The following is a 276062-nucleotide window of genomic DNA, read 5'->3' as shown; positions in this document are numbered from 1 at the left end:
ATTGGGGATGCAATTAGTCACTGGCCCTGGATGTCACTGTGATTGAATAAAACTGAAAAAGGACAACTTTAAATCCAATCTGCACAAACCAGAATGTATGGATGTCATGTCATGTAAACTGTCATTAGCATTAACCTTTTGGGACTAGTACGGTTCTCTGCAGCTTTACATCTATTAATATTGATAGTCTATGACCTTACGGCTATTCTGTGTGTCCTGAATCACTCAGTGAACTTCCTCTTCCAGTGAGGCACCATTTACAACAGAGCAAATTTAGCCCTGTGCAACTTCATTAAAGCACTGAATAATTTATCCTTACCAGATCCAGCCCTTCCTATTTTTTTGCTGATGCGACATAATGTAAAGCACAGTTAAATGGGTTTGAATGTGTCTCCATGTCTGACAGACAGAAAAGGACTTTTTGTGCATTGACGTTTGCTCTTCTCCTCTGAGCATTAGTTATTCGTATTACATAGAAGCCAGTGGATTAGATCAAATGGACTGTGTGTGACCTCTATGTAAATAGGAAGATATTGGATTCCATATGTCCTGGACCTTTCAGAACCCAGCTGTGCACAGCAAGGATAGGAAATCTTTGCCATACGGTGTATGTAATTAAGAAATTTGTTTCTTAGTCTCATGGCTGTGAATATCTTTTTCTATATAGAAAATACAACTAAGGCAGAATAGCAAAATATAATGAAGGCATTTTACATTTTTGGACACCTGGTCAATACATATAACCCTGCATAAAATGAATTGTCTCATTATAACAGTGTTTTGCGCAGCTTAAGGAAGATATTAGAGTTAGTTCACTGATGAGCTCTGGATGTGCTGTTGGATGGATTTTATTGACTCGAAGCAGGGCGAGCTGTTTCCCACTGGTGCTAAAACTAGACTAATTGGCTGCTTCAAATTTATAATTGATAGATGGCGGTGGTGTCAATCTTCTCATCCAACTCTCATCAACAATGTTAAGTATTGTAATCACACTGTCAAGTCCCTCTTTTGCCAAAATACTGTTGATGCAATATACACTGTATGCTTAGAGTGGACATCATACAGGACAACTATCTATCAAAATCTATTAGAGCTCTATTGTTTTAGTTTGCATACTGTTTTCACTCATTGCATGGTGATTTGATGAGATCACTTTAACCCAATTTCAACTATTCATGGTTCCAGCAATGGAGTAAGGTTGCACTGGATGGATGTAAAGGAAACTTGGAGGTGAAAATCTATGCTTCTTTGGGGCAAAACATAACAAACATTGGTTCTTGCAAAGACTTTCAGCCATTGTTGCATACAAAGGACATGAGGCTAAAATAATACATACTCTGAGCAGGGTGTGGGAGTGGGTGTATTATATAAACAACTTTAGTACCAAACGGGCCGAGCTTGACGGTTAACATACTAATTTTAGCAAAATCAAAGAATTAATAGAAAAAGAAGCTAAATCATTTATCTTCAGATTTACTAACCATCCTTGATTGGTAAGCAAACACCTTTACTGATAATAAAGGGGAAACAGTTAGGATGGCTTTGTCGGCAGGTAAAAGGGTATTAAAAGATTCCTAGAGAGAACATATCCAAAAGAATCATTAGATCAACTAATACTTAACATTCGATTAAAATGGTGAAAGGGTAGGACTAGTTCAAACAGGTACCGTGCTGTACCTCTTTATTCAGCAGATACATCAAAGTCTTTTTTCCTTTAACTTTTCAAAGGTTTAACTTTTCCTCCCCAAAAGACACCATACAACCCTGATTTAAACCCTAATTTTATTTTTTCACATTCGCTCAGCTCCAGGCTGATTCTTTTCATCTGTCTTAAAGGTTAAGAGTTTGTCTAACCATCGCCTGGACTGCAGCAGAAGCAGCAGCTCTTGAACCTGCTCCGTCTTCTTTTACTCCCATGTCTCCCCATCTCGGGGGGGCTCCACTTTCAGCCCCAGGGCCCTTTGCTCTGCGGGCAGGCGTAACAGAAGTAGTGTGTCTGCATCTTCGATCTCAGTGAACATTTCTTTCCCTCGCCACTACCCTCAGTCCTCAGTGACCAAGCAACCTTGTTAGACTGGAAAAAATAGTAACACCAGCTATGATGTGAGAGAAGTAGGAGACTGTGTTTATAAAAAAGAAAAGAAGAGGAAGAGGAGGCAGGTAATGAGGGATACAGAGCCTGGGAGATATGTGCCAGAAGTCCTCAGAGCAGCCCAACTTTCAGCTGCGTAGGTGAGAGAGATTATGTTCCCCTGCTGGTTTGGCTGATTAGCAATGACCTCTGCTACAGAGGTTGCGACAACACAAACTGCAGCCTATTACACACTTGGATACCAGATACACAGCTTTACTCTTAGCACTCTTTCTACCTCTCTGTAGGGATACAATCTCATAAAATTTTGATTCATTCCATGATTAACGCAAAACACAAAATTCTCAACAGATGGCCAGGAAGACACAATAAGCCTCTTTAAAGATACAAGAAGTACAACCCTGGAGACAGATGATGGTTTTAGTTAACACAGGAAGAGAAATATCACGTCAATTTTCCAAGTTCCATCGGAAGTCTGGAGTGAACTTCAGTTTAAGGTCAGACTTTAATAACACATCTGATATTTTGGCAGAGAGAGCTGCTGAATTCAGCATTAAAACACTAATAGTTTTCAGCCAACTTGTGCTCAATCAATAAAATGCCGGAGTAAGTGTTTGCTCTCAAATGAATTGGGAATTCATATTGTTTTGTTCCTCCTCCTCGTGACTCTCAGCGGTTGTTGTGCTCCCGCTGTTGGTGCTGCTGGTTAACTTTGCCGCCTGATAATGGAACAGGGTGGACTGCCTATCGATTTGTTTGTCTGGATACAAGTCAACGCTCTCAGCACAGAGGCGCCCTTACATTTCTTTGCATTGTGCAGTGGCCTGCGGCGTCAATGCCTCGAATTAGGGAGCGACCGGAGAGGGGAGAAAAATAGGCCACATGTCAACGAATGACAAACATTGTACATTTTCAGCCAATTTGTTTCCTGCGTGCACTTGATGAGGTCAGTGATGAATCTAATCTATGAAGTGCCCCTCACAGTGACAACGAGCACTATGTCTTTGGCAGGGTGCACTGTTTGCATGAGGCTGATCTTCCTCCATGAGCATTGTGATGAATGAGAGCTATTATAGTTGATGCATGTGATTTCTGCACAATGTGGACTGCTAATATTGGACTGAGCCCACAGATGAGTTTGCTCTTTTTTTGTTCTATCTCCCTTTCGGACTTTTTCCCCTCTCTGTGTTACACAGCTGAGGTAGAAGGACAAGTTTAGTTCATTTGATATCCAGGTGGCATGGTTCCAGCAAGACGTCTGTTATGTGCAGAGGATGGCATATGGAGGTGTGTGTGTGTGTGCGTGCGTGCTTGTGTGTGTGTGTCCTGTTCGTGTATAAGTGTTTGGGATTGAGGATGCTTTCATCTCAGCAGTGCTTTAAGGCCAAGATAGCAAATAGCGCAGACTGACCAGCTGGTTGACGTGCTGTTCAACCGCCAACAATCCCAGACTCCCTCCAGAGTCACCACTGGCTGCCAGCCCTTATCGCTCTCTTATACTCTGTCTCTCTCCCGACTTTTATCTCCACCTCTACTATCTCTGTATTTCTGTCATACTGCTATCTTGTTCTGCGTCCTGTCACTCAATTAAGCTTGCCTGTACTTCATTTGATATCAGCCTTTTCATGTAAAAACTTTGATGCTGCTGCTAACAATATGTAATTTATATAGTAATGCCTCCACCATATTTGACTATTGTTAAACATTTTTTAAATTCATTAAATGTCTATTTAATGAATGTATATATGAGTGTATGCGTATATGGTGATACATGTACTGCTGCCAAACGAATTTCTTTGTGTATTGATGCACCGTGACAATAATCTATCTACCTCCAGTCGCTGCTGAAATCCCTAGTGTGTTTTGTCTAGACTTCAGTCCTTTGTCTCCTCCCACAAACCTTATTTGTCTAATTCTACGCTACGGGCACCATCAAAATTGTCTTGACAGTCACGCGGTGAGAGAGGCTGACCAGTCAGTGTCTGTGGAGGCATCCTTACACCCACACAGATTCATCGCTGTCAAGGTCCTTCTGTCCTTAGCCTAGAGCCTCTGGACACGGTTGGTACTGTTGTCTGAGCAGATTAGCATTTAAAGCACAGGAAAGCTTCACTCAAACAGTAAAAGCTCGCACACATGCCTATGCATATGCATGTTGCAGAGTAGCACATGTACGCCAACACATTAGGAGCACTTGGAGATGGACTGTATCAAAAGTGAGTAGCAGCCCACCATTGTGCCATGCAATGCCAGCCCCCACAATTTGGCAATAAAGCAAACAAAGAGGAGACAAGTTGAACCAAAGCTGTGTTTTGGGTAGGAATATGGTTATTTGATGAGTCAGTCCAGCTGAGGATCTCTCGCCTTGGCAAACGACTCCCTGATTAATGTGACAAACAGCGGTCTATTTCTGGTCAGCGCTCTGCAGCAGTTTGGACTAGAAACCGAGGGCGTAATTTTATTATCAGCAACCGAGGAACAATTGGCACTTGCAAATCTTTGTAAACATAAACAAACAACAGCTGTGTTTATGCTACTGGAATCCGCTTGACGCGTAAATGAAGTTTAGCTCAGACGTAGTCATTAAAATGTTATGCATCATGTCAGGCGGAAAAGGAAGTCACTTTGGAAGCATGAGACAATCAAATCAGAAGCTGTCTAGTATATTCAACATATAATGTGGCATGTAGGGAGCACAAACACAAGTAACATGTTGACTCAGTACTAATTACTACAGTATTACACAAGTACACAGAAGTTAACACTACAGTAATACGAGTATTTTAGTCATTGCAACAGTATAACATGAGTACTCATACAACAGCTACATACTTGTAAAGTTTTCCAAATTTATCTTGCTCTATTGGGCACTATTGTGATGACAGTCCACACAGTCACACAGAGATACTGTATATATTTCTCTGTTGCAGTTCACGCTGCATTAGGTGTCTCCAGGAACACATTTTGCAATGATGACACACACATATACACAGACATGTGTATATTTATATATTCATAGCGAGAGAGACATTTCTATAGAATTTTTTTTTTTATTGTTTCTCATTCACAATGAAACACCAAACATACAACATTTTCTCATTAACTTGTCACCACTTCTGTTGAACTGAAATTGAAGAAGTAATTTTAAGTTTCTTAAGTTTTCTCTTTCCTCCAGTGATATGAAGGTTTCAGGGTGGAGGTCGACCTTTTCTACAAGCACTGCAAGCAGTTGACCGATCAGGAGGGGGCCTTAAAGAGAGAGGAGCTAAAACCGAGCCTTTCAGACAAGATGTGAGGAGAGTTTCATGTTATATGAAGAATATTATACCATTATTGTGGGAAACACTCACATGGAGCCTTGAATCTTAAACGCTGTTCCCATAAATATATGCCGAAAATGTGTTATCGTTTTATGAGAGATGGACAGATCTGCTCAATATCATTACAGCAAAGACGAGGGGGAATTCAAATTTTAGGTTAAAGTAACTCCTGAAAGCCTCAGTCTGCCAGCTGTGACTTTTAAGCAAGGCTGAGCATGTGTTGCTAAGTTGTTGTTGTTGTCGCTGACTTTGAGGCAAGGTAAAGACACAAACATCACTCAAAATGCAATTGTACCCCGCCCCTTTCTTTTTGAGACCCAATGGAGTGTTAAAGTGAACGAGTGCAAATGTAGTGTGAAACCAGTGAGGCTGCAGGGGCCGGGCTAATGGAAGCCACAAATGGGTGGACAGGATCTGCAGGAACTAGTTTGTCCACGAGGACAACCTCACCCCCCACCCCTCCGTCTATTTTGAAAGTCACATCACGTTGATGGAGTGGGGGAATGATGGAGTGAGGACTCATTCAAAGTCAGTCAGGAAACAGAGAAGAATTGAGGCTGTTTTACAAGGTGACAAGCACAGTTTATACGAGCTGGGAGTTGGAGTGAAGTGGGGGAGCAGCTATCCCTGGATGTGTTGTTACAAGGGGGGCATGACTTGACTGTGGATGCTCTGAATGAAGGTGTGTCTGTGTGTGTGTTGTGGGCATGCCAGTATGAATTTCTGTCACTTTAGGCATCGTTTTAAGTTACAGGCACAAGCAGCTTTCTTTAACATGCTGCCGACCCCTGAGAGAGCAGTGACAGCTTCAGTCGTTTTCTCCAGAGGGTCTGAGGTTGGGGGGGTGACCAGACAGGGATGGAGAAAGGTACATGGTACATGTAAAATAGAAAAAAGCTGGAGTAAAAAACGAATAAGGGTGAAAATATTAGCTGCATATATTGCATCTCTGCTGAATTTTTTTTATCTGAGAACCACCAAGGGAGAGAATGCAGAGAATAGCCTGTATTGGTTTCTCTTCTCTTTGATTTTCTGCCCCTAGCAATAACAGCCTATCCCCATACACACACACACACACACACACACACACACACACACACACACACACACACACACACACACACACACACACACACACACACACACACACACACACACACACAGTGGCAGAGATACAGAGGATTTGTTCTTCCTGTAACCAAAGATATTGCCATCTTGCCCTCACTCTTCTTTGCCCTTGTTTGCTTCTGAAGGCCTGTAACATTGTCTGGGGATTTTAGTCAACACGCTATTTCCCAATCTCATATGGGGTCACTGTGTCCTTTGACCCTTGACCCTTGACCATTGAAATCTAATCAGTTCATCTTTGATTCCAGGTGACAACCGATCAAAATTTGAGGAGATTCCAAAAAGACAGACTTGAAATCTAATGTTCAACCTGTTTTTTGAAAAGTTTATGCCTATTTTGAAAGGATTCGTTTAAGGCGCTCTTAAGACAACGTGTTCACAAGGCAAATCAGGGTTTAGCAGGGTCACGATAAACTTGACCTTTTCAAAATCAAATTAGTTCATACTTGAGCCCGCTTGAAGGTTTTTAATAAATTTAAAGAAATTCCCTCGAGGTGTTCCTAAGATGTTGCGTTCACAGTGACCTTGAATTTGGTTCACAATTTCTAATCACTTCATCCTTGAGTCTAATTGAGTGTTTGTAAAAGCAAAATGATAGGAAATTTCCTCAAGGCGTTCTCGAGATTCTCCTGTTTACAAGAGTGGGAGGGATGGACAACTGGAAAACAACACCCCCAACCACTGGCTGCTACTGACAAGGAGTAATTGAAAATACTTTATAACCTCCCACCTGCAACAAGTAAAAGGTTGAACACGATGCATCACAAAACCAAACACAAACCAGACAAATATAGATTGCTACTCAATGGACATAATTGACAGGGATTCTGTTTTTAGAGAGAATCTATGAGGGATGTATGTCTGAGGAGTCCTGCTCTGTTTCTCAACATCTGCGATGGCCTCATGCGGCTCTAAGGGATGCCGGGTACGAGGAGTGGAAGTTGTGTTTCTGAATGCCAAGCAGAGTCTGTGGAGACACCTGTTCCCCCGGTTCTTCTCTTCCCTCTCTTCTCTTTTTCAGGCGGAAGTGCACGCTCAGGGCTACAAGTGTTAAACAGATGTGTGTCAATTGGAGAGAACATCAAGGTTAAGACAAAAGGTATGCAGAAAACCCCAGGCACCTCCGCTCCCTGTGTAAGTATTCATGTGCCAGGGTCTCGAGGGACAAGGGATTTATTTGCATATACAGGTGAAGGTAAAAGGAGGAAAAAGGACAGTATATTTTATTCACATTCTGTATGTGTGTGTGCAAATTAACATCAATGTACATTTACGTACTGGCAACAATCGGTTTCCTGGTGTAATTTTTCATATTTTTCATATTAGTGTGCAAGCTGAGCACCAAGGGATGCAGTGATAATAATCAACAGTAATTTCTATCCATACATGTGTATCTATATCATAGCGAGAATATTATATTTGTGCGTGTTCATCCGTTCTCTCGTAGCTGCAACATGCTCATTTACACATTCTTACAGGAATATATGAAACACATGTTTTATTCACAAGTATGCATTATCGTTTTACATGTATCTAATACGGTAAAAATTTAAATACTGTATGTGTGCACTGCATGTTCAGTATTACACATTCATATATTTATGTTTATCATACATTATACATATTGTTAATAATTCACCATATTGTAGCATCAGTATCTCTCAGTATCTCTCATGGAGATATGCACAGTTGTGAAGCCAACTCCATTAGGAGACAACAACACAGGACATTTAGTTGGAGCGCTACACTGTTGATACATGATCTGTCAGAAGGATGTATGAAAGCAGTGTGAAGCCAGCTTGCCACTCAGTATTTGTGTGCCTGTGTCTGTTTCATGAGGATGATGATATGATAATAAATCAGCTGCATTGAGCTATATAATTTTAACCAGCTTCAAAATGTTCCCTGCTGTGGGGAGGATTCTTTTGATGTCTCCATGGATACGGGTGGTAGTGGAGACCACACGAGGATGCTGCACATCTTTTTGTTCCGCATTTGTCTGATGGAGTTTTTATTGTTTTGTTTTGTTTTCAATTTTTTGCAATATTTAAATCATTTCAAGGTGAAAAACTCCTTATGCTAAGTCCAGTGAATAAAACAAGTTGACTGAGGTAGTCCATCACTGTTCGACTGAAGCTTCAGAGCCTGAAATCTGGTCCTTGTTGATAGTAAAACATGATCCTGATTCTACTTCTTCCATATTTATGCCTCGGTGCCAGTGACAGCCGGTGTCCCCAGTAAGGCAGGTGAGATCCTTTTTGATCCCTTGGGACAAACTGCCTCTAGAACTCAATTACACTGGAAATGTTGTTATAAGATTAGTTTTGCCCCGAGGGGTTTATCAGTGAGGTTTTGGTTAATTTCCAATGCGCCATGCCAAGATAATAGTGATTAGTGAGTCAGTGACTCATCGTCGGTCATGATGAGGAAATGCTTGGATGCATTTTTTGGACTGTAAAAACAGAATTTATTATCGGAAGAACTCATGTAAGACCCTTCTCATTTCCTGAGTTGGAAAACACATCTCTCTACATGTGTGACTGGTTGCTGACTAATCAGTTTTTTTTTACTTGGCAGTACCAGCACATACACACAGACACATCACAAATTGGAATGTATCACACAGGTAAAGATAAAATGCACAGAAGTGATTGTTTAATAAATTAAACCATTCATATCCTTAAACATGTTTAATACTCATCTCCTGCCCTGGTTTTTTTTGCTGCATAATCAAGCCAGGACAAGATAAATCCCAGCAGCAGGATATTATATTCAAGATTCCTCAAGTGCCCGCAGTGAACATGGTGTACCAAAGGGTTTACAAATCTGAGCCCTGTGATGGCCAACAACCCTCATCTCTCTCCTTCTCTGGAACAAAAGACGGAGTTTCACCAAAGGAGTCTAACTTTTCTTGCCAGACAGACTCAAAAACATGCACTGGTCCCAGCTGCCATTCTGCAGCCATGTGTAACAGAGACAAACAAACAGTGGGGGCTGCTCCGTCTCTGAACGCAACCCATCGATCATAACACGGCACCACACATTTCCAGGAAGAGGGAGACAAGATGATGCGTAGAGGGAGAACCATGGAGCCAGTGCTCAGCCAGTTTGTGTGTGTGCGTGTGTGTGTGTGTGTATACAGATATGATAGAGGACTGGAAGACATTAGAGATTTCCTTTGAGGTGCCACCCAGACATCTGCCACCTCCCAGCCGGGTCTCCTGACGCTTCCTCCAGCCTGTGGTCACAGTTCTCATTCCGACGCCCACCACATCCAGGAGGATAATGCAGCATTGGTGGAAATGGAGTATAATAGAGTGGGAGGTTCAAATGAGATAGTGGACGAAATAAATGAAAAATGAAGCTGATGTGGAATAAATACAGGAGGAGATTGAAAGGGGGTAAACAATACAAAAAGGGGGTGGGTGAAAACAGAGGAAGAGTAGGATTAGAATCCCAATGATAAATCCTTTATTCTTCTTCCCTCCTCCCATCCAGGGTCTATCTTCACTCCCCGACTCCCCCAGCCCCTCCACTACCTCTGTTTTTCCCTCGCCCACACAGCTCCAAGCTGTCTTTACTCTCATCACCCCACCCTCAGTCCTGGAGAAAAGTTCAATCTTTGCATTTTCATTGTGGCTACCCACACCAGCCCTGTGCCTCATGAAAGTTTCATCTCCCTCTTTCTCTCGCTCTCTCTCTTAGCCTCTTGTCACATATGCAACCAGGGCTGGATCAGCTCCCCAGGTGAGGAATGATGATGAGAAAAAGCAAGGCAACCAGCAGAGATTTGCCATGCTGCGCTGCTAGCTATGTGTCTAGGCTCAGGGGCGACTGAAAACAGCCTGTATGGAGGAGGACGGGAGTTTCCTTCATATCTATGTCACATAGCCCAAAGCAAAGAATACAGCTGGTGTGATGTGAGGCCTTTTTGCAAATCTGCATCTAGTGGACAGGGCCTGATGCTGTAAGATAGTATGACTCTGCAGACACTCTTTGTACTGTGTCCTTGCATAGCAAGTAAATGTATGTAAATCTCAGCTGTACACTCACACATGCACGTATCACGTTATTTACATGTATTCATGATGAAATTATCACAAAACAAACACACATGGCAATGCATGACAGGAATTCAGATGTGAATGTGAATATGTTGAGATGCATGAATGTCATGAAGCCCGAAAGAAAAAAAATGCCTGCAATCTTAGCTATAATGATTAAAATGGCAGTCTCCAGTTTGGGTTTTCAGTTCTACATCGTAAAACTTTTCCTCCGTAGCATATCAAGCCAATCCAGCGCTAATGTCACTGTGGTAATTCCTTAACCCAGTGATTACCAAACCATTTCCCCCCTGTGGGGCATAATGCCCCTACAAGCAGGGCTCACAAGATGATAGCAAGCAATCAAGATTCAGATTATCAACTGTTCTGACTGCAAAACAAAACATTAGGAAAAGATTGCAATCATTTTGGCAGAAAAACTGGTGAGTCGTCATTTGAACACAAAGTCACACACAGAGTCAAAGTCCTGGGTCTAAAATCTCAGATCAGATTTTATATTTCATTTACGACTAAAGTAAATGTGAGAAGCAGCATGTGGGTCATGCTTTCGATTATTTTCAGATGACATTCAAGGGGTTCCTTAAAAAAAATGTTAGGCCTTAAAAAGTCCTATGTCTTTACGTTCATGTATTACACACTCGGTCTTAAAAATGTTCAGGTAGGTCTTAATTATGCCATGCTAATTTAATGCTACTTCCGTTGCACTTTAAACAAGTTACATTTTTAAGTGTTTTGGTGTCTTGCATAATTTGTAATATCTCTTTATGTTGTATCTCAACAATACAGACATTAGCATGACCAGCATTGGACTGATAACTGAGTACTAACACCCTGAATGTATCTCAGCTCACTCGGCTTGATGTGGGGAACATTTCCGATACCTACTCTCACTCCCTGTAGTTTGCAAGATAATGTACCGTTTCAATAATTATTTTCTACTAGGTTCTTGCACCTTATCTTTTATCAATTTAAAGTGTGAATAGTTCTGGGACTGGGACTTAAAAAGGTCTTTAAATTGAACTTATTGAATCCTCGCAGCCGGTATTTAAAAGAATGGTTGACCAACCAACCAGTAAATATAAATACATGGCAGCCAAAAAGGTTTGAGAAATACTGCCGTCACCTGATGGTTCTCAAAGCCCACACGTCTGAAATAGCACTTAACTACACCTGTGAGACATTCACTGACTCTGACCTTCCCCTCACCGCTGTAGCTCTAACTTCATAGATTGATCAAATCGTATCTGTCCGACCACGCAGCGAACCAGCAGAATGATTGTCCAGTCTGTCGTAGATGTTCTCTTGGATCCCAGCAAGCCATGGTGTAATTCACCTGAGGTTGGGACCTGACTTTGCTTCAGATCGAAAAAAAACAGAGAGGCTATGGTATGCTGTCTGTCTCTTTTTCTTTCAAACACATCTACAGAGACTTTGTTCTCGCTTATTTACAGTAGCTCTTTAAGGCCAACCAGAATGTCAATGTTCAGCTATTACGGAGAGTGGAGGGGAGAAAGAGGAAAAAGGGTAGATAAACATCACTTACTAAATACCAAATTACCGTGGGCCGTCAGAATTTAGGGGGAAACACTGCTATCATATATCAGAGTGACGGCCGAGTTTCTCCCTGCCGGCACGGCTGCCCATAATGAATCTTAAATGCCAATGCCTAGTGGCGATACGGCCTTCACTCTTCCTTCCTGCCTCTCCATTTCTTTGTTCGCTCTTGTTCACATCCTTGTCTCGGTCAACTCGCACTCAATTTCTATCGCTTCCCCTTTAATTCCTGCTAAATTCAGCGTATCATAGCCCTATCGTCAGACATCCTGTATGACAGCAAGCTGAAGAATTCTGGACACACATATAACAAGGTCCCCCCCCCGTCCAAAATCTCTCTTTTGAACCTGCGTCCTTCACCTTACCTGCTAGATTCAGTTTAATATTTTTCGCTATGGTGTTAAGAATTTAAAGATACCACTAACAAATGGCTTCTTTTCATGGTTGTCTTGTCATATTTGTGCTTCCAACCAAAATGTAATGGATGTGTTTTGAAATTCTTGATATTCAGTTCAAAGTATTTTCAGCTGTAAGAATAGGATGGAACATTGCTCCTCGACACGCCCTTTTAGTGGGATACTTCCTGTTTAAACATACTTTCGCGTAGACAACCAGCTGTGTCGTGACCGTAGCTGTTCACATATTTGCGGATGTACTACGCGTGTTACTGGAGGATACCACTAGAGGGGATACCACTAGAGGGGACACCGGACTGTATAGAACTTCCAGATTTGCATGATCTAAAAAATAAACATTGCGACACTCAGGGACGTTACTATTTTGTTCATTCTGAGATCACGGCAGAAAAAGAGTCAGCGGCACCATCCTAGATGGTCTGTAAGGCCCTTAAAGCAAGCATGGTGTGATAATGGTGAGTATGTTTCTCTCGTTCTGCCAATGAATTTTGAATGCGAGAAATTGAGGATGAAAAACACTACTAGTATGACGTTTGATGATGTGCTCCGCCAAATGAACCCACTGATGATACACCACAACACACACATTGAGTCAATCCGTTCAGCAGAGCATTCCCATTCCCTAATACTACCGCTACACTGCCCCTACTGGTCTAGTGAATATTGCATCTGGCGTACTCGTAGCATTAATTTTGTAGGACGTGCACAACTGTTGCTCCAAATGGACACAGGATATGCGAGGCAGCCGTCACGAGCACACATACTGTACATGTAGTTAACAGCACGTATTTTTGGCCTTAATGTAACCACTGCCTTTACATATTTCCAAAATTTGTAAGAAAATTAAGTAAAAGATTGTAGCAACCTGGATACCCCTTGCCTCACTTCTCCCCTTCCAAGTGAGAACCTACAGTGGCCTTCAGGTGACGTAAACAAATAAAAGACCCTCTCTACAGATCATGGTCTGGTTAAATATAGAGAAGGTTCACAGTGATTTCAGATTCAATGGGGTATATTTAGGTTTAATAAGAAAAAACACAGTCTGTCCCTTAGCTTAACCGAGGGCTTGTGTCCCAAGGACTGTGTATACTATAAACCACAGCCTCTGTTGTGACAGTATTCCCCCCCACCTACCTCCAAGCCGTTCTGTTACTGGTTCATGAATGGAATCTTTCATCCGTTTAAATAAATGTTGCCTTCGAACATAATCCAGCTGGTAATTACATTTTCTACAAAACACACGCTATTTGCAGTACTGGTGTACGCAAACGTAATCTCTCGAGGAGACATGGTGGTATCATAAGGTCAAAAATAATTTTGAAACGATACAAAAATCCCATGCAGCCTCGAGGTCAGCTTTCCAGCCGTGTGAAAATATCTTTCTGATGACGGCAGAGCTCACTTATCAGGGTTTTTCTCACACTGCAGAAGTGTTTATGTACACAATAACTACACAAGTCATTCACCCAGCTCTGTTCCTCCACAGATTCAGCACAAGAAACAGTGTTTAGTTAGGATGTCTTGTGTTTTATAACATCAGCTAATTGGTACCACTATTGCAACATCCTCCGTGCTTCCAACATTCACTGCCTGCTGCTCTGATAACATTGTGCGTCTCAAGCTGCTACCAGCACTTGTTCCTCTGCAATAACCTGAGAGGTGTGCTGTATCAAATGACTTAGCAGAGATATTTTCAGACATTGTAGGGCAGCACGATCCAAGCTCTTTGTAATCAAAGGCTGGAGCCCGAGGCGGAAGGAGGTGTAGACAAATCAAACCAGCTCCGATTCCCAATGATTTCAGCCCTCATTGAGAGCAGATATTGACAGGCAATGATGTGTGTGTCAATTTGACCGGAGCTCCCCCTCCCGTGGCTAGACCGAGAGGCACCCGCAGAGAGCGAGAGTGGGGAGGGGGATCGGGATATACAGAGAGAAATGTTGCAGCAGTGGAATTCAGTAAAAAGTAATGGGAGAATGAAACTGTGCAAGACATGGAGGAGGGAGACTGAAGGAGAGAAATCATGTTTGAGTAAGTGAATGGGTGAAGCTGAGAGAGACAGAGAGGAGGGAGATAGATGGGATGAAATGGGATGAGTCTGTCTGAGCCGGGAGAGATGGATTACTGGGCCTCCTGTTACCTGTGCTGGGGGTCAGTGTTAAACTGCCTGGGCCAGATAAGGGTTTGGCAATAGCTAGAGGTTGGGCATGGATTGACTGGTTACCTCATTGATTCAACTGGGAGTGAACACAGAGCGATGAGCAGACTGCAGAACTACAGCTGTTGTTCAATGTGTCAGATGCTGAGTCCGAAATGCCCCAGTCACTCACTATATAGTAAATATACAGAGCACGACATAGTGAGCTCATCGGGAAAAGAAAGAAATGCTTTCAGACACTACTCGGTGCATTTTCTCTGCGCTGGTAATGACATCACGGTCACAGGATTCCGATGCACAACAACACCGTTGGCCAGTGGAAAACCAGTAGAAACCTACATTTTAAATGTTTATTTTGCACTTAGTATTAATACTTCAAGATAAAAAACATGTTGAAGGATAATCTTTATGTGGAAATAAACTTTGTGCTGTGATGTGCCGCTCTGCTTTTATTTAAATGTAAACCACAGGTCGGGCTGTTCTTGCTGCTCTCACTCTCTTGTCTCTCTACCATGAGCGCAATGCATGATGGTATATATTGCTCGGTTAGTGCACCACTACTTTCATGATGCATTGTGGGAAACAATGAGGGCACTATATGGGGTACAAAAACTTTACAAACAATTCAGACACCCCTGAAAAATGGCAGACTGTTAGTAAAGTGCACTATATGATTTGGGACACAGCCAGAGACTGCAGCCCCCACAGAGGCTCACTTGAGCTAATGCTGCTCCACAGATGCTGAGGAAGCACCATGTTACAGACTGTGTTTAAGCCATTAGTGCTGTTTATTTCTTGCCTGTTTTGAGCGAATCACTTTCTTTTCTTTTCTCTTTTGTCCCCACTGACACATGTAAAGCGTCCTTGGGTCTCTTGAAAGGCGCTATATAAATTCAAGCTATTATTGTTATTATTGCGATCTACAATCTATCCTCCCACGAGACATTCACTTGCGGGTATCTTGGCTGATGTAATTTAGCATATTCTTTGGTAAGTACATATCTGCACTGAACATAATCACAGTAGCTGTATTCCAGGAAACACAACACACACTAAAAAAGTACATTTCTGCAGATATCCCAAAAACATGTTTCCAAAAAAAACCTATCCCAATCCCAAAGGAAAAACCAATGCAAAGCTGCGACCAAACTTAACTGTGCTCGTATAGACTAGAGAGTAAACTAAAATACGAGTCCTCTACTTCTTGGTCTTGTTTTTATGTGGGCCCATTGCTGTTCTGACATTTGTTTTGAGGCGGGAGGGGTGAGGTGGAGGCCGGGAGAGGAACGGCCCTGGGTAGGATGTCTATAATTACATATTGATTTCTCGGGGGCTGTTGTTCAACCCGTGCTGTGAAAGCGTAAAATAAATCACCCGGCTTCTATGATAGCCAAGTATTTATTCTTTTTAATTCTGTTTATGGTGATCTTGATTCATGCCCTCCACCTCGGTCTCGCCTCAGTGCAGCTGCCCTCTTCCTGTCAGAGGGAGATCATGGTACATGGCTCTGTGTATGTAAGCAATTCACCGGGGAGGGCGCTAACATCTCTGAGAAAATGAAGGCCCTGGGAATACAGGGCACTTTACAGTCACTGATCCTTATCCCAGTCAAGGAGATAATTTGCTGAGGCCTCCTGTGTTTAGTCAAACAGAGTCACCTGCAGAGCACCGGCGATGATAATTGTTCATAAGACAGGATCAGAGCCAGCCTTGGCAGATATTTAAGGGTAAAATAGGAAATAACAACAAACACATCCAAAGTGTGGTTGATCTGTCTTACCTGAATAACTGCTCAGCATACAACAAATACATGAAAATGTGTTTCTCCTCTAGAGAACTGTTTCCTTCTGTTTGCTTTGAGTTTTTTGAGACAGCCGTGATTAGATTGTTTCCACTAAATGGTCCCTCTCACCGCTGTGTTGTGGTTGTTTCAAAATTATACTTATCCCAGGTAGGCTGCAAACGGTATGAGCTGATGGTATCTCAGACATAACAAATTACATTTTGAATGCGGGTACTAAAAATTACAGGGGGAAAATAAGGTTCTGTATTTGCGGCTGATTGGCTCAGATGGGGGCTACATTACTGGTTGTAGCCGACATTTTTACTCCTGTCTTGTTAAAGGAGGTAGAGGAAGGAGACGAGATGAACTCTATTGATCTCCAAGGGGGAATTTAGTTATTACTGCAGCGGGAAAATGATAGATAAAATACAGTATATACAACATATCTACTGATCATATTAAAGATTAACGATACATTGCCTTAGAATGATCTCCACCTAAAGGACAATTTACTGATTCAGTGAACTGTGAGTAGTACACAGAATGTGCTGTGGGGAGGATTGTATTTTAGAAGTATTTATTGCTGTCTGTGTAGAGACAGCTGCGGAGCATTGTGAAGGATGAGGTAGAGGTGAACAAATGCTTCTCTGGCTTTTCATCTGGCTTCAAATTGACAATTTCATTTTAACCCACTCCCCCTCTAAACTCAAAGGCCACAGCCACTGAACGGTAAGCAATTGACAGTGATGGGTAAGGATTTGTGCTTTGACTTAGGAGAGAAATACTTATTTAAAGCTGCACCAATCACGGATTTCGTATATTTACATTGAAGAAGAAATGGCTAATTGTATTATGGAAGGGGTTGCTAATGGTGATGAACCCAATCCAACCCATCTCTGCAGTTTGTAATGGCATTCTCTCTAGTCTCACCATCCTTGTTTGCAGTTGTTTAGCTGAGGATACAAATATGGTACCAAATGAATGCTGTTTGCCATATCAACAAAACCGATATTATGCTGTAATTGGATCCAGAGAGTCAACGTCCCGAAAACCAGTCTGTGCAGGACTCAAAAAGCACAGGTTCCTTCCTTTAAATGCCACCAGCTCAACAACGCACCCCACCCCACTGCTACCCCACTCAGTCAAGAATGAATACCAGACAAATACTGACAGGCTTCCCCCAGATCTGCCTCCAAGAAAATGCTTCGATTTCCATTTTGCTGTTGAGGTGCTGCAGCTCCGATATTGTCGATTTATTAAGGTCACTCTTTCGCTCTTCTGGCTCCTCCTTAGTCAACTCATATTTGCTTTTCTGCTTTTCGCTTATGGTTCTGCTGGTTTCATCAAAATGTGATCTTCAGCGTGTATGACCTCGACTGGAGTGTGAAGAGGCTGGGATGAGAGTCAGCGCCTCCAACTCTGTGGCCATGGTTCTCTCCCAGAAAACTGTGGATTACACTCTCCAGATTGGGGGTGAGGTTCAGCCCAAAGCGAGGGATTTCAAGCATTTCTGGGTCTTCTTTATGAGCGGAAGATGGAGCATGAGAGTGATTGGTGTGTCATCAGCAGTAATTCAGACTTAGTACTCAACCGTTTTGGTGAATAGGGAGCTCCTTCACTTTAAAAGCAGCCAGTTGAGGTGGTTCAGGAATGTGATAAGGATGCCTCCGGGGTATCTTCCTGTAAAGCTTTCCTTTGCACTTTAATGTGGAAGGAGTCCTCGGGGTAAACCCAGAACTCGCTGGAGGGATCACATATCCCATCTGGCCTGGGAACGCCTTGGGATCCCTGAGGAATTTTTTTGAGTAACATTGCTAAGGAGGTGGACAATGGGAGTACCCTACTCAGCGTGCCGCAATTGCAACCCAACCCCAAAAAATGGATGGATACATTATTTACAGAAAAGTTGCAACTTGTTATTAATTCACTATCTTTTCTAACAGCTCCCCTCTTAATCTGCACTGATGTCCAGTATGTAAAGACAGATTTTAGAGAATTGTCTGAAAAAACACAAGAAACCAACTTGTCACTGCCTCTTGCCGTAATCATTTATTTTCTCGCTGACAGCTTAGGCTGCAATCCGAGCAGGGCCTCTTCATTTTTTCAACACCTGAATTTGATCAAGATGGAGGCACAATGAGAGGCACCATTAACGTGATTTATAGTCACCATCATGGTTGCTGTGGCAACCCAACTTTCAATACTCTCACCTCTGCGAAAGCACTTTGTATCCCTGCTGCTTGCTTGCTAATGCACATGAGTGTTCGTACACACAGAGTACATTTGTGGAAACACACACAAAGACCATATTAAGTCACACGCACACACATGCACACACACAGACACACACACACACACACACACACACACACACACACAGTTTGCTTAGTGAAAGCGGCACATTTCTGCAAGGAGCTTGTGTAACACACTTCATTTGATATATTCATGGTGCAGCTTGAGCCATAAGCGTCGCACTCAAATGTGAACTGAATTCATTTGCGCTAAAATGAAAGAATAAAAAAAATGAAAATTCAATAACCCACTGAAACGACACTTGTTTTCTCCATCTACTGCAGCTCAGTGGCAGCACGGGCAGAATGAGTTGTGGCTTGGAAAAAAGAGAAAAAAATATAAGGAGACAAATCCAATCCACCAGGGCTGTCATTGCGCCTGATGAGTATAACACCACCTCAACTCATCCCTCAAACTCTCACTTGCTGTTTGTCTGGCTCAGCCGCAGCAGCTCATTGCTGTTTTCTGCTCCTGTAGTGACTCATCAAAGTCAAGGTGAGGTTTCACTCATGTCGGGCTCTTTTCAGCTCTTATGTTTTTGCCAAGGTGATTCGACGGCACAACAATTCACACGTGACGAATAGAGAGGTCCAAAGTGGATCGAAAGCTGGGTGAGTGGGGGATTGCGGGGTCTGAGGAATCTGAGTGAGTGTCTGAGTGAGGAATGGGAGACCATCATGTTTTATGACTGATACCCTATCAGAAAGAGGCAGAGCTGCCAGCTGCTTGGAGGCATTACATGTGTCATCTAAACTGATGTCTGATCAACATCACAGTAAACAAAAGGACTTTCCCCAAGAAATGTTTCCCCCAGTGCCTGTTCCACACATCATTTTTTATGAGTGTTGGATGTGTTAAAAGAAAAACTTAAAAGTTTATCCCAGCATCGGCAAAATTCTCCTTCACGGCTGCAGCGACCCAATTAAAAACTGTGTCTCATAAACACTATTGCAGTTTATGGTTACTTTAAAGCAGCAACCACTGGATGACGAACCCATCCGTGACTTCTTGCTTTCGACTGCTCTGGTCGGCTTCATGCTCAAACAACCACAAAAGTTTTTCCTCATTTGACGCTTTGGAATCGCTTCATAACCTGAGCACTATTGTTGGAAGTAGTGAAACATGAGGTTTGAAAGTAATTCACAGAGTTTCATGTCTTTCATGGTAAACATTCAAATGTCATAATAATCAGAGGAAGCTTATAATTGTCAGATAATGAGCAGTTCATTATCTGACAATTAAATTAAATCTGCCATTTTGCTCAACTTACTCATTTAGACTGACACTGTGTTCATGCTAACATTTGAAATGACAGAATCTCTGTCCAGGCCAGTGTTTTAGCTCCATAACATAAATCATCTCCATCCCTTACAGCATGTCTGAAAAGCATTCACGTACACTGGCCAAGTGCAAATTGTGGCTTTACCTGAGCCAGGGCCTAATTGCACAACAACTGCTCGCAAAAACAACAGGGTCAGCAGCAGTTGCAATCAGTCAGTTGCATTCAGCACTGGCGGTTAAACCTGATGCCGTTCATGTTCTTCAGAAAAAGAGTCACGTGAAAGAAGATGAACACTACATATTAGTGGATGGAATATATGAACCAAACTAAATAAATCTAAATACACGTCAAAAAAAGTTTTCTCAAAGAATGTATCTTGTCATTTAAGGTAGTTCTCACACTGATGTGTCATATTAAGTGGTAATTTTTCCAGTAAGGTTGGTTTAATCACTTATTTGATATTATTTTTAAATGAGGGTGAAAGATGATGATTGAAAGCTGAGACTGACTTCCAGCTGGTGGAATGGATGCATCAGCGGGATCTTGCTACCTGGACTCGATCCCCTGATTGCTGCTGCTGACTCTGCAAAGCTCCAAATGATCCTTGGCTCAAGATGGCAGCATTCGTGTCCAGGATATTTTAGCTTCATTACAGTGTGATTAAAAACTGAAGAATGCATTTGCCCGATCAACAACAGAGAATCCTTTATAATCCTTCAGAACTTGCTAAAGGATTGTTTTAAGAATTTGGAACCGACGAAGCGCGAAGTTGTACTGCGGCGTTGACAACTTACAAATCTTGGATGAATCTCAAATCATCAGGTTGTGTTTTATCAAAAATACTGTTCACCGGAAAAAATCGGAGTGTGCACTAGTGAATCCTTGCAAGGAACAATTACACCTGCCCTCAATAGAGAGTTGAAAACTGGTGTAATACCATCGATGACTTTCTGTTACAGTAGATATTGTCAGATCATGGTGTAATAACCACAGGTTCCATGTGTTAATTAAACCCACATCATGATTACCTCTGAGCCCTTAAAATGTTGTTTGTATAAACTAAATATGCATGTGCATATTTGGCTTCTGTATTTGTGTCTGGTACCAGTTAAACAACCTTGAAAGTGTAAATAACAGATGTAAATCATTTTCTAAACACTTTAAAAATTGATTTTACTTAACCACGGGATCTGATATCTTTTCCCAAATGTCAGCATTGACACATTTTTGTATCCACGGTCGCAAGTCTTGCCATTCATCATTTTTGTTTTTGACAGCAAGTCATGTGAGTGTGAACCAGGAACATCAAAAAAGGAAAGCATCCTCTGAACATCTGTGAAGGAACTGAGAGGGTGACTACAGAAACAGCACATCTATGTTCTTTCCAGAACATGCAACTCAGTGTTGAATTTTCTTTCACACTACACAACTTATTTTTTCAAACCTGCATCTCTCCCTTTGTGTTTGAGTGCAGTGAAGTTTAAATCTTTTGGATGCATATACGTGGTATCTGTTCTTTGTGTGACTGAATGTGCCTTGTCCACTAGATCTTTGTCGATTTGATGTGACAACAGATGAGCAAAGCTTCCATTCATACGCATATAACAGTGAAGCAGCATTACACTTAATATAATATCTTTCCCTAGCACTGTGAGTGTGTGCATTGGCATATTAGCATAATCATCTCATTGCTATTTAAGCTATGTTCCTATCAATAGTTTGTCTTTCTTTTCTAAAAAACAAAAAAAAATCATTTACTTCTGTGATAAGTGTTTGTGTGGTGCATTCACCCTCTCGATGTGGGATGTGTCCCTCACGGCCTTGTTCTCTGTTCAAAGATGCTGGTTCCTCCCTCTCCTCCATCCCCGCCTCGGTTCATTCAGGCTCGTAAAGTTGCTGTTTCCTTGGCAATTTTTGTTTTGCCCAATGTCCCTTCTCTCCACAGAGAAAACAAATGTCCCAATCATCGTTCCATATGCGTCCCCCCTCCTTCCTTGAAATCCTCTTCTTCTGCATCGCGATGTACCTCTGAACATCTTCAGTGAGGCTTTATGCAGATCAGTCTCTCTTTCTTCTTCTTATTCGCATGAACTGCATGTGCTTTTATTAAGCTCTTCCTGAGTCCCACTTGATGCCTGTACGTTTTAACAGGCTGGCAACATCAGGTAACTTCAACAATTTTGTGATTTGGGCTGGATCTTGTCCCAGTCCATATTGCCCACTTGTCTGGTGCGAGGTGAAGAGAGGAGTTGCGGGTCTGGAACATCATTAGCTGGAAAAGGTTGTTGTGGAACCTGGGCTCCTGCCTGTGGAACATCCGCTTCTGGTGGAGTTTGGTGTTGTTCTGGTTGTCGTCTTGTCGGCGGGGAAGAGTCGAGGTCGGAAACCTGCATTTTGAGACACTGAGACATTTGTGAGGTGTTAACTGTCCCTGCCAGTGTGTGCTTTCTGTCCCTATGATGCAATTCTTCTAACCACATTCAACATACATTCCTATCTGCCTGAAATTTAAAATTTTACTTTTCTGGCCTAACTTACTATTTCGTTCTCCTCTAGATTCAGTCTAGAATCTGTTTCAGCTGTCTTAAAAAACTCTCTCTCTCTCTGGAAACCCACAGTCTCTCATTCCTCATTCACACTTGAAACAAACTTAGTGCTTTGTCACCATAGTTCTTTCACATGAGGTTCACATAAGGATTACTCAGTTCAGTTCCATTATCCAAATCTTATATTTTTCATTTACCTATGTAAAGAATTTTTTTTTTTTATTTTATTTTAAGTAGTTACCTTAAGTCTTCAATCAATCTCCAAAACGCTGTCGTAAGGAGCAAATAGGAAACTTGTTAATATAAACATCATCTAAATAATGTAATACCTCCAATATTATATAAACAATAGTAATTTCCTCTTGTAATTACTTGGTTGCTGTGAGTTTCTCAATTCATCTCTTTTTTTTTTTAGCTTTTTTTTTTTTTTTTTTTTAAATACACCTTCAAATATCCTGCCTAACCAACATAAATCATAGTGCCCCAAAGAAGTTCTCTACATAGCGCTTTTTTGAGTTGCCTGACACAATGCAAATACACTCAGTATTATGTCCTCTCTGTGGTTGCAGTCGAAACAACTCCTTAAGGTACCTCGTCAGTCTACCTTCCAGGTTTCTTCTAAACCTTGGTTAAAAATTTACAGGGCTTTCACCTGTCTGGAGGATCCCGTTCCTCTTAGACCAACTTCTCCGTAACACTATGTTCTGCTGGTATAAATTACACTTGAAATCTCAGATTCTCACCAGATAGATCGCAGCGCTGAGACGATCCGGCTCGGGTCTAGGTCCCTGCATCTCACCCGTGGGGAGGTTAAGGTTGGAAACTTTTTTCCAAGATGATCAGTCAACCGTAGACACCGAGTCCAGATCCGTCCAGACGTGCGATCCCACTTCTGACACCAAATTGTGATGGAAATCTGGAGATACAAGAGGCTGGAAACAACAAAGTTATCTACGTGTATTTAATAAGGGGCTTTCTGCAGAAAGGATCAACACAGGGAAACCGCAAGGGTCTCAGAGTGAAGATGAAGAACAGTCAAATACAAGGGTCTTATATAGGAGGGCTGAGGGCTGTCTCTTTGAACCAATCCAGACAGGTTCCCATAGGTGGAGGAAGGAGAGGAATCTAAACACAACAGCTGATTCACATGTGTTTCCTAAGGTGATAAGAGGACATACACTCCTTCCTTTGATGGGTAAATAAGTCGCAAAAGGTCTCACTGTATTGACGTCATAAACAGTTCCCACCAGAAAACAGCTCAAGTCATCAAACATCTGTTGTATGTAAATACAAGTCATAAAAGTCTGTTGAGAAGCTTCAAACACTTACTGTTCCAAATACAAAATACTTTTTCAACCTTGCTTAGTTAATTTTCTACTACAACAGGATAGTGGAAGACAGTGGAGATATGGTTGTGACTGATAAGATCCAATCAGGAGGCCAACATATTTATCTGTGGCTTCATTTCCAACAGTTCCAGTTGCTGCCCAGCCAAAGTAAAAGACAGAAATCCAAAGTGTTTCCTAAAGTCTGGGTTTCAGGAAGTATTAAACTCTGATTTCATAAAGGAGTCTATTGAAAAATGCAACCAAGTTATGCTGCTGCTGTTTGAGTCGTAAAGTAATTTAACAACTTTTTCAAGTAACTTGCTCCCCAGTATGTCCCACAAATTTTACATGGTAGTCAGGGTTGCTACACACAGGGGGGAGCAGTCAACTCGAGGTTTTTCACTTTTTCTAAATTCTTATGGTTCGACAATTCCAGCTGTAGGAACAGCCATACGAGCATGAATTGTGCCTGTAAAATGTGTATTATATTTGGGATAATTAATGTTTTTGTCAGTTAAGTTGGTGCAGTTACACAGCTGGTCCTGGTCTCTCTTCTCTTTCTCCCTTTCTTCCCCTTCCCTGTCTCTCTCTTCTCTCAACCCTTTTCTCTCCACTCCCTATAATATTGTCAGGTCGCGACCTTACTATGTACATTGACTTGAGGTAATATAAGTCGTGATGGGTGCTATACATATAAAATGGAATTGAGCTGAATTAAGGGTTATTGAGATTTAAATGTTTTCAGCTCTTTGTTCCAGTTGCTATGTGGTGATTTGCAGGTGAAACGGTGTCTAGACTTCTGGGTTCTTACCTCTGTCAGTTACACATTTTAATGAGTACATTTCAAAGCAAAAAATATAGACATGAAACCCCCTTCAAGTCACATTGAGCCTAACAGCCCAGTTAGATGTCTGAACATTTCAGTTTTAAACCTGCAAATCACCAAATCATTGTTTTAAAGGATTGTCTGCCTTTCCCTGTAACTCAGCATGAAACATTATTTGCATTTTTGCCAACTTTATGGTTTAAAATGATTTCTTGCTTTCAGAAGTCAAACACAATTTTCAGAGGAGACTTTATGCTTTACGTGGGTAAATAATATCAGCTTTAGCTTTTCAAACCTTAAGCCTTTTTCCTACTGAAGTCCTGGATGTTTTGTTGACATATGTTCATATCATAGGTGAAAGAAATGTCTAAAAGCATTGAGACTGTTTAAATAGAAAATTGGTTCAAAGTGTGTAAACACCAATATTTTTTACAGTACATATTTTTTAATGAAATATGCAGAGTCTGAGTTTGAAGAAATGTTAAGAAAACTTTGTTTAAAAGGCAGATGAGGGTTTAATATTCTTGTTGTGACATTGTACCTGCTGAGTGATCCATTTTATTTAAATGACTCAACAATAATTTTGAAGATTATTCACTGACACAAGCCCCATGGGCGCACCTGACCTGCCATCACTCTCCCTCCGCTCTGTGAAGTGTGCTCCATCCATCTCACCTCGCTCCTCTCCATCTCTCGCTCCACTCTTCCTCCTTTCATATCTTGTGCAAATGTCTCGACTCTGCTCAGGTTTGTATAATTATGTTTATGTAGACTTTTCATTTGAAGACAGTGGATAAGCTGTGCATTAATATGACCTCACACGACAATGGTAAAAGGAAATGGTAAATATCTTATTTTTCACATACAGTGTGTGCTTATGTGTTTGTCTCACAGTTGTGGGTGTTGATTTGTCCCCGTTTATCACCCCTGGCTTCCTTTGTTTTACTTCTTTCTGTATTGGCTTCCTTACCTTTTGTTTTTGCCAGCAGAGTGATTTCACGTCAGCCTACAACTTTATTTACATCTCTCCCAATTCCCTCAGCTATAAAGGCCATAGCTCAAGGCAACTGCAAGGACGTGTGCTTGAGCAGGACCTTGCTTTATATGTGCATGTGCTTATGCACCTATCAGTAGTATGTGTGTGTTGCAGAGGTGTAGTGCTCTTAGTTTCCACAACATGTTGTCTTGAAGTCTTCTGGTTTCCATTTGTAGTTCGACTTATTACATTTGGTAAACAATTAGTGTGGAGACTAAAAGAGGCGGAACACATTGCCCTATAATGCATCCATCCTTCATAGAGATTAGCCAAAATGTTGTCTGGACCTAAAACAACAAAGTATCATTGGTTGTGCTTTTTAAAAATAAACATTTAACTCTTGTGATAGAAGAAAGTAGTCTTACTGTAACAGTGTACGGTCAACAGAAGACTTGTATCAGGCCAGATATCTGTTGTACACTGGAAGCCCTTAAATAAGGGCTAATTAATCATCAGATGATAGCTGATGATCTCAGAGACTGAGGTAGGCCCATGCACTTGAAACTGGTGTCTCTTTTCCAACGTTGTCAATAACGTTTTCAACAATGAGCTATTACAGTTATTAAACATCAAAGCCCCCTGCTTCAACTTTGCCCCTAGATTTATGAATTTCTGGAGAAATAACTTTTATAACAAGACCTAAATAAAAAGACTCTTGAAGCCATGTACATAAAGTCATTACCTAGACCCAACAGGGAATCTGGACTGTTGAATTAATTGGTCAAATTTAGTTTAGTTTGTTTGTTCAATTTTTTATTTTTGGCCATTTCTATGCCGGCTTAAAAGGGTGAATTGACATGTACAGAATATTTGGTAGCATGTTAAATATATAGTGGTCTGCAGAGACCTTTAGGTGCTCAGTCTATCTCCCATCCCTCAATCTCAACCCTAGGTCAACGCTTCCCTGAAGCCCTATCAGAACTCTAGAATTAGCTGATTGAACCTGCCTCCAGTGAGCCATCTGTCTGGGCACACGGTGGAACTGATGTCCTCACCCGCCAGAGGCAATTAACTCTAAATACGACTCTTCCTGCTCATGCACCGCAGATCTCCTCCCAGATGAGTATAATAAGGTTGAACTACGTTGAAGCTGAAGAGGGGGCGGGAAGCCAGCTCATGGCCCCGAGAGGCTGATGGGTAATTACTTCCGTCAGATTTATACTGGCAGTCATGCGGAATGGTGGACGCCTGTCTCCGACCCTCGTAGGCTGGGGAAGCGGTGGAGGCATTTTTGGCCGCCTTGGGTCAACTCGGATAAGAGGGTGGGGTGGAGAGGAGCGGGCAGGAGAGGGCAGCTGGTGGCGTGAAGGGAAGGTTAGGTGATTAATTGGAGGAGCAGTTCAGGGTCAGCTTCCATTGTTGGGGTGATGGGTCAAATGAGTGCGGCATTGAGTGCGTCACCTGATGCATGGCTCACCCCTTGTCCTCGGCTATTACTGAAAGATGAAGTTGTAACTCAGAGCGGTGCGAGGAGAAGAGAAGTGCAGCGACCGAAGAGACAAAAACAGATTCTGCAGAATTGAAGTCCCTGTGTCTGGACTGACATTTCAATTAAATTACTATCACAAGTGCCAAGAGTATTGTTGACTTCATATCTTGCAGAGATATTTTTTGTCACTCTGAAGGATTTGAATTACTTAGGAGAGTGAAATTATCAGAGAGATTACAAGTACCTGAAACTGTCTCCGTTCCACTGACAGTAAAAGATGTCTCCCACTAGAAAAAGAAAATAGGAAAAGGCTCGGGTGACTGTTCATTCACAGAAAAACAACACATTTAATTTTTTCCTTCCCCGTACTGCACATTGAAAACCTTGGTTGATTTTTAGGCTCCTTTGGGTTTCTATGACGTTAATGTCACCGCGGCTCCATTCTCACGCTCAGCCATTCAAGTCGTCCTGGAACATGACAGATCTTTGAAGCCGCACCCCCCACTCTTCCCAGCGATGTTCCTCTCCTGGCAGCCTCAAAATGACAGGCTCTAAGCGCTGTGAGATGTTACAACACTGTATTTCAAACCTGTTGTTGTCTTGTTGACAGTGGTGTGTGTGTGGGTGGCTGGGGTGGGGGTGGGGTAGTGGTGGTTGCGGCTTGGACTATCCTCTCTTTATTTCTCCTGCATCTCTCCATTTATTTTTCCGAAAAGTCATCTTATAAGGTGTTTTGTACCCCTGATGCCCTTGAAGGAAAACAATGAAGATCTTCAGAATGCTAAGAGGCATATGGGCGTATCATTGATAGCAGCAGTGAGCTATCAATCTTTGAAACAGATTGCCCATCAGTTGCATGGCTTCGTCCTTGACATATCTACTACACTGCATAGAGGTGACCTTTCAAAGATAATGCGCACTGAAGATGATGGTATGTGTTTAATTCACTTTAAAGTAAATGTACTTTTTCTTTTAAATGGAAATGCGGTATATCTGTAGCACTTTGATAATTTTGATAATTATTAGTAGTCCAGCTAATTAATTAATTATTTCATATATTTTCATGCCCTATTTTCTTGGAAGCTAATGAAAGCTGGGATGAAATGTAAAATAAACGATTAGACTATCCAGCCTCCCATTGTTCCCGCCTGCGCCACATCCCGCTTATCAACAGCTCCATGTTGGCTTTCACTGCACAAGAAAGAGTGGCCATGTCAATCCTCATTAATTCTCCCAGTGAATTAGAGGCAAAGTAGATGATAGGAAATTAATGTCTGCAAGGAGATACTTAAATTATTCAACAGTAACAGGATTATGATGAAAGATCACCACATTGGGTTCTTTCTTTTCCATCCCGATCCATTCTTCCTGCCCTTTTCCTCTTCCTCTTCCTCCTCCTCCCCCTCTTCCTTCTTGCTTCCTTCCTCTCTCCTTTTATTTCTGTCACATTGCCTGGGATATAAATATATACACAGTATATTTTGTAAGTTTTTAAACCCTGTCTAATAATTGTGTTATCCTTTTTGTTGATATTCAGCCTGCATAATCTTACCATGCATTAAGTTATAATACTTTTGTTTTATTCATTTATCTTTATCTGTTAATCCCTGCAAGAAAGTACAGGAGATTACATTTTCAGTCCTGTTTTTCTTGTTTACAAAGAACTGAACAGTATTAGTGAAATGTGGTAGATTACGCTGTTGGCCAAGGAACAAATGTTTAGTTTTTGGTGCAGATTATGGATTCATATGCTGATCCAGAGGGTGTCTTACATGGTAAGATATGCTATTTTTATTGTTTCAGTTGTAAATGATGTATCCCATTCATCCCGTCTATTCTAAGGTCAAATGAAAACTGGTAATTCTTATACTTTAGTTTTGTACCAAATAAACAAATCATATTGTGTCCATTAATGGGTTTTAGAGTGGATGGTGAAATGATTGTTACATTTGGATAGGCAGACTATGGTTTCTCCCCATTTCCAGTTTTATATGCCTAGCTAAGGGAACCAACATGAGAGTGGTATCCATCTTCTTTTCTAATTTTCATCAATACCTGCTACACACTTGTCAGTCTGTGAGTTCCTTAGTCCCTGGAATCACGGCTCAAATTGTGTTTGAATGCCTAGTGTGTGGTCCTGCATCTCGACGGAATAATCTAGAGAGAGCGGTTTCTCAATTCAAAGATTCAAAATTGCTTCCTTTTACATTTATTATATAAAAACTTTTTGGTGAAGACATGCCTTGCTATGTGCTTTCTATTCTATCAGAATGTTTAATTTGAATCACTATTGCAGGATCATAATAAAAGGAAAATAAACGTTTGGGTCAGGTCAGGGTTTTTCCACTCAGAAAAGAACTCATTTCAAAGCAGAGTTATTTCTGTAGAATGGGACGCCGAGGCTAGACCCTCAAGAGTGACAGTATTTTATCTTTACAACCGAAAATCAATAACACAAGAGTAGATTTTGTGAGACAAGAACAAGCTGCAAGGAGGCAGAGGGAGGGGCTGTGGGAGCATTTGAGGATGCTATGCAACCATGGCAACAGAGAATATTGAATATTGTATATAACACAGCCTTTAAATCCATATAGATGGAAGAATGAATATTGCTGTGTGTGTCTTAGGCCAAATCCCATTTCACCCCTTCTCCAGGCCACTACACCTTGATTTCGAGGGTTAACTTGTGCCATGAAACAGAGTTACAAGAGGTAGTGGTTGAAATCTTCCACTACGAATAGGGACAGCGCTTCAAGAAGCCATTACGTCATCGGTAGTTGTCGATGCAAAAGTCTTGCCTGAGATGTCATTGTATTAATATTTTTCTTAAAACATTTTGTTTTTGTACAAAAAATTCTTACATTTTTTTCGTAATTTTTAAATTCAAACAAGGATCGGGACATACGCCTGTATGTGAACATGCAAAACGAAGGGAAAGGGTTCAGGGGTAGGGACAAAGGGTGAAATGTGATTGGGCCTTAGACTGAAGGCAGACACGGACAATACCATCTTTCTGCCACACAACAATTAATGAAATCTAAAAGAAATAAAGTGTCACATTCAATCAATCTGTAAATATGGAAAATGGGTTACATAAAAAGGCGAGCAATGATGTGGCTTCTGAGCCGTGCCTACAGTATCTACATTGTTTTTGCAACACTTCACTTTTTAAAACCTGCCTCTCTGGAATATGAAACATTCATCCCTGTTTTGAAAGTACTAAAACTTTGTAGCTAGTTCTTTCTTTTAAGGTTGTGCATCACTTTAAACCATCAAAGGTGCTTTGTGTGAGAGGAACTCCTCCTCCAGGACAGAGCTGATTCAATATTCACTGTCTGTTCCTGCACTAAAATTAAATTTAAAAGCACTTTGATGTTGTTGTTCTTGTTATTGTTGTATGCTTATTCTCATAAATTAGCTACTGCTTTAGTTGAAAATACACAGAGCACAAGTTAGAGTACTTAGCTTTCTCTGTACTTTTAGAGCTAATTACAAAAAAGTGCTTTTGATGATACTTTGAACCTGGGCGTAGCCGCAGTACTTGGCGCACAATCTTATGGGAAGAGAACAAACCAACCTTGTTTACTCAATGTGGCAATTTAATTGGGCCTGATGGGCTATTTTGGCAGGAGTACACGGAACCTGGTTGGAGATGAATTAGGGATTTTTTCGGGATATTTAGTAGACATTTAACAAGCACACAGTACTCCCAGACCACTGAGCGTGTCTTACAAAACACCATCAATATTAAGGAGGTGCTTCACCCTATTCCACATCACTGCCAAAAGTAAATTTTGGCCGACAATAACGGTAGAAACCAGAGATAAACCAACTCTAAACAGTCAGAAGGTCTTTTGGAATACACAAGTTTTGAGGGCATGTTAAACTCTAACTGCACTTTGCTAGTACACAATGTGGAAGAAAACAAACCTTAAATACACTCCATCTGCATCTCCAGGCTGAAGCATGAATTCATAAAACATAGCCAGGGAACAGTTTGTCACAATCCGCGGCCACTTCTTTGTCCTCAGCTGGCTCACCAGGATGTCTTCAGAGGAGCAACCTGAGGCCAAGGATTTACAATGAATGTGCACTAATAACCAGTTGCTTCAGTTAATGGTCAATTAATTATTCATATATGATACATTTATTATAGATACATGACACCAGAATGGAATTAATGGTACCCAATTTAACCCCAGTGGCTGCATAAGGAGAGCAGTGCCGTGAGTTTTAGTTTTATTTAAATATCAACAGTGGAATTTGCTCAGGCTGATTTCTGTTGATAGTTCTTTAGGGCTCGTCTAATTTACACCAGCAAGGCACGTAGTCATTTCCCTTAAGCCACCAAAAAAGGTTATAATTAAACTTTATTTTGAGAAACAGCCAGTCTAAAGTGTGGGTTTCCTGTGAAAAACTGGCAAACTGAAAATAAAAGGTTCTTCTAATGTCAGGGAGCCTGAGGACAGGGTAGATGTGAAGCATTTGATGAATTAGCTCTTTATGTTTAAAAAAAGACCAGTGGAACAAAGGGATGGTGAGCAGTTGATTTTTTTTTTTTCATTGTTTTTCCCGAGGACAGAGAAAGAGGCACAGAGCGGATGTATAATGGGAGGAGTAATTAGACACTAAGAGCTTGGAATCTTTTACAGCACTATGAACATGCATCAAACCATTGCCTTGCCTGGAAGATATCCTATATTTATTTATTCAACAGTTTTCCTGTTGGGTGACTGCAGTTTATAACCACACAGGAGGGAATCTCCATCCATATAATGAAATGTTGTGTCAACATGACGTTAAAAAGTGTGTGAAGAGAAAATTCAAATTAAGGAGACAGGCAGGAGGCCCCATGAGGGGGATGCTACTCCCCTTGAATCCAAACTGATCAAAACAATTCTCCCCGTTAATAAACTAATTGGACCATTTCGCCTCAACTATCTCCCCATCGCCTGTGAGAGAGAGAGGGCTGCGTGTGCGGACAGATCATTTCTGTGTGCAGGTGAACATCCTATAATTAGTGCTGCTAACTAAATTGTAAAATCCTCAGCTTATCTTCTTAAGTTGAAACCGAATCACATTGAAAAGAACAGGGAGACAACGCTCTTTGCCTTGTTCTCCCACACTAACACATTGGCCTCCTGCCACAGTCATATTGACCATCAGCGGGTGGTCATCCGTAAAGATTTCCCCATCTACCGGCGAGATTCAGCATAAACTTGATAGATTCTGCAACAAGCACACAGTTCTCTAGTGCAGGAGTGTCATCCCCCACACCCCCACCTTTTTTGGGGAAGAAGACGACAGCCTTCACGCGGCCTTCCCTGTGAGTAAGAGATGGTGCAAGACCAACTTGTGAAACGAATGTCGCCAACCAAACAAAGAGCTGGCAGGCCAAGGAACGGAGAAGCGCCCCACTCAGGACGCACGGTCATCCCGACCTTCGAAAACCGTGGTCTTCCAGTGCTCCAACTCAACGTCGAGGGCCTCACCACCGCCAAACTCGAAATCGTACGTCACCTGGCTGATTCCAATGGGGCAGCGGTTGTACTCCTGCAGGAGACACACTGCACTAACAATAACATCCTCAAGATGCCAGGTTTCCATCTCGCTGGGTCCATTCACAGCAAGCAGCACGGAGTGGCAACCTTCGTGAGGACTGAACTAACCTGGTCAGCCACTAGCCAATCCCCACCAGGCTCCAACATCGAGTGGCTGGTTACTAAAATCCAGGAAACTTCAGTCATCAACGTATATAAGACCCCACCATCAGAGCTGTCTGCTACGTCACTCCTGCCCATAACTGCCCCCGCCATCTACGCAGGTGACTTCAACTGTCAACACACAGATTGGGGTTACAACTACACAACATCAAACGGAGTGGCGCTGAGTGAATGGGCCTCCAACACCAATGCCCTGCTACTGTACGACCCCAAGGAGCCGCCAAGCTTCTTCTCTGCACGCTGGAACACCTCTACCAACCCGGACCTGGCCTTCGCTGTGTGCCGGAGCAATGACCCGAAACCGGAGAGACGCGTCCTAGACAGGTTTCCCCGCTCACACCACCGACCATCCATCATTAAAGTCCCATCACTGGTGCAACCGGTAGCAGGGAAACCTGTCAAAAGATGGAACTTTCGAAAGGCCAACTGGGAGTCATTTGCTCAGGAGACAGAAAGAAGGATTGCTAGTCTGCCAGAACCTGATGCAGCCAATGTGGACACCGCCTATGAAGCCTACTGTAAGGTCCTCCTAGGAGCGGCAAAAAAGACCATCCCACGCGGCTACAACAGGAACTACATCCCTGGCTGGGACGAGGAGTGCAGCCGCCTCCTGAGCGCCCACCAGAGGGCTATCTCCAGGGAAGATGTGGATGCGACTGCAGAAGCACTGCTTCAGAGACTGGACACCACACGCAGAGACAGATGGACTGAAGTTGTTGAGTCAATTGACTTTACCCACTCTAGTCGGAAGGCGTGGCAAACCATCAACCGGCTAACAGGCAGATGCACAAAGCCCCCAAGCTGCCCAGTCACAGCAGATGCCATCGCGTCCGAGCTCCTGAAAAACGGTCGCTTCCCAGACGCAGACAAAGATGTTGCCCGTCTGATAACGCAGGAGGTGACTTCCCTCTCCAGGGTGGCCAGTGCGGATTCCAACCTCTCAGGAGAATTCACAGCAGACGAACTCAGTAAGGCCATGAGCAAGCTCAAGCCAGGCAAAGCTCCAGGACGTGACAACATCCACCCAGAGTTTGTTATGCACCAGAGCACAGTAACATCCAGCTGGCTCTGTGCATTCTTCTCATCCTGCTACCAGAGATGCAAGCTGCCCAAGATCTGGCGCCGTGCTTCTGTAATCGCCCTGCCAAAGCCAAACAAACCTGCGGAAGACCCCAAGGCATACCGACCCATATCGCTGCTCTGTGTTCCATTTAAAATCCTGGAAAGAATGATCCACTGCCGCATTGAGCCAGTGATTGACCCACAGCTTCCACAGGAACAGGCCGGTTTCCGTCGCGGTAGATCCACAGTGGACCAGGTTACACTTCTGTCTCAAGACATCGAGGACAGCTTCCAGGATAATGAGAAAGCTGGGGTAGTGTACCTGGACTTGACCGCCGCGTACAATACCGTCTGGCACCGCGGACTTCACTTGAAGCTGCTGAGGACAATAACCGATCGACATATGGTGAAATTCATCATGGAGACATTGTCTAACCGCAGTTTTGTCCTACAGACCAGCGATGGCCAGCGCAGTAGGCTAAGAAGACTACGGAACGGTGTTCCACAGGGCTCGGTCCTTTCTCCGATGCTGTTTAATATTTACATCTATGATCTACCAGACACAGCATCCAGAAAGTACGGCTACGCAGACGATCTCGCAATCATGCTGAGAAGACCCACATGGAAGGCAATGGAAGACGGTCTCAACCAAGACATGATCGTCCTAGTAGCCGTCCTACGAAAGTGGCGCCTGCAACTATCTCTACAGCATACCATCTCTGCAACAGAGACGCCAAGAGGGAACTGGAGGTATACACAGACCACAAGCGCCTGGAGTCCCAGCAAGCGCCTAAATACCTTGGTGTGCGTCTGGACCGGACACTGACCTTCAAACAACATCTCGAAGATGTCCGGGCAAAGACAATATCAAGGGTTGCACTGATCCGTCGCCTCGCTGGCACAACCTGGGGAGCCACTGCCAAGACACTACGGGTATCCACCCAAGCCCTGGTCTTTTCAGCAGCGGAGTACTGTGCCCCAGTATGGAGCAGAAGTTCACACACAAAAATGGTGGATGTGGCTATCAACAACGCCCTCCGGATCATCACTGGATGCCTGAAGCCTACCCCAATCGTCCTGCTGCCAGTCCTAGCAGGAATCGCACCGGCTGGCCTACGACGAGAGGCTGCCACTCTCGTCCTGGCAAGGAAAGCACGGAAGCATAACTGGCACATCCTCCATGACACCACAGAGACAGCAGCTCCTCTGAGCAGACTCAAGTCCCACCACCCTTACAACAAGGCGGCACAAGAGTTGCTCCGGTCCACCACTGAGGACCTGTCCAAAGATGGATGGCTGGCGGCAGCTTGGAAACAGGAGTGGGAGAGGGCTGGGCCAACCCAAATCCACCACTACATCTTGGATCCAGGAGATGGAGACACAGGAGACCTTCTTCCACGCCGGCAATGGACTCTGCTGAACCGTCTGCGTACTGGGGTCGGTCGGTTCAAATCTTCAATGAAGAAGTGGGGCCTGCGGGGACAGCGCTGCATGCGAGTGTGGTGCCCCTGAACAGACTGTCGAACATATTATGACCACCTGCCCCCTACACAGACCACCCTCGGAAGCCGGCCTCTTTGACGTGGGACCAGAGACAAGGGCATGGCTACAAGACACTGAGTTGGACCTCTGATGTTACACGAAAGAGACCCCCACCTTCAACCAATCAGGCTCTAAAAGTAAAATTTCCCAATACACCCCCCAGTCATATTCTCCCCAGATTTGGTGAAAATTGGTCCATGCTTGATTGATTTGTTTTGCGTATAAACACACAGTTTAAAAGCAATACTCTGCTGCATGCAGGGTAATGAGGGCATGAATGAGAACAGTTTATAATCGAAAAACAGTTCTCCCGGTTCAAAAAAGGATCAACACACAGCAGTAATATATTGGTATCTCATTACAACAACTATTTAAGATTCTGTTCTCTTTCTGTGTTCATTGCGTCAGAATTTGTTTCATCCTGAGGAATTTGCCCATTATGAGCAAACAAGCACTGATGGTTTGGGACAGTGTACTGCTCCGAAAAGCTCTCAACAAAACCGACTATTGCAAGGTTTCAAGTCAACTGGCTGGCCCAAACCTGATAAAACAGCTGTGCAGCAGCACCATCATTGCCATTTGACATCAGACAACACACCAGAGAGAAGCAGTTCGTGCCACTGCATAAGAGAGGTAATATGATGTGTATATTACCTCAATATGATGTGAGGTAATATCATTAAATATGGTCCTATTATAGTGACATACAATATTAAATGGTCATTGATCTGAAAAATGTTCCCCACCCCGAATTTAACTGACCCAAAAATCAGCTTTTCCCAACTGAGGAACAGCTTTTGTGCTGAAATAACTTGTCTTTAGACTGAAATTTGTCATAGCCTGTGATGGAAATACACACACACACACACACACACACACACACACACACACACACACACACACACACACACACACACACACACACTCCTTCTCTCACTCAATCACTCAGTGCCCCTAAAGTCTGAGTGAAGACTTTGCCCTTTGTGTGCATGCATATGTTCCACATGTGCACTAGGAAACACGACCACGGACTAAAAGAAGAGGGCATCTGTGTTTGTTTTGTTTGGCCGAACAAAATGAAAATGTCCCAAAATATAATGTTTATAAAGTATATACCATTTATATACCTCATATACACAGGACATATACTTCACAATGCAATTCCAGTGTCTCGTTTCAGTTGGAGTTGCCCTTGTACCCTCTCGGACTCTATATCTATAAATATATGTTGTCTTTAAGCCAACAATGGGATCACAAGCCAAACCACCAGAGTGGATTAAAGAGAGATTTTTCTCAGACACACAGTGAGGACATTCATTTAGCACTGGGAAATATATTCAGTGTGGCAAATGGTTAAAACACTGTACAGGCATCACAACCAAGAACTGAACCTGAGTCTGGGTGTTAGCTGCCGAGAGATTCTGTCTTGATGCCGCTGTAACATGATTTTCCTTACAACTGTTTTAATCGTGTCCATTCTTCGTTCAACCTTTTATGCCAAAGTAAGAATAAATATTGTCTATATCCATGTACAAATATAGGAGTTCATACATGTTTCCCTATTTTAGTGTAAATATTAAACTGAGAGAAGCCAGCCTTGCTTTCCCCCCTCTGACTGTTCTGGCAGCTGTCACCTGTCCTTAAAGAAAAGAGCGAATTAATCCTTCACTGGGGTGACTGTTTCAAACACGCAGATTGAGTAAGCCAGATGTCCGATGTGTTTTCATATTAGTCACAGCTCGCTGGCAAAGGGGATAAAGTTGGCTACATCAACAGGACATGCTGGCAAACAGCCAGGGGTGTCCAGGCGTACACAGGCGACAGCGAAGCGACATCAACTGAATGACAACGCTAGGTGGTTAAGATAATGGGATGTAATTCACTGACATTGCGCTTTCCTACTGAGCCATTCAAAATGCTATCTACATAAAACGGAGCTCGTAGAGGGGAATATTAAGAGGAGAAGAATTGAGGCTGTTTGACAGTGTCAGATTCATATTGATATTCTGCTGCTTGTATCAGCCCTAACTGACTTTCCTTCCGTTGTTTCCATATTAAACACTGGCGTCAGTTGTATGAAGAATAAAAAGAAGCATCGAGGTCGTTTCAAGCTGAAAACCTCAGGCAGTGGATTCCTGCCAACTCAAGAACACACATTTGTTTCTCAACTTCTTCTTCTCCTTCTTGAGGGAATAACCTGATGCAGACCTGAAGGGTTACATCTTAAACTGTCTTGGTTTTTCTCTGAGCGTTTGCAGCTCTTATGTTATTGTTTGACGTGATCATGTGCCTGGAGCACGTTGGAAGTGTACTTCTGAAAGGAATGATGATACTATTGCAAGAAATTATAGAACATTTTTTAATTGACAGGCCTATTTCTTTTACTGTAAAATGTGTCATTGCTAACACAAATACTATGATTCAAGGGTATGGTTCTACTTATAGGCTTGCATGTATTGAAAAGCTGCGATGTTCTAATTTGGGATTAAGTGAATAGCCTCTGGTTCCCCAGAGAAACCATAGTTGAAACTTTGTATCAAGCCATACACCAGGCTAAATCATTAGAATGCTCCATGTTTCAATGGATTTCCTATATTTTAAGCAGCAGCAGCAGAATAAAGCCCTACAGTAGTTAGTAACTTCCCAAGATGGTTATCAAGTTACAGTTGATGTTAGAGTTGGTGAATTGTTTCTTAATCTTATATTTCGAAATCATCTTCGTATACTGATAGCCATCAATAAATAAAGTAATCTGGAAAAAAAACAGCCCAGGTGCCTGTGGCCCTTGCAGGACTATCCCACTACTTTCTCCAAAAAGAAATTGGGAGACTTGTGTTAACGTGTCGGTGTCAGAGGAAGATTTCAGCTCCAACAAAGTCCCACAATGCAACTCAATGCCCCTGTTTGCATTGAGTTTCATTGAGTTAGTCCATCCTTGAGTGTTAAATGACTTCTTCTTTCAAACTAGAAAACCCCAGCAGGCAATCTGTCAGACATGTATAGTTTATAAAGTCCAGTCAGAGAAAACCTTGATTTCATTGTCAAGTTTCACAGTTTCTTTTAGTGCTACAGAAATAATTTAACAGCTATTTTCACAGTAGGAGAACACATCATGAGTCATCTGATCTTTACATGAAAAATTTGTGGTAACATTTCTCTTTAAAATATTATGTGTATCTGAAAACATTTAATTTAATGATGAGTTTTTACTGTGTGGAGTTTGCATTTTCTCTCTCGCGCAACTGAGTTTTCTCCAAATGCTCGGGCTTCCTCCCACAGCACATGCAGATTTGGGTGAGGTAAATTGAAGGTTGATTGTGTCTATATGTTTGCATCACGATGCAACCGGTATCCAGCTTCTCTCCTAGTGTCGGCCAGCGCTACAGCCCCCCGGATGACCCTCTATGGATCAGTATGTATAGTGGATGCATGGATTATGAACAGGGAGTGACAAGAGACTACTTCTCTTCTGGAAAAGAAAAAAATAATTAAAGCAACAAAAGAGATATCTTTTGATGACTTGAACAATTGTTCATCGTCTGCTTTTGTATAGCATGCTATTGTTTGACTACATGATTTTGTTCATTATGAATAGTGGCTGGTATATTGTGTGACCTGACCAGAGATGACAATGTGTTGGTTACTTGCCCAACCCTGAAGAAGAAGGGCCTTGCTGTGACGGTCCCACATGCATTTAACTCACTCACTCTCTGAGCTCTGTGTGCTTGCTAACTCTGTTGGTGGAGGTTCCTGTATCGGCTGCACTTTCTGTCTTACTTCCATTTTACAAATAAAGAAAACTTAAAATAAGTTTGCAAGGACAACAGTTTAAAAAGTTGGAGTGTGCTTTTACATCAATGTCCCCTTGATCACACTCTAACTGAACCCATTTTAATTCACTCGCTACAATACGAATTGAATGAGTGGAGTTAGGAAGGCCACATATTTAAGAGATTTTAATGAAAACAATGTTAAATAATATCATGCTGAGGGCCCTCGTGTTCAAAGGAACCAGGTTATGTAGGTGGCCAGTCAGGTACATACAAATGGAGTGTATGAAGTCTGCTCTGACAAGGTGAGTTCTTTGTGAGCGTCTTAGTCTCGGAGGAAAAACAAGCTGCATAACATGAAACAAAACCCGTGGCACCACAGTCCGTCTGAAAAAAACCCAACGTAATTTACAAAAGCACACAGGGGCAAAGGTGCACCGTTCTGCTGGAGGAGAATTTTGGCTTCAAGCAGAAGTAAGAGTGAGGTGAGGATGAAGGTCGGCTCTCTGGTTAACAAGGTCACCGGGAGGGAGATTCGCCAGCACAGCCAATCCACATGCACTCCACTTTTAATAACATACATCCAAAGGTCAAATCACTGGTTTAGAATATTGTCAGAGCTTCTTTATGAATTGTTCTCAATTGGACAGGGACACTTGAGGAGATATCGAACAGAGAACTTTTTATTTCAACAGAGAAGGTGTTTTTTCATTATTAAACTACTGTGTACGCCGGGTTATATTTAAAACCGCCAGATACATTTCATAACCCATTGATCAGAGTAAATTGGTCGTAAAACAAAAGGTGAAAAAGAGCCACACAAGGTGCCGCTCGGATGCAAGCAGTATAAATGTTTTAAAGTTTTTTTTAAAGCCACAAATCCCTGTCTCCTTTTGACCCCGAGGTCAAAGGGCACTCTGAGTCGCACTGTAATTCATTCAAAAGCCTCACTGTTTCGGTCACAGTAAAGAAAATGACAAAATCGTGTTCAAAGGAACCAGGTTATGTAGGTGGCCAGTCAGGTACATACAAATGGAGTGTATGAAGTCTGCTCTGACAAGGTGAGTTCTTTGTGAGCGTCTTAGTCTCGGAGGAAAAACAAGCTGCATAACATGAAACAAAACCCGTGGCACCACAGTCCGTCTGAAAAAAACCCAACGTAATTTACAAAAGCACACAGGGGCAAAGGTGCACCGTTCTGCTGGAGGAGAATTTTGGCTTGAAGCAGAAGTAAGAGTGAGGTGAGGATGAAGGTCGGCTCTCTGGTTAACAAGGTCACCGGGAGGGAGATTCGCCAGCACAGCCAATCCACATGCACTCCACTTTTAATAACATACATCCAAAGGTCAAATCACTGGTTTAGAATATTGTCAGAGCTTCTTTATGAATTGTTCTCAATTGGACAGGGACACTTGAGGAGATATCGAACAGAGAACTTTTTATTTCAACAGAGAAGGTGTTTTTTCATTATTAAACTACTGTGTACGCCGGGTTATATTTAAAACCGCCAGATACATTTCATAACCCATTGATCAGAGTAAATTGGTCGTAAAACAAAAGGTGAAAAAGAGCCACACAAGGTGCCGCTCGGATGCAAGCAGTATAAATGTTTTAAAGTTTTTTTTAAAGCCACAAATCCCTGTCTCCTTTTGACCCCGAGGTCAAAGGGCACTCTGAGTCGCACTGTAATTCATTCAAAAGCCTCACTGTTTCGGTCACAGTAAAGAAAATGACAAAGTTAATGATACAAATGGCTGCGAAAGACATGTAGTCTTCTGAAAGGAAGTGACACAATAAGTAGACAGGGGACTTCATAAAGCTTCTGTCCTTGCAGCAGAGGCTGATGCCGAAAAGCGCACCCATCTGTGACAATCTCAGTGTCGGGACCACACACACACACACACACACACACGCACAGAGACAAGCACGAACACACATAATGATTTATTACCCAGGTATTGCCTTATCTCCATATCCATGACACTGGTCCAGCGTGCCGTAAATAACCTTGTGTCCCCTCACTTAGTGGGACAGCCATGTCTGCCTTGGCCTCATTGGCACGTACCCGCGCACAAACACACAGCGTCCCCCGAGACCAGGCCAGCCATCGCCATCATAAATCCACGGGGCAAACAGTCTGGCAGCGAGGAATGGGCATCTAATTATCCAGAGGAGCAGAACCGGGCATGGAGGTGACCCAGACGCACAGATTGGGATACCCAGAGATGCACACGGAGAGATACTTCGCTGATGGCAAAGTGTTGTGGGTCGTCTGCAGGAGGGGTGGGCTCCCCTCCCTGCGGGTTAATGACTCAACTGGCTTTACCCACTTGTTGCTAATGAGAGTCACAGAGGGTCAGAACTTACAAACACTGAGGGGAAGTGAGGTAAGCAACCTGGACAGGTTTTTACTCCATCACAGGATCTCAATGAATTAAAAAAGCATTTTTTAATAATCTCTGCAGTAACTACTCATGGCCTTTACACAGCAGGGGCATGATGAATAAATAACAATGCAAATGTAAAGTAGTCACTAGGAATTGTTGGATTACTTGACCCAAATTGCAGCGGTTTGACAAGAGAGGTGCAGAGAGAATATTTAACAGAAGAAAACAGGCTCCATCGACAAGATGAAACTTAAGAAATCCAAAACTCAAGAAGCAAAAAATGTGAAACTCAGGAGTAAAGACAGGAAACAACAGGGAACAGACAGGAAACAAACAGGAAGCAAAATGACTAGAAGACAAAGGAGACTGAGGTGCACGGAGATCTGATTGGACACAGGTGATCATCAGGGCGGAGCAATCACTGAAACAAGACAGTGATTTACTGTAAAAACAAGTAAAACATAGATAGATAGATAGATAGATAGATAGATAGATAGATAGATAGATAGACAGACAGACAGACAGACAGACAGACAGACAGACAGACAGACAGACAGACAGACAGACAGACAGACAGACAGACAGACAGACAGACAGACAGACAGACAGACAGACAGACAGACAGACAGACAGACAGACAGACAGACAGACAGACAGACAGACAGACAGACAGACAGACAGACAGACAGACAGACAGACAGACAGAGATAGATAGATAGATAGATAGATAGATAGATAGATAGATAGATAGATAGATAGATAGATAGATAGATAGATAGATAGATAGATAGATAGATAGATAGATAGATAGATAGATAGATAGATAGATAGATAGATAGATAGATAGATAGATAGATAGATAGATAGATAGATAGATAGATAGATAGATAGATAGATAGATAGATAGATAGATAGATAGATAGATAGATAGATAGATAGATAGATAGATAGATAGATATTGGTGCAGATTCAAATAAAAATAGGAATCTAGTGAATTTAAATGCCTTTAGTAAGTCTCCTATACATTTTCACTTGTATTTTATTCTTGATTATAATAACTTAATATGTATAATATAATATTCATATTGATTATTATAATGTAACATGTATAATATTCATATAATACTTTTTATATCATACACTTTTAGACCGACAAGATGAGAATTTGGCAACACAAGATCACAAGGCTGCACCGCGAGTCACACTCATATTCACCTCGATGTGCACACAAGACCCGTGTTTACAATAAAGACACGTTCAATAAACTGAAAGAGCAAATGCAGAGAGGTCTGTGTCTTAGTCTCTGACAATCTTCAGATATTTTGAGGCAAGATCCATAAATGTAGATACACGAGTCAAAGCCCTTCCTTTCAGAGGAAAAGGATCAAGCTCCGGTGGGTTAGCTCGGGGGGGGGGGGGGGGGGGGGCTGCTGATAGAGTCATACTGCTGCTGCTCTTGGTGTGTTTTGGGGGTGGCACTGACAGACAGGCGATGGCGACCTGCTGTGCAGCAAGGTGACATGCAATGGTATCGGTTGAGTTTGTGTGTGAACGTTCATGTGTGTGCATGTGCGTGTGTGTGTGTGTGTGTGTGTGTGTGTGTGTGTGTGTGTGTGTGTGTGTGTGTGTGTGTGTATGTGTGCAGCGGATTTGACGAGCAGCCTGTGAGTGGGCTGTGTGAAGTCTCAGCAGGACGCAGCACAGAGAGGGCGAGATGGAGGGGGGAGGGGGGGGGCAAACACGACAGCCAGGAAAAGACGGAGGTAGAATCAGTTGAATGACATGGAAGACATCTTGTATGATACATTTGTCACATGACACGAGTTGATATTCTGGTAATTGGGGGAGCGTGTACTTATGTTAACACCCTTTGCCGAGCATGTGGAGTGTGACACAGAGGCTTCGGATAACCACGATAAGAGCAAACTATGACCAGCAGAGCACGGACTGCTGCCCCCAGTTCTGCATTCACACTACTTCTATCACAGTCTGTGACATGAATCTCTTAAACAGAAAAGCGCTCTAGAAAATTTGATTATGAATATTTTGTGTTATTTCTTGTAAAAGTTGGTTTTAATAGCTGTAGCTGTAAAGACTAGTATCCAGCACCACTGCTCCCTGCCCTCGCGATTAATGACCCTGAGAAACATTAGTGTTATGTCTAAAAATACATTGTCATAAAACAATACATTTCCAATTCTCGGCAGACATTAACAGTTTTAAAATAAACTTTGCCACTAAGGTTATAGATGAAAAGTAGCCTCACCTTAATATATTTGTTTTGTCTATATTCTTGTCTGTTTTACTTCTGATGAATAATTCTTTGTGTCATTGTAAAACCAAGACTCCAATTATTCTATGTCCCGGAATAATAAATTCATGATAACATAACAAAATACTTCCATTAACCTCAGGTATAAAACTTATTCCATGCAATCCAATGTTTTGTTTTTCCCCTTTGTTTCTTCCTGCTAGGCTGTTCCTGTGTACACTGCTTTGTTCCCTAATATATTCCACTATGGACCCAGATGCTTTACAGATCTTCATCAAAGCCTGTGAGATACAAATGAACCCGGAGCGACATCTTTGAACTCATGTAGCCGCTGCGTTTCTTCCCCTCCTCCCCAGCCCCCTTGACATTTATCAGCATTGGAACCCAGTGCAATCAGGTCGGAGTTCTGCATGTCACACAGTGGCCTGCTGCATTCTGATGACCCAATCAGCAGCACCAGCAGGAAACCAGCAGCAACTGCCACACTCAAAATGGGATTACAGCCCAGTTGCACCAGCAGTAAACTTACAATCAGGGTGTGTGTAGCACGAGGCAAATGCAATACCTTTCCTATTTGTGTAGTTCCACTGAAACCAATTTGTCCTGGGCTGTTTTTGTGCTCAAGTGCAGAACAGTGCTGGGAAAAGCCTGAAAAAATAATTGTGTTTCAGATACAGATACTGAACAAACTCAGCAATATTTTATATTGAATTTAGCTCGGAAAAGGCACAGGTGGTTCAGTATTGGCGGTTCTACTCTCGCAGCACCAGCAGCCGCCCGATGAATCTGTACTGTATTCTGCGGATGGGTCGGCCAACTGTCAACCTCCCACCTCCAGCGCCAATCAGAGAGGAGAACCCGACACATTATTCAGGACAATTAGCCAATGGGCTGGGTGGCTCCTGTCGTTACTCACGGCTCATTTGGTCCCAGTCTGATGACAGTGCCATGTCCACTCAGGCTGTGTGTCATTCACAGAAGAGAGAGAGGGGGACGACCAGCTCCAGATCAGCTCAGTCAGGAACGCAGCGCCATTATTCACCAGGAGTGTGTTGACGTGTACATGCATTTATCTGTAAAACATATAGAAACATAGGAGTGATGCAGGAGGTAAACAGAAAAGGAGAGAGACCCAGTGACCATTCAGCTCGAGATAACAAGAACGACAAGATAATGACAAAATAACAGCCAGCGTCATCGTGTGCCTGAGGAGGAAAATCATCTTCATCAAACATGAACGTCCAGCGTTGAGCCGAGTGATGCTTCACGCAGCAGTCATGCATTATGTGTGTGTACGGACACCAGAGCAGACACATGCAGAGAGATCAAACTGTGTATGCATGACTAATCCAGTTAACACTCTCCCCAGTCGGTCTGGCATGGGTGTATCATCCAGTAACCCACGAAGTTGGATGCTCTGCGTGTGTGTGTGCGTGCATGATCTCGGCCATTTACAATGGAGATAGTGTCCAGTCTGGCCTGTTTTCGTCCATTGTGGTTTACGTGCCCAGTTTTTCCACAGCCATTTTTGAGAGTGTGACGTGGGCAAATAACAAAAGTGTGATTTTGGTCCCGAATGTGCTGCTGACTGTGTCTGAAATTAGTACTCGGCCACAGATGCTGCTGAATTGGTTGAAACAAGTTCTGAAACTTTGAAACTGAATCAATTAACTCACTACAATGTATTTATTTATAGCTGGAGTATTTCTTCAACTCTATTTGAGGTTTAACTGCTTATATAACCAATTTAAAATGTATATTCTGTTATTACAAGTACTGTCATAGTTTTGCCCTGAATTTTAAAAGGTAAGCCTGCAGTAGACAGTCATCGAACAATCGTCTGGTTCATTAGTTGGTCGACATGTGATCAAATTCTCGTTTGTAAGATATTTGCCAGTATTAAATTCATAGTAGCAAAGCTTTACATCAATAACCTTCCTGAAATAAGCCAATTTCTCCAGTAACGGAAAGGACAAGCTACTCACAGAACAACAGGGACCTTAACACCAACCGTGGCACATAATCTCTAAACAGTAAACTACCTTTAGAATTGTTATATTATGTTATACACATATCACAATATGTTGCAATTTCTATCTTACTTATATTAAACGCATAAATGTGTTGATTATAATTTGTTTCAATTGAAAGGGCTACCACACAGAGTGCACTTAGTGAGTTGTTTTAGAACCACTGCAACCAATCGATTAGTAGGATTTCAGTTGATCAATAATTATTTGGTTGGATTACAGCCCTTGAACAGGTCTTAAAATGTGAAAAAATATATCTTTAATTTGTAAGAACAATAATAACTTAAATGTCACTGATCAAAACATTATCTATCTATCTATCTATCTATCTATCTATCTATCTATCTATCTATCTATCTATCTATCTATCTATCTATCTATCTATCTATCTATCTATCTATCTATCTATCTACAGTGTTGGGGAGTAACGGAATACATGTAACGGCGTTACGTATTTAGAATACAAATTATGAGTAACTGTATTCCGTTACAGTTACAAATTAAATAGATGGTATTCAGAATACAGTTACATTGTTGAAATCAGTGGATTACATGACGGTACTTCTCTGTTTCACGAGTTTAATCACTGTCTCGTAAATCCACCGGCGGCAAAGCCCCCAGGAAGCAGCTGGAGACCAGGGCTGCCGTAAGAGCGCCCGGACCCCGGCGGCGTGAAGAAGCCTCACCGCTACCCGCTCGGGACCGTTACAGGCCCCGGGACCTTGGCTCTGAGAGAGTTCCGTCGCTACCAGAAATCTACGGAGCTACTGATCCGCAAGCTGCCCTTCCAGCGCCTGGTGAGAGAAGACCGACCTGCGCTCCCAGAGCTCCGCTGTCATGGCTCTGCAGGAGACCAGCGAGGCACGCAGGGTTCACACCGGACGCTGAAGCGACGCTCTAATAATATCACCCGTTGACCCAGTAGTATAAAAGCATATGGTCACTTGTTGCTCCAACATTAACTGCAACAGCGTCCCAATTTAATTTCATCCATCTTCAAGAACTTCTCCGCTGTTTGCTCCGTTCAATGTCGGGTGTCTCGGGTAAATTACGTATTCACACACCCCCCCCCCCCCCTCTCTTTATTTAAAACTCCAGGACAACAGAAGGGGAATACAAACTATGGGATGCATGCTTTATCATTTATATCATATAAAATATGTCATCAATATCGTTTAAAATCCCTTTTCAGTGTGTTTCCTGGAGCGATATGCTCGCGTCAAGCGCAAAAAATAGACCCGACGCCGAAACGATCGCTGCACGGCGCGAGGCAGCCTTGGCGCAGGGGGGGGTTCAGCCTCCGGTGAGACCCGCACAGAGGTGGGAGTGGATGGGAGCCGGACATCCAGCGGGCCCGCAGCATCGGTGGAGAGAGAGTTTAAACTGCTGCTGCTCCACTGACTATAACAACGCCGCAATCATACACTTAAAAAATGCAATACAAACCGGAAGTATTCCAAGTATTCAGAATACGTTACTCAGATTAGTTAATGTAATGGAATACGTTACAGATTACATTTTTGTGCATGTATTCTGTATTCTGTAACGGAATACGTTTTGAAAGTATCCTTCCCAACACTGTCTATCTATCTATCTATCTATCTATCTATCTATCTATCTATCTATCTATCTATCTATCTATCTATCTATCTATCTATCTATCTATCTATCTATCTATCTATCTATCTATCTATCTATCTATCTATCTATCTATCTATCTATCTATCTATCTATCTATCTATCTATCTATCTATCTATCGAAGGCAAATGAAACACTAGTATGTTGTTCTTATAATGACCTTGACACGTCACATTTTAATAGTCGATAACTTCAGGATTTATGTTCAGTAAACATTGTATCACCTGCTGATTAACTGAGTTCATGTTGCTTCATGGCAATATTCACAGAATATTCTCCCCACGTATGGTCTGATCTGACAAAGGGCAAAATGTTGTTGATTGTGAGAATCTGAGCTATTCGAGATTTATAGGGTATTGTCCATATCACTCAGTATTGTTGATGAAATACATTTATAACTCTTCAACAATTCAAATGCTTTCTCTGTATCTATTGGCATTAATGTCGAGTTTGATATACGGGTTGGGTCATTTGTTTATTACAGTGACAGTATGTTTCTGCTACCTCTGCAATCTAAACATTTAAAAAGCGTCTAATCATTTTATTATCCTAATTAATTAGGCCAATATATTGCTGTTGCCATCAAACGCCAGCTCAGATGCCACATTATTAACTGCATGGCACAAGTCTGTTTGATTCTTTATGGCACTTTTATTAACATTTAGATGGAGAAAACTAATTTATAGTGCAAGTGCGTAGTGTGATTGTATTGATAACCCATGAATTCAAATCAAACTTTGGATCGAAGACATCAATCATCTCAGGGAAAAGGCCGAGAAGGCACACACCTTTCAAGACTTCAAGGCACGTAACAGGTGTTGAGGTACAAAGTTCACAACATGATGAAACACTTTGGCGTTCTCAATGTGAGTTTGGGTGCAGGTTCCTCTAAAACATCGAAAGTTGTGGCTGACAGCTTTGATGGGAGGGTCCAGAGAGCTGGATATAATCTGTAGGATTTATAAGCAGGTGAATATATTAAATGACTCCGGTTTCCATTAGGCATGTTGCACCAAATTGTTTATCGACCCATATCTCAGCGCTGACACTTCCTGATTAATGATGTTATTAAGGGGGAGGAGCAGCGCGGGGAAAAGATGACAGGCTGTTGTTCAGCTGCCCAAAAACATTGACCATTAACGTGTGTGTGTGTGTGTGTGTGTGTGCGCATTAGGGCGTGCAGTATTGAAAAAGTACAATCTTTTGTGTGTTCATATTAGAATATGAACATGATGACACATTTGTGTTCATAGGTGCATTCATGCCTGCAGCTTGTCCATTGATGTTCTAATGCAAAGCTTTGGATGAGCTGTGTGTCAGTTGGGGAATGAACATGCACACATGCATGGACGATGTGTATTGACAAACTCATTTAAAACAGTAGTTTGAAGTTCTATGGTGTTATCCACCGCTGCAGGGTAATCTTATAAAAACTAGAATCACATCCAGTTAAGCACATACCTCAACAGTCCCCTTATGAAACCACATTTGAATTCACTTCAACATAATTTTTACACACTTCTAGCCTTCAGTCAAATCAAAACACAGTTTTTGGGTAATTGTACTAGCCCCAAAAAACAAATACAAACAAAAATGTAACCTCCTTGGCAGAGTTAATAATAACAACAATAAATAGAAAAAAAACATTTAAAAATCAGCTTGTAAAACAAACTGAGCAGACAATTCACACACATAGTTCACAAAACAGGGAATAAAATGAATATGAAAATATAAATTGTCAGTGCACAATAACGATAAAACAGCAAAACACTCTCCAGTTTTAAGTAGAGTTTTAAAAGGCACTAAAGGAGTTGCCACTCTGATCTTGACTGTTCCACAGGTCTGGAGGCACTGACACTAAAAGCCTGAACACCCTCGGTTACTCTCGAGATCTCGGAGTTCTCAGCTGAACAACCCCCTCAATTACTGCAGCAAATACATATTTTGTAAAATCATCCCCATTCTGCATTGAATCTTGTGCCAAAGTGAGGTGCTTTAATTCAGGATGACAATGGCCCTTTTAGCAGGGTTAAGTATTCTGTTTGGAACGGCATGCCAATCATGTTAACCATATGCCTGGGTTTTCAAAATGACAATATATGATCCAAATTTCTGCTTTTATGTTCTATGCTGCATTGCTGCAGAAGAGGCATTTTCCCCTGCTGCTGTAATGACAGGGAACGGTGAGATGATGTGCTCAGAATTATATGTTGGGAGGAGTTCAGTAAACCCTAACCCTCACTGGCGATGCACTCTGTGTCTTTGCAGAGCCACCAGCATCATGGACGAAAACTTTCCTCCTGGTGCTCTAAGGTTTAGCGATGCCCGTCACTCCTCCCGCCTCTTAAAGTTTTCTGCCAGCCGTCAGTCCCAGTGGATGAAGCACCAGCCACTGGATGGGGGTACTGGGGGTCTAGTTGACCTTTGAGCTGTGGCAGGCTGCACGTCATCGCACACTTGTGTCATTCACATCTGCTGCAGGACCCACGGGCTGCTGGTTTGAGCGTAAACCTGCCCTGGCTCACATGGCGTGTGTGTAAGTGAGACGGAGTGAGAGGGAGCGAGGGAAGCGGCCGTGCCTCACTACACCTGCGACAGATCAGTCGGAGGGAGGAGAAAAATGAACTAATCAGCCTCTCCAGTGGTGGAATCTCACCCAATTTATTTCCAAGCTAACAGGCGTTGGTTAATGAGCTGAAGCAAAGCATCCTCTCTCTTCCTTCTCTCTCCACTCCTCCTGTTCTCGGATGTTTCCACTGGTGATTCTGCACACCAAACCAATTACTCCTGAGCACGTCTGTCCGTGTGCACACACGTTCACGTCCATGGGTCTGATCACACACGCTCCCCATCTCGCTCCAAGAAACAGAAACCTACATGCATATGAATAGATTGTGAATTCAGAATATCTATTCCATAGTCTTGCACGCACACACACACACACGCACACACACACATACACACACACACCAAGTAGTCAAACCAAATATATGCATGCACACACTGAGCTCTTTGTTTAGTCTGATAGTTACTAAAACTTTGTGAAGGGCAGAAAGACCTGGTATTTAAGAAAACAGAGCGACCCAGACAGTGTCATCACCACACGATTTTACCAGACAGATAATATCTTTGGGAGTGAAATTGAAATAACACCTTGTGAATTCAGCGCAGACAGCTCTGTGTCTCTTGGTGTAAAGCACATAATGCCTTGCAGACTTTGTATATGCAAATCCACTGTGCCACTTGGACTTCTACATCATAGCTGGTCTTCTGAATTTTGATTTGAAATAGCCACTTGGGTGAAACCATTTCTTATAACTATAGCGTAGTTCCGAAACAGTACATTCTCATACATAATCAGTGGGAATACAGTGGAGGAAAGTTCAAATCCCTCTCAGCGCTGTCGGCTTGAAAAGCTTCAGGAGTTCAGAGTTTGCAGAGGACTCCAGTTTTACTAAGTGACTGATGTCATTATCCCCGGGGCCCGCACACTTTTCTGTGAATGTTTGAATGATATATTCAGGATGAACGAGACTAGTGCAAAGACTTGTGTCAGTAAATTCGAGATGGTCTGTATTTATATGGTGATTTCTTATCTTTATGACAAAGTGCTTTACACCCATCCACACATCAGCATTCTTACAGGGCATCTATGTGCAGCACTTTTACACATCACACACACACACTGCCAACACAGCCGTCAGGGACAATTTGGGTTCAAAATCTCGCCCTAGGACACTTTGGCATGTGCAATGTGGGAGACTGGGATCAAACCGCCAACCTTCTGGCTAGTGGACGACCCAGAGAGCCACAGATTGTGTTTTTCTATTATTGCAACTTAGATTCATATTTTTGTATAGATGTATCACTGATTTGAGAGCCCTGTCTTTGTGCCTACATCCATCAGACTCATTACTGGCCCATCTCGTATTGTAATATGATTTATTGTATATTTTTTACTATTTCAGATATAAGCTGTGTTTACTGCTGTTCATTGCTTTTTGGATGTCACAGGGTTTATGTTGTCTCTTGTATAGTTGCATTATACATGAAAGATAAGCACCCATGGTTCCACACAAATTCAGCTCCTATATCTGTTAAATAAAGATATAAGATATTTAATTGTATGTATACATATTTTGTATTATTATTTAACAATTTAAAAGAAAGGAAGGGTTAACTTACTTGTTCTTGCCAGATTATATGGACAGCAGCAAACACCTCTTACATTTTAAACACTTAAACACAAAACATGCACGGCAGATGAAGCATATGTTCCATTTTACATCAGGGGTGCAATTCTCAACATACAGCCAGCTAACTGCAAATTCCTGTCGTCATCATTATTAGTCATGTGTATTTGCCATTTTCTCAATCATTTGTCAAACAGAAACACAAGAGGTTATACTGAGTTTGACATAATAGCTACTCCTATAAAATCAAATAACAAAATACATAATTTATCACAGAGAAAGGAAAAGTGGCCAAAAGTGACTTGGGTTAAAATTTATTCTTCCTTAGGATTAGAGAACCATCATCGTCATTGTTAAGATAATAACCATGCTGTTAAAGTTGAACAAGGGAAATAATGTTGATAATTGAACATTTATTACTACTACAGCCACTAGAGATCGTCTGGATCAAAATGTAACTGTAGGTTGTGATCATAGACTATAAAGATGGACGACATGTTTTATCCCAGAAAGTGAAGCCGTCATAACGTCCTCAATGTTAATCGGTGGGACATGGACCAAACTGAAATGTCAAAGTACACCACATTACATTTTTCTCAAAGATAGTTTCTGTCATTCTAGGGGGGTCTTATCACACCGATGTTTTTTCAAATGTACATTTTTCTTGGTTATTTGATCCTATAAAATGGGATGAAATGCACCGGATCTTACACACTGTATAGAATGTACTGACTATCAGCAGTGGAAGAATTTTTCTTGTAATCACTGTCCCATATTTAAACCATTCTCAGTCAGTATATCCTGTTCAAACTTATTAGCTTTGAAATGCCACGCACATTGAACAGATATCACCTGAAACTTCAGTCAATATCTACAACACTTAAGGGCGCAGTCCACCTATAAGGTGCCGATACCTTTGAACATATCAGTGAAATAGCATTCTGTAAAAGTCATATAACTGAATGGTGAATGGCTCCGGTGACCTTTTGAGAAAATGCCAGTGGAACCTTCCAGCAAAATCCCACATTCCTGGAACAGCAGTTCTGACGTTATGGAGGGGGATTTACAAAATCTAATGCAGTGAGAGTGTGGACCAATCTGCTTTCCTACTGAGGGCAGTTAGCTGACTAAAACCCACACCCTCCCTCGCTCTAATTTTGACCAAGGAGATGGGTGAAAAGGCAGCAAAAGATAAAAGGGGAGAGTGAGAGCATGTGCTATAGTCGCTCATATATGAAATTAGGTTTCTCTCAAATGTATGTAGGCTACTGTAGGCTACTCCCGATATAGCACAGTGAATGTGTATAGTACTGGGTAAAAATGTAATAAAAAAAACATTATTGAGCTGGTCTGGTATACGTCAGTCCTGACTGCAGCCGTCACATAATTGAAATGATTAGTGGATGTGTGAATAATTTTAAACAGGGGCTCTGATTCAAATTATGTACAATACAATGTACGGAAACTCAATAATACAGAGGACTGGATTTTCATTTCGATATCTAACGTGATAAATGTGCTAGTTTGATTAAAAGTGACAACATTTTACTGTAGGGGGGAAAAAAGGAGTTGTCAAATTTACGTCTGTAACAGCGTTCGAAAGAAAATAATCTCATGACCAAAAGCATATGCAGCGAGATCTGCGAGTGCAAAGAAATTGATGTGTCAAGTCTGATAAATCATTTTATGATTTCAAAGCCCCTGGAGGAGTGCTTAAAATCAGGTTACATGGACAGTTTGTGCTATTTTTAAATGTGCAGGATGAGTTTCATGTACCCTTGAAATGCAGTGTGGTCAGGTGAAAATAAGCATGGAGCAGGAGCCTATGAATTCACATCACTCTTTGTCTTCTACGTCCATTTGGTGTTCTTTACCTCTGTGGCACCAAACCCTATTAACCATGTGATTAAGTGCCTTAGCACGCATCGCTCCATGTAATCTCAGCACACTCTCAGCTGACCTGAGACCTCTTGTCAAGCTCTCCTCTGCATGTTTGAGTTCATGTCCAAAGTCGACGGCACCAATCACTTTAGAGCGCCGAGCATCTACATCAGGTTCCCATGATTAGTCTTTTCCTTCAGCAGCGTGGAAACCAGGCACCTTGGGTGCACAGAGGGAGAAAGTCTGTGCCGCTCAATATTCTATCTCAGCTGAGCTTCATGAAGAAATCAATAGAGACACAATATATTTAAACACGTACCCTGTTTGACGTTGTAAAATACCGAGTGATGTCTCTCGTTCAATACCACAAAACCAAGGACTAATCAAAATTAAATTGCGCTCAAGGATCTTAGCTTTATCGTGAGGGTGTATATTTTTTCATTTTGTTTGAATCTGTCTTTTCCACTCTGTCCCTCTCCAAACTCTTTTCTCACAGGAGCAAAAAGATCGGCTTCTTCTCTTATAGGGCAAGAAACGGCAGCGATTAAAAAGCAAGTGGCTTTAACGAACTCTGTATCTCTGAGCGCTGCTTGGGTAGTAATTAAGTTCTCCAGAGTGTTTCAGCCATTTGGGCCTCAAGCAACTAAGGACACACCCAGCCTAGTGTGACCAGATTAAAAGAAGAGAAATCAGCCCCTCGCTGCTCTCAAATGGCCACCATCGCTTCTGGCAGTCCATTAGTCCACAATGTACGACTCGAATCACCTTCCAATCAGTATGAAAGTGAAATAAACTTCCCAGCGGGCTGTTTAACAACACTCATATAACTGTATTTACACCAAGCCATTCACAAAAAATATTGTCTCGAGTATTTTCAGGACATGTGTGAGTATTTGTCCTTTGGGTGTATTTTGTGGGATAATAAATTGCTTGTAAAACTGTGACAACAATAACTTACTTTTAGGTACCATCACTTTTTTGGCAACATGGAGCTGATGAACAGATGCTGTGAGTTCATATAATATTACCTCTAAAATCACTAAAAAATGTACCATTTAGCAACCATTGTCACTCTGCTACGAGAGAAAACCTATAGGCCTTACCAAAACCAACGACACAAGAGTAATGGATGCAATTTAAATGTTAACCTGCTCTTGTAAGCTGCAACCCATACATCCGGCTTCTAGCTTACTAACCACAGTTGTAATCCAAGCAAGGAACCAAGAGTTTGCATTTTATAAACTAATAGTATTAGTTGTGGGGATGCAGGTTAATTAAAATGTGTTCAAGAGTAGCACATCCACGGTTTAGAATCTCCCCCTTACAATGTATGGATGATGAATCTCAACTCATCCAGAAATAAGCCAAAATATCCTGGATACAAATACTGCCATTATGTGCATCCGGAGGTAGAGTCTACAATGCAGTTGCAATCGTGGGATGGAGCAGCGGCATCAATTGCGCTCTACTAATCGTGAGTCTGTGCCAGCTCTCAATCATGATGTTTATGCCATTTTTTATAGCATCAAATAACTTATTAAAACCAAACTTATCAGAAAAATTAACACTTGAACAAACACCAGTGTGATAAGAACCTGAAAGGACTGTGATGGAAATTCATCTTGAGATTTGAAATAATGAAATTCTCAGACTGGAGTTGTTTTTGAGTCTTTATAAAAGTAAGCTCTGCAGAGTTTATACAACAAGCACAGGTGCTCAAAATTGAACAACTGGCCGCACGTTAAAAAAAGCCAGGGGTATACAAAGAGGGGTTTCACAAGACAATATGAAAAAAAGACAAGCCAAAACTAATACAAAGAGGTGCTTCATAAAGAACGTAATGAAATCCTCCTCTGTGTCTATCTGCTGTGTCCGTCCGCTGTAGCAAACTGCCTGTTTGCCAAGGTCACAGCAGTAAGACACCTGGTCAGTTGAATTTTCTCTTAGAGGACAAAAAAACATCTTTGAATAACTTACTTGACTTTTATTTTGGCCTTCTATATCCCATCCACTAGCATGGAGGAGGTGGGGTTTATAACCTATACCATGGCATGCATCTTTATATAGGCCATCATAGGTCACATGCTTGTACTGATCATAGGGAACATATCAGATAAGCACAGACCACAGAATCAGTGGGATCGAGTCCAGTTCTTTCAATTTGTCCCATACCTCCGGACCTCCTGAAGAGACGTGACGCTGAGCTACTTGGGGGGAAGCAAGGAAAACCCTTTCATTATCCCTGGTGTCTGCGGTGTGGGAGAAATCAATAAAAGTGTCCATGCTGGATTCATCTATTTTCTGCTGTGTGAACCTTATACCCTCACATGGGGAAAGGAAGATGAGTGGGTGGTTTGAGGGGAAGAGGTGAGAGAGTTTCAGAGGTAGGGGCGCGCTGGAGGAGAAAAGGAAGAGAGAGACAGAGAGGTCAAAGAGTTATTTATACTTAAAGTTTTCTGGTGCACTCACACAGGTAAGTGTGACTAAGGCTAGAGCAATTTAGGGTGATTTTCTAGATTTAGAATAGATATAGTTACTGTACAATTATCCATTGTGATCCGTGTTGAACCACAGAGAAAAACAAGGCTCTTGTTATTATACAGTACTTTTTACAAAGTCTATGAGATTTAAATGGTGACAAAATCGTCTGTGATATTTCTGGGAAATAAATCAAAGAGGAAAAGAGTGTCGGCCATGAACTACATAGAATAAAACAGACATCTCAACTGAGGAAATCAGACTAATTTGGCACTTATTCAACCTCTGTGACAATTCAGGCACACACACACACACAAATGTACCCATGACTTCAGAGGACATTACATTGATTTCCTGGAGACTTACTTTAGATAATACTCTAAAGACTATTTGTCTAATCCTAACTCTTATCCTCACATTGAACCTAACACTCCTCGACTTTCAAACTTGTCTTTGCCTTTGCATTTAGTTTTGGGGACATAAGGAAGTCCCCATAATGTGACTGTGTAAACAGGTTTAGATCCCCACATGACTAATGCTTGGACCACACACACACACAAAATCCAGCAACCACATCACCTGTCACTGGGAGCCTCATTAGGCTGACAGGCGCTGGCCTCTCTGGGCAGGCCAAGACGTCAGAGCCCTCTCCTTCCTGTCATGACATGATAGATCTCTCTACCACTGGCTGCCAAGCTGCCACTCAGGTCCACCTTCCTGTGGGCATCCATCAGGAAACACTCGCTAAGCATCTTGTTGATCAGCTTATTTGTATATATCCACCGTCGCCTTCCACCTCCAGATCTGACTGCAGGTTGAAGGGACAGTCAAGATGGGCTCTATTAGCGAGTTCTTCCCCGGCTCTCTCTGTCAACATGTGAATGGATGTCTGTTGTTCTAATGGCTAACTTTATATCTTCTGCTGTATGTACGAGCATGGCCTGGCAGCAGACGTTTAAAACACCTAAGGTTTGTTCAGTGTTGTCTGGTGTTGTTGGATATGGTAGAATAGAGTACTCGTGTTAAGAGGGGGGGCATCATCTTGCTACGGAGCTGTAACTACCTATGTGCATGATAAATGTCAGATGGATGAAGCTATAGTGGCAGTGAAACCAACTGAAATATAACAAGAAGTTGTTTTCAAAAACAGGCAGTTTTGGGTCCAGTGGTGTAAGAGGCCACCTAGCTGTCAGTTTCTTTTAGTTGTCATTCATGTGACCGGGGTTGAAGCGGTGTGCTCAGTAATTTGCATAACACCATAATCAACGGAAGTGAATATAACCCTCCAGCCACGCGTTCCACTCATCTCTCCGGTAACTCTGCATGGGTCCGCATGGTACGTGTCAGCTTTACTGTGCGTCATTCTTATTGTGTTGCTAATGACCTGTTATGTGTTGCTGATCCAAATAAAAATCTATCTAGTGATTTGGAATGTTGTTTCAGGGCTGGTGGACCTTGGCGGAGGAATGCAATCTACGGAGTAACCTTCCAGATAATAATAATACAATGGTTTTCTGCAAGTTTGTCCATCTGTATTTTTATATGTTCAGTGTGGAATTGATTTGGAATGGAGTAATAATAATAAGAAACTTTATTTGTATAACTCTTATCTAAACAAGGTTACAAAGTGCTTCACAAAATACATGGTAAAAACAACATGTGATAGTGTCCATTAGATAGCATTAGTTCTTTTGTAGGGGTTAATTCTCTATTATAAGTTTTATGTGTTTTAATTTTAGCAGCAGTCAGGATTAATAGTCAACATGCTGTATATAAGGTAGGTGTAAATATCACACTGTAAAAGGTCTGATTGTAATAGTATATAATTCAGTAATTACTATGATTATCGATGCTAAGTGCTACACCAACTAACATACAACAGTGACAGGCAGAAATCCATTCATAAAACAAGATGATTTATTGACTCTTCAATAGAAGCCGCAGCTACTTCCTCTAGGAAGAGGTCACCATGACTCCCTATGACAAAGTCCATGTAATGTTTAACAGTCAGAAAGGGCTGAAACCAACTGACAACAGGCAGAATACAACACAGTGACAGATTTGACAGTCAATGCACATAGTGGGTTTTGTCCTAGTTTTTTTACTTATTTTACCCACAGCTCCTGTCTGCAGCATTACAGGTTTCCTTCTAACATAGCTACGATGTTGTCTATGATGTTATGTTGTCTTGTCAGCATGGGTGTTAAAATCCTGAGAGAAGGGAGAGTTTTGGTGTAGATGGGAAAACACCCAGTAGCTCATTAATGATGACAGCTCTGACTTTGAAGAATTCCCATAAGAGTTGTGGTATCTTAAGGTATTTGAGGAGAACCAATAAACTGTCAGCACCACTGATGAGCCAGTCTGACTGGACAGCTGTCAGTGAGTGTGTGACAGGGAGCGCTGCATATACAGTATATTCTGCAGAGTAGTGGGAGGAAAACTGTTTGGTGGTCATGTCACTGAGTAGGTAGTGTTGCCCAGATATGGACAAAGAAACGGTGGATTAATTAATTCCAATCAAAAGCAGATGTAAATAGAGAAAATCAGATGAGCTAAATGAACATATCAAACACTTTCATCAGTTTTCCAGATGTGGGACGTCTAATACTTTCTGTCAGAAAGCTGTTAGACAGATTTTGATTTGATCACAGGCTCAATCATGATAAATGTCAGCTATGATACAAGATCCGTCCAACCAACCCCGCTACACACAGTACGGCTATGCTAACAATGCCAGCCATGCTAATAGCTGCTTACCACCATGCAGACACATTGTGTCATCATATGTTGTCAAAAACATTTATTCTGTGACTAGAGCTTGTCACTCTAATGCAAGCAAGATATTTTGGGAGCTAGCTCGATTGTTCATTTGGCTGTGCAACAACTTGCTGAAAACAGGAAATAATGAGCCCAAATAAAAAAAAAAGGAACATTTAATTTAGTTTTGTATACACGTTCCTGGGGAAATTGACTGAATAATTTGCTTAACCTTGTGCCACCACAACCCAATCCTGGATAAGTGGGAGAAAATGGATAGATTTTATAAAAGCAGTTAATGCAATGGTAAGATATAGACCTACTGTATATTTGTTTTTAAACATTTTTCTAACACGGCTTAAAATCAAAGAGGCCATGAAAAGCCTCTATTGGGTTAGAGGGAGAGGCTTTGTCCATGGGTAGGTAGAGCATCAGATCAACAGCTGTCCCCAACCTTTTTTAATTCTTCCATGATCGTATACATTCAGACAAAGGAAACAATGTGGCATAGGTCTTGGCCCTTCTCAGACTGATGCTCTGGACACACCATGTGATGATAAAGAGGTTCAACAGACAGGAACCTCTAAAGTGTTGGTATCATCAAAAGCACTGGAGCGTCAGTTGGAGACTCAGTTGCTTTCAGTGGCAGAAAGACTTGAGTTGTTAGAAAAGTTGAAATCGGAAAGAAGATGGTAAAAGACTAGATAAGATAAGAGTAGATTCTCCATTGAGGTCATTTGTGCGCTGATGCAGAAAAGCCTTTTTTTCTGGATGTGCAGAGATGCAGGAGAACTCCTTCAGTGGGAAGACGTCCACAGGGTCAGAGGAATTGCGGTCACTTGAAATAACACTTCTCTCCTGCCTAGGCCTGTGTGAATGACGTTTCTGACCTCTGTCTGGACACTATCAGCAACATATCTGCAAACCCTGTATTCACAAAACCGTCATTGCCTGCAACAGGCTCATTTGCAGGATAGGAGATAAGAGGGTGAGGAAACAATTTGTGCCACAGTAATGGATGAAATGGTCATTAGAAAGCATGTGAAATGTTCTTCAGGGAAATTCCATGCTTATGTAGATCTTATCTGTGGCGCTGTTGATGACAGGTTGCCACCAGCAACAGATACAATAGTTGTCTTGGTATTGACGAACTTTGGAAAATCCGTCTGGCATATTTCGTAGTTGATGCACTAAGAAGCCACTCACATAATTAACAAATGCCTTCTATGATTTGACAATGCTGACATTTATGTAGTGTCTTTCCCCATTGATCATTATGCCATTTTGCCAAGAAAAAAACATTAGGTGAAAAATTATATTTTTTATAAATTCAGCAAGACCCCATTTACCAACCCTGCTGATTCCTCACGAGTTGTCCTTGGGATTTTGAATCTTTGCCACAGGATAAAGCCTCTCAGGAAATAAGGGATTTATTAAAGTGGCAATACACCATGGTGCAGACCCAACTTGAAGACGGCCAAAGACTACTAAACAGCTTAAGATGGCACACATAAGGTGGGTGAGACAGAAGATGCAGCAGTAAGGCAGGTCCTTTGGAGGACTGCAACAATCATACATTTGCCACGGTTCAGAGGAGATGGTGGAAAGCAAAAACCTTTCTGAGCTCTGGAATGAAAAGTAATGCCTGTACATCCTGGAAAACGACAAACACGCATCACTGGCTTTATTGCCAATGCCGTATGTGTACGCAACATTTTCAAAGATTTGGTGCAAAAGCCGAGATGCCCTCTGTGCCGGTATCTCCTCACATACAAGCTCAACCCGGATCACCTGCAGCTTTTCTTTTCAAAACATGAGATGGAATCAACAACAACCCCCCACTGCAAAACAGCTCACAGCTGCATACAAAGTGGAAAAGCATCAGGTAAAGACTGGAACAGGCAACCCTCTCCTCAGGGAGAAGAGACGTCTTGGGGGCAGTGAGAGCATTGTTTTCAAAGGATTTTGAGAGCAACCTGTGGCAGGCTTCTCTTGGGACATGGCTTTGCATCAGCTGCAACGAGTGAAGTGCTAAAAAGTCTGTTCCCAGGGCTGCACAAGCACATGTTAAACACTACTGTTGGGGACTACCTTTTGCACTTCTTTGCGAAAAATGGCATCCTTCATTTATTGCAGCATCAAAAGGCATCGTTTAGCAAAACTGCTCATTATAATAGCAATCTTTTTTTTTTCAAGTTGTGTTTATTTGCCAGCAAAGTCAAATCAAGGTTGCTGTGTAATTATTCTTAATTTTGTCTAAGTAATGGTTATATGTAGTCTTGTGGGGCTTTGTTATGTCTGCACCCTCTTGTAGTGAGTGGGACATGCAGCAGACTCGCTCCCTGTGGGAACAACAGACGCCTGTGGGATGCAACTGAACACACAGCCGGTGTGGCCCAGGCCAAAGACCTTTATATAGTATTTCTATTCTATGTGTGTCTGCTCACTTCTGATGACCAAGTTTTACTTCTTCAACACAGGGACGTTATAGTTGTGTCATAGGTGCAACATAGTCATGACTTAGCCTCATACCAAGGACACTTTGGCATGTAGCTGGGGAAGACTGGAATCAAATAGCCGATCCTCTGGTTAGAGAATGACCGTTGTACACCCTCTGCCACAGCCGGCCCTAATAGTGAATAATCCAGAGGGACATTTTGGAGTGCCTGACTATTCATAAAATATGACATGATTTAGCAATTAATCGTGATGCATTATTTGATGCATCTTGTGTGAAAACCTTTTCGGTATTATGCAGTTGTAAACATAGTCAGTTATATGACACAATTTACCAATTAAATTTGAATAAAGTGACAGCCCCATGAACATTGCAAACAATTCATACATATGATAGAACCTGACACAGTCAACCTGTTTAACTGCCTGTGAGAGAAGGCTGTTAGAAGTAAAGCAAATACTCCTAAAACGAGGAAAAACATTTAGAAACCTGAGTGTTCCTGAATAAAAGATAATGACCCATCAGCAGATTATTTATTATGATTGATTGGTGATTAACAGTGTTTCCTGTACAGGTGCCTGGAGTCTATGAACCTAGCAAAGCTGATATTATATTTGTTTATTGGCAGTCTTACAGAGAGCCAATTAGAGCTTTGTGCAAAGAAATGTTAACTTCCCACTAAAATACTAACGAAGCTCAGAAGCTGAACACACAAAAGCCCCGGGTCATGCATTATTATTCAACACCAGCAGACTACCTAGAGACATATGGGACGTGATGTCATATGAATTATTTAATCTGCTTCTTCAAACCCTCCTCCAGAAGAGCATCCAGACATCCTCACAAAGTGGGAGTTCAGAGGCATTGTCAGGTTTGGTGATAACAATCTCAGATACCTGACACGTCCAACGCCAGATCCCTCTGTCCGACATTCCTGCGTGTCTCTTTCTCAGTTTGTATCATCAAAGAGCAGCTGGTGGCAGGCGGCGCCCCTTTGAAAGGTGCGTCCGTCCAGCAAAGCCATTCGACAGATGACAGGGAGCAGAGCACACAGTGGCCCGGCCAGCTTGTACCAATTTTATGCTGGCTGCTCCTATATGCAAGTCTCAGTGGTGACCCAGTGACCCGGGCGCTACAGGGCGGGGGGGATGTTAATAGCTAGGAAGACACAGGTAATGAGGTTATCAATTAGAGGGGAAACTTGCTCTCATTTGTCGCTATGCTGTCGTGTTTTTTCGAAAAAGGCCTTCAGAGGAAGGGCTAGGTGAGAATTAGTAATTGTCATTTCACTGAAACACCCAGACACCAGCATTCCATTACGGGCTGTTTTGTTGTGAGCAGATGTTTCCAATGCAGAGAAGGAAGATGGGATTCGCACAATCAATTACCCTGAAAAGACTACAAGTGATGATGGCCCATTATCCTGACAGAGATAAAAACCTGTATCATAACCGCACAGCAGGTCGTTAGGTTTGTACCTATTATTTTGCATTTGGGTTTTGTGCACAAACACCATTCCCAAACATTTGTATATGTGTGTCTGCATATGCTTGCGCTCCCCAGTGATGTGGGGACTCTGAGCTGTGGGAGGTCACTCAGTATTCCTCTCAGCAGCTGGCCAGATGCTGGGAGCGTGAGGGTCCCCGGAGTCGAGAAGACAGAAAAACAGGCCAGGTATCTTATTCTCCATCCACATCCCAAGCCTCGGGGGCAATGCATGTATTATTCACGTGGGGAGATGAGGGATACACCCTCGTGTGAGGGATGACGACAGAGCGGAGAGGAGAAGACGGAGGGAGGGGACGACAGCGGGCCGGGATGAGAGGACGACAGCACTTGAGGGACAAGAGCATGTGAGGAGGCAAATTGATACAAAGGCAGACATTAAGTAACAAGATCAAAAGTGAGATGAAGCAACCTCACAGCAGAGCGACCGTGTGCCGGTGAGCGCCACGCGTCTGCTGCAAACACTTCACCGTTTGATTTCACTGATTAACACACCGTCAGTCAGAGGGGAGGAACTAATCAGTGAATGCACCTGCTGTTATGTTTGGCTGCAACATAATTCTCCACGAACTCGACTTCAGTGCAGGGCTGCAGACTGCGTAGCACAACAACTAAATGCTCTTTTGATTTATTTGAGCGGCTTTTTGAAGAAGTTCACACATTCCTGGTGCTAACATGTCACCTTTTAAAGCAGCTGAAATCAGATCAGCGATGCAGCCGCACATCATGCACCCAGTGTGGCCCAGGCACTACTGGAAGTTCACTTTCCCAGTTTCAGAAAGAATGCTGCAACACAGCCCATAGACAGGTTTAGTTGGGACATCAAACTTGTTATATGAACGTGATAAAACATTAAACCCAGTAAGTGGTTTTCATATTATTGCTGATTCGTGTGTTCACTTCTAACTGATGATTTTTCATTGTTTTCCACCTTCTGCCATTGCAAACAAGTCTAGAGGCGTTAGCTCCCTCTGGAAGACAGTGTCTACTTTAGGCGCAGTGAAGTCAAGCAGCCTCTCTCTGTGTTTGCAAAGCTCTCCAACTGATCTGCTGTGGATTTCAGCCCAGCGGGTTGTTATTTAAAATGCTTCGTCGTGATTTGTAGATATTACAAATCAACTCTGCTTTGATTGTTCACACCACATATATTAATGTCTCCAAATTAATGTGCTAATGATTTTTTGATGGTAAAAGCTGAACACGGCCCATTAAAATTCTGTCAGGGTTTCAACCATGTGTCTTCCCTCTTGCACCAAAGACCGCCCCCACACTAGCTTTACCCATTCCCACTGTGTCATCTCTTCATCCTCAGGCTAAGCAACAGTGGAGGTCAGTGAGGATTTCTCTCTCTCGCACACACACAATCTCCTTTTTTTCTCCCTCTACGTCTCTGCCACACACACCCACAGCCACACAGCTCTCCTAATTGTGAGCACCACACACCTATCAAATTAAATTAGTACACTAAACCCTCTTATGCTATCGCTTGGGTTATTCACCCACTTAATTAATCCAATTCATCAGTAAAGGTATAGACACCTAATCAAAACATGTGTGTGGTATCTGGCAGCATCATCAGTATCCTCCCACCACTGCTCAGCAAAGTGTGAAGGGTGAGGCGGCGAGATGATGAAACATTAATTTGGGTTTTCCTCCTCGTTTCATTATCCTCATGTCATCTTTAAACATGACATGCTCTTAAGCCCTGACACTACAGTTATAGATTATATACCTTGTTTTGATCTGAACATGCCGACTAACACGCACATCATGTTTGTTGAATACGTGCCAAAGCTGTGCCTCGAGGACGACTAACACAAACCTCATTAAATAAGTGCAATTTGCTTTCTGTGTGGAACCTGCTGTAGAGGTTTGTTTCATGGGACAGTTTTAGGAAATCCGTGTGCAGCACAGTTGAATACAATGAATAAATTGGCTTGATTGAAAACCACACACTCCACACAAAGACTGTTAATGCGGCCGTCACTGTGCTGTGTCTGAATTAAGTCAGGCCCACACCTGGCCTGGAAGGGCAGCTCGAACGACTGCTCGGCATTAATCGATACTGTGAGCACTGCGAGCCGATATTGAATATTTAACATTCAAAGCTCATCCCACCGATGTACTAAAGAAAGGTCCCGGTAAATGGAGGCCTGTTGGTCGAGGCCTCCTCCCGGGTGTCAGCGGCCATGCCTGCCTCTTTTTGTCCTCCTCCGCAGCGTGACTTTGCTCAAAGACTTCTGTAACTCCAGTCAACTTCTTCCCCCTGTATACACATAGCAGACGTCCCTCCTTCTCTTTCTGCCCCCTCCGTCTCACTTCCTCCTCCTCTCTCGTCAGGCTCTGATGACCGTACAGATGACAGTATAGACTATGGCACCAGTGTATCGGAACCAAGAGCTGAGGAGAGCGATGAAGGAAGGCAGAGGCGATATGAGACAAAATGAGATGGATGGAGAGGAGGCGAGAAAAGAGAGTCAGTCTTTCCCAGAGCCTGTCAGCTTTTTTATTACTGTGATGTCTGAGCTTTTATCACCGTGCACGCCAACGGAAAACTCTTAAAGCCAACGGGGCGGCAGCTGCAGAGCCGTCGCTGGGTGGCGAGCAGGCCTGAACGCGCACTTGATCTGCGAGGCACTTGTGCATTGCAGGTGAATCAGTGAGACCTCAGGAGGGGTCGGGGGGAGCTGCAGGGAGGGTGGTTCACCATGCTGACCCTGTTCTGGATGGAGAGGAGGGGAAAGGACAGCTAGGGCCTATGGTCAGTGTCACACGGTGTTCAAGGAAAGATTTGTGGACAGGCAGAGGATGAGAAGACTGTTCGAACCCGGCTATAAACTGCTGCGAAGAAAGCACTGAGGCTCACGCAGTAAGTAAATGTGTTTCAGATGTTAGTGCTCATACGTTTGGGTAAAAATAGGGGGAGGAAAGAAAGAAATAAGCTGTGTAAAAGTGTATAACTTGCAAATAAAACTTTAAACAAATGAAAGATATTAAAACAGAAAACGTTTACAATTTTTTGTTACAAAAAAATTACCTTAGTGATTAATCATCTGAATCAATAATTAGATAATTAAAATCCATAGTGATGGAACTTTTAAAAGCCTTAAAGAAAGGAGCCGACACAAAGGCTCTGAACTGAACTGGAGTTCAAAGCATGAACCAAAGACAGAATGAAAAATACTCAAACATGTAAGTTTTACATCAGTTCCAAAAGATCTTATTGGAAAAAAAACCTTGATAAATATTCACACATCAAAATATCTTGGATGCAGATGTGTTGGAAAGTTTTACTCAAGTTCAGTCAGACAACTCATTTATTGCAGCATTACAACAGATTTAGTGTTTGGCGTCTAGGCTCCAACTTAATCACTCCCCCATATGATTATACAGGAATTATGGGAGTGATGAGCAAATACTTGTAACCCCCCCGTTGGATCCTACAGGTGGCCTCATGACCTTCAGACAGAAACATTTAAATAATCAACAAATCTTAAAAATCAAAAGCCACATCCTTTGCAGAGCTTTGTGTTGCTCATGCATCTGAAGGTCTCACCAGTGTCTCCGGGGTTGTAGATGGGTTTGTCCGTCTGGATGAAGATGTATCCAGAGTGAAAGGACACCATCAGTAACCTCTCCTCAGAGTGTAGGCCGCCGAAGTTCACCACCACGCACACAAACGTTTTATTTTTCCCATCGCGATTCAAATGATCTGAAGAAAGCTGAGATGAAGCGGCAACAAAATTAGGATTCAATCGAATCGATACTTTATTTACCCTGTTTGACATCTATATTTATATATGTAATTAACTGAGACATATTCTGCTCATATTCAGATTGAATTTTGGTTTCCATGCTCTCATGTTAAAAAATCACTGCTGTTGGGACATGTTTTTTTGCGCAAAGCGCAGGCCTCTCTTTCGGCCTGTATGGTTAGTCAAAACCTGAAAGCCCATGTTTCTTTGTCTTGAGAAAGCCACATGTGCTGGAGCGATCTCAATCTCCCAGAGTGCAACGTGTTCTCTTTGTCCTGAGAAGGTCAAATAACTCAATCTCCCAGGAGGCTACAGGTTCCCTTTGTTTCAGCAAAGTCACAGATTAGTGTGAAAAGCCACCAGGGTCAACTCCAATTGGTCACTCTGGCCACATGACCTGAGGGTCATCAGCCCAATATAAGGAGAAGGCTCCCCCAATTCTTTCTCTTTCTCCACCGACCACCACTGAGGACAGCGGGCTGTCCAGCCTCTCTTCTCCTGCATCGCCTAGCCGGGCATCTTCTCTTCGCATCCAACTCTACGAGAGGAGCGCAAAGGTGCAGTTTTCCAGCTCACCTTCTCAAGGAAGCTCCTCGCCCTTCAAGCTCTACCAAACTCCTAGCAGAGATTCGATATCCTGCAGGTAAGGAATTCAACAAGCAAGAACATCACAGCTCAACAGAACCGCGGAAGCAGAGACCAAGAGTTCAAGGACTGGTAACATACTGGGCGTTATAATTTCCCTAGACTAAGCAAGACTGTTTATTTGATTCTGTGTGGTGTTTATAAGTTTGATATATGTGGTGATATTGTGTTACAAGTTAAATCAAAGTTAATGTAAGCTAGGCTCTACTCAGACCCTGCCATTATCTAATTAGCATTTTCACAGACCACATCTCTACACCTACTTAACTACGTCCCACTCCAGAAGGAGAGGGGGGGCTGCTATCTTAGGAGCTACCATTTTAGGAGCCCACAGGAAGGTGTGACTCTCTTTGTTAACTACCAGAGAGCCCCTCTCACACACACATCTTTGTTAGTTAGTACATTTTGTTAATAACTTGTGTTTTTGATACTTTATTGTGTCCATAATAAATGTTTTCCTTTAAACTTGTCCTTTCAATAATGTTGCATAAGTGAATTTTGCCAACCGTTACACTGTCAAGAACTCTATAAACCTTAACTGTTCATTATATAATCTGTAAAAGTAAATATTAAGATTTCTAAGTGAACTAGATCTAAATGAGAATGATCTTAGTCAATAAATTGGCTATCGTTTCCCTTCTGTGAAGGGTGGTGCCCCGCAAGAACTTACACAAACTAAAGTTATGATTTAATATTAATATTTTAAATATTAATGTTTTTTAGTTTATTTTGATCAATTTTTTGATTATTTTGAACCAAATTTATTGAACGCCTAAACGCACACTAGCTTATGGTATCACTCCTAACCATTATTGCACAACATAAATGGTGCAGCCCGTGTGAGGCAGAGTACAGTTGGCAAAACTTCATGACTATTAGGGATGAGCGAGTACAGCATTATCTGTATCTGTTAACCATATGAATTATCCGTATCCGTACTCGGAGTGGGCGGGGCCTAACCCGGAAGTGGGTGTGATTTAACCCGGAAGTGGGCTGGTTCAACATACCTTTCTTTTTTAACTTTGAAATTTTTTTATGATTTTTTTATTTTTTTTAAATTTATTTCCACTCCAGGTGTGTGTGTGTGTGTGTGTGAGAGTGAGATGCGAGGGACGTTCACTGTCTCCCGGAGAAATGAACACTCTGCGCCCCCAGCACAGAAAGACGTGAACCACATTCGTCCACAAGTCACACAGACTGTTCCTGCCATTTTCACTCTGCACTAACACTTAAAGTTTAGTGCAGTGTAATTGTTTGCCGTGATAATTAAATGCCAGTGTGATAATAAATGACAATTTCAAACCATACAAACTGTCATGTTGTACTGTATTTAATAGAGGTTTACTGTACTGTAAAGTAAGTGTAAATGTGAAGTGAAAACAACAAAACCAGTCACCATGACCTGGGAACAAATACAATTCACGTCCTTCCACACTAAAAACACAGAGTGTCCATCTCTCCGGGAGACAGTGAACGTCCCTTGCTACATCTGCAGCGCTCCTCTACTGAGCCAATGCAGGTCTCGTGAACATTTTTCCAAAGACTCGTACCCGAAGACCCAGTCGGGAAATTAACGAATCATTTCTGCTTCCTTGACTGAGCCTATGGAACAGTCCCGATGCGCAGTGAACCTGAGTGACTGAGAGAGAGAGAGCTGTTCTGTGAGTGAGTGAGCACAGCCGTGTGTGACGGGAGGAGCGCTGTGACGCTGTGTGAGGATTTTCATTCAGTCCGAGCACAGATAATGACTCCGATTACTCGTATAATAATCGTACTCGGCAAAAGTGCTTTATCCGTACCGGATACTCGTTTCAGCCGAGTCTCCGGCTCATCTCTAATGACTATGCAATATTAATGTGTTTTTCAGTTTTGGCCAACGCCAGAAATAACTGAATTTGGAATTTGCAGTCAAGCTAAAGGTTTGCATTCAATTCCACTAACCAACTTCAATGAGTACAATAAAGAAATAGATTCACTTCTTAATGACAGGTGTGATGCACAAACAGCATCAAAGGGCCCATTGTTGAGATGTATGATTCTAAATTTCCACAGGCAGATCAACCTTGCCTGTCAGAGCAAAGCAGCCATCAAACAGGAGGTAAATGCTGTGAGAGCACAAAATGCTTTTCTCCTCCAGGAGGTCCAGACGGCTAGTAAGAAAACTCTGCACTATTTGGAAGACCTGCACTCAGCAGAGTCAGATCTATTTTCACACAAGGAGGAATTGTTAAAACTTAGATTAGAAGGCGCGGCGTCACATCAGTTTTTGAACCAATGTGATTCTGGTTATTCCGATTCAAACTTCCCCGATAGTGTACGGTTAACTCCCTCTTCACTCCCAAGATGGGACAGAATCCCATCTGACCCGAAGTCTTTGGGAATTAAGTCACCTTCTGATCCTCCACGGACAGAAAGAGTCTGTAATAGTAAATATTAAGATTTCTAAGTGAACTAGATCTAAATGAGACTGATCTTAATCAATAAATTGGCTATAGTTTCCCTTCTGTGAAGGGTGGTGCCCCGCGATAACTTAAACAAACTAAAGTTATGATTTAATATTAATATTTTAAATATTAATGTTTTATATTTTATTTTGATAACCAAATTTATTGAACGCCTAAAGGCACACCAGCTTATGGTATCACTCCTAACCATTATTGCACAACACTGCATTATTGAGACGTGGGGTATTATGATGTCACGTGACATCCCGATGATGAGGAGCTCTGGGCCAAACAGAACAGAGCAAACAGAACTGAGAAATGTAAACTGTAAATCACATGAGTGGAACTGACTATTTCATGTGGTTATAGTCACCTTTGTCATCAAAACAATACGCATCATACAACACCGGTTTCCCGGTTTCCGGTTCCAAAACCAGGACCCCGGTGTCATTCCACTAAAATCATTACTCAAACATGACTGGCGATAATCCAGAAAAACTGATGTTCTTACTGTTACATAGTTTTCTATATCTGTCCCCATGCGAGGAGTGTGGGCTTAACGATGACTCATCTACAGCGGGTTACTGACTGGTTCAGAGCAAAGCACATTACGGACACTCATTGCACAAATCCTTAAAACATGCCGTAAGTCAACAAACTTGAGACAAGTTGTTATTTACTGAAAGGCACCACATCCGCTGCACCAAGACAAATGCACAGACAATGCTTGTCCACTGGGCGACCACTTTGAACTTCAAGGCCCCACAATTTCACAGCATTTCACACCAAAGACATCCAATTGCGTGTACATAATATTGTGTGAAATATGTGGAAAACGGTATGTAGGAGAAACAAAAAATTCCATAGCCACAAGATTGGTACAACACAGGTATAACTTGAGACAAAAGAAAAGCCAAATACTCCTCTAGTCAAATACTTCATATTACATGGATCACACTCATTTAGAGTAGCAGGCCTCCAATACAATTTGTCTTGGACCGATATAGAAGGAAAGAAAATGGAGAAGATGGATTTCCGCTTAACCACGAAAGAACCAATTGGCCTGAATGTTTGTGAATATTTCATGACTCCTAAACAACATGGAGGATTTAATTAGAATGAAGATACTATTCAGCACCCAGGAGCCCTAATTCATAGAGTACAGTGGGTTTAGAATCTTGGCCGTGGACTAGGGCCCTAATCCTAACCATTTTCTACCCGAACCTAAACCTACTCTATTATTGACTAAACCTAACTCACACACTCTCTCTTCCTAAACCTAACCTTAGACTCTTGCCCTAACCACTATGGACCCTTGCCTAAACCTAACCTAACTAGACTAAATAAGACTGACCGTGGCTCTAACCCTAACCATTTTTAACCCATGCCTTAACCTTAGTCTCCTCTACTATTGCCTAAACCAAACCCAAGTTCTCTCTGCCTAAAACCTACACAGGGTTCCTGGCCCTAACCCTAACCACTAAGGACCTTTGCTTAAACCTAAAACCTTCTAACTTGAGAACAACAGTGTTTATCCAATTCCAGATATTCTGTACAACATATTATCCAAATTACACTAATCAGAAATAAATAAATACACACATATATTGATTTACTCACAAGATCAAGAAAGAACCTCACAAAGACTATTGATTATTAAAATCACAAGTCACAGTTCAGCTTTAAAAAAATGACAATTCTTAGACGTCACAAAGTAGTAATTACAACATGATTTATTACATAAACAATACATGGATCACAAGTCACAATTTTATTTTTAATATTATATAAATAAATATATCACTAAGTCCAATAAAATATAATATATTCATAGATACACGGTATCATGAATGATATTATAAATAAGAATATTTTTGATCACTATGGAATCAACAAGGGGGAGGAGTCTGTGAGAGGCAGCCTATAAATACAGGAGCCCTCATTCTCCTCACTCTTGCTCTGAACGTTGTAGTGGAAGGACCTCACAGATCAGACAGAGAGATTTAGTTTTATTGCACAGCCCCAATTAAACTTAGGTTTTAATAGTTCTTATTAACCTTAATTTTAATAACTTAAGTCCCAGTCATGGAAGATGTCGACATAGTCCATCTTGTGCAGGTTGTCATGGTGATTTTCTTCTGGTGATAATCTTCGTAGGACTGAAAGTGCTCTACACGCGATACAGAACATTGTGTTTTAATGGCGTGTATCAAACTTTGACGCCACGCCACGGCTGTGCTTCTCTCACCTGCGGGCACTGCTTCTGGATCTCATCGCCTTCCCTTTCTGCTTTACTGAAAGGGGACAGAAAAGAGTTCCATTAAAAATAATTCAAAGTTTGCTCAGTGAAATTGCATGTGGTCAACTAGACCATGGGACAACGAGGAGTTTGATCCGTTTCCTTGTGCTTGTTACCTTTTCTCGACCAGTATCTCGGCTCCTAAACCGTAGTTGGAAGCTCACTGTTGTCTAAGAAACTGAGTGTATTCTGAAGAAAGAACCACACAGACCTTGTTGGTTGCTGGCTAGAGATGAAACTGATGAAAATTGTGCATCATGATTATAGTGACCATTACTACTATATTATTTACAAGTGTTATAGCGGTATGAGGGTGCATCAAATTGCAATGCAAAAATTCAATCTCAACGTATCAAACCGTCTGGGGTAGCATTTTGTTCGGACACACATAAGAATGACTTTCATCCACCAGTTGAGCTGTAGCCTCACTGGAGCGACTGGCCTGCGGAATGTGCCGCAACTTGTTGTTAGCGTGTCGATAAGTGCCACCATCTTGCCGCATTCTTGACGATCGCTCACCATTGGGAGATTGGCCTTCCCATAAAATGGCCGCACGTGCTCCAAAATGACCTTGGTCGCCTCAAACCGTGACAAGGCTCCGTACAAACCTGGTTGCTTGGATGCCAAATGCAAGCAAAGTTGTACATAATGTTCAGAATCTGGTGACCACTTGGCAGCTTGGCGCCAGTGATGATGGCATCTGTATGGGTGATGCTGGCACCCAGACCAAAGACCAGGTCTGGGTGCTCGGGCGGGTGTAATGTAATGGTGGCGTCATCTTGTGAGAGCTGGATCCTTTTGCAGGTGTTGTTGGTATTACGACCCTACTAATCCGGCCTGGGGCTCCGCCCCTCTGTGCTATGCTGTTGCCTGTTTTACACTTTTGTTTAATACCTTACTGACCCCTCGACACATTGCACAACACTTTCCTTTTAACTCATTCTAGTTCTAGTCTCTTGCGTGCCTCGTGGCACATAAGGCCTCCTTTTAACTCATTATACTTATAGATATCTGGACACTCTTTAATTATAACTTGACAGAAAATAAAACACAATGCACAACAATACCGGGAGAGAAACCTTGTGGCTTCAAAATAGGTTGGAAGAACACAACAAATGTCAAGAGGAACCTGAAAGTGAAAAACCCTGCAATTTATGCCACGGTAAATAAGCGAGTACCTGTCAATGATAATTAGCTAATGTTAACTAGTTATTAGAATATATTGGCCAACGTTAAGTTCACTTCAAAGGGGCAGTCGAGTGTATAGGTTGTGTCAGCTTTAAAAGCTAGCTGGTAATTTTCGATTGAAGCCTCCCGTACACGCGATACAGAACATTGTGTTTTAATGGCGTGTATCAAACTTTGATAGCCTTGGCAAATGATATCCAAAACTTTTAGCTAGCTAACGTTAGCTAACAATGAGGTAGCATAGCTAAGTTATACTAGCTAGCTAGTAAACAGTGTGCAGTTCCACCTCTAGATCACCACGTATCGTAATATATGTGCCCCTTTGTTTCATCTTTTTCACGATGAAGCCTGTGATGTAAGCTATGGCTGCCTCCTTGTACTCAGACAGATTGTCAACATCTGGAAAGTGAGAGAACACATCATTCTAAGGTACAAGGACTTCCACAAGCTCCACATCAACCCTGCGTGCAATATTAACAGCTGCAGGTGTTGAGTCAAGAATGGTGGTATTGTCAAGAAGGAGACAGTTACCTGTGCCCCTTTTCACCTGGTGCCTCACAAAGAGGCGTTTAAATGCCCCTCGGAACTGACTTACATTGGGGTTGTTGTTTTAACCTCCACATGCTCTGATAGCAGAGAAGAACAGCTCCAAGTGGTCCTGACTGAGTTTGTAAGTCAGAATGTATCTGCATGGGGCAGCTGGCTGCTCGACCAGGTCTTCGTATGTGCCCATGACACTTCTGCAACAAGCAATGAACCCATAGATGAGTGTCTTTTGAGTTGAATACAAGTAGACAAGTCTGTTGCATTTGTCTTTAACTTTAAGACCTTGGAGAAGTGACTTGGTTTCATCAAGAATGGCTTTGGCAAGGTGTTTAGTTGCTGGTTTGATGGGTGCTTTCTGTCCTATTCCAAGTGGGTTACGGTTGTTAAGGACATCAAAGGCTGCATCAATTGTGCGCAGAAACTGAGCCGTGGCAGAACATCCACTGAACTGTGATTATTTAAGATCCTGCTCACAATAGTCAAGGGCATCAGCCACACTGCGACTGAAGAGCTGGGCTGCAAGATGGACTTTCATTTTTTGATTGCGCCACTGAATGTGCGCAATTTTTAATTTGTTGCCGAGACGCAAGCCTTCCTTTTACTGAAGTTTGTTGAGCTCCTCAATGTACTGCCACTTTATCTGCTGGCCATCTTTTCTAACCACAACCTCAACAGTCGACAAAACATTTCGAAGAAGTTTGAGCATGTGACATGGATCCAAGAGCACAAAGATTTTTTGTGTGTGATCCTGAGGATGGATAAAGTAAGATCTCATGTCAATGATGTCTAGGTTGGCACCAAGCTCTCTGATCATTGTGAAGTTTTGATCGGAACCATCACATGTCAAGGATACAATCCTAACTCCTATTTCATGGAGCATAAAAAGGCTCTCTCGGATGAGGTTTGCTCTCTCTGCTCCTGTCATGCTGTTGATAAGGAAGTAAGCAATGGGAATCTTCCAGGACTCATTGATTGTAACAACCATAAGAACCAATGCTTGTGTTGCCACAACATTTTCCATCTCACCAGCACCGATGTCAACATAGCCATAAATGTTGTCCCCACCGAACTCTGTTTGCTTATGAATGTACATTTCATCCATCATTATTGCACAAACTGTGTCTTTTCCGTCCTTTTGCTCAGCAACATGTTCTTTTAAAGCTATGAATGAAGCAGCAGTAAATCCGGGTTCTGCAGAGATGCTACTGTACCAATTTCGGATGGTCTGAGGATTGGTCCAAGGATTCTGAAAAGACTGCTTTTTTTCTCTTTTTTTTTTCTCTTTTGCAGTCTCTGAAAGATCTCTCTGGGAACATCATCTAGGCCATTAAGAAGAGAGGCACACTCACTTGAAATTAGGAGTTTGTTTTGAAGAACAACTATAATATGTTTCAAGGAAAAAACTCTTGCCTTCAGTCCCCTAGTCATCTGCAAGTTCATCCTCAGCTTCTTGCGAGCTGCACACAGCTTTTCCTCTGCAGCAGAAGCTTTCCGTTTAAGTGCTCTTGGAGACTGAGAAATGGTGTAGCTGTGATCACTCGTAAAGCAGCCAGGAAGCTGTGTTAAAACTGTACGAGAGTGATCTAAAGCTGAGTCTGTACATCTTCCAGTAGGATTTTCTGCCTGAATGCTGTTACCCACAACAACAGAGTCACTTACATTAACTGTCAGAGGAATGTCGTTGTCCATTGCATCTTGAGGAACAACAGCCTGTTCAGGTGTGTCTGCAATCATAACAACATTGCCCTGATTGTCAGTAAGAAATTTGCCACTACTGCCTTTGTCTACATCTGCAAACTCCTTAGTGATTTTTCAAACAGGAATGTCACTTACCCCCATTATACTTACCTCTCCCTCTTTGCCCTTGGAGGCTGAGAAAATGGTAGGCACAGCGGTGTTCTTCAGGCATGCCCTTCGCTACAAAAGGCTTGTGTGTTCTGTAGATACAAAAATCTGTATGCCAATGTGGTTTAAAATGTATGGTAAATAGAGTAGAAATGTAAAGTACACAGTTCATGCTAAAATTGTAGTTGCTATGTAACAATCAAGTTGCTTGTTTTCTCAGAAGTTATTAAAACATTTATGTGTACCCTTTTGTCAATGCTCAAGTGTTGACTGCAGAGACGAGAATTCTTATTCGGAATCCAGTTCTGTCTCTTCATGTTGATCACCCACAGGTCTAGCCTATCAGGATCACCTAGAGTAAAACTACACAAACAAAGAATATGTAAAAAAACATATCTGTCAGATTACCATCTTCATTCTTATGTATATGGAAACAATAAAATGTCAATAACTTCAGTCTTTTTAAACATCCCAGTTAATCATCTGTTGCATTGTCTCTTAATGTGTTATTACGGGCCTATTTGTTACACTTATATTTGAAGCTATTTCATATTCATATAGTTACTATTTCATACCATATTCACGTTTCTAACACACAAGTGAGATAAGTTTAATAGAGTTTGAAAGTGGACAATTATGGAACACAAACTTAGTATTCTACGGTGGTCCTGAGAGCTCAACGAACAGCAACTTAAGAAAACACATGCAAGTTGACAAAACACAAGCAAAGTAAGAAAACATCTTCATCAATTTCACTGCACAACACAACACATTACAGAAATACGCAGCAAATACAAAACGTGCGCAGCAAATACACAAATGCGCAGCACCGCACTGCAAATAGAGAAACGCTCAGCAAATAGAGGAGAAACGACAACGGAAGTGTTTCCAGAGGACAGCTAAAAGTGATGGACACTGCTGCCACAGGAGACACAAAAACGTCCAATACACCATACAAATTCGATTCCACACATGGGTCGGTGTGTGTGTGTGTGTGTGTGGCGAGCGCACCGGCTCCGGGTCTCCGACCCCGCCCACTTGCTCAGAAGAGGGGGCAAAATGTCTCTTTTGATACTAAAGGTTTCCTACCCCTGCACACTATGGACAATACACTGCCTCACAAACAGGGGCTTGCTTGTTAACGCTGTTTATTAAGTTTAACAGGAGAAGACGGCATGTCTCTAGATCGGACCCTCTTCCGTGCTCAGAACTCACTGTGGGTCCCTCCGAGCGAATGGGCGGGGTCGGAGCCCCGGGGCCGGTGCGGTCGCCACACACACACACGCACCACACACGCACGCACACACACACTCGCCCGCTCCTGGTATTTCATGATGGCCTGATACAGTGATGATGAACGTGACGTTCACGTTAATAATATGAAAACTGATTCGTTCAGCGTTTGCGAAAAATATGCACAACACTGTCCTGTACAGCAACTGGAGAGGGGCTGACGAGCCGCATTCGGCTCCAGAGCCGCGGGTTGCCGACCCGTGTGTGGAATCGAATTTGTATGGTGTATTGGACGTTTCTGTGTCTCCTGTGGCAGCAGTGTCCATCACCTTTAGCTGTCCTCTGGAAACACTTCCGTTGTGGTTTCTCCTCTATTTGCTGCGCGTTTCTCTATTTGCTGCGCAGTGCTGCTTATTTGTGTATTTGCAGCACGCTTTTTGTATTTGCTGCGCACTTTTTGTATTTGCTGCGCATTTCTGTAATGTGTTGTGTTGTGTTGTGAAATTGATGAAGATGTTTTCTTACTTTGCTTGTGTTTTGTCAACTTGCATGTGTTTTCTTAAGTTGCTGTTCGTTGAGCTCTCAGGGCCACCGTAGTATTCACTGAAACCACAGATGACACATCATCAAGTGAAACAAATATATATATATATATAATAATAATTTTTATTACACTTGCCAGATGTATATAGCCTTAACATTAACAAATAGGGTTAGCCTCGATAAAAAACTCAAGCTTAAGAGATAATATAGCATCATTTAAGCTTTTATTCCTGTGACCACGCTAACATATGTGCGTAGTAGTTTTATGTGACGCCCCAACATTGAGCGCTGTAACTAATAATCCCCAATTCTACATTGAAACACTTCTCCACTATGTCTAGAGTGCGCACCGATTTACTGTGACTAGCATTCACGCTCCATAATGCAGCATCAGGACCGCATCGGGCTGTGCTGCTCAACGGCAAACCTACAGCCCATGCGGCGAACACAAGCTTACACAACATTAGCTTAATCTCGACATAAGCTAACAAACCATGCACCGTGTGCTATGAGGGGCCGTGAGGGACATTATTCAGAATACCCTCTCACACACACAACTGAAAAGCTCTCACACACACAACTGAAATGCTCTCACACACACTACTGAAAAACTATACGCTTACACACACAACTGAAATGCTCTCACACACACTACTGAAAAACTACGCTCTCACACACACAACTGAAATGCTCTCACACACACTACTGAAAAACTATACGCTCTCACACACACAACTGAAATGCTCTCACACACACTACTGAAAAACTATACGCTCTCACACACACAACTGAAATGCTCTCACACACACTACTGAAAAACTATACCCTCTCACACACACTACTGAAATGCTCTCACACACACTACTGAAAAACTATACCCTCTCACACACACTACTGAAATGCTCTCACACAAACAACTGAAAAACGCCGCTCTCACACACACACACACACTACTGAAAAGCTCTCACACACACTACTGAAATGCTCTCACACACACTACTGAAATGCTCTCACACACACTACTGAAAAGCTCTCACACACACTACTGAAATGCTCTCACACACACTACTGAAAAGCTCTCACACACACTACTGAAATGCTCTCACACACACTACTGAAAAGCTCTCACACACACTACTGAAAATCTCCCACACATACTAGTTAAATGTGCTCATATACACAACTGAAATGCTCTTGCATAGTATTGTGGAATATAATGGTTCAGTGGTGAATACGAGCATTACAATTAAAAAGGAAGGCCTTCCTTTCAACTGAAGGAAACAGGAAGTCCACACCAGGAAGTGCATATGCTTTTACTGGATTTGAAGTAGTACTTCAACCACAATGCATGTTCACCTGATCCTCCTTGTTTTTCTCATCCAAACTTAATTTTTTGAGGTGAGAGGCAATGAAGAGGATATTGTAAGTTTTTTTACTAGTGCTCTGCAATGCATTGACTCATTGCAAAGAGAGGAGTCCAACAATTTCGGTCAGGAGAGGCTTTATAGAGAGCTTGATGATCATACACGAACTCTATCTGCATTTCTTGCTGTGTCCAGATATAATCATGATGATAGTGATGTGAGTAATCTACTAGGATCATTGTATAGATGCTTTCGCAACTTGAAGAACCCTATACAGACACAGACAAACTCTGGGAGTTGAGCCATTAAGATATGCAATATTGTCAAATCAAGACCTGGACAGCGTTGTGACTAATATACTACAGAACACTCCAAATGCAGGTGAAGCATACGTTCTTGGAAGCCTGAGATCACGTGGCTTAAGGGTTCAGCGTTGGCGGGTCAGACAGAGCCTCGATCAAGTGGATCCCATCGGGCGGTCATTTAGACGCCGTCATGCCATACGCCGAAGGATCTATAGTGTTCAGGCCCCCAACCAATTATGGTAGGTTGACATTGTAACTGTTTTGTATTATCAATAAAGGTAATCAACACTTTGATATACTTGCAAGCTTTACCTATATATTTTTTTATTTAATGTACTTTATATCTCCCAACAGGCATTTTGACGGCAACCACAAGCTGATTAGATGGCGGATGGTCTTTCATGGCTGTGTTGATGGCTTCAGTCGGACCATTATATACTTACGGTGCTTATCTAACAACAGAGCCTTAAGTGTCTTGTCATTATTTTTGGGAGGAGTAGAGAACTTTGGTTTGCCCTTACGGGTCAGATGTGATCATGGTATGGAAAATATACGTGTTGCTCATTTTATGTTGGAGAGAAGAGGACTGAACAGTCGGAGTGTTATTACAGGTGTTTCAGTGCACAACCAAAGGATTGAGAGACTATGGGCAGAATTGAATAGAGTTGTATCTAGACACTTTATTAATATTTTTAACTTCATGGAGGAACAGGGTATACTTGATTCATTGAATGAACTACATCTATTTTGTCTGCATTATGTTTATTTACCAAGAATTGAAAGGGCAGTAACCGAATTTATCAACCAGTGGAACAACCATGGACTGTCCACACAAGGGGGGGCGACTCCTCTTCAGCTGTGGCATACAGGGGTCATAAACAATGTAGGAATCCATCCCATTATAAATGACATTTTTGATGACCATAACTACTATGGCATTGATGAAGAAGGGCCATTACCTGAACTTCAAACCAATAATAATGTTAGAATTCCAGACATTGATGTAACCATTAATGAGACCACAATGAACAGTATTCAACAAGTGAATCCACTTGAAAATGATGGGAACCATGGAATAGATGTGTTTTCTTCTCTTCTGCATTTTCTTCTATGAAAAACATGGGAGTTATGTAAGGTTTTGTTGACAGTTATGTTAAAGTTTTAACATTGTTTTATTAAAACAAATTAACATAAACATTTGTTCAACATATTTTTTCCAAAAAGACAGACTGAGAGACAAGCTGAGACTGAGACAGGCAGAGGGAGAAACAGACAGACACATAAGAGACGGACGGATAAGAGACAGACAAGGGGAGATGACTCAATATACTTTAACAATTGAAAACGTAACTGCAGACGGCAATATCAGTGTGAGGGGAAGAACAGTTGTATTTTTTTTCCTTTTTCATAGACAGAGCATACGTTTATGCCCTGCCAAACCCATATGAGTTCCCTAAAGCGAAGTCGAACTTTTCCTTAAACTGTTGATATGACACATGTAGTGGCAACTTGATGCAGTTGACACATGTGTTGGCCAGAGGGAACATCGGTGTACAGGAGAAGTCGTCATCTTCCTTCTGAATGAACTGGACAGAGGGAGTTGGAGAAAAGCCAATCGGTGGTAGCACAGATGCTCCAGTTGCAAAGGACAATATTTTTTGTAGTTTGGATGGCCCTTCTCCCTCTATAAAAACAGGAAAAACATTGTAAGTGATAGTTGGTCCAATTAACATATATATGAAACAGCAACTCATATCAGTTGATATTAAATAAATTGTCAAACAAGAGTATTGTACTTGAAAAAACTGAATAACTCTTATAGCAATATATTTATGAAACACCTTTCATCTTATAACAATCTCAAGGTGCTACTTGATGACATTACAACCAAGAAAGTAAGTAAGTTCAAGCTATATCGTTTTGTTATACAACTATGTTTTGTAAAAAAAAACACACAAAAAAGCACAAAAATAAAAAACAATAACAGTAAAATATAAATGGACACATAGGTTTACTTTTACACTAAACTGTCAATTACCCTCTGCATCCTGGAGATAGTCTCTCCAGAAGGTAACAACTATCTCCTCAGCAGCTCTCGTGTTGCTCCCTTCTGGAGACAGCCAAATTCTGAAAACATCATCCACCTGGTCAGCAGTCAGAGTGCTTGGCTCATAGCAGAACAGGGGGCGAAAGCTGTCTGGATGCCTTTGGATTTTCTCCAGAACCCCAAGAGTTTTCAGTCCTTCACTGAATCTGTACAAATAACATGGAATTTTGCAGAATTTAATTAGGGTTACTAATTCACTTGTGCATTGTTAATTTGCTTAGTTTTATATAAAAATAATATATTTTTTTTGGTCTATGACTAAAATTCTGATTGCTATTCTGATTAATCTGACTGCAAACAACCAACACCTCTGAATACCTTTGAAATGGACCTTGAACCCTGTAGATGACCTGGAACATGACAATGTCATGTACCAGCAAATCCCTGTCTCCTATAGATCGCATAGGCCTCAGACATCCTGCATTGGCCAAGTAGTCAAGTAGAGGTTCCTTTGTCATCTCAAGGTCCTCAAGGGTTGTACTTTCAGATACCTAGCATCACAAGGAGCATCAGGACGGTTTGTTATGGAGGCTACTTATTAGTAAGAACCCAGACACTGGACGTCTGCATAATTACCAAGGGTGTCCAAGGGTGCCCTAACTTCTTTTCTTCCACATAGCTACAATGTGATAAACAATAAGGAAAATACACTTTGCTGACAACCTATAGGAAGTGAGCATTCAGCAATGAGCAGACTGGGCTGGATTGGTACTCCCTCTCAAAATGGAAAACGGCAAGAGAATATTGTAATGTAACCTAATTCTAATGCAAGATAACAGTTAGACTACCAACTGACCTTATGGACTTTTTCCAAAAGTTCCATGTCAGCTATGTCTTCTAGCACTGGTTTTGCTGAACCATCAACCAGAAGAGAAAATACTGTTGGTGAGAGGAAGTTTGGTGGCGGACCGCCATGTACCAAGCTTACAGCAATGGCTCTGCCAGCTGTGTAGTATCGGTCCTCCCTTAGAGCTTCAAAACAATGGGATGAAAGGAAATGTAATATTGATAAATACATAAAGACCCAGTACCACATAAAAGCATGGATTTCATTGTGCCATTAAATAAATTGTAAATCAGTTCAAAAGCTAAAAGTTGTATGTAAAAAAATCCCCATAAATTAAAATGGTCATTACCAGCACTGTCAAGAGCCAAGTTCTTGCTGTTTTCTTTTCCCTCAAACATGGGTGACCTGGCCATGGTCTCCATTAGCAGCCTCAAGAATTCTCTCCTTGGCCCTCCTAAATCAATCCCTTCCTCATTTCTCCCCATGTCATCTGAGAATTTTACACAGATCATCAAGTTGGGGCTATAGGACACCCTTTGGAATCCTCTCACGGCTCCCTCCCAGACAGCAGAGCGATTTATATTAAATTTGCACAGTTGTTTTGTGCTAATTTTGCTTGAGAGTTCCAGCAGTATCTCTTGAACCGGGACCTTTTCTGCACTATAAAGACAACATCAAAAACAAATGATCAGATATGACAAAATAATCTTAAAATGAAATAGTTCACATCAACTATCTGATCACATCGTCCTCAAGAGTTGACACATTCTGTGTTTGTGCTACTCACATTTGACTCTCCATACTGGCAATTATAGCCTGGTTTAATTCCTCATCATCTGACGAGTCATCAGGATGAGCAGCCATAAGTGTTAAATATGAAGAGTAGTCTTCATCATGACCGCTAGTGCCAGGGTTGCCATCTCCATCCATTGTAGCAACCCTGCTGGTGCTAGGTTGATGGTCCACACCCTGATGGATTTGTGGACCATCAACTTCAAAACAGTCATCATCATTGACTGTTTCATCATCATTCTTGTCCTCAGTTGCACAACTTGTTGATCTTGTAGTGATGTGGGAACAATCATTTTCTTCATCTGAGTCGGTCTTAAAAAGAAAAGAAAGAAGACCAAAAATATATATCAAAAGCAAAAATTACAACTTTGAAATTAAATAACCATATTGGACCAAGTTATTGTTTGACCGATTCAAACAAGAAACCTTTGTTTGCGCTTTTCTCTGGTTTGATTGCTCTCAAACCTTTGCTTTAATTGAATATATATCGTATACTGCTACTAGTAATAAACAGTTTACGTTTCATTTTCGAAAGATACAATTCTATTTAGTGAAATGTATTAAAAACAAATAAAAGAAAGAAAGCAAAAGGGTCCTTGATGGTCTCACATACAGGCCTTTGGTTCTGAAAATCTTGTGGATCAGCATTGCATTCAGCCCCTGGCCCTCCTGGAGTTTAGGGGACACCAGCTTGTTGCCGCAACCCATTAGAAACTGGAGGCTACAAAGAAGATGGGGATATTACAACAACAAAAAATGCTTTTAGGCTATGTAGTTTGTTGTACGATGGTGTTAGTGTGTGTGAGTGTGTGTGTCTCTTGGTTTCTTGCTCCTACGACGAGTTATGTGACAGAGTCATGTACATTTTATAACAAATGCTATTGTATTATGTTTGTAATAATCATGATTGCACTTTGTTAACCTGTGTTTGTTCTTTAAAATGTTCTATAAATAAAGATTATTACAATATTAATTAAAAGTAAGAAAAAAAAAAGTCTTTACCTGACATCCTCTGGAATGAGCTGACCAAAACCATCTCTGATGTGTGCCATAACAGCCTGGTGGTCCCAGGCCTTCTGGAACTCAAAGGCACTGAGGATGTGCCCATGTTTGTGCAATCGTAATTTTGGACCTTGTTTGCACACTGTTTCGCATGATGGATTTGGAAGTAATATAACATCCTTGTTGAAGTGGTCATGCTGCTGTGACCTAGCTCTGAAATAAGAATATAACTCTTAAGACTACATGAAAACAGCCACTGCACGTTAAGTCATGCTACCATAGATAAATAAAATACAGAGACCACAGTCCTAGAACAACATACAAACTTGTACAAATAATAGATATCCAACATTTACTCCTTCGAGTTTAATATCGTTAATTTATTCATACAGTAGGCTAGGCTAGTGTCGTAGGGGTGAACTAGCCAGCTAGCAAACTGCACACGATGGTAATATGAGTTCAGTAAAGTTGGCAAGACATTCACAGATTCGGATCAATAAGTCTTAAGCGAAACGTTGTTAAAGCCCTTGATCTGTGACATGATTTTGGTGAGAATATACAGTATTACGGTGAGGTTATTGAATATTTTTGTAATATCTCTTTTCGGTGTTGCACTTTGTAGACGGTCCCTGCGCACTCGTTTCTCAGCAAGCTGTACATAGACACCAATGTTATGTGTCCATCACGGAGGACGAGTCATATTGATGAAAACTCGCCTGTGGCCCGTTGTCCACGTTACTACGGTGGGAATTATGCAGCGTTTGTGCTTTAAGGATCCTCTCCGTCATTACTCATGCTTTATGCATGTCAAGAGGCTTGTCTCGGTCACGTCACTTTTTCGCTGAACACAAACCAACACGTTATTTGTCGGACCCATTTGTCAACAAACCCGGTGAATCCAGCATGTCTGTTTTAAGAAGATCAGCTGCTGGAGATCAAAAGTGACGGTGGCCTTAAAAATATGTTTGAGAAAACAACTCTGCCGGTGTCATGGATTAAAGTCACGGCAGAATACCCTGAGATCGCCACAACAACACTAACAACTCTGTTTCCATTTCCGACATCATATCTGTAGTGACATCGGTGGAATCATTTTGAACTAACGAATTAATTTTTTATTTTAAATAACAAAACAAGCTCTCCAAAGCGCACAGAAGCGCATCGTGTGAGTGATGGAGCTTTGGGATCCGTTCGTCTCCGTCTTGCTGATAACTTACCACGCAATAATTAATTTGAGGCCGCGTATTAACAATTCGTTAATTTCGTTAAATAAAAAAAAATATCTGTCGATGTCACCAGAGTCCGTACCAGAGGGACTCCGTAGTGAGGCTCCGTAGCCGAACCTTAACGGGCGGTCCGTGAAAATATAGTCTGACGTCCAACCTTGTCTTCTTGTCTGCAAGTGTTCATTTTTCACAAAAGAGAGTAACGCGAGTAACGAAATAGTTAACGAAAAAGTAATCGTTACTGCTTTACTTGATTTAAAAAAATACTTTGTTACATGCTCGCGGAATTAAAGTAACGCGTTACTCCCAACACTGGCTTTAACAACGTTTAGCTTATGATTTATTGATCCGGGAAGTCCGAATCTGTGAATATCTTGCCAACTTTACAGAACTGGTAATATGAAGATAATTTCAAACTCCGACTACGTATAATTACCTTTTTCTCCTCATGCCTTTAGATGTCCATGTGCCGAAGCACTGCTGCGCTTGATAGCGGGGTGCAGGTGCACAGTTTCTCCTGACTGGACCTGCAGCAGACAGTGGCACGCCGCTGCGCTGCCGAGACGGAAAGAGAGCTGCTAGCTGGCTGTCCAGTGTATCCGCACCTGGAGCTGCTGCAACGGCCGGCTGCTGCCGAACAGTTGAGGCCTAGACAGAGTCCTGATTGCCTCCGCTGAGGCCAATATATTGTTGAGTAATGCCGTTGCTTCTTGTAAATTGGTTGAGGGCTGTTGAGCACATGGTCGAGATTCCATCCTTGATCACCTTCCTTTTTTTACTGAAACACCTTCCGTTTCAACTGAACCACCTTCCTTTTTAATTGAACCACCTTCCGTTTAAACTGAACCACCTTCCTTTTTAACTGAAACACCTTCCGTTTCACCTGAAACACCTTCCGTTTCAACTGAAACACCTTCCGTTTCAACTGAAATTTTCATATGTCTGTATGAGAGCTTTTCATATGTGCGTGTGTGAGCTTTTAATAAGTGTGTGTTAGAGCATTTCAGTTGTGTGTGTGAGGGTATAGTTTTTCAGTAGTGTGTGTGAGGGCATTTCAGTTGTGTGTGTGAGAGCGTATAGTTTTTAAGTAGTGTGTGTGAGAGCATTTCAGTTGTGTGTGTGAGCGTATAGTTTTTCAGTAGTGTGTGTGAGAGCATTTCAGTTGTGTGTGAGAGCTTTTCAGTTGTGTGTGTGAGAGTATAGTTTTTCAGTAGTGTGTGTGAGAGCATTTCAGTTGTGTGTGTGAGAGCTTTTCAGTTGTGTGTGTGAGAGGGTATTCTGAATAATGTCCCTCACGGCCCCTCATAGTGTGCAACCTATGTGAGCAACACTACCTGCTAAACATTGCTACGGTTCTAATATATAGATTAAATAAAAACCGATTTTCACTCACCGGAAGAACTTGACAACAGAGTTGTTAGACGGTCTGTTAGTACAATGAACTGAACAGCAAGCCATGGTTTGTGTCGAGTGCAGTGACGGGAATCCGCCAACATGAACCGATGAGTGGACCGAGCAGCTTGCAGGTGGCTAGCGTGGAGCTAGCGAGCAGCTAGTGATAAACTGTCAATAGACCACGCCCTTAATTATGCATAATTTTAACGAGCTTAAACGAGGGAGTTAGAAAAAAATTCACCCCCCTCAGAGTTGTCATGAAGGAATAACCTCGCGATAGAGACTAAAATCAATTTTTGTTCCAGTTCTTCCACCTCTTTAGTGTATATGTTTTGTGTTTTTGTCTAGTTAAGACTCTTTTTATATTAAATACTCTTTTTTTGTTAAAACATCTGCTCCTGGGTCCTACTGCTTCCACTTAAACCTGACACTGGGACCTCGGGCTCAGCTACGACTCGGACGAGACCGTCCTCTTCAAGTACTGCAGTGGGACGTGTCCCCGGGTTCGCTCCAACCACAACCTCACTAACCTGCTGCTCAGTGGGGTGCTGCCCCACCCAGCACCCGGGGAGCAGTGGCACAACACGCCCTGCTGCAGGCCCACCCACCACGAGGACGTGGCCTTCCTGGACAATTCGCACCGCTGGCAAAAGGTGGAGAAGCTGTCGGCCGCCGGCTGTAGCTGTGTGGGTTAGATGGCTGAGGGTAGATGGGAGAAGGGTTGAGTTGAAAGGGGAGAAAGGGAGAAAGGGAGGTGTGTATGATAGCTTGTGACGACCCAGCAATTCCAAGGGGACATGTTTGCTGCCAGTTTTTTATGTAATGTCTGTAAATGAAGAGTTTAATTTCATGATGGAAGGAAGCTGAAACCCTTTCTAATGAAATGAGAACAAAATTAACTATTGTAACGTTTAGGTGAAAAAAATCCAGTTTTTCTACTGAAAAGTGACCTTGAGTGACTCACTACGATAATAATTACTTTATTTTGATAACATTCGAGAAAAGGTTTTTACTTTATCTGTCATCTGCAAAAAATACATAATGAAATTGACGTGTGTTCTTCAAATGTAAATACTTGTACTTTAACTGTTGTTCATGTCAGCTGATTTGGACCTACTCTGAATCTTAACTTCCTGACAAACAAACAAATGTACGAAGCTGCGTAGATGCAACGTCTGGTTTGACAAACGCAGCCAAGTTCTTTAGAGTTCAGACGTATTCATCAACAAGCCAGTTAAGAAAATGTATTTATGTAAGATAAGTTATATATTTATTTGATGTTGTCCTCTATTTTGTAATGTGCTCATCTCTACATTTATTGTGTGTGAAGTTCCTAATAAAGATCAACTTGTACAGAAAGGATCAGTATATGCAGTCTGTTCATTTCGAGTGAAAAGAAAAATTACACGATTTGGAAAATGTTCATAATCAAGTTTTTTTTTATTAGAAATATAGAAAGATACAAAAATCAAGTCCTGGATTATTTCTCAAAGACAAACGAATCCCTCTTGAAGTAAATATAGATTCACATCCGGATCATTTATTGTTTAGGTCTGTGAGCAAAAGTTCAGCCTTTTTGTAAAAACTGTACAGAAACTCTCACAGACTAAAGGCTGAAATATGCTACTCCGACTCCGTTGCAGACGACCGGACGGACGGATACGGCGGACTCTTTTTCGTTTATGGTTCTTCGAAGGCTGTGGGTGCTGAAAACAATTCACCGCCAGAACAGTAGGTGGCGCAACGGAAGACAAGCTTAGAGAAGCCTACCTCATGACGTCTTTGTATGTAGAAGAAGTCGTCGATTGTTTATTTACCTCCTCCCGGCTTTCCTCACACACAGTGACAATGGCAACCAACAGACAAAGGCTGTTGATGGAGCTGCTTGACATGGAAAAGGACTTGCTTGTAATGTATTTTATGAGACGAGAACAACAAACGAATCGTAGTTGTGTTTGGGTTTTAAAGTGGCGGTATTGTGATATAGGGAATGAAACAGGAAGTCTGAGGTCCGGAAATGACGTCGTTCGAAAATGATGTTGTAAGCGGACCAATCACAGCCAAGGGGTATCCCTAGGCTCTGCGACATGCCGACGTATAGCTAGAAAAATCAGAGGTGCACGTAGAGCTCTCCGAGATGCTCAGAGAGGGTGTTCCACGTCGGCGAATGCGTTCCCACGTCCTCCTCTGGCTCCGCCCCCCATACCTGGACACGCCCCTCCATGGCGGTGAGGAGGCACGTCTCTGTGGGGTGGAAGGACAGCGACTGGACCACAGCTTCTCCCACGAACAGCTTCAAGGTCAAAGAGCCCTGGAGGTCAGAGAGTCAGAAAAAACATTAGAGGTACTTTCTAGCACTGTGATAAATATACAGACTGACCGGATTGAGATTGAATTTGATTCAACTGGAGCATCATCACATTCACATTATTTTCTACCATATAGCCACACAGGTGGGCCACAGGCTGCTGCTCTGCTGGACGGAGCTCTGTTCAGCATCAGATTTCTAGCTTTCCCCTGTCATCAGTAAATTCTGTTCACTGTTCACTGAATTACTCTTATGATAGTAAAGGAAGGTGAATGCTGACCTCAACCCGGTCCCAGCAGTAGACGTGCCCGTCCTCAGAGCAGCTCAGGACATGTGTGTCTTTATTAGTGAGACAGCAGTCCAGCTTGTAGTCCTTCATCTTATGTCCTTTAAACCTGAGAGAAACAAACGAAAGAAGGCCTCAACATTTATATGTGACAGTAAACTTCCCAGGAACCTTTTCTAATCTTTAAATTTTTCATTTTATTGCAGCTGTGTCAAGATTGATGTTGAGTCACCTCTGCAGTGTTTTAGTTGTTTTGAAGACTTTATATAAAAAGGCTTTTGTGAATTTCGATGAATGTGCTCTAATAGTGTATTCCATGTTTTATCATTTGAAACAAAACTGAACATCACTCACCTTCCCAACATTTCCCCTGTGCTCTTATCCAGTAGTAGGAGCTTTGAATCCAAACTGGAGCTCAGCGTGCACTGACCGTCTTGACTGAAACAAACGCACGTGATGGGACCTGGAACACACACAAGTTTAAGATTATGTTTATAACCAGCTCACATTTTCAGGTGTTTTTGCTTGGTGACATAACGTCACTTCCCGGTGACTTAATAATGCTTCTATTACACTGATCCTACTATTCTTGCTACTTTTTCCAGTGAATGTTATTTTCTTTAAAACATGTTGACTGACTGTTGATGAAGTCCTCGTACAGCTGACCGATCCTCATGTCGTAGCGCCTCAGATTGCCGTCCAAAGATCTGAACAGAAGATGATTTCAGAATAATGTGGATGTGAATTACTATAGTCTGTGCCTAACTACAATGGAGGGCTGATGAAACTGGGGAAACATGTTTATTGCCAGTTAAGAATTTAAGCTGCAGCAGGACAGGAGCAGTTTGTTGATTTGTGATCGATTCAAAATGCAAAAAGCTTTTCTCACCCTGTGAGCAGCTCGTGTTGCATCACCTTCAGGCTGCTGACGCCGTCCGTGGCATCGTCCAAAATCATGGCGGGCTCATGTCCTCTGGACCTGATGTCCCAGCACCTAACTGTCCCATCTATGGACCCTGGATGAAGAAACACACACAAACACACACACATCATAACAAATACATATTTTACTGAGGAAATATAAAAACATTTATTTTAGTCGAGGATCAGTATTAGTTTGATGAGCTCTTTGCAATTTAAAATAAATACGGACCACAAAACTCACCTCAGTGTTCAACTGGTAAGATATATTTAATATTACACACTGTGATAAAAACCATATATAGTGAATCATTCATTGATCGGAGGCTTTTTATTGAAAACTCACCAGAAAAGATTACATTTGGGTCCTTGTTAAACTGGACACAGTTGACTTTCTGTGAAAAGAGAGTGATGTAAAGAAAACTGGACAAATACTTCTACAACAACAGGAAACACGGAGTTATAATCCGCTGAACTGACCCCGGCATGACCTCTGAGTTTGCGTGTGACCTGTCCCGTGGGGACGTCCCACAGGATCACAGTCTTGTCTGAGCTGCAGGTGCAAATTAAGTTGTTGTCATAAGAGCTGTGGAAGAAAACAAAACACGCGGCACAGTGATTCAGTTTCTCTTCTTTCTTCACGTTTTTACACTTGACACTCATTCATTCATTTCACTAAAGCAACTGTCCTGTGGAGGACGTCTCAAAATCAACTCACCCATCAGCGTCCAGAACCTCGTATCTGTGGCCACTGTACGACTGCAGCAGGGTCCCTCTGCTCAGACTCCACAGCTTTAGAGACTTGTCACTGCCACAAGACATCAGGTAGCTCCCATCAGCTGAGCAGGGAGACAGGACACAGGCGTAAACTATTAAGAATGAGACTAAGATGGAGAGTTCACAAAGGCCTAATTACAAACTGGGAAAAGCCGGCAACTGTCTGGAGCCTAAAGAGCATTGTGTTAATGAGGACCACAATGACACCGTTGACTTGGAATCCCTCCATTTCTTTACGAGAATTTCTGACGGTCATTTCTTCAAGGATTTGTCCATAAAATGTCTTAGAATAACAAAAATGGGTCCATCGTGTTTCCATAAGTCCTGAGTGAACATGCTCAAATGACTTTTGTCTAGCAACAAATGAACAAATGTTTATTTGTTAATAATAGCAAAACAGTTTCTATGTCGTTCTGCTGTAACAGGTGTACAGCTAACACAGATCCCAAACATCACTCTAATCTATCTATCTATCTACAATGGGGACATTTGCAGGATTAAGAATGACTTTCACATCTTGCGCATGATGTTGAATCCTGGTACTGTTGAGATAGATAGATATATAGATAGAATCCTTTATTAGTCCCACAGTGGTGAAATTTGAGGGTTTTACATCAGCAGCGCAGGCACAGTGCAACAAGAACAAAAGAAAGAGCAAAACAACAAAGTAAGAAACAAAAACAACAATGAGCAAAAAGAAAAAGTCAAATAAGCAAATAAATAGTAAGTAGTAGAACAACTGAACAATAAAATTAAATAATTAGATAATTTAATTAAATAATTAAATAAATTAAATTGCAAATATTGTGTTGTGTGTTAAATGGGGTCACAGCTGGTTATACAGTCTGACAGCAGTTAAGTAGATGAGTTGGGTGTTTCTCACCGTTGAAGCGAACCGCCCTGACAGCGCCCTGCTGACAGTCGATGGTCCTGAGAAGATGCTGAGGAAGCTGGGGAGCCTTAGGTCTGGACTGAGGGAACGCCATGACACAGCCTGATCCCCAAAAAACCACAACATGCACACGTCAGCAACCACAACGACTTCCATCACAGTAGAAACTCTTCTGAACCCCTGTTAGCAAGGTTAGCATTACTTCTCTCCACAGGAACACAAAAGCACTGCATTAGTTTGTTCATTTAACAGGAATCAGGTGGAAGCTGCTAAAGAAGCCAGCTGAGTTACTTCAGTTTATGTGATTCTTGTATAAATGGGTTGAACAGTAGATTGGAACAGAACTAGCATGTTCACTGATTAGCAGATGTTTACACAGTTAACTGCTAACTAGTGCTACACACAGTTAACTTACCTAAACCAGGTTTAATATAGTGGGAGCGATGCTACTGCTGATTAATAAATAGTTGATTTATTAATATTGAAAGGAATCAAAGGTCAGTTTATTATCTGCTTTCATTCCTTTGATCCATTGATATGTTTGATAGTTCGTGCAAAACACGCTGGGTTCCGCAGTCCTGTTGAATAAAAGTTCAAACCTTATTTTCCCCTTTTTTCAGTTTTAAGTTTTAGTTAATTTTACATAAATGAAAAGTTAAAAAATACATTCAAATAGATCAAGTTTGTATATTTAAACAAAAAATGAAGCTCCTATAAAAAAAACTCTTAGACTCTACAGATTATCCATATTTGTTTCAGTTGAAGAGGTGCGCATGGATCGCAGCTACTGTTCTTTCATCAGTTTTGCAAACTCCAGAAGCTCAAAGGACACCAAGCAGATGATGAGCAGCTTCATGTGAGTATACAATACAGGATTGTAAATAAAGATGGACGGCACGTCTCCTCCACTTCCTTCCACTATCCAGAAACAAAGCCATATATACAGGATTCAAACGCTCCTATCTTGCAGCAAATGACGTCATTTGGAGCCAGAGTCTGGATAGTATTGATCGGGAATGGAAGAGCAGTAGAAAGGTCCTGCAGATACACATGCTCGACCAATCCAGAGTCCGTCTCAGTCCTTACATTTGAGAGCCATCATGCCTTCCAATTCTTAAACGCTTCAATACGAATCCAACCTGAGCTCAGCTGCAATGCTTCATTGCTTGTAAGCAAAATATGTAATTAAATAATGAAGAGAGCAGGAGTGGGTTTTATGCCTCATAAGCAATAATGTGAAACTCCACCAACAAAAGTGCCAACAAGAAACAAAACTAGAGGCAGCAGAACTGTTCGTCTACAACACGATAAAAACTAACGAAACTGAATATTAAAATTAAGGTAGAATCAGGGTCTGGAAAATGAAGCCTTTGCGAAAAAACTAAGCAAGCAAGTTGATTTTTACACTTTTCATGGTGGGTTCTTCTCCCCTGTGCCGTCTGCAGGTTGTCCTTCTCAGCAGTCGTCATCTCCTACCTCCAGAACCCACAGCCAATGTCGCTGCCATGGTAACCGAGGGCCAATCGTCAATAAAGTTTTACAGATTTAAAATTAGCTGTTGCCTTTTGTCTGACATAATGGATTAAATGTATCAGGGGGAACTGTGTGTCCTCAAGAAGTTCTATGGTGTGAATTCAAATTTAGCCTTATTTACATACATATAATTAAAGATATGCAGTCATTCAGGGGCAGATCCAGGGGTGTGACAAGCGGGACACTGGCCCCAGCTCAATTCTGATCTGCCCTGACGTGCCCGTTTCCTGTCAGTAGTCTTGTTTTCTAATAAACTAGTCACTTACAAACAACATTAACAATAGATGTGACAGTTTGTGAAGAATTTTTATTTTCCAAGCTCTTTTTGAAGAGCACAATTATCCTGAACAAGGGACAATTTTCAAAATAGCAGGGTGGGTGTAGACTCTCAGGAAACCTCCACGACTCCTAACACCCCGACAGCTTAAATACCTGGGACTCCAGATGAGAGGTGAAACGTCTTCAAGAAACTCAACCACGGCCAGTTGACCGTTTTTTTAGCACTTGGATATAATACGACCTGGATGACTGAGAATCTCCACAGATAATTAAAATAAATATAATCAATGAGATGTGGCTTTTCTCAAATGTATACAGCTAACAGCAAACAATAAATGACTTAAATGTTCACCCAACTGAATCAGGAACTGTGCATGGATGTTGGACTGATAATCTGCCTGCAGCTGCACGCGTTCCCCTTCTCTCTTTCACCTCCTCTCAGGTCATCTCTCCAGTGTCAAATATATAATAAATGCTCTTAAAAATAGTCCTTAAAAGAGAGATGTTTGATTTAGTTACCTGAAGCCACACTTGTCTCATCTCACTGAAGAGGTGCTAAATCTTCCCAAACAATAGAGTGTGAAGCAAATTGATTATTGATTATGATATTGATTTCGAGGAGCCGCTGTAACATTACTAAGTGATGGGGTCCCACTTTTCAATGTAGCTGTTGCTCAGGCTTTTTATTACCTGAGGGAAGCAGAAACAAGCTGTTAACACACTGCTGACACACATATGTATGTTATTACATTTTAACGATGCAGTTGCATAAAGCAATGCTTTTAGCCCCTCATTTGGTTTAGTCTCGTGCACAGAGCTTCACACCATTCCACTGATTTACAGGTGGCAGTAAAGTGTCAAGAAACGCAGCAATGTGCAGGAATGATAAATACGGATGGCTAACTATGAGATTTGTTTTTTAGATTTATTTTTTTAATGAAAAAGGCTGTGTGCTGTGACTGGAAACAATGCTGATGAGAGTGCTGACAGTGAACCAAAACATTTAAGTCGTGGGCCAGAAAACCAAAGTGAAGTCACAGAGAAAGACTGTGATGCTCCAGATAAGGTAAAGGGAACCGCGAAACAACTTTCACATACATGTAGTCACGTTATGTTTACACATTTAACACAAGGGGAAATATTCATCCAGCCCACACGTAAAGCAGGTTTATATAAAATTAGATGTGCGTCACAGCTGATATAATGCTGTACTTCAGTGAGGGCTGTCTGGCTGTGTTGAGATCCCCTCCAGGGCCGTCGGTGTCGACACTGTCTGCAGCTGATCAGCATTGAAAACTTTGCATGTAAGAGTTCATCAAAGTTGAACCCTTTGTGCTGGCTCTCCTAACATTGCCCACATTTTGTTGGAGTGCGTGTCTCGAGCCAGTTTGCGCTTATTATTTGCTCAAGGTCTAATATTTCAACTGGAGTGAGAGAAGCGAATTTCGCGTCTTTTAATCTTTGCATAGACCTTGTGTAATGTAACTTAATGATGTCATTTCATCGCGTGAAAATTAGCTTTTGGTGTAAACGCAACAAGCGAGTGCAATAATCACAGCATTTTGATTTTAACACACTGCGTTTGCCACTATTAGCGCTGGTGTGACTGAGGCCTGTTCTTAATCTCAGAGTGTGATTTTAAAGTATGAATGATACAAACTCTGAATGTCTTCTGTGCACTCTGGCTCTCTGTGATTACATTAGTGGGGACGCAGCCCTCTCAGCTTTCATCACATCCAGGATACAGTAAGCAGGCATTCGGTTTCATAAAAAGGTTGACATGACACACCTCGTGTTCTGATAGAAACTGGCACTTAGAGTCTGTCTAACACACACACACACACTCACTTTGGCTCCCACAAAAAGCAGCCAGTAGATACTATAACACATCATCCTCATCGCAGCCGAACTTGTCATCATCCCCAATGAATATTTAATTCCTCTCCCCCTTGCCGGCCTTCTCATCAAATGTCTGCTATTAATGCACTGCAGATGTCGGGTGCACTGCACCTCCCTGCACCTCCTCCCTCCTCCCTCCTCTGCTCCACAATGACTTGTGTCCTGGCCAATGCATTATGACTTGTAGGGGTGACTCAGGCCGGGCTGCATGCCACTGGAGTTTGGGGTGACATGAACAGAGAGAGGTTATATCAGGTGACGCACTAAAGCAGCAGAACCCGACATGACTCAGTCACAGATTATTGGCAAGATTTCCCCAAATCATTTTCATAAAAGAAACTCTGAATAAATTCTCTAATGGGCATTTACACATGGACATGTTGAATGGGCTGACCTCGTGCAATGGAGAACTGCCTTGAGGTTATCAAAGCTCCATTTGCAAGTGGCAGTGCAGGTAGTAGCCAATCAAATCATGTTTAAATCACACATGTTTATATAAAGATGGAAGATGCTTCACTTCCTTCTGCCAAGAAGAAATAAAGACACAATATCATGGATACCAACAGGGACATCGTGCACATTTGGAACAAGAGTCTGTGCAGTAAAGCAATTGGAGGACGGAGATGTGGTCTTGAAGTCCTGTCATGTATGTGCTCGACCAATCACAAGTCAGTCCAAGCTGTCAATCATGATGTTTCACACCATTTAATTAGCCTCAAATGAGCAATTAAAACCTAATTAATCTGAAAATTGAACAAAAATCAGTGTGAATAAGAACTACTATAGGTGACACACACCATCTTTGAGAAAAATCATCTGACGTGTACTTTGACTTTTTATTCTATTAAAATGGAGGAGGCAGGATTTCTGAGCTGTAGTACAGTCAGCCACCAGGTACTGATCGAGACACTTTAGCTTCACTTTTGGAGAACATCATGTCGTCCATCTTTATATACTACCTTTGAAATACTCAAGCCAATCAGATCACATTAGGAACATACAGGTCCTGGGGATTTTTCTTTTTTCTTGTGTAATGCTTTAGCATGTAATTAACAACTAGGATGGCACTTCAGAACAAAAGTCGGCAATAGTGTCTGTCACAAGTGGGAAAATGTGATTGGTTGTTGTTGTGATGCTGCATGATGTGCATCAGGTTCTCCCACCATCAAGCATTGATGTAACAGCTCTGTTACAGTAAGACAACAGAAGTCAATAAAAAATATTGTGTGTGATATTGATTTTGCCGTTTAATGAAGGTGTGGAAGCTTCTCATGGGACGATTACTCTACACACCAACTGGTTTTAAAAACCTTCCACAATTCAACATTTTGTTGGGGACCTGTTCTAATCCCTCACGGACCCTGATGGGTCCCTGGAATACAATTTGGGAGTTACTGAGCTGCTGTGTGAAGCCCACAGGTTGTGCTTTGAAAGCATCAGTAAAGGAAGTCATTGATACATGCTGAGAAACAGCTGTTCACATAAAATCATAGTAGCTTATTAGCAAATTGTATGATAATGATTCCTGTGGGAAAAGTGGTTGCAAAAGAAAGAAACAACAGTTTAGTCAAGAAATGCAAATGAGGTGAAGAAAGACTGTGATGCATTTCTTCAACATGGAGCCATGTGTTCTGAAGCTGAGCGACGAGGTGATTTGATGGAGCCGTTGACCCCGGTGTGCTGCTGTTTGCTTCAGACAGATGCTGAGCCGAGTGGCTCACACTAATTGGCTGCATCTCATCCAGACTAAATGCCAGCAGATGAGCACAGAGCGGAGCAGCTGCCATTAAAAAGCTGTGCATTGAGTAGAGCTGCAGCTCTAAGACAAGGGCTCTCTTTCACCCAGGAGTGGAGGGTACATGGAGCCACAGCCCTGACCTGTGTATGAGGAACATGCAGCAGGACGCCACGGTCTCAAACTGTGCACGGGGACGGGGAGACAGGCGAATGCCAACAGTGCTGAGGGGAGAGGAGAGAAATAATGATGCAGTTCACCTTTTAAAGCTTCAACTGGAAAGAGGAGACAAAGTGAGAACAATGAACAGCAGAGGAGCAGAAAAGAGTCATATCAAGATTAGATTAGTAGAAGTCTTGGTGTGGTTTCGTAAAATCAACATAAAATATCAGCAGCGACATCACTCTAAATTTTTACCTCCACCAACCAGGTTATGTTTTTCATCTGCATGTGTGTGTTTGTTTTTTGTTGTTGTTTGTTAGCAGGATTATGCAACAAATGGAAAGATAACCACCAGGATGTGGTTTGTGTGGGCAGTGGAAGAATCAAATCCACGAGTTTTCAATTTCTTTAAAGCAACACTATGTATCTTACTGAGCAACAGCGCCCTCTGGTGATAGACTGTGTCGGGCACTGTCACCGAGCGACCAAACGGTTTTCATGTAGAGACAAAGACAAAGCTTGAATAATGTGATGACTGCGTCGTCCCACTCACTGAACTGACACACAACTGGATGGTGGACATTATGATCAGCTGCCTTCTGAAGCTGAGGAGCTGCCGCTATAAGTAGCTCTTAGACGGCACTTACCGATAGCACTTTGTAGTCTGGCTTTCTTGAAGAGAATTATACTTTGTGGATTCTTGTTCTGGGTTTGTGTCCTCATGGTTGAATGCACGTATTGTAAGTCGATTTGGATGAAAGCGTCAGCTAACTGTAATGTAATGTTTAATAAAACCTCCAAACTCTGTTGAAATTCTTGATAGTTTAAAAGTTCCCTCACTGAATATCAGACATAACCACATGGTTTTTAATGACTTAAGTCGTTTTAACTGATCTTCAGTTCAGCATTACTCTTGAACTTGCTGGACCTGATTCTACCAGTTTGAGGTGCGAGGAGGAGCAAGAACAAGCATTAGGGGATGAAGAGCAGAACAGTTTTCCATTCTCCAAGTCAATGTACCATCACACTAATTTTGAAGCTGCTGTTTTGACACAAAAAAGTTGCATTGTTAATTAATATTTAATGAGACGATTTTCAACATTTTCGTGATTTCTCAGAAAATAATTCATGGATCTACTGGACTCACACTGAGTGTGTGCAATTGATGCAGATCCAAATAAAAATCCAGATCTATTTAAATTTATAAATTGTTTTAAAAAGGTCAGAGGGAATTATTTTAGTATTGAAAAGCATTTCATTGTGTCAAGTGATTTTTTTTGAATTCATACTCTCCCACTCTCAGTTCTTTATCTCATACACACATGCGTTCATAACACACTGCATTTTATCTCTATTTGGATATAAAACTAATGACAGAGAACATATATACTGCCAGATGTGAATTTGTGTACTGGCTCCAATACTTGTAAATATATCAGCTTGTGGTGTAAACACTGTATTTCTTAATAGCCATGGTTGTATACATTTATCTTGATGAAGATTCACTGGGCCCACACACACACACAGTGTGTCCACCAGCAGTAAACAATATCATTGTGTCCCATGAGTCTTTAGTCATTGTCACACCATCACAGCCTCATGGGAGGTGTTGCAGTCGGACAAAAACTAAATTGGCTTATCTTTTCCTGCCTTTGTTAAAGTGTTTAAATGTTTTATTCCAGAAGCTCAGAATAAGCACAGAAATGTCTGTAAATAATAGACTTGTATAACCTGGTAGCTGGAGACACAAGTCAGGAGCTAATCTGCTCTGTCTGGAGGTTTAAGTTAGTCATTAGTTATAAACCTGAAGAGATGAAACAACATTTCCAACTCTCTGAGCCCAATATCATTAATATTGCACATGGTCAACTCTAATTTGAACTACAACATTTTATATGCAGCTGATTTGACGAGAAGGAAGGTTAAGGAAACTTATTGATCCCTAATTTAAATACAATATAATTTTGTTCTTAAACACTTAAAGAATGAGGAGATCTGCAGTTCCTGGTATCTTCATGAAAATATGAATGTCTAGCATCACAGTGCCCCCTGGAGCCAAATCCATTAAACTATCCACTTTTTTTCAAGTCAAACTTTATTCATTATCTCAAAAAGAAAAGAAAAAGAAGAAGTAGATTCTGATTCTGAGCGAATGACAATCCCACCCCTCCCCCTCCCATCCCCACCAAACTAATTAACTCCCCCTAAATGTGGACTAATTGGAATATCTTTTAACTCAGTAAATAATCGGTGGCCTTTTCATCTTTCAGTGAGTGTCGGCCACAACACTGAGCGCACCAATCCAATGCAGGGAAATAATTAAGCTCCACAGCATCCGACAGCAGAGCAGTGAGACAGCGAGCTTCAGAAAATGTAAGATTCTGTCTTATTGCTCAGAGTTTAACTCAAGGTCGCGACCATCGCTTTGTAGATGTTCGCACTCGTTTTTTTTTTACTTCTGTGGGGATTTTAAATGTTACTTCACCGTGTCGTCCATCACACACTTCATCTGACAGAATATCATAAAAAACAAAAAAACACACACACTTGGTAAGACATTCACATCTGATTAGACTTCTGTTAATAAATTAATCAATGTCAGTAAGCCCCCATATCCCCCCCCCCCCACCACCCCCCCATGTTACCCACAATTCCAGCATCTTATCCACTGTCACTTTCTTGAGCCAAAAGAGAAACAAGTCAATCTTGCATCGCACTGAACAGCTTATAAATCACCATCAGGAGTGGATGAAGCGCATTTCTATGACCTGTGGGTGTTTTACTTTAAAGTAACATGGTTGCCAATGGTAGATGGTACATCTTTGGCGGTCCTTCACACACAGATAGCAGTCATACAGTCGCTTATTGGTGATGGCATTATAGCTTTCAAAGCAGTTCAAGATCAAGTCAATGGTTCAACGTTGGGACAAAAAAGGTTTTGAGCTTGTGAAATGTTGTTTTAGGTCCTGGTCACATACATGCAGCTTCAAAGGGAACATCACGATGCTGAGATTTGATTCATGTGTGACCAGGCCCTAAAATCTTAAGGTTGTATATCAGCCGTTGTCAACCTGTTTAACGTTTTGTGAAAAGTTTTATAGTGTCTAAATAAAACCTGTTCACAAATCCCTGGTAGTTCTGATTAAATCGTATTGAGTTCAGCCGTGTTCTGGACATGGTTATCCACAGTAACTGATCCTAAACCAGGTTAGGACAAACATCACAAGGAAGTGCTTTCAAAACACAACAGATTTTTAGCAGATCTAGATAAATTACAAATGTATAAAAATGGCTCATATTGTATCAAATATTCTCAAAACTTCGACAATGAGTGTTGTGGAAAAAAAGGTTCAAAAGGAAAAAAAAATAAAAACCTGTAAAATGTCAGCTTTCAGTTCAGTGAACCTGATTGGCTGATGAGGTGTGGTAATGCGCTTCGAGTGGTTTTATGTTGAGCTTCAACTTGGGGCCGAATCACATCTTTCGTGGGCTAAACAGTTTACTAGCGCCCATAATTAGCCACAGCTACTGGGGAAGTCCCAGTGTTTGCTGAGGATTATGGGAGCTGGCGTGTTGTTTAGCAGACAAAGGTGTGGTCTGAAGTGGGTCCTCATGTGCGCCGCGCTTTCTGTCTCTTGGCCTGACGTTTGGCTTCATCCAGAGCAGCGTTGTCTGCGCTGACCTGGCTCATGCTCCTCACTCCCTGAATACGATTCACGAACTGCAGCAGGAGCGGGATCACCTGCGAGAGAGAGAGAGGTGACAAAGGGCATCAAACTAAAGACCTCCATGCAGTTTATAAGTTTGAAATGTTAATATATAAACCCTTGAATAATTAGGCCATTTATGCCTATCAAACATTTGTACTGTATAGATTTGGAGATTTTACAAAGTAAAGTCCAACATATTTACTGTATAGATTAAGAGATTTTTCAAAGTAAAGTCCAACATTTTCACTGTGGAATAGAACATTTCAGGATACTTCAAAGTACTGTAAAAACACCTTGCTCAATAAGTTCAGAGAGAGACTAATGACAATGAATGAATAAATAAGAACTGATTAGATTACATGAAATCTAAATGATGCTTCATCTCAATTTAAATTTTAGGATTTGCCATAATAAGGCCAAAGTCCAGTGAATTTTATACCAACTTCATGGAATCAGAAATGCAATAGTCGAGTAGGACAGAGCTCTATGCACATCGAGTGTGGAGCAGGATTTTACCTTCTCGTGGTTGTATGCTGCCAACAGGAGCAGCAGAGTGAGGGGCAGAGCTAAGTAGGAGCCTTGGGCAATATCCTGGTCAGGCACTTTACGCTGTGGGAAACACACAGAGGCATTTATATATAAACACAATGAGGGATGAGACAACAACCCAATCAATACTGTTTCTCTCCTCGTCGTGACTCCTGTTGTTCTTTGTCTTTGCAAGGGAAACAGAGCAGAGGCTGCTACAGAGAACAGCAGATATAACTCAGTTTGGTTTTATAACAAAACCATCCGTTTCTTACAGTGGGGTTGAAGGTGAGCGTGATGTGCTTGTGGTATCCGCTGGAGGTGAAGGAGACCTGGGGCAGCGTGAAGTCATACTGGGAGCGGGACAGTGTGGAGTACAGCATCAGAACGTAGGTCTGGAGGAGACGGGGAGAGAGATGACTTTAGATCGAACAGCAGCATGTCCCGGGTCACAGTTAAGTCTAAAGCAATCGATAGATTTAGTGAACCATAAAAGCTCATTAAGATATGAATCGTAGTCGTGCAAGGGTCCATTTTTGCAAAAAACGCCTGCACCTGGACCCGACCGACAATTATCTTCCAGTCAAATCCAAACCCGTCCCGTGACTCAACCTATAACCCGTGATCAGACACACATGCTACATACACAGTCACCCACACTAATCGGGTGACGGCCTCCTTTTTCCTTTCGTTTTTGTGGTCAGCTGCAGCACCTGCGTCTGACAATGTGCTTCCTTCTTGGCAACGTGCTGAGCTACCTTGTGACTATGAAAAGCTCAAACTTTGATTAACAAGCAGCAAAGCCATTGAGGACGTATTCACCACTGACCAATGTTGTTTTTATGTCATCCTTTGATGTACTAGATGGCTTGTTTTCTGTTTCACTCACATAACTCTTAACACTGAAATGGTCAAAGGTAGTGTTGCAGGCTTTCACAATGATTCAAGTCCTTGCACCTGACTAGGCTTCATATAAGCTGAGGTGATTAGATTTTAAGAAAACTGCACAATTGTTTGAATTTCTGACTTATAGATCTATAAAAAAAATTATAGACTTGGGCTCTGACCCGCTGGACGCCCATGTGATTTAATTTAACCTGTGAATTCATAGAAATCATGTTTTATATCCGTTTCGCAGTTTTTTGGGGGGTTACCCACCACTACTCTGCCGTGAATAACCGGTGAATAATGTCGATTAGAAAAAATCTGACTTTTGGATTAATGACTACAAGCTGATACCTCTCCGTCCCTGTCCAGAGGAGGGAAGTGGAAGAAGAGTGACTGTCCCAAAGAGACGCTGTTGATCGGATTGTCCATATTGTCACTCTTATACAGCTTCACCTGCACACACCAGAAGAAGAGAAAATAGAAGAAACAAAGTGAGTAAAAACTTCAACCATGTGACCACTGAAGGGAAGATTCAGAGATTTATAAAATGTAACATAAGGAGAATCAGTCGTACCGACAGTGTTGGGAGGTGTTCAGGTGACGTGATGACGTTCCCGCTGAGGTCAAACTGATTGATCTGTCTGAAGGCGATGATGTTCACCCCTTCAATGTCATCGCTGCCGACCTGAGAGTGAACACACTGAGCTGAGTGAACAGATACAACCTTGAACTCCTAATAATGTCGGGAGAAAGCTCCGTACAAGTCACACAGTGCGATAATAACAGAGAATTAAGTGGAATTAAGGCATTTCCAGTCTTGCAGGAGAGATTAGGGGGCCTGCACTATTCAGACAAACTCAAATTATGAACCGAGAGGTTTTAACTTGCAACAGGATTATCGCTGCTTTTGTTCTGCCTATGGAAAAGGGCACATGTGATAAGGCTGCTGATGAGACACAATCACAGGGTTCCCACAGTCATTTTACAATTCAATTACTAAAGTATTCATGACTGTGTTACTGCAGCTCAAAACATAAAGGAAAGGACTACAGAATTACAATATGTTATTGTTCAGGCTGGATATCTGCTCTTTATATTCAAGTGGAGGTTCAAAGTTCGGTCTTGACTGTGGAAACATCAGCGTAGGAAGCAATTTCACATTCAGGTGCATTAAGTGGCCATTCGGGAGCTCTCTGATCGTAACACAGTCATCGAAGTCAAGAATGAACTCTGACCTTGAGCTTTAGGATCACATGGATGAGACATTGTTAAAGTGCTCAGACAATATTTATGATTCTGTGACATCTAAGCAAAAAAATGCCTTCTATAGTTTATCTTGTACAACATGCATTTTAGGGCAGCAACTAATAAATATCTTCATTATAGATGCATCTATCCATTGTTTATTACTTGCTCATTCAGTTTAATGTAAAAAAAAACCTTTGTCCCTCACAATTTCCCCCAAAACACTTGTTTGGATCAACCAGTTGACTTTTTGACATAAAGAACAGCTCATCCGAACATTCCAGAGACTGAAACTAGCAACAGAACAGAAACAATTAACCAATAGTCAAAAGATCAGCTTTTTTAATTTGCCTTTCACTGTGAGATTCCAAACTTCTCCTTGCATGTTTGCTAAATCCAATTGAACACTGAGCAAACATAAGAATGACTAAATATAAATATCTGCATCATCAACAATTTGCCTAGTTAGCTGAATGTTGCATTTAGGTTCTCCAATACATTGAAACAGATAGTGAGGTTAGACTCTTTCTAGAATTGCTCCTCCTAATATATAATTTGTAGCAAATTATTTTAAGTTATCTTGAATTCTCTAAAAGCTGAAGGACAGTTTGCACATCTGGACAGCAGTGTGGATCTTTTGCTTCTTACCTCTACAGCTCTGTGTTGAGGTAGCGCCCTCTCGATGTGGTCGTTGCCTTCAGGGCGGAGCTGAATCAGGTAGGTGCAACCCGGCTGCAGAGAAACATTAAGATTTCCAGTAAAAGGACCAAGGCAACAGAGCGGCAATTATTCATGCAATGCCAAATGCTGATTAGACAAATTAGTGCACCAGCCCAGTCACCAGCCTCTTTCACCAGACACAGGTTGATGACCAGACCAGTGTGATACAGTTCATTCTAGTTAGAACAGTTTTAAGCATCCTCACCAGCAGACCCCTGAGTCTGAAGCGTCCCTCCTCATCAGTGACCGTGTCCTCGTTGTAGAGGCTGCACTCTCCCTGACCCACCGCCTCCACGGAAATGTCCCGCTCCGCATCCCCACTCAGAGACTGCACTGCTCCGTAGCAACTGGGGACAAGGGTGCAAGACGATGAAAAGACAAGTGTGGAGGGGACGTTTCGGGATTCAACGAACTGCAACAGCTAGCAGGTAAGAAAACAATACTGTGTAGAAGTTTTAGGAATTAACAACATTTAGATTCTAATCCTGCTTATTAGGGAAGTTTGTTATCAGACCAAAATCTCTTCTGTACCTTGACATTAAGCCTGAAACAGATGGTCAGGCCGTTCTGAGCTCAACCTCAAGGAGTCAGTGTGGGATTACAAGAAGATACTGAGGCAGACTAAAAACTGAAGAAATGGGACTAGTTCTCCAAGATGATTTCTCTTTACTTTTAAAGGCAGGTCCAGGATTGATTAAGGCCTTAATCTGTTTCCTGTGTTTAGTAAGTTTATTATGTCATCATATCATAACATGGCACCGTTCTTTAAACCATCCCTTGAACTTGTATTTCCTAAAACTTTTGCATAATACTTTACAATAGAGTGACAAAGTAAAGATGGTAACCCCAACTAAACAGGAAATGGCCATTTATGGTACATTTGTTTACCTGTACGCTGTCTTAATGCCGATTATATCGATGCTGAGGTTTTGACCTTCCTCCACAGAGATCATCTGAGATGCCGGCTCAAAGCGGAACTCCTTCATCATGGGTTTGAAATAGTACTGGCCGGGGCTCTGAGGATACAAGAGCAGTGAGCAAGTCAAGACACATTAGCTAGAGCACACCACAGATCAAAACACCTCACGGTCAGCTTTACAGCTTGGAGGACTGATATCTTACACCACAGAAAGAAAGTACAAAGGTGAAAGCAGAAGCTGGATCCCTACCAGGTTATTGAAAGTGAGCAGGCCAGTGTCCTGGGTCTGAAGGTTGGACCGAAACTGTCCACCACTCAGAGACAGAAGGACCCCAGAGAGGGGCTGACCGTCCTCTGATCTGATCTAATGAAGAAGTGAAAGAGAGAATGTGTTAGAGCTCACATCATGATTTGACAAATACTTGACTTGACTATCTATCCACCATCATCTATCATCTGAATTTCCCTCTGGGGGCAACGGACAATATTTTGGGGCTTCTGGTGTAGACAGTGGATCCGTCTTCCATTCCTCATTCATTGTTTACAGTCTAACTCAGTGTTTCCCATTGATTATCTCGACTGTGTCGACCTGCCATATTCTCATTTGTCCTGCCACAGTTTCATAATGAACAAAAGCATTTTTCACAAAACATTTAAAAGATAAGATAACTTGGTGTGTGCAGCGCTATGTGCCGCCTGCTCATGCTATGGTCCATTACGTTTTCATCATCCACGCAGTCAAACCTCATTCTTTCAGTTGAAATTGTGGCACGCACTGAAGTTCTTTCTCAAACGAGAAAAAATATATTTCACTCTGTAGTTTGTGTACCCTTCACTCGGAATCTGTTGCGTTCCAGATCGACCTTCATGCAAATGCAAGTGTGTCTCTGTTACTGCTATTCATTGAATTCAGTCTGAGGAAAACGCTGCCGTTTAGTTGCTTTTATCCATGAGTTGAGCGTTTCTCAAAGCAAAACACAAACAGTGATACTTTTTTTTAGGTGTTTTAGGTCCAGACAACATTTTGACTAATCTCTATAAACAGCCATCTGTATATGAATGAAGCTGATGCATTTCAGTCAGAGTGTTAAGGCTCTTTTGCTCTACACACAGACAAATCCTGCTCAAACACGAAACTGATTTCCGGCCCCAAAATCTCATCCCTTACTTACACTATCTGCAAATTCACATGAAGAATATGTTTATAGAGATTAAATGGAGCAAAACTCGCGCAGACAAATCTTGAAAATCATTTAATATCTCAGTCATGGCTCAAGTGCGAGAGGCAGATTGTAGAGTCGTGGGCACAATCAGGCTGACAGGTGAGTTTAGTGTCTCTGATGTTCCGTTTCGGATAAGATTTACAAAAGAAGGATAAACAAGGACACACAACTCTTTATAAATGCTGCACAGACGAGTTCAAAGCGGTTTGTGACACAGAGGCTGAAAGGGAAACAGACACTGATCATTTGTGCCAGGATCTCATGGTAGCTGCAGATAATTGCGGACCCTTTTAACAAAGGCAGCACAAAGGCGAGGCACTGACACATAGCAAAGCAGAAACCGATTCAACTATCATCAGTGGTATTTTCTCCTAATTATATTTTACGAAAACATTCAGCAGGAACTAACAGGGGCTTTTCGTCATGTCATTCTTCGTTCGCTTTAAACCTGATTATCAGAGAGAGCAGCAAATGGGAACAATGAGCTTTAATTGTAAAGATGGTGAAGGTGAAAGCATCAGCTAACTAATGTGGGTGTTAAAGTGGCTGGTGATTACTGGGATGCGATACCTATGTGAGTGAGGAGTGTGGTCTCATGTACCTTGAAGGTGACACCAGCCAAAGCGAACGCCTTGAAATCTCCTTGAGTTCCCTCCACAGGACTCAGAACGAATCCCTCTTTGCTGGCACTAATGTCGTACTGCCGGTCGCTGTGAAGTGGACCCACACTGGAGCAAAGACAGGAGAAGTATAGTGGTTATAGCTACATGTCTATAAATAAAGCTATTATGAAGCGTAACTGTGGCACCCCCACTTTCAGCACGGCAGTACATTCCCATTCATTTTCTCCATGTTTCAGAAAGTCCTAATTAAAAGAGTTTTAAGCCAGGCCAACCAGCTACGATATGAATTGTGACCATCAAACATTTGATTCAGAGACAAAAAATGTTGGGAGAATTGAAGAAAACATAAAGGTACCAGACTGTACACAATTTTAAGTTAATAGAGCATTTAATCCCAAATAAATGAGAATAACCTCTGATAATGAAATGACAGAAAACACAACTCTCATCAAGATCCAAACATTATTCTCTGGGAAAATAGTCAAAAACACCCTGTCTCACAATGTTAAACGGAGTGAAAAAATAATTCTGCACCAAAAATTGAATGGGTAGTAAAATGGAACGAGAATAGTGTTATGCAGCATATAATAGTATTTCGGGACTTTTATTTTGTTAACAGTGAATAATTGTTGTCATAAAATCATAAAGTCAGGTACGGTTTGAATTAAGCCAAACGATTTCTGTAATGTTTGTATTAATTGGATGTGACGCTGCATCCATTACATTCAGCTCACATTTACAACATATTGTCCTGAATGTCATGAACAGCTGGAGGTCAAAGAACATATTTATCTCAATCCTGTTGCCTTATGGGTTAGAATGATTTTTCCAGTGATGAGTGAATTTTTTAATTTTTCATAGAAACAATGGCAGTAGAATAATCTTTATAATACGTTTATACCGGATAAACAGCCATTGCACTGCCATGCATCCCAAACAAAGCTCTATTTCCAGCCCTTATCATTTATTGGCATGTTGTATTGCATCCGAATTTTTTTGGCTGAATCAATCAAAACAACAGAAGATACGTAATAAACAATGGAGATATAAAGTTTATAATACAGATTTCATGATGCAGTTCTCAGCCTCGTTACTCTTGTGTTGCAGTGTTTAGCATCAGGCTCTTTTTAACCAGGCTGCAAGATCCCGTTGGTTTCTCTGGCACAAACTGAGATTTAATTATCTCTTTGGCTGACCTCCTTTAACAGAGCCGTTTAAAACCCATCTCAACTCTCTGGGCCTGAACAGCAAATTATTTTAGGACCAGAGCTTTAACTAGAGCCCACACGTCACTGCTGTGTCTACACTTGCTCTGGCCCTAATGTATTAATGGATTCACCATTTAGTGTATAATGACCTGCTAAGCACTTTTACTCATATGAGAACTTGAAGATAGCCATTACTGTCAGATAAAGGCATCAACCCAGGAGCTTTACACACTTTTCATCTCCTATTTTAAGGACTAGGTTCACCTACCTGTATGATCCCTCCTCGTTAGTGGCCACAGTAATGAGAGGAGCAGAGGCTCCTCGTTCAGTGATGGAGATCCCAACACCCTGAAGCTCCGGTGAGACTTTGCCCTGCAAGAACAGACCTGCACGTCCTGCGATGTCCACCAGCCGTCCTGGACAGGACTCTGTCAGAGAAGAGAGTGTGATGAGTCCTCAGGTTGCTTGTTTTTCATGATACAGAATATCAGGGATTTTATGGTTTCAGTCGATTTTTCTCCACTTTCTCTGTGTAACCAATGATGGTAGAGATACATTATTATAACCATACAAACAAAATACCTAAAAAGCTGCTCTAACAAAGACAGGTAAACAGACAAACTTTATAGATTTGTTAGAATGTGTGTGACGAATTTTACCTCCGGTGATAGTGGCCTCTACTTCAGGTGGGTAGAACAGCAGTTCCTTGGAGGAGGGAGTCACAGTGATCTTCTCTCCGGCCCTGCACAGTCATGTACAGTCAATATTTACTCACTGTATCTTTACATTAATTCAATTGGGGTGGTGGAGGTTCTCTGCTCAGACACAATCACAACAGCAACGAATCCTTGTGAGGATTCAGGTGAGGGGGGGTGCAGCAGGCAGAGGCAGGATGTACCATATAGGTTCATTCTAGAGTGAACTGAAGTGTTGCAGAGCTCAACCTTGTGAATTCGATAAGTGTAAAGATGATAAAATGCAGTGAAAACCCTGAGTAACTGACCTGGCCCAGTAGGAAAAATCATAGTGGAATGGGCCTGTCAGCTCATCAGCCTTCTCTTGGATTGGCGGGCTGTCATCCCTCGCCCCTCCCTCCTCTTCGGCGGCACGTCGCTCCCGCTCCTGGCGGCGGAGCTGAATCTCTTGCAGCTGCTGCTCCTGCCGCTGCTCCTCCAGGCTCCGCAGGGGACCCAGCACCAGCGCCGGCTCGCTCTCGATGGACGACCTGACAGAGGAAGGGCAGATGCAAAAAAAAAAAAAAAAGCCAGTCATTTAGATTTATGCTCAGCAATGAATGTTAGTGAATGTCAGAGAAAAGTGAGCACAGCCATGACGAGTCTCACTTGATGGTCACTGTGACGTCCAGAATCTTGTCAGTGGTGATGAGCCCAGTCATGTGATGCCGCACTGCAGTGAGGGTCAGGATGCTGGGAGCCGAGCTGTTAGACACAGGTCAACATTCATTACTTTACATAAATGTATGGAGGGAGGATGACTCCTTTAACCCAGAAATGAATGGACAGAGCATGTGGTTACTTACGTATCGTAGGTGTAGAAGTCCTGTTCAAACTGATGGCAGGAGCGAGGGGTGACTTTGTAAACACCTGCACAAACCATTTTTAGTTGATTAATTACTTTGCTCCAGTTTTATATTTAGGTAAGTCTGACACAGACCTTTTGGCTCAAAGCACTGTGCTCTAACTGTACTCGGGGGAACAGTTGGTACCCTGATGTTTTCTTTTCTCAATATGCTAATTCACACTATGTTTAACTAATGAGAGGTGAGGAGAGTGAACCTCACCGGGCTTGGAGAGACAGAAGCGGTTCACGCCCTTAGAAAGGTTGTACATGCCGACGTTCTCAGGTTTGCTGCCATCTTGGAAGAATTCCTGTGCAGGAAAACACACAGTTAGAATCACAAAAATAACACACACCAGGTACTGGTTCTGTGGTCAAGTTACTGATTACTAACCAAAGTGATGGCATGGGAGAGAGAGCAGCGCAGGATGTAGCCAATCTGTCTGAACTCAACCCCCAAGGCGTCAGAATCCAGAATCTCCACTTCAATGGACTTGTTTTTCCAGCACCATTCCTCCTGCGAAATACTCACTGAGAGGAGAGAAAGAAAAAGTAACAAAAGAGTTAATATTTGTTGTAAAGGATTAAACCTGTCAGACTTGCACCAGAGTAAAAAAACCTAAGCTGCCTCAATCAGTGGAAGTTGAGTCTTTCCTCAGGATCCTAATTATTTCCTTCAAGCAAATGCTGAAGAAAGAACACTTCTTGCACAACTCTGGCCTGACAACACAACAAGCTGAGTAAATGTGCTCGAAAGATGCTGTGTGTGCAGTTAACTTGTAGTCACACACATAGATCGTGTGTATTGAACAGTGAGGGAGATAGATGTGGCACAATAAGGTGCAGAAACAACAGCTAAATAATATGAGCTTCCAAATAGCTGCTGCTAAAAACCCAATTATGATCGAAGGACGGTAATTACCAATTGATTTTCCCACAGTCGTTAAGGGAATAATTACTGTGATTTCTTCATGGATTCTGAAGCGGTGGAGGAATCAGTTTATTTACTGCCCCTGCTCTGACTTCTTGCAGTCCAAAGCTGTGTGCTGACTATGCATTCAAGCTCCACATAAATTATGAGGCTCTTCTAGAACAAGAAAAAAAAAAATGCTTACAACTTCTTCTCTCTGATTTGTAGGGGCTCTACTGAGTCCTAGATATTACTGACAGGGCTGTACATTCTTTGCACACTGGTTCTACAGATGTTGCACAGGTTACAAAGTTGTAGCCCGAGTACACATCTGTTACCATCTCTGAAAACAATCACAGGTATAGTATAACCTTAAACAGGTCTTTGACAAGCAAACAAATACCAACCATCAGCTACTAACCCTCTCAAAAGAGAACAACCTTGTGGGGTCATTTGTTGGGGGTTTGATTTATGATGTGAAAATACAGCTTCATTTTCCTGCATTAACTGTTTATAACCAAGTTATGTCGGAGCTAACTAATTCAACGTGCTGAGAAACAAAGGGATAGATCAGTAGAAATCGTGGGATTTAGTTTCAAAACTTTGCAGACCGGACATGGTTATTACTCACATGACAGACTACAACTACCAGTTCGAATAGCAATTTGTCAATCACCTCACACAAAAGCAAGTACACACACCCTTAATATCGGTCCACGCACAGGTACAACAATGAAAAGTATTAATCAAGTCCTGACCTTTGTATTTCCCAGGCAGAACGTTGTCGAATGAGAAGTTGAGGATGTCATCGCTGCCAGACAGAGCCACCGCCTTTCTCTCTCCCTGACGACTCACTGGCTGCAGGGTTACTGAGAGGTCATCACAGGACGCTAGAGGTCAACAAGAAGACAAAAGGTTAGATTGTGTAAAGACAAAACCATAGATTTAAAATTTCTTCTGGGCTGAATCTGCGTCAAATCAAATCCCACAAGTCTGTTTTATTAATACAGGCGATATGTAACTATGCCCTTACCTAGACAGTAGACTTTTCCAGAGACTGAAGCCATGAATTGGGTGAAGAGGAGGTCAGTGAGGGGCCGGTCCACGAGGGAGACCTCCAGGGCCTGAGGCTGCAGAGCCAGACCTGCTTTCACCTCCGCCTCAGGGAGAGACACCTTAACCCACGGGAGTGGAGGCAAAGTTATATTGTTGAAAACCAAGTGTTTCTAATACTACTTCATACACACTGGAATCAGCTACATCTCTCCCAATGCAGTCTTAAAACCGTATAGCATGATATTTAATTATTCTAGAGCATTTCTGAATATACAAAGAGGTACAGCTCAGCCTATTGTCCATTTCATCAGTGTCTACAGATGTAGACTAAATTTGAAATGATATGTTATATAAGGTTTTAATTCAGAGAATGTCATCCTAGAATCTCAGCAACCATCAGTACTGTTAGCTGGTATTATAGTCTTACATGGACGCTGTAGTCTCCAGGTTTGGCCTGAAAGCAGAAAGCCCCCTGAGGGTCGGACTCGACGGTCCGGCTGGACGTCTTGTCCTGGTCCTGCTGTGTCAGGGTGACCTTGTAGCGACCCTGCTGCTTCATGCCCTCAGGCAGGCGGCTGATGGAGATCTGGCCACAAACACTGAACCTGGTGTGGGACAATACACGGCTTGTTTAGCAATGTGGCAACTGACAGCACTAAAGCTTACTTTCTGCAATTACTTATAATTCGATATTTTTATAAAATGAAATACCCTGCTGTGATGATGTCAGGGAGTTGAGGTGTGTTGGGGGCAATTTTCACTGTGATTGGCTCAAAGAACATCAGCTCCTTGTTTACACGTATGGTGTAGGTACCAGCTGTCATGTTCTCCAGCCGGAAAGAACCATCCTCCTTGCTGATGACTGCGAGGACAGAGTGTGAAAACGTGTTTAGTTAAAAACACTCAATGCACTTCCACGATTTTCAAGTTGTTTAATTGTTGCTTTGTTAGTGTGGATTCCTATTGTACCGTTACCTCTGATGTTGTTGTTGATGGACACTGTAGCGTCTGTTACACCCTCCCCTTCGATACTGTTGAGAACTCGGCCTGTCACGGAGAAGCCCATGACTCGGAAGATTGGCTGAGAGGAGCGACAGAGACAGCGCGTCAAGGTGAAGTTACATGTCTGATATTAAATCTAACTGTTTAAATGTTCAAACATGATCGATGGAGATAGTGTTATGCCTCACCTCAAGCTTCAAACTGTTGTGCTCAACCTTGAAATTCATCCTGGACGGTGCAACATCAAATGTAATTCTTTCTCCTCTGTAGAACGGCACCTGAAGGGAAGAAGTTCACAGAAGCAGAATTAGAGAGAAAAATATTTAAGTGTGTAAATTGTATAAAGATATGTATTTATAATAATATATTATATTTACTTAGATAAATTGTATTCCAAATCATTAAAACGTTTTATAATTTGAATACTAGAAATGATAAGGAATGAAATAGGAGTACAATTGACAGCTCTATTACTGAGGGGATTCTAGTTGATTCCGTCTTTGTCAAGTTTACTGTAGTTTTACATTAAAGGTTCAGTGTGTAGAACTTAGTGACACCTGGTGGTGAAGTTGCATGTTGCAGCTGAATACCCTTCACCTCACCCTACCCTTCTAAACATGACAAAGAACATATGGTAGCTGTCAGTTGTCATTAGAACTCAAACCAGGGGAAGTTGCAAACAGAGGCCTACCAAAGCATGAGAGACTCACAGGACATAATTCCTGCAGGTAAGCCAGGTCACTTTGATCTCATTAAAAAAACCTCACCACTGTGTACTCTCCGCTGGGCAGAGAGGGGAAGACGAAGACGCCATCTTCTCTGGACAGAGCGCTGCACAGGTAGACCAGGGCGCTGTCCCCAGGATCTGCCCCTTCCACTGGGGTCATGTTGCAGCCAGTAACATCCTTCAAATCACAACACACAATCCACTCAGTCCATCAACACTTATCATCACTGTTCTCTAGTAAAAAAACAAAGAATCAAAATACAATTTGATATTCTCCTGAGAATAAAAATCCTGATTTTGTCTGTTTTCGGAAAAAAAACGAGATTCTATGATAGTTGAGAAAGACAAAGAGCAGTAGAAATTATAACAATAAAAGGATAGATTAGAGAAGCAGTATGACGACTTCATCTAATTCACCTCCTCAGTTTCTATATTAATGCGTTTACCTCTCTCCTGACTGCGGCCGAGTACAGCAGGAAGGTGACCTCTTTCATGGGCTCTCCATCACTGCGGACCTCCCCCGAGACATCGTAGCCTCCAACCACCAGATGGTCTGCGGCCAGGGCATTGGCATTGGAGACGTGCACCGAGGTTGAGCTCTATCGGAGGAAGGCAGAGGTCACAACGAACGTTACAGCGAAGAGTCAGAATAATGACACGGTCATGAGCAAGTTAATTACTGCAGGAGTAGATTACGAGTTTTAAAATCTGCTAACCTGAAAGGGATAATGGGTGGATAATGACTTTTTTATACCAAGGTGATGCCAAATTAAAAAGACCACTGAGATTGTGCAGTCTCTACAGCATTGACACCAGTCCGACAGAGACTGTGATATGTTGGCAGCCAGCAGAGTGCTATTAAAGACTGAGGGTGAAAATAATGTTTCACACACACACACACAGGTCTGATTTTACTAATCTCAGTCGAAATCATCATAATGAGGTAGTTAATTTAAGTTTAATTTGTATCCCCTACAGAAGTTTTTCATTCTTTTTGTGTATGACTAATGACAACAGGAATCTAGCTGTGATTAATTTCTAAGTGGGGAAACACCAGTGGATGTAAAAGTTAGTATCTTAATATTCGCTTAACCTTGTGTCCCACCAGTGGGACACTTTGGCCAAACTGAAACCCTCCTAATTCTGTATCACTGCAACAGCTGATGACACAGAATCAGTTCAGATGAATCCAACGTTTTCCATAAAAAAGCCTAATATTCTCTTTTATGAACCAAAAATAACCCTCAATATCCTCCAAACACCATTCAAATATTAAGATGTACCATTTAAAAGAGACATGGGTTATGACTGTAAACTAAAGGGGTTAAAGAACGGTAAGCTTATAATTTTGGTGTAACGATTTTCTCAGGACTTAAGCACAAAAATAAGAGTTGTTAAGCGTTTAAAAAATATTTTCCACAACATGAAAACTTAAATATTTAACAAAGACAAACTAGATATTTAAATCGGTAAATATTTTCCAGAATTACAGATGAACATCCCACAGACTTATTCTAATGATCACATTTGGGTATTAGAGCTCGGGTAAAGGATAAAACTGACAAGAAGCCAAAGAATCTGGCAGCATCCCAGTAACCTAATGATTCGAGTGCATACTAAGAAGCTTTTGTCGCAAAGGCAATTCCTGAAACAAATACACTAACCTGCTCCAGAGACCAAGAGGGATGGGAAGCTGTGATGTCATAAGTTCCAGGGAGTACTTTGAGGAAGGTGTACCTGTGTTAGCAAGACCAAACAAAAGAAAGGTCTTAAACCATGACATATTTTAATGTTCAGGTGTTTACTGCAGAAGCACCTGTGCACATCCATTGAACAGAATGGTGCAAGTCACTTACTTTCCTCCCGGATGTGTGACAACACTCTGGAGTTTCTCTGCTGTTCCCTCTCGGCTCAGTTTGACTTCTACTCCGGCGGGGCCCAGGAGATGGCCCTTACTCAGCACCTGAACGAGACACAGCACATTAAGAGGTTAAACACGTGACACAATAGCAAGAGAACACTTGTGATAAGAAAAAGCAAGAAAAGGCTTGTATGAGGGTGGATACACTATCTAAACACCTTAATCTGGTGTGTAAATAAGAACTGAAAGATCTGAAAAGCTGATGTATGTGTGAGGGACTGATTCTGTCAAACACCGGAGCACTCTTTTGCAATGCATGAAGCTGCAAGACTTTTAGACATCAGTGAAATTGTTGAGATATAACCACCGTTTTTTGTACAGTTAAATTTTGAATGGTCTTCAAGTCAAGTTAAAGGGGAAGAAACTCCGAAAAACATCTCACCGTTCCCAAGACTGAAAAGCCGGTGAAAATGAAGTTGATGTCTTCCTCTTTGGTGCAGATGTCACTGACTCCATCCACATGGAGGTCGACACTGGTAGGCTCTGGTGAGATTTAAAAATCAGACATTTAAAAGAGTACATGGATGATGCAAACAACCTCTAGCAACAGCTGGCATTATTACGTCATTTTCAGACATGAACTCTGGAGAATGTTCGCACAATTAGGTCGGGTCTTTCTTTCAAGATGGCCATACATCCATCTCCAATCTTTGAATTGGAAAGGTGAGAGGTGGCGCGGCAGGCACGAGACAGGTGTAACACCAGCGGCCGCACTTATCACTTAAAACTCTATCTTTTCTTTTAAATATAAGTTTGGCATTCTCACACACAGCCCCTCCAGAGGATGTCCGCAGATTATCCGGAGTTCAGTCTGAAAGGAGCTTACAAATGTGTGAATTGTGAGGGTGCAGCTGTGAGCGTCTTACCAAAGCTCCACCCAAGAGGAGGTTCAATCTTCAAAACAAAGTCTCCCTGCATAAAAAGATAGACAGGGATTAAAATCAGGAACCGGGTCTGAGGAGTAAAATACTGGAGTTAATGTTTACCGTACCTTGTCGTAGAGTGGGATCATGAAGTAGCCATTGATGGGAGCACAATCGGTTTGATATTTCAAGGATCCTTGTTTGGTGTACAGTTTAATCTGTGAATGAAAGAGGACACGGGTTGATCATACTACAATTCATTAAATGCTGGAAGACTAGTCAGTGTTGACCTCTGAGTTAAATGGACACACGTGTATCAGCTATCATCAACATGAGGAGCAGTCTTGCTGGGATTTAGCTCTTTCCACTGATTACACCAAATGGCGAATCAGTGGGAGCCTGTGAATGAGCAGGGATTAGCAGTGATGACCAGCACTTAACGTCTTCCTCACCCCCGGGCTTAAGAAGAGCGAGCAGCCATGTGTAACACTCATGTTGTCTATTGATTAACCTGAGTGGGCTTTCTTTCCACCGTGACTGCCAGCAGAAAACACACGAATTAGCTCAATAGCGAGCAGCTAAGTGTCGTATAAAACCTCTAACGCATTAATAGCTGCAGAAAGCTCAATGAGTTGACATATGGTGGTTTAATGGGCATTTTATCCAATGTGTCATTCATTCAAGTGAACCGTCAGCCTGCACCTAACCTTTAGCTCGCTGCGATTAACCGCTAGCCGTTAGCTCGCTGCTAGCCGGGACGTTTGCACTCTCACCTCGATCAGCGAGTAGTTGATTTCCACGTCGGACTTCACGAAGCCGCCGCAGGCCACGACGATGACATCCGAGGACGCGGTCCAGCACTGGGAGTAGAGGATGCAGAACAGCACCCACAGGGAGCCCATGTCGGCCCGGACTGTAACTCGCAACATGTTTGGTGTGTGTCAGGATCCCGGAGACACAGCACGTTCCTCTGGTTCCGCAGCAGCTGAGCTCCTGTCACTGTCCGACCTGTGCTGAGCGGCGGCAGCGACCCCTGCCGGGACGGAGGTGCTGCGACTCGACAGCCAGGGTGGAAAAGAGAAGGAAGGAGCCAAGGCAAAAATGAGCTAAACACAGTTATTCAACTCATTTCAACATTTATTTTATTTTATGTAAATACTCACATATTCAAGATAGTCATATAAAAGGCACCTAACAAAAAATACACAGCATATTCACCCCAAATCAACCTAAATCTACTACTATTACAGACACACCCATCCCTCCAAGTTATGTTAGAGCTACAAAAACTGAATGCAGAATTGGTAAAGAGGTTTGATACAGTTTAGTGTTGTGAAATGTACCAATTCTTCTAATCATGCTTAGACAAAATAATATCGATACAAATGTTAGGTTCAAAAACACAAAAGACATACAATAAATGCATAGTACGTAAGATGTACAAGTAAGAAAAGACTAGTGTTAATACTTTTAAAGTGCATGAAATTGAGAATGTTTTTTTCAAACTCCAGTGGTTAAAGTAATCAAGTCCTTCTCAGAAGGAAATGATGGGAGAGAGCGTTAAGTAAAAAAGAAGGAGAGGAGAAACACCACAAAAAACCTTAAACCTTTTGGTTAAAAAATACTTAGCATTGCAGTTTCTTAATAGTTTTATGATTGTCAAGATTGTCAAGATTGCCAAGATCACTGAAAAGGCAAGACAATTTAATGCCAGCTGGTCCACAGAAGCTCTCAAGCTGTAGTGTTTTCACCAAAAAAAACATTTAAAATATTGTTTCAATAAGTCAATAAGTCAATAAGTCCCCATTTCAGTACATCTGTCCAGTCCTGCATCTGATGTGCATTGAAAAGTCTTTTACACATGTGTGGAGGAGTCTGGAGGTGAGTGTGCGAGGAAGAAGGCTTCATTGAAATTGTTGGAGAAGCTGGTGTGGTAGCTTGGGCTGCTGCTGCTGCGGTGCCGAGGGTTGGACACTGGAGATTTGACGGATGAGGGTCTCTGGGCCTGGCACAGCTTCTGGATCAGGAAACGTTTGTCTCGACCCTCCTTGAAAAAAAAATGACACACAGTTTGAAGTTTCAACAACAGATGAGATTACTAATGAATGACATGGCGATCTTCTGAAAATGTATTCTTGTATTCTTGTGTAACGTTACCATGACTAGCTGCTCCCTTAGCTGATTGATGACTCTCTTGTGAGCTCCCGCTAATGCGATCACATAAAACATGGCCAAACTGCAGACAAAACAGACATTTTGTCAAAACAATATAACCTGATGGAGACAAAACAACTGTTGCTTAAAGCTGAAAGTTGTGACTGAAACTTACCACGTAACAACAAAGAAGGAGATGGCAAAAGCCTCTGATGAGAGAGTGAGGAGCACGGTCCGAACTCCATCAGGTAACTCGTAGACTGTTGTTGTCAGCACCTCCCAGGAGGTGGTATAATTAACGAATGGTCCACAGGCCTGGGAACAGTTTATTCTAGGGAAACCGGGAAGGTTGAATATGTGTAGATGCCAAAAGAACACATCAGAAATAGTAATGAATGATTCTACTTTTTTAAATTTACTGATATGCAGAAGAAAGAAATGAGAAACATCATGTCTCACTTTATATTAAATGGAAACTCATGACATAACACTGACCTCTGATGTCATTACTTGCTCTTGAGGTTCAATTAAAGCCTCAGAGACTGAAGTTAAAACTTAATATGGTCATTACTCACTGTGCTACACTGACAGCGATGGGCAGACAGGCCAGAGCTAGACCGATCAGCAGCACGCCAAGGAAGAAGAAGTAGGAGCGAGAAGCCCGAAATGGACGTGTGGCTGGTCTGCAATTATTTATCAGTGATACCTTTGAATAAAACGGAGAAAGGGAGCAGGTTATAAAAGCTGTATTCCTGGTTTTAACCATGTAAATATATATTTCAGAGGCAAAAATCACCTTCTTAATGTAGAAGATGAAAAAGTATTTGATGGTGCAGATGGCAGGCAGCATCGGGCAGTAGAACGTGCCGATCCAGCATATTGTTTGACCGTAGACGATCTCAAGCACATTCTGAGGAATGGCAAACTCCTGCTGGCCCCACCACTTAGTCAGGCCACAGTCCCAGTGGTTCACTATCAGCCTGAGTAAATACAAGGACATTGATAATAGATATGACTGAAGAACACGGAACAGGAAGTTCAGCAAAAGAAATAAAAAGGGTATTACCACCCTGAAGTTGTAAGCCTCTGCCAACCAGTGCAGTATCAGTGTATAATGTATTTTCTTCCAGACTCATATAAGGTCACTGTGATCACTAATCACTTAATATTTGAGATCAAGTGAAAAATTTCCTAAAAGGCAGACTTGACATATCTTGTTGAAGAAGCCAAAGCATGTTTTGTGAGGCCAGAGTAACCTTAAATTTTGACCATTGTCCACCCATATCTAATCAGTTAATTTGTTCGTCCATTTGTGCCAAATATGAAAGGATTCTCTTTAGTTGCTCTTAAAGGTTCAGTGTGTAAGATTTAGGTAAAAGAGATCTATTGGCAGAAACTGAATATTAAAAAATCCCAGTGATGTTTTCACTAGGGTGTGTTTCATCTAAATTGTACAAATAGTTTTTTTCTTGAACACTCTAGAATGGGCCTTTTATAATTAAATACTTTATATTAATATTGGGAGTGAGTTCTCTTTACAGAGGCCGCCATGTTTTTTTTACAGTAGTCCAGACTCAACAAACTAAACACCTTTTGAGTTTTTATGACATCTGAATGCAGGTACTCTTTCATGTTTAGAAGGCTGGGTGAGGTGAGGGGTATTCAGATGCAAAATATAACTTCACCACTAGATATCATTAAATTCTACACACTGAACCTTTAAGATAACAAGTTCTCTAGGTTAAAAAGGGCTTTGTGTGGTCGCATGACGTTGACCCTTGATCTTAAACCACCAAAATCTCATCAATTCATCTTTGAGTCCAAATGAATGTTTGAAACTTCAAGAAAATTATTGACAAATTGTGTTCACAAGAATGGGATGGACAGACAGACAGACAACACAAGAACGCATCTAAAGCCTCTTTTAACTGCCATTTGTACACAGAATCAGAATAACAGAGGTTGTTTAGGTTCGATTGAGATCACAAAGATGATGATTATTTTTTTCTATTGTGGGAACACAAGGACTTACTTTCTGGGAAACTCCACGAAGATGGTGACAGCGACAATAATAATGAAGTCAAAGATGGTGAGTTTGTACATCTCCTGTCCCACACGGGTCTCCCAGCACTGTGGAACATAGCCAGGACACAGAGAGGGACAAACAGAGAGATTTTACACCGTATGTAGAATGATATACACCAATGTGTTGAAAACAAAAATGGGCCCCCTTATCAAAATAAAATGGCTAAATACACTCTGAGTAATGTAAATGTAAAGAGACATTAATGATTAATACTCTGAAATGAACTTTTCATAGTTTAAATCTTGAGCATTTAGCTACTGTCTATAGGGAGATAAAAGTGAGTTTGCACTGGCACCTGCAGATTACGACAAGAAACCACAGAGTTCTGTACTGGAATAAAAGAAAGTTACTTACAGAATAAAGCACATGGTTGTAGCCACAGATGCAGGGATCCTCATCACATTTAGTGATCTGAGACCAGAGAGAGAAGAGCAGCACCCCAATACTGGTCAACCGCATGAAGACACACCTGAGAAGGAGGGAAGAGTGTAAAGTAGGAAAGAAAGGGCAGCAATTATCAATCTTTGGTTTCACAGGTAAAGGTCTCCTCACTTCACCTTGGATAACATTTTAATTAGCCTGTGGTGCATTCAGTCCCTATGGAGCCACCCTCTGGAATTATCTTCCACTCTACTAGTTCTTCTACAAAACCATCTTCTTTAAAAAGAAAGAAAAATTGGTGTGTGATTAATAAATAACCCTCCATTTTTATTTATTGCTGAATCAATAATGTTGTCATTTCCTTGTTATATTATATTTTGTTAATGTATTGTTTGTTTTAATTGTTTATCTTATTTGTTTTTATTTGTTGCTACTCTCTTTTATTTGTTTTCAGGGAGGAATGTGTTCCACTGAGTGGCATTCTTTGTCTGTTTTATGATATTATACCTGTAATATCTACGTAGTTTATATATTTACATCTGTAATTATTTTTACTCACGTATTTTTTTATGAAATGAATATATAAATAAACTTGACTGGCAGTTCTGCTATTTAGAGTGTTTCATCTTTTAGATGATAAGCTCCGATTGGAAAATATAATTACTTTTCCTTATCATAGTGTTTGTATCCTAATGCAATTCCCCATCAATTAAAAGTAAGTGGTCAATAAATGGAAGTATGTTCCACCTCATGAGAGTGAAGCGGATCTCGAAGGCCGGGGAGTAGTCCTCGAAATTGATGATGACGGAGAAGAGAAGGGGGGTGATGAAGTTGGCCAAGGTGATAACTATTGAGGGCAGATACTCATAGATGAGATCCACAATGAAATTCCCCTGCAAAAGAGAATAAATTACAATGATTTGATGACTACTGATATCAACTTTGTCTCAATACCTTTTTTATAAATAACCTTTAGTCTTTTATTTTATTAAATGTTTTTCATGGATTTGATTGGATTCCATTACCTTTGCATAATTCACTTGTGCTTCCTGGGAGAAGATGGTGGCTTTATAAATGCTGTAGAAGCAACCGGCCAATACTCCGATGACAAAGAGGTTGAGGATGAGGCGGATGAGGTAAATCCGACACTTCTCTTTGCGTGTGCGATCCGCTATTTTCTGCTTGATCCTCTCTTCTTCCAAATCCGTCTGCAGATATGATTGTAAAATGAGATGGAACACATTTTTTAGCAAAGAACACTGCATCAGTCTACTCAACTGAGAAGAGCTTTTTGAAAAGATCCAAAATAAAAAAGAGATCTCCAAGAAGAGACATGAAAATCTTATAGAATAATAACCAATATATAGATCATAGTAAGAAACGGCTGTAGGTTGAACTGGGTTACATGTATCAAAGTAAAAACAGGTTTATTGTCCAGATTGAACCGAGCTTCTCTCAGCAATGCAAATGACCACCTCTGCCCTCTCTAATGCATCATGTTACACAGAATGATGGACTAACCCTGAGCTCATAGAGCAGACTGCTTCTCTTCAGCCGCGCAGCATTCACGTTGGTGATGCAGAAGTCCCAGCCGGCAAAGATCTTGTTGCAGAAACTCTGGAAGCGATCCTCATCCGAAACCAGGTTACGTTTGAATCCTGAGGCCGACCTTGAGGAGAGAAAAGCGTACTGCCACAAACTGATCGTTCAAGTAAATGTAAGTGTGTCATGACTTTTGGTCTTATCAGTACCTTTTAACGATCCAGATGAGACTGAGGAACAGGTACGCTATAGTGGCCAACAGGTATGCTAGTGGCAAATTATAAGTGGCGTTCGGGAAGAGGATTTTGTCAACCTTGTAGTAGCCGTAGAAAAGATAGGTCTGCTCCAGAAAGCCCTGTAGATGAGGCACAGTGAGTGACTGAGGAAACAGCATGGGAACTGTCAGATGTAAAACATAAGGACTTACTCCCCCAGACAACAGATCTGTTATGTGCTCATGAAAGATAACCAGGCCTCGTCGAGCACTGCTTGGATACACGCTGCACACACTGCCTGTGTGGAAACAGTTATTTTTTATGTTTGAGACCATTTTATGCTCAGTTTATGCTCCAGGTGTTAATACACTAGTATCTTCGCACCATCATTCTGGTTGTAGGTGGTGTTCCCTGAAGAATGGTGGGCGATGATGATGGGCAACATTACGAAGCTGAACATGAGCAGAAAGATGATCAAGTTGAGCACGACCAGGAAGCGCAGGAAGGAGAAGTAAGACAAGATCCCTGTGCCGAACATCCCTGAAGGAAAGGAGGACATAAAACTGAACAACAAAACCAAAGTTTGTCCACTGTCGGAGTATTTCATCATTATGACCATCCCGAATAGAAATCAATAAATGTCTCTGAGGTTAGATACAGTTTTCTGGCAGTGATCGTTACTCATCTCTCACCCTCTATCAGGTGGATGTCTCCCCTCCAGAGCTGCAGGGAGCTCAGCCAATCTTTGGCATCATCCCTCAGCTTCCTCAGATTCCTGCCGGTGTTTTGCTTCCACTGTCGCCAGCTGCTGAGATCTCGAGCCTCCTCCAGCTGCTGCGTCCTGACAGGTTACACAGTCAAATGCATCGCTTGTTGAGAACTTAGCAGACTACAGGCAACCTTTTTTTGAAATTAGTGATTCCTGAAACAATAAGTTAACTTTAAAAACAGAACTGATATGTTTCACATTGACTTTGTAGAGACGGTATAATGGTTTCTTTCCTACTTGTTTCTACGTTTCTCAGCCATGGTCCTTGCCAGTTCCCTGATGGGTCTCTGCTCCGTCTGTGCCTTCTGCTTCTCGTCCAGTCTGCTGACCGTGCTCACGCCCCATTTCCCGCTACCGGAGGAGCTGAGCCGAGTTCTAGTGCTGGCCTTTCGCTTGTTCGTACTGGTGGAGGACTTCCTGCGGTACAACAGGGACTGGTAGCTGGGGAGCTGGTCCAGCAGTGAGTTACTGGCGACTCTTCCGCTACGATCAGTGTAGAACACTTGAAGAGGTGTAGAAACAGGATTAGATCTCACAAAGGTGACAAAATGTTCGATCATTTGGTGTTTAAGGCTACCATTTCGTCAACAGTTCCAATATGGTTCAAACTGACAATCAATCAAATTAAATAATCAATCAATTAGTCGACTAAAAATGTATTAATGTGCAGCTTCTTTGATTATTAATTAATTGTTTGAGTCATTCTTCCATTAAAAATGCAGGGTCGAGCTTCTCAAATCTGAGAATTTGATGCCTTTGTCTGCCATATATAATAGTGAAATTTAATATTTGGGATCTTGAAATTCTAACATGCATTTCTTTTGTTGACAAAACAATCAATCGATTAACAAAACAGTTTTAAATCTGCAAATTAATGTAAAATAACAACGACAGCTGCCAACAGTCCCGATTTAGAAACAAATGTACTCCATGTTAAATGCACTGTAGTCGGAAAAATCAAACCAGCTTTACTAATTTATTCCAAAGCAGAATATGCCTTTTCAATTTGTGATCAAGAAATATTCTCCATCATTTCTAAAAACAGTGGTTCTACGCCTTTGAATAATTGTATTCAAGTAGTTCATCTTTGCCTGATGAGCAAGACATTTTCTGGATGAAGACGATTTAGAGTACAAAGTTATACAAGTTCTAAAGGAGGGACTTTTGTTATACATTATTTGATTCCCTACTGATCTTTATTATCTTGTGTGTGACAGAGAACATCTGTATTATTGGGGGTACTTTCAACCAGCTCATATCACTAGTGGATAAAATCACCAGTTGAATCACAGCGGGTCTATAATCACACAGCATGCAGCCGTACGTGCTGAGGACCGGATCATTCATTCCCTGTGATTCCCTTGGCTTCTCTGATCTTATCACGAGAAATCACAGGGAAATGTGTGTTTTGGATGAATCAATAGTTTACAACACAAACATCGCAACCGAGCTGTAACATTAAAAAACACAAAAGGAGTCAGTGTGTTGCCAGTGACAGTCACTCAGTGTAGGTTTCCAGTGTGGGAAACAAACACTGATCAGGACGAAAGAAACGTGTCTCCCTTGTTTTGAAGTGTTCAGCATCAACAACAGCAACACGAAGAGCAGACTGAGCGAGTAAAAACACACAGAGGGAAGTTTGAACAGACACATAAACGAATCTTGGTATACTCGTAAACTTGTGCTTATCTAAAGGTCATTTTGAAACTTCATTATAAGTCGTAGGTCAGAGTTGTCAGCCTGTGGTTAGAAGCTGTTCGATCCGAAAGTAGGAGGCTAGCATTATTAGCCTCGCAGCTAATGTTGAAGTAGTTTTGTTTTAATGAACTTATTAGTGAGAACAATATTAGAAACACACATCACACTAACTCCATGTTTACCTGAGTCGACCTCCATCGTTTCCTCCTCCGGAAGAAGAGTTTTTAGTGTTATTAATGCTGTAGTATCACAGTTAGCGAACAGTGAAGCTAGCAGACCTGGTCCATCGGGATCTGTCAGGAGGACAACACAGAGGTTTCCGCAGATCACTTCCTGAATGTGACCGCAGCTCCAACACGAGCCACCTCCCACTGACGGCTCCTTACGCTCTGTGGTTATCATCCCCGTCCCTCTCATTCTTTTATTGTTGTGTTTTACAACGATTAATACTTGTAAGAACTACCCTCGAAAATTAAATCGAGTTCAATTTAGCCCAAGTTGGAAAACTTGAACGATGCACATAGAGTGAACGAATAAAAAAATATTACATCTTATTATTATTGCGGAATAGAAGTATCAGAAATATGATTATCAACAACCAATGTTTGTTTTCCAAATGAGCAATACACGTAATGTCAATGTGAAAAAGTGTAAATAACTTCAATATCAATCATCAACAAAACCCTGTTTATGAAAGTACCAATATCAATAGGATAGATATAAACATGCTTAAGTATCAATAACCTGGGTATTAACATAAAATATTACAATCACCTGCGTATTAACATACCAACAAATAACTAACTTTGGATAAATCATCAACAAAATAACAGATATTAAAGAATAAAAACGTAAATTTCTGTGTATCAATAACCTGGATATTAACATACAATAGTTAAATAACCTAAAGCATCAACATATCCATAATCTGGATATTGACATAACTAAATATTAGTAACCTGGATATTATGTCAACAATCAACAGTAGCCTGTATATGAATGCTCCGGTGTATCAACACACATAAAGTATCAATAACCAAGATATTGATGGACCATATTATTCTGAAGCTGGATATTAATGACCAACATTTAAAAAAACTGGGTATTAATGTACCAGTGTATCAATAACCTGGATATTAACATACCAAAGTATTTATGACTTGAAAATCAATGATCAACTGTATCAATAACCTAGATTTTAACCTACCAGTGTATCAAATAACCTGGATATTAACGATCATCAGTATCAAGAACCTGCATATTAACATACGAAAGTAACAATCACCCATATATGAACTTTGGTAATAATGCTCAATAGTATCAATAACCATTTATGTTTTATATTAATTCGTTAATTTAATTATTATTAATTTGTCCTTCTGTCTGTATAAGTTAAGTCAGTAAGCAGCAGCAGAGGTACAGCCTCTACAGTAGATTGAGCACGGACCCTTGAAAACTTGAATCTTAATCAGAATGGCAATTAGAGTTTAGCCTTAGGGGTTTAATTATTCGTGTCACATCACAAAGTGACCACATGAGATTTACATGTTGTATATAGGAGCGGTGGACTTTAGCACTCACTTCCTGGTAGTCACACAGTTGTTCCTCTCTCTCCTTCTCCCTGTCGGACTGTGGCTGTCAGGTGGACTCACACTCCTCAGGCTCAATCTACCAGGATTAATAGAAGGAGCTACTTCCACACCAGGTACGCAGAATTATTTAATACAATGTTTAATGGGATTTTTTCTAAAGTATATAATCTATTGATTGTAGACTCTCATATATTAGTAGTCCCTACTTTTTGAAATTAAACATTTTCTTTCTGTGTTTCTGTTTGAGAGCCATAGAACCATGTTACGAAACCAAATCTACTGAATGAATTAATGATGAACAGATGACGATGGGACCAAGAGATTAAATTACACTATTATGCTCCCCCCACCACAACAATGTAGCTGTCACTCTTGAGGACACAGAGCCACTTAGCCTCTACGTGTGATGCCGCTTGTTTGAGTTTCATCAACGTTCTCATAGCTGGCATCTGAAGCCTTTACTACAATATGTAATCAAGCAAATACTGTTATACTACTCACGGTCGGCGTTAAAGTAATCTATGCCTGTGTGTATTCAACTGGGTGAGCTGTTTACAGTCTGTTACTGCAACCGGACTATAGACACGTCAACATATTGAAGAGCAGCTGAAGAATTCTCTCCAAAGAAGACAAGAGGATCAATTCAACGAGGATCTCATGACAAGTTACAGCAACGGTGGATTTTTCAACGCTGCTTACCATGACAGCGAGACTCTGGAAGTTGATAGAAGGTTTGTGCTAATTTAATCACCGGAAAACTAATATTTAATAATCAATTACTGTGTTTGACTGGGTGTGTGTTGTTTGTACCTTCGGTCAGAAGTCATATACTGTACCATAAAACAATGACCAGTCCATTAGGAACATGCAGCTTGTTTCAATCACTTTTGTTCTTAGGATTAAGGAGTGCAAATATACTTCAAAGAAAACATTTAGAAACATTTAAGCAACAAAAGCATTAGTGCATTAGTCATTCATGTCTACTCACAAACTAAATCCAACTCCTCCTTGTAGAACATTATATATCTTATCACATTGTAAAGACACCGCCTCCAAAGCGGTCATATCTATTACATATAGATAACCTATATCATGAAATCATTATCTGAATTTCGACTTTTGTTTTTGAACTGTCAACCCCCATCTTTTTTATCATAAACACATATAGTGTACGAGTTCATTAATAAGCCGTCTGTTTTTAACTTAAACCATTGTCTGCTCCGTGTGGCCTCTATAGGTATTCAAACAAATCCCAACATACTAACCCCTATCCCAGGGATGGCCCGGCCTGGCGGGGTGACATGGCAGATACACATGACGGATACGTGAGTCAGATGACCGGTGGTAATGAGGCTTCAGCGAGAGAGCCCTGGAGGGGTTGGCAGGGGGAGAGCTGGAGGGGGATAGAGAGCATCCCCATGGGCCCTATTTCAGAGCTCCCCGGGGGCCCTTCACGGCAGCATGACCTCAGTGAGTGGACAATTAAAAACCTTTGCGACCTTAAAAACCTTTGTGTCCATAATACTTTCTGTATTAGAGGGCTAAACTTGTGAGTCTGTCAGGTGACACTGCAGTTCTGTTCCTTGAAGTGTTGCTAAGCGACACCAATGTTGATACTTTCCACTCGATTGCCTCCCCACTTTTATTTTTCAGATCACAGCCCATTTCAGTTCAACCCTGAGTCTCAGTATGATCGAGCGCCATCGGTTCGACTTCCTTCTTCAATGTCAGGTAATTGTTAAACTAATCCCATTCTGTAGATACTAGCTTCCGTTAAACTAATCCCATTCTGTAAATTCTAGCTTTCTTTGACTGTCAGAGTCTCATAAACATTACTTTCGGCTCTCACACTGTTTCTATGGTAAAGCTATAGACACAAAAAGTTGTGATTTTAGATATTCATTTAAAGTGAATGTGAAGTTCAAGTGGAACTATTCATTATCAATCAGTAAACTGGGTATTTATTGAATAACAACAAATGACAAGTAAGAAGGGAGGAAGGATGGAATTAGGAATACATTTTTGTCGGGTAATGTTGTTTTAATCTGAAAAGCAAACCATCATCTTTGTGTTCAATCCAGGCAACATGACTCTGAGATGGAGAGGAATCACAGAGCGGAGGATGAGCATGTTTCCCGACACTGTAGCGTTCACAGAGGATGCCATCAGGAACGAGATGGAGAATGGTAAGAGCCTGTGACAAGTGTTGTGTTATTCCTGTGGAGTATGTCACCCGTCCTGCGTTCTGGACGGTTGCTATTGCTTGTTAAGGACTTCCTTGTCGCTCTTGTGTGTCACAGAGGAACAGAACCTGGTCAAGGACCTTGTTGCCATGTCAACACGAGACCGAATCCGAGCTATTCAGGATCTTCCAATGAGCTTTGAGGAAAAGAAACATATCAGGTGGGTTTTGAATAGCAAGCAGTCAAAGGTAATAAACTCATTTGTCAGGGTCATTCAAGGGACTAAGTTCAACATTACTCCCTCACTCCCTTGGTTTCAGGATGTTGCAATAGATCACAGGAGGAAGAGATCTATGCAAACACACACACACACACACACACACACACACACACACACACACACACACACACACACACACACACACATGCACCTCTCTCTATACTTGTGAAGTCACTCATTGACATAGTGTTTTCATTAGACCCTTACCCTAACCTTGACCTTCACAAATATAACCCTTAACCCTAAACCTAATTCTAACCCTAACTCTGAAACCAAGTCTTAAGACTCAAACAGCCTTTTGAATCTGTAAGAACTAACCAAAATGTCCCCACAACGTAAAAATGTCCTCACAATGATGGTATTGAACCAAAACAACCTCATGACTATAGATACTCACGCACACACACATAAACACACTGCTCTCTTGTTTGAACAAGATATATAGACACTTTTATGGCACTTTAGAATGCATACCTCTGCCAAGGCCAAACAGTCTGAGACATGACGGTTTTGTTATCAAAGTAATGATTTATAAAAAAAAACCCAGCAATTGTCTGATAATTTATTCGTTATTCGTGTTTTGTCAGAATCTCAATCTCCCTTCCACCAAGGGAAAATCATTGAAGTAGTAGTTTTTGCATAACCCTACTGACAAATAAAAAGTTATTGGATAATCTTGCAAACTAACTAACAGACAAATGCTGATAAAAAAAAAAAGTGGTGTGGTGAAATTTTAACTTTCTTGTTGGAGGTAATGAGGGCAAACTCAAGGGTTTCTGTCTTGTGTTGCAGATCTTGTTTTATAGGATTAATGTCCCAATATCTTACAAGGGGATTTTATTAATTATCTTTACAGGAACCAAGTAATGGCATTCAAGTCCTCCAAGAAATCTCGCCAGTTCACATGTTTTGCGGATTGCTCTGAGAGGGTGTCACTGGTGAGTGATTCATCGTTCATAAACAATAAGCTGTGACACCATGCAAACAACTCATTAAGGAATGTGATTCAAAACCCATCCTTACACGTCATACATGTAACAGGCGGTTTTCTCAGTTTTTCCGCAGGTGTGGCTACAGTATACGGTCAGCCAGGCAGACCCTGGAGCTGTGGCAAGGCATCATGAAAGAGATTGGTGGAAAGTTTGGCACCAGCGTCCTCTCCTATTTCGTGTTCCTCAAGTGGCTGCTCATGTTCAACATCTTCTCCTTCCTGATCAACTTTGGCTTCATCACCATCCCGCTGCTTGTTTACGGCCCGGCATCTCCAAACGTGAGCTTCAGAGGACTGGAGATCCTGACAGGAGCTGTAAGTGGAGGCTCTGATCAAACCAGCTACCTGTTGTAAAGCCACAGCTTAAAAAACTAGCAAAATCTAACTTGGTCTCTTTCAGCAGCTTCTTGTGTTTTAATATTTGATTGACGTTGAACTCCTCCGACTGCAGATAGATAAAAATGACTGGTTGTTTCCACTGCATTTTGGTCTCTCCAGGGTTACTTCACCAATACTGTCATGTACTACGGTGGCTACAGCAATGAAACCCGTGTGGGTCTGGTGGACTACAACATGCAACTGGCCTATTTCTTCACCATAACAGTCTACATGGTGCTGTGTGGTATTGCACTTATTTTCAGGTCAGTTCAGATAGCTTTGAGAACCCCCCGCGTCTCCAAGACTGGGGCAGCCGCCAGCATTTATCTTCACTTTCCCCACTTTTTCTCCTTTTTTTGTTGTAGTTTAATTACAATAATGTTTTAATGGCTGTTACCTACTTTTTTCAATCTCTTTTTCACCTCATGCAGCATGGCAAGCTCCTTTAAGACAAACTATGTACCAGCATCACCAGCTTCAAGTGGCGCATGGCAGCTTCTGTGCAGCTGGGATTTTAGTGTCACCAATGAGAGAGCAGTGAAACAGCGCAAGAACAACCTCTTTGTCCAACTCAAGGTAACTATTACTGCAACTCAAAACGGAAAATTATATATTCACATTATGCTTTCAAACAGTTAACTTTTAAGAAATGAATTCCATTTTTGCAGGCAAATCTCTTCTCTCTTCTACACGTCTCATAATATTTCATCGCCATGTTTGTCCTCTTGCCATCTCTCCAGGAGTCTTTGTCGGAGAAGGCCCAGAGGGAGCTGCTAACCCTCTCTGAAAAACTGAAGCACTTCGGGGTTTATCTTGGTTCCTGGCTCCTCTCCACTGGCTTAACTGTTGGCTGCGGAGCCAGCATTTACTACCTCTGCCAATATGAACATCAGGTACACAAGTCAAGATTGAATAATTTGTCGGATTGTAAAATTGGGATAATTTTGTTGTGGACAATAGACTTTAGAGGATATCAAATGGAAAATTTGATTAGTGTTGTTACATTAAAAACAAGTATTCAAAGAAAAATATCCCTGCCTGAACAGACAAGGATGATAATACTTTATGGCATAGTAAGGGATTTAGACTTTAAGATCTGTATCAGCATCATAAACTTTTGACTTATTGAAAGTGACGTGTCAAGTCATTTACCAGCAGCACTAGGGTGTGATTCATTTCATTGTTACCTATCTTGATCTGACCTCCAGCTGTTGTCTTTATAGCGAGCAACTGATGCTGCCAGCTGGTCCCTGCTGCAGGAGGCAGAGACTCTCCTGGTTCCCTTTGTGGTGTCTCTGATGAATCTGGTCGTCCCGCTCTTCTACTCACTCTTCTACAAGTTTGAGCACTACTCCAGCCAGCGGAGACAGATCTACGCTCTGGTGGTCAGGTCAGATAGCGTACCGCCGGTTCCAAATCCATTGGCCTACATGAATTAAAGCATATAAGACTCAGGAATAGGTTTATTTAATTTATCATAAAAATTGAAAACAGGCATAAACAGTCGGCATGGTTCTTTGTGAAGATACTAAATATTAACACGGTAGACAACATCTAGTTTATATACAATGTATAAAAGGCATAAAATCGATATGTTGCCATGTTACAAATGATTATGTACCAGCATATTTATTGGACTAACCATAAATACACTGTGCTTTTTAACACATCTTTGCACAGTTTAAATAAACTAGATGTAGGGTGATAGTTGAGTTACAGTTTCTGGTAAGAGAAACCTACCGTCTGTGTGAGCCAGGCCTTGGGCCAGTATGAAGGGACTGAGGGGTGCTGTTAAAAAATGCAAGTGGTCATAGTTTAACAATGCAATTCCCTCGAAAGGCTAAATAACAGCAACATAAAACTACTGTTTCAAAATGAAATAATAATAAAAAAACAGCCCTGTCTGGCTCACTCTCACCATCTGTCATTGCTGCTGCTGGAGCCACTACTGGCATTGGCTGGGCTCTCTGGAATTTTAGTTTTTTCTAGCAGAACCATGTTATTGCACTACATTTAATAATAAACTTAAAGCCAAGCATACAAGTCGGGGTAAACCAATCAGTTGAATTCCAAGTAAACAAACTGATCTGATTGGCATGAACGACGGCCAATCATTTGTCTATGGCTGCTACTTTGCTATCAGTACATAGAGTTTCAACAGAGGGGACAAATACCACAACTGAGGTGGCTAAGGGCTCCTTAAGTCCCCTTGTGTCCCAGAGAGAGCTCAGTTTTCAGTCTTCATGGTTGCTGACCTCACTGGTTGCTAACTCTGGCTTCATATTTGGAGCTGATCTATTGAAACATTAAATATAAATCTTTCTCTTTTTCCACTAACAGAAATGTTCTACTCAGGATGTCCATTCTGGGCGTCTTGTGTTATTACTGGATGAACGTGGTGGCTACGAAATTTTCGGTATGTTTGGTATCAAATAAGTCTGCATTGTCTTTTTATAACCAATATCTCACCATATAACACCATATCTCCCACCCAATGTACTCCCTGCAGTGTTGGGAGTCCATGGTAGGACAGGCTTTGTACCGTCTGGTTATTTTTGACTTCTTCTTCCTGATGTTGGGATCTTTCTTTGGAGAGTTTCTCAGCAAGTAAGTAAAACAAATTGAGTTTAAAGCTAATATAATCACTGCTGTAAATTATACTCATCATCTCTTTATTACAGCGTAATTGGGACCACATTACTCCCACGTCTGGGGGTCCCAGAGTTCGACATAGCCAGAAATGTCCTTGAACTCATATATGCACAGACACTTGCCTGGTAAGAGAAACTTATTAACACTCTCTTAATTGAACACATTATCTGGTGGCACAGTTGTATTATAATAAAGTATTGTGTTTTTTCGTTCGGTCAAAGTGCAAATATCCTATTAAAAGTTGTTGTACCCTCCATTTTCCCTCCACAGGGTTGGGATCTACTTCTCTCCTCTGCTGCCTGCCATTCAGATTGTCAAGTTTTTCATTTTGTTCTACCTGAAGAAGGTAAATGCAGGTTCATGAGGTTTGGTCACTCTGTTAGCTGAACAGACATGTTGACACGCTGCCATCAGCAGTAACAATGCCATCTTTGTCTAGCTCCATGCTCCTGAGCGGCTCGTGTTACTTTTGTGCACCTGGGTCAATAATTAATTCAAATCCTTTCATTATATTCACTGCGTGCTTTATTTTTCTTTCATGGAAAAGACGTGCAGGATTTCCGTTTGTTGGCGTAAAGCTGCCTGTTGCATTGTACTTTTCCCAGGCCACCTTCGAGATCAATGATTTGTGGAAAAGTAAATTACTTCTTTATGACTATGTAATTGTACCCAGGCCTGATCTGGTGCTGCTGAATGTTTCATGAACATGCTGAATGACCTTTCAAGCAATGCTATTCAAAAGCTCTGATGAGATTCTCCTGTTTTCTGTGAAAAGGGACATGAGCTCGTAGTTTTGGAAACTTCACCAAGTTATTTCAATAATAAGGAATGAAAATGGTGTTTGTGTATACATGCGTGTTTGTTCATGTATTTTGTTTTGTGCTTCCTCAGGTCAGCCTGACCCGGAACTGCCAGCCTCCAAGGCGAACAGGCAGGGCAGCTCAGATGCAAACAACCTTCATCGCCCTCCTCTTCTTCCCTTTCTTCGTGGGAGCCTTGTCCATGGTTGCATACACTGCCTGGAGGTATGAGGACGTGACCTATTGAGACAGCAATATAACCTTTATCGAACATTAGCAGCTTGTTACAGAAAAATATTTCTTAAAGATCATTACCTTCTGAGCAAAATAGTATTTAAACCTCAATAATACTAGTTTTTGATACGTTCTGTATTCTTCACCAGTGATAAAATCCCCCCAAGATCAAATCTTTTGTTTCGTCCTGCTCTGCAGTCTGACCCCCTCCGAGCAGTGTGGTCCTTTTCGGGGACTCAACAACACCTTCAGCGTGGTTAGCGTCTGGATAGATGATCTGGAGGAATTCCATGTTTCTCAGTGGGTGGTCTGGATCTACCAAAATGTCATCAGAAGTGAAATCTTCTATTTTCTAATCACACTCATCATCCTGTAAGTGCATTGTGCAGGAGATGTGTTCTGTGTGTGCTTCAGGTTGCATGTTTTTCAATTAATATTGGACCTGCAGACCAAAGCAAACACCAAAGAAAAGCAAATACTTAACACAAAGCATAGCTGAGGCTTAGGTAAGTTAATTAGTTTTGCAGGTATTTGGTCATAAACCAACATTTTTATTTAAAAGGTCAGCCTCTTGGTGGCGCTATAAGGAAGGGAACCACCAAATTCTTTAGGATTCTTCCTCTGGGTTCCATGACCACACTTTTTATGATAATCCATCATATGAATGTGTTTTTCTTTAATAGGAATCCTAATGATATTTGATGATGTTAATTCACTGAGGCAGTTATGTCTACACAATAGACAATGAAGGGTGTTATGTATGCAATCCTGTAGTGACCTGATAGGTCCAGAGCAGTACAAGTTTCACATCATTGAATATAAAACAGGTTTGTCAGGACATTAAACAGATGGTCACACCAGAGAATCAGTCATGCACAGTAAACATGGGGCTCCGTGGAAACTTCACCACACCTAGCCGTCAAAATGTTGTAGTTAATTTATTTGGATAATTTGACTATGACAGACCAATAGAGAGTGGAACACTGCTACTTGTGTTTGTTCAGTAACATTTTCCATCTTTGTGTCATAATCATGTTTTTATTTTCATTGTCCAGGGTCATCATATACATGTTCTGGCAAGTCAGTCAGGGCCGCAAGGAGTTGATTGGTCTACTGAGACAGCAGATTGTTAATGTGAGTTTTGATTGACGGCCGTTAATTTATTTAATTCGTTTTAATCTTGGATAAGACACAACCTTAGTTGTACTTGAAATCCGTATTTCAGTAAACGTCTTTTTATTTAATTTCCCGCTATTTTTCTGTTTTTCCTCTTTCATTTTCTCTGGCCAGGAGGGAAAAGACAAGTCGTTCTTGTTAGACAAGCTCCAGAACCTCCAGAAATCTCAGCCTTCTAAAAAACCTAAACAGAAGAATCAAAAAAAGGTTTGCTGTGAAATGTGTCTCGTGCTACTTAACCGCCCTTCAACCTGAAATTTGCCTTCAGCCTCACTGAATATTTTCCTTTGTCCTTCAGCCTAAACGGCGTTCAGATGTCCAATCCTCAGGCGGTCAGTCCAGCTCCAACGCCATGTTTCAGGCTTTCCTTGCTCGCCAGCGTCTCGAAGAGGAAGAAGAAAGACGGAGCCATGGTGGAGTGCCGGTTCCCTCCGACATGTCCACCTCCAGTGCCCTGATGCAGGCCATGATGGCACGGCAGAGAGCTGGCGACCTGGTGGAAGATGTGTACCAGATGTCTGATAAACACCTGTCGTCCTCCGGTGCCCTCACACAGGCCATGCAGGCCAGGCAGAAGGCGGAGGGTCCAGAGGGGGATGAGTTCTACAGCACGGCAGGTTTTTCTGAAAACCCTGAGAACAGATCCGATGCTGTCATGCAGGCGAGACAAGCCAGACAAAGAGCAGAGGAAGACAGGATGGATGACACGGGGGACCCAACGTCTTCTGTGTCAAATGTTATGATGCAAGTCATGCAAGCCAGGCAGAGAGCTGAGGAAGAGGTGAGGGGCCACTGGCTCCCTGCTCAGCCACAAAACCCAGTCCCCCCAGGCTCCAGTGCTCTCATTCAGGCCATGTTGGCCCGGCAGCAGGCTGGGAACGAGTTTGATGACGGTTACTGAACTGAAGGGGTCTGCAATTATCTTACCTTATGGTGAGAACTTGAAGAGAAACGAGTAACAGGAAAGATTTCTTCAAGTTGACTGAAATCCATCTTGACATGTTGTAATTTAGCATCAGTCAAAAAATGGGGGGATTTCTCCAGAAATGCACTGAAATAAATCCTGCTGTGTTTATGAGAGCTATGAGAGAGTGCAGGTTCACCTCTTTATACAACTTTTTTTAAAGATATATTTTAATAGTAAATTTCTCGGTCGATGTAAGGCTTTATAACAAATAAGTCACAACATTAACTCACAAGGTCTGATTTAGTGCCATTTTTAATGTAATTTCTGTATCGTAAACATAAGCTGTTAACACTATATATTTAGACATTTCCTGCGAAATGTAGATTATCTCTTGATACTAAAGAAAGAAAGGCAAAAGTGAAATTCTGCTGAGACAATACTGCCCTCTGTAGGTAATGTTCAGTAACACTACAGATCAGATGCTAAGAGGAACTGATAGTCATCAGTCGGATGAGTAAAAATCAAAGATCCATATACATTTTGAAAAATAACTCCGTTCCAAATATCAACGTGCAATTGAAGAGTGTTTAGTTTTTAATATTATAATTTTATTAAATTTAGCTGATAGCTGCACTTTTACTTTACTACAGTTTTGGTTACACAGGTTTAGAGTAGTATTGTTACTTAAACTCACGGAATATGATATGAATATCTCTTCCACCACTACAGAAATCCACCAAAAACATTGATAAACATCTATGCCCATCCAAACAGTAGAAAATAGAATCTTAATTGTAAGTAACAATATTCACTGTATTTGTCTAAAATACAAATTTTGATGACACTGAGTATTTGTTTTCCTCCAATAAAGGCAGAAACAAACCTTCATTTGAATCAAGTGTTCATGTTTCCCTCCATGCTACACGTCTCTAATCATAAGCTTTGATATGTTTAATGCAAGTGTATTACAAATGCTCATTGGAATTTTGTTGCACAATAAAAGTAACAGACATGAAGTATCCAAGAATCAAACAATATACAGCTTTTCCATAACCTCTCTGTGGACATATGCACACTTATACTTCAAAGCCTATTTGCAATTTACAGTAGAAGCTGGAAGTATTCGGTCGACAACACATCTTTTGTTCTTTGGGTTCTGAGCTTCAGCACATTGAGATGAATAATAAAAGTGTCAAGTCTCAGCTTGAATTTGAGTAGCTGCACATCAATATAAAAAGAACTGTGTGTGAGATAGTTGAAGATAATAGAAAATGAGATTTGTTTGTGACAAAGAGCAGCTCCAGTTTGTAGTTTTGGCTGTCGAATCTGTGCTGGATTCATCTCCAGGCACTCTGCACGGAACCATAGGCAACAGCTGTCACACTGAACCTGCCATAAATAGCCCAAAAATACACTTTTATTTAGTTTCAGAGAGCATTTCACAACAAAATACATCATTAGTTAGTATTTTTATAATTCTTGGCAATCATTAATACAACAGGCCTTTCCTGATTTGACCTGGCTCGCTGTCAGTGAGTAAAGGAGATATAAATAAAATAAAAATGGAACCAAGCAAAGTCAGAACTTTGCTTTATGATGATAACACTTCCAAAACTGTGCTGCCTGTGACGGCATATTACATATCTCTCACATTGTTAATTCAGTTGAAAAATGTGGAATGACAATCTTTGGATGATTATTTATGATATCAGCAGAATAAATTTTTTTATATACATTATTATTTGTGATTTCCAGCAGAGTTAGCTATTTGTATAGATGTGATTCAATAGTAATTATTCAAATTTAACATACATGCAAGATTTCATTGTCACAGAGGAATTCTCTTTATAGGAGTTGATGATGATACAGAACAGGCTGCCCACACAGCTGGTGACACTATTTATAGAGTAAAATCTTCTGACAATTGACTGACAGACAGTGGAAGTCACCATGGACAAGAGTGAGGTGAATATTCTTTGTGACCTCTTAAGGATTTTTTAAATAATACTTAATAATGGCAAGTTATTATTGTCATAGTGAAAATGTAGCTGCTTTTCCCTTAAATATTCTCAAAAGTTCTACAGAAAATTTACTTTAAACGTAACATGCTGACAGTGTTGGTTGAATAATAGCTAATGTTGCCTCTTGCCAATCATGTTTTTTTTTCTGTCAAACCTAAAATCTCCTCTCTGTTGCATTCAGCTGTAGATTCAATGATTCACTGCGACCCTCTTCCTCCCTGTCACCTCCACTCTCCAGTCTCCATTATACATTTCCATATCCATACATCCTTACAATTATCACATCACATTCATTCCTTATTGTGCATGGCAATGGATTTAGTTTATTTTCAATTAAAGTCACAGGAAACTCAAGAGACACGTATGAGCTCTTTTTGTGCACAATCTAAGGTTGACAGCTGCTAAAGAAATATCCAAAGGGAGTGTTAGTTTCTAACAACCATCTTACTCTACCAACTTAGGTGCTACGTCTTTAAAGGACTTCATCCCTCACAGTTCTATGATGATGTGAATCTGGTCTAATCAAATGCTGAGACTTTGCACAACTGTTCATTATTTGATTTCAGATTGAATGTGCTGAAGCTCAGAGCCTGAAGAACGAAAAATGTGTAACTGTCTAAAAACTTCGGGCCTTCACTGTTTATACTGCATCTAGGCACATCATGTGCAGTTTAAGTATTTCACATTTAATAAACAGCAGTTACACCGTGTCTTTGTGATCAGAACATCATTTGCATTGACTTATTGATTGACTGGAACTGAATAAGGCGATTAGCATCCGACTGACCCTCACGATAATGATTGGGTTATACTTTAAATTTACATTTTGGTTAGTTACACAAACAGAGAAAACACCCTTATCCATGATTTCAGATCATGTCCATGTTGCCAGTTCTCAGTTGGATTCACCAACTTTGACCTTGTGTGACTTGATCCCTACGACCTGTTTCATTAAGGCAGTGTCGAAATGCATCAGATGGAGCTGATGATCCCTTGAGGCCTTCATCCCAGACCGGGCACAAAGCAGAGTGGGACAACAGCACCTCCATCCATCAAGCTGCCAAACTGAGAGAAACGCCACCACCTATACCGTCCCGTCACACTCAGCACTGTTCTTCCCCTAAAGATACTGCAATGTCACTCAGGTCCAGAGAGTCAGCGGGTAGGGGAGTTTTCCTGCCACTTTTCAGGCTGTGGCTCGGATAAACCTCCACGGATTTGGAGATGGAGTGCACGGAGCGATCTCGGAAGTATCCGAAAGCCTCCCTTGCGTGTTCCTCCCGAATGCTTTGCTCAAAGGTCTTACGTTTGTGCCTGAACTCTATGACGGTCTTCGTGTAGGAGTTGAGGGTGGTGACTGACGCACCCATACAGCAGGTGAAGGACGCCCAGGCCATGCTGACAGGAAAGGAAGAGAGAAAACAGGCAAATCAGCACATGCTGGAGAACTCTGCTTTGAGGTTAAATTAATGCAAAAGCTTGTGAAATCTAAATTGTGTTTAGGATGATTTAGTTTAGTTTAAGTTAAGTTAAGTTGAGTTAAGTTAAGTTAGGCTAGGTTAGGCTAGGATAGGATAGGATAGGCTAGGCTAGGTTAAGGTAGGTTAGGTTAGGTTAGGTTAGGTTAGGTTAGGTTAGGTTAGGTTATGGTAGGTTAGGTTAGGTTAGGTTAGGTTAGGTTAGGTTAGGTTAGGTAAAGGGTTAGGTAGAGGTTTAGGTTGAGATTAAGGTAGTTTAGGTTAGGCTAGGATAGGTAATGGTTAGGTAAAGGTTAATGGTACTTTAGGTTAGGATAAACTTTATTGTTCACAATGTGCTGTGTTTCAATTCAGGAGCTGCATCGTTAGAGGCTGCATTTGAAGGCTCCTTCAACCCAAACAACTAATTATACACATTTGAAAAAAAACAAGGGCTTTAAAACTTTCTTGCCATGTACAATTTCTGCTCTGTTGCTAGGCTACAGTGATAAGGACGAGACCAGATAGTGACGCCAATCAGGGTAATACTCTGTAGATCAGACTGTCTCATTTTGGTTTGGCCTCTGTGAGCCGGGTACACTGCGTATGTCGAAGGACGTTAATAACGTCACAATGTAGCTGCACTTCGTACAAAAGAGGTCATGTAGATATATTTGATGGCTCGGTGAAAACAACTTCTCGAGTTAAATAGTTCAATTTGTGTTTGCAAAGGATAAGATGGATCACTTTTATGTCAAGAGCTTTGTTTTTGGTATTCAGCTTATACCTGTCACTTATGTGGTTTCCCTATAATTTTCGTATGCCTTATTAACCACTTTTGACAGTTTCACTTTAAAATGAGCATCCAACCCTCCATACCAAGCGACCCTGTTACAAGACAAGATGCTTTCCACCAGTTTCTTGTACACCAATTCAAGAACTTTCAGGCTCACCCTGAAGTCACTCAGCTTCCTGAGAAGGTATAGCATCATCATTTTAATTTAGTTTTGACATTTTCCGCTCAAGACTTGGACTCTGTGGTTGGTGAGATTAGTATTAAACGCTTCAAGTCCCTCTGCCCCCCTCGAGCATGCTGGACCACATGTGAGATCACACAATCATGCCAACAAAAGGTCAAGAATTGTTTCAAGATAAATCTGTCAGAATATTGAACATATTGTAAAAGAGTGAAATATTATCCCCTTATGCAATTCCAATCACGCCTGTATATTGGGGCTTTGGACACCAAAGCCTAATCCTGCCATAACATGGGGCTTTGGGCTTTTTTCATTAGAGACACTGATGCTGGGGAGAGGTGAGAGTTGAGCTACAAATGACGATTTGGGGCTGCTGCATGCAGAGAGGAATTCCTCATCTGGGTTTGTTAAGAGGTGACTTAGCTATATTTGCATGTATCTCTAAGTGCAACGGAGTTTATTCCAGTTGCTTCATATGACGTTTATTTCTGAACAGAAGCCCAATGAGTGTGATCTCTGAGGTGCGTCATACCAGAAGGACCAGCCGTAGACCCAGTTGTAGGGCCTCCAGTCCGGTGGACCGAGGCTGACGGTGACCTGAAAGACCTGAGTGTACATCACATGAGCCACCATGCCGAGAAGACCTGAAATCACACACACACGGCAAAAAAAAATCAAATAAAGAATCATGCACAGGGATTCTCTAAAACTATAGAGAGTTGTTTTTCCACAAGCATTTTCAAATATGCAAACTCACTGAAATAATGTGATCCCAGTCTCTTACATTCCCGTTCCATTAGTTCATGCTTGTTCATTCTTATATGATCTGAGATTTATATAACATGAACAACAAATATCCTCCTTAATTCCACTGGAGACTCCCGCTCTCTGTCATCTCAGTGTTTTCATCTCATCTGCCACAGAACAAAACTAACAACATTTTATCTTGACCCACTCTTATTTCATTAGAATCCTACGTCACAGATTTTGAACAAATACTGTACCACCTCCAATGAGGTTATATTTTCTCTTCTGTCCATTTGTTTGTTTGTAAACAAGATAACGCAAAAACTACTGGATGGAAGATAGATTTTCATTAATTTCTCAGATAATGATTTATGGATCTTGATGAACATATTGAGGGGACTGATAAATATGAATGTGCGTAATTTGTGACTTATATAGTGACTTTTATTGTGATTTCATAAGAGGGCTGTCATGTACCGAGTGCCATACTAGTTTTGTTTTTAATGAAGTGAAAACTGGCTTTTTTGAATGATGTCTGTTTTGTTAGCTTCTCTTTTCTTGTAATGAAGTATGACAGAATATGCTGTGCCCAATATTAAACCACATAAATGGAGAACAGAATCACAAACTCATATATGGCCTGTACTATCAGTATGGTGTGTTGCAGGCAATAAAAAAAAAAACACTCCACAGTACCTGAGAGGACAGTGAAGACGGCAGCGAAGGCATTGAGCTTGAGTCCATCGATGACGTTGCTGGAGCTGACAAGCTCTAAACACATGAGGCTGAAGCCCACCAGCAGCAGAATGATGTACAGCATCTCAGAAACCAGCGACAGCCACAGCATCCCTGTAAGACAGGGACAATTGATTGCAAAAACATCACATTAAATCTAAGGTAGACATGTTACAATTTTAATTCACAGCTCGATATCACCTATTCTACAACAACTCCACAGTTTTTAATTTGCATGTTGCACTAATGTGATTAGTCTGATATATCAGAGGTTCCTCATGCAGATAATAAAGGCTGACTGTGACATTTCCAGTTAGAGAGCGGCTGAATTTCAGCTGAACTCTCCAGTCTCCTACAAGCCGGTTCCAGCTTCTCAATGAATCAAGCCAAATGTGACCTGCCAACACCAAAATATCTCTGCTTCTCCTGTCCTCGTTATTCAGATTGGTGGCAAGCAAGCATCTCCCAAAGGACGGATTCAACACAGCTGGAGAATGCTAAGCCTGTGTCTCTCCATTGATCCGTGAGGGGATGATTCCCAAACTGAGAGCGGAGGACTTGCTGGTTAAAAAAACTGGGAAGTTACAGACCAAAACAGATACTGCCAGGAAGTATTTACAGTACTCCTAATATTGGTCATGCACAGCTCAGTGCTATGAAGTGACTTCAGTGATTTTACTTTACTACACGTTTGAAATCATAATTTTTATTTTTGCTACTTATTAATTCTTCATATTTTCTTCAAAATTATTATTTGAATTCATTTGTATGAGTACTATTGTAACAATTATATTATTATGATAAGATTATGACAGTGGTTTGATTATTAATATATTTGTAAGTTTTTTATTACTATTATTATTATTGCCATAATAAAATTACTAATGTTATTATTACACTATGTTTTTGAACCTCTCTCTTTACCCCATTTTTTTGTACACATATTGTTGCTGTCTCGTGTCTTGCAAAGCTATACGAAAAAAGCAAATTAATCATAATTACATGTGAAGTTGAAATTATTCCAAAAATATATAGAGTATTTGTTTTCATTAGATCTCTCTTCTTTAGAGACATACGTCTTGCTATTAAGACAAATTTTGCAGCGTGAACATTTCAAAAGCATGATTTATAATAATTTAGAAAGAAAGAGTTTGCTCTTGGTCATTCAACTTCTTTTGCTCTCAGCCGTGCCTGAAGGCCAAGTCACCTGTGGCACTAGTGATGAAATGCATTTAGAAAGAGGATTGTAATGGACTGAGAATTGTGTTTCCTGTAAAGATTTATCAATAGATTCCATTAATGGAGGGAAAATCTCAATTCTAACCTCTTACAGGCGACATGTTATCCTTATGAACATAACATTTATTTTCACAGATTGCAAAAGTTCCATGTGAGTCCTCAATGATAATGACACTCACCTTTCTCTGATGCAGGGGCCAAATCAATGAAACTGCGGCATCTCTCACCTTCAATACAAAGAAAAAACACTGTCATTACACAGACAAGCAGCAGCAGCTTCTTTAGCCGTCACTTTATGTGGAGCTCTTCGTGCGGCTCGTCAGAAACGAGTGAGCCTCGGAGGAGGACATGCAAAAGGTCCAAAAGGTCACAGGGAACCAGATTGGGATTAACAAACAAAACTGAATGAAGAAATGCTCTCAGTGCTGAACTGATACGGGCCTCGGTCCAAGTCCTAATCTGCGTCCAATACCCATTTTGTGTCCAGGTGTGTTTCACAGGATCGGCTCAGACAGGAGTGTGACCTCTTGCACTGAGAAATCCGCACAGCGACGGAAAAAACAGAGGTAATGAGTTTAAAGCAAAAAAACGAATAGAGGTTAAATGAGAGGCAAACAGTAGTAGAAGCTTTTTGGACTTGTGATTTAGTGTGAGCAGATGGTGTGCTGGCAAGGCCGCGCAACATCTGCTTCTCGTCCTGCTGAGTTACATGTGCATGAATAGAATTATAGTGATAAACCAGAACTGAGACATTCTGCAAAAATAAATAGCACTGTTATAACACTCCATCCTGCAAATATGCATGTAATCGGATCCTGTGTGTTAATGTAACTAACAGGATATATCAAATACCAGTGATTCCTGACACATTCCTGCAGATGTGATGTCTTCCCCTCAGTCGTCTGTGGAGCGGAGCGTGTCGCTGGATTTGTTGCAAGTGGAAAACTTTAATCAGGTAGAAGGAGGGTGGCAACAGCTGTTTTGAGGAAAAACTCATCAAGGCCGCCGTTACATAATCCTTATTAACTCAAGCTGTCTCAGCCCCCACCACGTCAGACCCCGACGCCCCCCCCCCCCTCCATCGTACTGCCACTTGATGAGATAAACATGTGCTAGCAATTCCCCACTCCACTAATCTCAGCCTGTGCTTCATTTCTATTCCCGAGCATTGTAAGAAATGCGTGTGCTATTAGCAGGGTTTGTGCCGGAGTCGGTAGCAGTGAAGCAGCCAGAGAGGACGACTCCGGTCTGATCACACCTCTGACCTGGACCTTCCTCTGGGCAGCTCATCTCCCCAGTTCACTCCTCTGTAATTCAAACTTGACTCTAATGAGGTCAACATCATTATCCCTGAGTGATGCTCATGCACACGTCATTTACTGTTTTCTCCTACTATTTGCTTAAACTGGGAAGCAATCACATTCAGCCCCATGCTAAGTGCTGCACGGCCATTCACTTAACTAACACAATGTTATAAGTGGGGAGTGACTCAGCAGTTCATGCCAGGTAACACCAGGTAAAGCAAGTTAAACGGATAAATATATAGACTGACATTAGTGGAGGACGTTTAACCTGAAATTGTCATGAAAGGGAATATTAAAAAAAATATCCATTTGAACTAAGTCTTCCATTATGACAAATGAGGAATTTAATGATTGAACCGTGTTTGATAGGGTTAGTGTGTTAAATTGAGAATGCAGGATGTTTCAGTAAAGACTGAGTAATATGATGGTCTATTTACAAACAAATGAAAACACAGAATGAACCGAAGTAGGTAAGAGAAAAGTCATATGCCTGCAGAGGAAATTCTAGATGTTAAAGTAATAGTCCCACACAGTTACTGATTGAGATATTGTTATGATAAAATGCAAATGTTAAGGACTTCCTCTTCTATAAATGTGACCAATCCTGATCAGAACGTATTGAAACAGACTCTTAATGGATGTGGAAGTTCATAAAGTTGTGTCTCGCACAGTGGGTGAAAGAAACACACACACACACACACACACACACACACACACACACACACACACACACTCACTCTCATCGTGGATGTTCTCCTCGCAGGAGAACCAGATGCCGGTGTGGAACTGGCGGAAGAGGAAGCGGTCGTCCCCGGTCTCCCAGCTGTACACCACCTTGTTGGGGTCCGTCTCGTTCACGCCGTAGTCGATGCACTGGTGCGTGCGCAGCTTGCTGCACTTGGGCTTGGGGACCCTCTGCGTGCCCACGCACCAGTAGGTGGTGATGAAGGCGGTGATGGAGAAGAAGAGGGCGAAGAAGTTGAGGCTGACAGACAGCAGGGTCCTGCACCGGCGACTCGTCTTCATGGTCCGCGAGGAGGAGGGTCGCGCACGACCGAAAAGTTCATGGATGCGAGGTGCAGAGGACGCACGAGCCCCGGGTCTCTCCCATTTGGCACCGCGCAGTGTCCAGATGTGTCCAGATGTGTCCAGGGAGGCGCAGGACGCACAGTGAGATCCGCTCTGAGCCAAAGTGTCACATCTCCATCATCACAACCACAAGCGTCCTGCAGCCGAGGGGACGTCACGGGAAAAGGATTTGACCCTCAGCTTGTGACAGGGCTAGATCATCTCTCTCTCTCTCTCTCTCTCTCTCTCTCTCTCTCTCTCTCTCTCTCTCTCTCTCTCTCTCTCTCTCTCTCTCTCTCTCTCTCTCTCTCTCTCTCTCTCTCTCTCTCTCTTAGTCATTAGGATGCCTCCATCCCTCAATCTCTTACAAACAATTTATCAGCGATTATGAGTGTGTGTGGAAAACTTACTACTTCTACACAACTTTTTTTTTCTACTTCTTTTGTCGCTAATTATCTATTTTGTCATTTTTATTTTCAACAAATGTATTATAATTTACCTTTTAAATATGTTTTGTTTTGAGGTGCAGGAAAGTAAAGAAAAACTAAACTAAACTAACCTATTAGTAATGAAATAATAGCTGGATCCTAAATGTCCTAAATGTCCCTTAATGCAACTCAAAAGTGACTTATGATCCTGGATGCTCTATTGAACCCCACACCTTTCCACTGATAAAAATCAACCACTGACACCTGCTAACATTTGGCTTTATGGCTACAATGGGAATGTATATCTGCAGTAGACACAGGTTTTTGTATACTGTTATACTGTGCATTTATCTTCTGGATAAAAAGATCTGTTAAAAAAAAGTTCAGTCTGAAGTTGGATATCAGGATGACCCTGATCACATCATCGGGGTAAGCCCTTTTTGAAGTTAATACATTAGTAGAGCATGTTGTGTTATATAATGTATTTTTAGTAGTGTTTCCACTGTTATCTTTATCAGTGATGCATCAAAAAAAATTTAAATATCCAGTAAATAAAATAATAAAGGCTAGTACAGTTGCCACTTAGGGGTGAATTTATATATGTGTGTGTGTGTGTGTGTAAAATATGTAAAAATTATCTGAACAAATGTGTATTTATTGGTCAGTCTTAAAGTTTTAAATGCTTGTTCTTGTTAAATTCAGCTTGTGTTTTTCCTGTTAGCGCTCCCTTTCATTTCTGAGCGTCGTCTGTTTTCAGAGAAGCTGACCTGCGTTAACTTGCTAAGAGGGAGGTCACAGAGAGGATGATGAGCCTTCTGCTGGCCTGCCCCTGACCAGACCGATGGTGGCCTGTTGAGCACTGAGACGAGTAGAGATGACTCTGCAGCACTGAAAATCTGCCACAAATCTCTTGTGTTGTGAACTGTGCTGAGGCACGGAGACATCCCAAATGCTGGCATTTCAAAGATGTTTCCCATGAGTGCTGCGATTCTTCGTGTGAAAAAGAGCTAAAAATATAAATCATTTGAGCCTCTTGGCAAAACGTGTTTACAACCCACGAGTAAACGAGGCCAGATAGGCCTGACATCTCTGTTACCTCAGCAGATTGCCTTCCTCTTCCGCACCGGGGGCTTAGCCGCACTTCAAAACATGACTCTGAAAACTGACAAATCAGGCCAAGGCTCTCCACCACAAGTGCCACCCATACTGTTGAACCAGCTGCTGGTGATGCTGTAGGTAATTACCACCTTGGCAGGGTGTTGTGGGTGATCAATGAGTCAGAGGGCGGTGAGCTGGTGCGATTACATCTCAAAATATCTTGTTCTACATATATTATGCAGGCTCATCTGCACAAAAATAAAACATTAATGAAGGAAAATAAAAAAAACTGGTTGAAACATTCAAGGAGACAACCCACTGAAACACTACGGGTCACCTCAACAGTCGCCGCTCTGTGAGTCAACTCTCCCACTCAACCACTACAAGCCTCACAAAGTGCTCTATGACCCCAGATCCCCCCCTGGTTCTTGCCAGCAGCTAAGAAGAGTCTTATGGAATATCATCAGCATGTTGGAAGTCAGAATACTTGGCTACAGTCGGGTAAACACTGCTTATGACGTCCATGTGGACGGTGATAGGCTGTCTCCTGAGGCTGAGGCAATAACAAGAAGTTAATCTTCGCTCTCAATTTAACACATTTTAAGTCCTGTGCTGCCGGATGTTCATGGTTTCTGATCGTGACGTTTACTATTGACTTTAGGATCACCACTTACAGAACATTCTAAAGATCAGGGCATCTCTCTGAGAACCAAACAGAGAAAAAAACCATCTGTTCCATTTACGCCCCTCTCCACCATGACTCTGTTTACAGGCCGACCTGAGGAACTGACCTGACATACAGTTTGCTCAAACCTCTGCAGGATTCTAATTAAAACATTAAAAATGAACACTGAGTTCACAAATGACCTCAATGCTAATCTCGTCACTGGCTGACTGTTAACTTAAAGCTGCAACTGGATTTAGTAATAGATTGTTAACCACCACACATTGGTGCAGTGATTAGAACTGTTGCCAAAAACATGCAGATTGGAGTGATGTTAATTGGATTTCTAAAGGTCGTGGAGGTGTGAATGTGAGAGTGAACTGTTGTTGGATCTAATAATGTGAAAGCGGTTGCTCCTAGTGATGAACACACAGTTATTCTCAGCTCTTTCAAGTGTTTTCCTGTTGGTAGCTTCACTGTTCACTATCACTGCTGTGGAGTGGGTGCCTAATGTTGGATTTAAAGTGTTAAGATTGCTTGTATGGTGTTTATCTGCTGAGGAGGAGCTGTGCACCAAACAGGACTGCAGCCACTGACTATTTTATCTTTGGTATCATTTTGCATAAGATTGATGCATTTTCTGTTGATGTTATGCATCATTTCAGATCTAATACTAAAACCAGATCGTTTTTTTTTTTTATATGTATGAAAAATCCAAAGAGCCTCAAAATGTATTATTGGACTTTTACATTCATCAGCTGTCCAGAAACATGACTCCTATCAAAAATGATCCATATCTGTTGGATGTGTAAATAAGCAACTGCCTCCCAGAATGCCATGATAACTTAAAAGTTGATGTTTTCAATGCTGCGTTCAGACCTTATGGTTCAGACAGTAGAGTGTAGTGTCGAGTATATAAAGATGGAAGATACATCTCCACTTCCTCCTGCTATCCAGACATGAAACCAGACTATCTTGGATACAAATGTAGTTATCTTGACATTTGGAGTCTGGGCAGTAACACTTGGGATGGAGCTGTGGTATCATATAATTTTAGCATCAAATAAAAATTTGCACTAGTGCAGTGGTTCTCAACTGGTCTGGCTTCGGGACCCACCATCACCCCTTAATGACAAGCCGCAACCCAAACAAGGAAAATGTTCAACTTCTCAAATTTATTTAATGAAAAGATAGTTCAGAATATTACAGTAGGCCAACCAAAAAAAAACTAGTTTAATGATAAACCAAAACGACCAGTAGGTGGCGATGCTAGAGAGGGAAATGTTCCCTTTTACACTCAATTAGCTGCATTTTAATTAAAAAACAATACATGCATCTTAAGGACACACTGTAATACAACATACATAACAATTTAGTAACTTCAGCCTTTTTTAACAGAGTCAACATTGCTTTCATGCACAAACAGCGCGATCCACCAGTTGAGAATCACTGCACTATAGAGTATACGCCAATGAGATAAGAGCTACGTAAAATGACAGAAACCATTTATAACTTTTTAGTTTGGTCCGTGTCCCATCCACTAACATTGAGGATGTGGGGTTTATGACCTAACCCTAACCCTAACTCTATTAAAGGATGTAACAGATTAATTCCGCTGCGTGGATCACGTGTTTGTGTTTACAGCACATCGACACTCTCTTATCACACTCTTGTATATGACAGTGCTTTTTCATTTCCAGATTTTAGTTTTTTCACTGTTTTTTACTTTTGGGTCTGTCGCTTGTTAGAAACATCATCAGGAAATTCTGGAGGATCTCCGGAGTTCAGTGCATGTCTGAAAGAAACTATGTTGTCCATCTTTATATTGAGGCCATGGTTCAGAAAGCTTTGTCAAAAAAATGTTTAGGTGAAACTGTGTAACTTTGGATTAATGGTTCAATTCAAAAAGCCATAGTCACCACTCTTCAATAGCTACATCCAGTTGTCTTTGTTTAAATCGTCAAATTTGCAAATACTTTTCCTCACAGCTAACAAGAACGTATGTTCCTTTCCAATGCAACCATTCATTTACGGTTCATTTCCTCTTTGCAGGATTGCTTGTAAGTTTTGTTTCATTTTATTGTAAGTTTCTGCTTCCCTATTACTGTCTTTGGTTGTGATGTACACTTTCTATATTCAGCTCAGTGAAATCTGCACTATAAAGATGATTAATATCATAGGAGGATTATAAGCGGATGGTCCGGTGGACTCACAATTTTAATATACAGTACATTCAAAACTTTGTGTTAAGGCTCTATAATCTTAATCACTGACGTGTCATCAGTCTACAGGTTTGTGTCAGTCATATAACAATGCTATGGCAAATTCTATATAGAAATCTTACATAAGATATCTGGGACAGAAGCCAGAATGGATTTCTCTGGCCGCCGGACGAGAACTGATCTGTTCGGATTTGATAGGAGATAATAAGACGACACGTTTCCTTCCAGCTTTGCCTAAGCCTGAGAAGCCCATGGATGTGAGCATCATGAATGGTCACTGAAGAATAAAACACAGCAAACGTGGGTTCCGAGAAATTCCTAATGTTCTTTTGTTCCTCTGTAGATCACAGCGGCAGCTTTTACATACCATGTAACACGGAGATTAAAATGAAGACATGATTATTTTCTCTTAAATTCGCCGTAAATTGTGCAGATACACCACTTTCCACTGGAAAATTAAGGGATCAAAAATGGAGCTTCTGGTATCGTACAAAAGTGTCCATGTCAAAAGAGATTAAGAACCATTGCATCTCTTTATTTAGGCTTGAATACCTTGGGAGCATATGTGGCTTCGGAGTGTAACATTGTACGGCCTAAGCTCTTGATAGACACAGACTTCATTTGTATTTCAGTGGCAACTTCCGCTTAAAGCTGCTAAGAGTCGAATTTTCCTCTAAACAGATAGCCCGTACGGATTAGTCTTCATAATCTGCCATTCACTGATCCTCGAAATCATACTGTCTGGGCGCTCTGGAATCAGCTTACAGTGACAGTAGAGGGTGTGCGAGTGGTTTTACGATTGGGATTGTGTGCTGTGTGAGCTTTATGTAAAGAAGCGACAAATGAGAAAAAGACAATTGTTTAGGGAGAGTACCGCTTGCAATCTGCAGAGAGGATGTCACCTACTGCTGTAAGAACACGCTGCGTGCCTTTCTCTCCTATACGCTCTCACGAAACCAGGCTAACCTGTAGAGTGAGGCTGTGACACTGAGGCCTTTCCACCTGTTGCACTGACAGATGCCTGGTGGTTGAAGTGAGCATCTCCTGTAAACTCTTAACCTCAATGTGAAAATCCACTTATTTCATATCAGTTAAATAGACAATGTGGCCCCAAATGCATGTGGATATAGACAAAAACAAGTGTCGTGTATAGGATGTGCGAGGTCAGACAACACAGACATAATCTGTTTCCCCGTGTTCTTTATATAGATAGCTTTAAGAATCCAGACAGGATTTCAATCAAACAACTGTCACTTTTACACAGTCCTACAGTATATTAAAGTTTGATTACAAAGACACTTGGGCAGTCATTGGGAGACAAATACCAGATGGTGAATGAGTGGGGAGGAGTGGACCAAACTGCTGTTAAAAATATATCTCAACGTTCGTCATTGAAAGAAGAGTCGAAGTGATTGACTTCCAATTCTCAGAACAGTAATCACACATTATTCTTCGTAATTCTTCTTGATAACATTTTAAGACATGTGGGGTTTTCTTTTAAACAAGCTATGATTAACAAGCAATCGGTGCAGACCTGACAAGCTCTGTGTGCGAACATTTCTCCACCAGCATCATAGGTACCATTATAATTTATTAATGAGAAAAATGCCATCTTTAGCTATAGACAAAGCAAACACATATTAGCGTCGTATTAAACAGCACCTTCAACCAGGTCTGATGCAGTAGACACACGTATTAGGACAAACAAACAAAGAGAAGACATTAAATTATTTGTCTAATCATTCTGCATGTCATAGGTGATATCAAATATAAAATAGAAATAAAGACTTTTTATATTGCTTTCATTATGACAGCTTGGTGCAGGAGTAACGGAGCCATTTCTCACAATAATACGTCAGAAAACGAGTGGAGGTTTTCTCATTAGGAATGTGCTATTTTCTTCCTTTTTCTGTTCCTTGTGCATAATGGCAATGTCACATGACTCGAGAAAGAGACCTCTGGGGTTTGGCTCCTTTACAAAGAAATGGGGGAAATGTTAATGGATCCCGTTGTCAGAAGAGGAATGTCGTATCACTCCTTTCTGCTGTGCTGCAGTAGAAAGGAGGTGTCTACGCAGAGCTGGAGACTGCCAGCTTCTTCAAGTGGTCCATGAAGACCTGCAGGCTCACGTCGTCAGTGAGGATCGGGGAGCCCGTCTCCTGTGGACACAAAAAAAGTTGATGAGCGATTTAATAACTTCACAAAACTTTTTTTTCACTGATCTCATTAACGCTAATTAATCAAACATGGTTATCACTAAAGGTTAACTTGTCTAAGACCTCTCCCTTGTTAATCTCATCTCAGACTGCCAGAGATGAAGAGGAAAGATATGGTTCGGCTCTTCCTTGAACCAGCAGATAAGAGATTAATGCTATTGTCCATTTTCAATCATCCCCACTTAAAGCAGAGGTTAGCTGATCCAAGACCTGCCTTTGATGACAGTTTGACTTTAAATCTTCTGTGTTGTCAATACAGTTTTTAATCCAGGCTACAGAAAAATCATGAGATTGAATGGTTTTCTGAAAATATCATAGTACATATTCTTAGACATCAGATGATAACCCACTGAATCCTATCATTTTTAGATAATCTGAAGAAAGGGTATTACCCTATACATGTTACATATATCCTTTAAGAAAGCTTTATGAAAATGTTCTGTACCTGTCCCCAGGTGTAGAGGTTGTTGTGGGTCTGAGATGGGTTGACCTTGGAGAGCAAAAAGCGAGCCTGGGAGCCTCCGTGCTCCGTGTCCACGTAGCGCGGCATGGGGAACCGCGTCTGCAGGATCTCCTGGGCGTCGTCCAGAGGAGCCTGCAGCAGCTGCTTGAAGTTCTCGTACTCTGTCAGTTCCTGGTAGCCGGCCTTTCGCCATTGGGCTATAGTCTGGAGATGAAGAGAAAAGAAATGGGATTAAGACGTGATTGGTGCAATCTAAATGAATACTGTCGCATTTCTAGTCAGGGGTCTGCTGTCTCACCTCTCCATGGTAGATAACCAGCTGGAAGAAGGTGTCCATGAGCAGGATTCGGTCTGGCAGGATGCTGCTGCTGTCCAGGAGCACCGGCTGAGAGGGACAAAAACATCCAGGAAACAGTTCAGTAACAATTAACACCAAACACTTCAGCACTGACAAACATTTCCTCTAGACACAGTGAGGAGGCTCAGAGGAAAGCTGGACTCCTCTATCTTGAATAGTAATGGTGTGAGGCTGACCTCTGGTGGTCCATGGAAGGAGTAGGAGTAGAGGATGGGCTGGATCATGATCAGGGACTGGGTGAGGTCCTGTCTGACAAAGTGGTGCCTGTAATAGGACGACTCATCTGGGCTGTTGTTGAACACCTGCAGGAAGGGCGACCGCCGCAGGTGGAACATAAACTGCAGAGGACGAGATAAATAAAAGACAAGTTATTAAATGAGAATAGAAAAATATTGAAATACTGTAAATCTATGAAATTATGGCCACTGTGTTATAATTACAGGGTTATAAGTCACATTTAATTTTTTTTGATAGAGACGGCAAAACTCCAGTTACTAGGAGTTAGTTTTACCTGTGGGTAGAGGGACAGAGACTCTGACAGTTTGAAGGATGAAGGATCGTCTTTATTGAACTGGCCAAACTTTTGACACTGCAACCAAGGGCGACAAGACATTGTTTACACACTGAACAGAACAGAGCAGATAATAAGCTGCCACATCACACCGCAATATAAATAGAACATTCATAGTGCACAATCCTAGCAATGCCAAGAATGTATTATTGCTCTCGTCACAAAGCGGGGAGCGGTTTGTTGGTGGGCGTGTCACTCACCAGGCGGATGAGCTGCCTGTCGAGCCAACGCAGGACATCAGGTCCCTCCTCCGACTCGGCTCTGAAGACTCCCAGGCGAGCCATGAGCACGGCGGCCGCTTCTTGGTCGAACGACGACTCGATGTGCTGAATCTGGGACTGCGCATCTGCCCAGCTTGGGTAGGGACAAAAGAAAAGGGAGGGAGGGAGGACATAGAGATGCGCAGGTTAGTATGGGTGAGGTATGAATGACGCACATGCCAAAGGCGTTGTCAAACAGGAATGTAAAAGTCCTTTCCAGTGAAGCTAATATTGATTCTGGCCATCACTCTCTTGAGTAAATATCAGAGTCATTATAAGACCTATTTTAAGTGACAGGTGAAGTTGATATTCACTTGAAAGGAACTCACTTGTATGTTGTGAGTACAGTCTTATCTGTCCTACCTTATTAAAAGGTTCAGTGTGTAAGGTGAGAAGGATCTATCATAAAATCACTAAATCTTGCACACTGAACCTTTAAAGTTGTTTTCAGACACGATTCCGCACAATTGGTTATGGGAGATTGTGTTTTATATATGAAGAACGCAGCAGTAGATTCTACAGTCAGATGCATACACAACAACAGAAAAATCCCTGGAGCGTTCAGGCGAGGCCTACAGAGGCCGGACATAATGTATGAATTCCGCTGCATAAATCACGTGGATGTCCGCAGTAACTGACTCAGACATTTGGGTTTACACATACAGCCCTTCCAGATAATTTCAGGAGATTATCTGAAGTTCAGTGCATGTCTGAAAGGCTAAAGCTAAAGCTAAAGTTGTATCTTTACCAACAATAAAAACAGAGTCTTACTTCCTGGCGATGGTGGTGACTCGTATCCTTCTCTGTGTATTGGAGTGCTGGTACTGGGTTACAAACTGGATCGCCCCTCGGCCACCTTGGGGGACTGGTGCATTGTGCTGAACACACAGATAACAGTGGAGAACGTTAGAATTCAGTTGACAATCATTCCTCTTTTGTGTGGGCTGAACAAAAAGGCTTTCTACTACAAGGAGTAAACCACACAAAAAGCCATTGTTTGTAGAGTTTACAAAGAAAAGCCTTTATCACACTTCTTCTATTAATTGATGTAAGCAGGGACTGTCATTTCATCAGAGTGCCATGATCCTGTCAGCTCAAAAAGCTAAATTCAAGTAAATGTCCTTTACCTGATTGACCACTTCAAAGTAAAGGCCCAGAGTGGTGGAGGGGGTGAGACTGCAGATTTTCCACTGGCTCGTGCCACCGATGCCCATCTCCTGCACACAACAGAGAACGTATTGTGATAAACGTAGGAAACTAACAGCTCTCGGTTTACCCATGACAGGGGAAGGAATCTGATCTTAATGTCCCACTTTTATCGGAGGCTGTGACTCACCGTTTCTGAAACACAGGAGCCTTTGGAGTTGAGTGAAACGCATGGTCCGATGGCCCCGCAAATCTTCAGCTCCCTTGATGTCTGTGTAAACAGAAAATGATTAAATTCAACTTCTCTAATATCTTAACATTTACAGCCAGAATGGGGCATGTAATGATAATATATTACGATAGAAAATAGCGTTTTTACCTTGACTTCCATGACACCTCCAAAGGCCATGCGGAAGTCTCCATTGTAGTCTTTACTAAAGACTCTCTGGAAGGTCTGCTTGAACAGGGAAGTATTGAAGGAGTCTCCCATCACAATGTGGCCCCTGATAAAGCACAGCTTACGATTAGTACCATAAATAATGCTTAATAACACACAAGACAAGTAATTCTACACCCTTCACCAATTAAAAAAATAAGAGCTGACTCACCCGGTGAGATTAGATAAACACTTCATCTCCAGAAGTCCAGTCTGGTCCAGAGCACAAGCGTAGATATCGATACTGTGGCCATTTACTGCTGCGCGATTGGCCAAGGCTTCATGATACTGTTTGACAAAAGACACGAAACACATTAATGTCAATGAATATAGCCTCTGTGCTTAGTGCAAGAGGGCCTGGCCTTTAACAGGTGGACAGTCAGAGATTTTATAATAAGAAAAGGAAATTATGACGGGCAGATTTCAGATTTATAAGAGGGACATGAGAGCTCACCTTGGTGGCTTTCTTGAGGTGACGAGCATTGTCCTTCTGGATGTCATGCCAGGAGCGGATGGGAATTTTCAGCTCGTCGCCCACCACATTGCCGGGGCCCTGAGTGGGTGGCCCGCCGATGAACAGCATCACACGAGCCCCTGTGTTGGGGAATGTTCCCTGTGGGGGAGCAGAGGAGGAATCTGGGGTTAGTCAAGGGAAAGTACCACTGTTTTTTTCAATGTCACAAAGTAGTTATTCTTGATGTAGATGCTGACTGTGTAACTGCTCATTAACCGGAGCTTTCAGGGGCAAGAATTATCCGTCAGTAGGTTTTGTTCTACAACATTTGTGCTGAATCACGGTTTTCATGCTGTAAATATTGAGCTCTGGTGGACAACTGGCCTTGTTCTCAATTTACCATTTTAAAGAGGAGTGTAGGGTACTGTATATGAGACTGTACAAATTCAGTTTTAAAACAGCAACCAAAGCCTAATTATAATATCGAAAGCTTTATTTTATTCAGTCATTTGAAAGGATTTTGAAACTCTTATCGCCAGCTGAACAGAATGTCCTGTGTGGGTAGAATTATAGAAAAGGGCAAACCTGACAGCCAACACTTAGGACAAAGTCCACAGTCCAATAATGTGGGAAAGTTCAACCCACAATGGCACATTGGAAATAGGCCAAGCAGTGACATAGCTGCGACAAGCCTTCAATATAATGTTACATTTGCCAGCCTGTTCGACGTCAGCCCTTATTTATTTCTAAAGGATCAAAGTCTACTCATTCACGGAGAACACTTAAATACACAAGACAGCTGATAGAGGGTCCCCATCTGCTTTTGGCCGTTCTGCTTTATATGTAAAAATACCCATTTATCGAGTCAAATGCCTCTCTACAAATCAGTGAATCTGGAGCCAAATGTATTCTAATCAGGCCTCATCCTATCTGTTGAAGGAGAGTAGAGTGGGGGGGGGGGCTGGTGATCTGTTGCATTATCAGTTATATAACCATGCAGATTAGCAGTTGGAGAAGAGAGGATAATGATGGCAGAGGGAAAAGACAGAAGGCAAACAAGGAACGAGCTCTAGAACAGACAAAGTACATGTACTGTTCCTGCAGCAGATATTTATCAGGTGAACCGTTACATGTGACACGACTGTCTGGAGGCTAAAGGTCAGGGTACTGTGAAGCACCTCAATGAATGACTGCTAACTTATTTGGATCCATGGCAAATACACAATGTGTGTGTGTTAGTAACCAGGTTAATCTGAGTTAAACCAAAAATGAAAAGTACAATATATCCGCAGTCCACATTATTTGTTCTTCTACAAGTGTGTGTAATGTACCTCGAGCAGGCCGACAGCAACAGACAGTGCAACGCCAGTGGAGCGGAGTGGACGTTTGCCCTGAGGAACCGGCCAGGGATCCCTCTGAAGTTCACCGAGCAAGTCGGTCAGATTCATATCCACCCGGTGCACAGGCTGCAGGAACCTGGAAATGAGAAAAAACAAACAAACCCATGTTGAATAAAGAAAATGACACAACTTCAGTTTATTGACAACGACAAGTTCAAAGTGTTACTCTATTTACCGGCAAGAGGCTGCAGTGTCCTGAGGGGCCAGTGGGCGACCTTGCTGTCCTGAGGCTGCGGGCTTCGTTAAACCGAGCATCTCCTGAAACACAGACACAAAGAAAAGCACACATTATTGAGTTGAGCAGAGAGTTTTCATGTCAGCTTTAAATATCAAAACTGCTGAAAGAATTTTCTGAAAGAATATTCTGAAAGAATACCGAAGGCATTTAAAGTTTTTCATATTCCTCCAATTCCAAATGCATGTGCCCCAACCCACCTGGATCTGTTTGGCGGACAGGTCCTTTGTGCCTCTGAACACGTAGCTCTTGGCGATCCCCTCACAGCTGAGCTCATGGACCTGGACCATGCGTCCGAATGTGATTAGGCCCACCAGGGCGTTGGGTGGCAGCAGGCTGAGGGACATCTGCAGGGACTCCTTGAGGGCCTGAAGGTCCTCCTCTTCCAAACAGGTGTCCACCACATACAGGAAGATCAGAGGTGTTGGCTGTCCACGCTGTAAAGAGGCAGGATGGGACGGTTACATCATGAGCTTCATTTCCACACACATTTATTGTTTCATTCTTTTATTCAGCAAAATTGAGGATGAATTCTTAATGTATATGTTTTTAATGTATGCACTAGTAAAGATAAGTTGTGATTATCAGTGGTTCATATTACTCCTGAAAACCGTGTGCATTATTGATTGAAGTTACACTTGTTAGCCACTATAGTAGTATAAGTTTTAACCTCTTATTGGTTGCAAAGCCAAGGATGTTTGTGTGTAACCTCACTAATCTTTATTATTGCCAACTGTATCAACCTATCAAAACATGATATAATAAAAACCAAATATCTATCACGAGTGGACAAAATTAAGTGCACATAATAAGCATTTGATCTATTTTTCCAAATCATTGTGCTTGCATCATGAGCCTTTAGAAAATCATCCATGAGCACAGAACAAAGACAACCCTATTGTTAGATGCATGATGTGCACAGGGTGACACTGCACCCATTGATTAAAGCAAGGGCTTAAATGTAATATATGAAGTATTTACCTTTATAGGTTACTTATGGAAATCAGTAATAATCACCTTTGCACAGTACAACTTCAGCACAAGTGGTACTGAGGTCAGAGTGCAGTCATGTATGTAGTATTTACCTGCACTATGTACTCAATGGTGGAAAACTGTGGCATGAGTTCAGCTGGCTGGTTCACTTCTGATATGCCTGCGTATGAGGGAGGGAACTGCAGAGACAAAGAGAAAACTGGGTAAACAAACCTGATAAAGGAATGTAGTTAGTCCACATTAAGATGGTCAGGCTCATTCAAGTATATGAATGACAAATATGAAATAGAAGCGCCCTTTTGACGTCAGTACTTACAGGGTTTCTTTGGAAGCAGAAGTTGCACGCCCATATTTTTGCCCTGAAGTCCACTTGACTGTAAAAGAGGGATTAAAATATTGGTATCCAATTGGCAGGTGTGTTTACAGTTCTTATACACACATAGAACTTATAAAACACAGGACAACATTTAAATAGTCAGCTAAATAAATGGTTTAACACAATTCCAGTGTTTCCCATTAATTCATCTGTTTGCATTTGTCCTTCGATGGCACAGTTGGTTTTAGCAGCTGTTATAAACACATAATGACACATTACCTGCACACACACTCAACTAGTGAGAGGCTGCAATTCCCATGTAAAAAAAGAGAGCACAATATACCCCGAACCCAAATAGATACTGTTTTCTGATGTTTAAAGCTGAAAACAAACATTAAAACATACAATGCAACATCTGAAAACATGTTTTTTTTTGTTTGACTCACCACAGTGGGTTAAGCACGGCCTTGCAGTTGGCCCGGCTGCACAGAACAGGTTCGTATTGGACCGGTGGCAGGTCGGGCCTCTCCTTGAGGGGTGTGAAGAGGCAGGAGATTGGGGCCACCAGCCTGGTAGCTTCCAGACGGCTGGAGGGCCACAGGTTCCAGCTGAACCTAACCCCGTCCCTGTCTTCATTCTGTTGGATGAACTCCTGGTAGGTCGCCATCACAATGCTTCTGGAGAAAAAGCCCAATACACCAACAGGTGAGGTTGTTGATCCGATGGAATAACTAAATGCAGTCGTCTTAAAGTGTCCCTGCTTCTATCTGTGTGTTCAGGCTAACTACTCACACTGGCTGCAGTGAACACCTTTATACAGGTACTCCCTCCTCCCCTGATCTAAAATAAGACACTCCCGAGCTAAAATAAGACACAGATGTTCGAAGGCATGACGCACAGACGTGTCGTTGGTAAACCTGACAAGCATGTTCTGATGAGAGAAAACAAAGCTGAGGAATCCTAGAAGTATTTAGGCTTCTCCTTCGCTTAAAGCGTCACAGATGTTCTAGACACGCCAAAGGAACGTCACCAAGAATCTTGCTATAGCAACAGTTCACACGCCCTGTTTCGCACCATAATCAGAGGAATCTATACAACAATATTTATGGAACGATTAAAATAAACTTGTGTTGTGTCACTTGTCAGCTTGTCATAAGCTGCAATGAAAAATATGTTTGGCCAGATAACTGTGCACCTGGTTGGACTGCCACTACTGGTTATTACCAATGATCAATAATTCTACAAATCATTTTGTCAAGCAAAAAACGACCTGTTTGTTCTATTATGTAAGAAAATATACTAATTGTGAGGGATATTTCATTATCTCACAGACCCCAAGGTGAAGCTGCCTGATAAGAAGTTCACAGTCCAAAGATTTTTTGCTTACAATCACATGAGTTTAGGAAAAACAGCAAATCCTCACTAATAAGTATCTGGGACTTGACAATGGTTGCATCATTTCTCAAAAGAGTTGGTTTAAAAGCTGTATTTCAATTAATCAAATAAATGAGAAAAATTAAGATATTGCACGTGACAGTTACTCTGTATGTAATCGGAGGAAAGGGATTTCACAGCACCTAGGAACAAAACAAAGTGCCAAAAACAATAAACTTGGATAAACACTGTATTGAGTCATAGCTGAAGGCCATTGTTTGATTGTTCCATCCCAAGTAATAAGCAGCCAGTTTGAGAACTTTGTAATTACATGTGCATTTTAATTTAAAGTAAACATTGTGCATCACTGGCTGCTACTCTTAATTATGTAATACAAAAAAGCTAATATGTTTGGGCGGTTGAGTGATGGCTGAGCAGATCAAGCGGTTTAAAGACACCGCCTTCTCTTTAAGAGCTTGAATGGAAAATGAGTAAATAAATGATGATTGTTTAGTGGACGTGTATCCTGGACGTGACCTTTGATCGGCCAAATGAAGGAGTCGTGGGGGCTTTGATGTTGATTATTTGATATGGGGAATTGATTTCCCCGTTTTTCCCAACGAATAATACAACGAGCTTGTGAATTTCTAATCTAATATAATAACAGGAAGGCATCTGTCAACTTCAGACTGCATTAGGACCCAGCTCTACAACACAGGCAACAGGCCACGTATGATCCCTGATGATGAACAGCGAGGGTTGTGGTCCAAAGCAGCTCCTCTACTCTCTTTCCAACCATGTAACATCATTTTAACTGTGTGTACATCCGCTCGGCATTACACTACACACTAAATGCGGGTCTCGACGCTGCTCTGTGGCTTTTGAAGCTAAAATGCTACGCTGAATAGCAGCCGGTAGCTAGCGGAATGTAGCATTGACCCACTTCCTGTGCCTCCCTCAGCACGACTCCCGGCGGCCTCCTTTCCCGTAAATGTGAATTAGAGCTCTTACCTTTTACTTTATGTTTCTTTGGGAGTGGACAGTACAGACAGAGGAATCTCTCCCAAACGAGCTAGAGCATCGGGAGGGGAAAGGCCGGCGGGTGTGGAGATGGAGGCAGAAGGACGACGGTCGGTGAGCGGATCACTCCCTCTCAGCCGCAGTCCGCACTTTACTACACTGACGTGTACCTCCACGGTCTCTGCGCTCCCATTGGCTGGTCTCTCTGTGACTGCTGTTACGTCAGAGAGGCGAACCGGAAAAGGGGGGTCATGGGAAATGTAGTTTTATCACGCTGAGCTTTCTTAACACGTCGGTAGGGCTCGGCGATGACGTCATTGCTACTGTTTATTGAGCGTCCTGATAGAGCTGACAGAAAGTCAAGTAGAATACATACATGTACTGTGTTAGAGAATACCTGTTATCTACATAGGCCTTTAGAGGGGAATATGGAAGTTATATTGTGAGAATAGTACAAAAATGTAAGTTCATCATAGTTACAATACACATTATTCTCAAAGTATAAGCAATACATTTCATATTTCAATCTTATAGCCTAAATGTCGTGAAGTATGTATTTACTAGGCTACTTAAGAAGACCTACAATATTACTTTATCTGAATATTTGTATTGCACCATAGGCTATCAGAGGGAAATATGAAAGTTGTTGCGTATAGTATAGATCATACAAACAATATAAGTTATTAGCTACAGTGAGGTCAATGTTTATCTCATTACTATAAACTTCAACTTCCATATTTGCCTCCAATAGCCTATGTAGTCAAATAGGCTAAATGTAGAATACTATAGAAAATCTTCCCTACATTGGCTGTTAGAGGGAATGATGAAAAGTTATTGCTAAATGTATCAGAATCATACAATATGTTGCTTATTAGTAGTTACAACAAAATTAACATTGGTAAGAACATTTATTTTCTAATCGTAAAGCTTATATGATATGTTTTCCATATGCTACTTAAGAAAGACTTCAAAATTACTTTATCTGAATATTTTTATAGGATTTTAGAGTGCAACATGAAAGTTATTGCATATAGTTATGAGAATAATTCAAATTTGACAAGCATGTCCTGATGAGAGAAAACAAAGCTGAGGAATCCTAGAAGTATTTAGGCTTCTCCTTCGCTTAAGGCGTCACAGATGTTACAGACACGCTAAAGGAACGTCACCAAGAATCTTGCTGTAGCAACAGTTCACACGCCCTGTCTCTCACCATAATCAGAGGAGTCTATACAACAATATTTATGGAACGATTAAAATAAACTAGTGTTGTATCACTTCTCAGCTTGTCATGACGTCAATGTTAATCTCATTACTATAAACTATAACTTCCATATTTGCCTCCAATAGCCTATGTAGTAAAATAGGCTAAATGTAAAATACTATAGAAAACCTTCCCTACATTGGCTGTTAGAGGGAATTATGAAAAGTTATTGCTAAATGTATCAGAATCATACAATATGTTGCTTATTAGTAGTTACAACAAAATTAACATAGGTAAAAACGTTTCTTTTCTAATCTTATAGCTTATATGATATGTTTTCCATATGCTACTTAAGAAAGACTTCAATATTACTTTATCTGAATATTTATATAGGCTTTTAGAGTGCAACATGAAAGTAATTGCATATAGTTATGAGAATAATTCAAATTTGTTAATAGTTAAAGTAAAGTCAATATTATTCTCATAACCATAAGATTTAACTTCCATATTTCTCTCTAATAGCCTATGTAGTTCAGTAGGCTAAATATGTAAACATTCTTACTTTATCTGAATATTTGTACTTCCCTATATAGTCTATAAGAGGGAATTATGAATGTTATTATAGACTAAAAGTTATCAGAATAAAATTTGTTTATTTTAATTATTAATAGGCCAATCATTTTTTGTAGTTGTTGCCAGATGCCTTTTTTATGGATGTCAAAAGTCAAGTATTTGGCTGTAATGTACTTCATCTGAACAATTAGAAATCAAGCTACATTGCAGGTTAAAGGGCAAATTCTGATTTTAATATTTGGATATCTCAGTCAGATAAGTACTGCATGTCAGCTTTACCAATTAGACAAAGTCAAGGTGAACTTTACTGTCATTCAGACCATAGAACAAGACGCGACATCAGAAAGAAAATGCGTTTCTCCCAGACAAATACAACTAATAAATAATAAACCCCCATTGAAGTTACAACAAAAATAAGAACTATGTCTTAAGTGGGTTCATGTTCACTTGTATCTCAAGTTTACATGAACCCTGTTGCGCCCCATCAGCATGTGTTCTGCATGTGGCCCTCTGCTACTCCTGGTCATGCTGTGTGCATTGCTCAACAATCTATGGTGGCCTGGAGGCATATAGTCTACTTTAACAAACTGTCTTTCAGTGACTGCAATTTAATTGAGGATGGTCAACTGTTTCAACTGGATGTTACACTACATTGCTCCTTCAAAATAGGATGTCTTCCCAGTTTATGTTTTCTGGTTATAGTGGATGAGTATTAGAAGAAGTGATAGGGCAAGATGACACAAAAACAGTTATAGCCAGTGAGTGTGAAAAAGCCTTATTGATGATGCTCACATGTTTCAACTTGCCATGCTACAGTACAGCGCACCTTCAAAAACAATTTTCCCCGAGTTGAAATAACAGTTACAGTGAAGTGAATGACTAAGCTACTTATGAGAAGAAGTTAAAAAGCAAGAATACACGGAGCAACAGTGGGTCAATTTTATTTAAACAGAAACGACCTGGCTGCTTGCTTTTATATGCTCGTAAAGTTGATTTAGTTTTGGAAGAAGTAAGATTTTTGGGAGGAGACGATGCATTCCAAATCAAAACACCAGTGAGAGTTATGGGACTCGTTGAAATTCAAGTTTCCTGCTTCAATTAAATCTCAAGTAAATCTGAAGTCAACATTTCAGGCTGCTTGTTTGGAGACCTTGTCAACACTGGGCGGCGCTGTGGGCAAGTTGTAACTGGGATGCACAAACCCTCGGAGGGAGCGAGCGGAGGAGAGAGAGAGATGGAGATAGAGGGAGGAGGATGGTGAGGAGGGGCGGGGTGGGAGTTCCTCCTCTCTCTCTCTCTCTCTCTCTCTCTCTCTCCCTCCCTCTCTCTCTCTCTCTCTCTCTCTCCCTCTCGCAGTGCGCTGAACCTCCAGGTGAGTGCGCTCCTCTCTCCTCCCCTGCGCGCACACGGCTGATCTCCGGTGCCCAAACCGAGGCGATCACTCTCCGCGCCGGTCTGCTGCAGAGACTCTGCTGCGAGGATGATGCAGTGATAGACGGAGGAGCATCAGCATCATCTCCCCCCCCCCCCCCCACTTCCCACCCTCCACCCCCCCCATCAGCTGCTTCCTGAGCCGGCATCGTCAGCTGTTGCTCCACAGCGGAGAGAGAGAGAGAGTGGAAGTCTCTGGAGCCGCAGAAAGAACCGGAGAAAGGAGGACAAACTATGCGACTGGTCCCCGATCGGTAACCGTCTCTCCAGCCTGAGGAAGTCGAGCGGGCAGCGGATGCGAGCAGAGGTCGCCGACGAGCCTCTGAGTGTTTCCTGTCCCTTGTCGGTGCCGGAGGAGCCGTGCCCATGGAGAAAGCCACCCCGCCGCCCCAGCCCCAGCTCCAGCTGTCCATAGCCAAGACGGAGAGTCCGGCGGAGGACATCTCCGGGCTGGCGGACGAGGACCTGGTTAAGTGGTCCAAGGAGGAGCTGGTGCGGCGGCTGAGGCGCTCCGAGGCCGACAAGATGAGCGTGATCCTGGACCACGGCAATCTCATCCGGGAGGTGAACCGCAGCCTCCAGCTGCACCTGAACGAGATCCGGGGGCTGAAGGTGAGGTGCACGGCGGAGGGGGCGCGCACTGGCGGAGGGATGAGCTCATAGGTTTGGAGCGCACCTGAGAGCGCGCATAGCGGGAGGCATGTGTCCAACTATAGGAGAGCGCGTCGGCAAATGTGAGGAGAGCTGGTGTCATTGAAGTTCCTGGAGCTATTGTGTAGGCCTGCATGAGGATCTGGCGTGAATGAATTTAGAGCCTCTGTGCACATAGGCCTGTAGGCTTAGTCTCAACCCAGAGTTATAGCTTTCATTTAACTTTTGCTGTTGAGAGGGGATCATTTAGGCTTTTTAAAAATCAAGAGGAGGGCATATTTGTGACCACAACCAATGACGGAATACAGCCTATCTCTGCCAGTAGCTTACAAACCACAGGGCAAGTAAATGTGCAGCAGGCCAGAGAGGTAAAAATCCCCCTAATACTAAAAAAGGAGAGCATCTCCCTCTGTAAAGCTTTGTTCACATGCCAGGCCTGAGATCTGGAGTCCAGACTTCTCTCTGTCTGTCTGTCTTCACACACACACACACACACACACACACACACCTTTTACATTCCTAAAAAAAGATTGGGCACACGGATCTACAACATGTGCAGGGGTGATTTGCCCTTAGAGCAACGTGGCATTTGCCTTGAGAAAATTCTCCTTCTCAGCAACCTTCACACGCTCCTTTCTTTTCCTGCACCGCTAATAAGAGGAATATGGCACAGTGTCCACAATGTTTACAGTTAAAACCGAAAACACAGCCGGAGGTGGCCTGAGATGAAGCACATTGGGATCATTCGCCTTTTCTTGGAGACCTTGTCACCTCTCCGCCCATCCAGGCTGCCTAATTACACAGAAAAGGCCGGAGGGTATGAAAGGGAGAGAGGGAGAGAGATAGGGATGGAAAGGGAGGGCAGGGGAGAGAGCCTAGGAAGGTATGGTTAAGTAAATGTTGCATAAAATGTTCAAGGCGTATGATTTCTCTGGCCTATCCCAGTCTGATTTCTGTGTGTGGTCTCTCCATCTCCGACAGAGCATTCTAATCCACATTATGTACTTCACATTGAATGGTACAGTCAATGCTTTTATGGGGGAGACAGAGAGGATTAGGATTTCATTTCATCATGATTGCATACAGCGTTTGACTGATATCTAAAAGAGCAGTAAAGTGGATTGCAACGGGACAATGGCTGCAGCGATTTACAATTAATGGAAGAATAACTACTTTGTTTTGTACGAAAGGACACATTTGTGTTCCTCCTGTGCTGTTTACCATTGTCTGAATTTATGATGCTCCCTAATGCTTTTAGGCTGAATGCCTCATCTCTCTTTTCCTCTGGTGGTTTGCCTTCTCCTCCTCCCAGGACATTAACCAGAAGCTGCAGGAGGACAACCGTGAGCTGCGGGACTTGTGCTGCTTCCTAGACGATGACCGCCAGAAAGGGAAGCGTGTCTCCAGGGAGTGGCAGCGCCTGGGACGATACAGCGCCAGCATAATGCGCAAAGAGGTGACTCTCTACCTCCAAAAACTCAAGGAGCTGGAGCTGCGGCAGGAGGAGGTCATCCGCGAGAACATGGAGCTGAAGGAGCTGTGTCTGCTGCTGGACGAGGAGAAGGGAGTGGTGGGTGGAGGTGGTGGCGGCACTGGAAGTGGCAGTGTAGGGGGGGTAGGGATGGGAGGGTGCCGCAACTCAATAGACAGCCAGAATAGCTTGCTGCTGGTGCCCGGGCAGGGGCTCCTGATGAGAGATGTAGGGGACGGGAGTAGCACCTCCAGTGCTGGGAGCGCCGACAGCTCCGACCACCCTCATCACAAGCAGCCTCACCTGGCTGCAGCAGTGGGTGGAGTTGGGAGTGCTGGGGAAAAAAGGAGCCCTGAGCTTGTACATAAACCCAGGTGTAGCAGCATAAGTGGATTAGCAGGCGACAGGGACATGTCCAGTCCCGACTACCCGGCCGGGCGTCACCGGAGTACCAGCCTGGAGTACCCGTACACCCTGCCCCAGCTCAGCCGACCCCGCTGCGGCTCCATATCCGTGCCTGACCACAGTCGAGCCATGCGAGGCCTCAGCCCGGAGAAATACGGGAGGAACGTGGGGCGCCGCAGTCCAGAGCAGCACCCCAAGCATCACAGCTCCGACCTCCTCCTGGGACAGAGGCAGCACTTCCTGGGCCAGGGGGGCAGTGGGGAGCTCTTTCAGAGGCACCACAGGAGCAGCATCAGCAGCACGGGCTGTGGGAGCCCCGAGCCCCGGCAGGCACATCTAGGGACAGTGGAGCATCACGAAAAGGGCTGCGTGGTCCCGGGGGGCAGCCCCGAAATCCACAGGCACCAGTACAGTATGAGCCCTGACCATGTGAAGTTCAGCAGCCCTGTGAGAGACGGGCAGAGGAGGCCGGCCGGAGACGAGCTGTCGCCACATCACCGAGGCATCTACAATGGAATGAATGGTAGGTGTGTGTGTGTGTGCATGTGTGTGTGTGTGTATGATCACCCGTGTTTTGAGCCTCGAATTAACCTTAAAGGAGACATATTACGCCCATCTCACCGCAGTTGATATGGTTCATTGGGGTCTTAATGAAATTTCTGAAACACATTTTGGTCAAAATACCACAAGGATCATTTAAAACACTACCCTTTTTACCCTGTCTAAAACAGCCCTCCTCAGATTTACCTGTTTTGAGTGCCTCCCCCCCCCCCTCACCCCTCCTCCCTCCCTCACGAGATACAAGCGCCCAGATTTTTAGCTATCCATTACCTCTGTAGAAATATGGCTACTGAATATGCAACCATATCGTATATAACCACAGTCAGGTGGGCCGAAGCCTGGCTCAGTGAGCTGACCGGGCCGGTGGAGCTGAGCCGTGTAGCGAGACTATGACGTGTGTTCTGGTCGTAATCCCATTCGACTTCATCTAGCGTATCGTTTCTGACATAGAGGAACCACAACAAATCGCGGAAGTTGTTTTTTTTCCAGAGTTTTTGGGACGGTAGACATACTAGATACCCAAATTAACGTGTAGAAGTGCTACAAAAGTGGAATTTTCATAATATGTGCCCTTTAACCCTCTTAAAAAGCCCCAAACATCGCACACAACCCCTGAAATGCAGCAAATGTTGCAGCATCTTTTACACAGACAACTTTACAGAGACTAAACCCACACAGACACACAAACTGGAGGAGCAAAAGTTCAAACAAAAGCCCCTCAAGGTATTTTGGTTTATTGAGTTCTCTCTGTAAAAATATACAGTGGAAATAGAGGCATTGTTTCTTATTTCAAAACTTGTGATCAGAAATTCACTTATGGCCTATTTCTTTTTTAATTGAGAAATATAAGATACTCCTTCCTTGTTCCAACTGCTGCAAAATTTACAGCATTATTGATTTTTTTTGGCGTCTCAAGAGGAATGTGGGTTGGCTCAGTGGTTGAGAGAGAGAGAAAATAAGGGGTTCAGAAATATTTGTTTTATGTTCTTGTGTTCTGTGTTTAAGTTGAACAGATTCGGCTCAAATGGTCCAGATTTGAGCTTGTGGTGTAATATTACAACTCTGGGCAGACATAAACCCGAACACACACAATCACACACACACACACACACACACACACACACACACACACACACACACACACACACACACACACATGCACATAACATGACTGTGAATTACCTCCTAACCTCTTGCTGCTGCCCGGCCCGTCTCACTGAGATCAGTTGGAATTAAGGTCGTCAGAGGGAAGGAGGAATATCAAAGTACCAACCTGGCTACTGTTTAAATACCCCACAGAGGCTGATAATGATTTCTGGGGGGAAAAGTGCTGAGTGGCACAGAGTCGGGTGAAGCTAAAGGACAAATTCCTCAAGGTGAAATATCAGCCTGACTTTGCAATACGAGGCAGAAATCACAGGAGAAAGAGGAACAATGTACACAGGGCGCAGTAAACCCAACACTTACAGGAAGGATTGCAGTTACTGTCCCTCTCATGATGGTACGTCAGTTCAGTTATCTGAGAAGCGGTGCTATATTTAATGAATGATCTGTCATTTAGGCCTATTGATTATTTGGATTCAGATGTTTCACTGTAAATAGACATGTACGAAAGCAAAGACGTGAAAGAGAGAGGGAGCTGTCTTCGCTAACATTAGATGACGTAGTACCAAGTGTATGAAAACATCCGTATGATGTCAGAGGAAATAACCCTTATGACATTGTAATGTCATCCAGTCTTGATTTGAGAGTTTTAAAAAAATAGTTTTTCTGTTTCCGTTTTTTAGTTGTGGAATTGGGTTTATATATATGAATTTAATAAAATATGAGTTTTAACCAAAAAGGGAGTTCTAAGAGACAATATTAAGTTGCATTATGGGAAATGTAGTGTTTTGGGACTGGATCCATGTTGGAGACTAACACAGGACCCACAGTCATGAGTTGTACACTTCAGCATAAACACTGCTCATTCACTTTAAATGGGGGGGACATCATGTGTTGTCGATTTGCTACAGTTGCATTGCGTTGCTTGTGTTGCAAACAGACAAAGTTGATCTTAAAGGCACGGTTGCACATACGCAAATGTCTCAGTGGCAAACCTTTTCTCCGGTTCACTTCCAATCAGCACAATCAAGGTAACGAATAAAACATTAGCTTCCTGTGGTGAGGCAAATCGCAGTATGGCTTTGTGTGTAAACTATCTTTGGTGACCTTTGACCCGCAATATTTGCATTCACGTATGTGTGACCGGGCCCTTACTCACCCTTTCAGTGCAGGCTATGGCCAATCAAATCACATTTCACAATGCAAAAAGTGGAGGCAGCTGGTGAACCTGGTGTGTGTTCATCTGGTTCTTTAACATTGTAATTGATTGTTAGCAGATTTCAAAGCCGAATATGTTATGTGTCCTGAGCATGAAACTGTGATTTGGCCTCATGATGATTGTGCTGGCACCAAACGTCCACTCTCAAGTTTTAACGCAGCATGGATCCTTCATAAAAGTCAGGTTATCTCTGCTGCTGCGGCTGCTGCTTCATTTATGACCACTCACTTTGAAAACTGATTTTTGGGAGTTCATAATTATGAAATGAAAACAACCTATCGCTGGATGACCCCTTTAAGAACTTCACAGTAGCCTCAGAAATCACAGATTTGCGGGAAACATGCTCTCTGCAGCCATTTTGCAATCTCTACGGATTGCACTGGATTATTATAAGGACACACACAACTTTGATTTGCATCATCGTTGTGTTTGTTTCTATTTTAGCTCCCCGTGTAGCTCTGTAAGATCTACCTGAAACCCATATGATGTCTGCAAAAGGCCACGCCACATAAATGCCTCGCAAATGCCTCACAAATCCTTAATTGGAAAATGTTGTGAGTTCACTGGACACTCACTGCCCCTGGAGCCTGGTGGTTTGCCAACTGTGGCATAACTGCTGTGAACTTAGCTCAGAGTGAAATGCATGCTACAAATGTATTTTAACCAGGTCCATAAAGACATAATCAATCATCAATCATGTGTGTGTGTGTGTGCATTGTCTGTCAGAATGGCTGTTTATTGCTATGATTTCATGTCCCCACAGGGCCACCGTGACTCCATTGACCTGACAGCTTTAAGTGTCACAACATCATATTTACAGTTAGATCAAAACATGCAATCAACACTTGGCCAGATGTTGGAGATTTTCTTTTTGTGGAACTGAATTCATTCCTCAGACTTTACCAGCTGCCTGTTGATGGATTAAAATCACTAAAGCATCACTCAAACTAACTGCGGTGCAGACGATAGAGAAAATAAAGGATGAGGAAGATGAATAGATGTAGCGAAAGACATCTGTGAGATAAGAGAAGTGAAGAGAACAGCTTTGTGGTCATGTCCGTGTGTGTCATCCCCTGACCCATCCTTTCTGCCATGTCCTTTTTTGGATGAAGAGGGAATTTAATTCCTGTGAGGATGTACTACATTCCACTTGCTTGGATTATCCCCTAAGCCCTTTGCACAGTATTATTTCATTTTTGTTATGTATGTGCTTGTGTGTGTGTGTGTGTGTGTGTGTGTGTGTGTGTGTGTGTGTGTGTGTGTGTGTGTGTGTGTGTGTGTGTGTGTGTGATTTGGGTGGGTGCGCTTTAGTGTCCCCATCCAGGGACAGGCAGTGGTGTTGGGTTTTCATTCAGACAAATGAAAGTCTCATGTTCATGTGACACCCAACAGTGTTGAAGCTAAGGCCATTTCAATTTCTGCCAAAATCCAAAATGAAAACAAAACAAGACGGTGACCTCTGCAGCCTTTAAATACGATCTGCTGTTGGGTCTGGTAAGCTTATGACACATGTTCTGTTATATCTGCAGGCAGGAGACAGGAAAACCCCTAAAAGCACTTTCACTCTTGTTGTGTAAAACATGACCCGAATATGATATTCACTTCATCTTCTGGAAGAAAAAAAAAAGCCAGAATACGCTTATCCTCTCCACTCAACAATGCCTGATCCATAAAATCCTTGCAGAGTGCGGTAACTCAAAAGGCATTTGAAGAATACAAGGAGGACTAATTGCATAAATTTGAGATAAAATGAGTGCATGTCACTTTGGAGTTTTAGACCAACAATAAATGTTGTCTCGCCTGTATACAATAAAGTGCCTGGTTATTCTGTGTATGTGATGATGAGCTGTATAAACAATGCCACCTTCATCTCAGCGATGACCCAGATCAAAAACATCAGCCTTTCCCTGGGACAGAATCCCTCTCAGTGACAGATAGTAAGCTATTACACTGCAGTCTCCTGACCCAGACTGGAGGGGTGATTTTCCACTAAGCCTATAGGAGCGCTACAGTGCAGAGGGTCCTTTTTCAAAAAGAGGAGACAGTTAATCATGTTTTCTGCTTTAGCAATCACAAGTTCTGCATATTAGCTTAAGCTGCTCTGATGATTCGGAGGAGAAAGCGAGGCCGCTTGAGGGGAAAAAAATACTATAGTGTGTGGGAGAACGTCTGCCCTTGTGATGCCAATGACTTGGACACACACACACACACACACACACACACACACACACACACACACACACACACTCACACACACATTAATGTCTCCATGTTTTCAGAGGACAATATATTGACTCACATTAATTTACCCAAACCTTAATCACTGTTTGCCTAACCCTTATTTTATCTAGATCTAAAGCTAATCTTAACTCTTCCCCCTTCTTAAAGTCTTTCCCTTACTGATTTATATTAGTGCTTGCTTTTAGAGTGTTTTCCCCAAAACACAGTATATAAAGATAGACGATACAGCTCCACTTCCTCCTACTATCTAGAAATTAAGCCAAAATATTCTGGATATGAAGGCTGCCATCTTGCGCTGATGACATAACATAGAGCCAGAATCAGTGTAGTAGTGATCGTGATGTGGAGCCGGAGTATCAAGGTCCAGTGGATAAAGGTGCTCGACCAATTGTTTTTTCACCTAATTCACTTTGTTTTTATAGCATCAAATAACTGATAAAACCCAACCTTACCAGAGAGATTAGAACTTGAACATAAACCAGTAGGATTAGAACCACCTCCAATGACAGACACCATCTTTGAGAAAAAATGTATGTGTAATTGGACTTTTTAGTTTGGCCCATGTCCCACCCACTCACATGGAGGAGGGTTTATGACCTATGTAGATGCCAGCCACCAAGGAGGACAATCAACACTTTGGCTTCACCTTTGGAGAGCTGACATGTGGTCCATCTTAACAGACAGTCTATAGAGTACAAAGATTGCTGAACTATGCATTTCAAGAATTTCATATAGACACGCACTTGACAGCTATCGACTAATCATTATATACATGATTCTGTCTCTCAGCGTCACTGCAAAGGTCAAAAGTCATCATCCTCACCAGTTGACTCGGAAGACCTCGTAATAAAGTCTGGAAACCATGAAACACCCGATGTAGGACAAATTAAAATAAGTTAAAAAAAAATTAAAGTACAATGTTAAGAAGTAAAAGTGTATGAAAGTGAATGACAAATGTATAAATAAAACATGCAGTTAAATTAAAAGCAGTGACAGTTACAATCAATAGTATTGTCAATTTACTCTCGGAATTGCCTCAACGGTATTAATGAAGTCAGATTAGATGACAGAATATATCAAACAGCACTGAGCAACACATCTATAAATGGTAGAAGTATAATATTTGTTTTAGATCAAATAAAACAAGGATAAAAAGGTGGCAACAAGCAAACTATGCTCCATTAAAGCCGGTGAAATTCAAATATAGAAAATAGCAAAGGTACAATGAAATCAGGTAATATGGAATGAATATTGGTAATTAGGAAAATGTGAAATCTGACAGTTACTTGTGGTCATAGCTCACTGTATAGAAACATTTGTGGACAGGGGGCAGATTAGGGCCATGCTGCGCTCATATTTTTCACTTTGACATGACAAAAGAGAATAAGAAGGAACCATTGAGTTTGACAAAAGCAGCACCATCACAGGTAATGAGTTTGGCTGGAGTTTAAAGCAGCAGTAAAGAGAAGGATAGAGCTGTTAACATTTGCTTTTGGACAGGGGATAAAAAACCTCCCTAAAACTCTTTAAATATTGAGCACTGCTCTAACTACAGATATATACAACTCCAGCATGTGGAGAAGTCTAACCCTGACAGGCCTGTCATGTCTGTTTAAAGTCGCTAAGCTATGATTGGGCCGTCGCTGTTTGTGGGAGGGGTTTGTCGAACAGTTATTTATACAAATGTAGTATTTTATGTCATATTAACTGAATCTTTGATATAAGCGTTGGCTGAACTTTTGCGTCTTTCTGTCTTACACTGTTTGGTGTTTTCTGACTGGTCGAGAACCGACAATATGGTGTCAGCATGGTTCCACAGCTTCTCTGAGTCCTAGAGCATATACCCTATCTGATTGCATTAGCTAAGATCAGCGCCCTGTCACATCGATTCTGTTAATCTTCACAATCGTAGCATCAGTTCAGATTTACCAGCTCCTGCGGCTGTTGTTTCAAAGTGCTGCTGCCTGTCAGTGCAACAGGAAGTCATCACTGAAGCTTGGGCCTGAGAGTGTTCTCCCCTTCCACTGTTACTGAGAAAGCCGGGCTATCTCACTCTTCCTCCTCTCTGTGTCTTCCTCTCTCCTTCCATCCTAATTGGCTGCCAGTGTAAACCACCAGCTGTCTGACAGAGAGGAAACTCTGATTACAAAGCCCTCGTCTTTCTCGAGGAGGAGGCCGGAGGATGTGCTGTTTGCCAGGCTGAGCTGAGGGTTGAGGAAGTCTTTGAGTGGATTACTCGTCATTTTCCTCCCCTCCTTCTCATTCTCTATCTTTTCTTTGCTTCCTTTTCCTCCGACTCTACTCCATCTTCTTCCTTACTCGTCTGCCAGTTGGGCGCTGGGTGGAAAGCAGCCCCTCGACAAATTGCGGAGCCACGCAGCCTGAGCAGCAGCAAGAAACTAAAATGCTTGTCACAGCTGCATGGCATGAAAAGGATTTGAGGGAGGAATAAGCGGCTGTAACTCAACCGGATTAGTATTATTACCAGAACGCCGCATTTGTATGGCCACTATATCCCAGCTTTACCTTTCATTACTTCTTGAACCTGCTAAAGGTTACATCCACATTACATTTCTTTTGAAAAAACATCAACTCTGCTGCGGATCCTTCTGGCGTCAAGTTTTAGTGCAGCTACAATAGAGAAACGCTGCTGGCCTCGAAGAAAACAACCAGCACTAGCCTCGGTTAACAGTGTAAAACGCAACATGGATACTCAATAACAAGTGGTGATGATACTGTGTGTAGGAGATGAGCTTTTATTTATTTGAGCAATCTGCAACAATTACTGTGTTTAGCTGAACTGGAGTAAGACGTGCATGACTTCCTGTTTACATGTGCAGTATACAAGGGTGGTCACATGATATGCGTTTTCAGGCTTGTTATATGGACAGGGATAACAATTTATTCATGTGGACAGAGGTCCTTTTAGTTTGAAAACCGCATTTTCAAATGAAAACCTAAAAGTATCAGTTTGACTTGTTCAGGGACGTGATCCTGAGTTATTTTCAACAATGTTCTCGTGTTTTATCATCTAAAACTGGAGGGACGAGAAGAGGTTACAAAGACCCAGAGATAGTCTGAACTGAGGCCTCTAGAGACGTTCTCATGGTGGATGTCTTTATCACTGCTCTGCAAAGGGCAAAATGTTACTTTTAAATGCTTTCATGGCATTTGAATTTGTAATCACACTTGAGATCAATTATCCCAAACACCTCGGCATATAGTCCTTCAGAGCAGCTAATAACGGAGGAGTGCATGATTAAGGTTTTGTTTTTCTGCCTCTGGTGTATATCATTGTCATTTTTAATTCCATCTGTCATCACCTCCAATCTCCTCCTGGATGGAGCTGTTTATTACCTCTTTTTTTCTGTGTACTACTCACAGAATACAGACTTATTGTTGGTCCTATATTGGTAATTTCAGCCCAATAATCTCTATAAGAGTAATGTCTATGGGAGGTTGAGTGTGAACTGTGTCTGACAAAGAACAACGATTGTTTGTAATTATAAATAAGGGAAAGAAAAGGAAACCGATTATGTACAGCAGATATATTGTGAGACTGCACAGTATAGAGATGCTCCACCAGTGTTCAAATGTTTCTCTAAAATAAAGATAATTCAATCGGAACACGTTGAGCACTTAACTGTTGTCGGACGTTCCCCAAACACCCCCGCCACCATCTCGCGCATCAGCAGCTCTTAAGTAGCTGTGTGAGTTATGAAGTGAGGCTTGGCGTGTACTAGCGTGGCTCCAGCCTAAACCCCGGAGGAATGTGACAAATGTTCCTCAGAAGCCCCAGTCATCCAGTAGACACGCAAAACCCAGCGGAATGGAGAACAATATTTGTCCTCTTACGTGGTGCCGACGGGGGAACGGCCCACTGAGCTGAGAGGAAATTAGCTTGCTAGGCCAGGTAATTAACTGGAAGTTGAATGGCTGCCATGTACGAGGGCAGCACCGGGCCCCTAAGGGGAGCTACATCAGTCCCAAAGTCACCAGCGGTAACCACATTTAGCGTTGTTGCATTTGCTTCGGCTGCAGCTGTGGTGTCATGCTGGGAGCTGGCAGTCGCAGGGTGTCAGGTGAAGGGGCCGGGGGTGAAGGAGGAGAGCAGAGCCGGACCGATGCAGCTGAGTGGATGTGCTGCAGGCCCGTTTTCACTGCGCTGGATGCTTGGCAGCTTTCAGGTGTTTCGCTCTGTGTGTGTTGTTGTAAGAACTCATGTCCAGGCTTTTTTTATAGTCATAATTGAGATTCATGAGTAATTTAGAGCCAGGCTGAATAAATAGACTGTGGAACATTAGGGAGACAACAGCAAAAGATAATGCGAGTACCTTAGCTCACCACTGTACGACTCAATAAGCACCTTGTTATGTAAATGTTTAAAAAAAAAAATGCATTAATTTCAGACAGTGCTGTAATATCTGCATCGATTCAAGTAAATTTTAAATGAGTAGAATTTTGCCCATTTTAAGCTGTTTAGCAGGTTCCTTGCAGAGTATATAAAATAATTTCGACCTTTGCGATGCAAGAATAAACATCATACAATAGCAATCAGACCAGAACTTGCACTCTTTATTTATAATTTCCATCCATGCCACTGATAACAATTTACACATACCGTTGTGAAATGTGAATCCCATATGAATATCTTGTGTTTCTGTGCCTGTCCATGCAGCGCAGTTTGGATTAAAGATTAATTGATATGGAACTTACCGGTCTCATTAAGTGAACTCTTACATTCATGATGGTCATTAATGAAGCCTTTGATGGAAAAGTACAGTATGTTTTTAAAAATCCCAGATACAAACTTTGAGAAAATAGAGAACTTTCTTCTCAACCTTTTCAACTCACTTCTGGCCTCCGGCAGTGACAGCTCTCACTTTCGTTTAGCAGGTGCGGCTCACTCTCCGCAAATGTTTCGCCTGGTCTGAATAAAGCTGTGAGGGATATTTACATAACAGGCACAAAAGCCGTCACTTTGGATGAAGCCAGTTGGACTCACAGGCATAAAATGTGTCCTTATGATACCAACTTTTAATTTGTAAGAAGAAAATAGTTTTATTTTCCTTCTTCCAAAAGTTACACAGTCTCCCTTTAATGCGTGGCTTCATTTCTTCTGCGGTGCCAGGTCTGTTGTGCGTTTCCATCTCATGGTCAAGCAGCAGTGATGAGCTGTTTTGCTGCTGTCATCGATGTTATGGTTTTTATGGCCCCCCCATCTGTTACAAGAGGGCTAGAGAGTGTGAACACCATGTCAGTAGGCGCTGCAGCTGAGAACATCGTAATCTCTCCATCTCCTTACACCCAGGATGTAGTTATCCATTTCCTGGGGCATCAATTTATCTGCTGCCCATATTGTGCATTATGTGCATTTGATGTAATGTTTCCTCTGATGAGACTGACAGTGAGGCGTGTGCACAGCTCCTATTACTGCTGGATGAATGGGCTTATCTTACCCACGTGAAGCGATTGGCAGCGCTGTCATTATATTTCCATCATTATCTCGTACCAGTTCTCTTTGAGTCTTTGCGATTTCCTCTCGGAGATGTTGAAATCACTTTCATTCCCCCCCGCTGCTCCAGACTGACTGGCTCATTTCCCTTACTGTTACAGCAAAAGGTGCATTTAATTACCCCCCACGTGTGGCTATCTGAGAGCTGCAGCTGCAGGTACAACATGAAACTGCAGAGAAATCCTGGGTCCCTTCGCTGACGATTTTCTTTGCAGGTATTTAGATTGTTAGTATAGCTCCTCTAATTGCAGGAAGATGAATCTCAGGTAGAAGCAGCTTTAATTGACATTTCTTAATATTCTAGCTGCATTCATGGGCTGTAGGGTTTTCAGGAATCCTGAATAACAGTGCTATAACTTCTTTAATGTGAGAAGAGCTGTGTGAAACGTGTGCAGTATTTTAAGAGCAGAAAAATGCAAATTCCCCCCCCCCCCCTCCCCCTCCGATGTATACCCAAAGGCACTGCACACCAGCGTAAATGTCAACTCATCCTTCAGGCTCTATGTGACACAATATTACCTAAAATGTCTATGCATTGCATTGTACTGGTGCAAGCTGCCCCAGCAGTTTTTCTTATTTTAATATCTAACAAAGTGCGTGACTTCTATCCAGATGCAACGAAAGGTTGTCATCACGAAGGAGGATAGAGGCAGCAACAGTCTGATAAAGTATTAACACATTGGAAAGGCTTGTGGGAAGCCAGGCGTCATTAAACGCAGATCCTAAACGAGGCAGCAAAGATCTCTGGGATGCCCGAGAGTCTAACATCATGCACAGCTACAGTGAATTACCGATAATGTATCTCATCCCAGGCCATGTGAGCCACAGAAACTCATAGCCCAATCCCCTACATGCTGTTGTATTATTCATCAGCACTGAGGAGTGATGTGTGGTGACATGTTAAAATAGGACAACAGCAGTTTATCTTGCAAACGGCCGCTTAAATATTTAATTCACCTTTGAGAATCATGGCGAGAAGTGCACCACATCAATGACTATTTGGACCCTTGTAGATTGTGCAGGGATGCCGTGAGGGGGGGGGGGTGGGGGGGCTTGAACACAAGAAGACTAAAGCAAAAACAAGAGAGTTAAGGGCTGATGGTGTAACAGAGCTCGCTTCAATGAGTCTTTCTGACTGAGCTGTTTGTTTCCCCCCCACTATGTTGAACTCTGTTGTCTAAATATGATGTACACACACTATGTTAGAGCAAAGATTTATAGTTTTAGCAGCCATCCATCCATCATGTTAAATGAGCATGGTTATGATTACTGCTAAACATAAGAATTCCTGGTAATATTCACATTGTGATGCCAGCACGCCATGGATGAATTTACACATGGTTGCATGGGTAAGCTTTCCCTTTTTGATATAGACGCGTATCTCTGTCCCTTAGATCGGAAAAGGAAAAATAACTTCACATCCAAAACACACACACGCAGACACACATCCACAGAACACACACAGAGAACACACACAGATCACCCTCGTAGGCTTGATCAGTCCACAGGGCACCAATTATCCAGCTCTACTCCAGTGAGTTTCATAGCCTCATCTGTCCACAGTCTCCAGAGCGTCTCCAGCCTAACAGTGAGCCGCCTAACCCCAGCCAAGTTAAATCCTGCTCCTACCTGCTCCATCACTCACTTCATTACAGTGCTTATATAGACACTTATTATTAATTACAGCAGCATGACAATTTTTTGGTCTCTTTTTTTGCATTTTTATCCTCTGCATGGTCTGATGCGACAAAGAGTTTAAATTATCAAAATTGAATAAAAAAAACAATAGGCAGAGAAAATAAGCATATATATCAGCATAATAACCAAGATCCTTTAAAGTATGGATGTGGGACTCATTTCACATTTCAGAGAAATACACTTATGAGGACATCAAATTGGCTAAAAGGGCAAAATATGTAGGCCTGTGCACACTAGGTCAGATTGGCCCAAATCTCATGTCTGTGCATTAACCATAGTAACCATCGTTCTAATTCATCGACTCTCATTCACAAGACAACAATGCTGATGAGTTTATAGATCACTAGATATACATCTAGTGACAATATTTCAGTTTGTGCGTATGTGTGTTGTGTTAGTGCATGTGCAGCGTGAGAGAAAGAGGGGGGAGGGGGGACAGAGATAGAATGGAAGAGGGACTGAATGAATGAATATGTGTACATGTATATATTTTTTTATATATATATATATATATATATATAAGTGCTAGTTCCTAAGTTGATTATTTATATTGTTGAATGAATTCTCGGGAGGCAGACCACATTAGCAAAATACAAATCTGCCAAAAACAACTAACGATCAAGGACCAGTCGCCCTCGTTGCCTGACAACATCACAGCAATTCCTCTTTATGCCTGAACTACTGCCACAGTGCATTGACACCTGGCATATTGAAGGTGAAAGAAAACACCAGGCTCTATATATGATGATGAATATGAGTGAGAAATCCTCAGGCATCCATAATGTCTGGAGTTTGGAAAACACCTTGATTCCACTTTATAAATACGCTGATTTAATTTTTTGAAAGAAATCCAGGCCACCAGGGTCTCAGATCAACAGTTTACACAAACCAGTCTAACAGCTAATCAGCATGTTGTTGGTACGGTCTAGTGCAGCAGAAATTACCAAAGAGGTGCAATTCCCCAGACCTGAAGTATCGCTGTGAGTCACTGACCGAATGCTGACTTGACTCAAGAAGTATCCTGCACATTGTTTCCTCATTGTGTGTGCGCGGCGTGTGTGTGTGTGTGTGTGTGTGTGTTCTGGCCACCCATACACTCTGTATTTTGCATTCAGGACTTCCCCTCATGCACCAGAGTTGCACACGGCAGCAGTGACTGCAGGGACGATGGAAGTCAAGTCTCTCCTCCTGCTAGGCAGCCACTGCCTGATTGACTGACTGTCTCTGTGATTGTCTGTCTGACTGCGAGCTAAACGGAGGGTCACTGATCTACCATGCATCTCCACAGGCTCTCCTGCCCAGTCAGCCTGAATTATTTATGTGGCACAATTTTAGGAGATCTGAGGGAATGGCCATGTGAAATTACCTTGCATTGATCCTGTAAATTGAGAGAAGGAGAGGTGGTGCGGGTGGAGGGGTGGAGGATTTACAGATAAGAGAGGATTGAGAGATGAGCATCCTGCTGGAGAGCAGCTTCATGCGTTTACTGTCTCCATTCACACATCAATAACAACTTGATTACTGGTTTTAACAAATTATACAGCAGTCATTACTAGTTTTCTTTCAGAACTGCTTGATTGTTAACGGTTGGATCGTCCTTGTTTCATTTGGCACATGTTTCTCAACAGAAATGTGTGTTTTTTTTTTTTAAATGGCCTTGATTCTCCACTATAATCTGTCCGATGACGAGTTTTATAGGGTTAATAATTTGTGTTTGGCTGCAGAGGGCAAAGAGTTCATTATTTGTAACAGTGATTTATTCAGTGTGGGAGCAGCTTCTCCCAAACCAATCTCACACATATCTTTGTGAGGAAATCTGGAGTCTCTCACTCCAGCTCTGATGCACAGAGGTGGAGTTTAAGGAAGCTTAGGCCCCACATTATGTCAGAGTAATCACATTATCTAGATACTCCTTCTCTGACCTACAACCAAACCCCTTCGCTCTACACATCTCTCCCATCCGGTTAAATCCAATTTTGGTTTTAACACTCTGTCCGTAAGTGAATCAACAAACGCCATCCAAGTGAGCCGTGTGTGTTCTCACTTTATATCTGTCCTTGAAGAGGTCACAGAGCGAGGTTAGGATTCAGAAAGAGATTGATCAAGTTCACTTTAAAGGGATTTCTCTGGATTTTGGCATATGGCTGGCGTGTGCGTTTACGGGACAGCTCCATCACGAGACAGCAGTTTGTAATCTTGTGACCTGTGAGTGTGTGCCTGCCGACCCAGAGACTGCAAATCCATTTAAGCTTTTAACTGCTCTTGTGCTTGAGCGGTCAAGGTTTGAATCCTTATACTGAGAAGTGAGTTAACACGATACGTTGAACCAGAAACTGCCCTCGTATTATTCTTTCTGTACGCACAGAAATGTCAGAGTGCCCATAGTGTCAGACGGAAACAAATGACAATGCAATGACACCAAAATATCAACCGTTCTTGAAACTGATCTGGACGTCTGGATGTCCCAGACAAGCTGGGGAACAGACGGACGCCACCCTTCATACACCAGGGTGACGACATGGTCCTTCCCAGCATGTGTTTACTCTGGGAAATCATCTGGAACCCATCTGAAAATAATCTCATCGTGCAGAGGACACTTGGTCTAATATTAATTTCCGTCCAACTATAATATAAGCAACATAAATTACAGTTTTAGAACTCTGGCGTCAATTAAAATCAACATTCACAAACTGATGTCACTGTGTTCATCCATCAGAACATGGTACCACACAGTCCTGCTTTAAATTAACCATCTATCAGCTACACTCCACAATGCGAGGGTCACATGACAGACAGTCGAAGGTGTCAAGTATGCTAATTTTAGGTTGCCTTGTGATAGTTTTTCTTTCCCTTAGTGGAACACAGCAGGAGATTGCCTGGGTCAAACATGTTTACAACAACAGGAAAATGTCTGGAACATTTAGGCGGCGGGTGCAAGAGAATGTAGGACGTGTTTTTGTTTTACATCCGGTCTCGTCTTCTTTTTGTTTATTTCAGTTTTGCATTAATCGTGCGTTAGGAACCTCATTTTCATGCCATTAGAAATCACCATTTTCTTTATGTATCTCACTCACAAGGGCTCATTTGGACATTTTACAAGCTTATTCCGGACATTTGTGTTCTCACATTCAGTCCATCTAAAAATCTTTCAGGAATATATCTGGAGCTCAGTGCACATCTGAAAGCAGCTGAAGTACAGCACAGCTGTCACTGGAAAGGAAGGGGGACGTCCATACTGCTGCATTATTTCATTCCTAAATACAAATTCAAGTTTAAATTGTCAGTGAAACATTTATCAGGCCCACTGCACATAATTACAAGTAATCAGACTTCTATTGAACACATTTAAGCATCTATTCAATGAGAATGTCTCTCTGCTCAGACTCTCTCTCTGGTAAATGATCAGACAATGACGGCAACACATAGAGATCTTCAGAGAAAACACAACTTGTAGAATTGGTTCAAGGAAAAAAAAGAAGAAAACCTCATTCAAATACCAATGAGAATTGACCAATGCACACTAAATGGCCAGCTTGGTTACCCTCGTCTGTCTCATGACCCTGGCCTTGCACGTTGTGGCTGTTGAACTGTCTACCATTAGTGTGTTTAGCTAGATTTATAGTTGCATGTTAGCTATGGAGGCTATACACACAAAGCTCCTGTAGCTATGTTGGTACGTGCACCTCATCACCTCAAATATCCTACTACGATGGTTCCACGTGGAGAGCATAAGAATGTGTGGGCAGCTCGTGCTACTTGTGTTTTTCTCCTATTAATAATTAGTTGCGTTCACGTTTGCAGTTACGCACATCTTGCATCAAAGCCCTTTCCTCTAAAAACCTTGGCCACAAGTGTCACTCTCTATTATTGTGGATGAAAGTATCAAGCATGGTTGCAAATTCATGTGGACATGCCAGACAAGTCTTTGTGCTGTGGAACCATTTGTCTCTTAGGAAAATTCACATGGGACACTTCTGGAACTGATCACATTGTCTAATGGCTACTTTAATTTTCGCTCAAGTATTATCAACACAAATTCAGAGCAGACTTAGTATAATTTAATGCCATTTTTTCCCAGCATCAATCCAAAACCACTTCCACAAACTGCATGGCTGCTTTTGCGAGACCACTCTATGTTTGCATCGATCCATCAGATGCATGTTCAGGCAAAGCCCTGCCTCCAAATGTATCAGCTAAATAGCTGTCAGCTACACATCCTGTCGACTTTTAGTGGGTTTGTGTTTGTGTGTTTCCGAGGAAGCCAGACGCACGTGACCGTGTGTTTACTGGTCTCTAACAGGTCTATAAGATCTGCTTTAACCGTGAAATCAATCCCATTCTGCACGCCCTGACCTCCAAATGAAAATACCCTCCAGCAGCCCACTTCCGCACCACCCACCCCCGACTTTTTGAAGGAGTTTTCGTATCTCTCACTGCCCTCTTTGCCTCTTCCCCCCTCCCCCCCACGAAGATAAACAGAGCGAGGGAAGGGGCAGGTGGAGGTGAAGGTGGCCTCTGGAATCCCTCGCAGAACTCGGCGATCACAAGAGCGTCATGAATCTTTAATGTGAGATGTTGGTGCGCCAAGGAGAGGAAATGTGCTGAAAACACGATTATGGACTCCTGGGAAGGAAACGGTCGGTGGAGAGAGAAAAGGAGACAGAGAGCTATGTCAAGCAGGGGTGCAAGGATAACATAATTGTTTTGAGGGGCAAAGGAGGTAAAGAAGGATACCATTTTTTTAATAGACTGCTTAAGGCAAGGGTGTTTATACTTATTGAAAGATATAATATGTAATTTCTTCGACCGTTGTTATATATTTTATTGACTTTCAATCCCAGAGAAATCCCCAGTTTTATTCAAGACGAATGCAGAGCCCATCGGCTGTAGTTGAACGGGTCGAACATTTCGTCACACAAAACACAAACACCCATACTTGTGATGTCTTAGGTCAAGATGACATTTCGGCTCATCTCTATGAAAAGCTGTCTGCAAATAAATGCAGGTAAATCAAAAGCCAACAGCCGATCCATCTCTTCTGCTCTCCACACAGACTATTTACCTGCGGGCATCAAAGCTACTCAAACGTAATTTCAAACTAGAAACTGAAACCAAAGGGCTTCTGGGTCAAAAGTCTTGTCCCTTAGCTACAGATTCTGCATATTCACACGGAGAATCTGTATCTCATATTCAAGGTAATGGGATATTAAATTTTAGTCACCTTGTAATTGTGTTGTGTCAACCTTACCCATAGCCTTGCCTGTATAACTTCCGGGGTAAACAACGTATGACGAAGGAAAAAACACTCTGCTAGCCATTTAGCCAGTACAGTTATTTCCTTCCCCTGTTTGTATTGGTCACTCATACTAGTTCATGATTATTCATTGTCTTTTGTTTTTGCAAACGCACAGGGGAACCAAGCAACCCAAGAAGATTATGTAACAGGAAATGGTGGTGAAGACAGCAGCTCCCATGATCCCACGCTGCTTTCCAACATCATCAAACTAAGTCTTTTGCTATTGTTTTGACTCAGAGACCCCTTGTGGTTGAACTTTTGACATATTGTACATTCTGCTCACAGAGTAGGATTGCAGTGTCCGCTACTTCAAATGACGTTTTTTTGGACAGCAACATTTTTCTTTCCTGGGACACAAGAACAGAAGGAGCAAAGGAATCTGTGGTCAGAGGTGTCAAGATAGAGTCAAGAGGCTGTCTTGTGTTTAAGGGCAGTAAAGCTGAGTGTGATAGTGTGATGTCTTACACTTGGGAGAGCATTACCAGTGGACCAAGCTGCTCAGTCTGTCACTCATTAAACCAAATGAATCCTTGTTTTCTTGCCTCCTCCCTCTGTTTCCCTTTATCTCTTAGTCAAAGATTTGACACACTTGATGATTAAAGTGGAGATAAATCTGTCTGGCTGTGGGTGGGCATGTTTCTGTGTGGTTCTCATTTAGCCAGCCTGTGAGGGTTGTTGCCGCTTCGCTGCTGTCACTTGCACCAGCGCAGCACAGATTGAAACAGACGAGGGGGGGAAATGCGGGAAGAGTTGGAAATGCGGCTTCACGCCACACAACACAAAGTGGAGGCCATCTTGATCTCCTTTTACTTTTACTTTACTTTTTACATGTAACGCTTTGCATTTGAAGTGTGTCTGATGAGATGAAACATAGATTTGGTTCAGACCTGGTATTAACATACATCCTTAGAGATCTGATCACAAGCAGAAAGCTCTCTTCACGTCTGTTCCTACCTCGTATTAAAATGAATCCTGAATGTGTCTCCTGTGACCACTTATAATCGGCTATTCCCCACTCTACGTTTAAGTGACAGAATTAATGAATGTGCACTGCTGTGAGGAAATATTTGATCAAGTTAAGAAAAGTATCAATCATTTCATGGTGATCAGTGATAATATTGCGGCGTTGGCAAACAAACCAATGTACGGACACTGAGAGGCGTAACAAATCATTTAAACTGTAGTGGTTCTGAGACGTGAGCATAGGCGGTCCTTCATACGTGACCTAGGATGCAGATGCATTCACACGGTGGAAATAATGTGGCCACATGAGTCCCGGGTAACTCAGGATAGATGATATTACCAATTCTGAACTGGGTCATAGAAATACATGTATTCGTGCCAAGCGAACACTGAGATGACTTAAGTCATTGACGAGTGAATAAACTATTAGTTACACCACTCAACCACATTTTTGACAGAGCCGGTCCTTTTGCCTAGCTAAGCTAATCACCTCTGGGCTTTTGTCTCCATACTTAACATTCAGATGTGAGAGTGGTATCAATGTTGTCATTTTACTATGTGCAATAAAGGTTATTTAAAAAAAATGCCGTACTTTTTTCTGCATTTATTTTTGTTCGTCTTTGTGTTGTGCAGTCATTTCTCTAAACCAAACATATTCCCAATTCCACCTACTATTCCTGCGCCTGCAAAAACTGCTCGCAATCCATCGGCATGTTTTATGTATGATTAATTTCCCCCCTTGTTTTGGCAGTGTGTAAACAGACAGACATCATTATAGATTAATGAGAAGCTCTTCTTTTGTCAAAAACAACAACATTTGAAAGACTTCTAATCCTTTGCCTCTGTCCTCTTCTCTCTCCGTCACAGCTTTGATATCAGCCGGCTGCTGCACTAACAACTGTAGAAATGTCAAGTTATGGGACAGGTAAGAATGCACCGCCGCACTGATTCTTCTGCACAAACCCCATAAGTGTTAATTAGTGTCTTTGAAAGAAGAAAAAACGGCCTGTGAAGGTCGTTGTGTGCTCTTTCCACAAGGGTCTATAATCCTGTAATTAACTCCCATTATTCTATTTTACCATAGCGTGCTTCCTGCAGCTAGAGTCTTGAGACTTATTTACATTTTATTGTTGGGCTGGGGGGTGCATGTGATTTATTTCAACAGTATCTGAGGGGTTTCACTCTGTTCTGATCAGTGGGTGATCTACAAAATACATTCTGCTGGGATTCCGTGTCATTGCAGGGTCGTTCTATGACTTAGTCCGATGTAGCGGCCCCTGATGAGTAATGTGTTTGCATGCTTACTCTGGCCCAGGTGTAATCACAATGGGTTTACATTGAGACTACCGAGTTAGAGGTGACCCTTTCCTGTCCCTGTGTGCCATCCTACATCTTCAATCAGGCCCCAGCGGGAGGGCGAGATGGCTGTGTTAATATTTAATGACTGCAAGACAAGACGTCCCTCCCCCCTCAGGGATAGCCATTGCCCACCGGCCACTCCTGTCGCAGAACGCACGCACTACCGTGTTGTGTGTAACGGCACGCACATTGTCACTTTTGCTCTTGCAACTATGCTGACTTTCCTCTCTGCGGATGTGGGCGTCTTCCTCCTTTTCCTTCACATTAGTATTTTCACTCCGTCAATCCTGCGCCTGCAGTTTTTTCAGCCCACTCCCAAATACCTTCGGGCGAAAATACCAATGACTCAGGTGAGGAGAGGAGGAAGGTGTACTTTATGTCAGTGGATGATTTGCGAGCTCAAGGATGTGCTAACAGTGCAGACTGAAGTTGGGTCCCATGGCTTTCCCTCAGCTCCCTGCTGCGCTGCAGACAGACGCAGGAGGAACAAAAGATCTGTCTTCCTTACACAACACTAAAAGTCTGGACATCTCTTTCATTCAAACTTTCTGCCTCTTTCGGCTGCAGCTAATGTCGTAACTAATGACTTTATTTGTCCTTAATAAATCATTTGGTAATACGTAATGGGCCGTGAACATCTTTTGGGGTGACAGATTGTGAAAAATCCCTGTGCCCCAGTGGTGTAGAGCGTCTGGATCCATTTATGAAAAACTTAGTAAGATTTACATCTGCAGACTTAATGGATTATTGTAAGAACACTCGAAAGTGACCTTCAAGATAGGAGTCAGTGCTTGTGTTGGTTTGAAAGGCAAAGTGAATAAGCATTTTTCCACACACAACATGTTTACAGGTCACAGTAAGAAATGCAGGTGGAAATAATGAATTTTTATGGTTGAATCCATTTAACTGCTTCAGGTTCAGGGTCCCGGCAGGTTCACACTGACTTAATGAGACACTTGAGTGGAGCAGGCCCGTCATCTGGAACACATTACTGACACTTATTCAAACATCTGCTGTGAAAAAAAAGAGAATTAGGGTGGAATCCTATCTGTCTCTACAGGGAACGCTTGATTATTAATCAGCGTGATGTTGAGTTATCCATTGCCATGCAGAATATCAGTGGCGTCTTGTTCCTTTGCAGGGAATTATCCAGAATAGGTGCATTGGAAAAGGTCAGATTTCATCCTGTTGAAGCTGGAGCTCCTATTAAAATGAGACGCGTAATCCTAACTTTATTCCTCTGAAACAAATATCCTCAGGCTGGGTTTATACCAATCAGTTCATGCGAGATTTAATTTAAAAATGTAATTTAAATTTGCTATTACATTTCAAACTCCTCAGGAAATACCTGTGTTAATCACCAAAAACAAACACAAACACTTCTCTTATGTTTCCTCCACAGTTGCATTTGTGAGCTCACCAGTAGCACTGCTAATGCATCTGTTTAGTATCAATATGTAGTATATACTCATTTAATACATAGTGTAGGACACACTAACATATACTTATAAAGAGACTGAAGGTTTAAGTAAAGAATTATTATTTGTATATATAGTATATAGCATTGACAGAATGTGGGCATGATTCTAATAAGGAGCACCTTGGAAAACCTAGTTTGTGACTGATGAATGATTTAGACCCAATCCTTGTTATTGACATATATTTCATTGCTGTCTATAAATCCTTACCACTCAATTTAATGATGCATACTTCTCATTAGCTAGAATCTGTAAACCTTTACAAAGTGTGACCTATAGTGCCATATTTAGATTTTGATCGACATGTTCCTTTTTTTATTCGTAAGTTTGTAGAAATATGCTTCTTTTCTGTTCAACATGTATACTCACCTACAGTTTAAACCCAGCTATTCTGTGACTCAGGAGTATTTGTACCAATTAATTCCTGTACTCCCAGTCTTTCCTTTTAAGAAAATCAATCAAGGATCAATGATGCATAATTCACGCCGTTCTAATGACTTCTCCTCTCGTTCTCCTTGTCTCCCTGAACAGCTTCGATGCCTCCTCTTGACCCCAAGTTGGACAGTTATGCTCCTCAATCAGAGGAGGGGTCGCGGCAGTACAGCCCTCCTGCATCTCCGGCCTTGATAGACACGGGGGCCCCTGGGTGCCTCTGTCCACAGCTCCACACGGTCCGTCGCCAATGGCCTCATCCATGTCGGCAGCCCTGACACGGCATGCCTCCATTTTCTTTGTTTCTACATATCGATGTTTAAGCGGAGGGGAGTGTCCTGAGAGAATGCTGTTAACGTGGTTGGTACAACTCGTGAAGACTGCCACACCTAAACGGATCGGAGCGGATGTCTCTCCCTGCCAACTGTGACACAGCTACCTCCCAGAGAGCACCCAGAGAGACGGAGGGTGGGCGGCCGCGCTGGGGATCGGTGAGAGGAGATGGAAAGGGGGCTGTCCCCTGTTTACAAATGTAGATCATTGGTGGAGAAGCACAGAAATGAAACTTTCTACGCCCTGCTGTTCTAAACTTTAACTATTTTGCTACATACATCTCTTCGATCGAGTCCCACTCTCTCCCTCCTCTCTTTCATCCTCAGACATTCCTCATCCAAAATGTATAATGAGACTGGTGTAATCTAACGTTCTGTCTCCCATCTCCAAATCCAGCCGATCACACGATCGCCATCGTATCCTCCTCCATCCTCGTAATTTTTTTCAGCCATTTCAACTGAACTTTAAAAAAAAAAAAAATCACAAAACAAAAAACACAGACGTCAAAGATGATCAAAGTGAAGAAAAAAAACCTTTTCCTGTGTCTTAAACCAACATGGTCAACATTACTAGCTGCTGACAGATGTCTAGTTCTATAAGATGCAATGTTCAGGTGTAATTCTTCTTTTTTGTATTTTCTTCTTTGCTCCCTTCAAGCGCCTATATTATAGCTGGGGAGAAAATTATACATTTCTCCATGTTGTTTTTTTTTACAAGGAAGTGAAGTCCAAGTACAAGGTAGATTATTGGATTAGTTTTCTATATATCTATATCTATATATATATATATACATATCTATAATATGATTATTATTTTTGACTTACTGGTATTAGAACTATTATATTAAGATGCATATGATAAATATATCAAATAATAAAAAGACTTCTTTATGTAAAAGTGCATCACTTGTTCAGTTTTTATTTCAGTGTGCTGAAATGAGATGGTGGTGAGTGTGTGTTGAACTTTCACCTGCCGGGTCAAAGGTCAAGTTGGACTCGTAAAGCAAATTTTAGGGTCGGGGAAAAATCCATATGTCATGTAGAGCAGCAGTGTTCCAGCCAATCAGCAACAGGGGTTAAAAATAAACATCCTCAGATAACGACCAGCACCACGACTACAAGAGTCAAGATTCAAGACAGTCACTGCAACTAGTGGTACAGAGGTAACGGTACAGACAGACCGTTGCAGCTGATTCTGGTCATTGAACGGGTTATGTAAATAAAAATAATAACAATGAACTTTATTTGTATAGCAGCTCAAAGTGCTTTACATACAATATAGATGAAAATATGTTAACATATAACATGTTACGATACAGAGGGTTGATTGGGTGTATAGTTAATGCTAATAAATGAAGTGGCTAATTCCAACTTGTCAGGTCAGTGGTTGCCTTGGTAATGGTCCTGCATGAATGTGGAGGGTGGAGCTTCTGAAGGAGCAGTGGAGGGAGGCGTGTTTATGTTTTCAAGACCTCATACGATCAATCGATCCCTAGAATCAATAACTCCTTTACGGCCCTGTCCCAATGCCTCTCCCTTGGCCCTACACCGAGAAATGAAGTCCCCTTCCCTGTCCCCTTCCCCAAGGAGCCTACCCCTAGGAACTGGGACTCCACTCAGCAGCAGTCATCAGCAGACTGCCAACGTTATTACAGTGACAAACAATATTATATTAACAACTGTATCAACCAACATTGTAATAGTGACACATCTAGAGCATTCAGGAATTTCCTTCTACACCTTCGTTTTTAGGGGGGTCGTAAATACACTACGTTGGAAAGGGTGTTTGAAGTGCTCGATGGCCACTACCCCTTCATCACATAGAGAAATATATGCTAAACAAAGGGGTAGGGCAAAGTGGTGAATTGGGACAGGGCATAAGTGGGTAAATACGATTCCAAAAGAGTACAAATCTACTTCAACCAAATTAATCAAGCTATAGCAAAGCTGGAAACCACATGTTCAACGTGACATCACCGCATGTCCCCCCGTCTCATCCTGCCAGATTGGAGACAATAGGATCAACATGGAAAGAATGTCCTGTTAAATCACTGGAACTGTAACAGAGGCGTCTTCCTTCCTCTGCACCCGTCACCTTCCTTCACATCCTGACCAAGAGGCTCAGTCCAGCTGTGCTCTGACATCTGCCACCACCATTGTGGGGGGGCTGTTTATGGGGACAGGTTAAACAATAGGGATGATGATATTCTTTATTTTTGTTATGGTAAACAAATCCCAAGAAAGAATAACCAACAGTGGAATAGACCGTCTCATACTTTCCAACTTCCCAAAAGTCCTATATGTTCACTGAAGATATAATTTTTTTTAAAAAGGTCACAAATATTTCATTTAATTTCTAGAAAAATGCCAAATAATTCCCAATTACCGCTGGTCACTGTCCTTTTTGAAAACATTTCTCAGTCAGGATTTAAAAGTGCAAATGTCGGGGATTACTTCAAACTGTTTATTATTATACAGTTATTACTATGGCAGCAGGATGGTGGATGTATGCTAAACTCAAATAAACTACAGTGCCTGTGTTCATTGTAACGAAAGGACATGGTGGTGCATTTATAGTTCAAAGCATTAAGATATATCTGACTCATACTAGACACAAATCTATTCACAACGGATTTTTTTTAAGGTCAGCTAATCTGAGCTTTGGTTTGGTTTGGTGACGTCTCCAGGAAGAAATTAATCAAAGTCACTGCAAGGTCACAAATACCCACATGCCTTGGTGTGTGTGGTGTGTATGTGTGAGTGCGTGTGTGCTTTGTTTTCGGCCGTCCACTGGGTCAGAGTATTATTGAGAACACTCACAGTACCAGTGAGAGCAAACAGAGGCTGATCTGGTTTGATCTGATTGCTCAGAGTGATTAGGGCTTACTTATTTGCCATGAGAAAATCTCTTTAATTAAGGACTGGAGCTGCAGTGCTGGTATTTGAATTCACTATCTTGGCACTGCAGTTTCATATTGTCCTCCTATGGGATGCCCTGCTGGGGGAGGCATCTGTTGGGGAGCTATAGTGGCTGATTGAACTGAGTGATCACCTTATCTGGGGTTCAATGAAACCTCTGTCTATTGATGTGTATGACCAGAGGGACTTTGCTTAGATGCAGAGAAAAGGGCATGTTTTTATTTGATATGCTGTTGTACACAAAGGACAATAGAGATAGGGAAATATATGAATCAGTGAATTACTTTTAGTGTGTGTAAATGGGTGTATATAGTGCTATTATTGCAGTGTAATGCCAAAGCCCTGTGTTTGTTTTCATAAGTTTATCTTATGGGTCTCGGCAAATATAGCCAGTGTGTGTGCGTGTGTGTGAGTGTGTGTCTACAAGCATCATGTAAAGGTGCACATGTGTGCATTTATAAAGGAGGATGTAGGTAATTATGTGTGATCTTGTGCATGTGTGCGTGCTGTTCAATATGCAGAGTCATGTGGGTGGTGTGTGTATTTCAGCCAGCCAGACAGAGGCAGTTTGATGAAGACACACCCCTGCCTGGTTATCCAGGAAGATAAAGGAGAGAGAGGGAGAGAGAGAGAGAGAGGGAGAGAGAGAGAGAGAGAGAGAGAGAGAGAGAGAGAGAGAGAGAGAGAGAGAGAGAGGAGAGAGAGAGAGAGTATGTTTTCCGTCCTTCATTAAATGTATGGACAGTAAGAATGTTTGTGTGTGTGAGAAGTGTGTTTTAAACTGGAGCTCATGTGAAAGTGAGTGAGAGCATGCAGCGCCACTGATCTGCTCTGCTGCATTGCAGCACATCCTGCCCATCCCGAGGTCGCCGTCGTTCCCCACCAGGGCACTCTTCCAATGTCGCAGCAGGTCAATCCTCCCCATCTGCATACCCAGCCGCTGCGAGGGTAAATCTGTAAACACCACACCAACTCTGTCGGCCGTTAGAGCCACGAGACACCAGAAACAAGCCGAGCTGGAGATAACCACACTCAGGCTCTATGCTCGCTATAATCTATTAGAGCCAGAGACCGGGCATGTAATCTAGCCAGATGACCGGTCGATCAACCAGGAAAAGCGATCAACACAAGATGAACTACTGCTGCACACACGTTCTACATGCAGAGACCCTTTGACTTGGGAGCTTTGAGTCTGCTGGAATGTACTGTCCATCTGTTGAGGATGAGGACTTCCCTGGGAATTGCCAAAAGGCATCTGGAGACTTTATGACAAACGTCTTTTAAAAAAAAGAATTTTGGGGGGGCTTTTTGGCCATTATTTGATAGGACAAAGGTTAGTGGCGAAAAAGGGACAGAGAGAATGGAGGGTGACAGCAAAGGGCCGCATGTCGGAATCGAACCCGAGCCTCTGCAGAGGCGTAGAGTCTTGTTATTGGATGTCAGCTATACAAGGTGAACTATACGCCACCTGAAAAACTTTAAATTTATTATCAAACAAGGATATTATTCTTTCGTTGTTATTGAATTGAGTTGTAGAAAAATGGAAATAAACCCAATTTACTGTTTTAAAATGAAAGGTTCATAGGTGGAATCACAAGAATAATATATTTTCTCTTGCTGCCATGGATACAAGTCATTGTTCAGTCTGTTCACAGAAACACTGAGAGCAACAACAAATACAAATATGATGGAAGAGAAGATATGTAAAATACAGTATTAGAGGCTGTCCTAACAGGAGAGCTGAGGAAAATTCATGTTCAACCATTTTTATATTTAGTATAAATATGCATGAATCACACGTGAATGTTAACATGCTCCTGGAATGATTCATTCATGATTCATGAGAATTAAAAAAATATATTATTCACAGCAGTTGGAAAAACGCACAATCTTATTACAGAGAAGCTTTTTGCTGTATTAAATGATAATAACACTTTCTTGCAATGTGGGTAACATTGCATTTACCAAGGTCGAGGCTAATATCTGGTAATGTGCAAGTAACACATGTGATCAGTTGGACTGGCAGACTTCAAATTGTGTCTAAACAGTGTCTGTTGTAACCTGTCCCTTTTTGTTGCTGTCCTACAAAAACCATGTCAAATATGATGTTATATTATTATTATTATTATATTATTCTGATAAATATTGATTATAAACACTTCTCACAATTTATGTAATGTCAGTATTTAGAGATTCATGCTTGCAGTTTAAGTCACAATACTACCACCCCCCTCATTTTCTCTGTCAAATACTGTAGGTATATGACATGGCAGCTCCCAAAAAAGGGAGGCCTGCTGAGACCGACTCATGATTGGTTGAGTATGTGTATTTGCTGAACATCCATACCGTGATTCCATCCACTACTGCATGGACTCTGGCTCCAAATGACATCAATGGTACAAGATGACGGCGTTGGTGTCCGGCTCATGGGGGTGTACAATGTGTTTCAAATGTGATGACCAAAAATATGAGCGTGAGACCAAAGCTGAAGTAAACATTGTTAAAAAAAGTTGTAATAAAACTGTCCTGAGCCACCAAAACCTCTGTGTTTTCCAGTTTCCATTATTTTTCTGCTATTACTGACACAGACTGAGAGAACTTGGGCAGAGATAAAACAAAGAGTTATTTGGGAAATGCAGTTTGTGACAGTCGACTGACTTACATTCTGACCGTGTCTCCTGCCTGATATGGCTTCAGGGAGCTGTTTGACACGGAGCGGCTTGTTTTGCAAATACTCAGCTCAGCTCATCAGCCAGGATATTCTGGGTTTTATTACATTTGCGCAGCAGGAGGATTTCAAAGGGGCCCGTCAATTTGTCATCTTGATACAACAGAAACAAACAAATAGATCCCCCTCCCTCCTCTGTTTCCATCTAACACAGCAGCGTCTCAAATTTCCCTTATGTGAAAGAATCTTGTTTTTATTTATGTAAATAGACAGCACCCCACTGAGCTGCAAAAATGTAAACCGCTATAGATAGGCCAGAGCAAAACTGCACAAGGAAAAAATAACTAATCATTCATGACACTCTTACTGTTGGCAGGCAGACAGAAAGAAAGGAACGAGCCTCCTCTGGGGGCAGTGATTTATATAAAAGCACACATGCGTTAGTTCTGGACAGGAGTTTGATTGTTTTCCATATCTGGCACCTGAGCGGCAGTCGGTGCAAACATGTCTGTGAAGTGATGAATGTCTCTGTAATGCTGCGTCTCAGGTGAGGATGCAATGTGCTTCATTTGCGTTCTGTAGGTGATCATGAAAGCACAGCTCCTTTGTGATCCCAGCCAAACACTTTGCTGTAAACACAACATCAACGCGGTCTCACAAGGAACAGCGTTCTCACCCCATGTAGGTCAGGACAATCACGGTGAAGCCACATCATACATACAGCGCCTTAGACTCGCTTGCTAACGACCCGTCTCTAGTACAATAGCAGTTAATTACATCCTCTAATGACTTCACACACTAAGGCTAATGGCCAACAGAGATAACAGATCTCTCATTACCCCTCTGCACACATCTTGGAACCGAGGACTTATTAAACAAACTGCGCACACGTCATTGAGGGGACACGTCCACATTTATATGGGTCCTGCTACGAAGGGGGAACAATAAATCTGTCATTTAGCTCTGGTGCCATTAAAACACATGTTTCACTTGTGAGGTAATTGCACTCTAATGTGACCGCACTGTGCGGTTATTGTCCTGGTTAAGACGGGCCAGGCAACTGTCATGGAGACTTGGCAAAGTGTTTATTAGGAGACAAATTATGCTCATATTCAGGATCATAAACTGTAGGTTGTTTGTTTATAGTTATACCCTCTCATATGACCAGACAGTTTCTTAAGTTAGCAACACAAACAGTGGCAAGAGATAGTTTTCACCTCTGTCCACTGCAGGGTTTTATGGACTTGATTTCCAATACATGGTTGATAAACTAGTAAAGGTAAGTAGTCAGTAAATAGAGATTAATACAGAAAATGCTGTCAGTGCATTTTAATGTAATTTAGTTCCACCTCTGTCTGAATCACTTGGTTTTAGCTCCTGTCCCATTAAGGCCCTCCTCTTAATAAAGCCTAGTCTACTCTGATTCGTCAGCTGGCCTACTCTGTTGTGATTGGTCAACCTCCATTTGCGTTTTGCGTTTTAGGCTTGCCGGACTAGCTGCTAAAGCTGCAACATTTTTTTAAACTTTGCAGACATACACAAAAAAAAACATATAACACACTGGAGGAAAGAAAAACTGAACCTTTGCTTTCTATGTAAAGTGCCTTGAGATAATGTTTATTATGATTTGGCGCTATCCAAATAAAAATTAATTGATTTGAAATACTAAAAAAGGCTCCTTTTATCCAGCGTCAAGGTAATAACACTGTTTTACATTTATACATGTGAAAGTAAAAAGAGAAATGGTTGTTTCTGTGGGTTTGGTTTCTTTTAAAGCCTCAGATTGTTTATATTACAGAATATTTACCATATATACAGTATATATCAGTGCCATTATGCATTGTGTTAATATGTGGTTATGTTAGTTGTTTTGTTTGTATCAGCAAATAATTAAACATATACACACAATTTTAAAAAACTGAATGTAAACATAACTTTTGTTTGTTTACTTAACAGCTCAACAGGGCACCTTTGATTTTTGTTTTTCTTGATATTTACTTGATAGCAAAATGTTTACGGTAGCCTACATTTAATATGATTGAGTTGTAGTTTACATTTTTTTACTATCAATTTTAAAGTTTAATTTATTTACTTGGTTTTGACTCTATATTACCATGTTTAAGAGTTTCAAAATTAAATTTCCTCCACTACGATTTCTGGGATCACTTGGAGTTCTGGTCCTACTTGTTAAAGGAGGGTTTAATTCCAGCAAACCTTACCCTCAGAATGACATAAATGAAAGGTATCCCCTCCTTTAAAGTGAACTATTTTCTTCTATGGCAGAGCCTCAGCCAAGCTAGGAGAAGAATAACAACTACATCTATTTGGTTTGTCGTTCAGTAATGCTAACCAGCCACCAGAGCATACGACAGAGGCAATGAGGCAGCACACAAACTCATGTAATGCGCCCTTGGTGACTCTGTCATGCTCACAGATGGACAGATGCGTTGATTGATTGATGTGGACGGACTCGAAAACCACGGAGCATTCATTCTGTGTGCAATTGCAATCTCTGTGTAATTAGCATCTAATTTACCAGAGGCGGCAGCTAATTATGCAATCACTGAAGGTACTGCTGCTTTCTATGTGCATCCTGCAAGAGAAGAAGAGCTTAAAAAGGTGTAATTCATCGGTGCCATTTACGGGAAAACTGCCTCTGTCATCCATTTTCCCTGAAGACTTTATGTGACGCGCTCACACCGCTGTCAGTGAGATTTTGTGGAAGAATAAAGGGTAATTCAATTTTCTCTTTCTCACCCACCTGCACCAGCTGTACCTCAATTTCAGAGATGGAGTATTTCCCACTCACACAAACCCTGAGTAGGGTTTTCTGAACCTCTTAAACAAGAAAAATAAAGGATAATAATATGGTATTTAATCTAAGAATCATTTTTTATGATCTATTAGTATTAATGAGGCCTCTGTTGACATCTCAGAAAAAAAAGGTTAAGTACTCAAAGAAACAGGGAAAAAATTCTTTGTTTCTATGAGTCGTTAACATTTGTTTCCCTGTCTCCTGAGATGGTGAGCGGAGGCCGGATTGGTGGAGCGAGATGTTGGTATCAATACAATGCTGATGTGCTCTGACAGCAGTGGTGGTAGGCAAAGGGTAGGAGCTGAACTCAGAGATAGACCCAGGGCTGACTCACGTTAAGGCAGTGGTGAGAACGTGAGAAGGGACTTGAACACTGAGCTCTCACGTGGAACTGTCTTGACTTTAGTGACCTCCGTTTCCTCTCTACTCTTTTATTGATTTAAGGTTTTTTACGTAGATACATAGTCAACTGTAAAACGCTCTTCATCCCATCGAAGTTATGTGTGGGTGGGTTTGTCGTTTGTCCAACAATGTTCAAACCCAGAGGAATCCCTAATTTTATTCAAGGTAACAGAACCTCTCATTCGGTCTCCTTTTTAACTGCATCACGTCCAGTTTACCTGTGGTTTTACTTATCTTTGCTATAACTTCCGGGACTAATGACGTGTGACAAAAACAAAAAACGACACTGCTAGCTAGTTATCCAGTCGACTGTTTTTTCCTTCTACTGTTTGTATTGGGTTTGAAGTTTCATCTTCTTAGTAAAAAGCAGTTTATTCTGGCAGCAGAATGATGGTCTGAAGCCACAACAGCCTCAGGAGGAGCTAACAAGCGGCCTACACAGATCTCATCATCTCACTTCTTTCTGATTCCACATGCCCAGATTTTACTCTGAACTTGAACTTCAGTTCCAATCATTGCTGCCTTAAAGGGATAGTTCACCCAAAAAATGAAAATCAACTCATTATCTAATCATCAATATTGCAGATGGAGGGGTGGGTGAAGTGTTTGTGTCCACAGAACACTTTTTTTAAGAGGTAAACAATGTTGCAGCAGTAACCAATACAATTGAAGTTGTTATTCAAACAGAAATAAACATAAAATGCCTCCATACTCCTCCAGTGGTGTCGTCCATGTGAGGGGAAGTAAAGGCATTGGACAAAGCTAACGTGACCACACAGTGAACATGGAAAGCACATTGTGCTGGTTGGTATAAAACAGTTTTCAAGAAGCAAACTAGGACAGAACAGGCAGAGGGAGACTCAGCTGGACGTGGAGCTAAGTGGAGGAAGTGGATGTGAATTCTCTGCACCGCTGGGAGGCAACAAACAGCACCTGGTACAATGGCAGATTTGTATCCTCTGATGGAGGAAGAATGCCTTTTCCTTGGTGAGTTGCTGCTTGATCCTCTGCCCATCATTCACACATCGCAGCAACTGCACCCCATTTACGAGGAGAAATGTGAATCTCAATGTCTGACATTATGACTTTCCATCTATCTCTGTCAAGAATCAAATTAATTTGAGGCAGCCTCTACCCGAGCAGTGACGCCAGCAATAAGCCATGCTACCCAGCTTCACACACACATGCCCAAACAGACAATGCAATTATCATTTGACCCAATACAACCAGGACATTTAAGAGCCAAGCTGCGGATGGATGTGTTCAGCTTTTTGCCCACTTCAAAGAGATGACAGATGCTTTGGTCTGCTTTCTGATAAGAGGAAACTCTCTTTTGTGTTTCTCGCAATATTTCCATATTTCTGCTCAGTTCTCATAAATGAAACATGAAAAGACTAAACTGGTTTAAATGATTGCTGGTGATTTAGGTATCATGAATTCAGCATGTGATGGGTAAGTAATAGAATGATTCCTCTCTTATACCACATGTGGGTATTCACACACGTTTTTAAAAATAAACCCGCTAAAAAACGAGACACTTTGACTGTATCAGTAGAGGACATTGCCTTTCTGTTTTTTTCCCATGGTGCGTCAAGTTTAACGTCACAAATGCGTTGAAAAGGGGAAAGGCGCTCTCTCACCTCGCTGTCTTGCAGAAATTACTGTATTCCCTTGGCTGTCATGATTCTATCACTGCCAATTGGAACCGGAGCCATAAAAAGTAATTTGACAGATTGTATTAATTCCCACTGCAGACAAAAGCCAGATGTCAGTGGAAGTTAGTGGAGTTTTTGGACCAGTGGAAAGGGGCTTAAGATGCTAGCGTGTAACTTGAAAGTGTTCCTTTGGTGTGCGATTGTCAGCAAAATGTAATCTAAAGACAAAATGCTAAAAGTAGTCAGGCTTAGCTCCTCTCTTCACAAAGATCAGGCACAAGGATGCAGCCATGGGCTTGAACAGACACACGAACACATTAGATGAGGTGAGAAATAAAGGCCCTTCTTGGATTGATTCACTTTATTAGTTTAGCTACAGGGCTTGGACTCCAAATAAAGGATGAGATGACTCCTTGGGGATATTTTTTGATGACTCTGTCCCCTCCTATTCTTCGCCACACTGACATTCCAAGTACCCCTCTTTTTTCCCCCTGTTTTTATTATCACTTTAGAAATAGCTTGGCCCGACAACTATTCGCAGAAGCCGACCACTGCCACGCTGCCTGATTAAATAAGGCAGAATCCAGTAAGTGAGAGCGGATTAGACATCCGCGCTTTGGATAAATATAAAATGTTTAAATTATAATTATAGCCTGTTAAATATGTCAATTAAATCATAAACAGTTAGATTACTGTGTAATCTCTACAAAATGAGGCTAAAGCTGAGCCTGTTCTCAATGAAATTGAATTGCCTTCAAGAGCTCACAGTGCTGGACGCTCATGCTAATGTGTGTTGGGGCAAAAGGACAAACCGAGAGTCCTTCTTTGTGACCAGAAATAGTGAAGCATGCTCAGACGTTGAATTCAAATTAACACTAATGTGAGTGCACACTCCCTCCCCATCATACACACAAGCAAAATAATCTGTTAATCTGCAAGCAAGTCAATATACCATAGTGTCTGTGGAAAGGAGAGGATATGGGTATCGTTCCTGGGAGACCATCAGCCCGACAAATGCTTTAGGCAGATTTGCTTGGGCTTATCTCTGCAGTTGATGGAGAGACTCTGAGACAGAGGGGCAAAAGGGGTTGGACTGAATGAAAAGTGAGTAAGAAGACGACTGAGAGACTGAATGAGAAGAGTTTGCAGCTGCAAAACCCTGCAGAGAAAACTAAAAAGATTCGTTTTTTAACTTGAATTATTCTGTTGAGTCTCTGCTATCTCCTGAACCTGCATTGAAAATAAGGATCCCTCTGCCTAAACAGACTATTCTGTAATCTGAAGAAATCTGCTAGAAACAAACTAACCCAGGTGGCAATGATGTCAGCAAAAATGGTTTGAGAGGATTTCAAAATTCAGGGGGAAAGAAGAGATTTCAAGGAGATCATATTTAATCTCAGCGAGTTTGTGGGACAGAATGAAAAAGCATGAAAGCCGTGAAAGTCACCAGTCATGCTCTGAGAATGACCAGAAGATCATTGTCAGCCAAATTAAGGGTTTAGTAGTTGATGTTCTCAGTGGCCTGGTTTAGTAAAGCCTTGAAAGGAAGTGAAAATGAACAAGAGATTAATGCAGGGAGGCCACAAGTTCTATCACTTATGTGAACATGTTTTTTGAAAATGCGATAATCCCTTCGGCAGCATTTTGAATCAATTTGAATTAAATGTGTCAAGGGTATAGAATTAAAATACATTTGAAAGCCACATTTAAAAAGTTTAAAGAATAAAAGGATTTTGCTTTCCTTATTTGCATTTCCATTTTGCCTGCTTTTCAGCAAATTGCTTTTCTTTAAAAGAGTTAACAGAAACAATGCAGTATACTATTAATAATTATGTTTTAAATAAGTGTATAACCACCTTAAACTAAAACCATTTCCAGACATGACGTCAGGAGAAACCCTGGAGAATTGTGTAAAGCCTTTCTCCAGAGGTTTCCTTTCACGCGTTCACAACAACAACGAATCCTCCATTGTGATCAGGTGAGTGGGGGTGCAGCAGACAGATGCAGGGTGTAACAATAATAAATTCGACACCCACATCTGCCCTTATCACCTATTACTATCCTGACATCTTCGTTGGTGTTGTTCCTGTGTGTGAAACTGCTTTTCCCTGCAGAAATAGTAGTTTTCTTTTCGCTTGTATCATTGTCTGTTGTGTGTTAGAAGCATCATCAACCCTTCCACTCGCTTGCTGCGATTCCTGTGGAGGATCCTCTGCGGTGTACTCACATCAGCTCCTCTGGAGTATTTGCAGACTTTATACTAGGCGGGGGTAAGGTGGAAAGAGTCTGCAGAAACTCTGGAGGCTCTCACTCCAACATTTGTGAATGTCTGAAAGCAGCTTATATCTATATTTCAGAACACTGGCTCTGCTCTGTGAGTTCTTTTGCATCTTTATGGTCCCTGAAGGACAGCCATATGATACCACTGCTACTATACACTGAACATTCAAACATATAAACTCTATTTATCTAATTATTACACCAAATAACTTTGTCCCATATATCCTGATGAGATACTAACTGATAAAATGGAATAAAAGCAAAGATTCCATTTATTCTATTGCACTCAATTAATTTCTATTCTCTTCAGGTTTAGAGTTATCTTGTCTATTAACGTGAGGCCACACTGGAGGAAACATTTGTCAAGAATAAATCAGTGTGGATGGTGTGAAACAGTAGATGATGTATTAGGAGCTCTGGGATGAGAATCAGACACGCTGGAACAGCCCTACTGCTGCACAGCAGGCCTCGGACTCTCTCTTCTGAGGGTGTGTCTGTGTGTGTGTGTGTGTGACAGAGTGTGAGTGTTTGCTTGCACTAGCTGGGAGACCCAGTGGGCAGGAGCAGATGCTCCCATCCTCACACTCAAACTCCCCCAACAGAGTGGGTTGTCTCTCTCTGAGTAAGGCCTTTTTTGCTGGCCTCTTCTTTTTTCTGTCTCCCTCTCACTTGACTTTTCAACCTCTGATACTACGACACACACACATTCACACATATATATATTTATAGTGCAAAAACACTGCTCTTATTAAACAACTCCTGTCATACTCGTGTCTATTATTTGGTCTTTCTACAGTATTTCATATCATATCATTTTTTTACTTCCTGTCAGTAACGATTTGTATTTTCCTCACTTCTTCTCAGCAGAGGGTTGTGCACTGACCCATGACACTTGTGCTCCCAAGCAGAGTCAAACTGTGATGTTTCCTGCCTTTCTTCAAGCCGTGCATATTCCTCAGTTATCTGATTGACTCAACTCACACGGCCATTGGAGATTTTCAGTTCAGTTTTCAATCATTGTTAAGATTGAACATTCAAATATATAAAATATATAAAATAAATAGATATATAAATATATCTATTTATTTAATTATTACATAAAACGACGTATCAAGAATCATAAAATGTTCAATATATCCTGATGAGATACTAACTGATGAAGTGGAATAAAAGCAAAGATTACTTTTATTCTATTACATTAATTTAATTTCTATTCTCTTTAGATTCAGAGTTATCTTGTTTGTTAATGTGAGGCTACACTGGAGGAAACCTGGGAAGAAAGCAACACAGAGACTATGTTATGGTAGCTGGAACCAGTAGATACCTGTGACAACCAGTCATTTGACCAAGGAATGGTCTGTACCCTCAACAGGTTTTGGCAATGATTAATAATTTAGATGTTAACATACATTTTTCCAGAAAGGGGCTTTAATAATCACAGTGTCCCTTCAGTGGAATATTCTTGACAACCCTTAAACGTCCAGTTATTCAAACCATTCCCTCAAGCTAGCCCTGTCACAAACAGGACTGCTGCTCCGCCTGCTTCATAGACTCTTATCACAGATGCTCACAGTGTGTCAACAGCTGTCTTGACGACAACAATGCCCCAACTGAGATGTGTGCTTGAAAATAAAGCTTATTGGGCAACATGGTTCTTAGGAGCTATCTTCAGCCAGACACATCGATTTTTTCTTGTGGGTATCAGTCGATCAGACATCAGTGAGTAATGTGATGTTGACACAGATAACGGCGTGCACTATTAAATAACATTAAAACAGGGACTGTTCCAAAAAGGGGCAAGACTCCAAAGCTGGAATACAGGTGGAGCACACATCCATACATTTCACTGTACGGGTTGTACACCCTGCCAATGACCCTTCGTCTTATCTCCAAAGAGAAGCTTTGTCATTTTGTCAAGGCAGCAGTGTCAACAATCCAGGCTAAAGGGCGTTTTCCATAGACCCATTTGGCTCCACATCGATTAAAGACCCTGCCAGCCTGATGGGCGATAGCAGCGGCAGGAGAAGGGAGGGATATGTCAGCAAGTATAGGTCCCGTGATGGAGTGACTCGGTTCGGACGGAAATCTAAACTTAGGTCGCGTAGATGAAGACGGTGGGGAGAGGAGGACCGCTGAACCTCGACACCAGTAAATATCGGATGCAGGCTGTTTACTGACCTGTCAGAGAGAGGTATTGATTTCCCTGTGTGTCCAGTCGAAAGAGGTAAACAGGAGAACAGGACGAACGCAGCTTCATGCCCATGAGTACCTGTGGATCAATGTGTGCAGGCAAAGCACATTGTTCTTTCACTTGGAAATAAATGGCTGAGCTGTACGTTTTGTGACACTTTTATCTTTAATGAAAACATGTTTATTGCCACATCTGTGCGGCCATCTGTAGCCGTTTAATGGGGACATATCAAATGAAGATGTAGTCAAATTTGAAAGGCGATAGCGAGGAGGAACCTTGTATTAATGGTATAGGAAACCATGATGTGATGTGACCTTCACCTGAAGGGTCAACCATGAGATCACACCGCCAGACTTTATAGAAAAAGCCTTCATGGCTCTGAATCTCAAAATGTACCAACCATAAATCACACAAGGTAATGAGAAAAAAAACATTGTCAAAGTTTCATTTGACATGTCCTCTCGTCTCACTCTTTGAAAGAAAGTAGATTTTCTCCAAAATGTTGAGTGATTGCTTTAAAATGAGTATTGAGTAGGAGACCAGGAAATATATTTCATATTATTGCCTCTGTGTGGAAGTTTATTTATTTGTAGTTTACAGAATGTGGATTTTTCAAACTCCCTCATGCAAGTCATTCCTTCTATAGTTAGTAACAGCAACTGTTCCGTTTCGGCAGCATAAATTGTCAAACTGGGAAGCAAGAGCTGGACAACAGACACTTATGCAGGGAATTCACACAAGGGAATACTGACAAGGTTTTGGAGAAATGTTTGAATAAACAAGTGTATCTCCTGCAGGATGGTGCACGCCTGTTTCTCCACAGAGAGAGGAGTCTGGAGGGTCTGCTAAAACAGGCCAAGCTGCTCTTAAAATGGCCACCAGGGTGGAAGATTTATCACACCACCTGCACACCAGTAAAAAGAGATCATTTGGTCCCCCTCCTCCATACATAAACTGCTATGTAATACTGGGCGGCACGTCATTTATCACAGCACACTTCCTGTCACATTTTACCCTTCAGATCCAAACTGGGTAAATGATACATTTTCATGTTACTTGATAAAATGTATAATTCCTTTTTTAATGCAACGGTTCAGATGTCTTGTTGGACAGGAGTCAAAGCGATGGTTATCGTTCTATGTCAGTTACAGTTAGCGTCAGATTTTCATAACTGCGTTGCAGGTCAGGTATGCTCTAGCTTGGGGGCAAGAACATGGAGGTGGGGTGAAGCAGAACACAGGCCTCGGTTTGGAGGCTCCGATACACCGACAGATCAACAACCTTTGTGTCTGTGAAGCAAACAGCAGCAGACAGGCCGTCTTAAAAGAACACACAGCATATCACGATAGCAATCCCACAGGTTGAGAAAGGCAGCTGTCTGTACGTATTTGCCCATATGTCCCCTTCAGTGTCGATGACAACACTGCAGACTCTTGTAAATGAGGCTGTTGCCGCAATGTTTTGCTGTAACGCTGATATTCGCAAAGCTCGGGTTGAAGTGTGTCAGCCTCTGTTTGAATCACATGGTTTCCTGGAGGACTTTGCTCGAGGACGTAACAGTCGCTGTGTGGCTCCAGCTACGAGCTGCTTATAATCCTTTAAATAGAAGTACTTGTGGAGTCGTTTTTGACAAAAGTGTGCCTTGACATGTAGTGTGAGGACACACACACACACACACACACACACACACACACACACACACATACACACACACAAACACACACAAACACACACCACACTCTTCCCTTCTATTTTCAAACACACCCTTAAATCAATGGCATGATTGGTTCTTCCTTTCTTGCTCGTCAAGGGTCCAGTTGATTGGGCTTGGCAACACAATGTGGTGTGTGTGTATGTGTGTGTGTATAAAGCGAGGTTTAAATGTGTGTGTGTTTTGCATCACCATGCACACAGGAGAGTGGTGACTATGATTTGCATTCTGAGAGGCTCTCCGTTCCCTGGAGCAAAATCAAGGCAAACGCTCTCCACCCATCCTGACGAATCACTTCCAATGGGGTCCACGACTCATGTGGAGGAAATCGCCTCCAGCTGATGTGTACAATTAATCTGGTGATTTAATGTGATTCAGACTGACTCTTTGTTAATGGATCATTAGATTGCTGTGCATCCCCTCCGACCCCTACAAAGTTCCTATTCTGTGGAATGACATAGTCAGACTATGGAATGTTTTTTTTTAAAGAACAATATGAAAAATATTTTTTGTCATGAATAATGCGATTGTATTCCTGAACATGTGAAGTGCTGAGTTAAATTTGGTGTAACCAATATTGTTTAATACCATGCATATCTGCTATTATCTCTTGCCAGAGAGATCTTGCCACTGACAGAGAGAGATAAAAATGAGCAAATAAGAGAAAAAGAGAAGAATCGTGTCACTCTCCCCCCTCCCCTCTCCCTCTCTCTATGACTTTGCAGTTTTCTCCCTATTAGTGGAGGCGGACCTGCCAGCGTGCTGTCGGGACAGCGGCGGCGGCAGCAGCAGCCCCCAAAACTGCAGCCAGAATCTCTAATGAGAGGTCTACAGAGATAATTGATGGCGATTTTGAATTTGCTAGCCATTACATGGGCCTTGAACACTTTGGTTTAATGAGAATTAAAGATTCAAAAGGAATGCATTTTGTATCAATCAGGCCAACAACCCATGGGAGAGGAAAACGGGAGAGAAGAAGGGAGTAGAAAAGAGAGGAAGAAACACAAAGTGGGCATTTATAGCTCTGAAAACCGGCAGTGGAGAAGGAAAACAAGAACGGCTACAGCTGAGGTTGTTTATGGCTGAACTGTAGCTCCTTTTTTAGTAGCGGTGGTGTTTTCCAGGTTCGGTTTTTAATAGCATATCAATATTAATGATACTTTGTAGAATGAAATCAAGATTTCAAGCAAATATTTGGAAACTGATATTTGTGCTTCCACATTATTGAAACAGATTTCTATCTCTTAACATAATTTCCATTTCCCCCCCATTTTTTCTTTCATAATTCACAGAAAAAAAACACTTTTCAACCTGCCTTCCATACTCACACAATATATTAATGTATAACACACAATCACATATTTCAATTTCACTTGATTTAGTCTTTTTGTCATCTACTTATGTCAGAAAAATCATAAAATCAGATTGATACCTGTTTCTAATCAGAATTTGTCAATTTACTGGACTGTACATAGCCGGTCTCTCTTGCCATCAGCTCTCATGTGTAAATAGAAGAAATGAACACAGTGTCCTGCTGATGGCCGTATCGCAGACCGCCATTTAAATGATCTGCTAATGGGCGGAGCTCTGGCATCAGAACAAGCCAATATTCACTCTTCGTCTCGTGAGACCTCTTTTGGCCTTCCTCGTAAGGGAGGTAGCTGCACACACCATTATCCACTGGGCCACTGTGGTCATCACTCAATTTGTCATTTGTTACTATGTAGGTAGTGTAGAGTACAGTTAAAAAAAATTGCTTTACACCCAAGACAATACCGTAATACTACAGGCAGTCAAACCAAAACAATCAGTTGAAAGAAGTACTATAGTGCAAAAAGCTGATAGATAATCCTCTGTGAGTTTTATCACTATCACCAACTGCTACTTATTTTACACATAATCTTTTGATTTAATATTTTAAAAAGGGTTTTAAAAGCTTTGATCAGCAAAATGATGAGATATTGGGATATCAGACTTTTTCCCACTGAGACAGAGGACTGTGAATCTACAGGACAAAGAGTGTAACCTCAGAGACTCACAGTATTAGTTGGCTGGACTTTATATCCTTTGAACGTTTGGTTCCTGTAACACTCAGTGCAGCCTTTGTTTGAACGGGTAAGCCCGGCTCCGCCGTACCCACAAAAAGCATTTCCAACTAAACTTCCTAAGCCAAAAGAAGCCTAAATTACCCTTGTGACCTGCCTGAGCCCACTTTGATAGATAAACCCTTTACGTATCATCTTAACATGATTAATAGACTGTGAGAGCCTTCTAAGAGGTGACTTTTGTTAACCTTTTATGGGTATTTCCCCTTAGAGGAGCTCTAAGAGGCTTGGCTATTGTCTGTTTCTCCATCAGGGCGAACACTGCCTGCCAGTGTTGATATACTTGTATGAAGAATTGCCTTTTCCTGAGGGAGGGGGTGATTAAGTCCATAAACTCAAACATATTTCCCAGTAAGCGCATGAAGAGAGCATGGGTACAGTTTATTGTCCTCCAGAGGAAGTTTTTGCCACAGGCAGGGCTAGGGGATACATGTGCAAGTTAGAGTGCATCCCAGAGACATATAATACTGATATATAGATATACCGATATATTAATACAAATATACAGTTGGTTGATACATACAAGAATACAGCAGTAACATCACGGTTTGGAGTTGTTTTATTTGTGCGGTTGTTATACATACAAAACATAACACATAAGTGTTTTTGTGTACATAAAATGTAGAATACATCTATACACATACACACAGAGCCCACATACACAACCCTGCATGTGCACGTTGTGACGGCCTCCTGCCTGTGGATGTGTGTATGCTTTGTCAATGTGTGTGTATGCTTTGTCAAGCTGCAGGTGATGAGCTGGTGGGCGTGGCCAATTCCCAAACCTCTGTTAAGATGGTCCTTCCTCCTGCCTGAGTCTCTTCCTGACATCGCCTGGCTCCGGAGGGAGAGCGGTGTGCCGCTCCGCCGCAGCCCCTCGTTTTCTATTGTGTTCTCTTGGTTTGCTTTGCCGTCATTTTGGTCCCTTGTGTTAGGGAAATAAATTATCCTTTTGTTACTTTTACCTGCGCAGTTCCTTTTATTTGTCCGACCATGAGCCGGGTCGTGACAAATGTGGGGGCTCGTCTCGTTGTCCGTGTGCGCTAGTAAGCCAGAGTTGTGAATGAACTCACGGGAGTTTGTGAATGGAACCGTTTTGGCGGCGTTACTATTGAGTGGCGTGGGAACCCGGAAGTCGCGAGGGCTTGTGTGTGTGGTTTGTACGCCACGGTTTAGCTGTGAACTGCGTAAGTAGATTTTGGGCCATGGTTGTGTTGTTTCTCTGGGTCACTTGGCTTTTGTTGCTGCTTGAAGATAATTGTTTTGTCCGGGCATCCTGATCAGTTAGCCGCCGGGTGAGCAGATCTCGCCACTTTATTATTTTGCCTTTTTTGTTTTGGTCGGTAACCCTGAGGAGGGAGTGCGCTGGCTTTGGGTTGTTGCAGCTGGCCAGTCTCGGTCAGATGTAATTTCCTGCGGTTGGTGTCACTTCGAGCTCGGCAAGCCGACGAAGACTACGTGAGGTTTAGTAAGTATTGTGGTAGGTAGTTAGGGGTTGGGGTGTCTCGGCTTGTGTTTTTTCGTAGCTCCTTGTTTGGGAGTTACCTGGTAAGTAGCAGCAAAAGTAAGTGTCCTGGAGTTTTGTATTACTGTGTGTAGAGTATGGCGGATGTGGCGTTTTTTGTTCAGGCTCCGTCGGAGGAGTTGCTGGATAAGTGCACGCGGGAACAATTGTTTAAAATAGCGGAGCATTATCGTATCGATATCCCAGATAGAAGAGTGAAAGACGCGACAATTCAGAATGTTTTGTTTGCTGCATTATGCGAGTTGGGTATATTGTCGGGTGCTGCGCGTCCTCCCCAGGCCAGGGTGGAGAGTTTGGCTCCACTGGCTGCGAGCGCGAGTGACCTCACGTTTGAGCAGCAGAAAGAGTTACTGTTGTTGCAGTTGGAGCATGCTAAGACGTTGAAGTCAGTTGAAATAGAGAAGCAGATTGCAGTGGAAAAACTCCGCTACCAGACGGAGCAAGCGAAGCTGTCGGTAGAGCAGTCTCGGCTGGAGTTGCTGAGGGCTGGATTTTCGGGTGGAGCCGCCTCGGGAGCGCAGGAGAGTTCCTCCGTCCGTCCTTGGGGCGGAGGTGAGTGTTTTGATGTGCTTGGCAATCTGCGGTTACTTCCGAAGTTTAATGAGCGGGATCCAGAGTCGTTTTTTTCTTTGTTTGAACGTGTGGCTGAGTCACGGAAGTGGCCTGAGTCAGCCCGCACGGTGATGCTCCAGTGCGCACTGACTGGCCGTGCGCAGGAGGCGTATTCTGCTCTGTCGGTGGCTGATGGCCAAGATTATGAGTGTGTAAAGTCTGCCGTATTGAAAGTGTACGAGCTCGTGCCGGAGGCTTATCGTCAGCGCTTTCGTTCATGGAAGAGAGTGGAGAAGCAGACGCACCTCGAGTTTACTCGTGACCTGGCGGGTCATTTTGCGCGTTGGTGTGCCGCGTTAAAAGTGGAGACGTTTGAGGATTTGTCCGAGTTAATTGTGTTGGAGCAGTTCAAAAATTCCATACCTGAAAACATTGCACAACACATTAACGATCTCAAGGTAAGACGTGTGTCTGAAGCTGCTTCAGTGGCAGATGACTGTGTTGACGCATAAACGCTCTTTTGGTGAGTGGCGCGCGCATAGTGGCAGCCGTGGTGGACCGTTTGCAGAGCGTGCTGAGGCAGCTCTGGGGAGTTATGTTGGTCGTTCAGGTAAATCCGACGCCAGGGAACGTAACTCGAGGGGTTTTGAGAAAACCTGCAGTTATTGTCATAAAAGAGGTCATTTCAGAGCTGATTGTTACGCACTTAAACCCAGGGTTCCCCAGGGGGGTCCCATGGCGCAGCCAAAAGGTGCTTGCTGCGCTGTCTCGTTGCCTCGCGCACCAGCGGTGAGTGAGGTGGGTGTGCCAGCTCGGGGTGAATCCGTGTCTGTGGGGTTGGCGTCTTTTCTGCCGTTCATTTCTGGTGGCCATGTTTCTCTGGTGGGGGGCAGGTTGAAGGTGCCAGTTAAAATACTGCGCGACACAGCGGCCTTTGATTCCTTCATTCAGGCTTCTGTGCTGCCTTTTTCCGCTGAGACTCACACAGGTTGTTGGGTGCCTGTTGTAGGTATGGAAATTAATGTTTTGCAAGTCCCTCTGCACAAAATCACATTACACTCTGATCTCTTCCAGGGCGAGATAGCTGTGGGTGTGAGGCCGGCGCTGCCTGTTGAGGGGGTCACTCTGATCCTGGGTAACGGTGCTGCAGGTGAGCGTGTGTGGGGTGATGTGGCCCCGTCTCCAGTGGTTTCCTCAGTTCCCCTGGTGAGGAAGCAGCCTGATGAGGATGAAATAAGTTTCCCCGAAGTGTTCACAGCGTGTGCGGTGACGCGGTCTATGTCCCAACATTCTCCACCAGAGCCGCCTGAGTGTGGCGTGGGTGATGGTGAGGCAGTAGATGGGTGGTGTTTCTCCCTGTCTGATGTTTCCCTTTCAGTTACGCAGGAAGAGTTGGAGAGTGAACAGCGAGCCGACGCGTCCCTGAAGGGACTGTTTGACATGGTGTTGCCTGCGTCGGAGGTAAAGAACGACTCTCACTGTTACTTTCTGTTTAAGGGATTGCTCATGAGAAAATGGGTGCCTCACGGGGACGATTTTGTAGGGGATCCCGTCCTCCATATTGTCCTGCCTTCGAAGCTCCGGGAGACGGTGCTTCGCCGGGCCCATGATGACTCGGGTCACTGGGGGGTGAGAAAAACATACAACCGAGTGCTGAAACACTTTTTTTGGCCTAAATTAAAGAGGGATGTGTCTGAGTATGTGAAAACCTGTCATACCTGTCAACTTGCGGGGAAGCCAAATCAGGTGATTAAACCAGCTCCTCTGTTTCCGATTCCGGCTGTGGGTCAGCCATTTGAACACCTTATTATAGACTGTGTGGGTCCGTTGCCACGTTCCAAGTCGGGTGCTGTTTATTTGCTTACGGTCATGTGTCAAACCACCCGTTATCCGGCAGCGTATCCTTTACGCACGATCACAGCGCGTTCTGTGGTGCGCGCCCTGACACAGTTCATTGCTATATTCGGTATCCCGAAGGTGATTCAAACTGACCGCGGATCAAACTTCACCTCTCACCTGTTTTCACAAGTTTTGAAACAGTTGGGGGTTAAACACAATAAAGCATCGGCATATCACGCTCAGAGTCAGGGGGCCCTGGAGTGTTTTCACCAGTCTCTGAAGTCGTTGTTACGTACATATTGTGTGAAACTGGACGGAGACTGGGAGGAGGGGTTGCCCTGGTTACTGTTAGCGGCGAGGGAGGTGTCCCAAGAGAGCACAGGGTTCAGTCCCAACGATTTGGTGTTTGGGCACACTGTGCGCGGCCCTCTGGATCTTTTGTGCGAGCAATGGAAGGATGCTGCTCCACCAGAAAATGTACTTGATTATGTAAATGGGTTCCGTCATAGGTTGTATGCTGCAGGGGTATTGGCAAAGAAAAACTTGGGTACTGCACAGAGTAAGATGAAGACACTGTATGACCGGAGGGCTGAGAAGCGCGTGTTCAGTGAGGGGGACCGGGTCTTGGCGTTACTTCCCATCATTACTTCTCCATTTCAGGCGAAGTATGGAGGTCCTTATGAAATAAAGAAAAAAACGTCTGAACATAACTACATCATTGCTACGCCTGATCGTAGACGGAGTGTCCAGATGTGTCATGTCAACTTATTGAAACCTTACTATGAACGTGTCCCTCCAGGTGAAGCTGTCTCCGCCTCCTCTGTGCCTGCGCGGCCTGTGTGTTCTGTGAGTAGAGTGTCTGTGGTTTACCCTCCACAGTCGGTGCCTGCCGGGGTGGAGGATGGTCTGCCCGACGCTGATGCTGGGGTGCAGCAAGGTCGTTTAAAAAACTCTGAGTCCTTGAACAAAATACATCTTCTGTTGGGCCATCTGTCTGAGTCACAACAAGCCGACCTAGTTGAAGTGATAAGTTCCTTCCCATCTCTGTTTGGTGACACTCCTGCTCAAACAAATGTAATTGAACATGATATAGATGTAGGTGATGCACTCCCAATTCGCCAAAGGTTTTACCGCGTTAGTCCTGAAAAACGTGTGTCCCTTGATGCGGAAGTGAAGTATATGTTGGATAATTGTATTGCTGTTCCCTCCTTTTCAGGTTGGGCATCTCCCTGCATTATAGTGCCGAAGCCAGACAAAACATTCAGGTTCTGCACTGATTTTCGCAAGCTAAATGCTGTAACGAAACCAGATTCTTTCCCGCTGCCTCGTATGGAGGATTGCGTTGACCAAGTGGGCCACGCCGCATTTGTGAGTAAATTTGACCTGTTGAAAGGATATTGGCAGGTTCCGCTGTCCGAGCGTGCACGTGACCTGTCTGCATTTATTACACCAAATGGTCTCTTCTCGTATAATGTTATGCCTTTTGGTTTAAGAAACGCTCCTGCCACGTTCCAGAGGCTCATGACCAGAGTCTTGGGGGACTTAGAGGGGTGCACTGTGTATTTGGACGACGTGGTGGTGGTTTCAGACTCGTGGCCGTCTCATGTGGAGCGTGTCCGTGCGTTGTTCCTGCGCTTGGCTGAGGCGCGCCTGACCATCAACCTCGCCAAGTGCGAATTTGCACGGGCCACGGTGACGTACCTGGGCCGGGTTGTGGGTCAGGGTAAAGTCCGTCCCGTTGCAGAGAAAATAAGAGCTGTCCAGTTCTATCCTCCGCCCACTACTAAGAAGGAACTGATGAGGTTCCTGGGGTTGGTGGGGTATTACAGGGGGTTTTGCCGTAATTTCTCAGAAGTCGTTGCACCATTAACTGATCTACTTAAAATGCGTGTCCCATTTGTGTGGTCTCCTCTCTGTCAGCAGGCGTTTGAGAGGATAAAGTCTCTGCTGTGTGAAGCACCGGTCCTGGCCGCTCCGAGGTTTGACCGACCTTTTGCGCTTCAAGTCGACGCTAGTCACATCGGAGTAGGTGGCGTTTTGTTGCAAGCCGATGAGTTGGGTTTGGAAAAACCAGTTTGTTTCTTTTCCAAGAAATTTAACTCATATCAATTGAACTATTCAACGATTGAAAAGGAGGCACTGGCCTTAGTTTGGGCTCTGAGAAACTTTGAAGTGTACTTGGGCTCTGGAGCGGTACCCGTAGTGGTGTACACTGACCACAACCCACTTTTGTTTTTGAACTCGCTGCAATGTCCTAACCAGCGTCTGATACGTTGGTCGTTATTTCTACAGTCACATTGGCTTGATATTAGACACATAAAGGGTGCGGAAAACGTCGTAGCCGACGCACTGTCTCGCGTTCCTCAGGATTGAGGTTTGAGCTAAGACTTTATTGCTGTTATGATGGTGTCCTGTTGCGCTCCTGTTCCCTCTTCTGTCATCCTTCCCTCTTAAATTGCTTCCCACTGGTACCAGGTTGCTGAGGTGGGGGTGTGGAAGATGCGCGTAGTGAGCTGTGTGGTTCTCAACAGCAGCTGGTGTTCCTGTCCTCGGATGTGTGTGCCCTTGTGTGTGTGCCTTAAACATCGTAAACTGTATACGTGTAAAAAAAAAAAAAAGTAAAACTTCAAAGTAAGTAGAATGTATATATTTGTGAAGAAAATAAACTTTATAGTAGGTAGAATGTGTAGCCTATATATGTGCAAAGTAAAAAAAAAAAAATTTGGTTTTGGTTTAATAATGAGGGAGCCATTGTCGAGTTCGGGGTTGGGCCCCGTTTTTCAGGGAGGGGGATGTGACGGCCTCCTGCCTGTGGATGTGTGTATGCTTTGTCAATGTGTGTGTATGCTTTGTCAAGCTGCAGGTGATGAGCTGGTGGGCGTGGCCAATTCCCAAACCTCTGTTAAGCTGGTCCTTCCTCCTGCCTGAGTCTCTTCCTGACATCGCCTGGCTCCGGAGGGAGAGCGGTGTGCCGCTCCGCCGCAGCCCCTCGTTTTCTATTGTGTTCTCTTGGTTTGCTTTGCCGTCATTTTGGTCCCTTGTGTTAGGGAAATAAATTATCCTTTTGTTACTTTTACCTGCGCAGTTCCTTTTATTTGTCCGACCATGAGCCGGGTCGTGACAACGTACATACACACTCACAGAGCAGGCGGTGACAGCAGCAGGTATCCAGTAACAGTGCAGGGCTGCATGTATAGTAACTACTGCAGAGGCCATTTGACACCTCCTGTATGGAGATGCACCGCAGTACTCTGGCGGTGGACTGAAACATAACTCAAGCTGCATGAAATACATACTGCACAGCATCACTGACTCTGAATATTTTCTTTACACCAATACAAACATGGACAATGTTTACAGCTTGTCATTTGAAACTGGACGTAAGTCATATAAAACTTGGCATTATAGCCAATAATGCTACTTGCTGATTTTGTCATTTGTAAATGTCAGTTAGACCCTGAGTATCAGAATGCAGGATATCCCAAGTCAAGAAGAAACGTCCGTCTCATATTATTCAATTCTAAGCTCTACTTTTAAAACCCCACTTCTCTTCACTGTTGTGCATGAACCAGTTCATATTTTTTTGTGAATGCTGAACTGAACGAGTCAGTTTACATATGATGAACATGAATGTGAGCTCACGTTTTTTTTATCATCATCGCAAATATAAGAGGAGCATTAACGTGAAGCAGCCGATGAGTTACTTTGTAAAATACAGAGTTTCTCTCTGGTCCACAGCTGCTCAGTGTTTAGAAGGTTTGGTTTGTCCCAAGCTTGAGTTTCCTGTATCCTCCTCCACTCTCCTGCTGATCTGCTCTCACTTTAACTCATAACACCAACACTCATCGCAAGTTATTAAGACCTTATCAGTGCTTGAAGTAACTTAGTGTTAGTTTGATTTGCTCCAGAGTTTATGAGGCTGCATTTCAACATCACGAATAATGAGTCCTCAACATTTTGTGCTCAGTACAACACGAGACGTGAAGCTCACAGCCAGGAGTCAGTTTTAAAGTGGCCGGAGGATCTGGATTCATGATCCGACACCATTAATTAATAAATAAACCCATGATCGCAAGTTTGTCATCTAAATCATAACCATCCCAAGGAAAAAACGGAACAAATTAAACTGAACTAGTTCATATTTGGAACTGTGAACTGTGAAATTTTTGAAAATGAACTATTAGCGTGAACTAGTTCATTTTCATCTGTATAAACTGAACTCTGAGCTACTTGTTTTTAAGTGTGAACACTGCTTTTCTTATCTTATTTAAAATGAGACACTGCAGTAACTACTTCCTCTTAAATATCCACTACACTCAGGTATTCTGCACCTTTCAAATGTAATGAGCTTCAATCTGTCCTGTAAACACATTCCACTTGGGGTTTCTAAATCTTTGTCATCTGATGTGTTTCACGATTCTTCCTTCTCCTTGTTGTGTTGCTTTTATTTATTAACTCCTTCTTGTATTTATTTGCTGATTGTGAATGTCACCTTTTCCAGGGTCTATCTTGAAAAAGAGATAATAAATCACACTTTTAAATAAAAATAAAAATAACATTTTACAATAGGTGGCATTTCCTGAGATATCATATCAGGTGATACTGGACATGATGTACTGATGCATTGAATCATAACAGAACTCAATAGGTAAGAGTTGTAATCATGAAATAAGGGACAGTGCCTTCTTTATTGGAGGAAAGGTGTTTATTGGATGATATTGTTGCACTGATATCCTGCTGAATATAAATGTAAAAATATCTTGCACTGCATTGGTAGAACCAGTGATTCAGCATTGCTCTACTATAACACCCTGGGACTCATGATTGACAGTTAAAAGACAGGATCAAAGTCAATAAAGCAGAACCGGAGATACTTCAACTTTTTTATTCCACCTATTGTTCTACCTTGTCAAAGGCTATCCAGGATTTTGATCGCAGATTTCGATGCTTGCTTCATCGCAGTAGCGAGAAGGTCAGCAGAGCATGCTCAACCTTTTGTTTACCCACTGCAGTGACCTCAAACAACGAGCTGCTCTTCTGAAAAGGAAAAAGATTATACCACTGACATCAATATAATAGCAAAGTGAAGAATGTTGATGAAACCACTAAGCCTATCGCATGATGTGTGTGTGTGTGAGATGATGACAGATTTACTTTGTGAAACAATAGAAGCCCACCACAACACAAACAGCAAACAAACAAAGATCTGTTGGAAACGTCATGAACTCACACACGTGCGTGATCACCAATGCACTCAAAGAAAATTTACAACCTCGCTTTCAGTCTGTCAATATGGTGACCTATTGATATTCATATCTCAACCATCACACACACACACACACACACACACACACACACACACACACACACACACACACACACACACACACATAAACACGAACATGCACACATACACGCCCCGGTATCATTGAAGCAGTGCCGGCACGTCCACACCCACGTGACCACAACATGATGAGGCCCTGCTAATCCAACTGGTCACTCTCTGGGGTCAGGGCTGACACACATGTCCAGCATCCTGACAGTGATTTCCCTCATGTGCTGTTATGCAGCTGCCACCTCGGTGTGTCCCCACCCGCCCCTCCACCCACACACAAACACACACAGACAGCCTGACAGGTTGACAGACTGTCGCACAGACAGACAGACGGACAGACAGGCAGGCAGACTGACAGACAGATATTTCCTGACCCATACCACCACACCTGCCTCTACAGCTTTGCTGTCTCCTCAGCTTCCTCGGCTGTTGAGATAAGTGTCTTCCTCACCATTTAAACCCTCATTGTTGAGCAGACTGGCTTCCCTCTCTGGCTTGCTAAGAGATGTTTTACCAGCAAGCTGTTGACTGTAATTTGCTCTGGCTGGCTTAACAGCCAGTCGCTTGTTGATTGTCTAACCCCCTGCCTGCCTACCCGACTCCCTACCCAGCTAAACGAATAGCTGTCTGGCTCTACACCTGCACAGGGACCTGGGGAATGCACAGCACCAAGCCCTTTAATAAGAATATTCAGACAGGAACCTGTGGGGGCAGCTACTGAGAGCCACTGCTGGGCCTCTGGGATCAAGGGATTACTGGTGGTGATGGGAGACACAAAGCCACTCACACAGAGATTCATTCTCTTTTTGTCTCCGTTTGCACACAAACTGAAAACTTATTACTGCAGTTGTATTAAAACAATCTGATCCTGAATGATACATCTCAACGACTGTTACATGAAATGTCATTAAATTTGTTACAAGATTTTCATGGTTCCCAGATGATAAGTACCAATAACTGGTGATCCTATGGTGCAAAATAAACCCAGATTCAAGAGCTGCTGCACCTTCTAATGTGTAATGTTCCTACAGTTCAGAGCTAGTGGGAAATAATGCTTACCTAATGAATATTATTTTCTCCACCAATGAGGTTATATGTTTTCACCCCTGTCTGTTTATTGGTTGGCTTGTGTGTTTTAAAATTAAACAAAAAACAACAGAATAGATTACCACGAAACTTGGTGGAAGTTGTATGTGTCAGGGAAGAAGCCCAGAAATGTTGGTGCAGATCTGGATCAGGGGGCAGAACCAGTTTTCCAAATTTACCAATTTTCCCATGAGTACATGGTTCTTAATGAAGAAATCTTGAAGGAATTGATATCTTTGAGAGTGTGGAATTTGGTGCAGCCTGATTGAATTTAAGGAGACTGTTTGGACTTGGCAAAGGTATGCACTCTACTTGGAGCCATTCTTATTTAACTTTTGGTCAAAAGTTAGCTGGACAATGCTTTATAAATTGAGGTATTTTGTGTTCTTTTGTGATATGTAATTCAAAATCATGTGTTAATTTGTCAGTTGGTTCGGTTTACACTAAAGAAGCTGTCAGTCAGTGGGTGTTAATACAAAGTCATCTCTGCATAAAGTGCAGTTTGCCCACTACAGTAAATTGTAATCTGCTCGGTTCAAACAGAAGCAGTTTGTTACAAACTTTCCACCCTCGCTAAGCATTAACATCAAACCTCAGGTATTTAGCCTCTATCCAGGATGAGAAATCAATGTCCGACTGCTGTCTGCTTTCACTTGGCTGAGAGGAGAACATTTAGGTCTGCCTGACAGACACCAGTGTTCACGCCTGGAGCTCAGGCCCGGACACAACTCACAACTTGTTCCTGTGCTTCAGCACCAAGCCGGAGGTTATGTGTGTTAGGAGTTTAACACCTAACGTATCAGAGAGAGAAACTTGGTATTGTTGATTTAGAAAGAGACACTTTTATATACTCTTGTTTGCTGCCCTGTAGTGGTACATTATATTTGTGTTTTACACAAGCGTGACGCCTCCACCTGACCCGAGTCTTTATTTTATGTTTTTTCTCCAGTCATCATTATACATTTACACTCATGGGAAAATATGGATGGCCAGTGGGCAATGACACAAAACACAAACAAAACACACACAAAAGCACACACAAACACACACACTAAGCTTATTGCATGCAATGATGAACAAATATTTTCTTCACCATAGGGAATTCTATTTTGTTTTATGAAAGTGAAATGAAAGCATACACAAACACACACACACACACACACAAGTGATGAGCCAATATTGTCTTGACTGGGGGGAGCTGTGCTTAATAACTTATTGAGGGAAAGTGTTTCCATGTGGGTGGAGGCAACTTTTCTCAGAGTGAACCGTGGGTGGAGATATCAGTGTCCTGAAGCGTCCACACAGATGGAGAGAGAGCAGAGGCAGAGAGAGCATGAGCCGAAGTGGCAATAGGTCCGGAGATTTGTGCGCCTGAAGGAGTGCTGATGAAACACAACACATCATCATGAACACATCGTTTCAAGCTGCCAACAGTTGTAAAGAAAGGAAACAAGCATGTGCATTTAACTTCATTTCCCCTGCTCTAACCAGTCACCAAATGCCCTGCAGTACAGTAAGTAAGTAAGCGTGTGAATGCAGTATTTATCCTGTGGATCGTTAATAAGAAGTGTCACGACCCGCGACCCGCAGTGTCCTGCCAGATCAAAGCGAGGAAGCAGGATTTGACAAGTGACTCAGAGGAAGCTTCAAAACTCCAACTCGCCATGACTCACTGTTAACTGCCCCTGAGGTGGCCATGGCTGTCACTCAAAGTGGCTCCCAATCAATGCAACTTCAGCAGACATACTTGATTATCGCTTTAATGAGAGGCCCCCGATTGATTTCCATTAGTTTATCACAGGCATGGACGCCCCGGGGACCTGGTTTAATTTTCTTGGTATCCATTTTCCTCTAAAGCTGGGTCATAACATGCCACTTATTGGCGAATCATGGTTAGAGCCAATGAATCGGGATGACATGATTATATCTGGGAAAGTTTGCGTTGCTAGGCACTGGCACAGGGGAAATAATATCATAATACATTAGAAATGCTAAATTAAGATTTAGCACCAGTCATTAGTGTCTTCAGCAGTGTCTCCAGCACTCTGTAGGCTACTCAGCATGTACAGTATACGTTCATATACACACATCCCAACTGTTGTCACATTAATATTCCTCTAACTATTACCACAACCTCACTCTACGCAGTGTCCTTTTGAAATTTAAACAAATTTGGGGTCATTGAAACAGTGGCTGGAGATACTATACATCACAACAGCAGCAGCTACATACATTCCTTTGTTTTTAATAGTAACTTGTATAGATCATTGTAATGATTTGGTTATTATTTGCAGTGTCAGACAGTGGGTACCTTATTCTCGGTATGCAGTCATCCCAAACGCAATGCACGCTGCTGTAAATGTAAAACACTGCTACACATGATCAGTGTTGCTTGTCGGATGGTGATAGCTTCAGAAACCCTGTCCCCACCCCTCTACACCTTTCCAGTGTTTCCAACATCTGGCGTTCACACTCATGTCTTACTTTGATTTGTTGGTTGTGAAGAGGTGAGAAAGTAGGATTGGTGCAACACGATGAATATTTTCCAGAAGAGAGTATCTGAAAAAAGGATTTGTTAACGACAACCTTATCAACCTGGCCACTGGTCATCCTCGTAGAGAAGAATTTCCCCTGAGCTGTGTGCACATATGGATTGGCTTAGGAACTCACACAAGACAGCGCTGGCTTTTTTAGTGTTTCCACAATAGATACAATGTAGCAATTGAAGTCCCATTATCCAGTAGTCCCCATCTCCTCTTTTGCAGAAGGGAATATTCGCTGGTTGTTTTTAATCATTAAACACAAATGATTCTATAGCCAAACTCGCATTAGTAAATTCGCTTTGTGTTTGGGGTGAAGTGTCCTTGGGCTCCCTGATTGCTGCACCAGCAGTGTGTGAAGGCTTTGTGACAGAACACATTACAGCATATAGCAGCACTGTATGAATGTTTGTGTGAATGTAGCTTGTAGTGTAAAGCGCTTTGATTGGTCAGTAAGACTAGAAAATGTATTTATAAATATAGTCCATTTACAACTTTGATATAGCAAATCATTTTTCTGATTTGAGTTGTTTAAAGACGTAATCACAAACTACATATATGTCATAACCTATTTTTTGCCCAATATAAGCTATTTTCTTGGTACATACAGATACCTGTAAGCAAATGCATAATTGTTCATAACAGTCTTCTGTAGCTTACCAACTCGCTCTAATTGGACTCAGTTCAGCACAGAACAAGGCGTATACAAGCACTTCACAAAGGGTTAATAGTTCAGCAGCCACCTTCTCTATTTCCGACAGCTTTATCACATTGTCATTGTTTCTGTGGGTTTCCTGTCTCTTTTATTCCGCTTGCAATCAGGAGCTAATCACGGCCGAGCTGATCGCCACCGTCAGCAGCTGCTTGTTAAACCACAGCATCTCGTGGCTCTGTCTCCACATGTGTTAAATCCTGCAGATGTCATGATGTGTGACGTGCAGGCGGTGGAGTTATTTAAAGGTACCTTTGACGGAGCTGATGACTAATTACCAAGTCGTTATAGGTAATGAGGGATTGATTACATTTTCAAGTTTCTTGCCCAGCACAGTCCCCAGATCGTATAATACTTCCTGTCACCACACCGCCCCCACCCCCCCGGCTGACAGCGGTGAGGTATAGCCCACATATCATCTCCCCTCGTCATCTGGACTGCTCCAATTGAGTCACAGCCTCAAAACTGACTGCGGTGGGCATTTGTGTACAGTACACATGCCCTGTCTGCATAAATATGCATTCAAGTGCATGTATGCGCATGAGGGTTTGTATTCACCTCGTATCTCTGTTTACATTATGTCTCCTCCTGCAGCATCACCCCAGCGACAGTGCAGACAGCTGGTGAGTTAGAGGGCTTGCAGTCAGACCTCTGAGTGCTCTCGGCCTCCTCCTCCTCTGGATCCATCAGCGCTGTGAAAGAGGGATGTGAATTTGTCTCTTTCACTCAGATTTATTGAAATGATATACACTCCACTGTCTGCTCTTGGCACACATTTTAGACTGCTTTTTAGAATAAGAGCACTTTGCTGCTCGGTGGCTGCAGGGACAGGATTGAGGGAAATGATGCGTGAGCTCAGAGTGTCAACACTGTAAAGTATATAGTGTGGGACAGTCAGATATGTGGCGTCTTCAGAAAATGAAGGTAAAGCTTGATAATTAGTCTGCGGACCCTATGTGAAGGGTTTTCCCCTCTACATTAAAAACCCATGACTCTCACTTTTCTCTCATGAGAATGACGCTTGACCTTATAACACAGTCATTTACATACAGTTTCACCTCCGGCGCTACAGCTGCACCTTTCATAGGGGGTTTATGCTCGTGAAGCTGATGGGTGATGGGGATGTCGGCAGCACCAATTGGTCCTTGCAAGGACAGTCGGGCTGAGGAAGACTAGTTAATAAGCTTCAGCAGCGCTAGAGGAAACTGAAATGTATTCATGCTCCGTATGCAGGGTAATTAGCAACAAATTGTTTACAATAATGGCCCAGCTATTTTCAGTTTGAGGACAAAGCAATTAAACATGCAAGTCTAAAGAAGATGAGCTCTATAGTGACTACATTATACATGTGTGCAATAATGGGAGTGAACAAAAGATAGTTAAGTACGCACTAAAAGAAAATTGTGGTACAAATGTGGATAAAAAGGTGTCTCAGCTGTAACATAATTTATCACACAAAAGGGTATTCGTACTGAAATAAAGTAATTTCTACCTTTTGATAATTTTAGTGAGGAAAGATAAATGAATTATGATAAGAATTATGGGAAGGGCTATTTATAACATGAAGGAGGGTTATTTCTTGCTGCTTCTTTCTATTCTTACTTAGGAATTTCCACTTTAATATCCTTCCTTTTCTCTCTAATGAAGTCTCACAAAAAGCTTTTGTCAAATATTTAACAGTCCCTCTCGTCTCAGTTCTGAATCCGGACCTGAAACAACAAAAATATGTTGTTGTTTTTTTCCGTCAAGGTGGAGTGAAAATCCAACCCACACTCTTGCTGTTTCTTTGCAACTTCCCTGCCTTTTCTATGGTGGCCCTGAGGGCTCAGATCTCTGCAACTTAACACAACATATGCAAATAGGCAAAACACAAACAAACATTGCTACCAATCCAACAACACTTGCAACACTTGGAGAAAAATAAAATGCTGAAAATTGAAAAGACACATCCAAATACAGAGATGCTGCGAGTAGCACCAACAACAATGGAGACACTAAAAAAGTAACACAGCTGGGACATGTTTGTTGTTTCCATGGTTATTAATGAATTTACTGAAGATGACAATTCACTTGCGTTGGATAATGAGCTGGAAAATAAGTTTAGTTTCATTTTCCTTTCACACCAAATTCTGATCACAGGACACAGACGTTAGTGCAGATTTCTGCAGCTGGTCCATTTTGGATTGAGTTTTCTGTATTTTTAGCAGTTGCTTGTGTGTTTTCTCATTGTGCAGCTTTATCTCCAAATGATGCTGGTGTGTGGTCAAATTGGTAAAGACTTTTATAAGTGTTTCGTCTATTCTCATGTGTTTCCTGAAGTTGCAGTCGCTGTTGCCCTCTCGTAGAGACCCGACTCTTCATACGTTTAGTGTTGGTCTTCACCAACTTGCTATGGTTCCTGCCACTGATTGATATTTAATGTTCACTGTTTTTGGCAGATGGTTTCTTTAGTCATAAAACTCAGATTTTGATCAACCTTCATCTAGCTCTCAGCAACGGCCCCTATTTGAGATCTACCTAGGTTTCAGAACGTTCTTGTCAAGGTTGCTAAAAACTCCAATAGTGTTCTGTTTTAATATATTGTTCATCCCAAATATGTCAGGTCATTCAAATCAAGATTATTCTGTATCGTTATTATGCAGATGACATACAATTTGTGACGAACCCCACACCACCTGTGCCAGGTGTGCTCTGCCACATTCATGTCTCTCTCTTGCGCTCCCCGTGGGACGAGGTTGCCCCCCCCTGTCTCCCAACTGCAGCATCCTCTCCTGTTTTGTTCATGGACACACGCTGTGTTGTTGATTATGATCTATTTTCGTTAAATAAATATCTGTAAGCACAATAGTCCACGAGTGTCATCTCCCTCATATTATATTACCAATTTATCTGTGTTATTGCATGATGTCCAGCAGATGCTGAAATAACGAATATTTAAAACATTTTGCCTGTCTTTAACAAACTAATATCCGCTGCAGCTCAAAACAAAAGCACCAAAGTAAAAAATTGTGCCGATAGAATAGTAGTCCAGTGTCTCTGGATTTGTCTGATTGAAAAACTGCATTATTCACTAAATGACTTACTGGATCTTAAGCACTTGCATCTTAATAAGCTGTTGTAATATGCATGAAGGCCCACCCTGAACATTGCTTGTTCATCAAACTCAGAAAATCAATGTCTGTAACTTTGTGTGAATCCCCTCTAATTCCCTCCTAAAACTGTTTTTAGAAGAAAACCTCTGTCAGAGTTTTACAGGATTTCTTTTCCATCTCTTCTCTTTTGTGTTTGCAGTTGTTCTCTGTGAAATCCTTGGTAACTCTGTAATAAAGCGCTACTGTAAATACAGCTTTTAATTATGTGTTACATTATCATAATTGCTGCCATCCCTCTCCCCTCTCATGATAATCTTGTTCTCTAAACAACATTTGTTGTGATGTCTCCTCCTCCCTCCTCCTCCTCGCCTCCTCTCTCTGCCTTCTCTCGGGATGTTTGTTGTTTCTGAGGAGGACGTCGTCCTCTTGGTGACACCTAAAGGAGGATGACCCCATCTTCAATGGCCATCCAGCCAGTCCCAACCAATCACAGAGCAGGTTGGGTTGAGGGCATGTCTAGATAGCCTGTCTGCTGTAATCAGGGTCCTGACACTGCACCCAGGCAACCTTGACTCCTCCCCCACCCTCCTCCACCTTTCCAATGCTGGTCCCACCACACGCTATTGTAGCATCTGAGGGAAGGTGGAGAAGTCGATTTGCTCAAAGGGAGGAGTTCTCGGATAAATACGATGCTAGAGGAGAGTTAGTGTTCGATTGCATGTGTAATGATTTAACACCTACAGTATTTATCACGGTAAACAAAAAAGGTTGGTGATATACTAAATAAAGGTTGCATAAACATTGAACTACATGTCTTTTATGCCCAAAAGAAAGCCATGAGCGATGCATAACTGAGCAAAAAGTGCTGCTGGAGACTTTTGGATATTCTTTTATTTTAAAGCGGAAACCCATTGGATGGGGAAAGCTTTTAATATAAAAACTGAAGAATTCTATTTTTTCCATTGTAGAACTGGCTATGGACATTGCTATATTGTTTTCATCTTGTCCTTTAAATGCAATTGTCCTAAATACCTATTTTAGCATCGTGTGCAATGTCACAAAATAAATATTTTATGTCATTAAAGTTTCTTAATCTTTTACTCCATCTAGCAGCTGTTTTTTTGCTCAGCCCATTAGCTGATCATTTGAATTGAATAGAATGTAATATCCACCTTTTATTCCCATGACTTTGGGACTGACTTCATCCTATTCTATAAAAGCCTGCATCACAGCATTTTAGGGCTAAAACAGTAAATTATAATTTTCAATATTGATTAATGTTCAACTTATATTCTCATCAATCATTTGATGAAGGCCTGAAACATAAAAAAATATATATATATATATAATTAAAATTTAAAAAGCAAGAGTATTTCATTTACAATCCAAGTCCGACACTCTGCTCCATCAGTCACCATCGCTGTTCAAGTGCAATTCACTAAACAGCGAACAGGAGCAAATAATCAACAGTAGAGCAGGAGCTATAGTGAATGTATTATTTTTGTGAATGTTTTAAGTATTTCATTAATTAATTAACTAACTAATCTAATCTAGACTACACTGTCTAAATACTGCTGAAGATCAAGCATAAGTGTAGGATAATTACCTAGGTATTTTTTTCACACAAGCACAGTTCCAGAGCTATTCTTTAACAAATAGTTAGTGTAGTATAGTGCGCTCCGTGCTGATCTGGGCTGTGCAGTGTTTTTCTCTTCCGGTGTGGTTGAGTCAGTCCTCTGCCCTTTGTGTCTGAGACACAGTGTCCTGATCTTTCTTCTCCTCATCCTCAGCCCACAGCCAGCTCTCGTTACGACACAACACACTCAGCGCTGAGCTCTGCTCTGACAGAGAGGTCACACTTCCACAGAGCATGTTCCAGTCAACGTTTCACAGCTACGTACTAGAATACAATTGTTTCGGTTGAATATTGTCTTTTTTCTTTGGCGGAGTGTGTTTCATGAAGGTGAGGAATCCTTCATTTCTGTGCACACACGCCATGACATCTTCAGCGGCCGTTATTTCCAGACACAGAAGAAAGGCTTTACAGGTAATTGGTTGAACATGGTGCATCTCACTTTGCTTCACTCACTAATGATGGCTTTCTTTCTTGATATGTGGTTGGTCGGTGTGTGGTGCGAATTAGATGGATCTCAATTTTAGAAAGGTCGAAGCCACAGAAATCGTTTGAGAAGGTTAACAACGAGGACAGCGTGCCCTTCATTTTTGTCTGCAGTCCCTGATTCGTTTCTCCAACATCATCCATGTTCAGTGAGAAAAGAAACAGCTAGAAACAGCCATTTTCCGTCCACCCACTGAGCTCGGCTCGGACTGTATTGATTTCTTCTCCAGTGGGCGAGAGTGAACTCCAACAAAATGAATGACCAGTAGAAAAGAATATATATTTTTGGGTGATTGAGGGCAAAGGAGATCGGCCTTAGCACAGAGGTGGTGGTGCAGCTCGACAAAGGTGCACTGTTCTGTTCAATTAGAAATTAATCTACAACCCCACCCCCATGCACTTGCCTAAAAAAAAAACCAACCTGTTAAACAGACATAAAAAAATCCATTGAAGCACTGAACCATAGCAATTTATAATGGAATGAAAATATGTGGGAACCCCAAGTGAAAATAACTGTCACTAAGAACAGCTAAGCACGTTAAAAATAACCTTATTAAAATAACCTTATTTTCATAAAGTTAAAGAGACATTTCTCTAATTTATACATCCATCCATTATGTTCTGCTTATCTGGGTTTGGGTAGCAGCCAGCCACGGTTGGCACGTTCCTCATCCCAGCCACGCTGTCCTGCTCCTCCTGGGGGATATTGAAGTGTTTCCAGGCCAGCTGGGATATGTAATCCCTCCAGCGAGTTCTGGGTCTACAGCGGGGTCTTCCAACGGTTTGGGCATGCCCCGTAAACTTCCAACAGAAGGCGCCAGGAGCCATCCTGACTAGCCACCCGAACAACCTCAACTGTCCCCTTTTGACGTGAAGGAGCAGTTGTTCTATACTTCGAGCTCCATCCGGACGTCTGAACTCCTCACCCTATACCTCTAGGGTGGAAAAGGCTCATATCAGCCATATCAGGCACGAATTCCCCAAGTGGGTTGGAATCTTACTGAAAGGAATGTTTGACCGTAATAATTCTTCAATATAATCTATTTATATTTTCCACAAATAAGGGTTAAGGGGCATTAAATTAAATATTCAAAATATCACAGCTTTTAAATACTTTTTCAGTCTTTCTTTCAAAAGGCTTCTTGTTCTTTGAGATTGATGGACAATCTTGAATGCAATTCTCTGTTGAGGAGTCTATCCACAGATATTCAATGATCTTGCAGACGATGAGGAGCATGCCAAATGTCTTTTACATTCCTAGCAGTTGCTCCTAAACGCCGTCTTCTGCTTTGTGCATTAGTTATTTGAGTTCACAGAGTGCAATGCAGCTGCTTACAGGAGGTCACGGCTGCTGATTGTTGGGTTTGAAGAGTCAGATTGTTCATAAAGCTCTGACATTTGCAACACCTGGCATTTTGTAAAATATATCTGTGAACTTGACTCAAACAGATCTGATGTGGTGCCCAAACTTTTGTATGGTGCTCCTTTCCCCTTTTCATTCTAAAATTGCAAATACTTTGGTTGCTGCATTAGCGTTTGAATTTATTTTTGTCTTGTTTTTGTGTAACTCTTTATTTGGATCTACAGGATTAGGGAATGAGGAGGGAGGGAGGAACATTCATTTGCTATGTGAAATTATTCAATGTGAGATTTGTAACAGGAACAGGAACAGGAATTAACTGGAACATTTAATAAACAAAGAAAAAAATTACTGTTCTTGCTTTAATTGTTTAAAAGAAACTATGTTCCTCATAGAGATCGATTCATTTTGACTAGGCACACTCAAACTTGTCACGTAACACTATTGTGCTGGATTCTTATACATTGTGTTGGCATCTCTACAGCAGCACAAGTACAATGGACTCATGTGAAATCATCTTGTTGCCATATGAGCGTACAAATAAGTCCTTTAGAAGCAGCAGCAAAAATGACATCTGTAACCAGGAAATATCAAATAATGCCTTATCATGTGGGAACATGCAGGTTCCATTGCTTTACATACATGGACAAGTATGATAATCAAAGCACATACATATAAGGCTTCACATACAATATCATTGTATACATGCATATCTGATTTACATCTTATTCCATGTGGATTATAAAGCCAAAATGAGAAAGAGAACATGAAATTCACTTTGTTCTGGTGTAGTTAAAGGACCTGTCCTTCCAGCAGGTTAATCTCCCTGTTTTGTGAATGTGTCTCCTGTATTGTCCGTCTTCTCACATTCTCTTCCTCACCTCTCCACTCCTATTTATCTCTATTCTCTCTCTCATCCAACCCACTCATTCAGTCTAGTCCAGCTGCAACGCACCGATCGGTCCTGACACACACACACAAACAACGAGGAGTTGCTGTACCCTCGGCTCCACCAACCACTAACCCTGCTCGTGTGCAAATTCAAATGTCAGCTTTCTTTTTCCTCAAAGGCGACGTCGGCTCGGGGAATGAGTGGGCTCTTTAAATCAGGTAATTGTTTTTGGCAAATCCTTCTATTTACTAACTATGACGGGTCAACTAGCCACTGGAAGGTTCACCGCAAGGAGGGACACACACGAACACATGGAACATGGATACTTAGTGAAAAACAAGATATATTTGATTATTTTAGGATCTTTTTTAAAACTGCAATAAAGGGATAGTTCACTATTAGTTTTATACCAAGTATAATGGTATTTATACGAAGTTTTTAGCCTTAATGTCAAGGGTGCGTGCACAGACCCTTGGACAAACCGTTGTGTAGCCACGTCTACTAGCTCAGCCACTTCCGGTGAACTTTAAGGCTAAAAACACGATGTAAATAATCTTGTTTCGAGTTGAATATGATTGTCGGGGCTTGCAGACACTTGGATGACACCACACGAGCAGTATGGAGGCATGTTATGTTTTTTCTGTTTTTTTACGTCTGATGTCTAGGTCACTATTGTCTTCATTGTATTGAATTCTGCTGCAACAAAGTTTACCCCTGAGACTCCAGAAGTGTTTTGTGGCCTCACACACTTCACCCAACCCTCCATCGGCATAGTGGTGAGTAGATTATTTCTTTAATTGTCCTCTTTTGGTGAACTATCTCCTCGTAAAGCTCACAATGTGAACTAATCTGTGTACATATGAGCCTTCTCTGAGTTTTTGTGGAGACTGGGACACAGATTTTTTCACAAACAAATTAACTCAGACTGACAAGTACGCTCCAAGTGTATTTTTTAACATCAATCATGGAGATCTTTATTGAGTGCAAAACATTAAATCAGCCTTGAAATTCAATTATGATAATGAGTTCTAATTATTTGGATGTAACCCTTTTTCCATTTCCCTCACTTTTTTATGTGTTGATTAGTTCATTGAAAACTTCATCAGGTTCAGCCGCTGAGTGTAGCTGCTGCTGCTGCTCAATTATAACCTCAATTGAAAGTCAATGCAAAAGAACTCATTCATAAAATAGACCCAATATATTCAGGGAATTACATTAAAGTGAATGAATTGCTATGTTGTGAAGAGGACATTCTCTCCTACGCACACACACACACACATATACACACGCGAACGCACAAGCACACACACACACACACACACACACACACACACACACACACACACACACACACACACACACACACACACACACACACACACACACACACTCACACACACACACACACACACATCCTTGTAGCAGAACTAAAAGGCCAGCAAAGTTGTGCACCATTTGCTTCCCCTCAATAAACTGGATTAATATAATTTTCTCTCGCACAACCACGCTCATCGTGATCCATCAAACCATATATCACCTCATCAATTCCCCTCCCCTGGCGCTGCAGCAGACAGGTGATGAAGTTCGAGCTCACTCATAATGTTATTATTGCAGCATTTCCCTGCTCTGGATCAAGGCCAGAGCACATAATACACAAATAAAACAAGAGACAGACGGACTGGAGAGAGGAAAGAGCCATGCACCGCCCTGGTTCTCACCTCTCACTAAAGCTCCGATGGATAAACATGAAAGATAGACCTTGACAGTTAATGACCATCCAGAAGATTCATATCAACTGAAATGGTTCATACGCTCAGCAGCAATGGTAACATTTCAAGGAGGAAATCCAAACCTCTAAAACCGACAGCCCATGCGGAAAAATCTACATTTTCCAGTATTTTTATTTCCTATTGCCTGAAGAAGTCACATGTGTAACATCCATCCATCCATCCTTCCACTATATACTGCTTATCCTGGTCGCAAGGGGGGTTGTAGCCAATAGCTGACATTGGTTGAGAGGAAGATACACCCAGGACCCAGGGTACACCACTCACCAGCATTACACAGGGCAAACATACAGAGACAAACAACCACTTATGCTCAATGTAGAGCTTCCAATAAACCTAACGCACAAAACATGAACTCAACACAGAAAGACATTGGCTGAACCCGTATTCAAACCGGGGACCTTCTTGCCCTCAGGTGACAGTAACACAACCAGGTCTATGTTATGTGGCAATCTTCCTATTACTGCATTGTCGTGAATATTGCTTCAAAAGCAGATGTGTGTCACAGGATCATGACATTATAAACACTCTTTTCAATCATTAGTTTATTTAAGCCTCGATTTCTCAATCTAAGCACGTCAACTAGAGTATAGTCAAAGTCAGGGGAGATCATTGTTTGGAAAATAATCTATATAAGGCAACTGAAGCCTGTTCCAGTGGTGGTGAGTGAAAGCACTGACATTTGAACTGTGGCAGTGGACATAATTGTGAAATGCAGAACTGTCCAATATGCACATAACTTTGAGGGGTATGGAATGAGGATATTTTTCTTGAAATAGGAAGTTATATGATTCTAACAATGTGTGAGAAGTATGTTGTATGTGGGGTTATCTGACATGCACTAGTAAGAGAAACAGCATAAATTGGGGTTAGCAGTGCAAACTGATAGTTATAGTAGTGCTGATGTGTGAGTGACGTGGACGGGAATCTGACCCTTGGGTGTCATGTGCAATTAGGACAGGACAGATATGGATAGAAGAAGAAAAGACGGAGATCCTCTGTACTGGCACCCGGCAGAAAGAGAAGGAGAGGTGGGGGAGGGCCACACCCTGGACTGTGGGCTGCGATTTAAACAGCGTACACTTAGATGGAGGCAGACAAACCCAGCGTGGAAGGCAAAGATAGTAATAGAGGAGCAGGTGCAGACGGACAAATGAGAGACAGAACTAAACACATGACAGGGCATCACTCAGGCAGACTGAGAGGAAGAAAGGTGTGGGGCAGGGCTGTGAATTTACTGAGGTTTATTTGTCATCTGCTGAGGTTACTGTTGCATTGCTGGCAGCGGCAGTGATCACAGCTCAATCAGCCCGGGCTCCAGCCGAGTGTCACTGCCAGGGAGCAGCCATTCGTTATGGCACTCCAAATGGATATGTGGGCCGTGCGGCAACCATAAATTACCATTACCCCTCCCTTTCATCTCCTCTCGCGTTCTCTATCTCTTCCATACCCTCCTTTCCTTCTGTTGCTTTTTCATCTCTTGAATTCTTGAGGTTTTCTTCTTCTCCTTCTGACCTTTCTACATTATTTATCACAGATGGAGCAGTTTGGCAGTAGATTCGTAGAACTGCAAAATAAAGGAAAAAGAAGACAAAAAAGGTGGAAGTTAAAGCATTCAGATGGAAATCCATTGTCTCTGTGCGGCTCCCAGGAGGATTCACCAAGCAGTCAATATGTTATAACCAGGATATAAGTACTGAGCAGCGTAGGGTTTGTGAGGCTGCTTCTTAAAGCAGGTCTATGTTCAGGTAAATCACATGAGCTCATCACTCCTGGGAGAACGATACTGTGTGCTCATCAGAAAAGCTATATATCCTGGCTTTATGTGTGTGTGTGTTTGTGTGTGTGTGTGTGTGTGTGTGTATGTGTGTGTGTGTGTGTGTGTGTGTGTGTGTGTGTGTGTGTGTGTGTGTGTGTGTGTCTGTCTGTCTGTCTGTCATAGGCCACTTCTGGGGACACATTTCTGACTATAGACCAGTTGTACAGGGGGAAAAGCTGTGTCCCCCAAATGGTAATAATCTTAAGGTCACTGGTTAAGTTAGGTAGGTAATGGTTTGGATTAGGGTAAGTCCCAAAGGAAGGTCTAGGGAATGCCCCCATATGTGATCTCTGTGTGTGTACCTGTACTTATATATTTGTGTGGACCATTTTGAGTAAAGACCTTACAGAGTGAAGACATTTCCGCCAGTCCGCAATTTTTCAAAAGCTGTTAAAGGGTCGAGACATAGTTTTAGGGTAAGAGCTCAGGGTTAAGCATTTAGTTGTGATGGTTGTGTGTGTGTGTGTGTGTGTGTGTGTGTGTGTGTGTGTGTGTGTGTGTGTGTGTGTGTGTGTGTGTGTGTGTGTGTGTATGTGTGTGTGTGAGTGAATGTGTGCGTGCATGTGGCTGTGCGCACACATCACTGCAGCAAAGATTGCTTGAAAGACCATTCCAAAGAATATCTCATCAGAAGACACTTTAACATAACAAATGTGACACATGCAAATGTTTCCATGAGACAAACGTGCACACTGATGCACAAGCGCTCACACACAATCTGTGCACTGCGGGCGTCTCCAGCCCTGAAGGACAGTTCTGCTCTGTTGCACGCTAACCCTTAACCCAGCAGAGTGTGAATCATAGTCCAGCAGTCAGGTCACTTAACCCTCTGTGACTCCGCCCGCACATACATTCAGACAGACAGACAGCGGGCTTCAGCTTTGCTCTATGTATAGTGTCTTTATGTCCAGGGGGCTGTTCAGAGAAGATGAAAGGTGGCATCGCTTTATTTGGTTCTAATAATGACCATTACTGCCTGATTTCAAAGCACAAATTCTGCTGCTAGTATCTATTGTAAAACATAATTAATAGAATTTATTTTAGAAATGTGGACTTAATTTGCAGCTCAAATATTCTTTGAAAAGGATGTGCTGATATGTTTGTAACTAATTCAAAAATCCAAATTCTGATGTAAAAGGGGTTAATACGTCTTGAAAAAAAAGGCTAGGACTGATTAATCAAAGTCTTGTATTAGACTTTATTTAGACAGATAGGCAGGTAAATCAGGGGGAGGAATCCAAAGAAGAAAAGCACAGGCGAGGTCCAAAAACTAAACTTGGAAATAACTAACAGGTATGGACCACTTAAAGGGAAGAAAACAGAAAGGTTGTGTTATCATCAGAATAAAGTCGTTATATTATGAGAAAAAAATCATAGTAAAGTGAGTCTACTCCAAACACAGACTTACAAAGAGAAGATCCTTAAATTTGACACAGGACAGAGTGATGACAAAAAAGACAATAAAGTATTTAGTTGCGACATGAATCTTCTAATAAACTTGGAAACATGTTTTCGGCCGAATGTTTATGCTTGAAAATCATGAGCTTTTACTTGCCCAGCCATTCGAATGACGGGAATGGAAAACTCATCAGTGATTCTTAAATGAAGCTCTGACTTGATCTTTCGCAAACGCAGTCCAGAGGTCTCGCTGAATCAGACGTCTCTCCGGGTGACGGAGGCTTTCACATTTACATGCAGCGAGGCCGGCGTCCATACACGGCACTGAGTCACGTTCACATGCCCCTGAAGAGGTGCTGTTCATTCTGCCTAGTTGGAAAAAATCTCTCCAGGGATGTGACCTTAGCTGCTGACAAAGACTCTGACCTTTGCATCACGTTGTCTCTTTACACATCACGTACTGCTCCGCTATACGACATAACAGTATTAACGACTACCTGAATCAGCTATTCACTCAGTAACACACTATTCTAGAATGTGGGCATACCTGTTAAACAGGGATAGAGTGGTTCTTGTCAATGAAATATAATCTTTCACCATATCTGCCTGGGAATTCCTCTCTATGCCACACCTGCCCACTAGGTGCCCTCAGTGAGTTCTTCACCGCTGTTTATCATCTTGGTGCTGTGTGACTTCCCACACATCTGCTTCCCATCAACTCCAGCTCTCCGTTGACATATTACATGCTGTTGCAAAGACAGATAAATGTGGGCGTACTGTTGGGCAAGGCCCAGTGATCCGACTTAGAACAAAGGGTCGTAAAACCTTAGGCCAGGCTCGGGTAACCCCTTACATTTAAAAATCCAGCAAGGGCCCTTATCTCCATGTGGCAAAAGATCACGTCCTGGTCCCCCACGGTAAGCCCGCCCCTGGGGGCCAAATCCTGACAACTCAATTGGCTGCAGGGCCACACTGACCCCTGACCCCTCCTCCCAGGGGGGAGTCACCTGAGACATGACTTAAAAGGGCTGAACTCACAGACTTCTCCCTCTCTTCACTCAGATGCCCAAGCAACAACAGAACCCCTCCGGGGTTCTACTAGTTAACTCGGTATTTTTAAGAGACTCTTTTTGTCTTCTTTTCCACGCTGCTCAAGTTGTTTTCTGACCTCAAGAGGTCTAACCACACGACTCAGTAACTAAGGAGGCGATTAGACATCGAAACAGGAAATTGCTCGCTGGACGATCTCAGACTGTTTCCTTATCCACACGGACTTTACTTTATTCTTTCTCCACACGATCTACAACGGCTACAAGCAGCCGAACGTCCCTGTGAGGCAGCACGATCTCCGCTGCTGCAGAAGAAGACCAAGCTTCATCCCGTCACGGAGCATGACTGATCCGCTCCGGTCCGGCCCAGCTGCGGTGCTCACGGGAGCTCGCCTGAGAGGCCAAGACATTGTTCACTGGACTTCCGGGAGATTCGCGCCGAGGCGCAGGCAACCCACGAAATCACGGTCACAGTAAGAGGCTTATGTTGTCTGGGCAGATGTTAGTTTTAATATGTAGCGTGTTGATTTAATACTTGAGTGTATTTTGTTGATGGAACTTCCGTGTTCCATTGTTTTAGCCGGCCACTACTCCGAGCCGCTACTTCCGGTTTCCGGTTGGATCGCAATGTTTTGTGTTGCAGTAAATAGGGCCGCGAGAAGCGCCTCCGCCCGCACTGTTAACGTCTGTGTGAGTCTGCAGTGATTTCACCGATCAGAACCTCGGCCCACAACGCTCGCTTGAGGGCTGAGGGGTGAATCACTGTTAACTCATCTCAGACGTATTTTTAAGAGCTTCTTTGGACTCTCCTTACATGTTTTCTCTCTCTCTCTCTCTCTCTCTCTCTCTCTCTCTCTCTCTCTCTCTCCTTCTAAACCGACCTATACACACTTCTGACCTGTATTTATAATACAGGTCATGTCACATAGTTAAATCTATGCTTAGAGAGGCTGAACACATCTGGAAACCATTCGGCCCCCAAAGCCAAGCAGAGATAAGAATTCTCTTTGTCTAAAATTTCCTTTGTGTAATTCATGTGACGACCACCAGTGTGCGCTCCGGCCACATGGTGTCATTAACATAGACTCCATCTTGAATAACGCAAGTTAACCCACCATTTTGAGTCTATTATTGCCACGCCTCCGCTCTCTCTCTCCTCCCATCCTGGCTCTAAATTCATAACGGCTCCGCCATCTTGTTTTGTAGTCAATCCGCCATTTTGAGAGTTTTTAGGCCTTGATTCCACGAATCATGATCGGCCTCCATCTTAGATGTGATGTCACTACGCGTCATCGCCACCCCCCTTCTTTTTCTCTCTCTCGCACACACACACACACACACACACACACACACACACACACACACACACACACACACACATTGATAGACACAGACAGACACACACACACAGAGACACATAGATGGACCAGAGGTTACATGCGTGTTCTAAATTGTGATAAGCTGCTGTTGTTATCTTTGAAATATGGGAGTTTGTTAAGATGATGAATCATTAAATAACACTAACTTTATTTCACACACACACACATAGACACACACACACAGAGAGACACTTTGACACAGACACACACACACATAGAGACAGACATACATAGGTAGACCGCAGGTTGTCCATGTATTTTCTGAATTGTGATAAGTGCTGCTGCTGTGTTTACCTTTGAAATATTGGAGCTTGTTAAAATGATAAATCATTGAATAACATTATAACTTTATTTCCCCTTTTTAATAAATACTTTTGTAATTAAAGTATCTGTAGTCTGTGATTATTTGTGCATATGTATGTGATTGCAGCTGGATTATGATCGCCTGTGCTCGAACTTAGAAGCCTTCACTGTTAAGTAATCGTTAATATTAAAATATTGACATTATTAATTTGACATTTATCATTATGAGACTGATAATTATAGCTTGACATCGTTGGTCCCTGGTAACCAGGGTGGTGCCCCCCCTTTCTCAATTATTAATATAGATAGTATTATTCTTAAATTGATAATTTTATTGTTTTAGACTAATTATTTTCATTATTCTTGGTTGATAACCTTATCATTGTTAATTGACAGCTTGTACTTTCTAATTGATAATTCCTATTTTCTCATTAGTGGTTTTATTGTTATTTGATTACTGATCATCTTCAATTAATAATTTAATTATTTTTGATAGATAATTTTTATTATTTTAATAATCCTATTTCATGATTATTAATAATTAGCCAACGTCAAGTCTACTCCTATTGCACAACATAAATGGTGCTCCCTGTGAGGCGATCTAACTCCAGCTGTATCATAATACTGTGTACAATAATCCAGATTCTTTTTTTTCCAGAAATTTGATTTTTTTGAAAAATTTAAATTTTTTTGAAAATTTTTAATTTTTTTTTCAAAACTTTTCCTTTCTCTCATTTGGTATTGATCATGATGCGTTGTTGAAGAAGAAAATAATTTTGGAAATTTATTCTTCTTTGCAAAGTTTTATTTTTAATTCATTTGAACTTTTACCAAACCGGTTTACCAGTGCCTGGTGTATCCGTAATTGGCTGCAGAGTGCAATCGTGGTTGTGTTCTCGAAGCACAAGAATCATAAATAATTTAAGAAAAGAGAAAAATAATTCTAGGAATTTATTTCTCTTTGAAAATTTTTATTGTAATCCCTTTGCATCTGTCCCAAGCAGGTATACTAGTGCCTTGTGTATCCGTGGTTGGTTGCTTCTAGCATATAAGTGGTTGTGTCATCTCAATGCACAATAATTATGATTAATCTTTGAAGAGAGACATAGGTTCGAAACTAATTTCTCTTTGAAGTTTCTTTATTCTTAATTCCCTTTGCTAAGCAGACTTTTGTGTAACTTTGGTTGGTTGCTGACTGCGTTTCAGTAGTTGGTAATTTTTATTGGAGATTTTCTGCATGCCTTTTGATCTTAAGGAGACAAACTAGATTTGAGAGACTAGTTTTGAGAAGACTAGTTGTTGACCAACTAGGTCTTAAGGATTGAGCCACCGAGCTATCCTTCATTGCTACTTTATAGACACAGGGTGAAGCTCACCTGTGTATCTTGTTGTGTAGTTTTTAATTAAGTGTTTTACCCACTTTATCCAAGCAAGCTTGAGCAGTCCACCAGGTGCCTTTTCGCACTCAGAAGATGAGTAGCATGTAACACCGTGGGGCAAGTGCTCCCTCAGGACCAGAGGTCCTATTAGAGACTGTAGCCAGTCTGAGTAATTTTTTTCTAATGATGCGGTGAGTGAGTTGAGTGAGTATGATTTAAGTACCTGCGATCGTAAGATCAAGAACTGTCCATGCACTCATCAACCCCACTGGCCCGCATCCGAAAATACCCCATGCTCTGGGTCAACTGACACTCCTCTACCAGCAGAGAGCCGAGCTGCAGACCCAAGAACATGCGAAGGCGCTCAGAGCCATGCAAAGCAGCATGTCGAGCGGAGCAGGAGAAAACTCCCACCTGCGGCATATCATCGAGACCCGCAAAGAACAGGACCAGTCGGTGCAGGAGCACACGCAGGTCAAAGGTCAGCAGAAAGGGGGGCACAGTCAAACAGAGCTGTCCCCCCCTCAAGCTGAGATCCCTGATGACAGGGCCAGGAGCTGACGTCATTCCCGGTGGAGCCAGCGGAACAGAGACACTGGGAGAAAAGCTGCGAGCACAGCTACGCAACCCTCATGCAGAGGAAGCTTTGCTCTGGAGAGCCAGACACACCCAGCAGTCCACCGCTCCGACCCACTCAACACCAAAGGGGGAGCAGGACTCAACCCCTAGACGTGCAGTGACCTGCGACCGCTATGAGGCAACATCAAATGCCTGTCCAGCGGACACACAGCATCCACTCCAGCCAGAAGGAACACATCCTGCGCGGAGCCATGCTGATCCACATCACGACGACGGAAGGAATCCGTCCTGGAGGGCTGAAAGAGATTCCCAGTCTGTCACTCAGGCAGAGGCGCACCATGACTCACGGTCGCGTCCTGGATGGTCCTCCAACCCCGGTGCAAGAGATGGTGGCCACGAAGATGAGTACCTTGGCACATTCGAGTCAAAAGACACTGATGACTCAGCACCCCCTCAAAGAGAGGAAATCCGCAACCGGCGGCAAGAGCCCCTTGAAAAAGACATTTATCGCTTCGACCCAGACAACCGAGGGTGTAACGAAGACGACACCGTGGTTCTGGCAGTTCAAGTCCAACTCAATGTGGACCCGGCGCTGGAAGATGACAACTTTCCCCACGCCAGGATGAACCCCAGCAAAGAGAACCAGAAACAACGACCCTTCCAACAGGGTGCCCCTCAAAACCAAGGGGGTGAGGATTTCAACCAGCCCCACAAACAGTTTCGACCTCAGCACCTGAATCCCTCTCCACAGAGAAGTAGGGGCTGTAACCAAAGGAAACCTCATCAATACCAGGAGTATAGTGATGGTGACCGAAATCCAACACATGGGATGCATCCTGGCACAGAGGAATTAATACGGAGATGTGTGGATGAAGCAATGAGAGACATTGTGCCACGTGTTCCTCCAGGCTCCCCTAAGAGACCAGACACTGAACCCCGTTGGCGAAACTAGAAGCAGTTGCCCTCCTTCTCCACTCCTAAAGATGACTTCAATGACTGGGAAGGACCGAGGCGCTGCCAGAAACCCCCTCTCACCTCCACACCTGAAAGGGGGGGGGAAGAAATCCCAATTTTAAAACAAAGACCGCTCAAACCACTCACTCCATCAATAGTTGCATGCTTTAGACCCTCTGTCAGTAAATTGTATAACGTATGTTCAGGTAGTGAACTCCTTAGACCTCGTTGAGGATTTTGAAGTCGTTACCACTACGGTTGTGCAGCCCTCACGGGTACAGTTGGCAATTCAGTCTTGGCAGAAAAATTTCAATATCTGTAGATTTGCAAACCTAGAAATAGGATTTACCATATATTCACAGATTAGCGAACAACAGAACGTGACTCGCCGTTCTAAATGTTTTGGTTTGACAGAATAACACACATGATTACCTCAAAACACCAGCACCTACTCAAACATTTTCTTCTGTTCCTTTTTCCACTTTTCTTTCATTTCACTCTTCACCGAAATTCATCAGTATGTTAACAATAACTGCCGATAAGCATTATGTGAAATTGAAATGTGCGCCGTGTTTTAGAATATATGTTGTTTAGCCTCTGTCTGCCCAGACAATTAGCTCTCTCTGTTTAGACTCATGCCTCAAAGACATTTATGCCTCATGATGAACTAACTTTCAATGCTTCAACTCCACTCAAGGATTACCTCTCATGGATTATCACTGGACTCTCGACCCTAGCGTGCCCTGGAAACTGGGTAACGACCCACTTCCCAGGTCAAAGGGGGACTGTTGGGCAAGGCCCAGTGATCCGACTTAGAACAAAGGGTCGTAAAACCTTAGGCCAGGCTCGGGTAACCCCTTACATTTAAAAATCCAGCAAGGGCCCTTATCTCCATGTGGCAAAAGATCACGTCCTGGTCCCCCACGGTAAGCCCGCCCCTGGGGGCCAAATCCTGACAACTCAATTGGCTGCAGGGCCACACTGACCCCTGACCCCTCCTCCCAGGGGGGAGTCACCTGAGACATGACTTAAAAGGGCTGAACTCACAGACTTCTCCCTCTCTTCACTCAGATGCCCAAGCAACAACAGAACCCCTCCGGGGTTCTACTAGTTAACTCGGTATTTTTAAGAGACTCTTTTTGTCTTCTTTTCCACGCTGCTCAAGTTGTTTTCTGACCTCAAGAGGTCTAACCACACGACTCAGTAACTAAGGAGGCGATTAGACATCGAAACAGGAAATTGCTCGCTGGACGATCTCAGACTGTTTCCTTATCCACACGGACTTTACTTTATTCTTTCTCCACACGATCTACAACGGCTACAAGCAGCCGAACGTCCCTGTGAGGCAGCACGATCTCCGCTGCTGCAGAAGAAGACCAAGCTTCATCCCGTCACGGAGCATGACTGATCCGCTCCGGTCCGGCCCAGCTGCGGTGCTCACGGGAGCTCGCCTGAGAGGCCAAGACATTGTTCACTGGACTTCCGGGAGATTCGCGCCGAGGCGCAGGCAACCCACGAAATCACGGTCACAGTAAGAGGCTTATGTTGTCTGGGCAGATGTTAGTTTTAATATGTAGCGTGTTGATTTAATACTTGAGTGTATTTTGTTGATGGAACTTCCGTGTTCCATTGTTTTAGCCGGCCACTACTCCGAGCCGCTACTTCCGGTTTCCGGTTGGATCGCAATGTTTTGTGTTGCAGTAAATAGGGCCGCGAGAAGCGCCTCCGCCCGCACTGTTAACGTCTGTGTGAGTCTGCAGTGATTTCACCGATCAGAACCTCGGCCCACAACGCTCGCTTGAGGGCTGAGGGGTGAATCACTGTTAACTCATCTCAGACGTATTTTTAAGAGCTTCTTTGGACTCTCCTTACATGTTTTCTCTCTCTCTCTCTCTCTCTCTCTCTCTCTCTCTCTCTCTCTCTCTCTCCTTCTAAACCGACCTATACACACTTCTGACCTGTATTTATAATACAGGTCATGTCACATAGTTAAATCTATGCTTAGAGAGGCTGAACACATCTGGAAACCATTCGGCCCCCAAAGCCAAGCAGAGATAAGAATTCTCTTTGTCTAAAATTTCCTTTGTGTAATTCATGTGACGACCACCAGTGTGCGCTCCGGCCACATGGTGTCATTAACATAGACTCCATCTTGAATAACGCAAGTTAACCCACCATTTTGAGTCTATTATTGCCACGCCTCCGCTCTCTCTCTCCTCCCATCCTGGCTCTAAATTCATAACGGCTCCGCCATCTTGTTTTGTAGTCAATCCGCCATTTTGAGAGTTTTTAGGCCTTGATTCCACGAATCATGATCGGCCTCCATCTTAGATGTGATGTCACTACGCGTCATCGCCACCCCCCTTCTTTTTCTCTCTCTCGCACACACACACACACACACACACACACACACACACACACACACACACACACACACACACATTGATAGACACAGACAGACACACACACACAGAGACACATAGATGGACCAGAGGTTACATGCGTGTTCTAAATTGTGATAAGCTGCTGTTGTTATCTTTGAAATATGGGAGTTTGTTAAGATGATGAATCATTAAATAACACTAACTTTATTTCACACACACACACATAGACACACACACACAGAGAGACACTTTGACACAGACACACACACACATAGAGACAGACATACATAGGTAGACCGCAGGTTGTCCATGTATTTTCTGAATTGTGATAAGTGCTGCTGCTGTGTTTACCTTTGAAATATTGGAGCTTGTTAAAATGATAAATCATTGAATAACATTATAACTTTATTTCCCCTTTTTAATAAATACTTTTGTAATTAAAGTATCTGTAGTCTGTGATTATTTGTGCATATGTATGTGATTGCAGCTGGATTATGATCGCCTGTGCTCGAACTTAGAAGCCTTCACTGTTAAGTAATCGTTAATATTAAAATATTGACATTATTAATTTGACATTTATCATTATGAGACTGATAATTATAGCTTGACATCGTTGGTCCCTGGTAACCAGGGTGGTGCCCCCCCTTTCTCAATTATTAATATAGATAGTATTATTCTTAAATTGATAATTTTATTGTTTTAGACTAATTATTTTCATTATTCTTGGTTGATAACCTTATCATTGTTAATTGACAGCTTGTACTTTCTAATTGATAATTCCTATTTTCTCATTAGTGGTTTTATTGTTATTTGATTACTGATCATCTTCAATTAATAATTTAATTATTTTTGATAGATAATTTTTATTATTTTAATAATCCTATTTCATGATTATTAATAATTAGCCAACGTCAAGTCTACTCCTATTGCACAACAGTACCATTAGCATATTTGCAATAACAAACCGAAAGTTAAAGTTTAATAGATCAAGAAATAATACATTTTGTTGAGAAAGAATCCTTGAGCATAGTCATCAGTTAAACATATTTTGAAGTTTGGAGGTTACAAAATGGGCAAATCTAAATAAATCAGTGTATGCGCTGTAAAATGTATTTATTAAGCATTTCATGAAGCATCCAGACTCAAAAAGCATTTTTTAGAGCCAAGTCTTTCCTAGAGGACGTTGCAAAGCCGACCAATCACAGCCTGAGGCGGTGTGAATGTAGGATTTTTGTTTTTGAAATTACTAAAAAGTTGGACACAGTCTCCCATTTAATCACACACTGGATATCTGTTGTGAATGGGGGGGTTTCCACAGCTATCTGACCATGTGACAAGCACCAAAGACAACTTAAATTAGGACAACAATGCAGGTCTGTGAGGAATAGGGTTGGGTACCGAGAACCGGTTCCAATATGGAACCGGTTCCAATACAACCGGTACCTACCCGGACCGAAATGCAACGGAGATTTCGGTGCCTCATTTCGGTGCCTGAGCCAATGGAAGACTGAGGTCTCCGCTCGTCCCGCCTCCTCCCGCCAGGGCGCCCGCGGACGCGGCTGCCGGTGGACAGACTCCTGACAGGACAGGCTCCCGTGCAGGTGGGGGGGGGGGCGCTGGCTGCCCCGGCGCTGGCTGCCCCCCCCCCGCCGGGCGCATTTCCTCCTTGGCTCCTGGACCGGCTCCGGAACCGGCTCGAAGACCACGCCGAGAAATGTTTCATAAAAGCGACCGCATTTTAGGGGGACGAAGGCGGGGGGCCGAAGCCTGCCTGCGACAGCCCCAGCCGCGGAGACACGGGGGTCTCCGAGTGATGGAAAAGCGACCCTCAGTCTTCATTTGGCTCAGGCACTGAAGTCAGAGTCACGAGTCAGAGTGTGTGTGTTTTGTATTTATTTTTATTTATTTAAGTACAGTGTAAACTTTTGTTAACAGTTCGTATGTTATTCATAGTTCATAGTTCAAAAGGGTTTTGTATTTATTCATATTTATAATCTACTTTATACAGTTAATATATTTGGCAATAAAAAAAGCCTTTCTTAGTCAAGTATCGTTTTGTGCACTTTTTTGAAAAAAGTATCGGTTCAGGCACCGTTTCGGCACCGGTATCGTTTTAAAAGTATCGGTTAGGAACCGGTATCGGATAAAAACCAAACGATACCCATCCCTAGTGAGGAATGGTAAATGGTTTGTATTTATAAAGCACTTTCTCTATGAGAAGGGGCAATTTTGGTGTTCAGTATCTTGCCCATGGACACTTGGGCTTGTGGAACAAGGAGGACTGGAATTGAGCCGCCAACAGTCTGATCAGCGGGCAGCCCACTCTACCCGCTCCACCCACTGAGCCACAGCCACCCCCCACCCCCCCTCACATTTAGACATCAAACATACAGAAATGGAATAGTTCAATCATGCTCTCTACTTGTTTTGCAGTTGGATATTGGACTATCAATCTTTTATAGTAATTACATCATCTTGCTGTGGTGTTTTCTTCTGCAAACAGTTTAATGGAGCCCGACTAGAGAATTATAACCACCAGCTGTTTGACAAACTAACTGTTCATTTAACAAGTAATGGATGTAAAGATGTATTCATCACCGTTCTCTTGCAGATTTTCAGCTAAATTTGCTAATTGACTTCTTAATTAATGACATTTGAATTGAAACCCTCAACCACATCTACAGAATGGGCATATGAAATTTCTACAAAGGCATATGCTGATATTTATATCACTCATAGACATATACAGTTTGCTCTTGGAAACCTGCCATGTGAGTGTGTTGTACACAGTAAAACCAGGACTGTCCAGATTTCAGGATAACTCAGGATTTACTCAGATACTATTCATAGATATTCGGACCCTGTTGTCTGTACAGGAGAGGTCAACCTTCATCAGCAGCTATCAAAAACAACTCCTACATTTCTTACAGCTGTTTAGATTTGTTTTTGTTTTTCATAACTCCACCACAAAGGTAAATAACAACACTAATGACACTCAGCAGAGCACATCAGAATCAGAATTCTTTTATTTGCCAAGTATATTTGCACATACAGGAAATTGCCTTGGTGTCATTGGTGCACTTAACATAAAACAACAATATATAACAAAATAGAATAAAATAGAATAAAAATATATACAGTAACAGAGGCCCAACAGGCCCCTTTTGTAACCACATTTATATCCTGATCCAGATGTTTTATTTGGATATGAACACACTTATAAACATCAGTCCCCTTAATGTGTCTGTGTGTTTTTTTCATCAAAACCTACCAATTGCTCTCTGAGAAGTTAAAGAAAATGTTGAAAAAAGTGGAATAAAATAAGTTCTTCCTTGGTCACGGAAATTGGTTCAGTAGATTTTGCATAATCCTACAAACTAACACAGATGCAAAGACATGACCTCTGTAATACAGTATATATCACTTCTGTGTCATCTTAATACTAATAGCCAAGTATCAGATACAGATGCTGGATAAATGACACTCTTCATACTCATCACTTTACTCTTTGGCTCACGTGACTTTACAGTAACACTGTTTTTGCTCTGTAACTACTGTCCGCTGCAGCTGTTCTACTGATGCAGCAAAAGAAGACTCTAATTTGGTTGAATTGGCAGCAATTCCATGTCAGTAAACCAAAGACATCTTTACAACTTTATCATCATTTAACAACTTGCTTTGTTGAGCCTGTTTGGGGGGGGGGGTCAATAACTCAGCAGCCCGCTGGTCAAGCCTCTCGGAGGAAAACCTGTGGAAAGTTGTTTAAACATTGAGAGAAAGCATCAGTCACTAATTATTCCAGTGATTATAACACATTACTAAAGGTCGTTTTGAGTAATTAGTTGGGACCACGTAAAGTAAAGTAAACACCCAGAACTGTCAGGATGAGAGTTTATTGGATCTCTTCGCTCTCTTTGTTATTATTCGTTCTCATGCTGTTTTTTTGACATATCCCTCTTGCCCCAAAACATGTGGCAGTCATTTTACAGTTTGCTGTGCATCATTGGTGGAAGAAGTATAATAATAGTAATAGACCAAAAAAAGGTAAAGTAAAAGTTAAATAACCACATTAACATTTCTACTGGAGTAAAAGTAAATAAGTAGCCTACTTGCTTTTAAATGTAATTTAAGTATTAAACGTAGAAAGTACTAGTCAAGTGTATAGTCAATTCCCTAATGTAACAGACTACCACATTATTAACTGTGTCTACAAGAATAGAACAGAGTCACATGTCTTTTAAATATGGCAGGTGTATATCTAATGGCTGTGTCTTGGCGGTGGCCTCCTGCTACTGCAGATGTGCTTTGCTATCGTTGAAGGAAGGGGGGGGTCTAATGTTACCTTCTACATTTGATTGGGTCAGTTACTCATATCCCCTCCTGTTATTGATTACTTAAAAAAATATATAATTGTAAAAATGTAGAGTAATACAAGCACAGATGTTTGCTGATGGTTGCAGTGAAGTAAATGTGAAAAATAAATCCAATACAGAAACATGAAAAATGTTAATGACACTAACTAAGTAAATGTGCTTCATCACATCCCGCCGCTGCTGTTCAGACGAGAAACTTTGTCTCAGAGACGGTAATGTGAAATTTGGTTGTCATGGCTTGATAGACACAGTTTGACTGGTGCCATTCATGCCATCTCTCCGAGAGCAAACTTCCAATTTAAAAGCCAGATCCAATTAGTTGTTTGGTTTGTCAGATGTCCCACACATAAGGTCAGAGTGAGAGAGTGAGTGAGCGAGGGTTAAACACAATGATTAAGCTCATGCATGCATCCATCTTTTCAAGCGGCTCTTCTCCAGGAATCTGACTCGTTCCTCTCTTTCTGTGTGTGTGAGGCCACAGGACTGGTGCTATTGGTTATTCTTGTCACTGAGGTCCAGCTCTACACTGGTGGAATGGTGTTTAATGATCCTCAGTCCAGACGTGGGAAGAAAAAAAAGTACAAATACTAGTTTTTTCAGGTACCTGTACTTTACAAATGTACTTTCCACTGCTTACATTTTCAAAACAAGCATGTTCTATTTGTTTTAATGCAGCACAAAAAAGACGATTCCTTGTCAATCACACATGACAGACATAACGGATGAGAGAGGGACAGTCACCCAGAGATGAGGCGTAAACCTTATTTCTGTGACTAGGAGGAAAACATGGTGGAAAGTGAAAAATCACTGTCCATGTTGACAAGGTCGACTATAAAGAAGAACAAAAAACAGGTTCCATCTCTGGCCTTATTTTAATTAAGAAAACATTGTACACATTTCCTAAAAGTGGCTTTCAGAGGACTACTTTTAGAGTTCATTTCAGAGCCTTTACTTTTATTATTTTATTTGAGTCAAGAGGCTGAATCTGAACTCAAGTCATCTGTATACCTGAGTAAAGACCTCAGTCTAATAGAGCAGTACATCTATATTTAAGTTGTTGATTTATACAAATATGAATACAATATGAATCCTTTCTCAGCCCATGTTTGCTACTTTTCAACCAACATTACACACTGAATCTAAAAGCCTGATTGGTAGCTGTGATGTGGAGACTGAGGTCCAGCACAGCGCTGAGCAGCACATGAGCACTCAGCTCTTTTCAGGAGCTCTGCCCCTTAATTACCGCACAAAGGTCAGACAGGCAGCCCTGACTGTGCCTCTCTGCTGAAACGTTTGAAAGCTGACCAGGTGAGCACTCCGAGCTGACAATCAATCTCAGGTCACATGGGACAGGCCCAAGAGTAGCGGCCTGCCGCCACGTCATTCACATAAACCACCATGCTACAGCCCGTCTGGGCGAGGAGACATTTCAGCATTTCACTCCCTCAGTCGGAGGCGAGTAACGATTTCTCTCTCGGAGTGGATTTCCTGATTTATATCAGCATGTTAGCTTGTCACCTGAAGGGCATTACATTTGCAATCAAGAGACAGCCAGCAGATATATGGTAATGGGCCAGCATCAGCTGGAGACTGCCAGCTACTGCATCCTGTGGTCTTAAAACAAATCCCACTCTTGAATACACTGTGACAGTTGTTAACTCTCTGTTGATGTTCACTTTATTCCAGGAGTTATTGTGTGATTAGCTCGGCCAAGGAGGTGAAGTTTTCTTCTGAGTTTTTTTGGTGTGATTGTTTGGTTGTTGATTAGCAGGACTACACAAAAACAATTCAACTCAGTGACATGACATTTGTGAAGGGGTGGGGCATGACTTATTTACAACTCCTTACGTTTTGGTGTTGAATCAGAATCAGAATCAGAAAGGATTTATTGCCAAGTAGGTTTACACCTACCTGGAATTTCCTTTGGTAAATAGGTGCATACATTTAACATAAAGCATAAGAACACAATAATCAGGGGGCAGATCCAGGAATCGTGTTCCACTTTCTTTGACATAGCAAATTTCTGCATTTTCATTGATTTCCTTAAAGAATAATTCACAGAGCTTGATGAAAAAATCTGGCATGTGTAGGGGACTGATATTCATGAGGGTGTGACATTTGGTGCAGATCCAAGTAAAAACCTTGATCTAGTGAATTTAAATGTGGTTTCATAAGGGGACTATTGGGCCTTGATGGAGGTACTGTGTAATAGTGTTGCTGGAATGGTGTTTGCCTTGAGTTCTGTGTTTTCAAAATCTGAAAATGCGACAACTTTCTCAACCCACTTTGCCCTTTAACAGTCACAACCGCCAAAAAAACTACATTCCTCAATGATAATGGTGTTAATTTTAATGTTGTATATAGGCTCTTCTTTGTTGATGAATCTGTTTGGGGCTTTTTTTTTTTTTTACATTATATGCTTTTCTTATATAGTGAATATTATTGACTCGGTCAAACAGAAAAAGCAAAGACATAACAACAAAAATTACAACACTGAAACTGTCAAGACAACAAATCTCTTGACTCAGTGTAAAGTTGTGTATAAGACTGATGGACAGATGTGTCTATTGCTGTGCTGTCATTTAGTGTCTGGATAGAAACAGAATATATCTACTATCCAGTTGTGCCAATAGCTCAGACCCAGCTCACTCTAATCAGATATAAATGCAGCTTATTTTGTTTTTTTGTTTCTCAAGTGCTCTGTTTCAAGATATACTCTGGGTCCATTTTAGTGCTGTAAAATACCGTATACGCACTTGTTACAGTTATTGCTTTGTTATTCTAGTTCTTAGCTAAAGGGACATAAACAGTATTTAGTAGTGTTGTTTTATTGTATTTGATGGAGCTTGCAGTAACATATATTATATTTATATCTTTCTCCACATTATATATTATATCCATGTTTTATATTTGTGCTTACGCTGTAACTGAGGAATATTCTCCTGCTTTAAAGAGGTGGATGTTCATTCTTAATTTTTCAATTTCCTTATTCTCTTTATATAATTCCTTTTGATCAACAATCACTTAGCTCATTTAAATATACAATAATTAAGATCATTATATATATATCCTCTGAGGTTGCATTCTCTGCTCGTTCAATGCTCCTTATTATTGTGGAAAGCACTTGTGACTAAAACACTTTAGAACATTGGAACGGTCTTTAGCCTTCACTCTTTTCTGTCAAGTGGTTTTCTTAAATAACAGACAGATCACTCAATCACTTATCAGTCCAAGAAACTCTTAAAGATTTTTAGCAAACTGGTTCTGGGACGACACTGCACAGCCTGATGAAACAGGCCGTTTGAATAGCAAACATAAGCTGTGTCCCAATTCTTGGAAGTTGAAGGGTGAAACTCGATCATTGCACATACCTCTGTAGCTGCCATCAGGTTAAGGTAATTTTATTACAGTTATTAAAAAAGATCATTTATTCTCTTCTGGTGATAAATATGAATATAATTTGGCCAGGACTTGTCTTGTATTTACAAAGCAGAACAAATCATTGGATTGTTACTCTGAGGTTGTGGTTTTATTGTTGCAACACCCTGCACATGCACATGAGATATGGGTTATGAAAAGATTTTAAAAGTTTGGAGATTACCTTATAACCTTGATTGCCTTTGACAATGGGTTCTGACTGTTACCATCCTCCAGTTGAAACAGAGGGTATTATTTTGGTTTACAGGCGTTTTGAAGGCATGCTGGATGGAAATAAAGGCCTGCAACCAAAAGAACGCATATGTGTTTGTGTTTCAACTGAAGAGGAGCTACAACCTCTTTGAAAAATCGTTGATCACCGAATCGTAATGAATCGTGGGTTACGTAGGCCAGAGAAGGATCCACATGTTAGAACCTTTGAAATGAAACAGTCTAGTCACACCGCTGTGGTACAATCGATCTTCAAATGCAGCCTCCGAAGGATGCAGCCCCTGAATTGTGAAACAGCCACACACACACGCACACACACCCAACAGCACAACATCAAGGATGACTCAGCTCTATTCAAGCGTCCCACATAGTCATGACGCTGTGACCGTGAGCCAGCATGAACGATACACTGGGTAACTGACACTGAAGCAGGTAAGTGGACCTCAGCCATCATGAATTACAGTGTTTACACTTGGGCTTTTTCACTGTAGCATATCAAAATGTATCTGTGACTGAAAGCACTCCCTCATTCACTCAGTCACGACTCCCTGTGTAACAGATACGGCATATTTTATACCGCAGCACTAAAGTGGACACTTATAAATCATCATGATTTTGCATCATCACTTACAACATTTAATGCAAAACATTGCATTGTGGGATTGTTGACAAAAAATATCAAATATGGAAACACATTTCCTTCCATTCCATACCAGGCATAAATGAAACACTCACAGCGCAGACATTGATTCAGATATGAGCAGTAAATAGATTCATCCTCCTCCCACTGAGCTGAACACTCTTATTTGGGGATTCTTGTTTTCATGTCTGTTGTTGGTCTTCATCTGTGGGACTGGGTGGGAAGCTGAATGGGACAGCCTTACCCAGCCCGGCCCCTGACCTTGGAGGACTACCTTCTGGCAACAGATCTGTTTCCTGCATTGATTTTTATTTTCATGGTCGGGTTATTTGAGTTTCTGCCCTCGAGTCGCAGCCACCAAGGTCAGTTGGGGAGTCCAGGAATCTGTTTTAGTCTCCATCTATCTCACACTGTAAGTAGATTCCTGTTACTTCCACAAGCTCTATACTAACATTCTGCAATTTTTTGCCCGCGTTGCGTACTCGAGCCTGTTTTCTAGCTCGGTGATGTGAAGAAGAAGAATAAGAATAAGAAGAACAAGAGGAAGAAGGAAACTCATTTTTATTATTTTTTATAGCTACACACGACACAAGCTGCGAAGACGTATGGCCCGTCTCTTGTCGTTCGGGGTCACCGTGACCCTGAGACTCGCAACGTCGGACGGACCCGTCTCCCTCCGTTGTGTGCTGTAACATGTTCAACCCTGAGACTCGCGACTTCGGGCCAGCCTGGCCGCCCGCGTTGCGTACTCGAGCCTGTTTTCTAGCTCGGTGATGTGAAGAAGAAGAAGAAGAAGAACAAGACGAACAAGAGGAAGAAGGAAACTCATTTTTATTACTTTTTTATAGCTACACACGACACACGCAAAGACGTATGGCCCGTCTCATGTCGTTCGGGATCAACGTGACCCTGAGACTCGCGACGTCGGACCGCCGACGGCCGCCCGGGTTGCGTACTCGAGCCTGTTCTTGCTCGCACAGCCCACCACACATCAGCACACAAACGAAGGGCAATAGAAAAGGCAACAGCCCTTGCAGATGTATTTGGCGCACATGCGACACCCACGACACACGCAAAGACGTATGGCCCGTCTGTTGTCGTTCGGGATCACCGTGACCCTGAGACTCGCGTCGTCGGACCGACCCGTCTTCCTCCGTTGCGTACTCAAGCCTGTTTTTCTAGCTCGGTGATGTGAAGAAGAAGAACAAGAACAAGACGAACAAGAGGAAGAAGGAAACTAATTTTTATTATTTTTTATAGCTACACACGACACACGCAAAGACGTATGGCCCGTCTCTTGTCGTTCGGGATCACCGTGACCCTGAGACCTGCGACGCCGGGCCATTCCGGCCGCCCGGGTTGCGTACTCGAGCCTGTTCTTGCTCGCACAGCCCACCATACATCAGCACACGCACGAAGGGCAATAGAAAAGGCAACAGCCCTTGCAGATGTATTTGGCGCACCCGCGGCACCTTGTGTGAGTTTTACAGTCCTTGTTCCTTGGGCATATCTGACACCTCTTCCTCTTGCTCGCGGCGAGCGGGGCTGCCACGGAGGCTGCGGCTGCGGCGGCCGCGACGACCAGGGCTAGACAGGAGTGTGCTGTAACCTGTTCAACCCTGAGACTTGCGACTTCGGGCCGACCCGGCCGCCCGCGTTGCGTACTCGAGCCTGTTTTTCTAGCTCGGTGATGTGAAGAAGAAGAAGAAGAACAAGACGAACAAGAAGAAGACGGAAACTAATTTTTATTATTTTTTATAGCTACACACGACACACGCAAAGACGTATGGCCCGTCTCTTGTCGTTCGGGATCACCGTGACCCTGAGACTCGCGACGCCGGGCCAGCCCGGCCGCCCGCGTTGCGTACTCGAGCCTGTTTTCTAGCTCGGTGATGTGAAGAAGAAGAAGAACAAGAACAAGAACAAGACGAACAAGAGGAAGAAGGAAACTCATTTTTATTATTTTTTATAGCTACCCACGACACACGCCGCAAAGACGTATGGCCCGTCTCTTGTCGTCCGGGATCACAGTGACCCTGAGACTCGCGACACCGTGCCAGCCCGGCCGCCCGTACTCGAGCCTGTTCTTGCTCGCACAGCCCACCACACATCAGCACGCGCACGAAGGGCAAAAGAAAAGGCAACAGCCCTTGCAGATGTATTCGGCGCACCCGCGGCACCTTGTGTGAGTTTTACAGTCCTTGTTCCTGGGGCATATCTGACACCTCTTCCTCTTGCTCGCGGCGAGCGGGGCTGCCACGGAGGCTGCGGCTGCGGCGGCCGCGACGACCAGGGCTAGACAGGAGGCCGCACCCTGGGGTTGTTGTTGTGTTGGACCCGAGCGTCATCTCGGTCGCTGTCATCGTCTCTCGGCTCGGTGGTGGCTGCGGCGGCGGCAGCGGACGCTTTCACGGCCTTCACAACCGCGGCAGACGCCTCGGTGCGTGGGACGCGCTCCCTCCGCACGATGTACGGCGCCACAAGAGCCTTTCCCAGCTGCTCGAGGAACACCCTGCGCTTGTTCCGCTTGCCCGGCATCCAGTCGGGGTTGACCTCTCGCCATATCACAAAGGCGTTGTAGGAAGAGACGTCGAGGATGTTGTGGAAGACGACCAGGGGCCAGCGCGCGGCCTTCCTCCGGCAGCTGTACATTCCGATCACCTTGTCCAGGTTGTCCACGCCTCCTTTGTTGCGGTTGTAGTCCAGGACGACTACTGGTTTGCCCTCCGCGCGGTCGCTGACTTGGGCCTCCGAGTGCCGCGTGCTCAGGAGCACAACGTTCCTGTTTTTCTTCCTCGGGACGTAAGACAACAGAGTGGCGGCGGGCGTGGAGGCGAACACGGAGGAGAACACCGCTCTTCCCTTGACCGCGAGCAGCCGGGGCGGGAGCTCGGGCTTGTTCTTCCGAACCGTGCCGACCACGGTGATGTTCCTGTCCAGGAGCTGCCGCGCGAGTTGGTAGGAGGTGAAGTAATTGTCACACGTGACGTTGCGCCCGCTCAGTCCCTCCGTGAGGTCGAGCACGACCCGCAGCCCCAGGTTCCTCTCCGGGTGCCCGCCGCTCGGCTTTCCGGTGTAGACTTGCATCTTCCAAGCGTAGCTGGATCTGGCGTCGCACGCCACCCACGACTTGATCCTGTATTTCGCCGGCTTGCTGGGCATGTACTGTCGGAAAGGACACCGGCCTGGCATGTGTGTGTGCGTGTTTGAGGGGGGGGGGGGGTGAAGAGAAGAGACGAAACATGAATACCGACAATATCTTCAGGGAAGAAGAAGAAAAAGAAGAAGAACAAGAAGAAGAAAAAGAAGAAGAACAAGAACAAGAACAAGAACAAGAACAAGAACAAGAACAAGAACAAGAGTCGCCAGGTGCATACAGGCGGACAAGGCCGACGAGGCCACGTAACATAACAACGCAGTGACCAACTTCTGAACGCAACCAGTTGCTCGTCCACGGTCACTTCGGGCCCCGGGTTGTAGAGGAGCGGCAGCCTCGCCGCCCAAGCGTCCCAGACCTCTCACACGGCCGCCAATTTGTCGGTGGCGCGTCTCGTCTCGCGGTCGTCGAATCGCAGCAGTCTGGAGTATGTGTGAAAGACATTTTCAGGGGCATCGTGGCGCGGAATATTGCGCGGCCGCTCTCGGCGTCGTAGGCGCGCAGGTCGGTCGCGTCCATCCCTTTCCAGCCGTCGCCGTACTTGCGACGACCCTCCAGATTCGTCATCTGCAGGACGATGTTCTCTATCGTCGGCGTGACGAACAGCCCGAACGTCGAGGCCGCGTCGCTGACGCCGCTGGAGGTCGCGTGCGTCGTGGGGCCCGGGGAAGGGACCCCGACGTGCGTAGCCGAGGACGAATATGAGGAGGTGGAGGCGGAGCGGCCCTCTCTGCCGTACTGTGTCGAGGACCATGATATTTCTCCGTTCTTGGACAGGAAGGTCTCTCTTTCCACGTGTCGTCCTCCTTCTTCTCCTTCTTCTCCTTCTTCTCTTTCTTCTCCTTCTCCTCCTTCTCCTACTCCTCCTTCTCCTTCTCCTTCTCCTCCTTCTTCTTCTCCTTCTTCTCTTTCTTCTTCTGCCGAGGATGTGCACGATGAGGACTCTGCAGCAGTTTCCTGAGCCTATATCTTCTTTTTTCATCCAGGACATCTGTCCCCACCAACTTCTGCAGTGTACTGACTGTCTGAATGAACTTTTTTACGTCTGGGAAGTACTCCCCTACATCCACTGCTTTGCCAAATGATTCATCCAGAAACTCATTGACCTCTTTTAATGAATATAAATCCGCGCTTAGTGAGACGCTGTCAGCTAGAGACGCATTGTCAGATTCATAATCTTCCCCCACGTCCATCTCACTAAACTGACTGTTGTTAACTTCAGCCTGTACCGGTTCTACCTGCTGTGCAGGACCACACTGCATCTCTTGCTCCTGCTCGGCCACAACCACCTTTTCTTTTACACTCTGTTTCTCACATCTCTTCTTGGACCTCACCGCAGCCACCGGCACTACCTCCAGCGGAACCGCACCCACGGCACCGGGAGCCGCAACCACCGGAACCGCATCCGCGGCACCGGGAGCCACAGCCACCAGAACCGCATCCGCGGCAACGGGAGCCGCAGCAACTTCCCGAACTGCCTCAGCTCTCTCTCAAGAGCTTCATTGGGGATGAACGGGGGGACGCCGGACACGGTGATCTGGTTGGAAGCTACCGCTAGCGGGGACACTTGAATAAACTCCTCCTCTAAAGTTAAACCGCTTTCAATGAGCTTAGTGACCGAGTCTGGATCTTTAAAAAAGATCACCAGCGCCTTGTTCATCCTGGAAGCGTAGGATATGTTCCCATGTCCCACCTGCTCCCCCACGGCCAGCAGCACCTGCTCCACCGTGGAGCTGAGCTGAGGCACGAACCTGACGCCATGTCTCGGGGACATTGGCGGCGTCACTGCGGACGCCATCCCCGCCACGAGACACGGCAAACACACAGACAAACTACACTAAACGTACACAAACACTACAAAACACTGAACATTCAATAAACATACAGAAACCTAAGATGCACAAGAGGAATAAGGAAACTCATTTTTTTGTATCATTTTGTATATCTGCACGACACACGCGTAAAAAACGCGAGACGGCGTAACTCTCGTGGTCTCCCCGACCCTGAGAGTCGCGCGACGGGCCCTCCCGGCCGCCCGCTTGCGTACTCGAGCCTGTTGTTGCTCAGTGATCGTTGAAAAAAATAAAATTACTATGCAGTGGCAAAGCGTTCAACTTTTTTTCGTAATCTCAGCACGCTACGCTCCATGTTGCACGGCGGTGTGACGAAGGACCCCTGGGATGCGGACCCCTGGGATGCCCGCGTTGGGGAGTCTCTTTGGCCTGGGTCTCTGAAACTCGAAGGCCCGCGGCTGCGCTCGAGCCTGTTCTTGCTCGGTGATGGGAACGGGAAGAAGAACGAGAACTAGAACTAGAAGAAGAAGAAGAAGAAAAAGACTCTTGCGCAGTAATAATAACAAAAAAGAAACTCATTTTTATTATTTTTTATAGCTACACAAGACACACGCAAAGACACGAGACAAGGTGATGTATGCCCCGTCTCTTGTCGTTCGGCATCTCCCCGACCCTGAGAGTCGCGACGTCGGGCCAGCCCGGCCGCCCGCTTTGCGTACTCGAGTCTGTTCTTGCTCGGTGATGTGAGGAAGAAGAAGAAAAAGACAAACAAGAGGAAGAAGACGCCGAAGAAGACTCTTGCTCAGAAATAATAATAAAGAAAATGCATTCATTTTTATTTAATTTTTGTATTGCTGCACACGCCACGCGCAAAGACATAGGGCCCGTCGCTTGTCGGTTGGGGTCCCCGTGACCCATGGGCACGCGAGCATCTCTGCGGCTGCCAGTGTTGTGTACTTGAGCCTGTTCTTGCTTGGTGATGATACAAATTATAACAAGAAGAGGAAGAAAAAGAAGAAGAAAATGCGGTGGCACACGGTTTACTCTGTTTTTTAAAAATAATTTGTATTGCTCCACATGGCCACGCGAAGCACGGCGAAGACGTAGGGCCCGTCGCTTGTCGGTTGGGGTCCCCGTGACCCGAGGGCACACAAGCATCTCTCTGGCTGCCAGTGTTGTGTACTGGAGCCTGTTCTTGCTCGGTGATGATACAAATTATAACAATAATAGGAAGAAGAGGAAGAAGAAGAAGAAGAAAATGCGATGGCACACGGTTTACTCTTTTTTTTAAAAATAATTTGTATTGCTCCACATGACCAAGCGCCAAGTCGGACACTGTCACACGCACACAAACACATGCTGGGTCAACCAGACCCTGGGACAACACAAGGGTTAAAGGGAACTTTCTGCCTATTTTAGACAATGTCTGTCCACAGTTTTTTTTGGGGAAGGACTAAAAAAAAGTTGGACAAAAGCTTTCGTGGCTCCAAAGGGTAACGTCTGACAAAAATCTTCAAGTGATGTCATGTAACAATATCATAGAAGTGCATCACAAAAGGTCACCCAGGGTTAAGGTGGGAGGCATAACTGCAGATTTTAAAAGAGCATGATGTGCTGCTATATCTGGTCGTGAAAACTATTGAAAGGAGGTTTGATAATCACCGGTCGTTGTGGCGTTAAGCAGTGGAGCTGTGAGAGCCACACTCTCCTGGCAGAGTCACTTTGTGTTGAGTCATCAGAAACCAGTGACTCGTGGTAACAGGAAGACTTACTATGTCGAAGAGAATTCATTTTTCAGTGACTCAACAGAATATGTTCAAATATTTTTTTTTTTTTTCTGTAACTTATTTTCAAAAAAAACTTGACCAGGAATTAGCTGCAAGTATGATATTTAGGGCCCAAGCACCTCCAGTGGGAGGCCCTATTGAAATTGTAATTATTCTGAGCGTAGTGAATGGGCTTTTTGATGACTTTCCCATGCTCAAAAAGTTTCTAAAGTTTGCAGTAAATTAGAAAGTGGTGAAAATTTACATATTCTGGAGTAATTTGAAATGGGCGTGGCAAAATACCTCAACAGCGCCACCTACGGAAAAGCCCCTCATTTAGCATTTACCGTTCCACACGAAAATTAGTACCGTTGTGTATCATGACCAGATGCACAAAAAAGTCTCTCAGTGCGTTATGAAAAACGCAACAGGAAGCCCGCCATTTCTGATTTAGTGGCCATTTTGGCCATATTCCACATTTTTACTTTAATGTACTTGTCTTAGAGCTTTCATCATATCAACTTAAACTTTAGATGAGTCTTATCAGAACAAGATGGCGTACTAAAGTTGTCAAAATATCAACCTTTTGTCAGAGCGTGTTACCGTGGCCGTCAAATTTTGATTAAACGCCATCAAAACAAGGGCGTCTGTATCTCGGACATCTTTGGTCCAATCAAGTCCAAACTAGACACATAAGACAAGAGTCGCGACCTGAAGACATCGACACAAAAATCGTTACTTAAAATCCCAGCACCCCCTGGTGGCAGCAGGAAATGTCTTGTTTTTGGTACGTCTTACACTTAAAAGTATTCCTCCTAATCCACTTTGCGCAACAATGTAATACTGTGTGAAATGGGTCTCAAGACATTGATAATGAAGATATAAGATAACTGTGACTTTTCGTCAAACGCCATATTAATGGCGTGTAGGGCTGCCGCGATTCGTCGCCTATAAAATGCGTCAAGGCATTTTTTTTTTTAAACCGCTGGGCACATGCCGCGGCTGGGAGCAGTGGCCCCGGCGCCCTCCTTCCACGCAGCCGGAGGCTCGGTGTGCGGCCCGCCTCAAGTTTTTTTTGGGGGGGGTGGGTCCTCGTCCACGGCGTCGCTGGTGCGGGCGCTTCCTTTCTCTTGGACCGCGGGGCGGTGTCCGTCGCCGGTGCGGTAGGCGGGCCCTGGACGCGTGTCGGGTACTTCTCGCGGCCACCTCAGCTACGGCGCCCGCTGGGGGAACCCTCCGTTCACATTACAACACACATGTCTAACTAACGTTTGAGTCGGATTTTGAGCTGTACACCATTGTTTCTTATACTTAAAACATGTTGCACTTTGTTTAATATGCAGACCTAACTTTGTTATTTTGATAAGGGCTTAAATAGAAACTTTGATATCTTTTTGAGTTGCACTGCTGACTCAACTTATAAGCCCTCTTATTTATTTATTTTTATCACTTTGGAGTTGCTAGTTTAAACCTACAGTTTTGCACTTTAATGCTTTAGCCTTTGTTTACATTTTGTTTTGTGCTTCATTATACGATGACATACAGTTTGTTTTTGTCAAAATTAAGTTAACTGAAATTAAATGGTCAATTAGATTTTTTTTGGAGGAAAATAAATCGTTTAGATTAATCGACTATAATGTTTGAGCCTTTGTTTACATTTTTTTTTGTGCTGCATTATACGATGACATACATTTTGTTTTTGTCAAAATAAAATTAACTGAAATTAAATGGTCAATTAGATTTTTTGGAGGAAATTAATCGTTTAGATTAATCGACTAATCGATAAAATAGTCGTCAGATTAATCAATAGAAAAATAGTCGTTAGTGGCAGCCCTAATGGCGTGGCATCAAAGTTCATCAACTCCCCATGACACACGAAATCGCTGTATCTTCCGTGTTCATGGTTCCATCTCCCTCAAACTACATGTGGGTATCAACAGCCCCCCCCCCTTAAGACTGTCAGATGGGTTTAAAGAATGGGCATGGCAAAATCACTGACTAGCGCCCCCTAAATGGCAGCCCCGGCACTACGATTGGCCTACTTCTACAAAAATCGACAAGGACATGTGCCTTTTCATGACAAAGAAATAAGTCTCTTGGATACATATGCTAAACCAAACAGGAAGCCCGCCATTTTGGATTTAGTGGCCATTTTGGCCATATTCCACATTTTTACTTTAATGTACTTGTCTTAGAGCTTTCATCATATCAACTTAAAATTTAGATGAGTCTAATCAGAACAAGATGGAGTACTTAAGTTATCAAAAGATCAACTTTTCATCAGAGCGTGTGACTGTGGCCTGCTGTCAAAGTTTGATTAAACGCCATCAAAACTCGGGCTTCTGTATCTCAGACATATTTGGTCTTATCGAGTCCAAACTAGACACATAAGACAAGAGTCGCAACCAGTTGACAGCTACACAGAAATCGTGACTGAGAATCACAGCGCCCCCTGGTGGCAACAGGAAATGTCTTGTGATTGGTACGTCTTACACTTGGAAGTATTCCTCCTCATCCACTTTCCGAAACCATGTGAAACTATGTCAAATGGGTCTCAAGACATTGATAATGAAGATATAAGATTACTGTGACTTTTCATCAAACGCCATTTTAATGGCGTGGCATCAAAGTTCATCAACACACGAAATTGCTCTAACTTCCGTGTTCATGGGTCCATCTCCCTCAAACTAGATGTGTGTATCAACAGCTCCCGCCTGAAGACTGTCAGATAGTTTTAAAGAATGGGCGTGGCAAAAATCACTGACTAGCGCCCCCTAAAGGGCAGACCCGGCACTACGATTGGCGGACATGTACAAAAATCGACAGGGACATGTGTCTTTACATGATAAAGGAATAAGTCTCTTGGATACATATGCTAGACCAAACAGGAAGCCCGCCATTTTGGATTTGGTGGCCATTTTGGCCATTTTCTACAATTTCACTTTGACATACTTGTCGTAGGGATTTCATCACATCAACTTAAAATGTAGATGAGTGTCTTCACAACAAGATGGAGATCTAAAGTTATTGGAATTTTAACATTTCGTCATACCATGTGACCGTGGCCTGGTGTCAAAGTTTGATCAAACGCCATCGAAACACAAGCTTCTGTATCTCAGGCATATTTGGTTCAATCAAGTCCAAACTAGGCATGTAAGACAAGAGTCACGACCTGATGACATCTACAAAGACACCAAGACTTAAAATCACGGCGCCACCTACTGGCTACAGGAAGTGAAGTGTCTATTCTTGCCGCAGTGCGCAAATGCATGCAACGCGGAGACGAGCGCTTGGTCATTGAACGCTCTCTCTTCCGCCAGTGTGCTCGGGCCTGTTAGTGATACAACGTAGCCATAGTTAGGGCCCGAGCACCGAAACTGTGGGAGGCCCTATTGAAATTGTAAGGATTATTCTGAGCGTAGTGAATGGGCTTTTTGAGAGCTTTCTCATTCTCAAAAAGTTTCTAAAGTTTGCAATAAATTAGAAAGTGGTGAAAATTGACGTATTCTGGAGTAATTTGAAATGGGCGTGTCAAAATACCTCAACAGCGCCACCTACAGAAAAGCCCCTCATTTAACATTCACCGATCCACACGAAAATGAGGACCGTTGTGTATCATGACCAGATGCACAAAAAAGTCTATCAGTGCATTATGAAAAACTCAACCGGAAGCCCGTCATTTTGGATTTAGTGGCCATTTTGGCCATATTCCACATTTTTACTTTGATGTACTTGTCGTAGAGTTTTCATCAAATCAACTTAAAATTGAGATGAGTGTCATCACAACAAGACGGAGATTAAAACTTATCCAAAGATCGATTTTTCATCACACAGTGTGATCGTGGCCTGGCGTCAAAGTTTGATTACACCCCATTAAAACACGAGGTTCTGTAACGCGGACATACATGGACGATGAATCCTTTGATGCTGAGCCGTAAACAAACAACTCCACTCCTGCAGTGACAGTGGTCATAATTCAAAGGAATCTTAATGTCTTGCTATTATTATTATTTACCATTTTGGGCTTTTTCAGGGCCTAGACCAGGGGTTTCCAAAATCAAATCAAAATCACCTGGACAGAGAAAGATTCTGCTGTTTGATCTGTGTGGATCTACTGAAGGATCCGGTGACTACTGGCTGTGGACACAGCTACTGTAAGAGCTGCATTAACACCCACTGGGAGAAAGAGGAGGAGAGAGGAAGCTACAGCTGTTCTCAGTGTAGACAGACCTTCACACCGAGGCCTGTCCTAGAGAAAAACACCATGTTAGCTGATTTAGTGGAGGAGCTGAAGAAGACTGGACTCCAAGCTGCTCCTGCTGATCACTGCTCTGCTGGACCTAAATATGTGGCCTGTGATGTCTGCACTGGGAGAAAAGTGAAAGCTCTCAAGTCCTGTTTGAATTGTCTGGCCTCTTATTGTAAAAAACACCTCCAGCCTCATCTTCAGTCAGCTCCATTAAAGAAGCACAAGCTGGTGGAGCCCTCGGAGAAGCTCCAGGAGAACATCTGCTCTCGTCACAACGAGGTGATGAAGATGTTCTGCAGCACTGATCAGCAGTGTATCTGTTCTCTCTGCTCTGTGGATGAACATAAAGGCCACGACACAGTGTCAGCTGCAGCAGAAAGGACTGAGAGGCAGAGAGAGCTCGGGCTGAGGAGACAAACAATCCAGCAGAGAGTCCAGGACACAGAGAAAGACGTGAAGCTGCTTCAACAGGAGGAGGAGGCCGTCAATGGCTCTGCTGATAAAGCAGTGGAGGGCAGTGAGGAGATCTTCACTGAGCTGATCCGTCTGGTGGACTAAAGAAGCTCTGATGTGGAGCAGCAGATCAGATCCCAGCAGGAAACTGAAGTGAGTCGAGTCAGAGAGCTTCAGGAGAGACTGGAGCAGGAGATAACTGAGCTGAAGAGGAAAGACCATGAATTAAAGCAGCTGTCAGACACAGAGGATCACAACCAGCTTCTACACAACGACCCCTCACTGTCACCACTCAGTGAATCTACACACTCATCCAGCTTCAGGATCCGTCCTCTGAGGGACTTTGAGGATGTGACAGCAGCTGTGTCACTGGTCAGAGGTCGACTACAGGACATTCTGAGTGAGACAGTGACAGAGATTTTACAGATTGTGTCTCAAGTGGATGTTTTACTGCGACAACCAGAGCCAGAGACCAGAGCTGACTTCTTAAGATATTCACAGGAAATCACACTGGATCCAAACAAAGCACACAAACTTCTGTTATTATCTGAGAGAAACAGAAAAGTAACATGGATGAGAGAAGATCAGTCTTATTCTGATCACCCAGACAGATTCAATGATTGGTGGCAGGTCCTGAGTAGAAAGAGTCTGACTGGACATTGTTACTGGGAGGTGGAGGTGAAGGTGGGGATGGGAGGAATAGTTGGTGTAGCATTCACATATAAGAATATCAGCAGAGCAGGAGAATCACGTGAATGTTTATTTGGACACAATGATAAATCTTGGTCATTTTATTATAATGGACACAGTTATATCTTTTATTACAACCGCATCAGAACTCCAGTGTCAGGTCCTGTGTCCTCCAGAGTAGGAGTGTACCTGGATCACAGTGCAGGTGTTCTGTCCTTCTACAGCGTCTCTGACACCATGACTCTCCTCCACAGAGTCCAGACCACGTTCACTCAGCCTCTCTATGCTGGAGTTCATGTTTATGATGATGGAGCCACAGCTGAGTTCTGTAAACTCAAATAGACTTGAGTCATTAAAAGCAGTGATTTAGATTCTGTGTTTAAATCATTAACTTCTTTTGTCTCAATGTTTGTTGATCAAAGTTCTTTGTTTACCTCCTCTCCCTCCTCTCTCTCACCTGCTCTCTCACCTCCTCTCCCTCACCTCCTCTCTGACCTCCTCTCCTGTCTCACCTTCTCTCCTGTCTCACATCCTCTCTCACCTCCTCTCTCCCTCCTCTCTCTCACCTCCTCTCTCACCTCCTCTCCCTCCTCTCTCTCCCTCCTCTCCCTCCTTTCTCTCACCTCCTCTCCCTCCTCTCTCTCACCTCCTCTCTCACCTCCTCTCCCTCACCTCCTCTCTGACCTCCTCTCCTCTCTGACCTCCTCTCTCACCTCCCCTCACCTCCTCTCTCACCTCCCCTCTCATCTCCTCTCTCAGATCCTCTCTCTCTCCTCTCTCTCTCCTCTCTGACCTCCTCTCTGACCTCCTCTCTCCCCTCCTCTCTCAACTCCTCTCTGACCTCCTCTCCTCTCCTCTCTGACCTATTCTCTGACTTTCTCTCTCCCCTCCTCTCTCATCCCCTCTCTGACCTCCTCTCCTCTCTCTCTCTCTCCTCTCTGACCTCCTCTCTGACCTCCTCTCTCTCTCTCTCCTCTCTCACCTCCTCTCTCACCTCCTCTCCTGTCTCACCTCCTCTATGACCTCCTCTCTCACCTCCTCTCTCCCTCCTCTCTCTCCTCTCTCTCTCTCTTCTCTGACCACCTCTCTCCCCTCCTCTCTCACCTCCTCTCTGACCTCCTCTCCTCTCCTCTCTGACCTCCTCTCTCCCCTCCTCTCTCATCTCCTCTCTCTCACCTCCTCTCTCTCCTCTCTGACCTCATCTCTGACCTCCTCTCTCCCCTCCTCTCTCACCTCCTGTGTTGTGCAGATGAAGCTGGTGCATGTCGCCTCATGTTGATAATAATAAATTATGCAAGTAATTTGAGCTATGTGTCTGTCTATTTTTTTTACTTTGTTGCAATCATTTTACTTTAATGCTGTATTATAGGCAACATCTTTGTGTCGGGCTGAGCGCTCAAGCATGTGAAATGTATTTGAAATAGGATTTCTGCTCCCTGCTCAAAATGCAGCCCATGGTATATCTTACTGGTCTATATAGGCCTACTGCTTATAATAATCAGCTACCTCTATTTTTGTGACGGTGATTTCAGGCTAAAATCGCCACTGAAAGTGTGGTCGATGAACGGCACAATCTGGCATAGTTTATTGGTCTTATAATGTGATTCGTGCCAACTATGGTGTAAACAGCTTGCTAAACAGAACTTGGTCAGTTGCATCAGTTTTTTCACCGCCAATAACGTGAATATGGTGCATAGAAAGTGTTGAGTGACCCTTTGTTATGCTGTCACTGAAGATGGCACGGCCCTCTCACTTGGTACCACGGCCCCCACACCAGATCATGTCTGAAAGATTAAAAAATGAAAAAACAAGATTTGAAACCTTTTTATTTATGAAAAAATAAAAAGTAAATCTGAAAACTATAAGACCACAAATATCAAAATATATATGAAAGGGAACATTTTAAATAAATAATTTATTCAAAATTATTCCTGAACTAAATCAAATAAATGTCTAACCCTAAAAAAAACTGTTAAATACATTGTTGTATTTTTTTTTAAAGTTAAAGATCAAAACTTCAACTTTAACTTTCAATTTTTTTTTCAAATGATCAAAACTATTGGGCTAGATTTTGCACCATACATTTGTATAATTATACCTTTTCTCAGCGATTACCTATAGATGTACAGCTGTGGCCAAAAGTTTTGAGAATGACACAAGTACCGGTATTGGTTTTCACAAAGTGTGTTGCTTCAGTGTTTTTAGATATTTTTGTCAGATGTTACTATGGTATACTGAAGTATAATTACAAGCATTTCATAAGTGTCAAAAGCATTTATTGACAATTACATTAAGTTTATGCAAAGAGTCAATATTTGCAGTGTTGACCCTCCTTTTTCAAGACCTCTGCAAATCGCCCTGGCATGCTGTCAATTAACTTCTGGGCCACATCCTGATAGATGGCAGCCCATTCTTGCATAATCAATGCTTGGAGTTTTTCAGAATTTGTGGAGTTTTGTTTGTTCACCCACCTCTTGAGGATTGACCACAAGTTCTGAATGGGATTAAGGTCTGGGGAGTTTCCTAGTCATGGACCTAAAATTTCGATGTTTTGTTCCCCGAGCCACTTAGTTATCACTTTTGCCTCATGGAAAGGTGCTCCATCATGCTTGAAATCAATCAATCCGATCCCGCAGCTGAATCAAATTTAGGAGACGTCATGGCGCTTGCTGGACTTTCTTGGGCGCCCTGAAGCCTTCTTCACAACAATTGAACCTCTCTCCTGAAGTTCTTGATGATCAGGTAAATGGTAGATTTAGGTGCAATCTTACTAGCAGCAATAGCCTTTCCTCTGAAGGCCTCTTTGTGCAAAACAATGATGACTGCACGGGTTTCCTTGCAAGTAACCATGGTTAACAGAGGAAGAACAATGATTTCAAGCACCACCCTCTTTTTAAAGCTTCCAGTCTGCTATTTTGTCTAAATCAGGATGACAGAGTGATCTCCAGACTTGTCCTCATCGACACTCTCACCTGTGTTAACAAGAGAAGCACTGGATGTCAGCTGGTCCTTCTTTGGCAGGGCTGAAATGCAGTGGAAATGTTTTTTTGGGGATTAAGTTAATTTTCGTGGCAAAGAGGGACTTTACAATTATTTGCAATTTATCTGATCACGCTTCATACATTTCTGGAGTATATGCAAATTGACATCATAAAAACTAAGGCAGCAGACTTTGTGAAAATTAATATTTGTGCCATTCTCAAAACTTTAGGCCATGGCTGTAGTGTGGTCTACGGCGTCCAGAACTTGTAGTCAGGTGAGATGCTGGTTTAGTACCACTAGAGGGAAGCATGGCTGTGGTGCGGGGGCTTTGTGAAGTGAAGTGCTGACTCACTGACAGAGAAACGAGCAGTAAAAAAAAAAAAACCATGATTTAGCTTTATAATGTTTCTGTATTTATGTCCTTATATACAGTTTATTTATTCAGTTTTTCTTTCTGGCAGTGTCTTTTGCAAAAAATGCTGACTGACTGGATCACACATTTTAAGAATTGAATTAACTATTACAAACACAATTTTGCTAAATATTGTTTTATTAGATAAAATGGAATAGATGGCACAATTAGGGAATTTATGAATACAGCAAATGACTATGGACACAAACATACAAAAAAAGGAATACAATTATTTAACCGTTCACCTCCAGATCTAAAGACAGTTATCAATTGTCATGTGTTAAATCAGTGGACAATACAGTAAAATAAAGGTCTGCCCTTGCCTGTCAGATACTACTAGAGTGGGTGTGGACCTCCTTATTGTCCCCTCAATGAGGTGCTTGCTGAAATGCTCTCTGTCACACATTGACAGGAGTCGAATTCAAGGTGAACAAGGAGAAAAGATGAACGAAGAACATTTCTCTGAGAAGAAAGACACTAACTTAAAGGCTATTCTGTGTTCTCTCTGTGTCTTTATCAATATGTGTGTGTGTGTGTGTCCTTTAATTTTCTGCAGATTACTATAATAAGTAATTTACATGCGATGCACAAGATGGACTACAATTACACAGCGAGCACACACAGTAATATTACAAATCTGGTGCCTAATTACCATCAACCTCTGTCTCTTTATGTCATCCTTATTGTATGGCACATGTACAATTTACATAACAGTGCAGTAGTATAATGCAGTATTAAGTCAATAAAGGGTTTGTGTGCATGACAGGCAGTGTTGGGAAGGATACTTTCAAAACGTATTCCGTTACAGAATACAGAATACATGCCCAAAAATGTAATCTGTAACGTATTCCATTACATTAACTAATCTAAGTAACGTATTCTGAATACTTGGAATACTTCCTGTTTGTAATGCAAGTGTATGATTGCGGCGTTGTTATAGTCAGTGGAGCAGCAGCAGTTTAAACTCTCTCTCCGCCGATGCGTTGGGCCAGCTGGATGTCCGGCTCCCATCCTCTCCCATCTCTGTGCCGGCCCCACCGGAGCCCCCCCCCCCCCCCGAGCGTATCGCTCCAGGAAACACACTGAAAAATGATTTTAAACGATATTGATGACATTTTATATGTTATAAATGATAAAGTATGCATCCCATAGTTTGTATTCCCCTTCTGTTGTCCTGGAGTTTTAATTTTACCAATTTTACCGATCACATTATTAAATGCCCCCCTCTGCCCATCCACTACAGACACACAAGCAGTCATAAAGATAAAAAGAGAGGGGGGGGGGGGCGGAGAATACGTAATTTACCCTCGACACCCGACATTGAACGGAGCAAACAGCGGAGAAGTTCTTGCAGATAGATGACATTAAATTGGGACGCTGTTGCAGTTAATGTTGGAGCAACAAGTGACTATATGCTTTTATACTACTGGGTCAACGGGTGATATTATTAGCGCTGCCCGGCGCTTCAGCGTCCGGTGTGAACCCGGCGTGCCTCGCTGGCCTCCTGCAGAGCCATGACAGCGGAGCTCTGGAAGCGCAGGTCGGTCTTCTCTCACCAGGCGCTGGAAGGGCAGCTTGCGGATCAGCAGCTCCGTAGATTTCTGGTAGCGACGGAAGTCTCTCAGAGCCTCGGTCCCGGCCCCGAGCCGGTAGCGGTGAGGCTTCTTCACGCCGCCGGGGGAAGGTGCGCTCTTACGGCAGCCCTGGTCTCCAGCTGCTTCCTGGGGGCTTTGCCGCCGGTGGATTTACGAGAGAGTGAATAAACTCGAGAAGTACCGTCATGTAATCCACTGATTTCAACAATGTAACTGTATTCTGAATACCATCTATTTAATTTGTAACTGTAACGGAATACAGTTACTCATAATTTGTATTCTAAATACGTAACGCCGTTACATGTATTCCGTTACTCCCCAACACTGATGACAGGATATACTTGCTAAATGCCAGGGAAGTTCTTCTGTCTGGTGTAACAAACAGGGGCATTGATCCCCCAGTCACTGCACTGAAACATGCACACAGTTGTAAATGTATTGAGCACATACAACCTAATGCAGTCTGCCAATAAATCCTAACTGATTTTGTTTGTTTGTTTAAACTGCTTTACACAAGTCTTGGCTCAATTTTATGATCCTTTTGGATGCTGTCGTTTGTGGTGTGTGGACATACACAGAGGTGTTTCTGTTGTTTACTCTACGCTCACGGATATAAAACCTTGGTTCACAAAAAATTGAAACACCTGTATGTAATGTAACACATCTAAATGGCACCATTCATTGCAGGACTGTTGCATTAGTGAGCATTAGTTAGGTACTCCTAATAAACTAGCAGATGAATGCATGCACTGACAAGAACATTAAGAGACGCAAATTAGTGGGTGTTGCTTTAAGAGGTCGATTTAATTCTAATTAACCTCTTAGTGGCCTGTTTTATCAGCTGCATGTTTCTTAAATTTTGGCTGTTGAAATAAACATTGTGGCAGTCCAATTTTTTTTATAAGCTGAAAGAGGACTTGAATAGTGTTTCAAGTCAGAAACTTGCATCTGCCATCCTGTCCACTGTAATGCGAACGACAGCTAAAAACCTAGAATACTGTTTTAGTTGTACATACCATGCCATTTTTTTTACAGAAAATATGACAAGTAATGAATTAAGCCTGCATTGATATTCAGTCTATTCTAGCTCTTTATTTATGGGTTAATTTAAATACTTTTATTCAGACGAATGTCCAATCAACTAACACATAGGAGGCGGTTTATGACTCATACTGCAGCCAGCCATCAAGATGCTTTGGCTTGACTATTGAGGAGCTATGCTGTCATCTCTATACACATTCTATGTATGAGCCTCAGTGCTGTGCCCGTGCATTGTTTCAGGCAAAACCCAGGGCAAAAGTTTAATTCTTGTTATTGACTGGCTTTGTGAATATTGGGTTTAAATATTGTTCAATAATATTGTATATATTTACATTTTATAATTCTCAGTAGCCAGTTCATCTTTCAGATCGACATTAAACCTGCCACTGAACAACAGTAACATTCATGAATAAACATTAATTTACCATTACCATTTCACTGAATCAGATTTCAGAGGCCTAGGTCAATAATTTTAGCAATCCAGTAATGCAGAATCTATATGAGATGGTGGCATGAAATAAAAGACTGTGGCTGTGTTGCTGCTTTTATTATTTTGGTAGTTTGCCTAGTTACTAAGGATATATCTTGTATCTGTATATATGAAGATTATGTTTAAGATATATCTTTATATACCGGCTGTTGTCTGCTCACATATATTTTTTCTTCATATATAAAGATGTATCTCTATATAATGTATAGTCTGTGCTCTGTGGTCGGCTCACAGTCTATAAAGGGCTCTTATTTTGAAAGCTCTGCCGGAAATGATTTCTGACCCCCCCAAACCACCACCACCACCAGCAGCATTACCGCACTCTACCCCTCTCATCGCACCGGTGGTTGCCATGGCGATGGAGTCATCCTCGGCGTCGGCTCCACTGGTTGCTGCGCTCCCGGTCGTGGAGGAGGACGAGGGCTTCAGCCGCATGAGGAAAACATTTTACAAAATGAAGACAAGGATAACAGGAATGGTAACCAAAGAGCCCAGATCAACTTCCAAAGAGATTAGAGGTGAACTCCAAGGTCAAGGTCCATCAGTGTCAGATTGCACCATCAGTCACTGTTTGAGGCTAAGTGGACTTCATCAGTGTTGTGCAAATTCACACCTCTCATGAACTAGTTCAAAGTTCAGTTCATACAAGTAAACATAAATAGTTCACGTTCATAGTTCACCATTTAAATTCTGAACTAGTTCATAGTTCAGGACATTTCATTGTTTTAAGGTGGAAAGTGAGAATGAAAGACTTAACTTTATCCATCACTACCCTTTGCCTTTACTGTCGGAATCTTTATCAGTTGTGCAATAGGAGTATATTTGACGTTGGCTAATTATTAATAATCATGAAATATGATTATTAAAATAAAAATTATTTATTAAAAATAATTAAAAATGATAAGGCTATCACTTAAGAATAGTCAAATAATTAATTAGAAATGATAAGGTTATCAATTAAGAATAGTTAAATAATTAATGAAAACAATAAAATTATCAATTAAGAATTATACAATCTGTAATTATTACTTATCGTAGCAGGGCACCACCCTGGTTACAGGGACCAACAAGTCAATCTATAAATATCAGTCTCATATGATAAATGTTAAATTAATAATCTCAATAGTTAATATTAATGATTATTTAATAAACAATGAAGGGTTTAAGTTCGAGCACAGGCTATCATAATCCAGCTGCATTCAAACACATATGCACAAATAATCACAGACTACAGATACTTTAATTACAAAAGCATTTATTAAAAAGGGGAAATAAAGGTAATGTTATTTAATGATTCATCATTGTAACAAACGCCAATATTTCAACAGCATATTTAACAGCAGCAGCACTAATCACAACTCAGACCATACATGTAATACCTGTGGTCTATGTACGTCTGTCCGTGTGTGTCTGTGTCAATGTGTCTCTGTGTGTGTGTGTGTGTGTGGATGTCTATGTGAGTGTGTGTGAAATAAAGTTAATGTTATTTAATGATTCATCATTTTTACAAACTCCAATATTTCAAAAATAACAGCAGCAGCAGCACTTATCACAATTCAGAAACACATGTGAAACCTATGGTTTATGTTTGTCTGTGTGTGTGTGTGTGTGTCTGTGTCAATGTGTCTGTGTGTGTGTGTGTGTGTGTGTGTGTGTGTGTGTGTGTGTGTGTATGTGGGTGTGTGTGAGAGAGAAAAAAAAGGGGAGTGGCGATGACGTATGACACAGTCACGTGGTGACGTAGTCGGGTCACATCTAAGATGACGGACGATAATGATCCACCGAAAAACTCTCAAAATGGTGGTGACTACAAACCAAAATGGTGGAGCCGCTTTGGAGTTTAGAGCCAAAAGGGGAGGAGAGAGAGAGAGGAGGCGTGGCAATAATAAACTCTCAAAATGGTGGTTTAACTCGCGTTATTCAAAATGGAGCCTATGTTAATGACACCATGTGGCCGGAGCTCAAAATGGCGGTCACCACAGGAATTACACAAAGGAATTTTCAGACAAAGAGAATTCTTTATCTCTGCTTTGGCTTTGGGCCGAATGGCTTCCAATTGTGTTCAGCCTATGTGTAGGTAGGTTTAGGAGGAGAGAGAGAGAGAGAGAGAGAGAGAGAGAGAGAGAGAGAGAGAGAGAGAGAGAGAGAAAACATGCAAGGAGATATCAAAGAAGCTCTTAAAAACACCGTCAGAAACAAGTTTTACAGTTACTTTACCACCCAGCACCCAAGCGGCGTTGTCTGTTGAAGTTTGACTGGTAAAATCTCTTTAAAGTTGTTCAGACGGTCCCAGTGCAGCCGCTGCGCTTGCGGCGCTCAAACACTGTAACACAAAGAACCCGGAAATGAACCGGATGTAGCCAGCTCGTCGCGGCTAAACAATAGGAGACACGGAGGTCCCACAAAAAAATTCACTCAAATATTAAAAAATACGCTAAGTATTAAAACTAGTATCTGCCCAGACAATATAAGCCTCTTACTGTGACCGTGGTTTCGCGGGGTGCGTGCGCGCTGCGCGAATGTCCCGGAAGTCCAGTGAATAAAACTCGTGGCCTCTCAGGCTTGCTCCGGTGGTTCGATTGGGGCACGGAGCTCAGCTGGGCCGAATTCGGAGCGGATTTCTCGTGCTCCTTGACGGGATGAAGCTTCGTCTTCTTCTGTGGCAGCGGAGATCGTGCTGCTTTACAGGAACGGAGTGGATTTTGTCATACTCCTCCGCGGAATAACGTCGCGCTTCTGCAGGGATGAGCGGCTGCTTGGAGCCGGTTGAAGATCGTGTGGGAGGAAAAAGTAGTCCGTGTGGAAAATGTCTGAGCTCGTCCCGCGAGCGAATTTCCTGTTTCGGTCTTTCAAGTTAAAACAGCAAAAAGTCCTATCAAAATAAAATCTGACTGAAGGTAAAATAAAGGAAATTAAATGAATTAAAATAAAATGAATTAAACAAACAAACGTCTAATCGCCCCCAATAGCAGCTGGAACATCTGGAAAGACCCGGGGGTCTGGTTCAAAAGTCTTTAAGCAGGGAATGGCTGTGGTTGCTCCCTATAGCAACTGAATCATCTGGATAGACCTGGAGAGGTCTGGAGAGGTCATCAGTGCAGGGGAAAAGCTGAAACAAAAGTAGTTTTTGCCTCCTTTAGTTTACTGGGTTATCTGGTAAGACCTCGGGAGGTCTTGTTGCAACTTAAGTACAGGAAAATGGCCGCGAGCTCTGTGGGCTCAACAGTTTTATACAACCTGAGGAGTTCCTGCCTCCTCAGGAAGTGGTCATGGGCTTCAGTTGGCTCTCAGCCAATGAGATGTCAGGGTTCAAATCTCAGGGAGCAGTTAGAAACACAGTGGGGGTCCTCTGAGGGAGCCCAGGAAATGCTTTCCCCACCAAGGCGAGGCCCCAGGCTGTCTGAGGAATGTGTGGATTCAGAGTAGAAACCGGTAGAACTGGTTTCAGCTTGGTCTTGTAGGCCTCAAGTTTTACGAGCCATTGTGTGACAGTCAGCACTCAGGAGTCTCCCCCGAACAAGTGTGTAAAAATCCCTCAGATAATAATAAGGTGCATCGGATGTAGTCACTGAGTCTGCGTCTCTGCTTTCTCTTGCCATTTGTAAATGAGACCGAGAGCTGTTGTGTTGCAGGTATGGCCTGCCCCTTTAAGGAAAGTTTGGAGTGTGTGACGTAGTGCACCTGGGTATTGTGGGAAAAGGCGCTCAAAGTGTGTGTATGAAGAGAAGTGAACGACCACCTAGAGGTGATGAGAGTGTTGCTCCTGCTGTATATCCGAGAAATAAAGTGGCCGCATTCCAAGTAAAGAAACGTCTCCTCCTCCTTATCAACTGAGTGGTCTGGACGGCTGGTTACCGGCCAAACAGTGAGCCAAGATAACCAGTGGGCTGAGCTCCCAACTACGGCTCGGAGCCAAGACACTGGCCAGGGAAGAAAACTCTTGGAACACGTTGCTTGTTTGGTCTACATGTGTGTGCGATGAATCATGGGTAACGTAGTGCAAGTAGAGTTTGTTGGTTTAGGTTAGGCTACATCGGGGACATTTTACGAGAACTGAGCAACGACATGGTGCAAGCATTCCATTTAGAAAGCGTCTCTCCTCAGGAGAAGGAAAACATTCCGTATCGTTTTAGCTGGACCTCAGATAATATTGTAACGGACTGGTAGTTAGGTTTATGTTCTGTTTGACTGCTATGTGTTTGGTATGACTTATGTTCAGCTATGTGCACCATGTTAAATAAGTATTGAGATGTCCTGAGGGTCAGTGAACAGGTCAGGGTGGGGCACGTGACAGTTGTAGACCAATGGCGGTGGGGTTGTGTGGGATGGCAGGCTCTCATTGGCTGATGAGATGGCGGGTCGAAGGGTGAATGAGGAAGGGGAGTGAAGAATACGGTGGTGGATGTAAGGAGTGTCGAAGTTACGAACAAGAAGTGTGTTGTGTTCGTTGGACTTAAATGAAGTTACACATAAAGAGAGAAGTTCCCTGTCGTCTATAAGCGAGGAAGCTACTATATGAACGTGTTCACTGTTCAAATTCATTATTTGTCATTAAGTTGCGTTCAGTTCATCGTTCTCATAAAAATGAACGTGTTCAATGGCACAACACTTGACTTCATGGAAGACGACCACCAGTGTTGAAAGCAAATTAAAAAAAATGAGACTGGAATACGCCAAAATGCATATTGACAAGCCACAAAGCTTCTGGAAGAATGTCCTTTGGATAGATGAGACAAAAGTGGAGCGTTTTGGCAAGTCACATCAGCTCTATGTTCACAGACGCAAAAACGAAGCTTACAGAGAAAAGAACACTGTATCTACTGTGAAACATGGAGCAGGCTCGGTTATGTTCTTAGGCTGCTTTGCTGCATCTGGCACAGGGTTTCTGGAATATGTGCAGGGTACAATGAAATCTCAAGACTATCAAGGCATTCTGGAGCTAAATGTACTGCCCAGTGTCAGAAAGGTTGGTCTCAGTCGCAGGTCATGGGTCCTCCAACAGGATAATGACCCAAAACACACAGCTAAAAACACCCAAGAATGACTAAGAGCAAAACATTGGACTATTCTGAAGTGGCCTTCTATGATCCCTGATCTAAATCCTATTGAACTTCCGTGGAAGGTGCTAAAACATGCAGTCTGGAGAAGACATCCTTCAAACCTGAGACAGCTGGAGCAGTTTGCTCACGAGGAGTGGGCCAAAATACTTGTTGATAGGTGCAGAAGTCTCATTGAGAGTTAAAGAAATCGCTTGATTGCAGTGATAACCTCAGACGGTTGTGCAACACGATATTAAGTTAAAGGGTCCATATTATGCAAATTCCACTTTTGTAGTGCTTCTACACGTTAATTTGGGTATCTGGCATGTCTACCGTCCCTAAAACTATGGAAAAAAACAACTCCCGCGATCTGTTGTGGTTCCTCTCTGTCAGAAACGCTACGCTAGAGTGCGTCCAATGGGATTATGGGCTTTTCCGACGTCACACTCTGTTTACATGGCTTAGCCCCCCCCCCCCCCCCCCCCCCCGGAGGTGGAGATCTGGCGGAGGCGGAGACCAGGGTGAAGTATGAGCCAGAGCACCCTACTCAACTTGAGGCGGGGGGTGTTAGCTGGGGAGCTAGCCGAGGGAAGACGCTAACCAGCCAGGGAGCCGTGTGAGAGGCGGAGGAAACAGAGCCTGCGGTCGGGGTGAGTTACCTGCCACAGCCCCCTCCTCAGCTCGGGCTCGCTGGGTGATGTCCGCGGGCTGCTGGCTCCATGTCAGCGGCTCGTTTCTGTGGACGTGTTGCTGTTTATTCCAGGTAGGAGATCGGAGCTGCTTCACTGTGTTGATGCTGTGGCTGTTTGACTGTGTGTCACTGCTCTGCCTGTGCTGCCTCAGCTGGATGTGACTTTGTCCAGGTTGGACGTGTCAGTGTTTGTTTACGGGTAGCAGCAGCGAGCTAACGCTGTCTTCTGTGTGTGTGTTTTGCCCCGGTAGAAGCAGCATGTATAAATAGAAAACAGCTTTTTGTCGGGAGCTAACGTTAGCTTGCTGTTAGCGTTAGCTCCGGCACCGGCACCTCCGTGCACCTCCGTGGAGGTGCCTGTGTTAGCTCCGGGGACGTCCCGGTGTCGGCTCCGGGGACGTCCCGGTGTCGGCTCCTGGGATGTGGAGGTGCCGGTGTTAGCTCCGGGGTTGCCGGTGTTGGGGACCGTGTCTCTGCCGCTGTGGCCACTTAGATGATTTACGTGTATCAGCAGTAGGGCTGCAACTAACGACTATTCTGATAGTCGATTAGTCACCGATTATTGAAACGATTAATCGACTAATCGGATTATGAATGACACAAATTCTCAATTGCTCTTATTTAGCAAACAGCTTTTAAATTTAGCTTGAGGTTGTTCGAGGCATGTGATGACTGAAAATAAAAGCTGTTTGCTCTTATT

General features: G+C 42.4%; 9 protein-coding genes and 2 pseudogenes across 10 annotated transcripts; 4 read left to right on the top strand and 7 right to left on the bottom strand.

Moving 5' to 3' along the window:
* Nucleotides 1-80546: 80546 nt before the first annotated feature.
* Nucleotides 80547-85486, bottom strand: LOC133019041 (G2/M phase-specific E3 ubiquitin-protein ligase-like). Its single transcript, XM_061085379.1, has 9 exons — nt 85473-85486; nt 83811-84023; nt 83395-83529; nt 82804-82965; nt 82366-82676; nt 82026-82201; nt 81548-81720; nt 81161-81375; nt 80547-80806 (listed from the first exon to the last, which is right to left on the bottom strand). Exons 1-9 carry the CDS (start codon nt 85484-85486, stop codon nt 80547-80549), a joined length of 1659 nt encoding a protein of 552 aa, XP_060941362.1.
* Nucleotides 85487-86862: 1376 nt separating this feature from the next.
* Nucleotides 86863-87126, top strand: LOC133019031 (persephin-like; the record flags this gene model as incomplete). The annotated part of the gene is made up of 1 exon (XM_061085367.1): nt 86863-87126. A coding segment is annotated over one exon (264 nt), but the record flags the coding sequence as incomplete, so codon positions are not given.
* Nucleotides 87127-88541: 1415 nt separating this feature from the next.
* LOC133019021 (WD repeat domain-containing protein 83-like) lies at nt 88542-91709 on the bottom strand. The gene is made up of 9 exons (XM_061085359.1): nt 91607-91709; nt 90665-90785; nt 90427-90532; nt 90293-90341; nt 89915-90041; nt 89665-89732; nt 89380-89488; nt 89020-89134; nt 88542-88742 (listed from the first exon to the last, which is right to left on the bottom strand). The coding sequence occupies exons 1-9, from the start codon at nt 91707-91709 to the stop codon at nt 88542-88544; spliced, it is 999 nt and encodes a 332-aa protein (XP_060941342.1).
* Nucleotides 91710-99863: 8154 nt separating this feature from the next.
* On the bottom strand, nt 99864-117318 carry nomo (nodal modulator). The gene is made up of 31 exons (XM_061083488.1): nt 117118-117318; nt 116473-116562; nt 116348-116393; nt 115864-115964; nt 115417-115523; nt 115225-115297; nt 114007-114159; nt 113601-113738; nt 113022-113111; nt 112807-112912; nt 112543-112693; nt 112259-112436; nt 111809-111950; nt 111534-111665; nt 110260-110396; nt 110089-110176; nt 109828-109891; nt 109631-109726; nt 109291-109512; nt 108947-109029; nt 108556-108715; nt 107058-107184; nt 105484-105597; nt 105203-105330; nt 104520-104661; nt 104243-104326; nt 102924-103034; nt 102701-102802; nt 101737-101856; nt 101450-101542; nt 99864-100965 (listed from the first exon to the last, which is right to left on the bottom strand). The coding sequence occupies exons 1-31, from the start codon at nt 117271-117273 to the stop codon at nt 100834-100836; spliced, it is 3666 nt and encodes a 1221-aa protein (XP_060939471.1). The 5' UTR covers nt 117274-117318; the 3' UTR covers nt 99864-100833.
* Nucleotides 117319-117468: 150 nt separating this feature from the next.
* Nucleotides 117469-125490, bottom strand: LOC133016182 (transmembrane channel-like protein 7). The gene is made up of 16 exons (XM_061083489.1): nt 125372-125490; nt 123729-123993; nt 123415-123563; nt 123107-123262; nt 122935-123020; nt 122717-122862; nt 122487-122634; nt 121991-122173; nt 121713-121858; nt 120939-121053; nt 120531-120628; nt 119295-119478; nt 119074-119204; nt 118674-118829; nt 118502-118580; nt 117469-118391 (listed from the first exon to the last, which is right to left on the bottom strand). Exons 1-16 carry the CDS (start codon nt 125385-125387, stop codon nt 118200-118202), a joined length of 2250 nt encoding a protein of 749 aa, XP_060939472.1. The 5' UTR covers nt 125388-125490; the 3' UTR covers nt 117469-118199.
* Nucleotides 125491-127438: 1948 nt separating this feature from the next.
* tmc5 (transmembrane channel like 5) lies at nt 127439-136376 on the top strand. The gene is made up of 20 exons (XM_061066698.1): nt 127439-127512; nt 128019-128251; nt 128435-128512; nt 128863-128967; nt 129082-129184; nt 130101-130182; nt 130299-130550; nt 130734-130876; nt 131045-131189; nt 131354-131506; nt 131837-132003; nt 132954-133029; nt 133123-133220; nt 133295-133390; nt 133536-133611; nt 134157-134290; nt 134498-134671; nt 135355-135433; nt 135590-135682; nt 135774-136376. The coding sequence occupies exons 1-20, from the start codon at nt 127439-127441 to the stop codon at nt 136374-136376; spliced, it is 2964 nt and encodes a 987-aa protein (XP_060922681.1).
* A 3130-nt stretch (nt 136377-139506) lies between these two features.
* Nucleotides 139507-148706, bottom strand: LOC133027417 (germ cell-specific gene 1-like protein). The gene is made up of 6 exons (XM_061094425.1): nt 148657-148706; nt 145600-145889; nt 143738-143785; nt 142281-142433; nt 141370-141481; nt 139507-139801 (listed from the first exon to the last, which is right to left on the bottom strand). Exons 2-6 carry the CDS (start codon nt 145886-145888, stop codon nt 139507-139509), a joined length of 897 nt encoding a protein of 298 aa, XP_060950408.1. The 5' UTR covers nt 145889; nt 148657-148706.
* A 2819-nt stretch (nt 148707-151525) lies between these two features.
* On the bottom strand, nt 151526-161748 carry sec23b (SEC23 homolog B, coat complex II component). 2 transcript variants are annotated; one of them, XM_061086430.1, is made up of 19 exons: nt 161576-161748; nt 159637-159867; nt 159191-159248; nt 158967-159053; nt 158082-158318; nt 157822-157904; nt 157578-157722; nt 156247-156405; nt 155965-156080; nt 155736-155859; nt 155547-155627; nt 155338-155427; nt 154982-155088; nt 154151-154304; nt 153891-153968; nt 153556-153717; nt 153320-153406; nt 153004-153225; nt 151526-152501 (listed from the first exon to the last, which is right to left on the bottom strand). In XM_061086430.1, the coding sequence occupies exons 2-19, from the start codon at nt 159855-159857 to the stop codon at nt 152412-152414; spliced, it is 2301 nt and encodes a 766-aa protein (XP_060942413.1). In that variant the 5' UTR covers nt 159858-159867; nt 161576-161748; the 3' UTR covers nt 151526-152411. The 2 variants fall into 2 exon arrangements, with proteins under 2 accessions (XP_060942413.1, XP_060942421.1); XM_061086438.1 differs by having other exon boundaries at nt 159637-159864.
* Nucleotides 161749-165070: 3322 nt separating this feature from the next.
* Nucleotides 165071-190247, top strand: ccdc85al (coiled-coil domain containing 85A, like). Its single transcript, XM_061094139.1, has 4 exons — nt 165071-165401; nt 166753-167839; nt 186781-186838; nt 189282-190247. Exons 1-4 carry the CDS (start codon nt 165156-165158, stop codon nt 189298-189300), a joined length of 1410 nt encoding a protein of 469 aa, XP_060950122.1. The 5' UTR covers nt 165071-165155; the 3' UTR covers nt 189301-190247.
* A 63052-nt stretch (nt 190248-253299) lies between these two features.
* Nucleotides 253300-255354, bottom strand: LOC133019011 (piggyBac transposable element-derived protein 4-like; annotated as a pseudogene).
* Nucleotides 255355-261969: 6615 nt separating this feature from the next.
* LOC132996477 (tripartite motif-containing protein 16-like) lies at nt 261970-263454 on the top strand (annotated as a pseudogene).
* The last annotated feature ends 12608 nt before the right edge of the window (nt 263455-276062 follow it).

The sequence above is a fragment of the Limanda limanda genome, chromosome 2 (genome assembly GCF_963576545.1).
Source record: "Limanda limanda chromosome 2, fLimLim1.1, whole genome shotgun sequence".
Lineage (NCBI taxonomy): Eukaryota > Metazoa > Chordata > Actinopteri > Pleuronectiformes > Pleuronectidae > Limanda > Limanda limanda.
Note: the sequence above shows the minus strand (reverse complement) of the source record. Positions and strands in the feature narration are given on the sequence as shown.

Coding starts and splice junctions, on each gene's coding strand:
- ccdc85al (XM_061094139.1), top strand. CDS start 165,156: ATGGAGAAAGCCACCCCGCCGCCCCAGCCCCAGCTCCAGCTGTCCATA. Junction 165,402..166,752: donor ACGAGATCCGGGGGCTGAAG/GTGAGGTGCACG, acceptor TCCTCCTCCCAG/GACATTAACCAGAAGCTGCA. Junction 167,840..186,780: donor CATCTACAATGGAATGAATG/GTAGGTGTGTGT, acceptor TCTCCGTCACAG/CTTTGATATCAGCCGGCTGC.
- LOC133016182 (XM_061083489.1), bottom strand. Junction 122,863..122,934: donor CAGATCTGTTGTCTGGGGGA/GTAAGTCCTTAT, acceptor CCTCATCTACAG/GGCTTTCTGGAGCAGACCTA. Junction 122,174..122,486: donor GTCTGCTCTATGAGCTCAGG/GTTAGTCCATCA, acceptor TCATATCTGCAG/ACGGATTTGGAAGAAGAGAG.
- LOC133019041 (XM_061085379.1), bottom strand. Junction 83,530..83,810: donor CTCATTCCAGAGGATGTCAG/GTAAAGACTTTT, acceptor TCTTCTTTGTAG/CCTCCAGTTTCTAATGGGTT. Junction 81,721..82,025: donor TTTTGGAAAAAGTCCATAAG/GTCAGTTGGTAG, acceptor TTGTGATGCTAG/GTATCTGAAAGTACAACCCT.
- tmc5 (XM_061066698.1), top strand. CDS start 127,439: ATGACAAGTTACAGCAACGGTGGATTTTTCAACGCTGCTTACCATGAC. Junction 133,391..133,535: donor TATGCACAGACACTTGCCTG/GTAAGAGAAACT, acceptor TTCCCTCCACAG/GGTTGGGATCTACTTCTCTC. Junction 134,672..135,354: donor CTAATCACACTCATCATCCT/GTAAGTGCATTG, acceptor TTCATTGTCCAG/GGTCATCATATACATGTTCT.
- LOC133019021 (XM_061085359.1), bottom strand. CDS start 91,709: ATGGCGTTCCCTCAGTCCAGACCTAAGGCTCCCCAGCTTCCTCAGCAT. Junction 89,733..89,914: donor CAACACGAGCTGCTCACAGG/GTGAGAAAAGCT, acceptor TCTTCTGTTCAG/ATCTTTGGACGGCAATCTGA. Junction 89,489..89,664: donor GTACGAGGACTTCATCAACA/GTCAGTCAACAT, acceptor TGTGTGTTCCAG/GTCCCATCACGTGCGTTTGT.
- nomo (XM_061083488.1), bottom strand. CDS start 117,273: ATGTTGCGAGTTACAGTCCGGGCCGACATGGGCTCCCTGTGGGTGCTG. Junction 109,513..109,630: donor GACGTCACAGTGACCATCAA/GTGAGACTCGTC, acceptor TTCCTCTGTCAG/GTCGTCCATCGAGAGCGAGC. Junction 108,716..108,946: donor AGAGGCCACTATCACCGGAG/GTAAAATTCGTC, acceptor CTTCTCTGACAG/AGTCCTGTCCAGGACGGCTG.
- sec23b (XM_061086430.1), bottom strand. CDS start 159,857: ATGGCGACCTACCAGGAGTTCATCCAACAGAATGAAGACAGGGACGGG. Junction 154,305..154,981: donor GTCACCACCATCGCCAGGAA/GTAAGACTCTGT, acceptor TCCCTACCCAAG/CTGGGCAGATGCGCAGTCCC. Junction 153,718..153,890: donor CTCTGTCCCTCTACCCACAG/GTAAAACTAACT, acceptor CGTCCTCTGCAG/TTTATGTTCCACCTGCGGCG.
- LOC133027417 (XM_061094425.1), bottom strand. CDS start 145,888: ATGAAGACGAGTCGCCGGTGCAGGACCCTGCTGTCTGTCAGCCTCAAC. Junction 142,434..143,737: donor GGCCCCTGCATCAGAGAAAG/GTGAGTGTCATT, acceptor CCTGTCTTACAG/GGATGCTGTGGCTGTCGCTG. Junction 141,482..142,280: donor CGTCTTCACTGTCCTCTCAG/GTACTGTGGAGT, acceptor GTGTGATTTCAG/GTCTTCTCGGCATGGTGGCT.